At 33.5% G+C, this 248,317-nt stretch overlaps 13 protein-coding genes and 1 long non-coding RNA gene across 26 annotated transcripts in view; 6 read left to right on the top strand and 8 right to left on the bottom strand.

The window, feature by feature from the left end:
* Window positions 1-2,416, top strand: part of LOC135846771 (aminomethyltransferase, mitochondrial-like) — a 4,469-nt gene extending 2,053 nt beyond the window's left edge. The window contains exons 2-3 of the mRNA XM_065366052.1: window positions 593-821; window positions 2,202-2,416. Coding sequence (XP_065222124.1) covers window positions 593-821; window positions 2,202-2,416 — 444 coding nt within the window. The remainder of the gene's footprint in view (window positions 1-592; window positions 822-2,201) is intronic.
* LOC135849164 (uncharacterized) overlaps window positions 1-3,814 on the bottom strand; it is a 6,898-nt gene extending 3,084 nt beyond the window's left edge. The window contains exons 1-3 of the mRNA XM_065369439.1: window positions 3,581-3,814; window positions 3,269-3,508; window positions 2,995-3,126 (exon numbers count right to left, since the gene is read on the bottom strand). Coding sequence (XP_065225511.1) covers window positions 2,995-3,126; window positions 3,269-3,508; window positions 3,581-3,684 — 476 coding nt within the window. The 5' untranslated portion in view covers window positions 3,685-3,814. The remainder of the gene's footprint in view (window positions 1-2,994; window positions 3,127-3,268; window positions 3,509-3,580) is intronic.
* A 5,464-nt stretch (window positions 3,815-9,278) lies between these two features.
* On the bottom strand, window positions 9,279-14,062 carry LOC135849163 (uncharacterized). Of its 3 annotated transcripts, none has more exons than XR_010559499.1 (9): window positions 13,823-14,062; window positions 13,500-13,730; window positions 13,187-13,363; window positions 12,892-13,125; window positions 12,571-12,731; window positions 10,795-10,975; window positions 10,126-10,235; window positions 9,857-10,062; window positions 9,279-9,712 (listed from the first exon to the last, which is right to left on the bottom strand). XR_010559499.1 is itself a non-coding variant. In XM_065369438.1 (6 exons), exons 1-6 carry the CDS (start codon window positions 13,927-13,929, stop codon window positions 10,953-10,955), a joined length of 933 nt encoding a protein of 310 aa, XP_065225510.1. In that variant the 5' UTR covers window positions 13,930-14,062; the 3' UTR covers window positions 10,249-10,952. The 3 variants fall into 3 exon arrangements, 1 of the variants encoding a protein (XP_065225510.1); XR_010559500.1 differs by having other exon boundaries at window positions 10,813-10,975; XM_065369438.1 differs by lacking the exons at window positions 9,279-9,712; window positions 9,857-10,062; window positions 10,126-10,235 and having other exon boundaries at window positions 10,249-10,975.
* Window positions 14,063-20,527: 6,465 nt separating this feature from the next.
* LOC135849166 (uncharacterized) lies at window positions 20,528-25,768 on the bottom strand. Its single transcript, XM_065369440.1, has 3 exons — window positions 25,617-25,768; window positions 24,954-25,375; window positions 20,528-20,783 (listed from the first exon to the last, which is right to left on the bottom strand). The coding sequence occupies exons 1-2, from the start codon at window positions 25,709-25,711 to the stop codon at window positions 24,967-24,969; spliced, it is 504 nt and encodes a 167-aa protein (XP_065225512.1). The 5' UTR covers window positions 25,712-25,768; the 3' UTR covers window positions 20,528-20,783; window positions 24,954-24,966.
* Window positions 25,769-30,411: 4,643 nt separating this feature from the next.
* On the bottom strand, window positions 30,412-42,030 carry LOC135849161 (trypsin-2-like). Its single transcript, XM_065369435.1, has 7 exons — window positions 41,830-42,030; window positions 37,376-37,577; window positions 36,788-36,950; window positions 34,596-34,807; window positions 34,239-34,447; window positions 31,261-31,321; window positions 30,412-31,047 (listed from the first exon to the last, which is right to left on the bottom strand). Exons 1-7 carry the CDS (start codon window positions 41,884-41,886, stop codon window positions 30,926-30,928), a joined length of 1,026 nt encoding a protein of 341 aa, XP_065225507.1. The 5' UTR covers window positions 41,887-42,030; the 3' UTR covers window positions 30,412-30,925.
* Window positions 42,031-54,769: 12,739 nt separating this feature from the next.
* Window positions 54,770-58,760, top strand: LOC135849243 (trypsin-1-like). Of its 2 annotated transcripts, none has more exons than XM_065369572.1 (7): window positions 54,770-54,958; window positions 55,321-55,462; window positions 57,471-57,633; window positions 57,736-57,953; window positions 58,044-58,249; window positions 58,338-58,392; window positions 58,473-58,760. In XM_065369572.1, exons 1-7 carry the CDS (start codon window positions 54,899-54,901, stop codon window positions 58,610-58,612), a joined length of 984 nt encoding a protein of 327 aa, XP_065225644.1. In that variant the 5' UTR covers window positions 54,770-54,898; the 3' UTR covers window positions 58,613-58,760. The 2 variants fall into 2 exon arrangements, with proteins under 2 accessions (XP_065225644.1, XP_065225645.1); XM_065369573.1 differs by having other exon boundaries at window positions 54,771-54,958; window positions 58,047-58,249.
* LOC135849240 (soluble guanylate cyclase 89Da-like) lies at window positions 58,632-70,369 on the bottom strand. Of its 3 annotated transcripts, none has more exons than XM_065369570.1 (12): window positions 70,223-70,369; window positions 66,385-66,590; window positions 65,874-66,073; window positions 63,300-63,664; window positions 62,942-63,183; window positions 62,726-62,833; window positions 62,203-62,371; window positions 61,966-62,112; window positions 61,728-61,881; window positions 59,153-59,262; window positions 58,982-59,071; window positions 58,632-58,901 (listed from the first exon to the last, which is right to left on the bottom strand). In XM_065369570.1, the coding sequence occupies exons 1-12, from the start codon at window positions 70,238-70,240 to the stop codon at window positions 58,836-58,838; spliced, it is 1,875 nt and encodes a 624-aa protein (XP_065225642.1). In that variant the 5' UTR covers window positions 70,241-70,369; the 3' UTR covers window positions 58,632-58,835. The 3 variants fall into 3 exon arrangements, with proteins under 3 accessions (XP_065225642.1, XP_065225640.1, XP_065225641.1); XM_065369568.1 differs by lacking the exon at window positions 70,223-70,369 and adding an exon at window positions 66,933-67,878; XM_065369569.1 differs by lacking the exon at window positions 70,223-70,369 and adding an exon at window positions 66,933-67,878 and having other exon boundaries at window positions 65,874-66,067.
* A 446-nt stretch (window positions 70,370-70,815) lies between these two features.
* Window positions 70,816-73,357, top strand: LOC135849242 (uncharacterized). The gene is made up of 3 exons (XM_065369571.1): window positions 70,816-71,720; window positions 71,805-71,957; window positions 72,052-73,357. The coding sequence occupies exons 1-3, from the start codon at window positions 71,196-71,198 to the stop codon at window positions 72,586-72,588; spliced, it is 1,215 nt and encodes a 404-aa protein (XP_065225643.1). The 5' UTR covers window positions 70,816-71,195; the 3' UTR covers window positions 72,589-73,357.
* A 523-nt stretch (window positions 73,358-73,880) lies between these two features.
* Window positions 73,881-76,504, top strand: LOC135849244 (oocyte zinc finger protein XlCOF7.2-like). The gene is made up of 2 exons (XM_065369575.1): window positions 73,881-74,173; window positions 74,430-76,504. Exons 1-2 carry the CDS (start codon window positions 74,161-74,163, stop codon window positions 75,077-75,079), a joined length of 663 nt encoding a protein of 220 aa, XP_065225647.1. The 5' UTR covers window positions 73,881-74,160; the 3' UTR covers window positions 75,080-76,504.
* A 26,955-nt stretch (window positions 76,505-103,459) lies between these two features.
* LOC135848937 (uncharacterized) lies at window positions 103,460-104,464 on the bottom strand. Its single transcript, XR_010559462.1, has 3 exons — window positions 104,211-104,464; window positions 103,885-103,975; window positions 103,460-103,751 (listed from the first exon to the last, which is right to left on the bottom strand). It is a non-coding gene; the product is annotated as an uncharacterized LOC135848937 (long non-coding RNA).
* Window positions 104,465-104,541: 77 nt separating this feature from the next.
* On the top strand, window positions 104,542-194,329 carry how (protein held out wings). Of its 8 annotated transcripts, none has more exons than XR_010559461.1 (9): window positions 104,546-104,947; window positions 144,680-144,813; window positions 165,541-165,657; window positions 170,507-170,647; window positions 175,454-175,556; window positions 176,901-177,035; window positions 179,444-179,773; window positions 183,525-183,667; window positions 186,009-189,484. XR_010559461.1 is itself a non-coding variant. In XM_065369033.1 (9 exons), the coding sequence occupies exons 1-8, from the start codon at window positions 104,815-104,817 to the stop codon at window positions 189,562-189,564; spliced, it is 1,314 nt and encodes a 437-aa protein (XP_065225105.1). In that variant the 5' UTR covers window positions 104,548-104,814; the 3' UTR covers window positions 189,565-189,567; window positions 192,795-194,329. The 8 variants fall into 8 exon arrangements, 6 of the variants coding, with proteins under 6 accessions (XP_065225106.1, XP_065225108.1, XP_065225105.1 ...); XR_010559460.1 differs by having other exon boundaries at window positions 186,004-189,484; XM_065369033.1 differs by lacking the exon at window positions 183,525-183,667 and adding an exon at window positions 192,795-194,329 and having other exon boundaries at window positions 104,548-104,947; window positions 189,344-189,567.
* A 12,372-nt stretch (window positions 194,330-206,701) lies between these two features.
* On the bottom strand, window positions 206,702-215,142 carry LOC135846317 (kinesin-like protein KIF3B). Its single transcript, XM_065365344.1, has 2 exons — window positions 212,518-215,142; window positions 206,702-207,829 (listed from the first exon to the last, which is right to left on the bottom strand). Exon 1 carries the CDS (start codon window positions 214,841-214,843, stop codon window positions 212,558-212,560), a length of 2,286 nt encoding a protein of 761 aa, XP_065221416.1. The 5' UTR covers window positions 214,844-215,142; the 3' UTR covers window positions 206,702-207,829; window positions 212,518-212,557.
* A 551-nt stretch (window positions 215,143-215,693) lies between these two features.
* Window positions 215,694-217,322, top strand: LOC135847233 (RING finger protein 37). Its single transcript, XM_065366682.1, has one exon. The coding sequence runs from the start codon at window positions 215,817-215,819 to the stop codon at window positions 217,206-217,208; it is 1,392 nt and encodes a 463-aa protein (XP_065222754.1). The 5' UTR covers window positions 215,694-215,816; the 3' UTR covers window positions 217,209-217,322.
* A 1,838-nt stretch (window positions 217,323-219,160) lies between these two features.
* Window positions 219,161-242,861, bottom strand: LOC135847232 (protein toll-like). Its single transcript, XM_065366681.1, has 6 exons — window positions 242,398-242,861; window positions 226,344-227,525; window positions 225,208-225,439; window positions 222,593-223,186; window positions 222,325-222,486; window positions 219,161-222,132 (listed from the first exon to the last, which is right to left on the bottom strand). The coding sequence occupies exons 2-6, from the start codon at window positions 227,516-227,518 to the stop codon at window positions 221,377-221,379; spliced, it is 2,919 nt and encodes a 972-aa protein (XP_065222753.1). The 5' UTR covers window positions 227,519-227,525; window positions 242,398-242,861; the 3' UTR covers window positions 219,161-221,376.
* Window positions 242,862-248,317: the final 5,456 nt, after the last annotated feature.

The following is a 248,317-nucleotide window of genomic DNA, read 5'->3' as shown; positions in this document are numbered from 1 at the left end:
AAAAAATTAGGATTTTTTAGTGTCTTTTGGCACTCTTCAAAAAAGAAAATCTGTACCTATTCGTTCCTGTTTTGGACTATAATTTTTGAAGACCACTTTTGGGGCCCTACTGATTGGCTGCAGAAAATTTACAAATCTCGTATTTTTTGATAAATTCATATTTAAAAAAAATTTTTCTTCTCAAATATTTGGAATTTTTTTTTTGCAAAAACATCAAAGAGTATCATTTCTGAAACTGGGGAATTGTTGTGAAACACAGCGGTGCCAATTCTTTTGTACACTATACAATTTAAAAAAAAAATGAAAAAAAATTGACACCACAGCGTTCCAAAATGTTTCCTCAATTTCAGAAAATTATTTGGGAAAAGAAATTTCAAAATACAAAATTGAAAAATACGCGATTTGTAAATTTTTAACCGCGCTAAGTAGAATTCTCAAAATGTTCTTAAATTTCTCTGGCAATGGCCTAGGTCGACGCAGAATCTCAAATTAGTACTACGTATTTTTTGGAACTAGACCATTTTCCCAAAAACAGGTTGGGTATGTGTTTTGCAGGACGCCCTTTATCAACGTCACCTCAAGCCAAGCCTAGTGTAGAAAATCAGTTAATGATTTGCACGTGAATCGAAATGGAAAAATGGTCATTTTCGCTGGATTCTATTTACCCATTCAGTATGAAGATGCCAGTATAAGTGCTTCTCATTTGCATATTGCATGTACGAGGTCCAATTGCTCCATTTTCGACGTCTCTCACACGCTACAGAGCTACGTTCGAGGCAAACATGCTGTGGAGTTTATCGAATCTTTATGCGTGATCCGATGTTGCTGGTGAGTTTGTTTTGTATTGATTTTTGAAATTTTTAGTGATCAAATTATTTCCTAAAAGGATTTCAATTTATAAATTTATTTTTCATCGAAATTTTGAGTGAAAAAATTTTGATTTAATTTACTTCGGTACTTTTTAAATTAACGACGGAATTACCTCAATTTGGCCATTTAACGTTGCTCGATTTCGATCATAATCTTGAATTGATAAATTAAAAGTTTATGAGCAAATTTTTAGCACCTCAAAAAAAGTACATTTAGCCATTCAACTCGAATTTTTCATCTTTTTAAATCAAATCTTAAAATCAAACAACAATTTATGCTCAAATTTGTTCATAAATGAGCTAGTAAGTCGATATAACCCTCTGTATCAAATCTGAGCAGTTCAAAAATCACTCTAAAATTCTCCGAACATTTCCACTAAGCTCAAAAACGATCGTTCGAATGAACAAAAAAATGCTCGACTTTGCTATTAAATATGAATAAGCACGATTCACACAACTGAGCAAATCTGAGCATAAGAGTTTTGAAACTAATACGGCCACTCATTGTTTGTTTTAAAAAACTTTATTAACGGGTATTAGGCCGGATTACAAAAATAAATTTTGCTAATATTTCGCAAGAATTACATCTAGCTTCTTCAGAGCAGTGTTCACCACTGAGGGTTCCTTCTTGATTGAGATCTAGTTATAGGTCCAAGTTGGGTGTGGTCTCTCTCCTGATTGGTCCCAGCACTAAGGGTGTGGCCTGTCACAAGGGTGTGGCTTCTTCCCTCATTGTGTTGGGTGTGGTCCTCAGAGTGAGAGCCTAGGGTGTGGTCCTGTCTTAGTCCCATTTCTTGGGTGTGTCCTTGATTGAGGTTTTCTTCCCAATTTTCAGCCTGGTGGCTTTTTGAGATTTGTCTTTTTTGGAGTATAGGCTTCCATGCTCTTGAAAGAGCATGGAAGCCTATACTCCAAAAAAGACAAATCTCAAAAAGCCACCAGGCTGAAAATTGGGAAGAAAACCTCAATCAAGGACACACCCAAGAAATGGGACTAAGACAGGACCACACCCTAGGCTCTCACTCTGAGGACCACACCCAACACAATGAGGGAAGAAGCCACACCCTTGTGACAGGCCACACCCTTAGTGCTGGGACCAATCAGGAGAGAGACCACACCCAACTTGGACCTATAACTAGATCTCAATCAAGAAGGAACCCTCAGTGGTGAACACTGCTCTGAAGAAGCTAGATGTAATTCTTGCGAAATATTAGCAAAATTTATTTTTGTAATCCGGCCTAATACCCGTTAATAAAGTTTTTTAAAACAAATCTGAGCATCATCAAAAATCCCGCAATTAGCCGAAATTGACCATTTATGATTTATTATCAGACATGAAACCAGGCCGAAGTGCTCTCAGTTTATACATTAACGATGCCAACGGTGGTATTATTGACGATCTTATTGTGACAAAAATCTCAGACGACACTTTATACATCGTATATCGAATGCTTCCAGACAATCCGTCGGCAAAGAACACGATTTCTTCGAAAATGTTCATTTTTTTGAGTACTCGAATCTCCCTTCCAAGAGCACCTCGGAGCTAGAAATTTTTTAAAGTGATTCTCAACTCAAAATGAAGATTTTCACTAAATTTGGTTGTATAATCTTCCAACATTTTTTTCGCCATACATATTTATTGGAATCATACTTGACCAGGCACATTGTAGCCTACCTCACTTTCAAAAAACGAATGGGTAAATAAATATTCATTTTCATAAAAATATCAAGGTAATTACCTGCTATACATCAAGTTCCTGTACGTACACATTAAATGCAAGAATAAAAAACCCAACTACGAGGCAGGATGTACCTACTCATTAACTATATACCTTCCTAAATAACACAATAAATTCAAGAAAATTAGAAATTATAGTCAACCATTGCTCAAAAAATCATTAGAGTCGACAGCTTTTTTCAAATTTCAATTTTTTCAATTTCAATAGATTTGCATAATGTAGGTAGGTACTTGAAAATGAATAAAAAATAACAACACTATGCCCACTTGATATAAGCATACGTATATTTAATTTAAACGGAAAATTAAAAGTAATTTTGTGCAATGATATCTACATAAATATACAAAATAACTCCCTAATGAACATTCTTATCTAGATGTACTTACTCGTTGGGTATCGCCCCCTTCAACAAATTTCTGTATAAGCCGGTGGCTTCGTAATTTCCATTCCTCTTTTCATATCTAAATGCATCAAATCTGTTATGTCCTCTTCCAAAAGTCCTGTTTACTTCGTAAGGCCTATCGTATAGGTACATTGAATAGCAATATGAAATTATCATCGATAAACGTGTATTTTGATTAAGCGCAAGGTAACGATTGGCGACGAACAATAAGCAGCTTATGTGAATAAATGTAATTAATGCAGACCGCATTTACTTACCCTGGTATGATGTTATCTCCGGGCAATTTAAATATGCATTCGAGTAACGCATCCTGCACGAATTGCGGACCTTCTTCATCATCATCGTCGTCAGGATACAACAGCACTTTTCCTTCATCTCCTGTTTTGCAGGTTAGATTATCCAATGATTTCGAATTATAGCCTTTTATCTTTTCATTTTTCGCCGCGTTCACGCATATTTTTTTCAGAGTTTTGCTGTCTCGATCGCAAAACAGATCGCTGGAAATCAAATCAATATTATAACAAAATTTAAAAACTGCATGGAATATTTTTTACGCTGATCGCATTTACCCATGAAGTTCTTCTGCATGCTGTTGTGGTGTTAAAATTGAACTTGCTTGGCATAATATTACAACCAAATTTAAAAAGACTAAAAACGATAAGTAATGTGACATTTTTCTTTTGCACTGTATGTATCGTATGTAGATAGGTAGGTATGTATCAGTCAGGTGCAATCCGATGTAACTGATTTCCCTTTACTTTGCATCGAGTTTTTAACTACATACCCATACACAGCTAGATAGGTGACTTCTGACGAAATCCTCCCACTGGTGAGTAAATAAACCATTGAATTACAGTCATTTTTTCTTCACCTCTTTCCCTGCGTGGAAGAAAACGACTGTGTTGTTCGGTTATAATTTTTTAGTCATGATACCCAACTTTGAAAAACACTCTATCAATCATAAAATTGACATTTTGCGCCATTTTGAAGAGGATTGCAACAAAACTCTGAATCAATTTCAGAAAAATGTGATTTGTACAAAATAAAATATAAAACGAAAAGTAAAGCGACATGGTCGCCTTCTGCACTGCAATTACAAATAATTATGTAGATTGGTATTAATCAGGAGATGCAATACAATGTAACTGATTTCCTTTTACTTATTGCCAAGTTTATATAAATCGTAATACCTATTTCAATGAAAACCGTTTTTGAATAGATTTTTAGAGTTTTAATCTCTAATTAATTGGGTCGTGGTTTTCTGGATGTTTGAAAAAGTAGGTATCATGGCAGTCTATTAGCACAAGTTGAAATTTTGCGAAAAATTCGGCAGCGAAAATGATTTTTTAAGCGATTTAATTAAGAATTTTCATCACAAAATTGGATTATGATTTTCTGTACACATTTTGGAAATATGCCATACAACCTATCAAAGTAGGTTAAAATCTTGCTAAAAATTCAAATATTTCAACGAGATATTTTTTTAGTCTTTTTTTTGAATTTTGTGCCGAAAATTGAGTCATGATTTCTGCGGGTTCAAAAAAATGCGATGCGATTTATCGAATTAAATTACCATTTTGTGAGAAATTCGAATATTTCAAATGAATAATTTTTGAACAATTTTGAGGTGCTATTTTTGAGATTTTTGAAAAAGTTGGCTTACAGTCCATCAAATTGGGATAAAACGTTGTTGAAAATCTTCTAGGTACATTTTTTTGAGAACAATTGAAGAATTTTGGATTTGAAATTTATCCAGTTTTTCAATTAGTTGTGATACCTAATTCATAAAGATCAACCAAAATATGTTTACCTGAAATTTTTCAAAAATGCACAAAAAAAGCGTTGATAGAAACCTTCGATTTTCTTGCAACATTTTAATCTACTTATTTGATATGGGTTGCCTGACAACGTTTTCCAAAAATTCTGAAATTACAAACAATTTTGGGCTCAAAATAATTCAAAAATTTCCAACATCACTTTTGTCAAAATATTTGAATTTCTCATACAATTTCAACTCGTTTTACGTAATTGGTTACAGGAACTTTTTTGAACATTTAAAAAATCATGATGGCCAAATTTTTTTGGGCTCAAAATTCTCCAGATTTGTTCAAGAATTTGGTTTGCAAAATTTTAACTCGTTTTAGGTAATTGATCGCCAAGAACTTTTTTGAACAACTAGAAAATCATGACGTAATTTAGACTTCAAATTTCTTCTGATTCGCTCAAAAATTATTTTCGTCGAAATATTTGAATATTTCGCGAAATTTCAACTTATGTTGATGAGCAGCACGATACTTTTTCAAAAATTCAGAAAATCGCGATGACCCATAGGAGTCAAAATTCTTCGAAACTCGTAAATTATTTTCATCGAAATATTCGAATTTCTCGCAAAATTTTAACCCATTTTATTGATTGGTCTCGTGACGCTTTTTTTTCAAAAATCCAGTAAATCGTGTATTAAAAAAAGATGCCAAAAATGTTCTAACTAGGATCAAGTCACAAGATTTTTTCAATTTTTTCAATTTTTAACAATTACCGAATAGGCTAGTGTGATTCGTAGCCCGTTGAAAATCGAATCGAAAAGTTCATTCAAAACTTGATTTCAACTTGAAAAAAACAACAAATGTGCAGCGTCAATTGCGTCATACGACAGCGTGATTATTATCGCTGAAAAATGAAATATACGTAATATTATGATTTGCCTTGCAGGGAACTTGCAATGTGAGAAATACAGCTTGAAAATTCAAAAAAAAAACAGCTGTGTAAAGACTACGTGTTATTGTGCTGCGGTTCGCAAATCAGTCAACGACGTGAGCGTTGCAATCGATGAATCACAAAAAGACATCGGTAAGTACGATAGATTCAAACAAGTAAGAATAGTAGGAATAAAGAGGTAAGTATGTATATGTACTTGATTGGGTGACCGATGAATCTCAAGACTAGTCTGTAATTTATTGGTCACCCAGTCACCTAATGCAACTGATTAATGGCCAAAAATTATATCAAGTAGGTACCTATATGTATTATAGGCTAATGTTTCATTGAAATGTTTAAAATCTGACCCAAAGTATTGATTAAATTTTCCTTCAACCAAATACATGAATATCATGTTACGAAATTCTTCATGTTCGTAACTATTTCAATATCCATTTTGTCGGTAAATAAAAATTAATGATTTCATGGAAGTTTGATAAAGACAGCTGATATTTTTCATTCCATTAATTTGAAAAAATTTCCACAAAAACTTGGTAATACGACACAGGTAGGTAGATATATTTCTCAAGAATCAACACATTAATTTTTAAAAATCTAGTAAACATTCTGCTAGGGCATGTTACTATTTCCTAAAACCACAACAGAAAAATTTAATTTACATAAATATGTACAGTATTAAGGTGAATCGCGAAAAAAAGATGTTGTGGGTTTTGACAAAATTCAGTGGAGACCTTCATTATGAGTTGAAAGTCACTCAGAAAAAAATTTAGCTTCGGATATGCTCTTCGAGAGGAGATATTGGTCATCAAAAAGGGAGAATTTTGGAGAAAAAAATTGTGGTTTGCAAATTTGGAGAAAAATCACCCAGTTCCAGAGGATAGTGGGTATTTGAGATACCGGGCTATTGCCATAAAAATCCAAGACGGCTTTAAGGGTTCTATTGAATGGTTGAAAATCTGCAATTCATTTGTTTTCTGTTCAATATTCGCGTTTTAAATGTTTTTTCTTCGGAAATATTTCGTATTCATTAAGCCAAAACATTGAAAGATTCTGAAACTGGGGAACTATTTTGGGGTGCAGTCGTACCAATTTTTTGGTCGAAATTGACTTTTTGGCCGATTATACTTCCAGAAAAAGTGAAAAACAATTAAATATAAAGGTTGATAGTGATCAGGGCATATTTCCTCAATTCACCCTAGCGGTTAATAAAATAATCCCCCTTATAGACTGGAAGTATGGTAACGCGGGGAACTATTTATAGATCCATGTATCTCAGCTCGAGGGCGCGTGCATCAGATCTCTAACCATCAACTTGACTTAACGACCACAACAATTTTTGAACCGGATGAAGGGGAATCAAAAGTGGATCCCAAAATATACCACTAGTCAAATGCTGAAATTCATTTTCCGATTTTTGACGAATTTTTGAAAATTCAAATTTGGGCCAAATTAGAAAAAATTCAAATCTCAGCAAATTGATCTAGAAAGCTGAAATTTGATTTATACCCTATTTTTGACTTCCCGAATCGATTCAAACCGTTCTGGAGCCTCCAGCGAAATTTTGGTTTTTTCAGTTTTCGAAAAAATGCTGTGAATAGGGTGAAATACAATTCAGCACCTATAAACTCTGATTTTATTTTTGCGACTTTGATTTTTTCTAATTTTTGCCCCAACTTGAATTTTCAAAAATTCGTCAAAAATCGGAAAATGAATTTCAGCATCTGAAATATTGGCTGGGGGTATATTTTGGGATGCTCTTTGGATTCCTTTTTGTCCACTGCAGGCATGAATTTTAGCGCTGTGGGTCACCCGGAAGGGGTGTTAGGGGTTCCCAAAATGACGTGATTCAATTTACTTCATAAAAATTATAAAACGCTTGAGAAAAATTGTCGGATTTGGTTCAAATTCAAGTTCGTGGTGTAGTTTGTTGTCTTTCGTGATATCTTGCGAGAAAAAAATCGACCAAAATTGACGACTTTAGGTGTGGAATTCGCCCCACGTAGCCTGCTATGCACTTTTTGTAAATTTTTTCAAACGTATCTTCTGCTATACCTAGTCATTACCTACTGCAAGAAAACAATCGTCGCGTCATCCCATACTTTGAAGAGGTGAGGAGAAAATGACAACGATTTGACTCAGTACCATACGTGGTTTATTGATTCAGCTTATCAGTACAGGTAGTCCAGTCATTATAAAGACCAATTATGTCCCATCTACGGGAATAAATTATTATCAAACAGATCTTTCGCAGATATTATTCACAGAGGTCCCCTCAACAACATACTGAAAGTCCTGGCCCCTACGGGGTCCGGAACCCCCTCAAAGGGGGATGGGAACCTCCCCAGAAATCAGTTTTTCGCCATTTTCTCCACCGCATTGCATTTCAGCGAAAAATGTGTAGTTAGATAAAAGAATATACGTCAAATGTCCGATCTAATGATGTATCAACTTTCCTTGTGTGTTCAAGGGGGCGGAACAACAGCCATTTAAATGAGGGGGATTTTCTGAAAAATACATAAAGGCTATAGGCGTCTAAGAGGGGTGAAATGGTCCCCGAAAACGTTCGAGTCGATATTAGCATGGAAGGTAGGTAGAGGTACCATTGAGAAACTTCCGCGTAGAAAGTTTCAGATCCACACCCCCTGCCCTTTTTGGGGAACCCCCTTTTTCTGAAATTTCAATAACACTTTTCTCAGTCCCATTTCAACCGATTTCGAAAATTTTTCAGTATGTTATGTATATTGTAATTGTATATCCTTATTAGATATCCCCACAAAAATATTCAACCCCCTCCCTCATATTTACCCCTCAAGATGGCGTTTTTTCATTTTTTTACGCCTATTAAGAATCAAGATTGCGAGGTACAATTTTAGAAACGCGCTTTTTGGATGTAATTTTGACCCCCAAACGTCATGTACTTTTTTCGAGATTTTTATGAGGGGAGGGGGGATTGAAATGGGATTTTTGGAAAACATAAATATCAATGAGTAGGGTGTCGTTTTCTTATGATTCGATACCGCTGAGCACCAATATGACGTCAGATTTTCTGCTACACCTACATAGCCCCTCCGAAGCACACAGTCTCTCCTGAATTTCCACTATTTTCACCCTATTCACAGCATTTTTTCGAAAACTGAAAAAACCAAAATTTCGCTGGAGGCTTCAGAACGGTTTGAATTGATTCGGGAAGTCAAAAATAGGGTATAAATCAAATTTCAGCTTTCTATAGATCAATTTGCTGAGATTTGGATTTTTTCTAATTTTGGCCCAAATTTGAATTTTCAAAAATTCGCCAAAAATCGAAAAATGAATTTCAGCATTTTAAATTTTAACTAGTGGTATATTTTGGGATCCACTTTTGATTCCCCTTCATCCGGTTCAAAAATTGTTGTGCTCGTTAGAATATGTAGGTACTTCCCTTGTTAGAGGTAACTAACACAAAAAATTTTTAAATGCAACACTCTGATTTTCGATGAATAAGTACATTTTTAATTATAAGTTCTTGATTTTCAAAAAAATAAACTACGAGTGAAACTTACGTCTTAGGTAGATACTTATTTTGAAAAAAAATTGTTTCAAAAAATATTTGTCAAATTGTTGTATTGCTGATGAAATGGAATCTGTACAACGTGATAGAATAAAAATTGTAAGTACATAGTAGTTATGATGCAACTGAGAAGAGAACCTGGACTTCTTACATTGATACATTTAGAAATGAAATTACTATTGTAATGAATAAAAAAATGACAAAGTAGGTAGGTACTTATACTTAATGTATTTTAATTGAAAGAAAAAAAAAACAAAAAAACAAAAAAAAACTGAAAGTAATTTCTATGAAGATATAGTTATAATAACGAAGTAACCGATATCCTTGTAACAAATTTCTGTACAAGCCGGTGGCTACATAATTTCCTTGCCTGAATTCATATCGAAATGCGTCATACTTATTTCGTCCTCTTTCAAAAATCCTGGTAACTGAGTAAGGTCTGCGTACCATGAATAGAAAAATAAGTTGCCTCGATAAACATGTAGTAGGTGACTTAGGTATTTTGATCAAGTGTAATAATTTAATAGGCACCTATGGTTAGAGATACAACCATAGGCAGCTTATGTGAACCAAATTTACATACCGTGACATGAACTGGTCTGCTGGCAATTCGAATATCATTGCCATGCTCCTCCATTGCCAGGATCTAACAGCACTTTTCCATCGTCGCCTTCTTTGCAAGAAAGGTTTCCTAATGCGCTTTTCTGATACTCTGTAATATTTTCATGTTCCGCCGCTTGAACGCATATTTTTTTCAGAGTCTTTTTGCTTCGATTGCAAAACTCATAACTGAAAATCAAATTCAATTACTAAGAAATTCAAAGCTTGAGATATTGTTTACATTCGTCGTACCCTTGAAGTTGTGCATGCGCATCTGGTGTTAGAATTGGAGTTGCTTGGCATAGTATTATCACCAAAGCCAAGAAAATTGAAAACGACAAGTAAAACGACATGGTCCTGCACTGGAATTACATATAAGTTATAGATTGGTGTTAATCAAGAGATGCAATACAATGTAAGTGATCTCCCATTATTTTTTCCAAAGTTTATAAAATTGGTAAGATGGCCTTGCGGCCTGATTTTTGAGCTATTTATTGGTATTTTTGAAAATGTGCCGTGCAACGCATCAAAATGGATTACAATTCCGCGAAAAATTCAAATATTTCGATGAAAATCATTTTTGAGTAAATTTGAAGAATATTATGCCCAAAATTATTGGATTACAATTTTATGAATTTTTGAAAAAGTGCCATGCATGTTTTAGAAAATTTTAAAGAATTTTGATTACAAAACAGATCATTGAAATAGTTTTATGACCATGGAGTAGCGGTCATCACTCGAAAAATTCTGAATAAAATTGCCAGTGGTAGAAAATAATATAATGAAAAATGTAAAAATATTTCTTTAGTTTTTTTTCCAAAGTGTACTCCTCTCATGCACATTAATTTGAAGTTTTCAAACTGTATTTCAGGGCCGTTGTTTACATAAGTCAAAAAAAATTGGAAAAATTCAGGGCCATACCAACAAGTACATAGGTACCTCCACCTTGACTTCAAGTTTCAAATCAATCGGTTAAAAACTGCTGGAGATAGCGTAAGATCCCTGGAAACCACGTTATAGAGGGTACCAATGGGTACCATCCCTTCCTGGATGCGGATGGAACACCGCTTAATATGCTCTCAAAAATCATCATTCGGTAGCACTAAACGAGAAATAGCATATATAAAGCAAAATCTGAGAAAAAGGCAGTTGGGTCATTCCACGTCAATTCAACCAAGAAGTGGTAATGAAGGTCAGTGATTTTTTTGAAATTTTTCCTGTGGAAAAGACTTTCCATTCCAAAGGGATGACCAATGCCAATGGCGCAAGTTGCGGCCCTTTACGCCTTTATTTAAAAGCTGCTAGGGGGTGTCAAAGTTTTCAGTGAGCTTGAAATATTATCCATTTCAGCAGTGGATTACTCGATAACCGCGATACCTACCTAAATGGAACTTTTTCCAATATAGTTAGAGGTTTTGAAAGGACTTTTGGTGATATCATAAAAATCAGTGTTTACACTTTTTTTCGCACGAAAAATTAGCTCGAAAAGTTTCAAAACGTACAGTATTCATATCGTTCCGACTCTCAATAATTCTGAAAAAAAATATAGTATGGACAACTTCATGCTGATTGGGATGGCATTATTTCGTAAAGTCGATTTAAAAAAATTGAAAATTTTCGACAAAATGCAACTTTTTTATTCAAAACATGAAAAAAAGTTTTGATTGGTGAAGTTGACCCATCGGACCCCTGTTTTTACGTATCCATCGAAAAAGTTGAAAAAACCCTTTCACTCGATGAAATAAACTCATCATCATCACAAAAAATCAAAATTCAAAAAAATTCAAAAAATAAACTAATTTTAATTTTTTTGGTATGAGTGTAATTTTTATCAAATTTTTTATGAAATACACCTTAAAGAGGTCAAAATAAGACAACTGAATAAATTTACACTTTTTTTGATGTGTAGAATTGAAAATTGAATTTTTTCTAACATTGATTTTTTTGTGACGAGTTCATTTTATTGAGTGAAATGGAGTTTTTCAACTTTTTCAACGGATAGGTAAAAATAAGGGTCAAATAGGTCAACTTCACGAATCAATACGTTTTTCATGTTTTAAATCAAAATTTTTTTTTGCAATTTTCAATTTTTTTAAATCGACTTTACGAAATAATGCCATTCCAATTTATTAATATGTTGTTCAGCATGAAAAATTGTCCATAATAATATATTTTTTTCAGAATTTTTGAGGGTTGGAACAATATGAAAACATTGAAAACTACGTTTTGAAACTTTTCGAAATAATTTTTCGCTCTAAAAAAAATGGAGTAGTAGTAGTAGTAATATTTATTCGATCTGTTACTTGAGTAACATTCAGAAAACACAGGTAAAGAGGGGTTTAAACATCTAAAAATTAAATAAATTATATAAATCTAAATTTTAGATCACTTATATGATATCTACTAAGTCTATATGTATCTACAGAGTTCGCCGTTTCTAACATTAGAGAGTACCAAAAGCTCTTTCGAAACCCCTAACTATTGAAAAAGTTCCATTTTGGTAGGTATCGCGGTTATCGAGTATTTCACTGCTTTAAACATTTATCTTTAAAGATCGATAGGTAGGTAAAATGAAAAGGAAAAATATTCGAACTTTTATCGTGCTTTAAAAAAAAATCAAAATTACACGGTACCTTAGTTAATTATGTTTTAAAAGAATAATGAATTTGGGATCCTTATATGTCTTTACCTACTCACCAGGGTTTTCAGATTTTTCATCAATCAACTTCTTTAACCTATCATACTTATCATGGTATAATCCGTCAACTAGATAACGTTTCCTAGTTACATCCCAACGATATCGATACAGATCATATTTTTTCAATCCTCTGCCAAAAGTTATGGTAGTTGTATGAGGTCTATAATTGAAGATGAAAATGACTCGTATTAATAAACAGACATTTAGTCGAGTTCAATAGCACAAGAACAATCAGCCTAAGTATAGCAATATGTGACGATAAGCAATTTACATAAATGTAGGTAACTAGGTATAGGTACAGTACACTCCACATTACATACACTTTGAAGTGGTCATCTGCTGGCATATTGAATACGCATTCCAGTAACGCATCTTGCACTAATTGCCATTCGGACCCATCGCCCGGGTTTAACAGAACTTTTCCTTGATCTCCTATCTTGCAAGCGAGATTTTCCAAGGTGCTTGGGTCATATTTTTCAATTTCAAACCGTTTTGCTGTGTCGAGGCAAATATTTTTCAGAAGCTGAGGGTCGTTTTGCTTGCAAAACTCATAACTGAAAATCGATACAACCATTACGTTTAGTTAAAAATTAAATTATAAGTAAGTTATCTTACCCCTCGAGTTTGGCATGTTGAATTGGTGTTAGAACTGAAGCAGATGGAATCAAGGTCTTTAACATATCATTGTATAATCCGTCGACTAGATAACGCCCCTTAGTTTTATTCCAACGATATCTATATACATCACTTGTTTCTAATCCTCTGCCAAAAGTTACAGTATCTGTATGTGGTCTACAATTGAGGATGAAAATTACTCGTATCAATGAACAGAAATTTAGTCGAGTTCAATAGCACGAGAACAATCAGCCTATAGCAATATGTGATGATAAGCATTTATGTAAATGTAGGTACATCGCACATTACATACTTGTTGAATTTATTTGCTGGCAAATTGAATACGCATTCCAGTAACGCATCTTGCACTAATTGCCATTCGGACCCATCGCCAGGGTCTAACAGAACTTTTCCTTTATCGCCAATCTTGCATTCAAGATTTTCCAAGGTGCTTGGATCATAGTCTACAATTTCTAACCGATTTGCTGCAACAAGGCAAATACTTTTCAGAAGCTGCGGGTTGTTTGGCTTGCAAAACTCGAAACTGAAAATCAATACAGCCATTAGGTATTATTTGGTTGAAAATTTAAAAAAAAATTAAAAATTAAATCAAGTAGTATAAGTAAGTTATCATACCCTTCGAGAGTAGCATGTTTAATTGGTGTTAGAGTTGAAGCAGAAGTACCTAAACACAGTGTTGCAAAGACCCCCAGTAGAACTGAAAACTCAAAATATGTCAACATGTTTTGCTCTACTGCAGGCCTACTTAATCACAAGTCGATAGATTGATACCGATGCGTAGTATGGAACAATACAATTTGACTGACTTCACGTTTGTTTCTATCTAGTTTTTATATGTACTACTTACCTACTCTATACCAGTGTAGTGCGCACAATGGCTTGTAATGTAACGTAATGTTCAAAATTTGTTTTACGAAATTCTTCAGCTGAACAGGTAAGGGAGTAAGTAATTACCTACCACGCTAAAAAACACACAATGTTTTCTCCTCGCGTCCCTTCAAGTACATGGGAGGGGAACGACTTCTGTTTTTTTGCGACCCGCGTTCGAGAAAAGGTACCTTAAAATTGACGTTGATAAATTTTTCAAAAAAATGAAAGAAATTCTGGTTTCAGCGTTAAGCCCAGTAACAAAATTATAGTTCATATGGAGTTGAATTAAATTTTTTTCTCAACTCGTCCATTTTAATCCTTGGCCATGAAATTCCAAGTGTGTCTGTTTAAAAATGAATTTTCGATCAAAACAAGCAATAAGTTCAAAAAAAAGTAGGCACAGAAAATCGAAAAATAAAATTCACTTTTGAAATGATACATGGCTCAATTTGTTCTCGCCTTAACTATATTTTATCGATCTAAAGCTCATTTTCTGACCTGTGAAGAGCCATTTAAAATTCTTAGAGGAGACTGAAAACTCGCAGAATATTCACGATGGCCTAAAAAATGATTTTTTCGAGTTGAGTGGTGACATTGACTCAACAGACGGTATCTATATGAACCTGACTCATGCACTTCATGAACTGATATAAGGGTAAAGTGTCCTATTGTCGACCACCTAGTTTATTTTTGTAACTGTAAGAGCTGTAATTGACGTAGCGGTGCGTACAATGGGTTAAATGATGGCCTCTACCTTCTAAAATAATGTCCTAGAACCACTAGCCTCAAAATCCCCCACCAATTATTTTCTAGGAGCTTTTTCCAAAAAGAGTCAAAATGAAAAATCGCAACGTATTCGAACATAATCAAGGTGAAGATGACTTCAGGTGGAAATTAGTACCTATTTATTGGGTTTTCAATTTCCTCAATTCAGAATGATTTCAACAGAGAGGAAGATACCATAAAAATACCTACAGGGTGCCCAGAAATATCGAGCACCCCAAAGAAAGTTTTTCATTAAAAAGGTTGGCAACGTGAAATACATATGTAGATGCATATGATTGGTGGAATGTTATCTCTCCAGTCCTACAACCAATCATGTGCTATCATATTATCATTCACTGTGACCAACCAAAGTATTTTAGTAGAAAACTTTTTTAGAGGTGCTCGATATTTCTGGGCACCCTGTATGTGAATGGCCATTAGTTCAGCATTTTAAAAAATCCTAATAACTAAATTGCATGGGCGATTTTTTCAATTTTTTCGAAATTCAAGGAACGATGACGTGAATCATTTCGATTTCAAAATCATGTTAAATCCAATCAACCATGAATCATACGTCAGAGTGTAGATGTGCTTTAGTTTACACAGCAGTTCACCTTCAAGTTTCAATGTGAAAAATTCCCACCTTTGAAGTTCAGCGAGATAGGAAAACAGCTGAGTAAATAAAATACAGAAATTCGACGTTCTTTGATTCACGTTTTAAACTGACGGTAAAGTCTATGACTAAATTTTAAAAATTCGAACAAAGTACGGAGTGTGGCAAAATTTGAAACGTATTGAATTTTATGTGGTGATTTCCAATCATCATACACAATTAATTATGCTTTACAAAAATTTCAAAAATTGGGCCATTTACTGGGTAGTGGGTACTTACTACTTACCTGTATGTAGGTATGTAAATATGTATCTTGCAAAAAAGATAGCAAAACTGGCTGAAAATTTTCGCACGTTACAAAGATTTCAGGTGGCGGATTTCATTTTTTGATCTTCGACGAATTTCTAAAAATTATCTGAACACATTTCCATGAAAAAATTGAAATCTGAACAAATCGCGTTCTTAGAGTAGCAATGAGATTCAGTACCTTCAACTCGAATAATACCTCGATTGTGATCTTAACACGATCAATTCTCACTCAAATATTCAAAATCTGTTCATGACAGATCAACCAAAAATTTCTCCAAGGAGAAGGTATGTATTTTTTGAAAATGAGGGAAAATACATACCTCGTTCTTAGAATCATTGCAGTAAAAAAGCTGAAATTTGATTTGTACCTACTAGCTACTTTTTGATCACCAGAATCATTGGGAGGTCCTTTTGGAGCCTCCAGAGAATTCTTGAAATTCGTGATTCTCGGAAAAGAAAAAAGGATTAAATTAATAGGTACGTTTATGATCCAGGACCGCCGGCTGGAATTCCATGATTCCTGCTTAAATCGATCAAGAAACCGAAGGGTCATTGTAAGATACTAGAAAGTTCAAACGACCACCAATATATTTTACAGGTGAAAAATAAAGTATTTAGGAAATTAAATTTTAGCTTCTTACTTTGACTGGGTTACTGATGAGGAATTTTTCTCTTTTTTTTCAGAAATAATCGCATCATAGAATAATTTTAATGAACTGGCAGAAACGGATTTTAAAGAATCACAAAGGCATATCCAAGTTTTTAAAGGCTGAATTTTTCATTTTGGCTCTTTTTACGGTGGGTTTTCCAAAACTGGAAAACCCAAAAATTCGCTAAGTGACTAACAATAGAAACCTCGTGAACATGTAGTGACCAATTTAATCCGATTTTTTTTCAACAGTAAAACTTACAGAGGTGCAAAGGTCTCAAAATATCGATTTTCGGCCAATGATGGCGATAAAAAAATGAAAAAAATGTGCTTAAATCGGTATCAGAAAATCATAGGGCATTTTTTGGTCTCCAAATTTTCGAAAAATTGCCCAAAAATGATCGTAAGGAATGTGATTGAGCAAATAAAACTTTGAGAATCATAGTTTCTAGTCACAAGTCGAGTTCCCTTGAGTTTTGACGTGATTTTGAGTCTGCGCAACTGAAAAGGCATTTTTTGATTCCAAAAATTTTCAAGAAATTGCCCAAATATGGTCGAAAAATGCGACTGGGCAGTTACAACTCTGGGAATCGTATTTTCCAGTCACAAAGTGTTTTGTACACGATTTCGAGTCTGCACATCCGAAAGGATATTTTTTTGGGCCCAAAATTTTCAAAAAATTGCCCAAAAATGGTCGAAAAATGCGATTGGGCAGTTACAACTCTGGGAATCGTATTTTATAGTCTCAAGTCGAGATTCTTAGGGTTTAGCGGCAATTTTGAATCTGTGCATCCGAAATGGTATTTTTCGGCGCCCAAAATTTTCAAAAAATTGCCCAAAAAGGTCGAAAAATGCGATCGGGTGTTTACAACTCTGGGGATCGTCTTTTCCACTCACAATTGTCTAGTTTCCCAAGGTTTGTACACGATTTCGAGTCTGCACATCCAAAAAGGAATTTTTTGGGCCCAAAATTTTCAAAAAATTGTCCAATAAATGGTTGAAAAATGCGATTGAGTAGCTGCAACTCTGGGAATCGAATTTTCTAATGTTAAGTCGAGATTCTTGAGGTTCAGCAGCAATTTTGAATCTGTGCATCCGAAATGGTATTTTTTTGGGGCCAAAAATTTTCAAAGAATTGCCCAAAAAGGTCGGAAAATGTTATTGGGGAGCTACAACTCTGGGAATCGTCTTTTCCAGTCACAAGTATAGTTTCCTAAGGCAAAAGCGTATTTTTGGGCCCCAAATTTTCAAAAAATTGCCCAAAAATGGTCGAAAAATGCGATTGGGCAGCTACATACAACTCTGGGAATCGTATTTTCTAGTCTCAAGTCGAGTTTCTCGGGGTTCAGCGGCGATGTTGAATCATGTGCATCCAAAGTGGTAGAGGAGAAGGTACAAATATGGACCCCCTCTAGCTTTTTGGCTTTAAAGGGTAGAAAAAATTATCAAAATTTTTTTTCGAGTATACCATTCGAAAGGCCAAAGACTCTAGTATATTGTGTAAAAAAATTTATTTTTTTTGTTGAAAACTCACGGAGAAATTTGAAATTTAGAAAAGTGACATAAAATGGTACAAATATGGACTTGGGTACAAATATGGACCCCCCTCAAAAAATGAATAAAAATTTCAGAAAATTGAACAAAAATTTATTTAAAGATGTTTTTTGATGCTTTGGACTTGTCTTCTTTATTAATAACACTTTTCTCGGTATTCTAAAAACCATTGAATCAAAATTAGATGAAAAAAAATTTAGGGGTCCATATTTATATCCATGCAAAAAATTGGCCAATTTTATGAAAAATGAAAAAATCATGGTTCCATTTTCGACACTTTGGACTTGTCTTCTTTGTTAATAACACTTTTCTCGACATTCTAAAAAATATTGAATCAGAATTAGGTAAAAAAATTTAGGGGTCCATATTTATACCCATGCAAAAAATCGGCTCAGTTTATGAAAAATGAAAAAAATTATGAAAATGAGTTGAAGTACATACAAATATGAAAGTATATTTTGAAAGTACACATTACAAGCTACTTACTTCGCTAATAATTTTTTTTCCAAACTTCATTTGAAGTTGATGAATTCCTGAATGAAAAACTTGTAAAATTTTCCATTGGCAAGAAAATAATGCGCAAAAAAAACAATTGCTGATGAGAGACACCCAAGTTTGCATGGATCCGAAATAAGTACATGGATCATCGATACTATACTACTAGTATAATTTTTAGTACCCAGCATGACCGTAGCGCTAGTGGTTGTACACTAAACCATGGGGGGTCCATATTTGTACCTGGGTCCATAATTGTACCTTCTCCTCTACTTTTCGGGCCCATAATTTATAAAACAAAGGGCCAAAAATGGTCGAAAAACGCGATTAGCTAGCTACAGCTCTGAAAATCATTTTTTATTGTCACAAGTCGAGTTCCTAAGGGTTTTATGCACGATTTCGAGTCTGCGCATCCAAAAGCGTATTTTTGGGCCCCAAATTTTCAAAAAATTGCTCAAAAAACGTTGAAAAATGCGATTGGGCCGCTGCAACTTTTGGAACTACCTGAAACTCTACTTGTAACTAGAAAAGACAATTTTCAAAGTTTTAGGCCATTTTCGGACAGATCATTTTCCCACCAGCAACTATCATATCTATCGTCTATCGTGATTTTAGGACCCATTTTCTACGTAAGTCAACTAACAAAAAGATTCCACTACTCTCTTCTCCAAATGCTGTATACCTCTGTCATTTGTACAATGTTTGAAAATTAATCGGTTAAAAGCTCCCTATGAGATCCCATAAAGTCTCTGAAATCCACATTTTGGAAGATAGCATCCCTCAGGAGCCCAAGATGATTACAGAAAACCATCTGCAGGCCTAAAAATCAATAATTATTAAATAAAAAATAACGTATAAATCAAATTTTCAGAGTGGGTTGACTATTTTATCGTCTATGTTACTGGGCTAAGGACAAGGTCTTTTAAAATGTCACAAAATAGTGTTCGAAAATTCGCCAAAAAATCGAATGATCAATTTTCAGCTGTTTTAAATTTGATTTTGAGATACAGGTGATGATACTCTCTTGATAAACCAAATTTCAACAGGTACGAAGTTGATAGAACGATGAAATTCTTTTTTGAGATGCATGCTCGAAGCAAAAAATGACGAATTGGAGAAAAAAATTGAAATATAAAAACTACATAGGTGTATGATGATGACATTTTGAGGGGCAACCAGACGAATAATTTCTTTTATGCGCAAATTCCTCGCTCCTCGGTTATTTTCAAGAAAATTACATTAATTTTTGGAATGCAACTTTACTAAATATATTTCTTAACAACTAACATAATTTTTAAACGTTAATAGGTAGGTAATATTTTAAGCTCAATAATGATGGGTCAGAAAATTTCGGTATAAGCCTACAGGCATGCACTTGGCAAAATAATACAATTTAAATTTATAACTGTATGATGAACGAAAATTTTATAATCAATAAGCACCGATTGTTAATTTACAATCGAAAAACTATTTCAACTTTGTTAAAGGCTTAGGCTATTGAAAATTTGCGTAAGTCTATCACTTTTAAGACAAATGGAGCATAAAATGTGTTAGATATGTGGTTAATTTCGTTCTACGGTCTGAAGCATAATAAAAAAAAAACATTCTCAGAGCTACAAAAAATCTTAGTGTACAGTTTTTAAAATCAACTACCAATCACAGAAAAATTTGCTTCAAAATTTTTTATCCCAAAAATTGGTACTTATATGTTGAGTGAATTATTAGATAGGTACCCACAGCAGATAATACTTATCTACAAGTATTGTACAATGCCTTAATAATATGTATAATTAATAAAAGATAGGTATCTCAATCTAAGACTTAAACGTAATTTAAAAATAGGAAAAAAAAAAGTTTTTCAATAAAATTATTATATCGCGCGATAAAGTAACTCGTTCAGATCATCCTACTCACCCAATCAGTGTCATTATCGTCGTTGTCGTCGTTCTCGTGGAGGAGGTTGTGGAATTATAGTTTCCAGCATACCGTCACGTAGTGATTCGACGATATAAGCATTATTTCTGTCGGAATCTCGCTTATATTGAAACACATCATTTCTTCGTAGTCCTCTACCAAATGTTCTGGTGGCAATATCGGCTCGTGCCCATTGGTATTTGCATTCGAGTAACGAATCTTCCACATATTGCCATTCGCCTCCGTTGCCAGGATCTAGCAGCACGTTTCCTTCTTGGCCGGTTTTGCAAGACAGATTTTCCATATGGCTCTCATAGTAGCCACTGAATCCTTCCCTCCGCGCTGCTTCGCGACAAATTCTTGGCAGAATAGTGGGATCTGTGAGGCTATGTGCACAAAACATGAAACTGAAAACGAAATCATTAATTATTATAGGCAACAAAAATTAAATATCCAATAAGTTATAATTATAGGTACTTATGAGGGTGGGCCGTCTTTGACTTTTTTCCGAAATTTGATGAGAGGGGTGATAAAAAGTTGTGGGGACCTCAAAAGACTGTAGGAAAAATTTGAGGTCTCAGACTTCACCCTGAAAATTTCAAAAAAATCAAAAAAAGGTTTTTGATTTTGTTTTATGGTTATTGGTTGCATTGCGCCTATTTAGGGGTAAAAAGACATTTTCAATGGGTTTTTTCACTTTATTAGAGATTTTCGCGATTGATTTTTTTTTTTAAATTTCAACATTTTGAACCTCGGTCGCAAAGTGCTGGGTGAAGTCTGAGACCCCAAATTTTTCCTACAGTCTTTTGAAGTCCCCCCACAACTTTTTATCATGCCTTCTCATCAAATTTCGAAAAAAAAAGGTCAAAGACGGCCCACCCTATACTTGTATATACTTATACTTCACAATGAGGTCAGAAAAGTATTTTTTACATGTCATGAGAAATACGAGTACGTATGAAGCTTACCCTTTGAGATCAGGGATGTGCCTTTACCGTAAAGTATTATTTTTTACATAGTTTACTTTACACGTAAAGTAAAATGTAATGTAAATTGAATATGTAAAGTAAACTATTCTTTGTTTTTTTTCGTTGGAAAATCAAAATTTGGATCAATTTCTCTTTGTTTTCGCGTTCTCAGCTTTTTTCTTTGCTTTGTTTCGGTTCTAATGATGGCATAATTACCTATTTTGTGTGATTACTATTATTTTAACTCTAAATCGAGTGTCAGTGGGTCAAAAGCGAAATCTGGCATTCAAAACCCTAGGGTTTTGTACTTTGTTTACATTATTTTTTACCAAATTTTCATTTGTTTCGTCTTTTGTGCAAATTCATTTCATTTTTCATTGAATATGAACACAGAGATATTCAAAATGTGTTTTTAGTAACTCAAAACGTCAAAACAGTGCAAAAACTGACCAAAAACACGAAAATTTACAAAGTTTACCTTTTAATTTACTTTACAGTAAAATAAAAATATTTTACTTTACAATTTTACATTACATTTTACAGTAAACTATGTAAAATATTTAGTTTACGGCCAACCCTGTTTGAGATCTACATGTTGGTCTGGTGTTAGAAGTGAATGCCCCATTACCACGACAAAAACCGATAAAACTAAAAACGCCGAATATTTCCACATGATTGCTATACTGCGCTTGAACAGGAAATCGACAGGCTAGGTAGAGAATTGTATAATAACTTCGGTTTCTGATTTAGTCAAGTTTATATATACGTAACTGAATGTACGCCCCGGTGGTTTACCATGAATCGAAAACCAATGCCCAACTTTTTTCTCAATTAGATCCTCCCACTGAACGGGAAAATAAATAAACTGCAAAACCATATTAGTTTTCTATTCGCCTCCCTCTATTTTCTTAAGGTAACGATTTCTTAATTGCAAGTTTAAAGCGAAATCGAATAAAAAAATTCTTAGAAGTGAACAAGTTTGATTTACCTGAAAATTTACGAGGCTGTTGTATAAAAATTGGGATAAAAGAATCTTTTTTGGCTTTCGTGGCTTTTGAGTTTGAATTTTAAATCAGGAATATTATATTGGAACATGCTTTTCGATATTAGTCCAGCATAAGATGTACATAGAAGGGTATAGCTCATCTTCCACACCAGCCGAACCTTTAGGATATTCCCTCAAATGGTATATCCAAAGGAATTGAAGTAGGTAACCTCGTCAAAAAAAATGGCGGCCAATTTAAGCTCACACTCTGCAATTTAAACAAAATTAAGCTAGATCGAAATTTTTTTTTTTTTTGGTGCATTATAATTACAAGATTATTACACCCGAAACTCTCATAACCAAAATTTCAAGTGTTCAAGTTCATTTTTGGATTTTTAGAAAATTCTTGAAAATTTTATAAAGGCAATTTTTAAATTTTAACATGAAACGTTGAATTTTTTTGAAAAACTAAAACCAACGTGAATGATTCCTTTAATTCAACTACGACACATCAACAAGTACTGGTTTTGGTTCATTTTGGAGCCTCCGGCGAGTTTCTGATTTTCTTCAGAAATTTTAAATCGCTCTGGAAGAGTCAAAAAAGAGCCTGAGAACCTATAACTTTAGCCGGCGCTTATTATGGACTCTCTCTCTCGACCGTTTCAGGGGATTTCTGCGATACTCCAGCCCCGTAAGTTCAAAAGTAAATTTTTGACCATTTTGTAAAGGGTACCCCCGGATAAGATAGGCAAAATGCCCTTAACCTCGGATTTCGATGAAACTCACAGGGTATGTTTAGTACCCCCCAAAAATAATTTTAGGCCCATAACCCGCTCCCCACCCCACCCCCCTCAGGCAAGGGGGCCAAAAAACGCGTTTTTCAGGGGAAAAATTCTGCATCAGCGAGTAATTGAGATAAATTTATTCTGTAAACGAATATAGTTAGAGGATACATGGGGGTACCTTCCTGAATTTTTTCAGCATTTTTCATCACATGGGGGGGGAGAAGGAGGAACAAAAGAAAACTGTAAATCGACATTACTCTTGAGCTTTTGAGCTTGACCCACCACTCCAAATGGCTGGGTGATGATTTCTATAGAAAGTAGACCTAAAAATACATATTTGACGAAAAAATCGTTTTGGTATGTTTTTTCGTTCCGGTCTGCGAGTTCAGTGTGGTCATTTCGTTCACGCTATGGATTTTATGTTTTTCTTCTTTTTCACTATTTCTCTCCATGTTCATCTTCATATTCCAACATTCGATTAAGTAATAAAATACTTGATATTTTTTCACAAAATGAAAGAAAATTCTATGCTACATCTCGTGAATCAAAGCAAACATGTTTTTATTACCAGTTACCCCCACTACAAAGCTTGTAATTTTGCCAAATTTTGTGTCATATTTCGGCCAGATTTCCGACAATATTTTAAGACTTGATGAAAAATCCTTTCTTCATTCTTTAAGCAAAGGCATTTTTGCCAACAAGGTTTGATTCTCCCTGAATTTGCAAACTGCCTGCAGATTTCCTTTTTTAAATCTAGTTTTATTATATTTTTTCCAATTCATTTTTTTTTTTTTAAAGAGTGTGCTTTTGTTCAATGTTCTTGACACATGTTTTTAGTTCATTTTTTTTTTTTTAAATTCGGCATATATTCAATGTTTTTGTTGGAAATGTCACATTTGTGCTTTTTGGAAACTTTCATTTTTTAACAAAACTTTTCATCGAAAGCTAGAATTTTTTGTGATTACTGATTTGGCCAATTGGGCAAGGCGCCGCGCCCTATCACACTCATCAAAGCAATTCAATTTGCTAACCCTACAACCTAGAGAACCTTCAAAGGGAGATTGAATAAAAAATAACATAAAAATCAAAAATTTGATTGATTTTGAAGTTCAGGTGATATGCTTCCTTGATAAGGCAAATTTCAACTGATACGGAGTTGAGTTGATAAAATTCCCTTTCAAGATATGCTCAAAACAAAAAATTACCTACAAATTACAAAAAAAAATTGAAATATGTACCTGCAGGTTTATGATGATGACATTTTGAGTGGCAACGAGACGAATAATTATTTCTTTTATGCAAATATATACGTATTTCTCACTCCTCGGTTGTTTTCAAGAAAAAGACATTAATTTTTCAAATGCAACTTTACTAAATATAGGTATTTCTTAAAAACTAAGTATGTAACATAAAATTTTCAACACCTTAATATAGGCATGCAATATTTTAAGCTCATTAATATTGGGTCAAAAAATTTCGGTATAAGCCTACAAATTAGTACTTTGTAATAATCAAGAAGCACCGGTTGTTAATTTACAATCGAAACGAAAACAAAAAGATTTCGTTTTCGCGACGTTGGCTCGAATACTATCTACATATAGCTGAATTTTGGCAGGACACGTCCTGTATGTTGAGTGAATTATTAGATATCTACAGATAATACTCATCTATTGTAGGTATGTACGCCTAAATATGTATAAATGATAGGCACCTATCTTAACCTAATAATAATTACTTATGTACTTAAACTTAATTTAAAAATAGGGGGGGAAAAACTCAACTTTTTACAATGAAATCATATCGCGCGATAAAGTAACCAATTCAAATCATCCTACTTACCCAATCAATGTCATTATCGTCGTCCTCGTCGTTCTCGTCGTTCTCGTTGTCGTGGAGGAGCAGGTGGAATTAAATTTGTCAGCATACCGTCACGTAGTGATTCGACGATATAAGCATTATTTCTGTCGGGATCCTGCTTATATTGAAACACATCATCTCTTTCTTTTCCTCTACCAAATGTTCTGGTGGCAATATTGGCTCGCGCCCATTGGTATGTGCATTCGAGTAAAGAATCTTCCACATATTCCCATTCGCCTCCGTTGCCAGGATCTAGCAGCACGTATCCATCTGCACCTGTTTTGCAAGACAGATTTTGCATATGGCTCTCATAGTAGCCACTGAATCCTTCCCTTCTCGCTGCTTCGCGACAAATACCTGGCAGAATATTGGGATCTGTGAGGCTATGAGCACAAAACATGAAACTGGAAACGAAATCATTTATTAGGCACCAAAAATTAAGTATCCAGTAAGTTATGCTTAGGTATAGGTATTATATTTCACAATGAAGGCAGAAAAAGTGTTTCTTAACAAGTGTGCGGTTCGTGATTTCAGTGAAGCGAGGGTATAAAACGAGTTCAGAATTACCTTTTCTCTGATGGCGAGTATCTATACAAATTATTTTTTACATGAGAAATTGAGAAATACGTATAGTATGAAGCTTACCCATTGAGTTCTACGTGTTGTTGTGGTGTTAGAAGCGAATGCCCCATTACCACGACAAAAACCGATAGAACTAAAAACACCGAATATTTCAACATGATTCCTATACGTACTGAACTTGAATACAAGATAAAATACTCGTAGGTTAGGTAGAGAGATATACAATTGCATCAGATTCTGCTTCTGTCGAGTTTATATATACGCAGGTGAATCTACGCCCCCCCGGTGGTTTGGCATCTTTCAAAAACCAATGCTCAAGATTTTTCTCGATGAGATCCTCCCATATGAACGAAAAAGTAAATAAACTGCAAAACCACATCTTATTGTTTTCTTAAGGTATAGGTAACGATTTCTATCTGCACGTTTGAAGCGAAAATCGAGTAAAAATTCAGAATCATTTCAAAAAATTACGAATTGAAGCTCAAAAGTGGAATTTTTTGCACAAAAGTTCGATTTACAAGACTACTCGTCAAAATTTACAAGGCTGTTGTTTGAAAATTAGGATAATAGAATCTTTTTTCGTACTCGTGGCTTTTGAGATTTAAATCTAGGACAGCATATTAGACTATGATTTTTGATCTCAGTCCAGCATAAGATGTAATAGGGTATGGCATACGTTCTCCCAGTCAAACTTTTCGAATATGTTCTGGTAGGTATATTGAAAGGAATTGAAGTAACCTCATCAAAAAAAAGTTGGCCTGAATAACGAAATGGCAGCCATACTGAAATCATATGCACCCTCTGCAATTTGAACGAAATTAAGCTAGATCGAAAAAAAATATGTCCATGAAATTCTTGTAAGTAACCAAAATTACTTAAGCTAAAGTTCATTTTTGGATTTTTAAGAAATTCTTGAAAATTTTATTACGAGTATAAAAGTGATTTTTAAATTCTTCCTTAAAAAGTTGATTTTTTAGAACAAACAGAACCAATGTACGAATTGTGGGCCATTCTGGAGCTTCCAGCGACTATTAGATTTTCTCCAGGGCTGTAAGAGCGAATAAAGAACTTGACTACCTATAAATTTGGTTGGCGCTTATGTCCTGGACGCACTCTCAAACGTTCCAGGCGGTTTCTGCAACATTCCAGCCCTGTACCTAACTTCAGAAGTACTCGTAAATTTTTGACCATTGTACTCGTATAGCCTAAATTTCAGAAAAAGTGAAGCAATCACATTTTCAAGTAACGAAAAAAGTTAAGAGAGTGCTCAACAAGCAACGATTAGAATAGTAGCCCAAGTTCATTTTTGTCTCTTCCAGAACGATTTGAAATTGCTGGAGAAAAAAAACTCACTGGAGGTTCCAAAAATAGAGCGGAAAAATAACGTAAACAAGCTGGGGCGAAAAGGAAAAAATTGGCACGTGATTTTTTTTCTTCGGTAATGTGTTTAGATGGACCTTCTGAACTACCAGAAAAAAAACCAACTCTCCTACCGCTGGAGTTGATTTTTTAGGGGGCTAAAACCGGTTCCGGTTCACGTTTTCGTTTTTTTGCAATTTACTTCGCAAATATTACTCGTATGTTTACGAGAAAAACTTATAGGTACGACTAAAAATGTTCCCCTTCAAATTCTTGATAATTTTACTCTAGGCTCCATACCCATAGGTGTTTCAAAAAAGGTCAGTCCAATAAATTAATCAAAGTTACCACTTAATAACATTCGTTTTCGCTCAATTTTTTTTTACAAAGTCTACTCACTCAACTCATCTACTAATCAAACCACCATTGATTGGTCTTAAACCCTCTCCGGGGGTTGGGGGGAGGGGGTGCTTGATTTTTTCAAGTAACACACAACTGAATGAAAAACGAATCTGGACGTGCGATATATCAAATAGTATAGGAATGTTATCGAGGTCGCTGAATAAGAATATGAACTCATTTTCTGGGTCCAACCCCTCAAAGCCTTTCCTGTGCCCCCCCCCCGAACAAGCATGGTCAAAATGTTGAAAAATCGTGAAAAGCCGAGTGATATATGGAATGGAATGTTTTCGATGTCGATGAGTACGAATATGAACTTATTTTTTGGCTCCAATCTCTCAATGTCAGCCCCAAAAAGGGGCCAGAAATTTGAAAAATCGTGAAAATTCAAGCGATATATCGAATAGTAGGTATGTTTTTGAGGTCGTTGAGTACGAATATGAACTTATTTCATAGGCCTACTATTTGTGGAGTAGATCGCAAAAAACGCGAATCGGAACCGGTTTTGGCCTCCTAAAAAATTAGCTCCAAGGGTAGAAGAGTTGGGTTTTTTATGGTAGTTCAGAGAGTCCATCTTAACACATTCCCGAAGAAAAAGATTCATGGACGATATCTTGCCAAAAAAAAACACGCTCGTTATGACCCTTCTTTAAAAATTTGATTTTTTTCATTTTTTCTGGAATTTCAAAAATTGGTAAAAAATTCACTTTTGAAGTGGGATTCGTGGAATTTCGCAATAACCACCTAAAACAGTCGAGAGGGTGTTTAATAAGCACCGACCAAAATGATAGATCGTAAAGTTCATTTTTGGCAATTCCAGAGTGATTCGAAGTATCTGGAGAAAATTGAAAATCGCAGGAGGCTCTAGAATGGTCCAAAATTAGTAATTTATTGTAGATGTGTGGGAGTTGAATTAAAGGAATTATTCGCATTGGCTCACTCGACTCGAAATAAAAATGGATCCTGTTTCAGAAAAAAACGTTAAAAATCAAAAATTCAAAAAATTCAAAAATGAACTAGGACCTGAAATTTTGATTACAGAGATTTTAAAACATGATCTATGGATCCAGCTTACAACTTGAATTCTTGTAGAAAATACATACAAGTCTACGAATTAGATATTCCACCATTTTCGAAAATTCACCAAAAATCGATGATCAATCTCAGCATATAAAAATACGGTTCTGGGGTTTGGAAGGCTTGCTCTTCCGGTGAGCCAAATTTCAGCTCGGTCTAATTCGATTAATAGTATATCCCAAAGAAAATGCTAGAAAAATGACACTTAGAACCCAGTATTTCGTATATTTTTTGAGAATTTAAAAATCACAAGCTCAGATGAGCGAGTCGTAATGGAAATCGCATCAAAAAGATTATTCGATAATTGAAATTTGCGCCATTGCAGTAAACCTAACAAACCATGTGTCACATGATAGAATGTTTACTTATTATCGATTTATCGTATAAACCACTTGCAATGTGAAAAATTCACCTTGAAGTTCAGCGAAACAGTTACCTATGTAAATGAATGAAGTTTCAGTTTTCTTTGATTTAGAGGTTAGCAGATGTTCTATGTAACTTTTATACGAAGCACATGTACGAAGTACCTGTATCGCTTCGAAAAAATGGGGAGTAGGTACCAGGTACATTCGAACAAGATACAACTGAATTTAATTCGTAAAAAATATGCAAAAACCTGTACAAAAATTTTAAAAAATGAGCTATTCTGATATTTTTCTGTAGGGGGTTAAATTTGTGAAACTTCCTCTTGGGAATCGCGAATTTAAAGTCATGATACGAGGGTCATCTCAAATTCCAGAAAAAGTAAAAAAAAAACAGATTTTCAAAGAAGGTACCTGAATAAAACGAGCGTTTTTTCCTAGTATGATAATTATCGTCTGGACGTCAGCTCAGTCAGCTGAGTCTAAATGATCACTCGACTCTAAAACAATCGAAATTAGACTTCAGCGATTTTTCAATTTTCTTCAGTTTCAAATTGATTTGGGGTGACCAAAATCTTTTAAGAGAGGGTGTTTTCGAGTCGGGCCTTTCTGTTGAAATATATCAGACGATATCTCAAAAAAAAAATACTCATTGAACACCATTTTTAAAACTTTGATTTCTTTTCAATTTTTTTGAAAATTTTCAAATTGGTCCGAAATTCACTTGGGCTCCGACCAAAGTTATAGGTCTTGAAGTTCATTTTTGGCCTTTCCAGAGTAATTTGAATTTTCTGTAGAAAATTGAAAAATCATTGGAGGCTCCAGAATGGCCTAAAACTGGTAGTTTGTTTCACCTAAATTTGCAAGAAAAGTGCCAAAAGTTTAAAAATAGACTTCAGCATTTTAGAATTCTGGTCATAATTTAGAATTTTTTTTGAACGCATCCAGAAAATTTTTTTCTGTGTTGGTATCGTTCAAATCGTTGAGGGTCAGTTCAAGTGGTTTTCTTGTACCTACATAATATGCATGTATTTAGAAAAGATTAATCTTAAGCATTTTTCATCGCCCTAATTCTTTTAAAAATGTATTCGTTAAAAAAAATTGAACGAAATTCGGAAAATAATAATTGCTATAAAAATTCAAAAAACCATGCTTCATGTGACAGCGTAGTTATTTTTGCTTTAAAGTGCTTTCGATTTATTTTTCAGTTGGCCTTGTAGCATGAAAAATTATTTAGTTCTGAAGTTCAGCGAAACAGCTGTGTAAATAATTATATCAAGTTTTATGTTAGATATTTGGTTCAAAAATTAGCAGATATTATAGTACAGTCTATACCTTGAAACAACTGCTGCAGGTGTTAGGTACAATACCTATAGGTACATTTGGGCCAGTGGGCCACGTATTTGTACCTACCCATGAATTCGATTTATAAGAATGTCGTAAATTATATTTTTTGATATTTTTGAGCAGAAGATATCATTTTTTTTAAAATTTGGGTATTAATTGCTGGATTTTTTTTGAGAATGCGAGTTAATTTCTACTATTTAATACAAATACCTTATACCTATCTGAAATAAAATTCAAAATTGCAAAAAAAAACTCAGATGATGAGAAGGGAATTTACAGTCGACCCTATAAATAGAAATTAAAACACGGCAAAATATTATTAAAATCATGTATTTTTCAAAATACTACTCAATACTCGTAGGAGGTCCCTTCTCTTTTTTCTCACTAAAATCGAAGGTAACAAAACGCATACTCTGGCTACATAAACAATAAATTAAAACAAAACAACAACAAAATTCCCTAACAACATTTGAAGTATTTAAACTAGAAATAAATAATAAATTAAAATTTTGCAACTACATATCATACAACGAAACAAAAACAAAAATACACAATGGGTACTTGGTAAAACCTAAAAACAAAAAGTACGCATTATGGGCTTTTCAATTAACTAAATTGAACACATTTTCATTTACCTATCTACGTAAACATAACACAAAAATTTCATTCTTATTGGTAACATGAAATAACTTAAACTTATCCCATGAAAGTATATCCGATCATTATTCAAACGTAAATTCTCTTCCGACATTTTTTAAATACATAATCTAATGAGGATCATTGCGTGTTAACAAAGTATCTACCTATAATCACTTTTCGAGTGTGATTTTAACCTTTGCACGAACATTCTTCGCCTATATTGTCATCTACCCAATCCATGTATCTTTCAATTCGAGTATACACACCGGGGAAATTTGGACGAGCACAGCCACGACCCCAGGAGACAATACCTGAAAGAAAAAGCAAAGAGTTTAAAAATCAGTCAATGCAATTGAAATAATGCAATAAATACAAAATTGAAAAAAAACTGAAATCAATTTTAGAAATATAAACTATTTTTAGTGAAATAAGACTTGGTAAAAATGATTTTTCCAAATCAATAAGTAGATACTTTATTTTTATATTAGAAAAAATAAATAAAATGAGAAATCATTTCATCTTACCAACAACTTCCATTGTACCGGGTCTAGCACCTTCAATTTGTAATGGTCCGCCACTGTCACCCTGTAACAAATTATAGATATTTAAATGAATTTGTATTCCTAATATACCTATCTTAATTAATTTAAACTCTTAATATAGAATATCTCCAAGTATGTATTCCAAAATCAAGAAATTGATTTTGCACACTCTTATACAACACTCCGATCAGTAATTTCTCAAAAATAAAGTAGGTACCTATTGAACTCCTTCAAGATTTTTTTCACTGAGGGTTGACTAATAAATGTCTCGAATTTCTCTAAAAAATCTGGGTTTAAAAATTAAATTATAGCCAACCTACCCCAACACCCCCCCCCCTTCAAATTTCAAATCATTATTCAATAATTTTTTTCAACATTTTATGATGCTATCTACATGTTTTTTAAAAATAATTTAGAATTAAATGGAAATTCAACATGACAAGCACCAAACTTGAATATCAAAATAGGGAAACAATTCATTTACTATTTTTTTTACCTAACAAAGAAATTTTCAAAATGGAATCTCGACATTCCTGGCACAAAAAGATCTTAATTTTGATCAAAATTCAAAAAAAGAAAAACTCAAAGTATCACACTGATTGTTGCTAACTTAAACGAACTGAAATTGAATGTTGACAATTATTGACATAATATTTTTTCGATTCGATTTCTTTGAACAATCCTCTTCCTCCTGAACTAATGATCTCAAATATGACCAAAATCCAAATCGTTCGTCAGGTTTTTGTAGAAACTGAGCGAGAATCGAAAGAGCAGGACCCCAAAATATACCATCAGCCAAAAGTTCAGGTGCTGAAATTCATTTTTTTGATTTTTGGCAAATTTTTAAAAATTCAAAGGATCAAAATGTTTAAAAGAATCAAAATTTCAGCAAATCAACCTAGAAAGCTTGAATTCGATTTATTCCCTATTTTCGACCTTCCGAGTCGATTGGCGCCAGTTTTAAACCGTTCTGGAGCCTTCAACGGATTTTGATTTTTTTATTTCTTCAAAAATAATCACTGGAGAAAATTTTGGATTTTAACGTGCCCAAAAACATTTTGAAAATATAAACTTAGGTTCATTGGTTACAAAGATAGTATAACCACGAGTTAATAGGCGCCGAATTTCATTTTCATCCTATTTACAGTGTTTTTTTTCGAAAACTGGAGAACTCAAAAATTCGCCGGAGGCTCCAGGACGGTTCAAAACTGTCGCCAATCAACTCTGGAGGTCGAAAATAGAGTACATAGGATCGAAAAGGTCGCAATGATGGTGAATTTGAGTTTATAGGTGCTGAATTTCATTTTCTTCCCAAATTACAGCATTTTTTCGAAAACTGGAGAAATCGAAAATCCGCTGGAGGCTCCAGAACGGTTTAAAGTTAAGGCCAATCGATTCGGGGGGGGGGGTCGAAAATAAGGTATAAACCAAATTTCAACTTTTCGGGTTGATTTGCTGAAATTTTGATTTGTTTTTAAAATGTTGGTCCTTTGAATTTTTAAAAATTCGCCAAGAATTGAAAAATGAATTTCAACAGCTGAAATTTTGGTTTATGGTATATTTTGGGATCTTTCAATTCACCTGTGTCTGGTTCAAAAAATTTTCAAGCCGTTCAGGATACTTCCCTTATGAGGGATCGAATCCAAAAAAACAAAAAAAAACTGTTTGGAAAATTAGTGATTAGATTGCTTCCAAATTTTCAATATTTTTATGCATTTTTTTTAGATTTATTTTTTGTAATTTTTCAATTTCTAAACTTTTTTTGGTGTTTTTCGTTTTTTTTTTAAGTTATTTGTTTTACTTTCTTATTTATTTCTAAAAATTTGTTATTTTTTATGTGTATTTCATTTATTTGCCAGATAATTGAGAAATGTTTCGGTTCTTAATTAATGTGTTAATATTCAATTTATTACGATTTTCAGATCATTGCTGTTTTTTTCTGGTTTTTATGTCATGTTTTTAAATTTTATGTAACAATTTTTCAATTTTTTAACAACTTATGCAAGGATTTATCGCATTGATACAACATGAAAATAAATTACCAAAATTACATTATTTAGTCAGTTTTGCAATTTTCCAATGTATTGTAATTTCATTTAGGATTTTTTTTCATTTTTTAACAAATATTTTTTTCAACATTTTTGAGTTCTTTCTCATTTTTTTTTTCGCTCAATGCTTATAATTTTTGACTCGTGTACAGAATATGTATCAGAATTCCATTAGCTTATCAAATAATATCATGCTTTCATTTTTATGATTATGAAAATATTTTTTTCCAGTCTTTTTTGAAATATTTTTGGATTCTTTATATCCAGGTTTCAAGCAAATCTTCAAATTTTTTGAGATTTTTCTTTCACGTCTTTTAAAGTCATTTTCTCCAATCAGACGGTTTGAATTATTTTGAAGGGGTTTGCGTTTTTTCACCTCGATATAACATCATTTTATACTTGATATCTTATTGTCACTTCACCCTCCTCTTTCCTTACCCAAAAACATGTAGGTCTATTTAATCTTTTCATTCTCCTAATCTACGTTAGATTGATCTTTTATTGAACAAAAAAATCAATCAAATAGATGAAACCTTGAAAAAATTCTCCAATGTACTTATTTAGGACCTTACATACCGTTATCCCTTTTCTGACCTACGTGTGCGAGTATTTAATCTTTTTTTGTTTTTTTATTATTATTCTTTTCTTTTTGTTTAGAATTGATAGATTTCGATCATTATAACGACGAACATAATTATGTTGAAAGATCGAATAAACGATTGACTAGTGACTGCGAATACTCGACTAGCCCATAGAACAAGGAAACGTTGACATCGGTATATGTACCTCGCACATTTACATCATACCATTTAAGGAGCACTTATAAAATATTATAATTTCACTCGCAACATGTGACAATACTATACATATCGGTTAGATAATTTCACGAAGACATTATGCATAGTGTTATACCTGACAGGAATCTTTTTGTCCGGTATTATATCCAGCGCACATCATGTTATCAGTTATTCTAGATGGCATGTAACCAGAATTCTTCCTACAATCTTCAACCGACATGATAGGAACGTCTACTTTACGCATCTCGTTCGAAGGGGGCTTCGATTCGCCAGTTTTACCCCATCCGGAAACGGTGGCAATGAGACCGGTGTAATTTCGATTCTCTATATTGGACATAATAATACGTAAATTACAAATTATTCGCATACGTCGTCGTCGTGTTGTGTTACCTAAACCTTGACGCTAGATAAGTAAGTTATTTTTTGAGGCAAAACATTAACGTATTAGCGAATTATGCATGGTTGTGCGTACCAGAACTTGGTAGGCATGCTGGTTGAATTTGAGGGGTATTGAACGATATCGGACTGTCTAATTTTAAAATTGCGATGTCGTTCTTGAAATTGGAAATTTGGAATTCTGGGTGTCGAATTATCTCCTTGATTCGGATCAGTACTTTGTTCGTTTCGTTTTTCAGGGCGCGATTGTATTCGCCCAAAGATGCTTTGATTTCTTTGGCAGTGAACCTGTAAACGTATAGAAAAATTTAGTTCACAGTACCTATGATCGAACAGCTGAATAAATATAGTAAGTTTCAATGATCTCGGATTCACAAGTGTTACAGGTATTCTACCTTCATACCTATTACATAAATCAAAAAAACGTGGTTTTAATGGTTTATGCTTGAATAATGTGTAGCTTTGTACGAATTGTAAAATTATTCGATTTCCAAGGTTTTCTAAGTGATTTAGTCGGAAGAATGAAAATGAAAATTTCAATCGACGAAACATTCAAATTTTACAGAAAAATGATCAGCTCAAGTTGGGGTTTTTTGATTTTGAATTTTGAACTTGAAGGCTGAAGACATTTTCATTTCATTTCCGAGAGCTTTATGCATAAAAATTGGTCTATAAGTCCCCAGGCCCAAACCCCAAAATTTGCCTATAGAATTACGATCATTGCGTAAATTGAAATTATGTATTTTTTCACGAGTAAAATTGACTTGCAATTTTATTTTACACCAAAGCGCGATGAAAAACTAAATAGGGGAGGGGTAAGAAATGAATTGCCCCTCGATGTTTCTTCCAGGATGGGAACGGTTTCAAGAAATTGATCATAAAATTATAAAAATATGATTCAAAAAAATTGAAATGTTTTAAAATTGTATTCTCATTTCTGAGTATCCATATCAAATTATTTTTCGTTCAATTTTTGAAGTCCTTGTCCTTCAATTTTCGCAAATAAGAAAAAATTTGGATTAATAATTGGAAAAATTGTAATTTGGAGTACAAGCAGGGGAATATTTTGTACAATGAATATTGAGATATTAGTTCGAAAATTTCGACTATCAGAATCAGAATTTTGAAAATTTCTCAACTCAGAATTTTAATTTGAGAAGTTTGAATTGGAACTTGAAGAGAACTTTGTGGAAATTATGAACCAACTCAATTACTTGCTCGAATTTTTTACTACTGAAAATATTTTATGAGCCAGCTGAAAATCTTTCAATTTTTGCCTCTGTTACTCCCCCTCCACCCTTCCAGAAATGGTTCTTCACTGAAGAACTTAGTTTTTGAACATTTCAAAATGATATAATATTTAATATCTAATCACTTTTTTGGATTTTAATATATTTTTTTCAAATACAGGGTGTCCATAAAAATTAGCCTCCATATTGAAAAAGTGAATACAACTTGAAATCAGTTTTGAAAATGTTGATGTAAATGATGCATGTTTTAGAAATTGGAGGAGCAAATATATTTTTTTAAAAAAGTAATAATTAGGTATAGGAAATGTCATGATTGTTCCTCTTTTCTCCTCTCCTCTCCTCTCTACCACCCCTTCCAGAAATAGTATTTCCATGTCCTGATTTTTGGACCAGGGGTACTTACTGGTTTCGATTCTTTTTTCATGAAAATACAGGGTGTCCAGAAAGTAAGTTACTGAACTAAAAATTTGAATATAATCGAGTTCCAACAAATTTTTTTAATTTATTGGACACAAATTTCAATATTGTTAAGTACTTGAAGAAAAATTTTTACAAATTTTTGATGTCCAGATTAGAGATTGATAATCAATAACCTACCTATGTCTTCAAATAACAAAATTTGTCCACTTCTCGATACACTCTCAATTTTTTGAGGATTTCTCAAAATACAAGTAAGTATATTCTAAGCCCCTTCAACTTACAAATTAGGCAACATAACTATCCATATTTTTCAATGGATCTCAATTATACATATCCTTTCTTAAATTTATAGTTTGGCCACACACTTTTTGAACACCCTATACACAAAAGTCCAAAAAAATACGTTGAAAAAATATTTTGACAAAACCTTTTTTTTTTTTAATACTATTATCGTGATTTTAAAAAAGAAATTTGTCAAAATGTGGAGTTAATTCGATTCAAAATTTTAAGAATCTCGAAAATAACCCGAATACTTCTTTCTGTCGGTGTTCAGCAGGAAAAAAATGTACCATAAAAACATGAAAATCTCATTTCTTACCCATCCACACAATGTGCAGCGGTTAATAGATGTTGTTTGGTGATGACTGTAGCTCCGCAGTAAAATTTGCCTTTTCTGCTCAAAGCCACCATCCATGGAAATTCATTTTGTTCGGCGGCTACTCCTCCAACAATTCTGGATTTTCGATTAACAATTCCACAAACTGAAAGTATCAGATGGTTCATTAATTTAGTACAGTGGTTAAGAGGGGGGTAGGGGAAGATAAATAATAAGCCAGAAGAGTTGTAAAATTTATAGATTTTTTGCACTAAATCTATACCTAACACCTATCTGGAGCTTTTCAGGCTACTAATTAAAAGTTGAGAAAAAATTTCAACAGGTGATGCTCAGAGAAAAATGATCAGGTCTGGATCTGATCAGATTTTATCTGGTCTGATCAAGTTCAGATCTATTCAAGTCTGATCAGATCCCATCATTTTCCCCAGAACATCTCCAAAGAAAGATATCCATGGCTCATTTTTTCTCCATGTGGCTACAAGTCAACCATGGCATTATCTTTTTTTGTATAAGACCTATTGACCTAAATTAGGTACTTTCATATTTTGAAAATTATCTAAAAAATCTCACCACAACTGGGACACTTCGAATTACTCGTCCCTGTCACCGGTTTATTATTCGTCTGGTCAGCATTGTTGTTCGATATGGGTTCGCGAGAATTGGTGAATTCTTGGACCGTAAGATTGGTAGCTCCATTATTGTGCGGTATATCTAAAGTAATTAACGTCCCAGGAAAACGTCTATTGAGGAAGAAGCTTTCAGCTGTAGGAATCTAGAACATATTTAATTAGTGTGAAAATTAGACGTAGTAGTAGACAATATTTTTTTTTACGCTGCGTAGATGGGTTTTTTGTGCCAGTTTTTTATCACGTGGAGTACCTACGAAGTTTTTCAAGTGCAACATACGTACTTAAGTGGATAAGGTGTTATGTAATTTGTCATCGTGTTTATTGAAGAAAGATAGGATAAAAATTGATCATTTTGTAGTTACTGACTTTTTTTTAATTTTAGGCTGTAGGAGAATCGAAATCAAATTCATACTATACGTATTGAAAAATACGAATATTTAAAATAAAAGCAAAAAAGTGCCACATACTTTGTAATTAGTCGAATGGTTATTTTATCTGACAGTTTGGCTCAAAGTAATGAGATTGAAAGAATCGACCATAAAACTTAAATTATACCACTGGAGAGGAAGATGAAGAGGGTGTTCGGTGTTCGAATTTCGAAACTATTTTGCTAACGAATCACGCAGAGAAAGACGTTTCTATGAATAGCAAAAATTACGTAAACTCTTTCATCAATGACATATTGACCATGATTTGTTGGCAGGAAGAAGGGAAGAGAGACCAACGTAATAGAAAAAAACTGCACCAGAAGCTGAGATAGATATATAGCCTGAATTATACTTTCAGTTAGCCCTAGTTTTCCAATAATTGCGAATTAAATGGCTCCCTGGAGTTCCCTAAATTTGTTTTTTTTTTCGTAACATTTCCCGATAAAGATGTAACGATTTTTGGCAAAACATGTCTAGTTTGTAGAGTTTTACTCGAATTTTTCATTTTCCATGGAACCAGCTATCAGCACGTGGACCATACGACCTTGACTTACTTGTAATTTTAAGGGAAATTAAAGAGGGATAGAACTACGTATCATTATTTTTTTACGAGATCTGTTATCTTTGATGAAAAAACTATCATCAAGTAGCACTTAAATATGTACATAGGTATGGCTTAAATGTGATAAAAAATCCAAATAATTACAAATTCACTTCCTATATAATTTTAAACTTAAATCCGCGCTTGGTCCATGACAAAAAGACCTATCTATCTACCTACATACCTACCAAGTGTTTTTATATACTTATAATAGGTTTTTAAAAATTATTTTGAGTAGGTACATGCAACCAAGTTCAAGAATTACATAAAATAAAAATGAGTGAATGGCTTATTAGCATGAAAATTGTTACCTATTTTTTTGGTTTCATTTTTTGAATTACAATCCACCAATTTTCCACAAATGGGGAAAGTAATAGGTACGAGTACACATTTTTGAGGCCCAAATTTTTCAAAAATCATTTTTTAAAATTAAAAAAATCATAGAATCTTCATTTTTTTTTTGCTTGGGCAGCTGAATTCTTTAGAGAGCTATGATAAATGTCAATGACTTCGAGACCAAAAGTTCTCCTATTCAGATCGAATACCTACCAACTTAATTCATTCAACTCGGCTCAAACATTTTCACTTCAATCATTCTAAATAGGTACTTAGTACTTACACACTCGTACGTACTTATATGTACATACAAGTAGGTAAAATATTAATTAAACCTCTAAAATGAAGGAAAAGAAAGGGGGAAAAATAAATAAGTACATCGTGAATCTCCTTCTCCATCGTTAAAATATAAATAATCATCATCGTGTTACATAAATTAGCGGAAATCGACTACCTGCAAAGGGAAATGGGTTAATAAACATTCACATTCGTGAATACGAGTAAAAACTTCGCTATCGGAACGTTTCGTTTGATTCTATCAATTTAATCGAAGAATATTGTTACATTTCGCAGTGATTTATAGCCGCGTTTCACAAAATAATGTATAATTTTTAAACGTAATATCGATCGAGTTGCGGTATTCGTATTCGACTTTCGATTGAAAGAATACCTGCTGATTACAATTTTGATGTAAAACAGACTGTTTCAGAATTATAAATGGATCAGATTTTCATTCGAAGTGAAAAAATACTCCTGCAAAAGGGCAACAGGTGGATTAAAAAACTAGCTTCTCGCGTTGAAAATTACCCCTCCCCCACCTACCTACCTACCTATCTACCTACCTATCACCCTTCCCTCACTTTCCTCCTCCCCGTTACACTTGAAGATTGGACTGTTTTATCTGTTTCCAATTTATAAAAATCCTAAGGTCATTGACCCCTGACTTGAATATTTTTAAAACAAATTGACTGAAAAAAAGGAAATTAAAACCAGATTATTTGGAGCTAAAATTAGAAAAAAAAAAACAGAAAAACTAAAGCAGAAGTTTAAGTTTTGGGAAATCATCTCAAGCCTTTTTTTAAAAATTAAATACCTACACATGATGAATTAATGCAGGCGAGTCTCAGAAAAGTGAAAAAGTCTTCATTATTTTGATAAAAGATGAATTCAGATTTTTCTCCAAATTTACTCGTAATTAGCTGGTTTTTTTTTTTTGTTGGAGTATGAAAATAATTAAAATTCTGATTTTCTCCTCCCCCCTCCCACTTATTACCACTACCAACGATTTCATTTTGTACCTGATATTTTTTAATACATTCGAGGTACCTATTTTATTTTTTTATTCAATTGTGATTGCTGTTTTTCAAATTCGCCATTGTTTCTCAACTTTATACGAATCTTCAGAAGGCCAGTATTTTGATTTTTAATTTATTCTTCATTTTAAATTATTTAGGATTTTTTTTCATTTTTTCAGAATTATGATTATTTAATTTTATATACTTCAATTTTTATGATTTAGTTTTCTGATTAAGTATTTCAAATCGAATGCTACAATTCTTTTTTTCAAAATTCCGCAAAATTAAGAAATCACAAATGTCCTGGCTTTTCAGATGTCAACAAAAAGTCAAAAAGTTATGGTTTCTCTTCAGGGTGGTAGTTGACCAAATTTTGTGAATTTCCAAACAATACTTACCTATTCATATTTTTAAAAAATTGAAAAATAAATTTTTAAAAAACTTTTGTTTTTTTGATCCTCAACACAGAAGTTTTTTTCAATCTCTCCTCTTCCTTCCCCTACCTTCCAAAATTTCCAATTTTTTTCTTCTTTTACTTATTTTATTCTACTCGTATTTTGATTATTTTTCCAACACCCAATTTCTCCTCCAAGTCCTTACTCTTTCCCTTGCTTCTTTTTCGAATTTCAACACTTCGCCAATTTTTTTGCATTTTTATAATGTTTTTCCTTTTTAATTTAATTGTTTTTTTTGTTTTTCTTTTTTTAGTTTTTTTTCATTTTAGATCAAAAAAGCATTCGTTTTTCTCTGACACAAAACTTGTTATAGTAGTTTTTTTTTTCAGTGTACCTGTCGATGTTTTCTGCGATAATGAATTCAAAAATCACGAACGAAGAGATGACTAATTTTCATCAATTATACTAATTTCAAATTATAAGTTTCTTTGAGGTGAAAATAAATTGATTATTTCCTAATAAAATGTCAATTTTTTCAATCTGAACTTGGTTTTTCCCTTCCCCTCCTCCTCTTCTCTGCTTCGCCACTTTAAAATTACAACTTTTACTCTCTATTTGTTTTATATTTTACTGATACGTTTTCCTAATTATTGATCTTTTCCCTTCCCTTTCCCATCTTCCCATCCCCTGCTCTTCCACTCATAAATTCTAACTTTTACTATCCTTTTTCTGATTATACGAGTATTTTTTTTAACTATTTTCGTATTGAATTTCAATTTTTTCAATTACGTATTTTAATCATTTTTCAGATGTGAGTGAAAAGTTGATCATAAATTTGCAATTTTCGAATACTTCAGGTGCTATCTTTTCTTCATTTTAATTTCAGCCCTTGAACTTTTCCTCTCAAGTAATTTGTAATTTCTACCCTTCACCTTGGTCATTTCACATTTCACGGTCTACGCTTAAGGCTTATGGTTTATTACCCTAAAACTTAATATGCAAATGTATCCTACACGTTCTCGTACTCCCATTAGAAAACAATTAAATTTCATAAATGCCCGTCAGGATTAATTAATATTAAGCACTTTCACTCGCCGCGGTTCGTAAAATATTCGAGAGTCGAATAATTTTAAACCAGTTCGCAAATTTTTTTCTCAAATTTAATGTACCTATACCTACCAAAACATAAGATTCAGAACTTTGGCACAAAATTGCACATCGGTAGATGTAAAAAAATATCAATTTAGAAAAGTAAAAAAAAAATAGAACAAACTCAATTTAGATTTAGGTATAAGTTTAAAAATAGAACAAGAATTTAAAAAAAAATTAACTCTACTCACCTGTAGCAGTTGAATAACGGCAACATTAACAAACACTATCACAGACACAACAAACATGATAAACACTGATGTAATACCACAGAACTACCACTATGAAGAAAAACAAAAGCGCAAATGAAGAGTATCGGACGAAAACCCGCACGTATACAATATCCGGTGACAGAAGTGTGTATAAATGTCTGAGTGCATCCTAGTTCCATATATTTTTATATAAATCGTGTAAACCTTTCGGATAATGGCATAACCTTGAGGGCAATCCTACTTGTTAGGTTACCTTGCATAATTCTTATTATCGTTTTAAATAGCGTATTTAGTACATTCTCCCACCCCTCGCCTGCCTCTGCCTACTTTTACTTTCATCTACCCGTTTACAATTCTAGTGTTGTCGGGTGTCATCTGTTATTGTTGTCGAATTCCGTACCTTAATTTCGTCTCTCGTCGTCTATACCTTACCTATAGGTACATGCATAAAGGTACATAATACGATTCACACGTTTTAAAATCACGATTTTAGGTGTACAGCATCTCCAGCTACAGGTACATTGTGTGTACCGGTATCGGCATAGCCCACAGCAACAAAATATACGACAATTTTTTACTACACGGAGTCGTGGAAATGAGATTTTTTGGAGGAAATCGTGCTTTGGAATTAATGCACCTTTTCTTATATTTTGGTTTTGTTGGCAGTTTCACGTGTGAAGATGAAGATTTATTATCTACGTATGGTAGACGTCTTTGGTTAAGTAAAAGATATTAATAATTTTTTGGAATTAATTTAAAGTAGGTACTTAATTAATGAAGACGAGGAGGACGATGATGATGCAGATGATTTATGTAACTTACTCGTATATTGGTACTGCCTCAATTATCGATACTCGTGTTTAAAAATAAATACTCGTATAGGTAGAGGTACAGAACTATACAGATACAGATCCGGCATCAATCATGTGGTAACTCACATGTTCCAGTTATATAATAGATGTTATGTGGATATCAACTTATTCCAGTTCGCTGGCTAGCCGCTGGAGTTGGAGATGAACTTATTTTAGGGCAGTAATTTCGAAGATTCGCTGGTACAAGAGTATTTTACCGGATTTGAATGCGAAATCTGGAAAAGGGTTACTTCATACGCGGATTTTGTTCCTCTCCTCCCCCCTTACCTATGACTTACTTCGCAACTCGTGTGAGTTTATTTACAGGAAAGTCCCACGAGAAGATTGTCGAATCAATTTCAACATGGACTGCGAACTTTAGAGGAAGAGAGCGATGGTTCTCAAACCTCAATTTCGTGAAATATTCGAGAAATGGGCCTGAAATGTTGGACTTCCAAAAATATCACCGAACAATTACCTAATCAAAAAAATAGTAATAAATTTTAAAGGGGAGGGGAAGGGACGTGACATTTGACCTGAACCAATTTGATTTTGACTTCTGAAAGTTCTGAAAAAGTAAGTATAGATTTTTGGACTTAGTTAATGAAAAATCATAATTTTTTCAAATTTTTTGAGAAACTGTCCATTGATTTTTCCCCCATTTCAACTCGAATCAAAATTGAAGTCGAGTGCTTAATTTCACTTATTTTTTGGACATGTTTTATTCGAGTGGAATCTCCATTAATATTTTCATCCTAATCCTGAAAATGGATAGGTGGTGGGTAAAGGGGGGGGGGGGTCCTTATAATTTGCATGCATTTACGATTTCTTCCGAAACTACCTACCTATACCAAACTTTGAAGGCTCATATCTCGACATAGGTAGAACTTCGTGCGGATTTCTTTGCAGGATTTTCAAAAGAATAAAAAAATAAGAAAATTAGTAAATAAAATCTGAAACGGTCAAAATTTAACTTTCACTACAAAAGTTCATATGTATTTCATGATAAGGGTAAAATTTGAACGTTCGAATTACACTTTATGATTTTTTTACTCTTTTTTCAAGAAACTAATTTTCAAAATGTCCCAAAAAAGCAAGCAATTTAAAAACATTGATTCAAATATTGGCCAATGTTTTTAAATTGAACCCTTCTCACCCCCCCCCCCCAATAATTTTCTGCTCAAGTTTCACTTTTATAAAACACAAAAACACCGTATCTTTATTCATCTACTCGTACTTCAGAATCAGTCGCCAAAAAATGTTTTAATTTTACGATATTTTATAAAAAAATATTTTTCACTTTTTCAATTTTTTTTCAAAATATTTAAAAATTTTTCCATTTTTTGAAATTTGAAATATTTTTAATTTTCAAGTATTTTGCAAATGTTTCTCGTTCTTTTTTTGAAATTTTTGTCATTTACCAACATATTTTTTCAATTTTTTTAAAATTTCGAAAATATTTTCAACGTTTTATGCTGTTTAAATGGTTTTACATCAATTTTTACATTGTACCAGAGGATTGTCAATGACATTTTGAGCAGTTTTTATGGCACTTTATCAATGATTATTTTGAATATTCAACGTTTTTCATTGTTTCACAAAAGTTTCTACCACATTTTGCACGATAGATATTGTCCATTTTCGAGGCAAACATTACTAAGTTTTGAAAGAGTTTGAAAATAGTATGTAGAAGTGCCAAAAATAGTAATCAACTTTCTGATTGCGAGAAAGTCAGGATGAAATTGGAAATCAAGAAATTCGAAGGGATGTTTCGTATTTTGAAGTATCGACTATTAAAATCCGCAAAGATGCAAAATAAAACTAGAAAAAAGCATAAAAAAATTGGAATAAATTATCAATATTTTGCAGAAATTTAAAAATTGGAGTGCTTTTTGATTGATAATTGTAAGTACATTATATGTATTTATTAAAAAAAAAAAAGAAATGATAACAAAATCAAAAATATTAAAAACCGGCATCAAAAAATTTTAAGAATAAAAAAAGTCAACGAAAATGGAATTATTTTTCCAGAACTAACAAGGGAAGTATCCCAACCAAGTGAAGAATTTTTCAACCGGACAAAACTAAATCCAAAAAGCATGTAAAAATACATTATTAGCCGAAATTTCAGGTAGGTAGGTACCTATTAAAGTGCCTTTTTCGATTTGTGGTGAAATTTCAAAAATCAAAGGGCGAAAAAATAGCAAAAAATGTAAATTCCACTAAATTAATGTAGAAAGCTGAAATTTGATATTTGCCCTACTTTCAAAGCTCCGAATCGATAGGAAAAGGTTTCGAACCGTTATGAGCAGTTCTGGAGCCTCCAGCAGCTTTTTTTGGATGCTAAAATTCTCACAAAACTTTATCTGATGAAAATGGAAAGTCAAGTTCGTATTTTTAATTTCAAAACACTGATGGATTGAACGTAATTTGAAGCCATTCCGGAGCCTTCACTCATATTTTGGAAATTTCAGATTTTCAAAAAGTTCTAAAAAAACTGTCCAAATTAACTAGGTAGATACGAATATCGATTTTAGAAAATTTGGATGTAATCGGTCAAATGGGTGACTAACTTGCACTGAACGCGTTTATAAGAGCTAAAGTTCATTTTGATTGATTTTGTAAAATTTTTTGGGAACCTGGAACTTTGCTGGCCTTCGAAAAGGCTCTAAAACCATCTCCAGTCGACGCACTGAAGTAAAATTGAACAGATTTTATGGCTTTTTTTCGTAAACTGGAATTTTTGAAAAATCCCTGCAGGATCCAGAATGGCTTGAAACAACTTGCAATCGACTCAGCGAATTGAAATTAGAAAATAATAAAGTAAATGTCAGCTTTCAATTACCATTGGGTAACAATTTTGTAGAAATTTAATTTTTCAAAAATCTGCTGGAAGCTCCAGAAGAACTGCTCTGTAAACAATTTAAAACTGTTTCCATTTTCCGATAGATTCGAGGCCTCGAAAATGGGGCAAGTACACATCAAGTTTCAGCTTTCTAGATCAATTCAGCGAAATGTTTTTTTTTCATTTTTGGCTCTTTGATTTTTGAAAGTTCCCCAAAAATCAAAAAATGCGCTTTAGCACCTGAAATTTTGTCAAGAGATTATTTTTTATAGGCTGCGCTTTGATTTAGCCTTTTCTAGTATAAAACTTTTTTGTTGGTTGGGATACATACCTTGTAAGCATTTAATTTTCATTTCAACGTGAGTTTAAAAAATGCAATAAGCTATAAAATTTGATTCAACGATTTTCTACATAGCACAATTAAGAAATTATTTTGAAATAGGATTTATACTATTTCTAAAAAAATTCCCAGCATTCAGCAACTTTTTTGATAAAAAGTGAACTTGATTTATGCAGCCCCTTCTCCCCTTTACTATGCAAAATTTTTGTGAAAAATCGAAGTATTTCTACCGCGTGTTATCAATTTGACTGAAAAAAAAGAAATTTGACATTTGGAAATCGAACTCAATTTCGAAGTATGACTTCAAATTCTAAAAAAATTTCAAGCAGCGGTAATTTTTTTACATCGCCTAATTCGGAATAGTAAATTTTTGAAAATCAAATTTACCTATGCCAAAAATGAAAAAAAATGAAATTTTTCCAAATTGACCTAGAAATCTGAAATTTGAGATATACTCTATTTTCGACCTGCTAAATCGATTGGAAACGTTTTCAAACCGTTTTAAGCAGTTTTAAAGCAATGATGCGATAAATCAAAAATCAAATGATGTGTTTTCGAAGGCACTGAACACAAATATGACCTTATTTTTTTGCCTGGCTCCCTTTCGGGCCCTACAAGACCCCTATCAAGATTAAAATTTGAAAGATATTGACAAATTCAAGCAATATGTATGTATCGATTTTTTTCAAGGTGCTGAACACAAATATGGCTTTATTTATTTGACCCTTTCCAGTTTCCATGGCCCCAGAATCCCCTTTTATCAAGATCAGAATCTGAAATATTTCATTTAAAATCAGGAGTAGGTACCCTACACAAAACACTTCATCTTTCAATCACTCGAATGATGAAATGAAAAAAGATTTCATGCAGGTTCAAAACCACAATCACAAAATTTTCCATACTTTCAATGGTAAATAAATTTCTAAGCGGGATCAAGTGAATTGTCACAGCACTCAATCACACCTGCCACCTCTTCTCCCTCCTATGTATATCTCGGTGAAAAAACCTCGACCTTACTCTCATATATTTACCCAGACTCGAAAAAAGATTACCAGGAACCAGCCTCCAATGTACATGTTTATGTACCAAAAAATTATCAGCTAAAACCCACACACACGTGTGCAATAATTACAGTTCGAATCACGAGGCTCGTATTCATTACCATAGTTTAAACTTGACCTTGCTAGCTTTTGAAGACCGTTTCGGGCGCACGATACAGTTCAGACGCGCGACAACCTTTACACACTTTTTCCCTACTATAACGATCAGCAAAGAGGGGAGGGGGCGCGGACGGTAGCTGTGTCAACCTATAGTAAATAGTACTAGTATTGCACAAGCTGTATGCAATTAAACATTCGGATGGAAAAATTCGATTTGTAAACTGATAACGATAATTGCATTCGGTTGACATTTAAGTATAGTAAAAAAATATCTGGTAATTTTTACAACGTGTACATTTCATTATTATAAATACTGATAATGAACCAGGTTATTTTCTCTGTGTGTACTATGTTAGGCTCGATGATATCTCGACATTGACCCATATATCGATAGGATTGATACAATAGTCGTACTAAATAACAGTACCCTAATTTCTTGTGAATTCTGGACACCCCACAAGTTCATCATGTCGGTGATTGAAGGCCTATAACCGTATATATTGCGTTCATTAAACCATCGCGATGTATTCTTCGACAGATATAATTACCTCTACGATGAGATGAATCTGATGTAAATTTCAATCTCTTGTGTGAGAGTGTGAGTGCACATTGTCATAGTACTATTAGATGCTCTCTCATCCTATATTGTTTGAATCTCTCCTACTGTAACCAGACGATGTATTAGATTTGTACGAATAATCAACTTTTAATGAATCTGTTAGCTGTGAAGATACTTCGCAGTGGTAGGTAGGTAGGTAGGTAGGTAACTAGGTATACGCATAAGTTGTCACTTGGAAGAATTTACTCTCATATCATGTACCTAAGTAGGTAGTACTGGGTAGGTATAGGTTACTAGGTACACGACGTAGTAGGCTTATAGTCATTTTCTAGTCCATCATTTTTTATTGAGCACAATGTGCGGGTGAATTTGACGATAAATAAGTCTGGTTTTCAAGTTACAAAACACGACGCGAGCCAAACATGAGACTCGCAGTACAAAAAATGAAATACCTACGACCTCTGTTCTATTCTTGAAAAATTTTACACCTTTTCCTAGTATGTTGGAAATTTTTTTTTTGTAATTTTCAGGGCATTAGGAAATTTGTGGGTATTATTGAAAAAGGAACTCATCAACCTAAATGTAAACAATACCAAGAAGTGGAAATAGTTTTCTGGAAACTAGACTACTACGACGCGACAGAAAATTTACCCGAGTTGACAACGCGAATATGAGAGAACCGCACGCTTCGGAAATACATTCTGTTGAGTTTGCATCACTGAATATAATTAATGGTTCATGTTGTATTCACGTGCTCGGTTAAGAAATATCTACAACGTTTGCCTATAAGGGAGTTATCGTATATTTGTATCGGTATAATATGGAGCGCAAATGGCGTTTTGTGTTTTTAACGCAGCTTGGTACACTAATTTCAAGTGTGTATGTTGGAAAATAATGTTATGGGTAGAGGTAATATAAGTTTGAGAAATTACACGTTCGTAGAAATCAAACTGTTTAAGATTTTGTTTATACCGTTTGTTTACTTACCTAGGTATAGTCATCGATCAACTTGGGAAATTTAGGTAAATATTGTCCGAGATGGTGGTAGGATATTGAGCTGCAAACACCAAGAATGGAAGGTGATTACTACATTGACTAAGAACAGGGAAGTGATCGTTTTAGTTGGACATTCGTTTTGAAATTTAATTGGGGTAGGGGAGGAGAGAAAAGGGGAGGACACAAAAAGTTGTGTTTAGAATCCAAAAGAATGTGGAATAAGTTGGACCTCTGGCTCAACGCTTACTATTTTTGAAATTGGTCTCACGAATCAAAATGTGATTTTTAAAGTCTTTCTTCCAATTTACTCGGAAAATAAAGAAACGTATTATTTTCAACTGGAATTTCATAAAAATATGGTTTTCGAATACTGGTTTTCATTTAAATCTAGGTACTTTAATTTTTGTTTTGTTTCAACCCCCCCCCCTCCTCCCTCTAAAGTCATTAGTTTTTAAAGAAATTCTACGTTCAGAACAAAACTTTATGTAAATATCCCATGCACTCAAATGCTTTTTTGAAGGGCTCTGAACCAATTAGCACAGTGTTTTACCTTTGATTCAATTTTTAATTTTCATTTTATTTTATTCTTTTTTTAGTAGAGCGAAGACAGTAACTCTCGAAATATAATTCATAAGGTGGTTTTTCAAATATACCAACAATACGTTCATTTGTGACATTTAAAAAAAAAAACATTGTCAGCTAAATGGGGAATCAAAGCTCATAAGTGGTTTTCGATATATATCAACAATATGTTCATTCAAGAAATTTTTGGAAAACATCGTTAGCTAAATACGTAGAGAATCAAAGCTCATAAGGTGATTTTTCAAATATACCTACCAACATATTTATATGCTAATTTGTGGTATTTTTGAAAAAAATTATCAGCTATAGATAAGGAATCATAGCTCATAAGGAGGTTTTTTAAATTTGGGATATTTTTTGAAAAACAACGTTGACTAGACCTCTAACCATAGCTTTTAAAGTGGTTTTGTTATTCTTAACAATGATCTACTGGATATTTTTAATATGATTTTTGAACGATTCCATTGAAATTCGTGTGTTTTTAAGAAGTTATAACGAGGGGTTTTCTTTGCAATTTTCACACAATTTTACTGAAATTTTATAAATTTCTGGTGAATTTCAATAATTTTTAGTTAGCCATCATTTTTTGTGCAATTTTTGGAAAATTTAATTCTATTTTGGTAATGCGCATTTTTAAAAATTGATTTTTAGTAATTTTCAACAAATTACAATATTACTATTCCAATTCAGCAACTTTACTTCTAGTGATTTTTATGGTGATTTTACAGTTTCTATAACACATTTTCTAGGTGGGAGTACCACAAGGTAGTGTACTCGGTCCCCTCCTATACCTGCTATATACATATATACCTACTCAAGATCTCCCTAATGATGATACTACTACCACAGCAACGTTTGCAGATGATACCACAGTCTTGGCTGTGAGTAGAGACCAGAACAGTGCCAACAATGTGCTGTAAAAGTCACTAGAAAAAATTTACAATTGGACAAGAAAGTGGAGGATTGCCCTGAATCATCAAAAGTTGAGGCATGCGCTCTTCACTCTTTGTCATGCCAATGGCTCTATGAGGGTTTATCTTGCACGCTAGCCAACATTGCAGGCTGACTCAGCTAAATACCTGGGAATACACTTGGACTCCAGATTATCATGGAAGGTTCATGTGAGAATGAAGTCCAACCAGGTGAAGAAAAAGGTGCGGCAACTATATTGGCTAATTGGAAGGCACTCGGAACTGGACCTGAGCTGCACAATCCTGGTCTACAAGCAGATTATCCGACCTATCTGGACATATGGCCTGGTGCTATGGGACTGTGTAAAAAGGTCTAATCACCAGGTGATACAGAGAAGGCTAAATGTCATACTGAGAATGATTGTGAATGCATGCAGATTCTCATGTAATGACGATATCCATGCAGATTTGAGTATTCCATATGTGGATGAAGTACGCAAATGTTATGTGGATGTGGATGCCATGCCCAGGGCTTGCAAACCGAAACCAAAACCGAAACCGAAACCCCCAAAAACCGATTAAAATTGCTCAAAACCGAAACCAAAACCAAAACCAGGAGCGTTATTTTCCCACAACTAAAACCAAGGAGCATTATTTTCTCAAATTCAAAACCGAAACCGAGAGCGTAACCAATTGAAAACTGAATTGGTTTTGGTTTTGGAATTTTCCAGGTAATTAGCCCAATTAATACTGCATTTTTGGTAAAAATGAAGTGAAAACTGATGCTAAAGGTAAAAAGGCCTGAAAACTAAAAAAATTGACAAATTTGGCACTGCCAAAGTGCAGCTTTCTAGTCACATACACAAAGTACTTGAAAAAATGGTCACTTTCTTGGCCTTCTTCCTTCTAAAAAAAGGAGAAAATAGGAAAAAACCGAAACCAAAACCAAAACCGAAACCGATTCCTTTGAAATCAAACCCTTTAGGCAAAACCGGAACGAGAGAGATATTATTTTTGAAAACCTAAACCAAAACCAAAACCGAAACCTTTACTTTTTCAAAAAACATAAAACCAAAACCAAAACCGAGAGTGATATCTATCCGGTTTTCAAGCCCTGGCCATGCCAGTGAGAAGCGCCTACACAGCCATATCAACACAGAAGCAATCCAGCTACTGCACCCTCATGGCCCTCGGACCCTATTGACAAAATTATGCATAAAGACAGGTGTGTTGATGCGTAATGCGTGAATTTGGACTTTTTTCTAAAATAAACATGCGATTCATCCTGCTAATAGCATGTGTAAAAGTAATGTTAAAGCGTGTAAAATAAAAGAAAGATTGAAAAAATCTTCTGCCCTGGGCGGGAGTCGAACCTGGGACCCGCGGATTCTATGTTTCCGCGTCATCTAATCCACTCGGCCACTTCGCCGCTTGCAAAAAGTGGAGTTATTTCCGCATAAATGTTTGTGCGTTGTGAACTTATTAAATTTTTAAATTTTTCTCGCAAGTCCAAAAAGTGCAAACATTTATGGGGAAATAACTCCACTCTTTGCAAGCAGCGAAGTGGCCAAGTTGGTTAGGTAACGTGGAAAAATAGAAACTTCGAGTCCCGGGCTCGATCCTCACCCAGGGCAAACATTTTTTCAATTTTTATTTCATTTTACATACTTTAACATTACTTTTACGCATGATATTCACAGGCTGAATCGCATGCTTTTTTTGAAAAAAGTCCAAATTCACGCATACTTGTGCTATGCATAAAAGCATGCGTTTTAGCATGCTATCACATAATTTTTGTCAATAGGGGAGACTTTGGAGAAGCAAGCCTTTGGATTATACATAGTTAGAACCACTTGTATTAGGGATCCGGTCAATGAGCTGTGACCCCCTCCCTCGTAAAATTTTCTCCTAAAAACTAGTACCAATAAAATTTATGATTAAACAATTAAACATGTAAGATTGTACCTACTCTCTTGTAAGAAAAAAAAACACTCGTACAATTTTTTGCTCAAGTTGAATAAAAAAGTGAAAAATTCATAAATTTTCTTTCAATTTTTGTAATATTTTGATTAATTTTTCATAATTTTAAACAAATTTTTAACACGTTTTACGAACAATTTTTAGAGAAATTTTACGAAATTTTTCCAATTTCTCAATTAATTTTTGCATGTAATAATTTCAACCATTTTCACGATACCTTGAGTAATTTTGGTAAAATTTTATTCAATCTTGATAATATATTGTATTTGATTAATTTTTGATAATTTTCAATTAGCTAGGCGTTTTTTTAAATCACGTTATTCATATTTTGAGACATTTTGTCAACCTTTAGTCGTTTTGAATAAAATGTCATCTATTTTTTAGTAACTTTCAGTGATTAGGTACTGATTTTCATGGTTTCACAATTTTTATTACATTTTATGCAATTTTTTGAAAATTTTATGTGATGTTGATAATATTTGACACAATTATTCCTCATTTCCTATATCTTTCAGGATATTTTCGGAAGTTTTTCTCAATTTTTGCAATGTTTATCAACTGTTTTATACTTACATGTTTCGTCAACAGTTGTCATGACATTTTTAAAAATTTTTGAGCGATTTTTTTCAAAATCTTGCGCAGTTTGTCTAATTTTTGGGTTATTTTAAAAAATTTAAACTTTGATAGGTCTGTATAGAACCCTCAATTTTTTGAATGGGCATTGAATAAATACTTTTATCCTTCAAATATTCATTAGCTTACCTATTAACTGAAAAACTTTCAACTTTTGAAAAATTCATTCTTTTACGTACAATGTTACCTGATCTCTCGAATTTTTGATTTATTCAAACAATTCTACATCATTGAGGTTTGTTCAGTTTTCAATGTTCTATACCTTATCCATATCCATGGTCAATTTTTCAGTCAAGAAAATGTTTCCTCAATTTTCTTGCAATCTTATGATAAAATGAAAACTCGTCCTGCTCCCATAAAAAATTTTTATTCACCTAAATTCAAGTGGCAGTCTGGTAGGTAAGGATCCATGGATCCTTGACTCGTATAACTATAAAGCAACGTCTATTATTTTGGCTTATAATATAAGAAATACAACAAGTTGGGCAAATGCTACGCCTCATGACTTCTATTTTATTCTTTGGATATTAACCTTGAACTTCTCAAGTTCAGAATTAATACGAGTATTTCGGCGAGTCTTTGCTTTTAAAAGCTGCCACTCTCTACGTACCTATACCTATATGTAGAATGCACCTCAAACACCTCTCGACATATTTTTTCTCAATAAAACCCCACAACAAGTACTTAGGTAAGATTGCACATGTGAACCTCAATTGAATTGGAAAGCTTTCAAATCGATTATCTTAATTGCAGAACTTTTGAGCACACTTGACCGATTTAAGTAAATTGTAAGCTTATGTTTATTTTAAAGAGCAAATAATATTAGTGACTAGTGAGTCACTCCTGCGTAATAATTAATTTAGTTACAATGTGATAGTGAAATTGGGTTAAGTCAATTCATAGTAGGTACAGCAAATCTTTGAAAATATTTCAACTTTCGTAATTCATCGAGGTTGCTGAAAAATTAAAAAGTTGGCAAGATGTTTGCTTAAATTAAATGTAGGCCTAATAATTAGAGCAATCTGCGTTCTTTATTTTTTCATAGATACTTGAGTTGAGTTCGCAGTAAGTGTAGGTTTAGGTATAAGTGATTTATATGTATTAGAGAAAGATTTGACAGTGACCTAGAGTCCAATCCTATCGCTTTATGAAAACAAATGCTCGGGTAAGCAATAGAGATACACATAATATGATCTACAAGGTAACTTTCTTCACTTTCAATGTTTCTTTCGGCGGCAATAAAAAAGAATTCACGAGTAAATTCATAAAATATGAAAATACCCGAGTGATTACCGCCGTACCATAATCTAACAATTTACAAATACCTAATCAAAAATTATTTCACGCCGGTAGATAAGAAATAACGCGACAATAATTCTATGTAATTTAAAAATGCACTGTCAAGGTCACTCATCCAGTTACGTAAGATTTTTCATTACAAGTACAACAAATCGATTTAGGCTAAAATCTCGAAATTAAAATCACCAAAAAAACCACCATAAAAATCAACCAAAAACATCGAAAAATTGTTTGCTCTTCTAAATTCACAACGAGCTATCGAGTTACATCACATTGAAAACCCACCTATGATGACCATACTGTCACAATAAACCTATGACGAGACATAAAGCACAAACTGAGGGAAAAATCAGGAAATGAAACGATCGCTTTAACGTTATCTTTTAAAAAAGTCAACTCTGTCCGTATCAATCAATCGCCGTCGCTATAATCAATAATTATTTAATTACCATACGTCTGTGACCTAGAAAAGACAATATTTTTCAATGAAATGTAGGTCTGCTTATCAATTTTACTTTTTTTTTTTTTTCGTAAAAACACTACGACAAAAACGTTCCAAGTTTGCAATTTATTTTCATATTTGAATACCCACATAACATTGAATAGCGAACATCGAATTTAACTCGGTGCATTTGCATCTTGCCAGTGTAGCCACTTCCTCAGCCTCAGCCTTGCCCCTATTGTGCAGTGCTCAGCTTCTTCGGTTATCTTTTAAAGGTTTTGACCATCGACCATAACCTTTATGTCTTGGACATGCTGCTGATAAGATAGTAAATTCGGAAGTAGTCGAATCGCAATTCATATATATATAATGAATTTCTTGGATGGTTATATGTCAAATATTTCGCAGTAGTCGAATTACATACAATTCGGGTCTATAGTACCAACGACAATGGTTAAATTAAGTTTCGCTTTGGTTTTGGTGTATGTTTCAGTGTCGAGTCAACAGGCGGTAAGAAAAGTCTAGTATCATGACGTGATTTTTTTCTGCTAGTTCATAGTATAAGTTAGAAATACGTTACCTATGGTATTAGGTTTGCAAAAATTATTGCAGATGTGATGTTCAAAGTCCATAAAACCAGTTAAAATGTTGTTAATATTTTGAATTCAGATAATTGTAAATCTAAGTCAATAAGGACTTAAATCTGACTCTGAAATATTTTCGTAATTTTTTCATATTCTCGAAAATTTGGCCTACTCTTCTATTGATACCTATACTAGCAGTTATTTTTTGTACCATTTATTCATTCGTTCATCTATTTTAAACAGTAATGGGTTTGTAATAATAATTGAAGCCATCTTGTTTTCTTATAGTTCAACCCTGTAATCGAAGTCCCAGTCGACAAAGGATTAACAGAGTACATATCATGGTGGGAAAGTATTTTTGGAGTTTCAAACACCGAAGAACCAGAACCAGCTCCAACACCAATTGATCCAAAAACGTGTCCAGCTTGTGGTAAGTACATAGAATAAAGAAGAAAAAATAATGTTTATCAATTGAAAAAAAAAAAAAAATTGAAATACCCACGAACTCTATATTTTTGGGATTTTAATTTGTATAAAAATAGAAGACATTTTAATTTTCAAAAATCATTATGATTTTGAACTGGCGGATTTTTTTCAAAAAGTTGTAAAAATGTAAATTTGAAAGTTTATTTTAGATGGCTGAATTTTTCAATTCTCAAAAATCTTGAATGCCAACTTTTAGAATCATCGTAAAATAATTTTTAAGAAAACCAAAATGCTCAAAAAATTAACAATGTATAATTTGGCAAAACCAAATTCATATAAAATTTTCAAAATAAGCTAGCTCAAATTGATATACCTAGTGGATTTGTTTACACATTCGAATATTTTTCAATTAATTTCGTAATCACAAAATTTAAAGCTTCTGCTGAAGATTTTTCAAAAATGGTGTTCTGCTGATGAAATATATTTTTAAAAATGTAAAATGTAAATTCTATTCTACAGCCGAAAAAAAAACAGATAAACAGAACAACTGTATTTTGTCTCTTTTAACAAAAACAAATCAAAAAGTAGACAAATTAATTTAAAATTTACTTAAGTAACAAAAAAAATATAATTTCAAAATTTTTTCGGTATTCAGTAGAAATAGAGATGTGCACTTTTCAGAAAAGTAATTTTAGTGAAATGAAAAGTGAAAAGTTCATTGAAAAGTGTGAAAAGTAAATCGTGTGAGTCTCATTTTAAAGCTCTCTGAAAAAGCTTCAAATTGATGCATTTTTTGCCTATCTAAAACACACAAAAAACAAAACTATATTTTTTCACCTACTTGATCGAAAAGTGGTACTTTTGAGCCTTTCTAGAGCCTCTAAAATTTTGGGGTTTTTCTGTTTTGAAAAAAATGTTGTGAAAAATATCAAAATGCAATTGCGAAGGTGGAGGAGTGCAGAGAGTGAAACTTGATATTTGACTTCATTAATGGGGTCAGTGTTCTCTGATGAGTAAACTGATTGGTCACTCGCTTTTTTTTCAGTGAAAACTGAAAAGTGAAATGAAAAGTAGGAACCTTCCTTTTCAACTTTTCATTGGAAGAAAAGTACTTTTCACTTTTCACTTTTCAGACTGCACATCTCCAAGTATAGAAATGTCAAAAAATTAATATTTTTCTAAAAATTGAAATAAATTTACAAAATAGAAAATTTCTCTTGAGCTTTAGATTTAAGATTCCTAGAAATTTCAAAGAAATTGAATTTGTAGTTTGGAAAGTGTAAAAGTTTTAAATTTCAAAATTATTATTTTTTTCAATTGTATTGGAGGTGTTTTGATGTTTTATTGCTAAAAAAAAAGCACTCAGCAACTAAAAAAAAAATTGAAAAATTAATCAGAAAACTTTTCTGTTTGGACAGATTATTTTTCTATCACTTTGACAGAAATTCATCATAAAATAAAAACGATAATTGGGAGCAATTGATTTTTTTTTCAATTCTAGTTTCAACTGTTTGCTGGAGCAATGATTTTTTTCTCCAACTTCATACCATAATTTTATGATTTGAACGATTTATAGGAAACTGTCTCAAATTTAAGCCTCAATACAACCCCCTCGTCCCCCTCCTCCAAAAAAATACCCACTTAAAATTTGGCAATGAAACGGGTCTCTCCTTTCTCCTCCCCCTCCCCTCCTTCACGAAGACATGTTCTTTAGTTTTTTCAGGCTCGAATAAACATTTGATCAAATTCAATATTCGGATCAAAAACATCGATTGTATAAAAATATACCCATCTTGGGTCACAATCTACGTTTTTGTAAAATATATGTATAATCAATCCATTCGAACAAAAAACTAATTAGCACTTATTTTATTCTTCACTTTGACAACATTGATCATTTAGTACTCGTACATACGTCGAACAGCGTGATATTTTTCGCGCCATAACAACCAAGGTTAATTTACATGCTGGAACGTGTACAATATAGTAAACCGATTGATTATGTTTATTAGAATGCGGCGGAGTGAGACAAACGAGAATCGTAGGAGGTAGCACGGTCAAATATGTCAATCAATACCCGTGGATAGCTCAACTCCACTACAAAGGAAAGTTCTATTGCGGCGGTAGCCTGATAAATTCGAAATATATCCTAACAGCGGCTCATTGTGTTCATCAGTAAGATAGAGAACGACTAATTTTCTATACATAATGTATCCGCAGATACATCGAATACAATACGATAACTCTTACAAAATCCTACAATCTATTTATGCGCAGCTTTGACAAGAAACACATCACTGTTCGGTTATTGGAACATGACAGAAGTGTCGATACCGAAAGCAAACACATTACGAGAAAAGTCGAACGAATCGTCAAACATAAAAATTACAATTCTGGAACTTTCAATAACGACATCGCCCTTATTAAAATGGATCAAGATGTGAAATTGGGCAAAAGCGCCGATTACCCTAGTCCTGTTTGTTTACCAACTGAAGGTATGTGAAATTGTGAATGTACATTTTCAAAGCACGATTGATTTCATTTTGTATTAGGATGGGAAATTAATGTAAATGTTTTTGTTCAAGTAGGAAAATCATTCTCTGGTATGGATGGAATTGTGGTTGGTTGGGGTGCTACTAAAGCTGGTGGTTCGTCTTCGCAAGTTTTACAAGAAGTTTCTGTACCGATTATTACTAACGATGAGTGCAAAAAGACTGGTTATGGTGAGAAACGAATTACACCAAATATGATGTGTGCTGGACACGCTGAAGGAGGAAAAGATTCTTGCCAAGTGAGTTTAAGATTTTTTTTTTTAAGGAAAAATCATTTCTGGTACCTATTTTATTATGCTCATAATTCACCTTTCTTTTAAAAAACAGGGAGACAGTGGTGGACCTCTGAAAATAGCCAACAGCTCGTCTTACTATGTTGTCGGTTCGTATATTTGAAATCTAGATTAGAAAAAATTAATTTCAATTTTATTAAACACATAATAATATTGAATTTTATTACAGGAGTTGTATCATGGGGAGAAGGATGTGCTGAAAAGAATTACCCCGGAGTATACACCAGAGTCAATCGTTACCTCAACTGGCTCAACAACAATACAGCTGATGCTTGCCCATGCCCTTATAAACCCAGCAGCTACGAATAAATAATTATTTGCAATGCACTAGAGACTACAAATTAATTTATTTACTTATTTATTCGTTCTCTGATCTCATTATGTTATTAAGTATTTATTGTACAAATCACTACTTTGAAAAATGCACTAAGTAATTAAATATTACATTATAAATGGACTTGTTCTTTTAATACTGATCCTTTGGTATAAGACGAGGTAGCAAAATCGTTAAATAATGAATCAATTTTCGTAACTATTCTGCTTTGGCATCTTTATCCTCTTTACAAGTGATCCAAAATGTTTCCATTTCACCTTTCCCCTAATTAAAAAATATGCAAATGATAAATTCAGTGCTGAACATTTCGATTCAACTTTTCTAAAAAATGAACGAAAATTCACCTTGACTGGGATCAATCCACGAGATTCGGTGATATATTTATCATCAGGAAGTAAATTTCTGGTAGCTTCAGATACGTGAATTTTTCCAGGCTAAAATGCATCGTATCGGGTCAAAACAATCGATTATTTCTTTAATGCATAAAAAAACATTAAAAATGGCGATATATTTACCATGCTAGTAGTTTGCATTCGAGCAGCTGTATTGACTGTATCACCAAATAAACAATATCTAGGTACTTTGAGACCCACAACACCAGCAGCGACTGGCCCAGAATGAATTCCTGAAGGAAAATTAGAAAGTGGTTTAAAACTAACGCAATATTTCTCTAAAAGAAAAAATATTAAAATTCGAGTAGTTAATGAATGTTTTGAGTTCAAATTCAACAAAAACTTACAATTTTTTTCAAGATCACATTTCATAGCATTTCAATAAATAGATATCAAAACATCAACTTTTTAAACGTTTTTGTCAACTTTCAGCAATTTATTTTCAATTTATTCACCTATGGAATTTTTGGTGTATTTTAAGAACTTTGGTTTCAATTTTTGTGAATTAGAAGCGAAGTACACTTTTATTCCACTACTACACTAATACTTAATTAAATTGTGATTTTTCTCAATTTTTTGTGGGGGGGAGGGGGAGAGATTGATTACGACAAAAATTTTGGATGAGGTTCTGTACAAAATCACCTGTTTTAACCCAAGATTTCTATTGAAAACTAAACCTTTTTCTATTTTTAATAAACATTTCTTTCTCAAATAAACAATTTATTTCTGAAATCAATTTCTGAGTGAAATCAGGTAGGTAATTTTCATTGTATTTTGTGAGAAAAATGCTGAGGTTCCAGGTCTCAGTGAGTGTTTTCAAGGTTTTTTTCCCACCTTTTTTCACTTTTTTGGATGCTGGAGATGTACCTACTTCATTCATTTTCAATTCAAATATGATTGGTAAAATTTAAAAGACTATTGAAAAAGTATCAAAAATATATTTTTTTTAATTTTGAAGTCATGAACCTTGATTTTTGATAAGAATAGGGGGTCTAAAATTTTCGATACGTTAATTCAAGTCCAATTAAACACCACTGAGACTTCTACTTGAGATAACATGCAAAAACGATCCACTCCATTCTAGTACAAGTTACCAAAAAAGATAATTTTTTCCATTGTTTTTCGGAGATTTGTCACTAAAATTGGAGGGACGAAGGACTGAGCCCTTCCCCCTACTCACACCCCCAAAAAACTAGATCAACTTTTAGCCAATAAAGTACCTACTTACTTACAGTTAGTGTTTTTTTAGCACCTAGCATTAAAAAAGAACCTTTGGCGGAAAAAAAATATTATTCGAGGACAACTCAATATTTTAGAGCGAATTGAGATTCGATAGATGGTCTTGTAAACATTGAAAATAATAGGTTCATTACGGAGAATTATTGATTTTTAGGAATTATTTGCAGTAGGAACTTTCCCCGTTAATTTCATCTCAATCAGTAAAATTGTGATGGGAATAAAACTTTTAGCAAGTAGATAGCGAGCCTGGCTAAAAATGATTACCGAATGACATCAACAATACGTAAGGAAATTTCAAATTTCTTTGTCATTTTTTAACCTCCCCAATGTGAGTTCAAGCAATTTGGGTGGAGGGGGGGAGGGTTTCAAGTGGTCTTCTGAAGTTTTATGATCATTAGAAAAACTCAAAATTGCCTGGTTTAGGGGTTCTCAATTTTTCAGAATGAAAAATGCTTCTTTAAAAAATTTATGATGATTTTGTGATAATAAACTACTGTTATTTACCTAAAATTACCCCTTATTTACCAAAATTATCTGTAATTTACCAAAAAAATTACCAGTAATTCTAATTCACCCAAAAATAACCAGTATTTTACCAAAAATTACCAGTAATTCACCAAAAAATTACCAGTAATCTAACAAAAAAATTACCAGTAATTTACCAAATATAACCAGTAACTAACAAAGAAATACCTTTAAGTAATTTACGAAAAAAAATCACAAATTCCAAGTAAATTAGAAAATTGAAAAAGTTGTTGAAAAATTGTCAAAATTTACACACTTTGTCGAGATCTCGTCTGTGAGAAGGAGAGGGTTGGGGGAGATGGGTTGGACATTTACCTAACAATTTCAAATCATTCCCACGGTTTTTTGAGGTCATTTGGTCACGATTTTTTGCTAAAGCTCCATCAAATTTTTAAAAAGTTGAAAAACCACCCACCCCCCTCCCCCTGGTGGTAAACTTAGTTGTAATAAAATTCAATTCAAATTGAATTTTTTTTTAAAATTTATTTTGAGAATCCAATATTGTTTTATAGCGAGAAAATATGGCAAAGAGCCAGAGTTCAAAATTGAGCCATGAATCTAAAAATCACGTTGAAAAATTTAAATTCCTTTAAGAGAAATAATGCTGAAAAAATTCTCTCAATCCAAATTCGACTATGATCAAAATTCGATTAATCAAACCTCAAAAAATCGATTTACTTGAGACCAAAATATTGAAAAAAAAACATGAAATGAAATGAATAATTTCATCGACTACCTATCTCACTCAGCCCGTCTTAGATACATCACCCCCTCCCTCCCACCAGATTTTATCATCATCTTCACACATTTTCCCATTTTGCCCGAAAAATTTTAATAAATATTCGATTAAACGTTTTTTTAAAAGGGGAAGGATCGAAGTGCTAAAATTGAACATTCCCCTCCCCTCTTTCCAATAAAATCAGAAAAAACTCACCTATTCTAATTTCTATGGTAACTGCCGATGGTACTTTCAAATTATGAACCTCTTGTATAAAACAAATACTCAAATCGACAACATTTTGAGCATGATGTTCGGTGTATTCGGGTGCTCCGCTGACAGCCATATACACGTCACCGACAGTTTCGACCTTTGTAACGTCAACAATGTGTAATGAAGCTTGTAAATTCAATTTATATTCTGGTGTTTTATCTTTTTATTGGATCGCACTTACTTTGTACACATCAAAGCGGTCGGTAAGAGTATCGAAACAGGTGAACACAGCGTTCATACAATTTATTACGTCCATTACGCCCTGCATTGTGCTAGTTGATCCTAATTCAACCACTTCGCAAAACATTACCGAAACCATCTCACAATTCTAAAATAAGATGGTACAGTGAAGATTACCTAGTGTTAATTTAATGAGACAATAGAATAGGTATAGTGATGTACATAGGTGGGAACTTACAGTACACGTATTCAAATAGGATTTTTCGTTCTGTAGTAAATGCGCTATTGATTTAGGTATCATCGAGTATAGCAAGTCATCACCTTGTTTTTTCCACCAATCGAGTAGTTCGTGATTTTTTTCCAGTTCTTGAGATCTTTGTTCTGCTCGCTCGCACATCAGTTCTAATCTGAAGAATAAATAGTACGTATTGATGAATATGAAATATAAATTTTTAAATCATCACATTTTCGTAGAAAAAACAACAATTTTTGAAATTTTTCAAGTTAGTAATTGAGAAATTAATTTAAATTAGAAATTTTTGACAAGGATTTTTTGATGTGTTCTTTCAAAAATTTCTAGTCATTAGAACAAAAAATCAATGATAAATACCAAATTACCAGCAATGCTTTATTGTTTCTATACCATTTGCATTTTAATTAATTTTAAAGTATTAAAATTCCATTCAAGATTTCAATAAACGACCCCTTCCACCATATTCATAGGCATCTATAATGACTTTAGTTAGAATTTCGACACTCACTTGGAACAGTGTTGCCATCCAGCTAAAACTAATTCCCTACTTAGACCATGTAAATTGAAATCATTCAGATACAGACCAGCGTATTGTAATTCGTCAACATTGTTTACTCTGCAAAATAATCGCTATCGTTATTTGGAATGATTATAACGTGACATGTTTCAATAATGTTGCTAAATTAATTCTACAGGTGAAAATTATGGATGGAAAATTACTCACACAGGACTACATAGAAATACAATTATCTCGGTATCCGGTACGTACAGAAGTTGACCCTTGAGGAGAATACTTTTCGTACCGTGGCTTACTCTACGATCTAAAGAAGCTGTAATTTCAGATGGTTTGATGACCACTCCACGACCAATTTTTTCGACATTTTTTTTAGGCGGTGGAGCAGTTATACGACCCATCATGTTACGTAGGACTTCTATTTCAAATGTAATACAAGTTAGGAACTTGATCTGTAAAATTCATCAGCAGGTAAGTACATATTAAAAAAACAAAACTTGTAGGATTCAAGATGGAAGAAATTATAATTTCAATTATAATTAATGATGCATAAATTTTGAAAACTCACGTTATTCCATGTAAAAGGAATACCTTTGGGTCTTCTCAATCTAAAACATTCGGAAAATGGTTTGCCTATCAGTGTTTTGGATCCATAGACTTGGTATAATTTTTCTCCTATTCCTGTTATGATGAGATCTTTATTGGCCATAAAACCGAATGGAAATAATTTCAGAAGAACGCTGCATGGGACTGGATCTAGTTTTCGGTTTATTGTTTGCGAATTGATTCGTGTAGCTAGGTACTGCCGGTTATCGAAATCTAAACGAAATCTAACTATGATTTTTTGAGGCGATGATTCGACGTGACCTTCTTCGAGCACGGTGATTTTAATCAAGGTGTTGTACAGTTCTTCTGCTATCTGGGTAACTTGGCCTGGAATTGGAAATATCTTGGGATAAATTTTATCCATCTCAGGAAACTATTTTTTCTCGTTCTGAGCACGTTTGACACCATTTTTAGCAGCTATAAAGTTCCAAAACTTCTACATTTTATAGTCAATTTTTTTCACGGAGATTTTTGCACATTTTCAACTCCAAATCTGAGATTAAAAATCTTTTTTTGAAGTAAAAAGCCTCACTAAAATGGGATTGAATCTCTCGATCACTCAGGCATTGATTTCATTCATCTCACAAGGGAACCTCTTGATTTTCAGCAGCTCAAGTTCATTTTTCGATTTTTGGCGAATATTTGAAAATTCAAAATTGACTGTTTTTGGCGATTAGTACGTACTTGATCAATAAAAATGGTCAAAATAAGTCCCAAAACTAATATTAATCACCCAAATCAAAATTTCACCATTTCCAGCCATTCTAGAGCCTCCAGCGCGATTTTTCAATTTCCCCAGAATTTTAAATTTGCTCCAGAAGGCGTGAATATGAAGTTAGGCAGCTAAGAATCGAGTTGTATATTACACTCGACCTGTTTAACGAGTTTATCCACATTTGAGCCGATTTTGGGAGTGACACCTAAAAAGTGGCTTTTTGACCAGCTTTTTTCAAAATTAAAAAATCCAAAAAATCAACAGTTTCTCGTTTGTGTGGAAATTTTTGAAATTCACGCGAATTGCTGTTTGTCCAAAACCAACCCCCCCCCCAATCAAAATTTCACTATTTCCAGCCATTCTGGAGCCTCCAGCGCGATTTTTCATTTTCTCCAGAATTTCGAATTTGCTCCAGAAAGCGTGAATATGCAGTTGGGCAGCTAAAAATCGAGTTGTGTATTATACTCGACCTGTTTAACGAGTTTATCTACATTTGAGCCGATTTTGGGTGTGACACCTCAAAAGTGGTTTTTTGACCAGATTTTTTCAAAATTAAAAAATCCAAAAAATCAAAAGATAACCGTTTGTGAGGAAATTTTTGAAATTTGCGCGAATCGCTGTATTTCTTCAAGAACTAACCCTCGGAGTGCAAATTCTACCATTTCCAGCCGTTTAGGAGCGAGAGTGACACCTCAACAAACCACTCTTCAGGTGTCACTCTCAAAATTGGCTCAAATGTGGATAAACTCGTTAAACAGGTCGAGTGTAATATACAACTCGATTTTTAGCTGCCCAACTTCATATTCACGCCTTCTGGAGCAAATTCAAAATTCTGGAGAAATTGAAAAATCGCGCTGGAGGCTCCAGAATGGCTGGAAATGATGAAATTTGGATTTGGGTGATTAATATTAGTTTTGGGACTTATTTTGACCATGTTTATTGATCAAGTACGTACTTTTTTTAAAAAAGCATAAATCGTCAAAAACAATCGAAAAATGAACTTGGGCAGCTGAAAATTTGGTTTTGGGAGTTTTAGACTATGCTCTTTCGAAAAATCGCGATCCCGTTCAAATCGGAGTGTGACACCTCAAGAGGTTCCCTTGTCAGATGACGTTCCCCTCGATGAGGAGAAATTTTTTTGGGACACTCTGCATGAAAATCAAAAACATTACCTATAGGTATTTCTAAAAAATATATTTCGTGATTTTTAGGACACCGTGTACATTGATGTAAATTTTTCGACTCCCATGTGGAAATCACAATTATAAAATAGTGAAATTCCAAACTGAACCAAGTTCCACGACGAAATTACAAAACTTTGAAATTAATGAAAGTACATAAGGAAAACTAATTTGATATGAAAAGTACCTATGCTAAACTTTCTCACAAAATTACTTTTAAAGAAGAATTATTTAAACGGCCAAAAATGTAGTCTTTTAATGACAAGAGACAAATAAACAGAAAATTATGGGTATTTTTCGAGTGTATGTGTCTCATGTTTTATTTTCAAAATGACCTTCGGTAGAGCCTCAACTTTTAAAGATGAGAGATTTTGTTTCAAAACTTTTTTTCATTTCTAATATGAATTTCATTTCTGCACAAATTTAAATTAGTTGGTAGGTGTATTAATGTACGTAGTTAGATTTGTTGAGTGAAGATCAAGATTTAATAGGTACCTACCAGATATTAAAAAAATTGATTTATAATCCCAAATTCCCCACACTTACAAAAAAAAGAGCCAATCGAAAACCTAGTAGTCCATATTTTTACAAAATACTGTTCTCAAAGATGTCAAACGTGCAAACACATTTCCCAACAAACCTGTAAAATAATGAGTGAATCCTTTTCTTGTACTCCTATACACCAATTCGGCTCCATTTTCGTCAAAATTCGTAATATACATAGAAGGACTCTTCATTTTGGGATACGAGAATCTCATTTGCAGATGTAAATTATCGACATTTTTTAAAAAATCCAAAAAATGCCTACCGGTAGCACGGATAGGTTCATCGTAACTGTAACTCAAATCATACAGACAAATAGCCCACTAAAAAAATTTTTATTCATTCGAACCACAATCATTGACTGTAAAAACAATGTCGATGTGTGTATTATGTGATTCGTTGAATGTATTTCATACTTATTGAATTATTAATTTCTTAGGTCAATATTAATTTCTATTCTACGCGATAAGCATCATAAACGCATTCGAGTTACTCGTACTACGCATGCAAAGTCTTTATAATCAACATTAGGTAGGCCTAGTAATTGCAGATAGGTATAAGACTACGTTGGGTTAGAAAGGGGTTTCGCATTAATTATAAATAATTACCCAAAATTAGACAGGTATCGAACGAAACATTGCCCGAAGTAGAACATAAAATCATCTGCTGTCGAATTATTATTTATTATTTTGGCGCAATTGGCAGCTAAGCTAGGCATCAGTTCGTCGGGATACATTTGATGAGTATTGAATACCACATATTTACATCCAGTTTCTTTTAATACACTGTTCCATATTTTCTCTCCATATTTCATCTGTATGAAGATATCAAATGAATTAAAAATTATTTTGGAAATATAGGTAGGTAGGTATTTTAAATTAAAATATATCAACAGAGAACTTGAAAGAAAAATCGTTCAAAATTTTGAAATGGGCCTGACTAGAAATTTTACGTGATTTTACGTTTAAAAATAATTAAAATCTGCCGAAATATTATTTTTGGCTCTGCTTCAATTCAGACTACATTATTTAAATACAAAACTGCCTATATAATTACGACCAATATTAAGCAACGAGTAATTATCTCACTAATTATATTCAATATTAGAAATTAAAGTGCATTAGCAATATTACAACAATGTATAAATTTTTCTAACCTGAATGAAATATTGAACACTTTCCAATAACATGCCATACATTATGATTCAGGTACTCAGACTCACTCTCAACACATCACAAATTTCAATTACTCAAAAAAAAAAAAAAGTAAAAGTATTATAACCGTACTAGGATTTCAGAATTTAATAGATAAAAAGCGAAACAAGACACGACGACATAGTAGCAGTTTGCAAAATATTACTAAGAGGATGACAGGGACTGGAAGAAATCACTGCTAGTTGCTTGCAACCTTCGTTCGTATTTTTATGTGTTTATTAAATCCTCAACCTAGTTATAAACGTTTGTCACCTATATCTGTTTAAAATTCTAAAAATGTACTATTTTATTAGGCAAGCGAGAGAAATTAATTCTTTTCATACGTAAAATTTAGCTATAATGTATTTTATTTCCATCTTTGTGAAAATTCGTCTGCTAGTGCGAATGGTTTCCGGTGGTTAAAGGGGTGTTTTTTATGACGAACATGCGCTAAAATCGATTTCACTTTTATATCGTTTATATTACGAGTATATTGTTGTTTTTTTTTGGACAAATTTAATTTTACGATGGTGTGGTTTTTTCAATTGCCTAATTAGTTTATCGTTGACTAGGTAGTAGGTAGTATAAAGAAGGGTGTTGCGCGTGGAATAGTATGAGGATGAGAGGGAGGGAGGAAGTTCAAAATATTTTTCATTGTAATATAAATTGATGGGTAAATATCCGCGATGTAAGTAATAGGTATCATATTGCCTTACCTACTTACTCGATTAATTTTTCAAAACTTGAGAGCATTCAATCGTTGTTTAGGTATTTTGACCATGTTGAACATTCATTCCATGTTCAGAATTTAATGAACTTATGACGAAATCTATGCATTTATTATTGAATTACCCATCAAATCAATGTGTATGGCATTAATAAAAATCTAAATGAATTCTGTAATTTGAAGGAAGATTGATTGTCACTAATACATACACACATTTATTTTGAATTGATAACTATTCTTAAAATAATTGTTTGACAGAAAATTTTATACCTAGAAGTAGGTGGTAACGTCGATTTTTTTCAGAAAAAAATTGAATAAAAAATTGAGAGGTTTTCCCTCGCAATTGGTAAATTGATAAAAAGTATAACTTCGAATCAAGGTTTGTTTTATGGTTACCTAGGTACATTCTAATATAATTAAAAAAACAAGACAGATTCGACTTAATCATAACAACAACAAAAAAAAAAAAAAAAAAAAAAAACGAACACCAGAAAATAAGTACCAAAAAAATAAAAAAATAGAACTCTTTTTCAATAACGTAATTTCAGAAAAATAATTCATCACTGAGCATTTACTTCAACACCAAACACTTCTCCGATAGCCACCACATCATTCGTACCCGAAATCGTGATTTTTTGGGGCAAATAAGGTAAATCAGTCCACTCATCCGAACACAAATCACATATTTCATTTGAAGCCATAGCTCCACCGTTTTCCACCACATACAAAGAGTCCTTGTAATGAAAAATGCAAACTTCCGGACGACGATCCTTCATTTTCTTCAAATCAAAAAAGAACTCTTCATTGAGGTCTAAAATCTGAAACGTGTTTTCAATACCTGCGTCACGAGAACAATCAAATACCGCAACTTTAGAACCGAATACGTAAAGAGATGAATTTTTGCGTGAACTCGGTGATAGTTTCATTAACTGTTCAATTTTCAATGTTTCGCTATTAATTGAGAATATATAGTCCCTGGATATTGTATCAGTACTTTTCGTCGCAATTATGTAAAAAGCACCGTCTGAGAAAGTACATGCCGAAACTTGACAATACATACTCCTATTATCACTTTTCTTCACGATATTTTTCCAAGTATTAAACTCGCAGTTGTAAAGCCAAGCCGAGAAGTACGTACTTTTCTCCATAAGATATATCGATGTTCCATTAGCTGCCATTTCAAAATCAGCAATGAAAAGTTCCGGCGTAGGAAGTGAAAATCTGGCATTATTTTCGTCGTAATATGAAAAAACATTTCTGTCTCCCATATGATTGAAATATTCAAAGCAATACAGTTTCGTTCCAACTTTACAAACTTTTCTTCGATACGAATTTGTCGGATAGAACGAGGATAAAACGTATTTATTCAAACCAACGTTCGTTTTCAGAACACTCCATCCACGTTCTCCAGTTTTTACATCAATAGCATTTAGATAAAAGTTCAAGAGTAAATCCGAATTATTACGATGTAATTTTACATTATCTTCAACATCATTGTCATTTATAGGATTCTCGTCGCAGGTAACCAAAAGCTGAGACATCACCGATGAGTTCAATGAGAAGGTGGTTTTCAAATTTGTAGCATCTAGAAGCATTTGAATGTCTTTACGCTTGGGATTATTCTTTTTACTCCATTTCATTATTAGTAAAGTTATCGATTCTTCTTCGTGTTTAGAGAAATCAACTTTTCTTAAAATGTTTTCAAAAACATTGACTGAAATTTTTTCAAAAGAATCAGTTTTACTATATTCGACAATGTTGTCGGCTACAGACGAGATACACGTCGAGTATAATTCATCTTTATGAATTTTTTGGGCAAATACGCAGGTGTCAACCAAGTAGTGGATTTTAGGATTATCCATAATGTAAGACACACATGCGTTTTCTATAATTTTCAGTTGCAATAAGCGACTAGCTTTCAAGATGAAATAAGCATTGCTCGGCTGAAAGTGGATACTAGCTGTATACATGGCGTTCAGGATCTCTTGGAATGTTTCTGTTTCAATACCTTTCAATTAGAGCCCTGCGCCGACGACGAAATGATCAGCGGCGGCTATGGTGAGCGCAGCGTTGTGGCTGGCGGCGTAGCCGATTCCAGCCGACGTTTTCGGCGGCGGCATAAATTTTACTCGGCTGTGGCTCAGCCGGCTACAAAGGTTGAAATTTTGAGGTAATTTTCCGTAAATCATAAAATTACCTCAAAATACAAATTTTTTGCGAAAATTATTCAGCTTCTCAAATAAGCATTTAGCATTCTTTTCAAAGCTGAGAAGAGAAATCAATCTAGGTAGTGTGTGGCAAAATTGAAAAATTTAGCCACTTGAAAAAATCCAAAATATGGGGAAAATTTCCCTGAAATTTGCCATTTGAGTGATTTAAATCGGCTCAGCCGAGCAAGGCGGCTTCAAAAATTTTTAAAGCGGCGGCGGCGGCTCAAAAAATGTGTGAAAAATTGGTGGCGGCGGCGGCGCGGCGCGGCGGCGCAGGGCTCTACTTTCAATAGAATAGTTTTGGAATTAGAATTACTTTCTTTAAAATTTCCATTGACCATAGCTCTGAAGTAGGGAGATGCGGCAGCCAAAACTAACCGGTGACATGGCATGATAGTACCATTGACGCTGAGACGTACATCACACAACGAATTTTCTAATCTTAGTTCGTTCATTTGTTGAAAGGATTTCTTCTCAAATTGGTCCAAATTCACAGTTTTGACGGCGTCTGGAATTGTGCACAATATAAAGTATATTAACACAAACAGCAATTTTATTCATTTATTCTTATCGATTGAGGATAGGAGCCTTACCAAGCATTTTATTTTTTTTGTATAATTCAGTATCACTATTCAGTATTCAGTATTCACTATTAAAACCAAAATTAAAATTAAATTTGAAATAAAATCGTCTCTTCTCCAATTCTTTGCTTATCAGTTCATTTCATTTTCGTGCAAAAATAGTGCAAACAATAACAATGGCAAAACTAGACAAAACAAAAAAAAATTTTGCAAAAAAAATTCGCGAACCAGTTGCGATAACGATCCAACACGTTACTGCGCGTGCGCTGCGGAGCAAATTCATTTTTTAACGATGGCGGAGTCGGAGCCGAACGCGACAGTTTCATGCTGTAGACGACTCCATGTTCTAGATTTCGTAAACAAACGTAAAACAAAGATAAAATTATCATTATTTTTGTTTCGGTGGTTTTTTAAAAAAGTGTAAAACCCGGAAAATTTTCGCACCCTAAATGAATATAATTCTGCATTTAGTACACTTTAAGTAATGTTATATTAATCAGTAATTAGTGTATAACACGTAGGTTGAAATCGTTCTCATTCCTTGGCTGTAATCTAATCAAGTAATCGTGTCATCGTTCACTGAATCTGTATCCACCGAATTTATGTAAAAGTTCGTACAACTGATCAAATCTAGTAAAATTGAATAAGACTACGGCAGCGGAACATAACTCGACTTAATTTGCTGTAATCCATTGCGGTCATTTAACCATGGATGAGCAGTACTGCTTAAAGTGGGGCAGTCACACCGAAGCTATCACAGACATCGCTTACAAATTCCTAGAACACGAGTCTCTGGTCGATGTTACTCTTGTATGCCAAGAATTCAATCAGACGCATTTTTTCAAAGCTCATCAAATAATTCTGTCAGCATGTAGTCCGTATTTCGAATCATTATTTTTAAATAACACTCATCCTCATCCAATTGTATTCTTGACCGATATAAAAAAGAAAGAATTGGAAACAATATTGATGTTCATGTATCGAGGCGAAGTGAACGTGGAACATGATAGAATTAAGAGTATCCTGAATACTGCCAAGTCCCTTATGGTTCGAGGTCTGTGCGATAACGTTTGTGAAACCGATCGCGATCCTTCGAGTCAATCTCAAGAAATGAAACGAAGCCAGAATACCGAACATTTTTCACCTAAGAGAAGGAAGTACGAAGAAAATGGTAGAATGAGTGAGAACTTCGATGAAGAATACGAAGACGATTACGAAGCGAAATATCCTAGGGTGCCTTTTTCTTTATTATCTGTATTATTCTCACGATTTTTTCATTCAGCTTCGTATTGATTCATTATGCATTAAATGTTACAGTGTGGTTCGCCATCGGCTTGTTACGATTCACCTGTGATTAGAAAAATAGAAGCAATAGATTGCACAGATCGTATAAATAGCAGTAAAGATGATCCGATGGATTACTCTATGGAGACTTTTTGCAGAAATGAATCGGTCAATCGGTATCATAATGTAAGCGTATTAACCTTCAGTATCCAATTACGTGCGTACAAATTGTTCATAAAAGAGCACGAAACTGATCACAATGAGTGTGTTTTCATTTCAGAACTCACGAGTCTACGAAGATGATAAATCCAACCCTCATCGTTCATACAGCGCATCCCCTGATACTGAATACTCGGCACAGAAATCTAATAATTACTCGTCTAACGAACACATTAACGCTGAAAACGAAAAAGTCATCATTCGAAGAGTAAATTCTTCCTTGTCGGTAAACTGTCGAAATTCATCCAGCCAAGAAATCTCGGTTATTCAAGCCAACTCTAGTAATTCTGAGAACACCGTACAAATTCCTTATACAAATGTGATACCACCCCAATTCATAGGACCTAAGAGAGTAGGCCATTTTCAATCCAAATGGATGGAATTGTTCAGCTGGTTGCAATACGATAAAGAATCGAAGAAAATGTACTGTAAATTTTGTCGCAAATGGGGTGACATTATACCTAATATTCGTCGAACGTCTTTCGTAGATGGCAGTTGTAATTTCAGATTCGAAATAGTTAAACATCACGATTGCAGTAAATCGCATCAAATATGCGTTCATAAAGATGAAACTAACGAAACAGAGTACAAATTTTAATTCCGAAAGTTGCACTTTTTTCTTTACTTTTGTTAACGAGTGTTGTTTTTCGTTCGCATATCACTTTTGTAGAATTCAATTCGCATTTAGAATGTGTGCCATTATTATTATGATCGAGTCTTCGAGATAGAATGATAGAAGTACGATATTATACTTATTGGTTTAAGTACTTTAAATTTACCCAAAATTGTTACCTAGTTCCCCGAATCACTTCGGTGAATATTGTTTTCTGCGCATTTTTGCAAAATGCATGATTTTTTCTGAGAAGTAAAATTTAGTTGTGAAACCTACCGTTTAAATTTAGGTACTTTGTTTTTAAATTTTTACATTGAGTTCCTTTAATTTATACATCACGTTAGATTACAATTACAACACCTTTATTTTCACGAAATTTGTTAATTAATCCCCAGATAGTAAAAGTGCTGTTAGTTCATTTAACGAAGTCGTAGTTGAATTTTATATTTATGAACTATATGTATGGGAGGAGGGAGGGGGTTGGACTTTTGCATAATTCTGAAAAATACTTTAATGTTTATATTCTTTCTCAATTTTCATTTATGGTTTTTCTTTTTATTTGTACTTATAGTTTAATGTGTGGTTATGAACGTTGAAGGCGGTGGCGTTTGAAAAGGTTTCCTGTCTGTGATAATTTTAACAGATTGTGATAAAGCAGTAATTTAATTTTCATTACGTTTTGTATTATAATTTTATTGTAATTTCTTTTTTTTCCAATTCGTAAAATCAAAAATAAATAATGCTTTCTGGATGATTCGTGTCGATTGATGTTTTCGTTAATTTTTTGCGTTCTTCTGAGTTCTGTTCGGATTTCTGAAAGCTAAAATTTCAACTCGCGGTTTATTTTATTTTGGAAGCCGTTCATTTGTCATTTTTTCATGTTTCATTTCATTTAGCGAATACACAAGGGGCACTTCGAAGTTCGCACATCGAATGATCCTTGATTTTTATATCATTATTAATTTCACTCATCTGCAGCAATTAATATCTGAGTCTGAGGGAAAGGGCACTGGAATCTGCCATCTGGACTGGATGCGCAATGAATTATGAATTAATTCAATTAATTGCAATGAAGTAGACAGGAAAGCAACTGAGGAACGATACTAGTTAAAGTTGAACAAACAATCATTCATGGGCCATGAAAATTTGAAAATGAATCATCGGCGAGAAAAAAAATCAAAATATGTAACCAACTGCAATACACTCTTCAGGAGGAAAATCACACCATTCTAGCTGTTATCAAATTTAACCCACACACCTGGTACAATTATTATTTTAATTATCACATTGGTACTTCAATTTTATCTAATTTATGTTTTGTAAAAATGAAATTCACGAATCTATGCAAAGAAATTTGAAAATTTTTCAATCACCAACGTTTTAAATTGATAATTGTTCAGTGCAATGTGTAACCGTACGTGATCATCTTACCAAACTGTTTTCTTTGGTAAAAATTTCGTTATCACAATTGTTCAGTGCATACTTTGGATCTACTCTACTTCTGTACTTCTGCTACTTCCACTACCAACACTAAAATGAAAATAGCTTTGAACAATTATGAATTTTAAAGGCAAGTATACTCCTCATACATACGTGTTTCTATGTTGTATTCATTTAGTTCGAGCACCTTGAATTTCATTCCTACGATCACCAGTGTCAAAAGTAGATAGCTAATGAAATCGACAACCAATCTGTCTGTGTATCTTTATCTGCACAAACCACGGACAGGTTTTTGAACACTTGCTTCAAAATCATTAAACTTTTACGATTCTTTTTTCATTTCATGCTTTCAACTTGATGTAATAACTTTTATCATTTTGTTACAGATATAGGATCAAGTATTCTGTATTCAAGTATGGATCAATGCTATCCTGATCTAGACGTAGATCAAAGCGATCTGGACGGTTCAGGTTCATCGTCAAGCTTCCCATTCGAATTCATAGAATGCAACAAATCACAAATGTCTCCCTCTCACGTAGCCATGTTCTATCCTCAGCTAGGATACGACTTGCACCCGTTACTCATGAACCAACGCAAACGCAACGATTCGGAAAAACTAGACTCTTCACCTCTGCTAACCAACGACGATTTCCAAGTGCCACCTCATCATCTCGTCATCACGCCAACCAAGATAACCAAAACCAAAAAAAGCAAACTTTCGCGTAAAAAAGAAGTCCAAGTCGAAGCCAGTAGCACTTCCCAAACTATAGCCGAGTCACCGGATACGGCCGAAAAGAACCGTAAAATATTCTTCTGTCGCGATTGTGGCAAATCGTTCAAATTTCAGACTTCTTTATTAAGACATAACAATAAAGTACATAATTGTAAATACCAATGCCCCACATGTCATCGAGTGTTTTCTCGTCAAGCCTATCTGGACGTTCATACCTCCAAACCGGGCAGTTCGTGTTTTCTAAATTGTTATCCTAATGTACGAACCTCCACCATGCAAAAACAGTCGAAAAATTTAAATTAAATTTATTCATTTGAAGCGGTTTTTGTGGATTTTTAAGCGAAGTTTACTATTTTCTTTTTAGTTCGTGTTCAGGGTTCCTGCTGTTTAAATTACGTAGCTAATACCTCTTTATTTTATTAGAACAATTATTATGTTCTAGGTCTTAAGTATATGAACGTTTTTTTTCCCTCTACGAGTTGATCTTCTTAATATCTGTATGACTATTATATAGTTATTAAGATACTTTCGACGGTTTTATTTTTCTCATTTTGAAATACTACGAGTATATAAATGGACACACCAAACTTTATACTTTTCAATAGCTTAATAATTAGGTTTGTTCTTTTCACGTTCACTTTTCTCACTAGTGAACGTCGTGAACGTTTTGCCGTTCTTTTCAACTACTTTACACACTGGTGTAACATTGCACGCGTTCTTTTCATGATGGTGTATCATCGTGGTGTGAGTGGTGTACACCAAAAGTGTTCACAATCCTACCCTGCTCGCGAGGAAGAGTGCCGAAAGTGGTGTACGTTATCAATTCTCTCCTGATGAATTTTTTATTTGATGGTTCGTTTCAATTTCAATTAAAATTTTTATTTCATTAATTAGCTATTTTAATCGTCTTCCATAAAGTGGCTGGAAATTTTCCATGGAAAGTTGCTGAAAATTCATCTGGAAAATGTTGATAGGAAATTTAAAATTTTCAAAGGGAAGTGTTTGCCTTCTGGAAATCTAAGGAGAAAATTTTCTGAAAACTTTCCATTGAAGAAACATTGCGGCGAAAGAATTAACAAGAGATTAATGCTTTTTTTGGTTCAAATCAAAAGTTTTAAATCTGAAAACAGTGAAAATTCAAGCCTCAAGGAAACTCGGAACTCGGAACTCGATCATTTTTTTTGTTCTGTTTTATTGGTTTGAAACCACTTTTTTGTTTCAAATACAGCGATGCTTAATAAAACATGTTAATGAACTTCACAATTTCCTCTTAATTCAAATTTTATTCATTTCTCAAAATATCCAAACTTCGGAAGTGATGTTGATTGATAAGTGATAACGAAATGAAAAATTGAAAAGAACATCACGAAATAATTTTACACCACCACTGTACACTGGTGCAAGTGGTGTGGTGAGTCGAGTACACCACGCACACCAGTGCAGTACACCAAGGCACACTAGTGAGAAAAGTAAACGTGAAAAGAACAAACCTATTATGTACCTGGTGCAAAAACTTTCATACTTTTTTCTTTTTTTTCTTTTTAGTTTAACGTCACATTGTTCGATATTATGTGATTTACTTTTTCCGCAGGTGTTCGTGTTTAATTAAAGATAACTTTTATCGAATTTACTTTCATTAACTGGACCAAATTAAGTTCGTTCTTGATGAACTGATATTTCAATAACTCGACTCGGAAAATATTTACAATACAAAGGAGTTGTGTTTAATTAATCTCTTTATTTTTTTTTAATTCTATAAAAATTTATATAATTATATTGTTTTTTTTTTTTAGCTTTACGTTGGTTTATTATTGTGTATACAATATACGAGAAAAAAAAAGGTTATATTAATTTCTAAAATGAATAGAAAAAACGTGTTCACATTTAAATTTAAAAATTGATTATCTAAGTACGAATTATTATGATGATTTTAATTGTTGTACTTTTCTGTTAAGGTTATTGATATTTGATTTTTGAAAAAAAAATACATTTATTATTTATTTGTTCAAATTTGTTTGTTTTTTCCAACTTGATAGATACGTTCCGGAGATAAGAAATCTGCGGTGAGAATTACCTACGATCTAAAAATAAAATACTGCTTATAATCTTCTTACGTTATATTATTTTACTCGGATTGTATTGTGATGTCGACTCCTTCACCAATTAAAATGGCTGCGGTAGGTTTGCGACATCGAGAAAGCTTCACGGGTAGTTATTTTGAAGTTATACGATGAAGGGAAATAAAAGCAGGAAACCAACGTTGAAGAATCTCTAATTTCAGTACGAATACTCAAATATAGAATACGCAGTACCTGCGCATTTACCAACCATACAGTATTCTTTAATGACTCAAAATACTCCTCGTACTACGCTCTACGTTGATAAATATACACGTACATGTTTATTATTGGACCAAGATGGGCTTGCGGGTTGAAACACCGTAGACTAAAAAAAATTAAAAACATCTTCCTTTGTAGAAGTATATTTTTGAAACGAAATAAACACGTGCGTCCGTGAACCAGGAAGTGACTAACGTAGAATGGATTATGGATAACCAGCCCTTTTTGGTGAAATTCTGATATACGAAAAAATCGTGTAAATTTAAATCAGATAGGATACATAATGTTGAGGGAAATTTATTCAAAGAAATATGATACCATACGCGATCTTAATTTAAAAAAAAAAAAAAAAATGCAGAATATATTATTGATGGAACTTTTAATTCGTTGTGTGAATACTGAGATAAAACAAGATGATAACTTTTTCTACAATATTAATGGATTTGGAATCGAATAAAGCTGTCAGTTGATGTTACCGAGTATTGAAATAGTTCATAAATTGTATACTTTATGATTAAACTTATACGAACAGATATAGATAAATGAATATAAGAGAAACGAAATCACACTATTGAAGGTTACTATACTTTATCGTACCATATGTTATGTTGAATTCGTAAAAGCGACCTGTTTTCCTCTACCTCACTATACCTACCTAATTGAAAAATAATATGTCTTTCGAAGTACCTGCCTTACATTTCACAGTTTGATGAATCGATGAGTATTGAAAATTTGATAAATATACTCAATTAGTCAGATTTTTTTCGTCGTTACAGCCAAATGCTACAGTAATTATTCTTCGAAATACTCGGTAGGCACTGTAGGTATAGGTTGTAGAATATATTGAACGAAAGTGGAAATCGTAACGATGACGGAATGAAGCAAATTTAAATTAATTTGACACAATGTGTTAAGTATCTTCAGGGTTTTTCTGCATGCACTCACTCTCAATTTAAATTCAAAGGCACACATTACATTTCTTGGAAGCTCCTTTTTTTAATTTGCGAGATGGATGAAATTTTTGCACTTCGTCTGATTTATCGATAGGTTTTTACACTTAGGTACGTAATTGCCAAAGAGGTGATTTCAAAATATTAGCATAGATGCCTTTCTCGTTGATTTATACAGAAATATAACCAATACCTATTTTTGAATGCTTCAATGCTTGCTGGACAAGCATTTTGGAAAATATTATTTTTTATTTTTTTGAAAAGGAGAAAATCAACAAAAATTGCACGTAAAACCTCCAACAGAAAAACTCTCAATTCTTACTATAGGTAATTCATTTTTAAAGCAGTAATATTGCCCTTATTTCTTAAGCTATAATACGCACTTAGCCTTTGAACCGAAATACATATCATCCACACGGGCGTAGAGGGAGTTCAGCAAATTTAAAACTTTAAAGATCATTTTGACTGTCATGAAAATCTTCATCTCCCTATCTTAAAGACGTTAATTTGAATTTTTGTAATCATTCGTGATGCTTTGGATCAGAAAGGAAAATGAGCAAAATCAGGTTTTGAAAAAATAAAAGATTTCAGGGAAACATACCTATTTTGAAAATGAATAAGTTTATACAAATAACATCGCGGTAAAAATGTTAGGAACACAGAAAAAAAAACATTGTTGAAAATTAGATACGAAAAATCAATCATACGTCCATGATTAAAATTGAATTAGGTAAATTTTGAAAAAATTACACAAATAAAAATCAATGAAAATTGCCAAAAAAAAATGGGGGCGGGGGAGTAAAAAGTTTTCTTCAAGAAAATTTTCAATACTATAACCTAACAAGGGAGGTGCCCCAGGTGACATTCACCGATTTCAACGATTCTTGCACCATTGGATAGAGGACATCGAACTTATCACGTGTATTGAAATGCCAGAATAATATAGAAGGTTTCGGTATGCGGCCTCCGCCGACTATTTTTGGCCAATTTTTCAAAATTGCCATGAGAAAATAGAAAAATCGCCCTGGAAGGCTCAAATATCAACTTCAGCAGCTGAACATTTCGTGGTAGACTATGTTCGATGTCCTCTATCCAATGGTGCAAGAATCATTGAAATTGGTGCATGTCACCTGGGGCACCTCCCTCGTCAGAATTTCACCCAAAATAGCTCAATTTTGAAAGTGACTGGAAAAATCATTCGAAAAATTATCGAGCACTTGCTAGTGTGTTTCAAATGAAAATTCTTCAATTTATTTGAAAAACTATGAATAAACGCCTCTTTTAGGGGTGCCTAAAATGGGGGGCTCTAAAAAAGGGTTCAAAATTACGAATATGGGAGCTTATAATTTTACTTTTTCATCTAAATAATCGAATATATACCTCAAAACGTTACGTTTGGCGCAAATCGCAGGTTTCTAGTTTTCCAGGGGTTCCCAAAATATCGAAATTACGAAAAAGTGGAAAATTGGATTTTTGAGTACCAGCGAAAATTTTTATTGAGCTCAAAATTTGGAAGGATGGAGGACAGGAGGTCTTTCAGATACTAATAAACTGTAAAAAGCTTTTTAGCGAGGTTCAAAGGGGTAGGATCAAAATGGTGGTTCCAAAAATTTCAAAAAAATTGAATTTCCTCCAATTTCTGCCCCCGAGGGTAGAAAGTAAGAAAATCATCTCACATAACGTTTATCTGAATCAAAAAGACGCTAAAAAAGTTTTTGAAAATAATACTCAGTGGTTCCTAAAATTATTTTCTTATTCGCAGCTTTGGGAACCCCTGGAGCCCAAAAAATGGTCATTTTGGGTCAACTAACCACGGATTCGTATTTCGGACATTTATTACAACATTTTTAGAGTGGTCGAGTTGAAAACTAGGTGGGGCCAAAAAATGGCCTTATCGCAACTCCTCCTTTAGGAAATCCCCCGACCAGACAGGCAGACAGACGACCATGATTGGCTAGACAGGTAGGTCAGTGACCTTAAGAAGCTACACAGACGGAACGATGACCTTGAGAGGCCAGGCAAGCATGCAGACGACATTGGGAAGCCGTACTGAGGGGTGAATGACCTCAAGAGGCCAGTCAGGGACAGACGACCATGAGAAGCCATATGGACGGGTCAATGTGTTTATAATAGGCCAGACAGGCAAACCTTAGGAAACCAGACTGGCAGACACACAATCTTGATAAGCTGGACAGACGGGTCAACGACCTTAAGATGTTGAGTAACCAGGTCAATGACCTCAAGAGTTCAGACAGGAGAAAAAAACAACATTAAAAGGTCAGACAGATGAGCCAATGACCTTGAGAGGCTAGGCACGCAGACTGACGATATTGAGAACCGGGTCAATAACATTAAAAGGTCGTACAGGCAGGCAGACAGACAGACAGACAGACAGACAAACAGGCAACTTAGGGAAGCCAGACAGACAAGTCAATAGGCTAAAAATCTGGTCCGGATGATCAGACCAGACCAGACCGGATCAGATCAAATTTTGGGTAGAAAATAATTTCCTAAAATCAATACTTTGGCTCAAAATTAAATTTTGAGAATCTGCAGCGGATTTTCTATTTTCTGCGATTTTTTTAAAATAGCAGAAATGCAAATACCCTGCCCTTTGGTGTTTAAATATTTTACCAAAAAAGTAAATCTTACGAAGGGAATCCAAACATTGACTCCTAGGCTGAAATCAGCTCCCTAAATCGATAGAGATCACTTTTCAGCTGATGCAGACCTTCCAGCAAAAGTTGACTTTTTTTTTAGCATGATGGAATCACTCTTCAAATGGCAATCAACTTAATTTTCGCTAGAAGTACCTACCAGATCAATTAGAAAATGATGGCAAGTAATTTTGCAGAACTGCTTCAGAGAGGTAAGAGAAATTTTGAGTAGGTAGGTGATTGGCTTCAGGAATAGATCTATTCAAGAGGAGCGCAGGAGAGATAACTTCATCAGATACTTTTCATCTTAATTTTTATTCTGGTTTTCAAAAAATACCTACTTGAGTAAATAAATATCAATGGAATATTTCTTACATGTTTAAAAATATCGTCAAAAAATCCAAAAATCAAATCGTAATCAAAGGTGCAACAAGTTGCGAAGAAGTATAGGTAAAATACTCGTAAAATTATTTACAGATTATTGAAGTTTACCAATGTTCATAAACAATCAAATGCCCAATAAACAGATGGTTTCTGCAGATCATTTTCACCCTGAAACTTTTACTTTAGATAGGTAGGTACCTCTACCTACCAGCTATCTTCACTCATTAACTTGAGGTAAAATGAATAAATATCCAGTAAACATAGGTAGCCAGGTAGGTATAAAACGTAAATTCGCCAATTACAACCAGAGTGACCAAACCAGCGGTATCATTATACCTATACGTAGTACGCACCTATTTAACATTTTACATCCTAATGAAACCTTATGCATTCATCTGCAGATAGTTAAATCTGGGTGAAAAGTGGAAAATAAAGTCTCGCTTTTTAAAATTGAAACGTGCAATATGACTTGGCTTTTTATTTAGCACTTACGAAATATTACTCGATTTTTATAGACCATAAAAATAATTTACATCCTATACTAGGAGCTAATGGAGTTACCTGCTGTATTGCTTTTGGTACCAATTACCTGATTGTTGTGGAATACATATAGGTAAAGGTATACTCGTATGTACACAATTTTCTAAGAATTTTATTCCTTCAGTAAATACCTACTACTTATAAGCTATATGTAATATGCACTAAAATTAAGAAATAAATCAGATCCTCTACATACGTTTTGAAAATTTCTACAAGTGCAACAAAGACGACGACACGTCAAGTAAGTAATGTACCTATCTTGGCACAGAGAGCTATGGAACTTGGTAAAAGTGCAAAATTCTCAATTGAGCTGCAGATACCAATACACACGGCTGACCATTTAAGGAACGATTTTTTATTAGAAATGTCTCGTAAATTGTACAAATGTAATCGAATAGTATCCATAACTGAGTCGAAAAAATCAATTAAGGCCTCTATCTCAGTATACCCGCGAGAGCTTATGGGTAAAAAACTTACTTTCGAAACACCTTGTGTAATTCGCTTGTTTTAAACTTTATAATCCAGAAGATATTATTAGGGAGTGTCTAAACCATTCTCTGCCTACATTACTACCTACACCTTATGTACACATTCATCCTCATTGTGTCTATCTGTTTTCATTTCCACTATAACCTGTTATACCAAATATGGCAGAACAGATTACCGCAGTTGTTTAGAACTTCTGCACTGTTTTCATGGAGGTGGTCGAAAATATACGAGTGGGTTTTATTTGTGGGCTTTTTTGCTTTTTCAGCTTCGTGTAAGTTATATGGAAAACATGTTTGACAAAACGGTACATTCCGTAATTGTGGGTTGTTTTTTTTTCAAAAAAGGAATCAAAGTGAGGCAGACGTGCAAAATAATTAATGATTTCGTGGCTTTTAAGCATTAATATACTGTCACGAATCCGGCGTCATTGGTGACATTTAACACATGTTCGTGCAATAAACCTTATTATTTCTTTCACATAACAACGATGTATGCACTTTTTTAGACATTTATTTTTTACCTTTACCTTTACCTTTTTTTTTCCTTCAGCGCTGATGTAATGCGCGAATGTCGTTTGTATAGCCTATATCGTTTACTCAACATCTATACTATAAAAGTACCTATCAAAGTCATGAAAGTTCAATTACCTATAGACACTTATATACAGGCAGAAAAAAGAAAACTCAAAATTCGAATATTATTCATTTTACTCGACTCAACGCGTGATGATGATGAAATTTCTCCTACGTGAAATTCGTATAAATTCGAAGGTACCATCAAAACACCTTAGGTCCTACAGACGTTAGGATTTCTCTCATTTATCACATGTACCGAGAGATACAATAAAAGCAAGTATATGGAAATCACGAAACATCATTAATTAATCATCGCGACTTCTTTTCTGATCATCCTATCGGTAATTTAAATTGTATCCATATTGTTCTCTCACGTCGTCGTCGTCGTCGTCAGTGTCGCAGTCGTTCTTTTTCTTCAACCTCCTCGACACCCAAAGTCTTTGCGAGATTGTTTTACTATAAAAAGATTTGAATAAATCAAACTCAAATTATGCTTGGTAATTGTGGTTCGGAAAAATGAAATGAAAAAACTTGGTAAATAGTCACGCCCTTGACCCGGTAACGCTAATTTTCATTATTTATGAATAATAGAATCGTATACGATTTGTTAATCTATATAAAATACTATGTCAGATCTGTTCGCTAAACTGGAAGAATATTGACATGTTGATGTAAATATTATGTAATTTCGTCTAACTTGCGTATAATATTTTTGATATTATCTCGGTTGGACGAAAAAAATTAATTTTTGATTGAATACGAGTATTTTGCAATCAAACGTCAACTTGTATCTGTTTTTGGAAAATATGGCAAATTCTGCTGATTCTTAGGATTTCATTTGAGCTGAATTTATGTAAATCGAGTGATTTACAATTGATTTATAGCACGTAGGTATGCACAGAATAGGATTTCATGGCATCATTCTCAATCTAGTGGCGTTAACTCCTTATTACTGTAACCTGCCGAGCATGTTGAGAACTATAACACGCAAATAAAATAAAAAAACTAGATTATTAGCAAAAATCTGGTTTTTTTCATAATACCCATAACACGAGATTTTATAAAATTATCTGATAACGAGATAACACAGCACACTTGTCAAATTGTATCATTCACTTAACATCTACAGCAAGGTATTTGTATTTGGCTGTTTACTTGTACTTATTTATTTATTGATTATTGTACGCAAGAGTAATTTCAACATTGTATAGCGAACCTTTGACTCTTCAGAATCAGCACCGTTTGTCGTCTGTTCTCGTTAAGATTTCATTTGAGAGATAACACCTTGATAAAGCTGCAGTGAAAATGCACACCTATCTTATCAGTTATCAGCAGATGGGGTTACGAGGTGTTACATTTTTCAGAGGTATTTCTTCAATGTAGGCTGCCTAGCTGCTATTAAATGCGGATATTCACATTATCAATTTATCAGAATTCTAAGGTGTTGGAATGCATGGAACTATATAGTTCCATGTTGGAATGAAATGATACTGACGCAGGTATAGTTTGAATTTAGTTTTTTTGGAGCTAAAAATACCTGATGGGGAGACGGTTCAAATTGAATGAAATGAGCACCCCTAAAGATTCAACGAAAAAACTGACAATGAGTAAAACCATAGATAAGAGTTGTAGATGTAGAAAAAAGTATTTTCTACGTATGAACCGTGATTGCATTTTTTCGAAGGAGGGGGGAGGTGGAGGAGTTAATTGTTGAGATAGCTCAACTTGATTGTTTTTTTTTTACATGAAAGGCAACTCTAAACCAAGCTACCTATTTTTCACACAGAGAAAAATTTGTTGCAAAAGTACGATGAAAAACAAACTCCGAAGTCCGCACAGTAATTTATGTTTAGAAAATAATCAAATATTACAAAGGCCAAAACATTTTATTGAAAACTCAAAAAAACGAAAATTCCAAGAAATTGCAGTTTAACAAACTTACATCGTTTGCCAAAATTTCAGCTCAATTTTTTTCTTAATTCACTTTCAGAAAGTTCAAAAAAACCAACACTAGGGTATTATATTTTACAAAATAATTGAAGTCGATAAAAAATCAAGAATTTTTCCATTTTGAAAACTAGACAAAAAAAAGTATTATTCAGTTGTTTTGTGGATTATAAAAATGAAAAATTGAGGATTTCTTCTAACATTAAAATAAGAACAAAAAATAGAGAAAAACTTCGCAAACAATCGAGTATTAAGATCATGAAAAAGAAAAAAAAGAAAAAAAATTTGAAAAAAAATGAGAAATTCGATTTGATTCAATAAACTTCCTCTTTAATCATTGAAAGAAACCATTTCAATTTGTTCAAAAAAATCATAATTTAAAAAAAATATCAAAAAAGATGAATTACAAAAATTTTGAATGGAAACGTTTTCAATTTTCTTCATATTTTTCAATTAATATTTTATTTACTTGATAATTTTTAATTCAATTTTAATGAAAAACAATTACACGTAATCCATTTTTAAAAAAGAAAAATAAATTAAATAAGCTTTTGCACTCAAAATTTGAATTCATATATTTGAACAAGCTTTTAATATCTAACATGACCAAACAAATCGAAAAAACCCCTATGAAAAAATCTTCAAAAATTGAAAGGCTGTGGTAAAAACGAGTCAGTTGTATTTTTCATTTTTTGTGGGAAATCGAGAATTAACGTTTCAAGTTATTGATACGTGAAACTTTTTCCTGGATTTCTCACAAAAAAATGAAAAATACCTACAGCTGACTCATTTTTACCTCAAGCCCTTCAAATTGATTGATCTTTAAAAAACTTGAAAAATTATCTGTCAAAATACTATACGTAGTTACGTACCTATCAAATTAATAATTTTAGAAAATTGAAAAATTGATATAATAATTTGTTAAAAAGTACCTAAATTTACAAAAATGCAATCGCAAAAAAATTGAGAAAAATTCTACAATATGAAAAAATGAAAAAAAAATTCAAACAGACATTTCTAAAAAAGTTGAAAAATCACTATCATTAGACAAAATAAGTAATCATGCATAGAAAATTAAGCGTTTCCCAACGTTGAAAACAAGACGTTAGAAAACTGAAAAAAATCACAACAAAACTTCAAGACAAGGAAACAAATAATTTCAGCTGTATTAGTTTTATAGAAATCATTTTTCAAAAAAAGCGTTTACCTGATTTTAAAAAACAAATAACCAGGTAATAAAAACAGAAAGGAAAATTATTGCTGCATAAAAAGTCAAAAAATATAAATTTAAAAAAAATCAAGAATTTGAAAAACAAAGAAAAATAAACATCTGAAAATTTGTAGTAAAAGAATCGAAAAAATAAGTTTCCCACGACGATATAAGTAATACTTGGCAAAAATATTCCCTAGGAGGGGGGAAGGAGGGGCGGAGAGATTTCAAAAAATCAACACCAACAAATTTGGAAAAACCATAGGCAGGTATGTATTATCTATAATTATCAAAATTACTTGCATGGTAGAATAAAATCGTGTGAAAACATGCAGGAAATACGTACTTTCTTGAGCTTAAAAATTACGTTTAAAAAAACACCGAATTTCGCACTTTCACAATGACGTTTTCCGACCCATTCGGAATTAGATTGAAAAATGAACGTCATTTTCGGGTTCAGCGACCTACGAGTAAAATTAGTCAGAAAACGTCATTAAAAATGCAAAACTTAATAACTTTTTTCTAGCTCATTTTGAGTCCAAAAAGTGGCAAATTCTCAGTAGAAGGAAGCGTCGTCGTGACAATCTGACACCAGAAATGAATTCGCTGTCCCAAAAAACCCCCCTAACCAAATTTTCAGCTCAATTGGCGGCCAAAAGTTTTTTTGCACAAAAAAATGCATGAACAAACCCCTTTGCATCTTTTGGATTTTTTTGATTTCCAAAAAAATCGAGTAAAATGTCGTTTTCGACTAATTCGAGGTCGCCGAGTCCGAATCTGGTGTCCATTTGTGTCGTGGGATGCTGATTCAGTGAGAAATTGCGACTATTTTGCAGAATACGAGTCCGATCGCAAAACGAACGTTATTTTTGGATTCAGCGACCTGAAATTAGTCAGAAAACGTCATTAAAAGAGAAAATGTTGACAACTTTTTTCTAGCTCGTTTTGAGTCCAAAAAATGGCAAATTCTCAGTAGAAGGAAGCGTCGTCGGGACAAACTGACACCGGAAATGAATTCGCTGTCCCAAAAAACCTCCCTAACCAAGCTTAACATTCATGATCAAAAACTTGAACATTTCCCTGAAACTTAATCATGATTTTTAAAAACTCATTCAAATACAGACTTGAAAATGCTGAAGAGACATTTTCTTACGCAAAGCGAATTTTTCCACTCTTAATTCAGTGCACAAATTTTTGCCTGGAATTTCACTGAGGTTCAATGGAATTTTTAAAAAAATATTTGTACATTACATATACCTACTTCCACTTCGGGAGGGAGGGAGGGAGGGCGGGAGGGCGGGAGGGCGGGTGATTAATTTACAACAACGTTTAAGAAATGCATTTTCAGCGTTCTCAGGAAAATTAAATCTATCCAATTTTTTTCGCATAATTAACGAGGTTAGGTTGGGTGAAAGATGAAAAAAGGGCAGAATGAAATTCCCTTAAAAATGCGAAATCAATATGGGCATCCAAAAAAATCAGAGTTCCACAACAAATTATGAGAAGATTTTTTTTGACAATGATAACCTTACATATCACGAATTCTCACCCCCCCCCCCGCTTATCCTTTCTACACGCTTATTCAATCAATGTAAGATACTCAAATTTGTCATGTACATAGATTTAGTGACTATAGTGTAATATGAGTCTCTTAACTAAGTCTGAATTTTTCTAAAAATTTTGATGGTTTTCAATTTTGTGCCATCACTAAAATCTGTATTACCAATTGACCTAGGAGTCTAAAATTACTCATATTGATTAGTGAGTTGATTTCCCAGACTTTTTTCATTTCACAACCGCTCAAAAAAGCTTCATTTGAGGCATTTGTGGAGGAATTTCAACACCTTCGAGACCCGACAAACTAAGCACTCGTGTTTAAAGTCCAATATAATAGCAATGAATGAAAGAAGGATCCGGATAGACCAACTGCGCGCGAGACGATGATTAATGTGAAATCGACGTAAAAATTCAATTTGTTGACTTAAGTCATTAGTTGACAGTTAAATAATGGTCTAATCGATTCGTCGATTTCAAGTTGATTAATCTCGATTAGTTATACTGTTAAGAGTAACTCGAAGGTTGAACTAGGAGTTCACGAGATGGAGCTGGCTAGTAGGTAAAGGAAAGTGATTGTTTTTCAAACAGATGATGATGGACGTAAAAAAATAAGTCATTTTTTTCCACCAGTCTGAGTACCCGGTACCTTACCTATAAATACTCGTATTTTAAGTGTTTCGCGTAGGTTTGCTTTTTTCTGGAAAAGAATTGACGTGCGAGCAACCTTGGTATATATTTTAAAGGCACATTGCGCACCATTCTGAAACTTTTCATTTCAAATCCACGATTACTAATTAACCCCTCCAAAGTGTTTCAAGGTTCGCTCTTTTTTTTTGTACGAATTACCTCACGTCCATCTCGCGGTTTATTTTTTAAAACGTAATCGCCAGATGTACCGAAAGGAAGTCATCGACGATGATAATCCTGTCCTGACCATAAAGTCCGCCGACGCGAAAAATTTTCAATAAAATTTCACACTCCTACTACCATCTTGTTTTGCTGTATACTGCTATCATTTCATAACCAACACCTTATTGACACGTAAAACATTCGTACCTATTCGCATAGCTCGGTACAAATTTTAGTGTATTGTGATTGTAATATGCATATAATACATAGCCAGCTAGACCAAATGGTGGTGCGATGTATAATAATACGATATTGGTAATTTTCAAACGCCAACATAAACCCACACCATACCACGCAATATGTGCAAATTATTGCTGATCGATCAAGCAGACGAGTTTTTTCTCTTACATAGGCTGCGTATATGTTGTTGGTACGATTTTATATTATTTTTTTAATTCGTCTTCGAGTATGTTTAATTTAATTTCTACTAATTACAAACGTACGCGAGCATATGCGAGATTACCCAGAAGTGAATTAAAAGAAGTAGCTAATCGATTAGTGTGATGCTGGTTTTGCGGGTGTGTCAATAGGCTACACGGTGCGGTGCGAGTTAATTTTGAAAGTTATAATTACCACGTTGGGTAACACAAAATGGTGGAAGTTGGACTGACTAATGGAAAAAGCTTAGAAAAAACCAGAACTTGACCATACATGAGCAAATCATTAACTTTTATTGAGCTATTTGAGGGTACACGCGATAATTGGGAGTAGATGAGAGTCGAGGTAATTTGCGTAGGTGAGGTTTCCGCCATCCGAGTCGGCCGCATGGAGGATATATCACACTTTAGAAAACCTTAAGCGTTGTGAACCGGTTTTTAGAAAAATGGAAAACGACGTCATTTTTAGTCGGATTGCCTTTTTTACAAAATAAAATACGTCTGGAATAAGGTACAGAATGGCTATCGATTTGAGATAGAAATGAGTTAAGAAGAGGAAAGAGAAAGAAGAGTTTGAATTGAGAAAAGGGTTTCATGAATTCTGAAATCATTTTGTTCACGCATCCGGTCCAAACATTACGCCATCCAAAATAAAATATGGCAATATTTCAGAAGTTTGGTCAATCAAGAGCTAAATTTGACGAAAAAATAAATTGAAACATGATTTGAACAAGAATCAAATTTTAAATCTCGCCCCAGATAAAGTTTACTTAAAATTATTCACTTTGTTAAGGGATTGAGTAAACATTTTGATGATTTTACAATAAATCCTTGCATATACTTTTAATTAAGTTATGAAGAATTAGCTCACCTTACAAAAAGAAAAGAAAACTATCGATCAGTGAATTTAATAATCTTGTGATATAATCTCATAACCTAGCAATGAATAATTTTAAAATGTCTTCAAGTAATTTACAATCTACACTTTTATTCAGATTATTTCGAGTGAACCTTTGAAATACAAATTTCAAAAATTTCAAGGACCACAGTTCTTTCAATTTCATGATTATTTGTGGGCTTCAGAATCAGAAAACCTCGTGTTAAAGAAATATAGGTAAATTGGAATGGAATTAACATTTAAAAAACGCTGACTCGCGTAAAGCTGACTTTTGAAAAACTTGGAAGAAAATCAATCAATCAATGCAAGATTGACTGTTAAAAACTTGAAAAAAAATTGTTGATTTTCTAACATTGTTAGAATTCTATAAACTTGGGGAAAAAAACTCTTGTTAATATTCTGAATCTGACATACGTCAGACCTTTAGAAACTTGGCAATTTTTTTTTTACATACAGATTGAAGAGAAAAATATGAGACTATCATTACAAATTGACCCAAACTCAATGACCATTCCCAGACAATCCTTCTAAAATTCAAAACCTCATCATGACCCTCCTAAAAAAACATCAACTTGATAAACCAAATCTAAGACCCTCTCTTCACGTTTGTAACAATCCTACAATTATACCCCCCCCCCCGCCCACCAATCCAAAGTGCCTTTCTGATGTTTTACCAATTTTTTAAAAAAATCTGGGACAAGTTGACTCGAGCAAAAAACATAATTATCCATGATTTAAAACTTTCCTTGGAGAGGAGACTTGACAAGTTGCAACTAGACAGAAAAGTTTTGATGGGGGGGGGGGGAAGGGTTAATTCATTTTGGGAAAGTTTTCCATTGTTTTCAACGGTTTTTATACTCACCAATTCATGCTTGGAAATTTATAAAGAAAGATGATCCATATTTTTTGAAATAGCAAAATTATATACAAAATTTCAAAAATTGAGCAAATTCTAAGTTTTTAAAATAATTTTTATGCAGATTTGGTGAATTTTATGTAAATTTGTTTCAATTGGTCAGCTATTTTATAAGCAAGATGATGCATATTATTTTTTGAATTGGCAAAATTTTACAAATTGGGCAAATTTCAAGTTATTTTTATAATTTTTATGCAGATTGGGCGAACTTTATGGTAACAGTTAACGCAGCAAAACACGTCCGACTAGGTACACGTCTGATTTAAAAACCATTTGTCTTAATTGTTCAGTTGTTTTTCAATCATTTATACATTTTTTCATTTCTAATACTTACCTACGTACTTTCGCAGGACTTTTTTTTGTATTTCCTTCCTTGGGGGGGGGGGACTAAATTGAAGTTACAAGTCTCTAATTTTCATACTCCCTCCCCACTGTGTTTTAAGAAGAAAATCAATGCACTTACTTAAATTATTTTTTTATTGTTTGAAAAAAATTTGAACTTTTTTGAAATAAAAAATCTTGATCACTTTTTTTTGCTCTCAAGTAATAATGTTCCATAATTCAAAATTTTCAATGTGACAACCTTGGCAGATTGTGTATTTGAGCAATTTTGAACTAAAAAAATTCAAAATTTTTTGAGAAAGTTACCAAAATTCATTCATTTTTTATTTTTTTCAAATTCTTTCTTTTTTTTGGTTTTTTGGCAATTTTTTGATATTTTTGAACTTTTCTTTTGAGAGACGCAATCCCCCTGCGCTCTCCTACAAAAAAGCCCTGTGTACTTGTAATTCTAATACCATTTTTTCAAATTTTTTATTTAATTTTGGACAATTTTCTACATATTTGTGCAATACGTAAATCATAAAACGTCAGCATTGCCTCCTTTCATCAATTTTTCGACATTTTCAAAGATTTTTACGTTATTTTCGTCATTTTCCTTTCAATTTATACGCAATTTTTTAGAAAATTTTTACTTAATTGAATACCATTTTCATTGTATTTTATCAATTTTTTGTTATTTTGAATTGATTTATTTCAATTTTATTCGCTCTTCAATTTTTTTGATTTTTTCAAGACAATTTTGTAGGCACAATATTCCGTAAAATTCTAATAATTCACGACATTTTTAGAATATTTCAATTTTCAGCAACTCTCTTCATCATTTCTAGCAAGTTTTAGGGACGTTTAGTAACTTTGGTGAAGTTTCAATTCAGATATTGGACAGTTTCAATTTTCATACAATTTTTATGATTACACTGCACCATTTTTTAAATTCAAAGTTTTTATTTTCACTTTGCTAATTTTAGTTAAATTTTCTGAGCGTTTCTATAACAATTTCAACACAATTTTTACATTATTTCACAAAATTTTATTCAGATACCTAAACAACAGTTTCTATCTCCACTGTTAACTACTTTCTTTTGCATTTGACTAATTTTTGTACCAAGGTTGGGTAATTTTATTTACAATTTTACTCAACTTTGATCAAATTCTATCAATTTTTAAATCATTTCCAGAAGTTTTCTATGAAATAGAGGGTTTTAAAGACTTGTATTTGAATATAAATCTATTTAGGTACCGATTGATAACCAAAGGATGACGTGACGTGATGTACCTACTTATACATACGTATACCTACCTACTTCATCTCCTTTTTTCAGTTTTTTCAGTAATTTCAACAATTTTTATACCAATTTTTTTTTAATATGGGTTTCTTGAACCATGAAACTGAGTTTTCTACCTTCCTCCCCTCCCCATATTACTTCGTAAATTGATAGTAAATAATAACTGGAATTTGTCATAACAATCAAATTATGAAATCTTTCATGCAATATTTCTATATGGGTAAAAAAATTAATTTGATTTCGGGATAGTAAGTTTTATGAAAATATTCACTGAAAATTTACATTTGAAATTACCTACTCTATCTTCAAGCGTTTTTGACATTTTTTCATCTGTCAATTTCCACTGAAATTTCATCATTTTTCAATAATTTTCAGGGTGCTAAACGATCACTTAGCTTATCTGGACGTTTTTACCAAACACAACTTTAACGTTTTTTCATACATTATTGGGACATTTTACTGGATTTTCAACACTTTTTGTCAATATTCGGGGGCTTTAATGTTGTTTTTTTTGGGGGGAGGGGGGGGGGGTATTTTTATATTATTTACGTAATTTTTGAGCGTTTTTGACATGGTTTCATTCATTTTTTGAAACTTTTTAATTTTTAGTTTTTAATACTTCCTTGAGTGTTTTTCTACCTACGTCCCTTAAAAACGTTTTTGACACTTTTTTATGCATTTTTGGCAACTTTTACTAAAATTTCTACCTATTAATACACAAAACTTGGAGCCATTTGGTACCTTTTGCGCCGATTGTACGGCCGTTTTTGGTTTTTGCGAATTAATTTTGACGTTTAGAAACCTCCTTACCTGAGCGAATGCCTTCGAATCTTTTTGAAAATTTACATTTTTCCAAAAAAAATTGTAATTGAAGGGTTCCTTTCCAAGTCGGCCTAAGTCCATTTTTATCATTTTTGAGTTAGCAGCGCCATCTGCTGGTACAGGTCGGTTAACACCTTTATCACCTTGTCCCAACACCTGGCGTTACTTTTTTCGCTCAGGAGCGCTGTTTTGCCGGCTCGAAAAAACAGCTGATTATTCCAAAGTGGCCTAAATCCATTTTTTACGAGTATTTGTATACAAGTGCGGTTGTGCCGGTTTTTTTTTCAAGTTTTTCAACGATTTTCGAGAGACGAAATTTGAAGGTGCTTCGAATGAAATTGTTTCAGAAATGTATTAAATTAATGATTCGTGAATTTTTTTTTTTGAAAAAACGCGTTTTTCAGCTCTTTTTCGAAATTTTTAACATCAGATAATTCCAAATGGGCCTAAGTCCACTTTTTCTGACTGTTTGACGCGCTCTGGAGCTGAAAATACGCAAAATTAAAAAAATACCAATACGGTACTTTAAAGCAGAAAGATCAAGCTTCACAACCATATAATCACATCATTTATTATTGAAGCGGAAGGGCGAGAAAAACACTTATTTGTGTTTTTCTCGAAACGAAAAAAATGGACTTAGGCCGACTTGGAAAGGAACCCTTCAATTAAAAAATGGTTGGATTGGATTTTGGAATCAGGAGAATGTTTTGGTTTTCGATTACGAAAATAGATTCGCAGTACCTCCATCATTTTGAAACCTTGGAAACAATAAACATCAATGAAACCTTCAAACCTTGGGCTAGGTTGTGTGACGTCATACGAAGACATTTTTTTCGTTTTTGAAAAGATGATGAAAAATGAAAATTGAAAACTGAAAAGGTTGAAGAGACTTTGTTGAATGAGAGTAATGAGACTTCTATTAATATTAAATCTAATTAAATTTTTCAAATCATCGTCAATTTGTCATACTTACATCAATTCAATACATCATTTCTCGAAAATAATGCAGAAAAGATGTTGAACAAAAAATGAAAATGAATACATTCCGAAAATCGGCGTAGATGTTAATATATTGATATTTAACAAATCATGAAAATATGCACTTTTTCAACAAAAAACAACTAAAATACATATAATTATGTGTAAAGAGGCAGTGCTTTGTCCAGAAGCATCATTTTGCAGATTTCAATAAAACTATAAGTATGATTTTTTACATGACCTTTGACTTGAGCAGTTGAGCTCACTGTCTGTAGGACTTTTTTGAACTTCTTAGTTCTTTTCGAGAATAAATATGTGAGTATACATATATAGTGAGGAAATAAATTGACCTATTTTTTTTTATTCGCAGTTCACATCCCTGGATTAGCTTACAAAAAATAAAAAATTCGTAATTTTTTTTCGTGCATTTTTTTCATTTAGGCTATTGATTTAAAAAATTTTTAAAATAAAACACCAACGAATTCATAAGAGAAACCCCTGATAAAAAAAAATATTAGTGGTTTCAAAATACCCCATGATATTTTCATTTGAAACCATTGGTTTTTTTTACTAGGGAATGCTAATGATCATAATTATATTCATCAATTTATCTCAAATACTCTTTGATAGAAATGATGGTGATTTACAAAAACAGTGAAAAACATCAACTTCTCTATAACTGGACAGCTGGAAAGAATTGTCAAATGACAATGACAACTCACCCATTTAGGCTTAGGTTAAGGGTTCTGCTTAGTGCTTCAGATTTTTTTTTGATAAAATTTTGAAGATAAAATTTTCTTATTACTTATGGAATGGTATAAAAAAATTATGGGGTCCAGGTACTCTATAGAAGGATTTTGAGTAAAAAGAATCAAACTTCTTCAATTCTCCACTTGGAAATTTTTTTCCCATTCTCCTGCAGTCCTGCATAAGCTATAGCCAAGTTCAAGAGTATTTTGTTTGAATTATTGAAATTATGAAATTAACTTCTAACAAATAATGGAGAATTGATTGACACGAAATTCATTATTTTCACAATGACGTCATGTATCTACATTTTATGTAGAATTTGTTGCGGAATTGTCCGCAACTGGTCGACTTGTCATCAATATTTTAGCACTTGCTACCAATTTTCAGTGTTTTTTTTTATTTTAGAGCATTTTAAACAGTCATCTTTTTCATGCATTTTTGGTAAGTTTTACCATTTGGAACTACCTGCTGGGGATGTCCAACAATCTACATTTTCTGAATATAGAATTTCTAAAAAAAAAGGAAGTTTCGAAATCCCAGCCATCAAAACTGCAACTATATACTGAGCTGTGATCTTTCGAATTTTTGATAATTTATAGATCTAATGACACTTCAAGTGAGAGCTAAAGTATGCCTTTGAAATAGATAACTCTTTAACTACATAAAATACATGTAGAAGAAAATTTACTCATCAACTATTAACCAGCCTAGAGAGTTTCCAGCAAAATCTACAATTTCTAAAATTTCTTTCAAAAGCTTGAAAATTAATTGAGGCATTTGAAAAAGTTCCAATCAACATTCGAGGCATTCAACTATAGAATATCCATCATTTCAACAAATACTAGCCAAACACCTAGACGTCGATTTCAATATCTTGACCAATGACCACTTCGAAATTTCGAAATCAAAATACACAGGTATTTAAAAAGATATTTCGTGTTGTCACTTCCTACGCCCCTGCGTGGTTGCTTTAATCGTTTGATGTTTGATGGAAATGTGAAGTCGCCAGTCTCGGTCGCATGAGTGCACAACGTCGAACCAATAAATTTTCAAAGCTACCGGAAACATAGGGATAGTTTCGTTCTCGTTATGACGCCATTATCATAATACCCGGTGACGTTTTTAGAATAAAAAATAAAATATATTATAAAAAGAATCCGTTAACACGTCTTTCACTAAACGAATACAAATATTCCAAAATGAAAAAGGCGTCTGATATATGGTCCTCTCAGGAGAGGTTTTCCTGTTGCAATCATCTAATCTCGTTTCTTCTTATAGTTAGTTCTTTTTTTTGCAGTAGGCGAACATGAAACCGATATCACCTTTTTGGAAGGAATATTTTAATGCAAAGCATCAAAGAAATTATTCCGCCACCACTTTTTTTTCTCTTCTATTTGGTCAGGTAATTTAAGGTCGTTCTACCGTTGTAGGTGTATAAGGTCTGGCTTGTGACTTTTGTGTAGGTTTCTCAGCTCGCATAAAAGCAATATGTGAACGCGTATGGTACCATCGTACGATATACGTATAGGTACCTTTGTTACTGCAATCAAAATTGATGTAGGACCAAAAATGCCCCCAGGTCTGAAGAAAATTACTATAAATCGTAAATCGTAGGAAATATTCATAACTTTCATATATCAAAATATATTGATCGCGGTCGAAAAAACATGGTTTCGTTTACCTCTTATCGCGGTGCTCTTGCGCCGGCGTACCTATCGAGTCATAGAACTGGTTTAAAGATAATTTATATGGTTTACGGGCTACTGTCGGGCATGGTTGCAGCGTTAATTGTTGTCCTGGCTACTGGACGTGGGCATATGATACATACTTTGTAAATATGTATCATACAGGTGTAAATGAAAATTGGCGAATATCCGTTAAAGAGAAATACACTTGTTTGTATCGATTCAGGCTAAGTAGTAATTTCAATGTTTTCATTGCGAAGGTACTACATATTTACGTCCATACAAGTATTATTTACACTCCACTATATTTTTTTATTCTTGGACTCCTCCTCCTCCAACCTCCTCTCCTAGGTGTATTTTCTCGACATTGTTTTTCTCTTCGATAAACTAATACGCACAACTGTATGTACTCGTAAGTACACATAGAGAGCTTATTCAATATGCAGTTCTTTTAGTTCAAACAAGGTTAACCTTTTATATATTAAAAATTAATGATTCGATATGATTAAAGAATAATTTAGTAACGCTATGTTTATGTATCGAGTAACCAACAAATATCGAAGGACGAGCCATTACAAAAAGGACACGCTTGACTTAAAAGAATATAATTTTCAGTTTCCGAGATGAACAATTTCTGAGGTGTGGAGCTAAATTAAATATTCGGAGCATCCTGTATACTCTTCGAAAAACAATGGAAGTATTTACGAAAGAGAATAGTTAAGTATTACATAATCGTCAAAAGTGACTAGAAAATCTATACGATAAATTGGACGTGTATGTGTACAGTATATTTATAGGTACTTATCAGTAAAATAAGAATTACAAAATTTTCAATTATTTACACGACTTGATGTGTTTTTGTTTGCGATACTACCATTCTTGTTTAAATTGAGCAATTAGTCGCTCAGCAGCGCGAAAAAATAGTTAGGATAAGGTGAGTTTGAAAAAAACATAACTACCTACCTACAGATAGAACATTTTTTTTCATTTCCCGCAAAATTGTCATTTCTTAATAAAAAATCGAATTAGAGAGATCTGTCATGTCAAGAATAATATAACATTTCAAAAGGAAATTAGACATTATGTTTGCGACCAGTGCTACCCCTTGCCCTCCTCTCTCCTAAAAAATAATACCCATAGCAATGCTCAATTCAGCAAAAATTTAGCCAAAATACTCCAATTTTGTAAAAGAGAAAATTGAGAAGTCGAATCCAAAAATAAAACATCTATAACTCAGCGAACCCAAATTACAAAAATCGACGTGTTCCACATTATTATATCCACAATTTTTCAATTTTTTTGAAAATGGGTTGGCGAGGGGGGAATTGAGAGACTGAATTTAAAAGAATGAGTAAATATTCAAACTCATCACCCGTAAAAAAAAAAAAAAAAAACAATATCACGTCACATTTTTTGTATTTGGGCTATGTTTTAGAACACAATAAAGTATGGGAGGTGGTTAGAAGATTCGAATTGGAAAAATTAGCCAATATTCAAACTCAGTGTCTTCAAATTATCTCCTGAGAAATGTTTAGATATTATTTTAAAAATTGGTCTGCAGCAAAGAGTGCAAAAATGAATGTAAATAACTGATAATTTTCATTTTTTTTTAAGTTTTCGAATTTCCTACTTTAACTTTTACGTTCATCATGAAAAGTTGAGCTTCCATTTTGAAAGTTCGAATTCGAGATTTTCAAACTTTAATTAGTGGTTTTGACTTTTGTATCTATTTTCTTCGAAAATCCACAAATAGACACCAAGTCCGAATGTAGTCTATGTTTTATTTTCATGTTCATGAAATGAGAAATTGTCCTCAACTTTTTCACACTTGAAATCTTATTTCACCCTCTTGGAAATCCAAAAGATTGGTTAGAGAATAAATAGAAAAATTACCCAATGGAATAAAAAAAAAAAAAAACTTCGTGATTTATGTTTTTCATAAAATCGGACAACATGAAGTAACTAGAAACAGGGAAAAGGGCACAGCTCGTACTCCATTTTTTGCAACCAAAAAAAACAAAAAAAAGTAATTTTGGTAACCAAAAATCTCGAAGAAGTAACCAAAAAAGAGACAAAATGTGACCAAAACTCATTCTAATTGTAAGGTTATAAAAATACAAAACACACACAAAAAAAAAGCATTACAAATTAAACGTTTTGCTACTGTTTGATGAGAAAGCGAGACTTTTGTGCAATTTTCAGCAACAAAATGAGAATTTTTGGCCAAAAGCAAGATTTCGATAATTTTAGCAAGAGAAAGGTCTCTTAGGAAATTCATGACAAAAAGTAAGACTTCTGAAAAATGTTTGGAAAAAAGTAATACTTACTTCTTGAAATTTTTTGCAAAAAATCGAAGTTTTGTCAATTTTTGGAAAAGAAAAAATTGTTAAAAATTCTTGGCAAATGAATTCTGGACAATTATTGGCAAAAAAGTGATACTTTTTGGATTTCTGGTAAAAAAAAAAGCGACACTTTGAAGCAATTTTAGGAAAAAAGGTGAGACTATAATTTACCAAATTTTGCTAAAATGCTGTAACTTTTTATCAAAAAGCAAGAAATTGACAATTTTAGCAAAAAGGTGCAATTTTAGGGAATAATTGGACAAAAAATTTCTTTTTTTTGGCTGGGTTCGTAGAAAAAACGAGATTTTTTGTACAACTTTTTGAGGAAAAAAACGAGACTTTTTGGTAGTTTTTGGCAATTTTTGATAAAAAGAGCAAGATTTTTCAATTTTGCTGAAAAGCGAGAATTTTTGTTAATTTTTGGCAAAAGGCAAGATTTGGACAATTTTAGTACAATGTAGAAAGCAGAATTTTACTTTTTTTACATTTTTCGCAATTTTTGTCGAATCAGTCGAATGAACGTGACTTTTTGGAATTTGATTTGATCAAAAGCCGGATTTTGACGATTTTAACAATAGACAGGGTTCTGTAAAGGCAATGCTGAAAATTCAGTTAGTATAGCAAGGTGGAAAAGAACAAAAAACTGTGTTCTTTCGTAAATTATCCACTTATTTCTTTTCTTTTCTTCAAAATGTAAGTAGATATAGAAAAATTGAACTTTTAAAAATTTGTTAATACAAAAAAGAAAAATAAGAAGTAAAGGTAACCATTTGAACAAAAAACTTTCAATTTCTTCAATTCCAACGATTTTGTCCAAATGATGGGGGGGGGGGCGAGGTCATACTCAATTAATGAAACTTTCATACTAAAAAAGAAAAAACAATATTTAAGCTGTCACATTTCACAACTTTTCAGACTACATATTTGAAAATAAATTCGAATTCAAAATGTTTTATAATTTAAACCACCAGAGTAGGTTAGGTACCTACCCACATTTTACAGTAGAAATCATGATAACTGTATTATTTTACACGCTTACGTAAAATACGAATAAAAAATATTTTTAGGATCGTAAAGTAGGATTTAAGACGATGTGTAATTTTTATGAAAACTAAACCTAATGACACCTACAACTGCCAGAAAAAGATTTACTGTTGGTTTTTAGGTGACATATTGCTCTTCATGTTGAAAAATTAAAGTAATATAAGAAATGACAACAGTGTTAGTGTTCGAAAAACATTCAAAAAAACTCCCGTTAAAATTCACAGGCCTATACATCCATAATTTAATCCACGTTATCACAAATGATGATAGTTCTCTTAAAACACCTAATTATACGCTTTTATAGCATGTTTTTAATACAGGAATAAGCATAAAGCTTTTACGCATTTGAAGTTGGATCACGACCAAAAACTTTTTTCAGTGGACTTTAGGAATTGAAAAACAGAGAGTAAGTATCGTTTACTTTAAATATTTGAATCATATATTTTTTTTATTTCTTCAAATAAGAACCTAAGAACCTTATAGTTATTCTTATCAAGATGGCATTTAATCCCACTTGAACGAACTTTAAACCTCATTAGGATATTTCCGGAATCGAATTCTGTCAACTGTAATGACATATGAAATAAACATAAACATATTGTCAATCAAAACAATAGTCATAAACGAAACAAAAGGTACGAACCATCAAATCGAAGGTTTCCTTTACATTTGAAGAAATACTATATACCTACCTACGTTATCTCCATGTACACAAATTGAATCAGAATCGTAAATAATGAGTGTTTTTCAGATTACTTTCGGGTTACCTATGCTTATCGTACAATTACGTATCATTTTTCACATCTCCTATGTATATACCTACATCATCGTACAAAGATTTTGTATAGTTTTGATTAATGATAAAATGCATAAGCGAATTTCACCGGGTTGTCAATAAATGCATAAATTAGCAAAGGTTCAACTTCAACTTCCAGCTGAGTATACGAGGAATTTCTAATCTGCAACAGGTGTATATTGCTTAATACATTATGACGAGTATTCATCATACGAGTATTTATGTTTCCGAAAGTTGTGAAAAATATCGCACATGCATGCTCTTACAGCATAGAGTATAATCATCGTCAGGTTAATTTGAAGACCTTTAAAATGTTTACCGATCGTGCTCATTGAACAGTCGCGTATTATTTACTCGGCTACGTTTTATAAGACAAATAAAGAGTATTCATAATCAACGGTAGCATTTGCATAAAATTATTCGGCTAAGCAGAACTTATATATACAGAATAGATAGCGTTAAATCGTCTACGTCCTTATGGTAAAACAATAGCGTACATAGAGAAGTTGAGCAATGATTCGGTACACACCTAGAATTATTCTATCTAATTCTTCATCTCTATGGTAAACATTGACGTACCTTCTTATTGTCCAGCAGTTTACTCTTTTTTTTTCCTTCATCCATATTGCATTATCTAGGCGAATATATCTAAGTACCTTATACATAAAATAGAATAGGTAAACTGCATTGCATTACTTATTGCACCTTATAGTTATACCTATCCACTTTATGTATAGTGTTGATTTCAGTTTCCATTTTAATCGAAATTGGCAAGTTTTTTTATTTACATAGGTTAAGAATATTAAATATGTTCCTTTCCTTCTTCTTCGAATTTGTAATATGTATTAATTCTTGTTCAGGAACAAATTACTCGTACTTGGAAGGAAATTTTAACTCGGATGGAAAAATGCCAAAAAAAAATCAATTAATGGAGTACCTAAGTCATTCGTGTTGATGGGTGCTAAAAGTTTTTTAATAATTTATAAAAGTTCCACGCTTCGTACAATAATTTTAATTGACTAATGCGAAGTTTCAATTTCATATTTAAAAGTATGGCACGATGGATGGAAAAATTGTTCACTTAGGTATGTATAATTTTATCACGAGTGTCTTCTTTCATAAACATATCATTTAACGCAGGTTCCACTTGTTCAATGAGATAGATGAAATATTGACAAGGCTATTAGAGATCGAGTTGGGAATTACCGGTGTGAAATTATGAATTCAAATCGGACGCGGTAGATTGGTGTACATAAATAAATAGTTTTTATGTAATCTCGATATATATAAATACCCTATCTAGTCATTAGGATAAGTGTAGCAAAGTGATCTCATGGACTAGTAAGGTATCTGTGTGACTTGTTTGGAAATTTTGCATGTTAGCCTACCTTATGCCTGTTAAGTTACGGTTTTTGGAAAACTTGAAGGAGAGAGTGAAAGTACGGTACCTCTACAGGACAGAATAGCATAGCGAGAGCACAGTTCAATGAGGGCTGTATTGTTCAACTCGACCTAATTTTTCCGATCCTTTTACTTTCACAGGAATTTTATTCTAATTTCTTTCACAAAGAACCAAAAAGACTAGTTGCTTATACATATGGAACAATAGGAAAGGGTTCAAAGGATGGGCACTCTTTTGAGAACCTTTAGAAATCACCTCTAACACCGTAACACCTCCACAACAACTTGACGTAAAAGAGTGAAATCATCGATAAAACCACAATAGAACCCCAATCTCAATCCAAAGAATAGGAGACATTGTGTTGTGTAAATCCAACGCCTAACTTGTCGAAAAAAATCAACAAGGAAATAAATCACGAAACGGAACAGAAGGGAAAACCATACTGTCGTACGATACGCCGATGCTGTACCTACACTGTTTAGGCGCCAGATCATTTTCAAAGCAATGTAACTTTTTTTTTCCTTCACTGGATGCCGGGAGATGAAAGACGTTTTGTTGTAGAATAGAATTAGAATATAGAGTTGGAAACTTGTAGTTTTAAGAGGAAGAACGAGGAATTGTTCAAGGCCCTATATGGTAGGAGCTTATTTCATATCCCCACCGTCGCCATCGTCGTGTTGTGTAGATCGCACTCGAACATACATACGCGGGTACATGCCAAAGTAATGAACGTATTGCCTGTTGCGCATTCAACCTCTGCGTCGCACTGTCCTGTGAAGTCAATCGCGTCATTGTTTATCATAGTAACAGTGTTATCGAAATTAACTTTTTGAAATTCTTTTATAACTTCTAAACACCGGCATTCCCACGCCTCGAACGAGTCAGTTTTTGTAGGAGGATGACAGGCTGTGGCTGGTATAACGAAAAATTTTCCCATTATCAATAGTCGCAGCATCTTTTCCATAAACGGTAACGTTGGCGAACGAGCTGAAATTTTGCGAAAAATATGTATACATAAATATGTATTAAATCAATTATAATCCTACGAAAGTTACGAATCGGTAATAAATCCCAGGTGTCGTGACCAACAGGTTGAAAAACCTCTGTCAGCTTTGGTGTAATTAAAATAAACTTGAACCTTGCACCATACTGACCAGTGGGTGACCAATGTCCATCCATCGTACCGTACCTAAACTTTGCCTGTCTAAAACTTTCATCATTTTGAGCACATCCATTAGATGATTATAGTGAAGTGTATTATGCAATTCTTATTACATACCAATTTCATCTCCTCGATATATGCACTCGATTAGGAAGTTTAGTTTCAACTTTCAAGTATCAATGATGAGTTCCTACGGTACCCCTTTCTGTAGGGGTACGAACTACGAAGATGAATCAGCATTCAGCAATATTCAAATATGACAACTGAAATTATCGTGGAAAATTATATCAATGACAGAATTCATTTTTTAAAAACGTATTTACCTCTAGATTTTTTATTCAGCAGTGCTCAAGCTTCCAGCTGAGTTTGTCGTTAGTGACGAACCGAAAATATGAATTCGTTTTCCACAAGAGAGTAGGTATTTGTAACGACCAAGCAGTCTGGTGTAGTTTTCATTCATCAATCATTCACTCCGGTGAACCGATTGTGACTACTTGAACTTACATTGTGTTTACAGACGAACACAAAGTTGCAGCGATAGAAGTTGTAAAGATGAACCGAACCGATCGGTTTGCATTGTATTGACTACAGAGAGAGGTTCATAGATTACAGTTCAATTACCTGTATAATTGAAAATAACAACTAATTAATTGAGGTAATCAACGAATGATGAATTGATAGTGCATACCTAAGTACAAGAATATGATATTGGTATTTTTCATCAGTCTATTCTGATGTTGATGTAAACATGTACCTGGTAAAAATACGATGAAATTTCCTAGCTGAGCAGTTTTTCCTTCGAAGAACTTGAAATTTGAAAGTTATTGAATAAACTGAAGTATGAACTGAAACATAAAAGCGAACTTTATTACCATACTTTTTACAGTTGATGTTTACCTACAATGTGATATATGAATATGAATATTTTTTCTACAAATGGGAATTGAATCTTCACTTCACTATTTGCCACTGTCAGTCGAAAAGGTTAAACCAGATAGATTCGAATTAAGAAATGATTCAGCTATATTTTTTACGCAAGTATTAACCACCATTATAATAATTTTTTTCAACATGACTCACTATGATTCAGCAGCTACTTTACTGGAAATCTTCTTTGATCACATCTGTTGATCTGTACTGATTCGAGTCCATTTATCTCCCGAAACGTCGATCAATTTCTATAAAATTTACATTACCGCGATAGAATAATAACCTAATTTGCGAACAATTATCTTAATTACAGCGTTATTTATCTAATTATCCGAAAAAACACACCGGAATCGCGAAACTACGTAACACACGTTTCTCGACTACAGATCCGAAGGAGGGAAGTTGAAACGGTTGGTAACACTTATCGGTTATGTGCGTTCTCGCCTGAAAACGCTTCACCCACGAGGTTTCTTTTACAAGTGAAGAAGACGTTTGTGACTTTAGATCTTCGTACGTGTTCGTGGCGTCAGTATTTTATCATTTTGTTTGTAATGAGTTTGACGGGTCGATTTCTAACCGAGCCAATTTGACGTATTATTTTTGTTTTAAAATTTAGTTTCATTATTCGGCCATAATTTTTTGTTCAGCATTCATGCGTTCTATCTCGCGTTTTGTCGATTATTCTACTTAATTTTTTGTTGTATTCGTTTCATTTTTTATTTGATCGTATATTTTTGTTTTCTAAGTCATCAGAATGAGTGATACAAATTCGAACAATTCACAAACTCAAAGTATAGCTGATTATTTAGCACAGTTACTCAAAGATAGGAATAAAGTGAACGCGTTTCCAAATGTCTTCATTCACGTGGAAAGATTAATCGACGAAGGTATGTTGTGTTGTTTTTCTTACATATGTAATACCTATACTAATATAAGTGAACTTCTACTTACGTAAAAATGTTAAATACGCCAGTCTAACTCGTTATAATAATGTTTAACATTGATGAACTTTTCCTTGAAAATTTAACCCGAGATAATTTTCCATCCGATGTTTGAAAAAAAACACTATCATGTGTGCCAAAAACACCTAAGTTAAAGCTTATTAAAAACAATAAATTTCCCTCCAACTTTTAGTTATCACTGTCTGTCTTGTTCATTACGATAAATTCCTTCGTTCGGTAGTTAGTTTTTTCAACAAGTTTGCTTTTATAACACACACCACTGACGACGATACTTTGTTTCAAATACTCATTCATTATTCTACTTGTAGGGCAGATAAGAATTTTAACTATTTGAAAAATTGATAAGCTTTGATTCGTGATAACGTGAAAATAAATACAGCACATATCAAGTGCAATACGTCGGCTGAACTGTCTAACAGAAGCACACGAATGAGTGATTAATTTGCCGGAAAACCTATCTTAGGTGTGGTTTTTTCCCTCATTATCATCGTTAAAAATTTAATTAGAGGTGTCCCAAGTTCGATGAATTGATAGTTTTTATAACGGTGCTTTGAAACGAAAACCAGCGAGGATTGAATTTACTTTTTTTATCAACCTGTTTGAATGTGTACTGAATTCACAACTCGTACTGACCTTATTGTTTACTTTTGTAAGTTGGTCGATGGCACCTGTTGATTTTTTATGCGTTTTTGTCGATACACGTTCGTTGTTATTTCGAAACTGAAAACGAAACCGAATTCGGAATTATGGAATTTTCATGTAATCCGGTTTCGTAAAAATCGACGAATTTCAAAGTGTAAATTTGGCAACGTCGCGGGTCGGAAAAAATTTGACGAAATGTGTTATTAATTATAGTCACGTGATTGATGACTCATAATGGCTTTTGTTTTGAGCGTAATGTCGCATTTTCATATACAGAGCTGAAATTTGGCAACGTTGTGTGCCCGATGTGGATGACCCTATGATTTTATTTTTGTTGTTTTTGAACACGGTGGAATGTTTGTGTGTATCTTTAATGAGAATTTGAAGCCTAAGCTCTCCGGTTTCGTGTCTATGAACTTTTGGGTTGGCAACATTGGCTCTTCATATTTGATATCACGTTAAACTTTGTTTTCAAATTTTCAAAAAAAAATGAGCGAACGAATGGCCTTGTGAAATTGTGATATGAAATGTGTTTTTCGGAGAATTTATCTGCCATGATTTTGATAACGTTATCTTTAGAATTTTATGTCAATTTTCATTTGTATTTGAAATTTTTTCGCCTAGAAATTCGAGCTTGATTCAGACCAAAAGTAGAGTGGAGTTTCGAGTACCCCGAATTCGCAATTTTTGTAGTGTCTTCTTCATCTACCTATAATGTTCAGTTGATTAAATAAATTATGAACTAATGAAGTAGAATTTCTGCAATTTTCGTGGAAAATTATATCTCTGATTTATAATTATGAGGAAAAAAACGTATTAATTCACTCATATGGTTCTCATAATTTTATAAAATGAAAGAAACAGCACCCTATAATCATAGTACCAACCACTGAAAAGATGAATTGGAAAAATTTTTCAAAAAATTTGAGATCCGAAATGGCCATTGAAATTAGAGCATGTGAGAAAGTGAACTAAACCAATATAAAATTTTAAATTTTCATCAATAAAAGGATAATAGAGGTTCATCCCTGATGGATTTTTCTTTCAAGGAGAAAAAACATTCCATACACTTCCCCTCCTGCATGATTTTATTTTCTTGGACATTTTTAGAATGTTTACTCGATGGAATTTGTCCCAAAAATGTACAAAAACTCTCGTAATATGTTACGTGTTTATTTTGAATACGCAGCATCCATCTTTCATCTTATTTTCCAGCGTTTAAAAATAGCATCTTTTACCAGAAACATTATATAAAACATTAATAACGAACGAAAGGCGGACTTGACGCGTCATTTTAGACGTCGACTAGAAAGAGAGAAAAAAATAAGCAAATGAAGTAAACTCGAGGATATTTTTTACATTCGTTTCGCTTTTGTATTACGACTCACATTATGTATTTTAATGATACCGAACTGTTTTGAGACATGGAACTTGTCAACATCTCTTTTGGTAGCTTTTACGCATGTCGCAAATCTCTTGGAAGGGATTTAATTCGGTTTATTTTTAGGTGACGATATATAACGTTGAAAATTTTCTAATTTCGTAATAGACGATGCTCGATTCTTTTGTACTTGAGTTACCTACTCTGTGTGTGAGCTGTGAGAGAACAAAGAGCACGAGAAAATTCCTCGAATATGTTTACGTAGGTACCTATTTGGAAATTTGATATGTACGAGGTATTTTCTGGTGCGTCAGATGTACGAATAAGTAAAATAAAAACAAATGAGAAGTTGCAGAAAAAATATGACTGTTTGAGTACGATAATTTGAACATATTTGTAGTTTTCCGGCCACGCTGCTGTTGACATGACAATGTATGTACATCGGTTGCATTTTTCACGTATTTTAACCATCATCGCACAGCTCTCGATTACGTCGACGACGATGCAATAAAGTAAACTAAAATATTTCATCCGTATCATTCGACAAAACCATCGTAATTGATGATAATGTTAGGTTATCATCGTTGCTCGATTCTACACTCCTCTTGCCCCTGACTAGCTCTTAATTCCGCACGTTTTGTGATTAATTCGTCGACGTTTTTGATTTCATGTGCAATGTCCTTACAGCAAAGATAAGAATTGAATTTTTTGTCAATTTTGAGTCGAGTGTTACAAAAAAAAAAGTTGAAAATTTCCACAGTGGTGATTTTTTGAAATTTTTTCGTCATTACTATTCAAAAAGTCTGAAGTCAGCATTTTTTTTTCAGTTCTTTAATCGGTCGAAAAATGAATTAGATGACTTTGGAATTGGATTTGAAAAAAGTGAAGAAAATAGAGTTCTGTTGGAATTTGGTAGAACTATGGGCTTTCAACGAGTCAAATAAAGTGAGAACAGAGAAGTCAAAGAATTTCGCAGTCATGCGCTATAAAAGATCAATTGTCTGAAAAAAGCTCAAAATTTGAGAAAATATTTCTTCATGTTAAGGATTGAGGGACTTATTTTCAAAAAACTTGAAAAAAATCGAGAAGTTGGACTGAAAAATTGTTTAGGTAAGTAATGATATTTGAAATGGAGTTTAATTTTGGTCATCACTCACTTCCAAAATTCAGGAATCCTTCTTCAGTTTCCTTTAAAAAAATCATCTATGTTGATTGTTGATTTCCAAAGCTTTTAAGAATGTAGACAGAAACAAAAGTTCAGATTGATGGGAATTTGCCATAAAATTTTATCACCTAAAAATTTTTCAATTTCCTTCTCCTGAATTTTTTTTAGTATTCATCGAAGGAAAAATTAAAATGAAACATTTCATTCCTTTTTTTGGACAACTTCGACAGCTCAGAGGGAAAATTTTCACATCACAATAATATTGGGATGAAATAGGGTCAGTTATGGTGTGTTTTTCGATTTCAGAAAATTTCATTTTTGAAATTTCAGATTCAGGAAAAATTTGGTAAATAAATTGAAACCTTTAAAAATTGTTGATGAAAAACAAAATTTTTTTGTTTCCAAATTAAGAAAAGTGTCCATTTTGTGGATGAAAAAAATCAGCATAACGCAAAAATTTTGAAAATTTGTTGAATATTTCATTTTAGATTGGGCAAAAGAGTCATGAAAAAAATAGAACTTCTCAATAAAGAGAGTCATTGGTCCAGAGCTCAAATTCTTTTTTAAAGAGCTTTGAATGAGTTGAGCTGACCCATTCTTATTTTACAGGAGGAATTATCAGGTCTGAACAGATCTAATTCGATCTCGGTAGATTTTATTGGACCCGAGAAATGTCCGGATCTCTTTCTGATCTGGTCAAATGCAATCAGTCCCCCCCTCCCATTGGATCTAATGGGGTTTGAACAGATCTTTTCCGATCTGATCAGATCTAATTGGATCTGAGCTGATCAGATTCGATCATTTTTCCGTAGACCTCTTCAAAATGAGTAGAATCGAATGAAGAGTTGATTTAGTTTCAAAAAGAATTTCCCCAACACTAGGTCGAATTGATGAACAGAAAATGTTACTGAAATTAGTGGTCAATTGGAATTTTCAATTGGAGAAATCATGTCAAAAGGATGGAGGAAACAAGATCACCAAAACAGGTCCTCCAATATACACCAACGGGGAAGAGAAGCAGAGGGAGACCAAGGAGGAAACTCACGGATACCTCAGGCTCATCCTCAACAGGTTCCACACCGCAGCAGACAGGCCAATAGGCCTACCGCTTATAAGGAAACGACGACGAATTGGAATTTTCATCATTAATTGAATAAAAATAGAATCTGAAACCATTTGAGGGGAGAAGGGAGTGGCAGAGGAGTTCGTCCATCTCTATTCATGCAGATGCAGATGATAAACTTTGACGCGAAGATGTTTTGATTTTTTTCGTATCTCATTCGCGTCGAATAAACGGCCATAATTAACGTTTACCTACGAAGAGCTTTCTCTTTTGTCACCGTTGCTGGCGGTTCGGCGAGCTGTTTGGATTTAAGTAATTTGTAATGACCGATATGACGAATATGGTAGCACTGAAAGGCGAATTACGATGTCCATTCAAATAGCCCTTATTCCGGTCATTCGTTGTCGTCGTACTTTTACGGTTAATTAATTAGATAATCATTAGCGCGAAGAAGTATATTATACCTACTCGTCTACACTACATAGGTACAAATGTGTAGAAATTTTATTAACCATATGGATCGAATGAGCGAATTAGCAAGAGTGAAGGGCGAGTAGGGGTACTCAAAAAAATCCCTCGTAGCGTATTCCCTATTCCTATGCTATGTGTATTGCGCCAGATACGAGATATTGTGATGCTGAGGGGCTCTCTCGATATAGCCATCGGTGCCATATTCGCTGGTAATTATTCGATTTAAGCTGCCTACTGTCCTTTAAAGGATTGTTTCCCATCTCAATATAATCGCGAGTTTAATTTATAAATTACCTTACGATATTATGGGATACATACATTAGGTTTGTTGTTGTTTTTAATTTTTTCTTTCTTTCTTTTTTTTTCATTTATTCGCCTCGTTTGTATAGTTTATTGTGTAATGTGTAACCGCGCGATGACTGCAGTTTATTACGTTCGGACGAGTGGAACACGATGAAATTAACGAAACGTGTAAAATGCGTAGTTGTTTTGTACGTTCGTATGTATTTTTTTTTTTTCGCCTAGTTATTTTCTTCTCGGTTTCAGATTATCATCGCGTATTGGTGCTGGCGGTATGTACGTACCCAGCAATATAGCTCTAAGTTGGTCGTTGATAGCGAAATTTTTTCCAATCTGGAGACGTCGTCGTCGTCAAATCGCCCATATGGTTCGATGAAATGGAATTTTCGCCCAAATTTGACCATTTTTCGGTCGATTTTTTTGCTCATCCGGTAGCCTTCGAGGTTAACTAATCGAATCCGGCGAGATGAAGCGAAACGATCGGGCAGGTGCGCGAATATTTCCAAATATCGCGATTAAAATAAACATAAGGCGCTAGTTTAAGATGCCCTGAACACGTTCGTGTGGTTATAAGAGAACAAGTATCGTTGCTGGAGATCGAATAATTTGACTAATGAAAGGAGTTCTTGAAACAGGTTATTTGCTGTCGGGGTTTATCTAGATACGGTGTGCTAGTACTTTGCCCCATTACAGATCATTCTTTCGTTGTGTGTTGTATGCTGCACTATTCTGCGCCGCCGTTATGTAGCTGCTTTCGGACTTGTACACATCTCTTTATATGTGTGAGTGTGTTTGTTGGAGCAACGTCGAGGACGCTTTACCATATGCGGAATGTTGTACTTTCGAAACGGTTTGTCCAAATTTTTCAAAACTTTCTCCTCATGATGCTCGAATAAGGTGAATTTCGGCGCTAATCGCAATACCACTCAAGTCGGAAGCACACCCGATCTGTACACCAGGTCGAAGGGCCAAGAGGTGTTAATTGGAAGAACTCGAAAAATCACGTTATAAGAATCTATTTTTTCACATCTTCGAGTACCTACCTAATTATTTCGGATGCTCCATTGGATGCAGGATGATGATGAGGTGGAAAATGCGAGCAGCGAAAATTATTCGAGGGTCGACGAGAGAGTCGATGGTACCTTATATCGAACACTTGAACGCCCGAGGTGCCCTACCAGTAGATTTATTGCCCCGAGAAAGAGATTCGTTGGTTTAATTGAACAGCACGTGGCGGTGTTTTGTTCGATTAACTCGAAACGATCGGATTTCGGTCACATTCATGTGCGGGAGTCGTTGCGTTTGTATAAAAGATGAAGCACCTACGCGTATGTTTAATGAATTTAATTGACTGATTCGGGCGATGAAATGAGAAGTGGTTTTTTTCCTCCTCTACAGTGAAAGTGTCAATTGAGCATTAGAGTTGAATCGAGCCAAATTTTGTCGTACATTGATTTATGATGCAATTTTTCAAATCTAGTATTTAATTTTGGAGTAGAATTTGGTGAAATTTAATTTAGATTATGAAAATCTGCCTTATTTCGTGAGTTCAGAGAAGTCAAGATGGTGAACATTTTTGAACTTTGAAGTTACAATTTTAAAAAAAGCTAATTTAAAAAATCAATAGAAATCCCTAAAAAGTGATCAAAATTTTGATTCTTTGAAATTTGATTGTTTATCGAGGTGGGGAGGGAGGTGAATTTGCATCACCGAATCTATTTCTTTAGATTTTGCGGGTTTTCGTGAGTGGAATTATAAAAAATGCAAAAATGAAAACTCATCATCATTAAGTATGATGTACATTTTAAAAGTTGCAGAAATATTTTTATTGAAAAAAAAAATGTCTTCAGTGATCCTCAAAAATGATGTAAACAATAAACATAGTTCAAATTAACCCATGAAATTGTCTCTGAAATCCTAAAACAGCATAAAATTCAATCATCTTTGATTTTGCGATCGAAAATTTTCATTTCAATTTGAGTACCTATTTTTTTCTGAGGATTGAAAGATTTTTCTCAATATTTTGGTGTATTTTTAAAAAGTTTTTTTTACATTGTGAATACTCTTTTTTAATTTTCATATTGCAGTAAGCCCTATGATTTTCAGATCAATTTATTTTTGTCGCAAATTTTTCGTATTTTTTTGGAATTTTTGGTTAGTTTTTGTATTAATTTGCTTGGTCCTTCTCGCATTTTAAATGATTTTTTTCTTGATTTGTTGACGATTTTTCATGATTTTCATTGTCCCATTTTTCTTGGCGTTTTGATCAATTTTGAATTTTTTTTTACATTTCACATTTTTTTGTGAATTTTTCGTATTTTTTCAGATTTTTTGATCAGTTCTCGTAAGAATTTACCTATTTGATTTTTCTCACATTTCGATGATGATGAATTAATGATGTTTCTTTGAAGTATGTAGAACGAGTTTCGCGTCATTATTTAGATTTTCTTCCGCAATTTGCGGAGGAGGTAACTTGGAAGTGATTTTTGTATTAGATTTGAAATTTTGTTGATTTTCAAGCAGTTTATAACAAATTTTGCATCAATTTTTCGATTTTTTTCTCCTTTCAACTAATTTTGTAGCAATTTTTGTGACAATTTTAAATTGTTCTCTTCTTTTTGAAAAGTTTTTAACAATTTTCGCATCGATTTTTCAATTTTTCTCTTGAGATTATCAATGCTATGCGTACGAATGTTCAATTTTTTGATTTTTTGATTTTCCTCGGATTTTGCCTATTTTTGAAATACTTTTCGACCCAGTTTTGAATTTTTAAACATTTAAAATAGTTTTGAATGATTTTTGTGTATATTTTGAATTTTGAATTTTGAATTTTGATTCCATTTTATTAAATTTTTCATAAAATGTCGTTTCTTCGCTATTTTTTCTAAAAATGATCAATTTACCCCAATTTTTGTTAGTTTGTCAAATTTTGTTTCTTATTTATCCATTTTTGAAATTATTTGTTAATTTTACTTGCATTTCTATTCTGCTACTTACCGTTATTCCAAAAGTTTTCCAATTTTTTAAATATTCTGAGTAGTTTTAAATGATTTTTTGTGCCAATTTTAAATTAAGTAGGTACAGTTTTTCACTCTTGCTATGGTGTGACAATTTTTAAAAGCTATTTCATCCTATTCTTCATTACAATTTGAAGAAATGGAGATTGATGAGCTTTAAAATCCAACTCAAAAATATTGATACCACTGATTCGATAAAGTTTGTAATTTTTGACTTATCCCAGTCCGTGGCTACAGAACTTGAGCTGAAAAGCCCACTATTCGTTCCAGTCACAGTTTTCGATCCGTTCCAGATGCACACAATCGATTGCACGACAAATGGAAATTCTACGGAACGATATTTTGTCTGTAACAAAAAAGTAAAATAACCTCCTCTTCCTTTCAACGACACAGCATAGGTACCTATTGCCTATTTATGGAACACACACGCACGTATAGGTAGTAGGAACCATTGATTTTAGAAAATCAATGGTAGGAACCTCTCTCCGACTTTACTCGTCTTTTCCCCCTCATCTACACCTTTCCTCATCGGTGTATAAACCTTGATAGCTAACACATTTTACTGATTCTCGTATACTTGAACGGCCTTTTGGTTTATGTTTTTTATATTTTGACTACACGACAATGCACGAGATATATTTTTCTTGTACATATGGTTCTGAGTCGACGATCATCTCCTTCAGAGTGAAATACGTAGTTATATGTAGGTACAGACATTCAAGCACAGGGATATATGAGTATTTCGGTGAAAATGTTACCTACTAAGTGTGTCTGTGGGGTAGACGAGGAGGTATACGTATAATATACATATGTTTATGTAGTCAGCAGTCGCGAGACATGGAGCGAAAAAGACAGGCACGAGATGGAAGGGAAAAAAACTCGACTAAAATTCGAATAAGTATATAAAAAATTGACGAGTTGCCAAAACAACATGTTGATAAGTTATCGATGACAGTTTTAGAAAAAGAAAAGATATAGAAAGATCTACCGAAAACGTGCGTAGAGAAAAGTCTACTCGAGTTAGAGTGAGATGAAACGAGGCTGGGGCCTATACAGTGGCATATTTTAAAAATAGTAAATTTGTTCACGACGACGACGACGACGACTGCGAAGACGTTAACGTTCGCGTGCCCTATGAAATTGTCTGTATCCTGTGCTGTGAGCTGTGCGAGACCATACAGCGTCGTCTACGAGTATGTCAACGTGTGTATTTAAAAATCATCGTCTTCCTGTTGAAAAGATCCACAGAAAGATAATTACGAAGCGGATTATCGCATTAAACCAAAAATATACACCGACATGGTGCTCGGATTACGCTGAGGTGGATTTTTTTTCACTTTGATAGGTGGTTGTGAGATGTCTAGGAGGACAGTTGATGTGTTATCGATGTTGAAAAGTCGATGAAATATGGAATTTGATGAATTGCCGGAATTGCTAAGCGATATTTTAGCGAGCAGTTTTAATCTGGATGGTGTTCTTTGCCGATAAATATTTCAATTTTTGATTTTTTTTTTTCGTTTCGATCTTTCAATTCAGGAACGACCACTTTTGAACCGAATGTTGATCTCCGGAGGAGATGAAGAATCAATTTTCTTCAGAGGTGTCAAATTGCTGTGGATGGGTCAAATGCGAACTTTTCGTACTTATTAGGCACCGTTGAGCCATTATTGAGAAATTCCCGGGGTAGTGGTTCAAAAAAAAAAAAAAAAAAAAATACAAAAAATAGTATTTTTGGAAGATGGCAAACTACGACTAGTTCACTGGTTTAGATATTGTCTGTTGTATCTACATAACTTCCACACTCGAAGACAAACATTTTTCAACCATTCCAAAAACTAGCTGGAAGCTCCAGGCGCTCCAGAAAGATTAAAAACGTCTGTTTTTGAATTGAAGGAGAAGGATTGAAGTGGAGTAATATTCCCACTAGATGATTTCCTCTGAAAAGAAATTATGAATACCTAGATCGTCAACAGTCTTTTGGAAATTCGCTAAAGATCTAAAAAATGATTTTCATTGTCTAAAATGTTGTCTGCAGGAGTTTTAGGGGCATGGTCCTTGGCCCATCGATCTATCTTGGTGTTGTTAAAATCTGAGGCAGTCAATCGAAAATTTATCTTCGCAGATTTTCAACTATTATCTCTCAAAAAAATGATCGAAATTCAGTAGAGGTGATTTCGAGATCATCTATTTTCCAAAATTTTGAATCATCTGTTTTCTCCCACAATTTCCTGTCAATATTACCTGCAGATTATGTCACTTGGGACAGATATATTATGTAGGGCGGAATATGACTCGACTACGCTGCGTATATTTACTCATCGTATGGTACACTGGATGTTGCGAGTTGAATTTCCGTTTCATTTCATCGCATACACGATGATGTCGTGTAGAGCATCATATGTTTTTACAGGAAGGTAGAAAATGATGAAGAGAGACAAAGAGAGAGGTACGCGTGTATAATTGGTCATCGTGTGTGCTGCTGTGCTGTGCCTGTGCGGTGGATCTGGTGCATTAGACAGACAAGTGCGACGGACATTTATTTATTTTTTTCACGTTTGCTTTATCATTACTATTATTTGGTCTTGGTCTGACTCTGATGTGGTGACCGTAAAGTGAATTTTTATGCTGCATATGCAGATGATGACGTCGTCACCAAAACGATGCACGTCTGAGTTTTACAACGTACATCGGCAACGTTGCTTTTCTTCTCTATACTACTTAACGCCTGCAATTAGACAGAAATAGAATAAGCTGCGAGTGTATGGTGTAAATTTGTACAGCACATACTACACGGTAGTATAAGTCGGTAACTGTACAGTTTTAAAGAGTCGAATCGGTCGTCGTCATCTTCGGTACTCGGTAGACTATACACACATCGCATACTTATAAGTTGCTAGGTTTCTGAAAACAGATACCGCGAAGCTGGCTTGCCAGCTACGCATATGGTTAGGTACCAAAATCAGACCATCTATTCGTCTTGTTCGCATCTTCATCTTCTTGAATGGTGAAGTGCGTTTAATGGGTTACGATGAGCAGGGCAAGTAGTGAAGGTACAATGCTCGCATCTCCCTTCGGCTTCGACTTCGACTTCTCGACGCTGAGATATACCTTACGATGCTGGAATGTCCTGCCATGACGTCTGAAAGGCAACCCATGACACCTCTACCCTTTTTCCTATGTCCGGTTATGACTCGTACGAACCTAACGTGCTTTCCTAGATTCGGATGTATAATTATGAGTCGGTATGTGTGTTGTGTATAGTTTTTTCCTCCGTCTCGTCTCCTCTCTGCAGTTCTGGAATACCAACGGGTACCTGTACCTTGGGTTTTTGTTAAAGAAGAACCGCGCTATATTGATTTATGAAGATGGAATACTCTAATCGGGTATTTTCTTGTGTGAAAACTTCCATCGGTCGAGTATTCTATAAAGCCAATCTTTTGGAAAAATTGATGTGAAAATATTTGATAATTGTAGTCGATGATTTACCTGTCTTGGATATAGAAATAATACCTGCCACGTGAAAGTAATCTTATCTTAGATCCGAATTGCAGTTAAAGAATTTAGTCATTTTCGGGTCATTTTTTCATCATTGGGTGTTTCTTTTTTCCTCAAGATCAAATCTCCATCGAGTTCAAGTCTTGAGATTATTTTCAATTATGAGAGAAAAATAGGACATGAACACTGAAAAGATAGAGCGGGAAAATAACGTAAAAAAGCAGCGGCAAAAAGGAAAAAATTGGCACATCAATTTTTTCTTCAGGAATGTGTTCGGATGGACCCTCTGAACCACCAAAAAAAAGCCGACTCTCCTACCCCTGGAGGAAAATTTTTTAGGGGGCTGAAACCGGTTCCGATTCACGTTTTTTGCGTTTTACTCCGTAAATATTGGGTTTTTGAGAAAAACTACCATGACAAAAAATGTTCCCCTTTAAATTCTTGACAATTTGATGCTACGCTCGATACCCATTGCTCAAGGGGGGTGTCCAAAAAAAGGGGTGGAAAGAGTAGTTGTTTCAAAAAAGGTCAGTCCAATAAATTAATCAAAATTACCACTTAAAATCATTCGTTTTGGCTCAAATTTTTTTTACAAAGTCTACTCACCCAACTACTAATCAAACTATCATTGGTTTGTCTTCAACCCTCCTCGGGGGTTCGTGAGGGTTGCTTGATTTTTCAAGTAACACACTACTGAATCATATATTTGAAAAACAAATCTGGACGTGCGATATATCGAATAGTATGTTTTCGAGGTCGCTGAATACGAATATGAACTCATTTTTTTCATACAACCCCTCAAAGCCCCTCTGTACCCCAAAATGGGGGTCAAAATTTTGAAAAATCGTGAAAAGTCGAGTGATATATCGAATGGTACGTTTTCGAGGTCGCCGAGTGCAAATATGAACTTATTTTTTGGATCCCACCCCCCAATGTCTCTCTGTGCCCCAAAATGAGGGTGAAAATTTTGAAAAATCGTGAAAAGTCGAGTGATATAAATTGAATTGCATGTTTTAAAAGTCGCTGAGCACGAATATGGCCTTATTTTTTGGGCCCAACCCCGCACAGCTCCCAACTGCCCCAAAAAAAGGGCAAAATTTTGAAAAAATGTGAAAAGTCGAGTGACATATTAAATGGTATGTTTTCAAAAACGCTGAGTACGAATATGAACTTATTTTTTGCCTACAGCCCCTCAAAGCCCCTCTGTGCCTCAAAATGAGGGTCAAAATTTTGAAAAATCGTGAAAAGTCAACTGATATATCGAATGGTATGTCTTTTTTTTAAAAACAGGAACTATGAACTACTAAATTTCGATGTTTTCTTCCATAAAAAAAAAAAATGATTTCATTTTGTTTTCGATTGGTAGCCAATACAGTAGACTCCCGATTATCCGACCTAATCGGGGGTGTAAGGTGGGTCGGATATCAAAAAAGTCGGATAATCCAAAATTGATGTTTTAAGCGTAAAAATGAAGTGCATAAGCTTGAGATGACAAGCTTTCATTCAGAAAATCAAGTTTTGGCTCAAAACAGGAACAAAGAATCGAAAAAATAACTAATAAACAAAAATAACGTACTTTTGTACATAAAAGACAATGAAATACTGACTCAAATTATAATTTTTTGAGATAAGTTGGATCGATTTCAAGGAAAATAACACCGTTAGAATACAAAATGCTGAATCCTGGATTATTATTTACACTCCAAAATCAAAAATTAGATGTTTTTTGGATTATCTGACCTTGGTGGGTCGGGTAATGCGAAAAGTAAGTCGGATAAATTAGTACCGGATAACCTGAAAGTCGGATAATTGGGAGTCTACTGTAAAAAATGAAATCGAAAACTTTACAGGAAAACAATCGAAATTAAAACACTGAGATAGACAAGAAGATGGACATCTTACCTACTAAAGACATTGAGGATAATTTTGTGGCGTTAGTAGGACGTTTGAATAGTAAAATGAGTGAAATAATAAAAATGAGTCTGTAGTCCTATTCAGCGATCTTGAAAACATACTATTCGACGTATTACACGTTTTTTGGTGACTTTTCAAAATTTTATCCTATTTAGGGGGCGTAAGGGGATTTTGAGGGATCGTAAGTAGAGCAGGAAAAAAGTGCATATTCCAGTTCAGTGTCTCGAAAACATACAAATCGATATATCACTCGACTATTCACGATTTTTCAAAATTTTGACCTTAATTTTGAGGCACACAGGGGCTTTGAGGGGCTGTAGGCAAAAAATAAGTTCATATTCGTACTCAGCGATTTCGAAAACATACCATTCAATATGTCACTCGACTTTTCACATTTTTTCAAAATTTTCACCCTCATTTTGGGGCACAGAGGGACATTGGGGGGGTGGGATTCAAAAAATAAGTTCATATTCGCACTCGGCGACCTCGAAAACGTACCATTCGATATATCACTCGACTTTTCACGATTTTTCAAAATTTTGACCCCCATTTTGGGGTACAGAGGGGCTTTGAGGGGTTGTATGAAAAAAATGAGTTCATATTCGTATTCAGCGACCTCGAAAACATACTATTCGATATATCGCACGTCCGGATTTGTTTTTCAAATATATGATTCAGTAGTGTGTTACTTGAAAAATCAAGCAACCCTCACGAACCCCCGAGGAGGGTTGAAGACAAACCAATGATAGTTTGATTAGTAGTTGGGTGAGTAGACTTTGTAAAAAAAATTTGAGCCAAAACGAATGATTTTAAGTGGTAATTTTGATTAATTTATTGGACTGACCTTTTTTGAAACAACTACTCTTTCCACCCCTTTTTTTGGACACCCCCCTTGAGCAATGGGTATCGAGCGTAGCATCAAATTGTCGAGAATTTAAAGGGGAACATTTTTTGTCATGGTAGTTTTTCTCAAAAACCCAATATTTACGGAGTAAAACGCAAAAAACGTGAATCGGAACCGGTTTCAGCCCCCTAAAAAATTTTCCTCCAGGGGTAGGAGAGTCGGCTTTTTTTTGGTGGTTCAGAGGGTCCATCCGAACACATTCCCGAAGAAAAAATTGATGTGCCAATTTTTTCCTTTTTAAAACCGCTATTTGCCCGCTCTAAGACTGAAGAGGGTATTCAGAAATTCGCAAGACATCAGGAAACCATTCCTCAGTCACTAATTTTTTTAAGGGAAAAAATCTTCAACTATAATCAATTTTTTCAACATCTGAATTGCTTATCAGTATACGTCAGGTACCGTTTGTATGCAATTTGGAAAATTTTATCTCATCTGGCACGTTCTAAGGTACACACAGCCTTTATGTTCATTTCTTCGCCTTTGAACGACCACCATCCATGATATACGTAATCAACTCGTGCGAGATAACATTATCAAGGGAAAATGAGCTTTTTCTGTTGCGTGAAATTTTCTTACTCATAATTTTAATGAGATGTTTACAATAATTAACCATGGCAAGTCAGTATGTACTTTTTTAATAATCAATGCGTGTTTTGTAACATTGCCAATGGTACGGTTTACGGTTGAAAATGTTGGATTTTTGAATTTATTATTTTTTCCCTTCGTTTCGACCAGTTTAAATGAGACTTTTTTTGATTTATTTGTGTACCAAGTATATACCAACGGCGCTTACGTAGAAGTATTTTCGTGTGTTCTAGATCGACGAAAATTTTTTTAAGGGTAAAAATAGAAGCCGACGAATTTATAGGGCGAGCGAGTTCCCTGTGTTCCTTTTGGTCGGAGTGAGAGATTTCTTTTCGGCTACGTAATGAAATTATGATGATGATTCAGACGCGGGAAATGGTTCAAAGAGAGAGGGAAGTTGGCTGTCTGCTTGGAATAGTCGTAATATGAGTAATAGGTGTCGTATGCGTAGTCTTTTGCTGTGTAATTGGAACCGTTTGTGCGAGTTCAAAGGATTGTTAAATTATAATGAAAACAGATGAGCGAAGAGTAAGTGGTTTTTTTCTGTCTGAATCTGCGTCTAAATGGGTAAAAATCAACACATTTTCGATTTTTTTGGGATCTGGATTTCAATCGTCCAGTGCAGGTTTTTTTGGTTCTGCGAAATGGCACCAATTTTGATTTATTTTTGGTTGTTTATTGATAGTACATTTTTTTCATCTTTGAAATTGACGAAAAGGCCCGAAAAGCTGTAGGAATTATCCAAAACCTTTCAAATTATGCAAAGTTGAAGGAAAAATATTTTTAATTACTGTACAATCACCTTAAAAAATATTTCATCGTTAATTTTCTTTTTCGTATCTGATATTAAAATTTTGATCAAAAGGTGAAGTGAGAAAATTTCCACAAATACTCGGAAAATACCGAACCGGAGTTCATCCTTCTTGTCCCCCCCCCTCCTTGTAACAATTTATGGTTGAATTTGTGAAGATCAAAATGCAAATTTTTTCATTTTGTAATTTTTTATAAAGGAATTTGAAAATAATTTGGTTAATTCGGAAATAGGTATACGAATTTTTCCAAAAATGGCCAAATCAAAAGAAAACGTGCAGAAAAACCAGAAGACACTTCATTGTTCATTTATTTGTGTAATTTTTCACTGTTACCTAGAGTTTTATCACTTATCAGTTTTTATTCTCGAATCTCAAGATAATTTATTCTATTTCAACCTCGATTTGGACGAGACAACAATGTTCATGTGAACATGTGTGAGAAATGCGAATCTTCAAAACTTCTTCCTCAATGATAATGAAATTTACTTGACAAAAAAAAACCAAGATACAAGTATCTGAAGGATATTATGTATATGGTCGAAGTTATCTCACTACAAACGATATCAGTTTTCCAATACTGTGGTCTCGAAAAATCGTTGCCCTTATCAAGCATGCTTGGCGAATGGTAATGTTATCGTGAGTGAAAAATTGATACGATAAGTAAATTCGTATTTCAATGTTCATTGAATTATTACTTATTTTCTTTTTTCACAACATCTCGAAACACCGACAAAGTTGAATTATTAATTTTTAAACACGTAGGGCAAGATATGACTTCTCGTACCTAAATATAGATAATTTTAGCTGTGAATTCAACACGAAAGTTGAAAATATGTGTGCCCGACGTTCGTGTACCTAGTCTGACAACGAGTTATCTCCGTGCAGAATGCAGACAAAGTATTTAATGAGAACGTAATTATTTTCATTGATGATAATTGATTCTTCGTTCAACGTCGTTTAATTACAGGAAGACATGCAGATAATTTCTTAATTTTAGTCGAGTTAGATTATTTCTATCTGTCGGTGCGATTTCTTCACCTCCTTCCTATCCTCACTTCATCCTTTGTCGTCAATTTTTCCCCCCTCTGGTGCAAAATATCTTTGCTCTAGTCAGGTATCTGTAGGGTACAGTACAGGTATTTTGATGTAACGACACATACGATGATCGGTTTTTCAACGAAGCACAATTGTGTTGAAAGTTCACGATTAGATAAAACTAGTTATTGCTTAGAAACGTTAATTACGACGCGGTAACGATGTTATTCGTAATAAACGCGAATGTATAAGGTACTAATTGATACGATTGAAAATAATTATATTTCACGTGTAGTAATGCGATATTGTATCGAGATAAAGGCCAGTCGTTATTTTTAAAATAAACGTTTGCTTTGAAATGCGCACGAAGAGGCAGGAGGAGGTTCAGAATATGAGACGAACGTATGCAGTTTGGTTTGGGAAAAATCTCTGTTAATATACCTGTGCCTATATTATGTTCTACGACGTACGAAGATCGTTAACAGGTCGCGGAATTATTACCTCGGTCGCCGTTAATTGAGGTTGGTGCGAATTTTCGAGCCTATAATGGTTCCTAATGATGACAAAATTGGCACCGTGTTTTCGTATTTTTTCCTCAGATAGGTACTTAGATGTTAACGAGGCGATGGATTGAAGTTTATGAACGTTTCGTTGATCGAGACGATATTTTGCTACATGATCTGCTTTCGAGAGGAACGTACAGATCTTTTCAAAAAAATATTATTTTGAGGTTGGGAATACTTTTAGCATTTTAATTGCTTTTATCGTAGATCCTTCGATTTTGAAAGTAGGTCGTCAGGTTAGGAACCTTTTTTATTCGTCTCAAAAAGTTGTACATATGAAAAACTGTGTTCAAAATTTTTCATCTTTGTAAATTTTAACTCATGGCTCCAAAATTTGCTTGAAATTTAACTTCTTAGAGCTCTTCCAGTTTTGAAAATCGATTCTTAGGCAATTGATCCTCTTTTGTTTGCCTTGAAAAGCTGCTCCAAACTTCACTTTCGAACATTTCTTTTCATTTTCATCAATTTCACCCATTGCCCCTTTTTCTATTTCCGAATGAGGCCAATTTGAGAAAGCTTTCGAGTACATGTTGAAGGCAAATGTCATCCAGACCAACAATTTGTAACCTCTGACTATTTTTCCGCAAAAAAATGTGAATGTTTCTATTTAGTAAGTAGGTAGATATCTGGTACTTGATCGCAATGGTTCATTTTTCTCCCTATGTATCGGTTTAACGGATCTAGCATCCCATGGTACAAGTGTGGGACCGCGAAACAGGTTTACAGCCGATGATGCGCGATTCCCGTCGTCTTTTGACGCGTATACTGGGAGCTGATCGTGGGTTTACAACTTTACGTTCATGTGTGATTTTCTAGATCGAACTTCGAGCTATGGTGTATTCGTAAGTAAGTACACCAAGTCGTAGTTGTATGCACAAGTACATACCGATACAGACGGGCCGACCGACCGACGTATACAAGTACACATGTACTAGAGTATGTAAGTACACGTTCGGGTGTATCTGTGTGGTGTACACATTGTAGACCGGTACAATGGTCATGCTCGACGTTGACCTCTATTTCTATGTTTGGTTATCAAATGAAAGTTTAATGGGATGTCAGCATTAGAAGCAAGTTAACGTTAGTAAACGTTTCGACTCGTATAGCTGGCGTTCTGTATGTCGCACTTAAAATATTCGTAGATCCCTTAGACGTACTCCAAATATTGTTCTGTTATATTTAGGCAGTGCTACTCGTCAATTTTTTATGAAATTTTCGCCTCTCTTTGTCTCACCGGGACAGTTTACTCAAAGTGACCGAATCTACGTATGGTTGGTCACGGATTAAATGTCTTATGGTGTAGGCAGTAGGTACCTATCCAAAGCTACATATCATATATAGGGACATATGAAGACATTCAGCCAGAAACTCCTTATAGGTGTAAGGTGTACGGTTTCTCATCGTCGTAATATTACGAATTAATAAAACTACATATTGAAGTACATGTGTAGCTATATGTACACGTCTCATGTACCTCTACCTACCAACTACTGGTTTCCGTGAAAATTCCTAAATATTCCGAGTATTCTTACGTAATTGCGTTATTTTTATGCGATGTTTTACATGTATTTTGTATTTTTTATGTACATAAAAATGATGTCAGAAGAGTGATAATTTTTTTTGGAAGCGTGAAGTGCATGGAAATAGCTTTGAACAAGTCATATGCGAGTGGGAAGTGGTAGAGATTTATGTGCTATTGGAAGTATCGATGGGAAGGCCTTGGGGTGATCAACCAGTGATTCATGAAATGTCAAAAAAAGTTTGAAAAGTGGTCAAATATTTCAGAAAAATTGCGATTGATGACGATTCATGTACGGTATAATAATAATTGATAGCTAGATGCAAAAATTAACTGAAAGCTCAGATTAGGTAATCACATTTTTTATTTGAAATTTCTTCCAACTTCTTTCAAGAATTGAATGATCTAATTATTTTGTTGAAAATCTGTGTGTAATTTCTTTTTCTTTTTTGAAATTCAAAGAACAAAAAATTCAATTTTTTGTAGAGGGGGAGTCAAATATGTTTTATCTTGGTGTTTTGTCGGGAGAAAAGACCATGCAAAGTCATACCAAAAGTCATGCATTTTGGGTTTTGATAATTTGTTAGACATTCTTGGCGGGGGGAGGGGATCTCGCATGATACATATAGCTGTGATTCAGCCTCCATTCAAAATCGATTGTACTCAGTTTAAAACCCTCAACTGTTTACTTGATTTAACATTGAGCTATATGAGAAATGTCAACTTGAGTAATATTGTCCAGAAAACTGGAGACGATTTTATCCAAAACAAGAATTATCCTGATATAACACATCATCAATTTTTAATTGTATAATTCCTAAAAATCAATTAAGAACTGTGTTGTACAAAGTTACTTCTGTACACCTAATGATCTGATGAATTCTAAATTTGATTTTGTTCCAGATATTTATAAAAATCTAATAATACTATTGATAAATTTTGGAATGTTTGGAAATTTCAGTATTTAACTTGTCCTTGTAATAAAAAATGTTCAGATTTCAATTTTTTGTTGGAAAATAAGGGAGAACTTAATAATCTCATTGAAATAAAATTTTTCTTATTGAAAAAATCTTGAGAGATGAGAGAAACATTCTTCATTTATTGAAAATGTTTTGTAAGTTATTGGGCCAGATGGTCCGAGTGTTGCAAAATATCCAGAATAGCTGAGTCTTAGTTCTTATTTTTTTAAATTTTCGGTCTTTTTTATTATGTAACTACTAACTACCAAATTATGTAGTTTTCAGGTTCAGTTTTTGGAAAATGACGAATTTAATGGAGAAATGCTTTTTTATTTTCTATAAAATGAGTTGATTTTGCCAATAAATTCTGAAATCAGAAATTCAAAAGAAATTTTTGTTTTTGCTCTGACGCTCAAGTTTTGAACAGATCATAAATTATGTACAATTCTATTCTTTAAAATCTGATTGGAAAACAAACTACAAAAAAAAAGATCTCCACGACGAGACTGAATCATTATTACCCACAGGTGAAAATTTCGCATTTTTAAAAGGTTTTGTAAATTTTTTTCACAGAAATATCACGCGATCGAATTTCATACCTATGTCATCGTTTCTCGAACTCTCTTCGTCGAATCATGAATTTTTAATAAAATGTTTGTAAAAATGTCAACAAAAGAAGTTAAAATCGATTTTCGTGGAAACTGCATTGCTCATTCGATTATGTCGATGTTGCACGTATTCGTTTCGATTGGAATTGAATGAATTTTTTCTTCGGCAATTATTCTTTCGATTACAATGATGAGTCATTTTTCTAGCATTATTTATTTTACATTACGAGTGTGAATTCAAGTATATGTATTATAGTTCAACGCCTACGATCAGTAGAGAGCAGGAAATGATATATTTTTAATTTTTTGTGAGCATTGAATTTGGAAAATTTTGAATTACAAAATGATGAGAGGTCGATATTGTAGAAGAATTCTTGGTCAATAATGTTTTGTGCTGCCATCGACTTTGAAATACCTAGTTGAGCATAACTGAAATCATTACGACTATTTTATAATTTAGTCATTATCGTACCTAACCAGTAACCATAATAGAAGGTTATCACATTGAATCAGCATTGCTTCGTGTCTTTTTTTTCCACGTTTCGAGTGGAATGAAAGGAAAGCAATAGAAACAAAATTAAGAAAGAAGAAAAACCAACTGTATACGGAATTATGGAAGATAATTACACCGGTCAAATTTACGGTATGGTGCGAAAAAAATAAAAACTCGTTCTCGATCATTTACTCGCTATGCGATTTCATCTATCTTCTTGTTGCAATTCTTAAAAATGTAGTATTTTTATCGATTTTATCTATTCTTAGCCTTCAAATTGAGCACATGGTAGCAGAGCCTGGTTTATTCAACTTTGAAACAAGTCGATGCAAATTTTACAAAATTCGAGAATTCTACAATCTTGAAGCATGATTTTTTTTAGGTGCTTGAGAACTGAAATTTGGAATACTGCATCGCAATTTTGCTCACGATTTATGAATGATCAAAGAGGTCACGTGTTATTTCAGCCATTTCTTTCTTATGAGCAAAATATTGTGAAAAAAATAACCGAATACCATACATTCGAGAGGTTTGGCAACAACTCGCGGTCGTTATCGTCGCTGTTTCTGGTCCCGTGCAGACACGTCGAGTACTCGAAAAAAAAATTTCGCATTTCTGAATCTAAATGGTCGATTAATCAGTCAAGTGCGAGCATAACGATAATGTGCGAGATTATCAGCAGCGATTTCGGCGAGACGAGGAAATTCGTTTAATTTCACTTTTGTCGACAATCTGACTTGCGACGACCGACGACGTCTTGAGCCTCGAACCTCGAACATGTTCAGTGTTCAAAACAACGACGACGACGGCGACGATTCTTCGCGATAAATTCGAACGAATATGAATACATAAAGAAATTCTGTAACGACGTTATAATGATATTTGGCATAATGCCTGACGCCTGACGCGGCTACCATTTTTACTCGGGGTTTTAAAACGACGAAAAGTGCACAATTTTGATGATTCGCAGCGCCTTTTACACTCGTGTAATTGCGTCGGTTACGCGATGCATAAGAGTCGAAAGCGTTATTTACGACAATAAACGGTCGCAACTCGATCCATCGCAAATTGGTATGATTTACGACTTACGAGCGTCGTAAAAATCGCCCAATCCCTAAATCGGGAACTTTCGAACGACGAAATAAGGAAACGAGATAGCTTCGAGTTCGCGAAAACGACGCGATTATCGACTTTCTATGCGCGAGAGTCGATTATCGGATAGTGAAGCCATGGAAGTGATCGGATATATGCATTTTTTTGCAGTACGATGGCGATTTTTTTTTTTTTGCCAAAAAATTGATACTTTTGGTGTCTAATTTCGAACAAAAGATATCTATAACTTTTCTGATGATACTTAATGATATTTGTAGCATCGTTAAATCTAAATGTAGCCAATTCAACAGGTTTAGATAAATAGATGATAAATCACCTGTGAGATTATAGCAATTAACTAATCGACAATTTATTATGTTTCTTTGTTCCAGGTGAGTAACAAATTTCCGTCATGAATATTAAGGAAATGTGCGTAGACCTACGAACGTATAAATGAGTAAGTTATTGCCCAAGATTTATTGAAATTGGGAAAATTAAACTAAACAAAGTTCACTTCCTGTAATTTTTTTTAAATTTATTTTTCAAAGTGTCCTTTTCCTTCCATTTTCATATCTGTTCAGCTGTCAAAAAAATGTCAATCCTAACACGAGTTTGATTGAGCCCAGTTAAACCCTTTCTTGATTTTTTTTTTAGGGAGAGAGAAATTTCTTGGGAAAAACTCCAATTTTAAAAATAGTTTTGGTAAATTTGTGAGCTGCATCTTTGAAATTATCTATACAGATGAAAAGTGTAATTATTTAAAGTAATGTTCATTATTTTGTAAATTATTTTCTATATATTATTCTTATTTTAACATTTTTTGAAACATGTTTTTTTCAAATTATTTTTTTGGATATTTTTTTAGTCAATTTTTAAAATATTACACTTGACCTTAGTTTTCGACATCCGATTCGACCCCTTGACTTCAGAATCTTCATTTGGAACGAAACTTGGGTGGTTCGAAAAAAGACCTCAAAAACGTACTCCTCGATTTTTGGCAAATTTTTTGAAGTTTTTGCTTTAGAGTCAGATAATGCTATTTTGTATCTACATTTTACAGGGTGTCTAATGGTCATGAAAGTCGTGAATTTTGGTAGGTGGCCATAAAAGTCATGAAAAAGTCATGAATTTTGCTCGAAACACACTTGAAATTTTTTTTAAAAGCCCATAAAAACAAAAAAATTTTCAAAAAATTATAAAAATGAAGAAACTGTAATGGGCTACCTAATTTTTGATCCTGTAAAAAAAACCATGTTCAATTTCCTCGCAGTTTCAAGTCTTTTTTTTTGGGGGGGGGGGGTATATTCATGAGGTAAAAATGTGAAAAATAGGTCATGAAAAAGTCATGATTTTTTGTTTGGGAGTTCTGTTAGACACCCTGATTTAGAAAAAATTGCTATATCTTTGCACCATATGAACTCCAGCAGCAGAAATTTTGACCTGAGTTGGTGTGTCTGATACAAAGTTTTCCATGCATTTAAAAAAACTTCAACACCTCTGATTGACCCCCCCCTTCCAGTTTTCTGAAATAAAATTTTTCTAGATTTAAAATAACATTTTGAAAATTTTTCAGCTTTGTTATTTTCAAATTTTAATTGAATTTTTTGGCATTTTATCAAAATAATTTCCCAATTTTCATTCATGTCCGAAATTTTTCAATTTTCTCCCCCCCCCTCCCCTTAAAATATTAATGATTAAGATTTCAACTTCCAAGTATCAAACACTGCCTAAATCCCACCTCGAATTGTTTTTTCTTTGCAGTGACCTTAGTCCAAACACGTATCCATGTTGATATTTGACCTCACTGTAGTCATTCGTGACGTAATCGTTTTAAAAATTGAAGAAATTGAATTTCTGATTAAAATTTATCGATTTTATTTGCACCATGCTTATAAATAACCTGAAAAATCGAAAATTATGGAAATTTCCTTGGTTGAAATGTAAAAAGTGTGCATATTAGCTCATCAACCACTGAAAATAGTATATGCCTGCTGCCCACTACGACACCCATTATGCCAGTACGATTATTTATATTTCATATTATGCTAATCCTGTATACACGTCGTCATTAGGAGGACAACCAAACTGAACCCAACCCAAATGGTACTTCGCATCGTTATCTAGCTACAAGTACGCGATTTCCTGTCTATAAAATAATAGGTACCTTTTGTGAAAAAAAAACACCACGGGTTGCAGTGGACTATCGGTCTATACAGGTATAAAATAAAAAAACTGGGTCATCTCTAGAACTAGATGGAAAAAGGTTGGGATGGAGGGCGCGAGCTAGAACAGAAAAAACCCATAATTCTTTCATTAAAACAAAAACAAACCGTAGAGTAAAAAAAAAGAACTCCCTGAAGTGTAAGTAGATATTTATGGTGCATTGGATTGCTGGGCCTGGGCGATTATCTGAATACATTGTATGGGTAAGATACCCGCGTATTTACTGGTAAAAGTACCGGCATATCGGTTTAATGTAGATAAGAACAAGCGCGAAGAAAACCATCACTCTCTGTGAACCTATTGACCGACATCATCGTACCTATTACCTACGTATCTCGTAGGTACCTTGATGGCTGTTGGAGTGTGTTGGTACATGGAGACTCGACAAGAAATGTGGAATGTATTATAGCGTACGAGTCGCGGCTACATCAACAGGTATTCTGTGCTGAGCAGACGGCGACCCGGAAACCATACGTAAGCATTTTGGACGCCACAAGGCGCAAAAATCACTGATTAATCTGATCGTCGAATCGGCTAGAGCTGTGGAAATCGATCGATAGTACTCGTACACCTCGAAGTACCCGATTGGCCCCTACAAATGGCTAAATTTTCGCTCGGTTGGGTGTCCAAGAGTAATTTTACGTACCACAGGTGGCTTTTCTTCGTCTTAGTCATCTCTCTCTCTCTCTCTCGCTTTGGCTATCTCTGTCCTTGTATACTTTTACACCAACGCAATTGCGGCTGGCATCGTGATTTCACTCGTTTTCTGATGTCTCCTCTATTGTAAGAGCACCTTAGCCATTGGCTGTAGATGGCCACCTTATATACATATCTCTTGGTGTTCGCGTTTGTACAACTGGTATATGTATACGAACGCCTACTTAAAAGCATTTCGCCGTTTAGAAACATGTACCATTGAGCGCAATTTATGTCATCTTGGCGCCTTCTTCCTTCAACAGCGATCAGCCGAGCTGTTGTCTCTCTAAATGTTGACTCACACCAGCTTCATCATGCAGCCAGAGCCAGAGCCAGCTCCATCAATTGTACGAATAGAAAATCCAAATAAGGAAAAATTGCATCCAGACGAATTTTTCAATTATATTGTAGGCGTTTAAATACAAATGGTTATGTCTTTTCACTTTCTTTACGACGGTTAACTCTTCCCTTATACTGCTTCATCTAGCTCAATCCATCGTGCCAGTCGAATTACATTCCTAGAAACGAAGAAAAATAAGAACCAATTTTTATTGTTCGCTTTTTTCCTCAGCATCACGTTGATGTGAATTTTTGTTTTCAATCGTAATACTTACAACCAAGTTCACGATTTAACTATATATGCGATAATTGATTACCCTATTGGAAGGTTTTGGCGGCCTGTACCGACGAATAATTCTGTATTTTAATAGGTCAGTATTTATTTTTCAAACGTGGGTTACAAGTTTGGGCATACGATTTCGTCATCGTTCATTATATAGGTTTTCGTGAGGGTGTACTCGGGCATGTTTTTTTTCCTCTCTATAGTTTCCTTGCCATTGAATCACGTGCTTTGAAGATATGATATGTGTGTTGGTTGGGTTGTTAAAAATATCCTCCGTAATGTATGGTTTGGTTTATAGTACCTATACAAATGTGTATACTTTTACTTTTTTCCTATACCGGAATACCTTGTGTGTGTGGATGGTTGTTACGTAAAACAAATTGATAAATCTGACGTTTTTTTTTTCTTTCTTTTCCTTTTTTAAATTGATACGTTCTGAAAAAACCCCCCAATGTATTGTTTGGCCTATAGACCGCCTCCTCGCCGTTTAGGTGCAGCATGTAATTCTGTCTAAGTATAGGAATACGTTGGTGTAATTGGTCGTTTTGATCGTTTAGCTGTTGACTTATATTATGTTTTCGTGCCCAGATGCATAACATGTTGAAAAAATCGCCTGTACGACCTCGCTGTGTGGAAAAAAAATATCGAAAATTACGCAGTTGGTAGCGAACGTGTGTGCGTTGGTCTCCCCAAAGGACCGGAAGTGCACGAGTTGATCATGTGGTACCTACTCGTTTAGCATAGTTAATCGTTTACATGTATAGTTATTTACTTAGGTATTGTCTTATTGCGTGAAAAGTTTCAAAGAGCTAGATAGGTAGAAGGAAGGGTAGGGTAGGATATTGTATTGAAATTTTATAATTTTTCAATACCAGTGATTGAGATGTGGTCATGGTGAAATTTGGCTTGGATCAATTTAATTTGAAACTGAAGTGAAATATCACTCCCTGTGGAACTGATAGGCAAAGCATTTTGGAAAAAATTGATCAACTTAGTCAATTAAAATTTAAAAGCAAAAGAAATTCACTAGAATATTTTGTAAGACTTTCGTTCTTTCTTCGTTTAGACCAAATCAGATCGGAATTCTAAATAAGTTACGATCTTGAATTTACTTCTTCAAAAGTCCCTTCCCCCCCCCCATCCAAGAAATTTTTCATAATCACATATGTATTTGATCTAATCATCTTTGAAAATGAATAGTTTCATTTTTTTTGCAACCTGCTCCTGCCTGCACCCTCTCATAGTTTTGTTTCTATGTATCTACATCCATTTCAATTATGACAAGGTGTCTGCCAAGTCATCAAAGTCATCAAAAAGTCATTCCTTTGGCCAGAAATTGAACGCAATTATCAAAAACTAATCAAATATTCTCAAAATTCAATGCTAATTTGTCGAAAATGCGAACATTTTATAACGAAAATTATTGTTGAATTGACCCCTTCCCCCCCTTCAAGTTGCTGAAAATTTCCATAAATCGCTAAAAAAAAAAAAAAAAAAAAAAAAAAATAGCATAAATTATACCCAACATTTTGCAAAAACTGCTTGCAAATTTGCTGAAATGTCATAAAATTGTTTAAATTGGTTAAAAATTGATAAAACATTGTAAGAAATTAGCAAAAGTCAGAAAAATGCTCAATTATGGAAAAAAATGTGCAAAATTACGAAAAATAGTTCAAGAACTAAAATGAAATAAAATCATGAAAAAATCACCTAAAAAATGACAAAAAATCGAAAACCGCAAAATTATTATGAAAAGAACTTGAAAGTTACCAAAAATTGATAGAATTTCAGTGATAACGGTGTCCTCAACTCAGAAAATGTGAAAAATCTTGACGTGATGGAATTTTTTCATTATTTTTTGAGTGATTAGTATGAAAAATTCTATAAGAAACATCCATAAAAGTTGAATTTGAAACCTCAGAAGAAATGTTTCCTCAGCACCTTTGATTTTGAGAATTTTATCAATACTTACTTGACAATGAATATAAAATAGAGCAAGTTTTCTCTGAAACAATCAGCTTTTACTTGATTTTTGATTCATAAAATAACATGTTTTTAAAATAATGAGTCAGTCTTTTTGACATTCAAACAAACGAAGTATCAAAATAATAATTATTATTTTTAATTTTTTTAAAGTTCGTTGATTGCTTAAAAATATTTTTCAAATTTTTTGAGCATTTTTTGATTATTTATTTTTTTTTTTTGCATTTTTACATCAAATAAATAATGCTGCGCCTTTACGAGTAGGTACATGCCTATTTTTTTTTTGAACTAAGAATATGGTTTTAATTTTTTGACATTTCAAAATGATTTTATCATGAGGCAACACAGGGTTCCTTTTTCGTTTCCCTTTCAAAATTTTTTGCAGAAGAACTGGCAACGTTGAGTAATTCATCCGAATGAACGACACTCTCTTCTCACTATTAAAAAACTAAAAAACTAAAACCATCAATTTCTTAGTGCACTTGAAATAATATTGCAATATTTTTCAACTTCAAAGTTGTTAAGCATAAAAAAACACTTCAGGGTCTCAGTTCTTTTGAAAACAGTTGACAATTTTTTCGTGTCCTCCTCTCTACACCCATCATTTGTATTTCTACCGCGTTTTAAAAAATATCTAATTTATTGAAAAATTCTTTATTGTTCGTAAGACATGTTTTTCATCATTATTTGTAATCAGAATCACTCTTTCGCTCTTTCAGTTGGTCAAGATCGCTTAAATTCTTGCAGATACACTCGTCTAAATGCATGCAATCACGTAGGAAAAATTTTAGAAGGTTATACAGACCAAGAAATTGTACGAAAATATTCGTGTGAAGTACAAGTATGTTGAAATTTATGAGAAAATCATTCAGCGAATTCTTAAAAATGTTCACAAAGAATCAACACCCGGAATTTTTCAAATTTTTGCGCCACACGTGTATCTAGTTGAGTTCTTGGTAGAATTTAATAAAAATGAACATGACCAATTAAATTAATATTGCGCTATCAAATTTCTAAAGAAATAAATCAACAGAACATTAATTATATTTCAACGACTATTTTCAAAAGAAAAAAAAAAAGATGCCTACATTTTTTGGGTGACCCTCGCTTGACAACTTTGAGAAAATCAACTTCGATGATAATATTGATCCTTTTTTTTAACGCCAAATTTTTTTATAGATCTGAGAGTGAGAAAAAATTACATACTATTTCAACCCTCAAAAAAATTTGAAGGAAAGCTCATCGGCATTCAAAACCACTCTTTAACCCAATCATAAATCATTTCTTCAGTCAACTATCTGTTCATCTGTAGGAAAAAAATCAAAACCTCCCGACATCTCCATTGATGTGTTAAAGCCAAAAAACTAGTCGCTTCCGTCTTTCGCGCTATTCCAATGTGGTCCTGTAATCATTAAGAGGAAAAAAATGAAAACCGAAAGAAATCTGTGTACACCGCCTTAAACCAGTCGAATCCTTAAGCCGATTTAAAAGCGCGGTATTCCGCCAGTTCTCTACGCAGCCAAACCGGAATGCAGGTAAAATAACTCGTATTAGGGATGGTCGCGTCCAGACATCCAGAAGAAGGGTAACAAGTGTAATCAGACCACCTGTTGATGGAAACAGCCAAAACAGGTCGCTGGCCGAGGGTTGTATATACACGTCTCCGATTTTATAGACTTGATTCCAGTGATTGTCAAAATTTATCTGAAGGGTTGCTGTTGCCTGCTCATTTCAGTTCGCTATGGCGAATTTTTTCCACTTTGAAAAATAAATTCGAGCTTTCAAGCGCGAATTTATATCCCATCCGAGGTCGTGTCCATGAAAATTTTTATAACGGTGTATTGGAAATCGGAACTGGTTTTATTGGTGTAGGGCAGTTGGGCACCATTGCTGTAGATATTTTGCCCCGTGTATGCGTATTATACATGTACGTACGACGCGGCAGCGTGGGAATTGATGATACGCTGCGCGGCTAAACGATTTCATAATACGCTTGACGGTATTTTTATTCAACCGAGCGCGAAGTGTGGCATCCAGAGCTTATTTTTTCGCTTCATCGTTATCCGAAAATTGTATAGGTATTGTGTGCAATGGGTATTGTTCCGTGTATCCCGAAAGTCTTCGGATGAGGCGCCGGCTATGATGTGTTTTTTGATTGAAAAAAAAAAACGGTGAGGTGATTTTAATTGTGAGGTGTTGGATTTGGACCTATTCCTCATCAACTGCGATCAAAATTGAATGAGGTCCTACGATTTTGCTCAATTTTTTTGGTACGAATTCCTCTGATGATGATCAGTTCCCTATTTTGATAAAAAAAAATGAGGGTAGAGGTCGTCGAAAAACGGAATCTAGAAAAAGAATTCAAACTTTTTTCAAAACGAAAGTGGCTGGGAGCACTGAAAAGTCATATCCAAAAAGTACGTAGATATTCGAACTCAGCTTCCTCAAAAACCTTACAACCGACCAGTCACATGTAATTTTCAATTTTCTGGCACCTTTATCATGTTTTTAGGGGCACTGTGAGAATTTCAGAGGAATTTGATCGAAAAAATGAGCTGAAATTCGAGCTCAGGGTCTGGCACGTGCTGTTCAACGACTATATAATTATCTTGGCACTTCTGAAGAAGACGAAAATACAAAACACGATAATTTTACCGATCCTCGAAGCTTTTTTCTTCTAAATCAAGCCGGACAATGCTTCCATAAAGGGCACACGTACTAGATTAAGAGGTTGATGATGCCGACTGTAGCATGGCAGCGGTGTTTTGTCAAATGATCTTCCATGCGTTAGATTTTTCATCTCGCACCATCAATTCAAGTAGGTCGTGTTACCAATTCAGCAACCGGACCGGTACCCGTGTTATCGTGACGTTATACCTTTGTACTCGGGGGCCACGATTTTTCTCGTAGTTGCGAAATCGCACCATTGGATTGGCCTTTTCCTCTTTCTCGTATCGTTGAACCGAACTACTCGTACAACTCTGAATGAGCATACCTATCCATATCTGTAGATTCTGTACTTTGTATATGAGTCATTAATAGATAAGAAAAGATGCGTAGAGTGTCGATGAGATAACCATAATTTTCGATGCTGGTGTCAATAAATTTTCTCGTATATTTTTCCTCATGATTTCCACTTTCGTGTTGTATAGTAGATATAGGAGTTTTGAAGCGAAAAAATTCACTCCAGGGGAATCGTCGATCAATGATCAATTGATCATGTATTTCGTACATAAGGCTTCGATTGTGAAAATGAAATCCAGCATCCAGCTGTCGCAGCAGGCCAAAATACTACGTGATGATCGGTCACGAATGATATTGCCAAATTTTCACCGATATCCTCGCGGTCTGCGAGAGTCCTACCGCTGTTAATTTCCATCAAAAAAATTACTACCGTGTCGAGATAACGGCGACGCCACCGACGACTTTATACGTAGGTACGTTTGTTACAGACGTCGACGTCGTCATCGTCATTTATCGGCCGATTAACATTTGAAATGAGGGGCGAAAAAAGAAACAAGGTGGAGGTCGTATTATGTCAGGCTGTGAGATTATGTATCGGATTCGATTGGAATACTTTGCGGTATGATTGGCCACCTACAGCGACTGATGTTTTGGCGTTTAAATTATCTCGTTGCGGGTTTTACGCGTATTTTTTTCTCTTTTTTTGTTGCACATCATGGACATCGCCGCCTCAGATTTCGTTCTGTGCACCGAATGGTGATGTCGATGGCGGAATTGGACAGACTCTGTATTTGCTCAAGGTATTATCGGTCGATAATTTGCGGCCGCTGTGCCGATTTAACGGTAATAAATTTTTTTCGTGGGTAATCAAGGTCGCCGTCGATAATGTCGTATTTTCTTTCGGACGCTCTCGGCCTCGCACGAAAATCGACAGCTGAGGATTCGCCAACTGGCTACTTTTACGTAATGCAGATGAAAGGTTGATGATTTGTTGTCGATTTGCTCTGTTCATGGAGTTGAATGTACGTATAGTATAACTGGATGTCCAACTTTCGGGGAATGAGAGGGGGTCTTGCTAGTTCTGCAAAAGCATGAGAAATGGTGACATACCGCACCATATTAGTTCTTATTTTTTTCATTATTTTCGTTGAATCCTTACTTGGTTTTCCCTCAATTTCATAAATTTTTTTTTTCACATTTTATCTTGAAGTCAAAAAGTTATTAATTTTAGTAAACGAATAAAAAGTCTCGTTTCTTGTTTAAAATTGTTGAAATTTGACACCTTTTCGCAAAAAAATTCCAAAAAGTTTCATTTTTTCCAGAAATTACTCAAAAGTTTTTTTTTTGTCAGAAATTGCCAAAAAGTCTCGCCTTTCCATCAAAAAGTTTAAAAAAGCTTTGCTTTTTCGACAAAAATTGCGAAAAAGTAATTAGTTTTTTTTACAGTGTTACCAAAATGTCTTGCCTTTTACTAAAATGACCTGTCTTGCTTTTCGCCATAAGCTGAAAAAAAATCACGCTTTTTACTAAAATTGCGGGAAAATTTCTTTTTTTTTTCAAAAATTACTCGAAAGTTTCGTTTTTTTAAAACCAAAATAAAAGTTGTAAAAAGTCTCGCTTTTTTGATGAAAATTGCGAAAAAATATCAATTTTTTCAAATAATTGACGAATAAAAAATCATGTTTTTTGCTAAAATTTTGAAAACTTCGCTTTTTGATAAACATTCATCCCTAATTTTTAGCGAAATTACGTACTAAAAAGCTTCGTACTCCTTTTTTTTCAATTATCACTCTAAATCTTGCGTTTTTGCCACAAATTGCTAAACAGTATCATTTTTTCGCCAATAGTCCAAAAAAGTTTTGGTTTTTGCAAAAATTGACAAAAGTTGTTGCTTTTTAGCAAAATGGATATAATTGACATTGTTTTGTAAAAAATTTCAAAAAGTCATATTTTTTACAAAATTGGTAAAAATTTCGCTTTTTTGCCAGAATTTGCAAAAAAGCCTGTTCAAATTTTCAAACTCTCTATTTTTACAAAAAAATAGGTTTTTTGCCGGAAATTGCAAAATTCTCACTTTGTTGCCAGAAATTGTCAAAAATTTCGTTTTTTTACCAAAAAGTTGCAAAATTGTCTAAATTTTGAAAATTAAAACCACTTTTTTTGGCCATTTTTTTATTTATTTAAATACATGTTTTGCTCTCGTTTTTTTTGGTTACTTTTTCGACCATTTTTGATTACTAAAGTTATACTTTTTGTAGTAAAAATTGACTACGAGCTTTGCAGTACCCAAAAATTGCAAAAATCCAAGTTTTATTTAAAAAACGACCCCATTTTGGGACCCCTGTCACAGCTTCTCGTACGGGCATTGAGGAAGGGTGGGGTCAAAATTTTTCTGGGTAACATTCCATTCAAAGTATACTTCCTCACCAATTTTTATCAAAATCTAGGACATGTTTTTCACCCCCCCCCCCTCCGTCCAGTGAACATTTATTTGGTATAATTTTTCAATTTTTCAGCACAAGCAATTGATTCAAGTAATTTTTTATCAATTTGATTCAGAATATCCATAAAATAAAGCTTTGTGGGATCTTTACTGGGGAGTTATGAAGAAGAAAGAATAAAGATTGAAAAATTATCCAAAAAATACCATTAATTCAAATTTTATTTGATTTTTCGGTTTTTGGAAAAATTTTGAAAATAAATGTACATACAGCAGAAGTTTAGTGAGAACTCTACTATCGACTTCCCAAGTCGATTCGTGATGGTTCAAGCCATTCTAGAGCCTCCAGCGAATTTTTGGATTTTTGCGTTTTGGAAAAATTTGTCATAAAAAGTGTAAAAATGAAATTCAGAGTTCAATGAACTTGGTTCAACTAATTGTAAAATCTTTTTGATCGATTTCAGTTAACATTTTTGCGTTAATAAAAATTACTCATTACGAAATTGATCAGTTTTCGAAGACATACAATGTGCATTTTTCGAAGAAGTCAATGGGGAGGAGAGGTGTAAATTTTCTCAAAAACTGCCTGCTAAATCCATTTTATTTTCGTTAAACATCGATTAATTCAAACGACCGATACACAGAATCCACATACGTAGCGAAACACGTCTACTCTAAACTTACCTTGAAACCATTTCTCACCATCGTGGATGGTTATTCATTTATAGAAATCTGTTATTTTCTCAGCTGTCACGTCTCGTCTATAGTTCGTTCGCGTCGTCGCGCGCCTGCTCACACTCGCACACATCAACAGCAAAAAGAAGAAAAAAACTGGGTATCTGATCACTATCCACATCTTTCTCTCTCTCTTTTTCTGTGTATATGTCTATCCATATCCATACAAACGTCGCTCGGCGTCTTGGTCGATTTTTCCAACACCTCGTTTTGCCATTTCAAGGTATAAAACGAACACGTGAGAAATATGCCATTGTCATAGAATCGCTCAGCGACGACATTCGCGTGTACTTCCTTATGAATGGTGGTCACCTCGTAAAATCTCCTCCTATAGTAGCTCAATAGCGAACAAAAGATTAGCTACCCTCTTAAAGCTACTCGTGCGTAATGATCCAATGAGCTGTGGTTTCAAATGGCACGCGCATTCGCTATTATTTTTCCATTGGTGGCTTTTGAAAAAGGGTACCACGTGCAGCGTGCACCCCTGCGTTGTATTATATTCGGTCGCCATGGTTACTGAATGATGCGGTCTCTGGAGGCTTGATTTATTGTAGACGTTGAGTGGAATTTTTTTCAGGAGCTTGTGCTTATGACTTGGCAGTTGGCACACGACGCTCAAGATGTTGCTTTGTAATTACTGCAGCATCTTTTAGCCAGTCCTGTGTGGCATCTTATGCGCGCTTCGGCTCAATTACGTAATATTTACCATTGCAATGGTATTATTTTGATAAAAAATACTGGTATTTATGAGACCAAGCGTCGTAATGAGTCGTTTTATTATTACTGTTTGAGCTGTGCAACAAAATGACAACAACGTCGTAGTTGTCCTCGATGCTATGTACATTAAATCATCAGTTTCACTCTCACATACTGCTTGAAATTAGCGGAAAAACATAAATTATTATTGATTGACGATCGTCCTATCGTAAAACTTCGTCTGCTACCCACGCACCCAAAAAATACCCGAAATAAATCGCCAAAATCGTGGAAATTTTCGAATAAGTATGTGAAACTGCAGGTGACGATGCAAGCAACCTTCTACTGAATCTGTAGGCTCGTTACGTACTATTTTATTTTTTGTTGCGTTCTCGATATATAAGAATTGTTAGGGAAAAAAACACTCTTTAGTTAATCTAATACTTATTATCGTCGATGACCTCAAGAATACGCGTATGGTGTGGACCTGCGACGCGATGATGGCGGTGCACCGCTCATCGTCTTAGATATAGTATTTCTCCATTATGAATGTATGTACGACGTACGTGTACCTAGGCATAGTATTCTATACCTTTACCTATACCAGAGACGATCGCATAGCGCGTTCTTCCATAAAAACCGGTCTGCCCCCTCGGGCTACGTATATCGCTAATTTAATTTACTTTTTAGATTTCGCAGAGCGATAAAAAGCGCCGCGCCGCCGCATTATGATTAATTAATTAACGATCGTAATCGTCTCTCTTCTCGCCGAGTATGGAAAGATAACGATGAAATTTCCCGTTTAATGAGAGAAAAACAACAGACAGATGGTCATTTAAGAGGATATGCTGCACAATGTTGCTGAGGCGATTATCGTAATACCTGCGTAGGCTTTTTTTTTATGGACCTACGGTACAGTCGTAGATGATCCGTGAATTTTGAATGTACAGTACCTATCATCCGTATTGGCGAAAATTTCACTTCCTCGAAACGTATTAGCGCGATTGGGTGACATACGAGACGTCTAATGGGTTCGAGGAAGTAGTAAAGTACTTGCTCTACAGGTGATTTTTTTTCTTTTTTTAACAACGATGGACCATTTGGTCGTAATTATCAACGTCGAATGTCGTTTTTTATGATTTCTTATTCGTCGTCTTCTGTATTACGTAGGATTGTAGAAATGAGAAGACGAAGAAGGCAGTTTGCTCTGTGATTTGACTTCCTGAAGGGTTTTAAAAATGGAGAGCCTAAATTAAATTATCAAAATCGACCAAGTAATTTTTTTTTTCAATTCAATTTTTTATGAGAGGAACGATTGAGCAAACGAAGGAACGAATATATTTGTATGTTTACAATGTTTCAGTCTCAAATTTTGTCAAATTTGCCAAAAAGTCGTGTTTTTGCCAAAAATTGCTGAAAATTTGTCGTCTTTGGTCGAGAAACTTCAAAAAAATTCTTACTTTTTTTGCCAAAAACAGGCTAAAAATTTCATTTGTCAACAAAAAGTTTAATTTTTTTGACCACATCAATTTTTAGTCAATAATTGCCAAAAAGTCGTGGTTTTTGCCAAAAATTTGAAAAATCTCGTTTTTCACCAAAATTGCTTAAAAGTTTCGCTTTTTTACCTGAAATTGCGAAAAATTTTCATCTTCTTCTATGAATTGTCAATGTCTCATATTTTCGCTAAAAATAATTGCCAAAGTTCGCTATTTTGCTAAATAACCTCGACTTTTGCTAAAATTACTTATCATAGTTTCATTTCCCTCCAAAAATAGCAACAAATCTCGCCGTTCATCAAAATTGCCAAAAGTTTCATTTTTTGCTTAAAGTTTGCCAAAAATTCTCAGTTTTCTTCAAAAAATTCCAAAAAGTTCAATTTTTTCCTCAAGAATTGCCAAAAACTTGCGACATTGCCTCACTTTTTCGTCAAAGATTGTAAAAGTATGTCATTTTTTGCCAATAACTGCTAAAAAGTTCAGCTTTGTGCTGAAATAAGCAATTGAGTTCCCTTATCAAATTTAAATTGGAATGTTTTGTGTCGTAAGTAATCTTTTTTTTTAATTCAATTTAATTGAAAAGTTTTTCATCTTTTTGTAATTTTTTCTGCATTAAAATGTTTGGCACACGATTGATTTTTGTTAGGTACTTATAAAGTTTTTTATTTTTTGTTTTTGAAAAAAATTGAGTACGAGCCCTGAAAGAACCAAAGGGGGTCGATAAAAATGACTCATGTCGATTTATATCGCTCCTGCTCCTGCTCCTGCTCCTGCTCCTGCTCCTAAAATAAAGAGACATTTTCATTATTTTGTTTCAAACTTGTATCTACATAAATCCTACATTTTTTAATCAGATTTTTCGTTTTAAACGGGAAAATACTTTTTAAAAAAAATGTTTGAGATTCAATTTTTTAACATTTTTAAAACATTTTGTTTTTTTTTTTTTTGAAAAAGTTTTGAGCCAAGTTTCCAGCAGTTGAAATTGAACTAATCATTGAAATTCTCAAGAAGGTTTCACTTTTTAATTTTTAAAAAAATTTTTGAATCTGTTGGATGACCTGCTTACAAACCCATTTCAATTTTTTAATTTTTGTGATTGTTTTGGAAATTTAGGCGATTTTGAATTTTCTGAAAATTCAAATGAATACAAGATTCTCTGCTCAAAATTTTTTCAGTTTTTTAGAATGTGGGGAGGGGCATTTTGCAAAAAATTTTATCACGAAAAACAATCTAGAAATAACTAATTCGAGTTTTTAAAGGATGCACACTGCACAGTCAGATACCTTGATGAGTCAGATTCTTAAAAATAATTTAACCTGATTTTTTATTGAATTTTGCGAATAAATTTTTGAGAATCAGTTTAATGAGAAAAATGACGAAAAGTTCAAAGTACATTTTCGTAATATGTACCTTGAAATATTTTTTTCTCGAAATTTAATTGAATCAATCAAACTTGTGATAAAATTAATAAACACTTTTCTAAAAATATCTCGTCGAACTTTAAATTATACGAAAGTAGAAATGAATCTTTTTTTTTGGTTTATTTTTCATGGGTAAACTAAAATGAGGTGAGCACCATTCGTCGTGGCAAAAATTTTAAATTGCAATTTTTTGAGAAAGTGGTACCGAAAGTGAAAAGAAAGAAGAGGTTTAAGAGTTGAAATATTTCAACTGAAAAAACAAACACTCTCCGCTACATTTACATAGTATTTTCAGGAGATTTGCCAAAAAATTCTGAAAACAATTGATGAAATTAGCGTTGTCACGATTTTCAACATGTTTTTTCTCAACTTGTAGTCGGTCGGAGGGGGTTGGAGAGAAAATGACTGAATGTATGCCATTCTTCGAATTCTAAATTTTCCATGAATTTTTTCTGAGTTGGTGGAATAATTGCGATAAGTATGAGGAATGAGTTCATCGAATTCACATCCACATCTATATTGAATTTGAGAAACAAAAGAAAGAGGTTATGTCTAATTGGTGAATATTTTTGGAAAAAATTAAGCTTTTCTGGTAACATTGCTTCAGTTACCCTTCGAGTATTTTTTTCAAGAGAATTTATCAATTTAAAAAAATTGTGGCTCCCTCTTCCCTCACTCCTGAGTCAAGTGGTAACCTTATATTTATAACAAACCAGAATACAAAAAAAAATTCATGGTTCGAATGAGAAGTACCTACTTGTGCTACCGTATGGTTTCATCGCTTTGACATACTCGTACCATACCTACCTACGTATAAAAGTACACGTATGTATTTGTCAATATACGTCATTAGCTATGACGACTACCTGAACGATGCTGTGGGCAGATGGAAAAAGTCTCGACGTACACAAGTAGGTATTATGTCAGATGATGATACGAGTACTTGCTACATACATCAAATTGCTGGATGCAAGAATGCTTTGAAACATTTCAAAAGTGATCATTGATCGTATACCCATTTGTCGCAAATATCAGCAGCACTTTCTACAATCTACATACTTACATGCTGAAGGTATAGGATAGGTATCTCTATAGACACATAATTCCGATATCTGGAAAACTGTAATCGATTGCGGAAAACCTGCTGTAGAAATTGGCAAGTACACGTTTACGTATAGACATTACTCGAGGTATTAAAATCTTCATATGGCGTGTAATGTGTACATTTCCTGATCATATGGCCACTGTTCCGGCTCGAAGAAGGTCTAAATTCGTGAACTAATGCGAGACTCAAGAAGGTGTATCGGTTCTCTGTCTACGCCAAAACTCAAATAGCGAAAAATGAGCGCTGCTTCAAATAGCTTACGAATACGTATTAATTAAATACATTACTTTTATTACATCACAAAAATTATCACTTATTATGTCAGGCTATCGTCTCTCTCGGTCGGCTAATTTTTTCAACATTACCTGTATACCTCTACAGTAGCGGTACAGAATGTGTTTTTTTTTCGACAGCGAAGTGAAGTGAGGAGGCGAGGTGCTGGTATCATCATCCATCAACCAGACACGATGTTACGCTAAACGACTGAATCAGTTACCGTGAAAAGAGATCAGTTTTACTTTCGGTGTATTTTGTAGTAATTATTACAGATTGTTAAGGAATTATTTTTAATTGAATTTTAACGGTCGATCGTGTCGCGATGAAGAGAGCAAAATGTGTAATTTCGTTCAATTTTATTTACCTCTGCCCTGCGACGATACAGTGCATTATTTAGGTATAGACCAAAGTCCAAGGTGAAACATCGAATACGAGTACGTACCGAATATAAGTTAATTATTCGTATACAACAGATACGAGCTGCGTGTTATGTAGATAAATATATCCTGCATACGCATTGTCCACCTCTCGCTCTCGCATTTCATTAACCTTTTTGTGGCGATTTAACGATATTTTTCCCATTATGTAATCGTATCGCAGCCTGCACGATGATGATTATAAGTCTGGTAAAATGAACCTTATCGTAATGCAACATACTCGTACACAGGGTTCCCTTATTCGTAACCTCCTAAAAATATCCCTGATGTAAAAGCCACTCGATAAATCGAGCATGCTTTCAAGATTTTTATATTTAGGTGCAAGTCGAATAATGGTTTACTTTTTAATGCGTTCGAATTTGTTTATACTGGTAGTTGTACCGCATAAAAGAATGGTTGGCAGCTAAGGCGTTGTAAAAAGGTTATCGATGCTTTGAAGGGAATTAAAAAAAGGCTCGTGTAGTAATCAACCGCGATATTACCAAACACCAGAGATAAATAATCAATCTAACGAGTGATTTTTTTTCTATCTATCTGTGTTACAGAAATCACCAGGGTACGGAGTAGTTTATTTCAAGTCAATGGTGTTAAAAAAGAACCTTTGGTATTACCAGATCCAGCCGGAGAACCAATCACACTGACCGAAAAGGTTTTCGTACCAGTAAAAGACCATCCAGAAGTAAGTTTTTATCAATTTTCATCCTTATTGGGGAGCAAGCGAAGGGAGGGAATGGGGAAAAAGAGATTATTCAATTTTATCAATAATATGTATTTTTCGATCAGAATTGATCAAATGTAATCAAGTCTACAGGATTCGAGAGATTTTGATCGAGGATGTGATCAAATTGAAAAACTGCAGGATGAGAAAAATGTTTATGAGAATTTTTTCTTCATTAAAACAACAGAAAAAAATTCCCCCCCCCCTCCTCACTCTTCAACATCCTGCTACTTTTATCTTGATCATATTTATGAAGATTCACAATTTACATACCTACTTAAATTCTAAAAAACCACCGCACAAAAAAAATGAAAAATTTGTTTCCCCTTTAAAATGGCCCTTACATTTTTACTCACTCCAACCATTAATCAATTTGTATTAATATCGCACGAGAATTTCTTACGCGGTCATTGGTCAATGGAACTGGTTTGCGATTAATTTCTGCAAAATTGGGTGCACGAAAGTGTAAATTATTATATGGCTATAAGTTTTTCGTGCAACGAAAATCTTCTCGAATGGTATTAGCAATACAAACCTACTTCTTTTTTTGCCATACAAAAACGAGATCGTTGCGATCTTTCATAATTCCAATTTACTCCCGGCTATTATAGTCTCGATTTTCGCAATTTGTATATCTATCTACTACGCCTTGTACATACACTACTAGCCATTGGCCTGTCCTGTTTACACTGTTGTTGTTTGATGTTGATGGAGTTGCGTTGTATCGGAATTTCTGGCTTGGATGAACTCGGTTAGTTGATGATGAAGCTCGTGTATCCGGTAGTAGCTGTACGTTGTAGGAAGCTGCTCAAGTCATTTGATCGTAAAATTGGGCGTATAGCTTCCTTGATTTTTTTGTCTTGAGCTTCTGGGTGAAGTATTCGCACGTGTAGCAGGGTCAAGCTGAAAATGAGGCGAATAAAGAGGAGGTTGAACTCTAGATTCAAGTTCTTTGGCGGAGTAAAATTATTCATTTTGTCTTTTTTTGAAGGATCGAAGATCCAAAAAATATATCAATATTCACTCTCAGCGATCCCAAATTAGTGGAAATTACATTTTTTCTATAATTTTCAATTTTTTTCAAAACGGGGGAAGGAGGATTGAAAAACCATTGTAAGGTTATGCCCAAAAAATGAGTGGATCGATATTCGAACTCAGCGCTCTCGATAACCTAAGAAATGATGGGTCCCTCACAATATTGTAAGTTTGTTGTATTTTAATTCCATTTAAGTGCACTATGTGAGGGGGCGGAGTCAGAGAAGTCTAATCAAAATAATGAGCCAATATTTTGAACTCAGTGTCTTCAAATTGATAACTAGGTATTCGATATGCAACTTCATTTTAAAAATTTTTGTATGTACTTTATCTAAATTTGAGATCTCCCTCTCCATAGACTTTGAGACCCCGCCCCATTGTGAAAAATTGAAAATTAGTTGTTTGACAAAAAACGGAAAAATAAAAAAAATTCTGTAATTTTTTCAAATTTTTTAAATAGAAGCTTCCCTAAAAGTTGAATTTTGAGCTCATCAAATTTTAATTATTGATTTAGAATTTTGAACAGATTTGCTCCAAATTCAACCTACGTTGCAGCGTTGAGGTTGAGGTATAAGCTTTCGAAAATTTTGGCAATTTTAGGAATCATTATCGTTAAATTCGTGAGTATTCTGAGGGCCATTTCTCAACGCTCCGGAAGCTTGAAAAATAATCTACTCATTTGGATTAGCAGCATTTTCAAACAAATTTCGGTTATTTTGAGTAGATTATGATGGTAATTTGAGGTAATTCTGGCGGATCAACCGTGATTTTTGAGTATTTGTAGATATTTCTGAGTAATTACGGTAATTTTCCAGTAATTCTGGTAATTACGGTTCTTTTTCCGGTAATTCTGGTAATTACGGTAATCTTTTAGTAATTCTGGTAATTAGAGTAATTTCTAATTTTTTTGTGATTCCAGTAATTCTGGTAATTACGGTAATTTTTCAGTAATTCTGGTAATTACGGTACTTTTTCCCGGTAATTCTGGTAATTACGGTAATCTTTCGGTAGTTTTAGTAATTACGGTAATTTTTCAATAATTCTGATAATTACGGAAATTTTTCAGTAATTTTGACGATTTTGGGAATTTTTCAGTAATTTTGGTAATTACGGTAATTTTCTAGCAATTCTGGTAAAGATGGTAATTTTTTAATAATTCTGGTAATTTCTCAGTAATTCCGGTAATTCTTCAGTAATCATCGTATCTAATCACTTTCAAGTCCAGTGTTATCAAGGCAATTCAACAAAAATATTGGTTATTGATGTAATTATAGCGTAACTAACCTATTGATGAATCTGGTAAACCCGATCATTTATAGTACGAATAACTTTTGTAATTTATCGATAATCGGGGTAAATTAAGAGGGAATCCGACCATTTACGATCAATTTTTATGATCCAATGTAGTAATACAGAGTAATCCTACATATGTGTAAATTTGATCTTTTTTTTCGATTAATTATATTAGGTGTAGGTATTATTAAAATTTTTGTTGAATCAGATGATCGATACATGTTTGGAAATTTGTAAAAGGAAAAAAAACAACTACCCTTGCAAATCAAATATCAATCTTCGTAGTTTCAATTTCATTAACAGGAAGAAAAAAATTCAGTTCATCCGTTACTTTTTTTTCAAATTCTGCTGTGTTACGTTGTCGGCATATACACGCGTTATTATTAATTAATGGTGAATTATGGCAATTTATCTAACACATTGTGTTTTTTTTTCTCCTAATGAATTATTATCTCACATTTTTATTTGATATTGAAGTAATTATCTCGGTGATAAATTATCCCAGTACATGCTCAAAGATCATGGTTATTCCAAAAATTGAAAGGCTCATTTGAATAATTGAGCCATTTATTATTATAGATATCTCTAAATTCGTCGGCCATTTGTCACATTTACCTATCTTTTAAACGCGATCGATCATTAGAAATACTCGCGTTAATTGTTTTTCCGATAATTTTTTTTCCAACTTGTGAACAAGCCAAGAAGTGATGATTACGTGATAAATACGAACTGTATTGAAATAAATGGGCGATGGTAAATTTAAACTATTGGGTGTGTTTCCATTTTAGGATAGACGAATAACCTAATCCCCCTTGACAAGTGTAGATCCATCTAGCTACATATAAGTGGTAGTTCACTTACACATACAATATATACCTATTTACGTTGAAAATATTGACAATGATGAGGTTTTTTTTTTTAATTTTCTTGCTCGATTCGTTTTAACGAAGAATAATGCCGACAAATGAAAAATTTTTCAATTTCGTGTTAGTTGAGTTATGGAGGCTATAGAGAATTTCGACATGTAGACGTCCGGTTCGTGATATATCGTCGCGTACGTATAAATTACGGAGAGGAGGGCTGGCGAAGAGTTAGATCTAGAGTGTTTTTCGTATATCGAATACGAGTATTTGACTCATTGAACAATTTGGTCATCGACGAGGGGAACGCCTCTGCTAACCGAAAAACATCGGAATAAGGAAGAAGGAAAGGAAAAAATGACCAAAAAATTTAATTAATATCATCGTCTCGATTAAGAACGTAATTATCAATTTTTATCATCTTAATTGATAAGGATGCGCGGAGGCGGTGACGCTGGGGATGGCGATGGTGTTTTTACTATTAAAATTTAATTGTTCGTGTTCGATTGATACGGTCGATGAATTTTACGATGGTTGTTTCAATTTGGGTTATTGTTTTGTAATTTAAGTAGAAAAAATGTAGCAATTCGGTTTGAGAAATTCGTGTTTGCTGCTTCGGAGTCGGACGTACGCGGACGTTTATTTATATCGCGCGCGCGGATATTTACCTAAGCAACGATGTACGGCGATTGTTTTGACTATATATGCGTACGTAGATGGTCCGCCCTCATAGCCTGCGTTGCCACATTGTACACAAAAGTACGATTTTCCTCTTCTCTGTTTTCCTCTTCTGTACTTACAGTTGAATTTTTGAGTTTAATTTTTCAATTATTATTGTTCTCTCTAGTTAGTCGTTGACTCCTATGCATATGTACTCTTGTACAGGATAAAACAACGGTACGTCATCTCCTAGTATGTAAGCATTGCGGTAATTATACTATCGTGGGAAAATTAAGTGTAGTCTAGGAGGCTCGATTCTATAAAGTCAGGTTTTTTTTACCACGAAAGAGCACGCGACGATTTGGCTAAGCTTAGGTATACTGTAAATCTTGCCCGAAGATGTTATATCGTGCGGATCAAGAAGCATGAGCTATGAGGGCTGACGACGTGAGTTTTCCCGTATACTTTTTTTTATCTTGGTCTTTTGTAATCTTTGGCAACGCGGTGTTATTAATTTTAAACTGCAAGAAACAGATGGTAATGCATACCATTGCCAGGTTCTGGTTTGAATCGTTGCCAAACAAATCTCGTAGTAGTTCTACTTTCAGCGCTTTTTTTCTCCTCTTTTTTTTTACTCTCTTCACGACTCTCGGCTTCTGTATGTATACTACGTAGTAGGTATATTATATCGTATACGAGATTTGTGTAATTACTCGAAAATCCTACTTTTTAAAACTAAGTCGAGGTGTATAAGCGAATATTTTATGGTCTGTTGATACACGGTGACGAATTCGTTGGGAATTTTTTTACATATAGGTAAATGATGGCGAGAAATTTTGAGTTTCTGAAACTGTATTCGGGTCGCGGATGATCCCCGTTTTATTTTTGAAACCGCACGTTATCGTTGAGGTCTGTGGTTTGACGATTTTTAATGAAATATTTGCGTTTCTGCTGCGGCCAGAAAAGAAGACAAATCACATCATCGTGAATTTACGCTAATTTACATTTATTCTGAGATTTCAAACTCTCGGTGAGTTGAAACGAGTGTGTTCTGTATGATACCGCTATAAAGAGCCTCCTCGAATTGATCTGTTGAGAATGTGACATGCACCCCCCCCCCTCTTCCAGTAGAAAAAATTGTTACTTTTTGAAAGGATCTCAATTTTGTGAAGTTAGACAGCTTTTTGTGAGGTTCAAAAAACTGGTGTCAAAAAAGTAAGCAACAATTCAAAATCAGCAACTTTTAAAATTCAATAAATCACTGCAGGCGAATTTTCGTTTTGAACAAAATAGAAGCATTTGATAGACTCGAGGGGCTTGTATCAAATAAATACATACGTTCAATGTGGAAATCAACACCTCTAAAAACATAACAAAAACCGCAAAGGTCCCACAAATTTTTTGATTTTTGAAAAAATTAAGAGGCTTACTGTTGAGTTGGAAGGGCTCGTATCAAAAAAGTAAGTTGAATTTCGAAATCAGCGCTATCGAAAGCATGTCAAACGATATGCAACATGATTTTTGAAATTTTTTTTTGAAATTTGCTCCAAAGTTGGGAGGGGGAGGATTAGTTACACAATTTGGGTTACTGAAAATTGGTGTTGTTGGTTTGACCAGAAAAGTTGAATTGAAAATATAAAAAATACTAGAAGCCAAATTATTGGATTGTTGAAATAAACATTTTTTAAAATTTTAGCCTCACTTCGCTGGGGAATTTAACAACCTTTTTTCCACCAAGTACGTATAATATGTTGCTAAAAAATTGAAAGAAAATATTTTAATTTAGGGCTCGTACTCGATTACTTTATTTAAAATTTTCCAAATCTTGGTTTTACTTGAAAAAAAAAGTTGATAATATCAAGTGAATAATAATTATTACGAAAAAAGGTGGGTATTCACTTCTTTATTCTTTTCCAGCTAGTTAGGTACTTACATTTCTTTTTAGCGTTACGGTTACAATGTCCTGCCTTTGGTTAAACCTGTCCAAGTCTCGCTTATTTCTTGCCAAAAATAGCGAAAAGTGTTGGCCTTTTTCGCAAAAAGTTTTATTTCTTGCCAAAAATTGCTAAAAATGTGAATGGTTTACAAAAAATTTCAAATGGGTTACTTTTTCACCAAAAACTTTTCCGAAGTCTCCCTTTTTGTAAATATATTCCATAAAAAAGTCACTTTTTTACTAAAACTTTGCGAAAATTATTTTCACTTTTTCGCTAGTAATTTGCAAAAAAAATTGCTTTTTGCTAAGAATTGACATAATTTCTTGCTTGTTATCAAATTGCCAAAAGTTGCCAAAAATCCTGGTTTTTTTTCCAAAAATTATTAAAAATTGTCACTTTTCATCAAATTGCTAAAAAAAATTGTCTTCACCTGAAAATAACATAAATTTCCGAAAGGCTACAACTAAATTGGTTGTATTTGTACGATAAATCGATCAAAATCGATAAATCTGACTCAAAGAATATTGACTTTTAATCAAACAATTCGACATACTAAAACATAACGACTCAAAATAAATAGAAATATTTATTTACTCGGTCAATGACCTAAGTCAATGAACCAAAACAAAAACAAAATTGAGCAGAAGCTCGACAACTTTATAACTCGACGATTGAATCAATATTAACACGACGAACTTATATACATAACGAAAACAACAAAAAATAAACGATAATTTAACAGCCAACAGTTTACGCGATTTTACGAAAAGAACAAAATTTCATTAAAAACATAACCAGCGATATTTAGAATTCGCGAAACGAATTTTATTTTTTATTTAAAAATAAAAACTAAAATTACCGAGCATAAACGTTACGGTTACGGTATCAATTTTGCCAACACCCCACCATAAAAATATTTTACCTAACACGCGTACCACTTAAATAAACGTAAAACTTGTTGCTTCTTATCATTACCGGTGTTTGTAAACACTACGATAAAAAAAAAAATATTTTTACAGCAAAATTTCAGTTAAAACTATACTTATATTATACAAAAATCTACTTGAAAACATAATTTAAGTGTTAAACAATGACTCACAGAGTCTGTCGAATACGGTACGTGTCGTGGCTTTGGTCAAAATATCGGCAAGTTGATCTGCCGAGGATATCTTTTGCAAGTAGATTATCTGTTTCGTGACTAAATCGCGTATATGATGGTAACAGACATCTATATGTCTGGTACGTTTAGATTCGACCGTGTTCGCTACGGCAATCGCTGCGTTAGAATCGCAGTACACCGGTACGGTATCAATACGAACTTCCAATTCAACAAACAAATTTCGCCAAGACAAGACTTCCTTTCCAGATGTACTTAACGCAACGTATTCAGCTTCACACGACGAAAGACTTACACAATTTTGTTTCTTAACTACCCAGTCAATTACGTTGCCATAATGTAACACGAAAATTCCAGACGTTGACTTCCTGTCTAAACAATCACCAGCGAAGTCCGAATCTACGTACACTCTTACAGAGTGTTTATCAACGACTTCAGGTATTACGTAGGTAAGTTTCACGTTCAACGTACTACGTAAATACCTGAGAATACGCTTACTATATTCGAATAGCTCCTTGTTTGCCAAGTGCTGGTATCTGCTTAGAAAGTTTACAGCAAAAGCGATATCGGGACGTGTTCCCCTTGCTATGTAACTTAAACTTCCTAAGAGACCACGCACTTTGGTTTCATAACTTTTATCGAGCTTGAGATTGGTAATTTTCAAGCCCGGTTCGATTGGAGTTGAGATACTATTCGAATTAGATAAACCGTAATCATTAACTAACTGCTCGATATATGAATTTTGATGTATTTCTAACTTTTCTTTACTACGATTAATTTCCATTCCTATGAACTTCTTGCATTGTTCCAGGTCTCTGATTCCAAAACGCTCATTCAATTGCTTGACCAACCACTCAATTAGACGATCATCGCAACCTGTAATTAAAAAATCGTCTACGTAAATGACAAACACGCAACGTAGAGGATTTTCGGCATCGAAGTAGACACACGGATCAACTTTGCTCCTTACGAAACCGAGCGAAAGTAAATACTCATTCAATTTTGCGTTCCACGACTTGGGACTCGTTTTTAACCCATATAACGAACGTTTGAGAATATATACGACACCTTTTTCTTCGTTAGTCCCTTTCGGTGGGTTGAACATAATACCTCGGTTTATATCTCCATTGAGAAATGCAGTACTTACATCTAGCTGTCTCAACTGCCACTTGTTGACCATAGCTAGATTAAGCATCGAGCGTATTATCGGTTGATTAGGTGTTGGAGCGGTAATTTCATCCAATTCATAGAAATGATTGTCTTTGAAACCACGCAACACCAATCTCGCCTTAAATTTCACCCCACCATTCGAGTTGATTTTTTTCTTTAGAACCCACTTACTGTCTACTTTCGAATAATTCTCTTTATTTACGCTTTTTTCAGATGCTGAATACCAAACGTCCTTGATCTCCATCGCCTTTAACTCTTCATCTATCGCTACACGCCAAAATTTCGACTCAGGACCGTTTAACGCTTCTTCATACGTAAGGTCATCGACCCCAGCGAGTGCAAAACAAGCAAAATCATCGGATCGATCGTCGGTAACCGAAGTATCAATCATACTACGATCAACGTTAATTTCACCGCTACGTTCGGCTTCGCTTAACTCATCTGGATTTACCCAAGATGAGCACCCAGGAGCTGGTTCTACCGAACTACGTACATCTTGTTGATTTGTAGGTATGATATCTACGTCTTTTATACTTACAGTTACAGACGTTTTGATCAAATGATCGTTGATGATATCGTGTATCTTACGCGTTTCATCTACTTCTACGCAACTCGAATTCGTAAATTTATTTCGTAGAACATCGTACAATACATAACCTGTCTCGGTAAAACCGAGCAAAACCATATCGATCGACTTCTCATCGGTTTTCTTTCTCTTTTCAGGCGGTACTAAAACTCGTGCAACGCTTCCAAACAACCTTACTCTCGATAAATCTGGCTTTCGGCGATTCCACAGCTCGTACAGTGACAAATCGTTCAAGGCAGAATGCGGTAAACGATTATACACGTAGTTCGCCGTGTATGCAGCGTGAAGCCAAAATTTATTCGTTAACCCGCCTTCGTATAACAGAGCTCTCATTTTTTCCTGTATGGTTCGGAAAAAACGCTCGACGGTGCCATTATGCTGCTTCTCATACGGCTCACTGTTCTGCATCGATATGCCTTTCTCATCGACAAACTCTTTGAAGGTACCTATGATAAACTCGCTAGAGTTGTCGCACCTTATACGCTTAACCTTCGTATTCCATAACGTTTCACTAATATTGACATATTTTTTTAGGTAGGTACCTACTTCGGCTTTACTTCTCATTCCGAACGTTACTCCCCATCTCGTACAGTCATCTACGAAGCCAATCAAATATCGCTCGCCTTCTAGTCCTTCTGTAATAGGACCCATTACGTCAATATGAACAAGATCGAGCGGATTTGGATACCTATACCTACTCGAATCATAGGTATGTTTTTTCTGTTTAGCTTTGCAACAAATTTGACATTGATTAAAAGGTGGACAATCACATCCACGTAACTCAGGAATCTTATCCAACACCGTCTTGCTCGTATGAGCCAACCTACGATGCCAGATGTCGCCTTCACCTTTTAATTTATTTATCTGTTTTTTGTTTTTCAGATTTACATCACTGTCACTGCACGTACCGGTATTTCCTATACCTACATTTGAAACATTCGAATTTCCAATACCAGAATCGTTACCTATCGTCGTCGAGTCATTACCTACATTTGTAGAGTCGCTATCTTCACTAGAGACCAACGCAGATGAATAATTTGAACAAGAATACAAAAGAGGAGGTATATTGATCATAAATTGAATCGTATACAATCCATTATCGTTAAGTACTAATCTAGAAACTATATTTCCCGCAGGATCGACCAAACGAGGATCTTCATCGAAGAAGAAACGATAACCATTCGCTACGATTTTCGACACGGACAGAAGACTAAAAGAAAGACTAGGTACGTAGTATACCTCGTTCAACCAGTAGACGTTTCCGTCATCGGCTAGAACTCTCAATCGACCTACTCCTTCTTTGATCAAAGAGACTTCACAATGAGCGGATTGTAAACTTTCGTTTATTTTCCTCTCATCATGCAAGACTCCACGATGTTTCAGAAAATGCGACGTCGCGCCACTGTCGACGACAAACGTGATAAAATCAACGCCGTCGTCGTCGTTTGTCTCGACGTATGCATTTTCTTCACCGAGATTCAAAGCGGTCGAGTCACCTAAAAAATAGTTCGACCCGATATTTACGTTACGCGAATTTCCGAAATTAGAAATCGCAACACTGTCACCAAAACTACTACGACCGACACTATTTTTAACGAATTCATCTACGATATTACGACTACGACCTTCATCTAACGAGAAATTTTCTTTTTTTTCAGATGTCGATGGAAAAAGACCTAACGCGATAGACGGACGAGGACCTGACGAACCGGACGAACCTGCAGTACCGGACGTACCCGACGTACCACTCGACGAACCGTTACCACCGTTATTACGCGACGAATCACCGTTCTGCGGACAATTACGACCTATATGCCCGGTTAGATTGCATCGATAGCAAACGATACTTCCCCGAGGGTTGGTATCGTTTCTATAATTCCCTCCGGCGGATCGACAAGACTTGGCCATGTGGCCCCGTTTATGACACTTATAGCAGGTACGATCTTTGGCTTGTACGAAGCCATTATTACCATTACGATCACCGTTACCGTTCGACGAATTACCGGACGAGTTCGAACTACGATTACGCGACTTATTACGATTACGATTACGATTATTATTATTACCGGATTGATCGGATGCGGCCATCACTGAACCGGTACTTGTCAAACTCTTCGAGGTCGAGGAGTTCTTCGAGGTATCTTCCAAACTCAAAAGCAACGATGAAATTAACTTTGGATTTGGGTCTCCAGCTGTGACGTGAACCAGTCCTCGAGCAGTCATACGCACTGATTCATACTTCGGCGAATTGCCTAACGCATTGATCAGATACGTATACGTTTCCGATGGAGTCAACTTCACGTCCAAACTCTCCATATCGTTGACAAGCGTATAAAATGCCTCCAAGAACTCCTTCGGACCTTTGTACATATCGATGACAATCTTCGAAATACGAGTTCGACAGTCGATAATTGCTGCTTGGTTTTCCGCCTGGTACAAGGAGTTGAGCTCCGTCCAGAATACGTACGGATCCTCTGTCTCCTTGACCAGTCGGAAAACGTTCTCAGCTACGTGCCTAATTAAAATTTCGAGAGCTTTCGCTTTTTTACGCGCCGATAACATATTTACTTCGAGAATCGCGGTTTGAAGTCCTTTGGCCGCCAAAATAACCTTTATTTTTCTTTTCCAGGACACGAAGCCCGTACCGCGAAAGACCATCGACTCCATTACGCGACTATCACCGGCACCGAACATACTTTCACTCGACGAACTGCTCGAATCGGATTCTACAGCTGCTACGTCGTTGGACTCGTCGTCGCTACTTTCACTACCTTCGGAGTCGTCGTCGGATGGACCAGGAGGTGGAGGAGGTGGAGGACCAGATGGTGGATTAGACGGAGGAGGAACGGAATCAACAGGGATCGACGGATCGTTGGAAATATCACCGGAACCCGACGAACTTGGACCAGCTTCGGTATCACCTGCTGACTCAGATACGTGCTGTAACGTTACTTTACTTTTACTTTTCGACTTCGGTATACTTTGTTCTGGTTTTTCCTTTTCAGAAAAACCACGAAACTCGGCGCTCGATTTACGCTTGTCTACACTACTGTCGTCGTCGTCTACGTTGACCGATTTTCCTGACCGCAAATAGGACAGGACTGTCGACATTTACTTTGTCGAACACTACACGAACCAATACGCTGAAGCTACACAAGCCAGAAAATTCCACACAGGACGTCGAATTGCGAAACAGAGCTTTCACGAACTACGCTCTACGCTACCATGTACGATAAATCGATCAAAATCGATAAATCTGACTCAAAGAATATTGACTTTTAATCAAACAATTCGACATACTAAAACATAACGACTCAAAATAAATAGAAATATTTATTTACTCGGTCAATGACCTAAGTCAATGAACCAAAACAAAAACAAAATTGAGCAGAAGCTCGACAACTTTATAACTCGACGATTGAATCAATATTAACACGACGAACTTATATACATAACGAAAACAACAAAAAATAAACGATAATTTAACAGCCAACAGTTTACGCGATTTTACGAAAAGAACAAAATTTCATTAAAAACATAACCAGCGATATTTAGAATTCGCGAAACGAATTTTATTTTTTATTTAAAAATAAAAACTAAAATTACCGAGCATAAACGTTACGGTTACGGTATCAATTTTGCCAACAGTATTATATCACATTTCCTCTTAAAATTGATAAAAATCACAAAATTTTAGAAATTTTTTTGAAACTTAAAATTTTATTTTGTGAAAGTTTTTCCTGGTTTCTCAAACTTACTCTCCGAAAAACCCTCAAAAGATTTCTGGAAATGAAAATTTTGTCTTTTTACTAAGTAAGGATTTTCAAAAAAAAAAAAAAAAAAAAAGTTGATGTAAAATCATCATCATCAAATGAGGTGTTGTCTTAAATAGGTCATTTTTAAAGTTTGTGGGGGGGGGGGCTAAAATAAAGTAAGTAATCATTTCACATAAATTCATTTTATTTTTTAAAAAATTGAAAAAAAATTTTTAATTACCATCAAAATTTCTTTCAATTTTTCAAATTTTCAAGCCAAGATTGCCAAGATTTGAAATTGAACCTCAGCACTCTAAAATTTTAGTTGAAGGAATTATCTTAAGACATGCTCTTTCAAACAATAGGTAAGATTGGTTTCTTTCAAATCGGAAAGTTTTAGCTCAAGAGATTTCTTGCAGCACAAAGAACGTTTTGTGTGCTAAAAAGTGTCACTTTCTAACCAAAAATTTCTAAAAATTGTCACTTTTTATTTTTGAAAAAAATACCAAAAAGTTTCATTTCCCCCCCCCCCCCCCCAAAAATTGCTTAGATTAGAAGTCTCCCTTTTTTGCTAAAAATGTCTGAATCTCGTGTTTTCGCCAAAAACTGCCAAAAATTCCTACTTTCATATCAAAAATTGCTAAAAGGTCTTGCGTCTTGCTTTATTCCAAAAAATTTCGAAATACGAGTAGTCCAATTTTTCTGATATGAATTTAGAAAAAGTATCATTTTTTGTCTGTAATTCCCAAAAATGTGTTTTTTTTTTACATTTTTCTTAATGAAATTTTCTGACATTTTCGTGATTTTTCCCACATTAAAATAGTTTTCTAGCCAGTTGTTACTTTTTTGGTTACCTTTTGATAACTTTGAGTTACTTTTTTTTTTGAAAAAGAAGAAATTGAGTACAAGGCCTGGAAAATTTATATTTTAAAATTTTCAGAACCCAATTTTTTCTTTCATTTATTTTGAAAAATATCACATTTCTTACTCATACACTTTCGCTTTTCAGAATTTATATTGAAAATCGACACGCCTTTCCAATATTTGAGGGGGGGGGGGGTGTTGAAATAAAATTTTTGATGGTCAAGTAAGTCCTTATGTCTCTGAGCGAAATACAATTTTCCTTTCTCGTTTCTCTCAACTCCAAAACTCTGCTTAATTTGATTTTTTTGCCCGTCAAAACACGTTACCAAATTGATCCAAGCATACGATGCTGGTGACTAAGTCAATTCCTCAATGGCCCTACAGTGTGAAATTGTTGCAAAAAAAAAAATGGCGCATATTCGGCGATATTCTCGGGGGACATGCGCGGGTAGGTGGTACAGACACAGAGGTTTAACCGTAACTGAAATTCTCCTCTATACCATCCATCCAAATGGAATCGTGTTGCATATTTCTCCATACTTACACATAGGTCGACTGATAAGTCGCTTTATAACCAAAGATCCGTGATGAGGTTTTAAATACTCATCGCACCGTACTTCTGCATACGTGTGTATAGGTAACGAGTATCCGGCTGTAATTAATTTCGCGTTAATGTACAGCTTAGTATTGAGGATGAGGTGCGGGCAATGATGATGAGACATGAGGCTAAAAAGGTTTTTATATAAGTAACTTTCTGCGGTAAAGTACGACACGATGTCTAATCGACAGCGGTGTGCGGCGGCGGTGTACTCTCTCTGTCAATGCCCAAGGAAGGGTAAAGTGGCAGGAAATGGTTGGTTATTGAAGAAACGCGTGCTATATTGCCACGGTCTTGGTCTTGCTCTTGGTCTTGTAACTGATAAGACGATGCGATTCTGCCACCGCGGCTGACTCGATGGCATGGCAGCACATAGTCATCAAAGCGGAAAACCCGTGGATTGTATGGTTTAAAGAATGGATAAATTCGATCGAACGTGTAACTAGATACTTCCTCGCGCCTTCTGCGGCTGACTGCGGATTCGTTTGTTGTCGACTACATTCTACGAAGTCGCGATGAACGTTTGGGTTTCGCGAAAATAGTGCATCAGTCGACGTGTGGACTGTGGATGTCGTGCCTTTTTCATTTCGTTTCCCAAAAGTCGTCGTCAATTGTTTAATTCGACTTAATTAATAAGAATATGGGCGAAACGTACTTACCTACTTGGAACCCTCGTTAGGTTGATTAAAATATGCGGGTAGGTCTAATCTACGTATTACGATTATCATACTATAATATGCACCCTGTGGAACGACAATGAACGTGTGCCAGAGTTAGATGCTATATGTTAATCGACGTACGTGTAATAAATTTGTATACTTTTACCCCCTGGGCCAACCCTTAAATGGACTTCTCACATCTCGCAAAATATCGAAGTATGTTATTACCCGCAGCAGCCTTAATGTATACGTGCGATTGTGCATATTGTAGTTTTTAGTCGGCGATGGCGCTGCGACGGAGGTTTGTTGGTGTTCTTTCTTTGTCATTTTGATATTCACGTCTGATCCATTACTAATCGTCTGAATAAATCTCTTTGATGTTACTCCTTTTCAACCTTGAAACGAACGCCAACGATGTAATTATTAAATTGATGAAGTTGGCAAGTGTAAACTCACCTTAGTCCACCTACATCCAACGATCTCGAACGACCGGTATGAAACTAGATAGAAAATGAAAAATTCGTATCGAAATTTTTCAACGCCCATACTTCTCCCCAGAGTACATATTGCTTACACGCTGCATAGAGATAGACCACTCGTATAGATCGTGTACTGTACGTATCTCGTATATGTACCACCTTTGCATGCTGTTTATCAAGTAGATGATAAATTTTCCCCGACGAGTTTGACGAACTCAGAAGCTGTAAGAGGTGGTACGAGTATGATGAATTGTCGATCGAAACCGAGAATATGTAACGTGGGATGAATGGATGAAGGTTTTTTTTGCCTCGTTTTGATTTTCTGCGAGAGGGGAAAATCCTTGCTTATATATATGAATGAATTGCATGAATTGGTCGTTTTGCCAGAATGAAGGTTGAGATTTGATGGTTTGAAATTTTTTTTTTCTGGTAAGGAATTACGATGTTGAAGTTGAGAAGATGATGGAATTGAAATTGCTGCAGTGAGTGTGAGATGAGAGTTTCCAGATGATGGCAAGTGGAATGGGGGAAATTAGGGATAATGTTTTGACAAACTCTTTATAAAAATGAATTAACCCTCAGTCGATTCAACTAGAGAGTTTCAACTCAACTATTTTAAAACTCCTTTTTAATACTAACTCTTTTCAATTTTTAAAAATTATTCACCGATGCTTTTTTTCACCTCACACTTTCGAAGCACCATCAAAAAGGGTGATCGAATTCAAAAATAAATTTAAAGTATGGGTCTATCCGGTGGTGTAGGAACTACTTACATTAGCTCATTTATGTTCTAAAAAAATTGAAAGGTCCCTTAAACGACAATTTAGTGTTCCAAAACACACATTTTTTAATTCCTTTTTTTTTTGAAAAGGAAACAGGTTCAAATGTCGCGATGTCGTGAGGTTTTTTCGGTCAGTTTTTTTATAATTTATTTTTGAGTTTGATTTTGAAAATTTGATGCTTCCTTCAAATCTCAAAATGAGATTTCAATTTTAAAATTTTTGCATTTTTGCCCTCCAAGCTACACAAAGTTTCATTTTAGCCAAAATGTAACGTTTTTCTTATTCAGAAGATTTAAAATTTTGTTTTTTTTACCAAAAATTCCAGTTTTTTACAAATTTTTTCTAAATTTCAATTTTTTTCAAAATTGAAAACTCTGTTTAATTTTTTTCCATCTAATTCCAATTTTGTTGGAATCATCAAATGCAGAAATAAGAACATTGAAAAAAAGTCGAAAAGAGATGATCGAAGGGAGTTTGACCCAATTCCTTGAAAAATCCCACCAATTCAACGGTTTTCTGTTCATTTTTAAAAATAATCAAATGAAGGGTCAATTCAGAGTTGACTATGAGCTGGAGTTGAAAAAAAAACTCTTTGCCAACCCTGCTTGTAATGTTGTGAAAGTTGTTGAAACATCTAAAAAGTTTTCAAAAAAGTTTTGAAAAGTTCTGAAAATATCGCGAAATTGATTTCAAAACTTCATAAACAGTTTTATTTTTTTATCTTCCAATTTTTCAAGTATTGAATCAAATATCAACATTTAAAAAATAGTTAGGTCTATACAATTGTTGAAACAGACCTTTTCATAGATTTTTTTGAATTGATTCAATATTTAAAAATAATTTTCAAACTGTATCCAACTTTTTCTTCATTGTTAATAACTTGAAATTAATCCAATATTTGTTTACTGGTATGCATGCAGAACTTTGTGATTTTTTTTTTCATTTTCTGTCCAGCAGTTTTTACATCAGGGAGCTCAAAATTCAATTTTCGCTCCCATAATAATTCTTTTACCCTAAAAAATGAACTTTCAAAGTAGAGAACAAAAAAAGTGAGCCCCGAAATTTTAGAATTTTGTTGTAAAATATTTTTTTGGAAACTCTTGATTTCGATGATTTGAGGATCATGCCCGTAGAGGAAGATGCAACGGAGATGATTTGCCCCGAGTCTGGATTTCCAGCTAAAAGACCTCATGTGGTGCAAGATAATATTAATGATAATGAATAAATAGAAGAAAAATAACTTGTACACAAAACACTGTATTACACATGTGTACAAGTTATTTTTCTTCTATTTATAATGTCAAACGCTGAAAGTAACAACTTCGTTTATTCAATGATAATGAATCATTAGAGCTGGGATTTTTATGCAGAAATATGATAAAAATATGCAATATTTTATGCAATTTTTTCACCCAAAATATTGAAAAAGATTTTTCAAACTAAAAAACAAAATGAACCTAAAAAGATCAAAAAATACATTTTTCTTTTTAAAAAATAGGCAGAATAAATCATTTACAAATTTCATAAATTATTCGAGGAAAAAATTGTCATGATGACATTTTAGCAGTGTTACGATTTTTTGAACAAAAAATTCTTATAAATATTAATTTTTGCAAAATTACTGTAAATATGCAAGAAAAAAAATACGAAGGAATGCTCAAATAATACAAAAATATGCAAGTTTTCCCTCTAAAATAATATGCTAAAATATGCAATTTGGTTTGAAATAATTATGCAAAATGATATTGGGCTCATTCGTCAGGAAATTTCATGATTCGTGGAGATTCGATCAAATGTGCATTATTTCTAGTCCATAGAAAAATATACAAAGCATGAAAATCTCAGCTCTATGAATCATCAACCATACTGTTCGACTTGAAAAAATTCATTGAAGAATTTCAATTTTTTGATGTGAAATGCTAAAATACGTATCATCTAAAATAATCGACCATTCAACAGTTTTTCTGCGAGCTGATTTTCAATCGAAGGGTGAGGAGGGGAAGGGTGGAGGGGGCGGGTCTCAAATGATTTCTTGATGTACGAGTAGTATAAAAGAAGCTAAATTATGCAGATTGCAGAAGATTTGAGCCCTTGTCAGCATTTTAAATTAGCTCAGAAAATCATAATCCGGTTGCATTTTGATTTAAATTCGTGGTCCGGTTTTGGTATGTACGAATGATATACTATCCACATTCGAGCACAAATACGAAATACTTTTGTACCTGAACATACCTATACCTACCTTACCTATTAATACCCAGTGTAAAAATGCACGCACGCGTGTAACTTTTTTTTCAAATGTAAACTCAACCGGTATAAAGTTCACCTCGCATTTTATCACGCCTCTTGCTATCGCGCAATGTATTTGTCGTCTAAAATTTCACGCTCATTTCTGCGCTGCTGTGTTGAGATTTGAAATGTTGAACCTGACCGGTATCATTTTACATATGTAGACATGTACTACTTGTAGTATTCCTTTTTATCCCTCCTCTTCTTCACGGAGATGAAATAATAATTAATACTGATTAAATGGTCTGTCGCGTTAAACATCGAGGCTGCTCTGTTGTGGTACATGCTTTGGGGATCTAGAGTTGGATAGTAGAATCGTCAAAAGTTGATTAAACGATGGAATTGTCTCATTCTTGATATGGTTATCTTGAATTTGATCGAAATTTCGAATAATGAAAAATACATGTTGAAAGCCCCCCCCCTCTCATCAAATTTTCAATATTTTTTTGGAATACTACAAATTTTCCAATTTCAGTAATTTTCAAGTGAAAAAAATATACCTAAATTTGCAGGTTTTGACAGAATCATTTTCATTCATCGTATCCATATTTCACCTTTTCAACCATTATAGAAGCTTTTTCCGGAAATTTGAATTTTTAAAGTGATTTTCGAATCTGATTGGAAAACTTCCCAATTGGCTTCGGTTGCTGGAAATTTGATGTTCGGAGTTTTTGATGTGCTCTTTCTGCATGTATTGAAATTCTCTACAAATTAGAGATTATGAAGTCAGGAGATTCCTTTGCAGGAATTGCCAACTTGTGTCTTTGTGTTCATGAAGATACGACATCAAAAATGTTTGATTTTTTGTGGACAGTTCACTTGTTGATTGCAGCTCAATGCCAATGAAGGTGATCATCTTGAATAGAATTCAAAGTGGTGTATCTTGTTGCGAGTATATTTGCACCTAAGGTATGCGCATCTAGATGAAAAACGACTGCAAAAATGCTACCATCTGGTGGCCGATGTGATGTTGTTGTTGATGCTGCACATGCGCCTGTGGTAGTAGCGCGAAAGAAATGCGAAACCGATTATATTCGCGAACCAGATTGCGTAAGAATGATGATTAAAGAAGGAAAATACAAATACCCGGTTCGACGCGAGTAAATATGTACGCAGAAAAACAGAGTGAGAAAGAGGAAGGCAAAAAAAAAATTACCTAAGATATGTTTGCTCGGCAATGGTTCTTAGGCTGCGGTACATACGCGATGGAAGAAGGGCCGAAGAGCAGGCAGGGTGGTTGTCGTTGTCGTCTGTGGGTTCGCTCTCTGAATCTGGGCTGTACACGGAGAGACATCTGTGACCTTGCCTGGTATACCTTATTTAGACTCGCCTCCGGTACCAATAATGGCAATACATAAGAGAGAAATCATTTAGTTACGGTTGTTGCGCGTCGTTGTCGCGTCGATTATAGCGACGCAGGCTTACGACGACGTTGTTGAGTCGACGTTTGAGCGAATGAGCCAGAAAGAGAGAGAGAGATTCGACGACGACGACGACGATGTGGCGAATCAAAGACAGGTTACTTTATAAGGTCTAGTCCGGTGAAAATTTCGCAACTCGCGTCACCGTTTTAGTGTTCTGGTTTCGTACGTTTGTTATTTTTCTATTTCTTTTGCCATCGTAGTTGTTTTCTTTTTTTACTTCTTCTATAGTCTTACGTTAATCGTGCGCTGCAAATACTTCGATGATTTCACGTTGTTGTGCAGGGCCGAAAATGGATATAGGGTTCGATTTTCGTGCCTTAGCTCGCAATTGCAATCCGCTAGCACGATAATACGTAGTATAAGGTATGACAATGACGATAGTTTTCCATCCTCTAGTCGTCGTCGTTGAGAATTCGCACGCAGAGCTGATTTTCTAATCGCGATAAAACAACGACTCGATGAGACCAGGGTAAAGCGACGTTCGATGGTTGCGAATCGTCTCTGAGAGTCACAGATGTATTGTTTTGGTAAATGTGTCGGCCTTGCGATATGTACTCGTATTCGCAGCCAGCAACAAAACGTGCTCGTAAACGTAGAAGTATATTGTGTATTCCATATTCCGGCTGCGTTGATTATTAATTAACGTCTTCGCCAATACTCATCGTACGTAGAAGCTCGAAGAAGAGCGAAGGCGTTGTTGTCCGCGCTAATGCGTATGACAGCAGCTTCTGACGTGAGAGACTCGCGCAAAACCAGTACGCCATCTTCGGTCGATGTGCCAAAGACGTGTATTGATGATCAATCCATCGACTATGCGAAAATCACGTTCACGATGAGAGGAGTTATCGAAGAAAAATTGTGGTAAATTGAATGATCTCAAACTCCTTTCTCACCCCTCGACCCTCTGACATCTCCTGAACTCAACAACTTGTTTGTACATATCATGAGTTATTGTTGAGGAAATTCGCCCCGAAGCTGAAATGGTAGCTGGCATTTTCATTATCATTACAATGTGTACTGTGTACTTTGTAGCGCTAAATCAATGTATAAGTTACGACAGAATATCAGGCTAAGGGCTATAAAGGGTTTTGTCTTCATTTACCAGTACTTGTATGTGTGTACTTTGAAGACCATTGTCACATACACTGATTACAAACGTTTTTCTTTTGTTTTGTTTCAGTTTAATTTCGTCGGAAGAATACTCGGACCTCGAGGAATGACTGCTAAACAGTTGGAATTAGAAACCGGTTGCAAAATAATGGTTAGAGGAAAAGGCTCAATGAGAGATAAAAAGAAAGTAAGTGGTAGTTGTTGTATTAGTACATCATGTAGATGGTATTTTTTCTCTTTTTCTTCTACGTGTACGAGTAGGCTGTATTTTGGTTTCTACACTCTTGTAATGAGTCAATGAGCTTATATGACGGAATCTCGCCCGAACCGAACAGCTGTGTAATGACGTGAAATGATGTATAAACGATATTTTTATGTGCCTGCTACCTGATACTTCCCTAACTTCCCTACGTCCCTATCTGCCCATATGTTACCTGTTGCGCCAAAGTTTGACTAATTTCACACTTGCAGGTGGTGCCAATAACGTGAGTTGTGTGCAACAAAAAATTTTATCTCTGTACGAGTCTCGTTTTAAAACGTGCTACATTTCATTTTTATTATTTTTTTTCTCACGATAACAGCTACCGAGGAAACGTGATTTTTCACGTTTTTTTTTTTTAATTTTTAGATTTTACAAGGCTCTCTACGCTTCCTTTAAGTTACAGTTAGCATTCCGTATATTTTCCAACTTTGGTTTTCATCATTTTTGTGGCAAAACCTTTTGCTCAACTTTCAGTGCACCTCAAATTTCCTGCCCCTCTCCTCCTCCCTCCCCTTCAGGAATCAATTTTGAAGAGATTTGCTAAAAGCTGAATATTCTGAATTTTTCCATTTCAACTTCCATAATCTCTTACTCAGCCCTCCTCAAAAATTTTTCGGATCCAAACGCACCAATACTATGTACTTGTATTTGGGAAACTGCATTTCAGATGATTTTTGGAGGTACGATTATCAACTGCATTTGAATTGAATCAAGCAAAAAATGAAATGTTCTTCGATAATTTTTGAAAAGTTGCAATAATTAGTGCTGAAAAATCAGGTTTCGCTTGCTGATTTCTGAAAAAAAGAATCAAAATGAAAAATAAACGGGTTTCTGACAAAAAACCTCTCGAGGTGTCAGTCTTTGATTTGAATTTTGGACGAGACCGTGAATTTCGGAAAAAGCAAAGGTCTGAAAGCTCCATAACCAAAATTTCAGCTGCCTAAGTTGATTTTTTGATTGTTTAAGTATACCAGAATGCGATAATCATGAAACTTGGCCATGGCCAAAGACCTCGGAGTCAGAAATCCTTGATACGAAATTCTGTAGCAATTGAAATTTCCCATTACCTCTCAAAGTTGCATACTCGACAATCGAACAAGTTGTAAGACTAGTTGCCTGTATAGACTGTACTGCTGCTGTGTGAAACCAATTGTCATTTTTTCTGCAGAATTTTCGAATTTCTTCAGAAATTACAAAAATTGATTTAGGTGCTAAAAATCAAGTTGATGGATTATTCTCGCATATTTTACGAGTTGATCCACTTTTGTGCCGATTTCCAGGCGAGTATGTTCGAGGTCGAGACCACATTTCTGTCCAGCATATCAAAAATAGAATGTAAACTGCAAAAATATGGTTTCGAATTGGAACTCGCCGATTCTGGAAAAATGATGAGTAATCGTGAAATGGGTCACCAACAAGTACCAATCTCTAACATGCGTACTAAAGTTGATTTGGAAAGATTTTGAGAAGTTTTTTGGAAAACAAGAATTTTTCAAAAAGTCGCTGTAGGCTCCAAAACGACTTGAAACCACCCACAGTCCGACTCCAGCATAATAAAATCAAGGAGCAAAGAAAATTTCTGCTTCCATTTTCATTCGTAAAATTTTGTGAACATTTCAAGTTTTAAAAGTTTGCTGGAGGTTTCAAAATTGCTCAAAACGGTTCGAAATCGTTTTATGGAAAAAGAGTTGAAAGGAGTTGAAAGAGTTCGACCAAACTGGTTGAAAAAGGATCGTGATTCAACGGTATTTTCTACTCATTTTTGAAAATAATCAAGTAAAGACTGAGTTAGAATTGAAAAAAAAATTCTTTGCAGTTTGCCCAACCCTGTAGGTGATAAATGTTCAAAAAAATTCAAACAATTTCTGTTCAAGAGAAATTTTTGAAATTTACACAAATTGCTATAATCTTGTTTCAAACCAACTCCCAAATTCAAATTTCATAATTGCAAGCCATTCTGGGACCTCCAGCGCGCGATTTTCGATTTCTCCAAAATTTCATCTCTTTTATAAATGAAACACTCACCAAAAAAAAAAAAACAAAAAAAACAGCATAAATCGCCGAAAATGGTCAACTCTGGATTTTCAAAAATTCTCCCCAAAAATCAATTTGAGAAGCTGGAATTTTAGTTATAGAAATTTCAGACCATGATGTTCTCTGGACCCATCGAAGTTGCTTTCTGAGCCAAAATACGCCTTATCACATTCATTTCTATCCAAATTGTCTCAAAAACGATTTTTTTTCCAATTTTTTAAAGATTTTGACAATGTTGATGCGTTGATGTGAAATGAAGTAGCAAACGAGGGATGGGGAGCAGGAATATTGGACGAAATTTGAGTTCCAATTTATTTTCGACTTCTTTTTCATTTTCACATTATTCCATAATCTAATCACAAAGAATAAAAAAAATTCGAGCTGAATTTTAATTTTTTTTTAGCTGCCAGAGATGATAACAAAAAATGAGCTATTTTCTGGTTTTTTTTCTTCAAGTTTACCTAAGTAACGAACCGATTCTCTCTTTCTTTACGATTCCTGAAATCGTGAATATCTTATTGATCAACATTCTGAACGATCGAGTCCAAAGCTATTTCGCTCCAGGTCCAATTTCTTTCTCAGCAGTCTTCCAAATACCACACGAGTCATATCCCATAGTTCGACTACACGAATAGTCGTACCTAAGTTATGAGAATTATGTCCAATATGTTTACAAGTTCCTGCTCTTTTCATATTTGAAACACTTTTTTTTTCCAACGTTTTGTTTCCGTCTTGTACTCGTATAAATACAGTACAAACTGAAACTACAAAGTTTACGGAGTCTGATAATAACGAGTTATGTTATTTATTCAAACGATTCAACCGGGCTACTCTTTACCTCTCTACCTCATGTACCTACCGTACCTCGACTCGTTTCCTATATCACACACGTGTTTAATCCTAGAACAGTTTTCGGTATTTTGTTTGATTTATTCGACGTATTTATTCATATGGTAATGCGTAGGTGTCTGCGTGTATTGTAGGGGTTTGGTCGTAGTGGTCATTATCTCGTCTCGAGTCCGAGAGATGTGACTTTAGGTGCGTAGAATATTTTGGTAAGTATTTTTTGGACTGATAAAATACGAAGATTGGTTGTATGGGATGGCTGAGATGGTAGAATTTCTACATTATTATCAATAATACCTATGATAATGTAGTAGGTGTATAAAAATGTCGTATCTTGAAGAGGGGAAATATGTGTAATGATTCAAGATAGGGATGCTGAGACTTGAGGGATGAAGGAGATTGTCTATAAGGATTAGCATCGTAGATCAAAAGCATTCGTTTTAAAAGGGGTGACATTTAAGATGAAGAAAAGGAAGGCGAGAAAATGTCCCATAGAGGATGGAGGCAAAAACATAGCTGAAGATGCGTAGCAGTTGATCTAACTTCTATCCAGAGTAGAAGGAAATGGAATTATTTTTTAAATCCGTTTTTTATATTTTCTGGTATGCTTATGCAGCTTTTTGAAATGGAAGGGAGTGAAAACATGTTGAAATGCATTTTAAAAACTCACAAAAATAAAAAAAATGTTTAGTAAATTTATTTCAAAATTTTACAAAAAAAAAAAATTGGCACCAAAAAAATGATACCTAACGATGAAGTCTGAGATCAGATTTGAATCACAAACAAATCGTTCTCTCATCAGATGATCAATCCCAAGTCTGTACAAAAACCTTCCTCCCTCTCCATTGTTTTCGCTACTGTCATCAGATGGAAGATCAAAGTGACAAGTGAATCATACCTATCTATCAACCATACTTACTCACGTACCTATCAACTCAAAATTGACCGGAAATCTTTCAAAATAGGCAATTTCCATTGTGTAAACCGACAATTCCGCTGGTTTTACAACGTATAAAAAAACACAACAATCGCGTTTATTTTCACAATGATAAAGACAAACCTTGAAAAAGAAATTAGTTTCGTTTCCTCTTCATCATCCACGTTCGATTTATACACACAGATAACCATACCAGACATTATCACAGCCAGTAAGTACGATGTACATTACGACACATCTACCATATTCTATGTAGGAAATCCGTAACATCATCTCTAGTTCAATCGTCCTTTTTTTTCTGAAATCTACGTAATAGGAATTACGCGAATACAGAATGAAAAAAAAAACCTGCTGTTTAGGAAATCGTCAACTTGCCAGCAAGCAAAGCTAGCGCAGCGTCAAAGTTGACGATTCGATAAAACGCGTAATTACCCCTGCGTTCTCGTTTACGAGCGGTTAGCTCAACGAAAGAGAAAAAATTATCATATTTTTGCATCGAGTTGCAAAAAAAAAAAATATAAAATATATCGTTTTATGCGACGACAACGATGGTTTTGCGAAACGTATTTGTATTGCCACTGTAGAATATACGTAAGAAAATGCATACACGTAGATGTCAATTAAGGCGTAAATTTTTCAGTTTTATTATCGAGTATAAGTTACATTAGCGTATTAATTACGTGATTAAGCCCCCTCCCTGCTCCCTTTTGCGCCTTTTTTTTCTGTGCACGTATTGGAAAAATTATCTAATTCATTTCGCATATTATATTAGGTAAATTAATCACGTTTATTGTTAATTTTTACCGCTTCGTATATGAAATGGATGATGAGAACAAGTGAGTATTATGAAACGATATGTTTTTGCAAAGATGTGTAGAAAAAAATTATATTATTTAGGATTAGGTTTTCGAGATGAATATTTATTGTTAATTTTTGTTATTTTTGAATTTTTCGCAGGAAGAACAAAATCGCGGTAAACCAAATTGGGAACATTTGAACGAAGAACTACATGTATTAATTTCGGTAGAAGATACAGAAAATAGAGCTAAGATTAAAATGCAACGTGCCATCGAAGAAGTCAAGAAGTTAATTATACCAGTAAGTAGACAATCGTTGGTAATTTTTGTTTTTATGATGAATTTGTTGATTTTCATGGTGTTTCGATTGGTTTGACATGAAGCAGGTCTTCAATTTGTGAGGAAAAATTGTTAAGTCTTAGGTTTGGAGGTAGATGAACCTGATTATGGGTATTTTTTTCTTGAATAGCATTTTTTGTTGAAATATTGAGCAATGTGTCAGTTTTTCGACGTTTCCACATATGTCCTGTTTCTTTGCATTTTTAATAGCATTTCGAAGTTTTTCATTCATTTTTTTCTGTGTCCTAGAATTTCAAAAAAAAATTTTTGCATGATAAATTTTAAAAAAAATCCAACAAAATTTTTATTTTTGAAGAAAATTGGCATTATTTTTTCGCAGTAGATACTTCGTTACTTTTCATCTTCTTCAAAAATTAAAAAATGATTTTGACGATTTTCGACCTAAAAAAAATAATTATTTCTTGAAAATTTCTCCTTCCCCAATATTCTTTTTTTGAATATCAAAATCTCATCAAAAGCTTCAATTTTAACTCAAATTATCAAAAAAAAATCACTCTTAATTTCTTCTTTTGATTTTGTAGTTACCTGAGCAGAGCTCATCTCTCTCTCCCATCTCATTAAATTATCAAGTCTCAAGATTATTCTGTTCTCATGAATTTTTTTTGTTTAAAATCATTTTCTCAAGATTTTCTAAAAATGGTCATAAAGTGATAAACTAATTACAATCTGCCTTCCCAGTTTCCCATCCAAAAAATTGATTGGATAAATCAAAATTCGAGGCAAATTTTTTTTACTCTTAGCTCCCTCTTTCCCCTTCCCTCCTCTTCATCCGAAATTATATTTAAACTACCATATCCCAGAAACATATCAATGTTGATAATAAATGATTATTCTCTGCTTGAAAATTCCATAGTACGAGAGGTTGGTCTTGGCACAATGCAATGCAATTTGTCAAGTTTGGAAATTAATCGTCCATAGGTTGTGTTGTCTATTGAGATACATTGCTGCATGTCGACATTATCGAGATGCTAATAATTATGCAAATTGCACAGACTCGAGATGACCACCTCGTCGATTGTCAGCATAGCTTTGATGATCTTACGAAATGTGCGAGCACAAAGAGACATAGTAGATACTGGGTAAAGGTAGAAGTAGAGGTACGATACACTGGTTCTGAGTTTTTTTTATGGGTGATGGTTGATGGTATCTCTGCGATATGAGATCATCGTGATGTCGATGGCAATGGGCGTTTTGGTGCGATTTTCCGTTAGCACGATGAATATCGTTTAAATGGAAATTACTACCGGATTTCCCTTATTATTTAGGATTTATTATACCTGCGAGAGTTTAGATGGACTTTTTTTATTTATATCGGGAACTGCCATGCCCGTGCCCAACGAACCGCCGACGACGACCATCTACGGGTACGAGTATAATATCTTGTGATATAATGATCGAAAATTGGTCTTAAAAATATGATTGTTTTTTATTATTCTTCTCCCTCTGCCTTTCTGCCTCCTCTTTCTCTAATCGGTATGTGGTTATTACACGAGGCTATGTACCTCTTTGTCTTAACTTTGTCCATATCCATAATCTGTCGTGTCTCGTTGATTTTTATGCACGGTTGTTTGATCGCTTAAAAACCTGGAAAATGACACGTAGTGTTTGGTTTTATTTTACTGGTTACGCAGTACCTATAGTTGATATGGTTATTTACATTCTTGGTCGATGAATTTTTTTTACTGGCGTTAAATGCCGCTTGTTTGCGTTACTTTTAATCGGTTTGTAATGTGTATCTACATTCTACAGTCTAAATTTTGCAGCTGCCGCTAGAATTCGAATTGTTTGCGAAACTGCAGCTCTGTAAAGGGTTCTGGAGGCTGAGAGGTGGGGGAAGGGGGGGCGGTGTAATAACGAAAGATCGATTTTATGAACAATTTGGATACCAGGGATACAACTTTATGGAGTAAAAAATTCTTACCTGGAGAGTGATTAGTTTGTGGATAAAATTTCTGGATATTTTGATCAAAAATTCGAAAGCTCAACTTTATTGGACGATTTTTTTGTGACTTTTTGAACGGTCACTCTACTATAAAAACTAAAAAAAAACTTCAAGATTCGGAAATATTTTTATGGGTGATTGAGGAAAAGTTGCGGGAAATTAAATAATTTTTTCAGAAAGAACTCTAAGAATCTCTTCTTTTCTTCCTCCCTTTATTCAATCATTTCAAGAATAGAACGTGAAAAATTATTATTTTTTTTTAGAATCTCGTTTGGCAAAATATTTAATGGTTTCTTTTTTTTTCTTTTTTTTTTTTTTATATTTTTTGACCACTGAATGATTGATTCCTTTTCAACCATGGAATCCAGCCATTTTCCTAGGAGAAGATTATTTATTACTTACCTATTTACATGAACAGGGTTTTCCAAAAATTCTCGTTTTCCTTTTCCATGAAGGAGGGAAGATTTTCTAATTTAACTTCTCATCAGCTGTAAAAGTATTTTGACAAAGAATCATTTATATTTTTTCATGTAATAAAAATGCTTCGATTTTTTTGAAATAATTTTCAAAACTTTTTGAATTTTACATCAGTATTTCAGTTTTTCCCATTTTTATGGGATTACAGTACATCGTACATATTTTGATACATATTTTTGACCACTGAGCAGTGAGCAATTAAATAGCTTATTCAGTTAGAACCTAATCTATAGATTTTTCCAGGAAGAAATAATTATTTATTTATCAGCATAGTTCTTGCGTAAAATGTTTTTTTCCCAAGAATTTTTTATTTCTCAAAAGTTGGAGGGGGAGGGGGGTTTTAACTGTTGAAGTATTTTCACCAAAAATCATTTCGCTATTTTAATAGGGTTTTTTTTTACGTCCCCCCCCCCCCAATTTTTATCATTTTTGTCATATAAAAATGCTTCAGTTGATTTTTTGAAAATAAATACCTACTTGAAAACTTTTTAAATTTTTTATCAATTGTGCCGGAGTTTTCTTATTTTTATGACATTTTATTGAAATTTTTTCTTTTTTGAATTTGAGAGAACAGTTTCAATTTTTTCAATATTAATTTATTATTATTTACTCGACGATGTTTCTTTTCATTTTCAAAAAAATTTTTTCGAAGGTTTCAAGATTTTTGGGGTATTTTTTCAATTTTTTTGTTGCATTTTTTTCATGTCATGAAAATAATAATTTTTTGAAGTCAGATTCTAATAATTACAACTTTTTGAGTTGTTTTCAATTTTATGGCGTGTTTTGAAATGTTTTTTGTAATTTTTTCGTAATTTAAAGATATCCTTGTAACTTTTATACTTACTTTTTCATTTCACTTTTTTTCTGTGTTTTTCTCAATTTTGATTTTTTGGAGTCAGTTTCTGATGATTTCAGCTTTTTTAGTTTTTTCCAATTTTATGGTGTTTTGAAATTTTTTGACTTCTATGATTTTTTAGTCTATAAAAACGAAGGTTCCTGGAATGGGAAAAAATAATAAAACAGACTGCGAGAATTTGATTCAGAAAAGAAAAAAAAGATAAAACAAAATCCCAATTTTCATCGCTGCATAATTTTTTTTTCACGTTTTGATCCATCTGGTTATAGTACTTCGAATCTCAATTATTTTACAATTTTCTAAGAAATTCAAAACTTGAATTTATTCAGTTGAAAAAGTTTTTTGCAAAAGTGCCCGAAATCTGGTCAAACAAGCTGACATAACGTACAGTATGCCACACATCGCGGGTGTCTTCCGGTTGAACGAACGCAGAAATTGGGTTATTTGGCTAATTTGGTATTCATCGCAGTATCGGTCCCAATTAGTGGTATCATATGAATGATTGTCCGATGATGATCATTTTTTTTTGCCATTTGAATCCAGGTCATGAGTTACAGTTGAATATGTACGCCTATTTTGATGCCATATCATCTCTAAATTTTAATATGTACTACTAAAAATTTTGAAAATTCTCTGAATTCCGAATAAAATATTTTTTTTTAGGGTTGATTTAAATTATGGTTTTGGACAATGAATTTCACGATTTGCTCAAATACTCTATGACTATGGGGTTACATTTTTGTTGAATTGAAGCCATGACGATAGATCAATAGATGTTTTACGTTTAGAAACATGGTCCAGTACATATGTACAAAGATCGTAAATGTATTTTCGTGATTGTTTTACTATTTTGACCTGATTTCGATTTGTATAAATGACTATAACGTATACGGCGGCATCCTCGAAAAGAAGCAGAAAATGAGAGAATTTTGTAAACGTATCGTACGTAGACGTACGTCGTACGATCATAATAACGAATCTCACACTTGTGCAGAAAGAGAAGTAGGTAGAGGTAATAGCGTTACAAAATGGCATCCTTAGAGCAGAAATTTTAGCAATGTAATCGTAAAATTGCTATTTTCAGAATATTTACTCTTTTCATTATTTTTTAGAAGCGACTCGACGCGACGACTCTATGCGACGCTAAAAAATCATATTGCGAGTATATTATCGAATCCGAATAATAACGTACACATACCTATAAGCAATAATGTACTTTATGGTGTACAAGGTTGTTTACCTATGTATCTGGCATGGTGGTTGTATTTTCGTAAATGTGTGCGCATGTTTATTGGCGTATAGGTGAATTTTGATTAGTCATCAGTTTAGGAATGTGTATCGTATGGTTGGCCAATGTACGAATGTATTCGAGTACTTGCGATATTTACGTATAGGTTTAATATCTACGACTACGACAATGAACGTGTTAAATGATGAAATTTTTAATTGTTTTTATTCGTTTTGTTTAACAGGCGGACGGCGAAGACGAATTGAAAAAGAGACAGTTAATGGAATTAGCTATAATTAACGGTACTTACCGCGATTCGGAATCGATGCGAGCTTTAGCCGCTGCTGGTGAGTATTACGAATATTTTTTCCCCATTAAAAGTTGATTGAACATGAATGGTCATCGTTGAAATACGAGTAGTTTAGGAAGAAAGATCTGACTCAGATTATGGCTAATTGTTTCTTAGTTGACAGGTTGAGTTGTTTCAAAATTATGAGTTTTCGTATCTGTTTTTCTTGGTTTGACGAAAATATCCTATTTTCTTCCTAAAATTTTTTTGGCTTGAGAATATGAATGGACTAACCCATTTTGTTCGCTTTTTAGCTTGATTCAGGTGCTTATAGTGGCCCAATAACCGAAACTTTCCATTCTATCCAACTCTGACGACTTGTATTTTACAATTTTTTGAAATAAAGCATGAAATTGATACCTTATACCTATACAAATAATATTCCTAATTAAAATCTGAACTTGATAAATAGGTAATGAATTTGTTATCGATGAAGTGAGGCAAAAACAGCGGTCGGTTTGGGACGAAAAAGTGTACTTTTCGAAAAACCTTTCTAATCTCAAACCTACTGCGCCGGATTTCATTCCAAGTAAATCATCAATGTCAAATTCATCGACTCAACGATCCCCATCAGAAACTGATCATTTGAGAGTGCTTCGTGAATCAGATAGTAAGAATCCAATATCTTCATCGTTGAGATTATTTCTACCTAAATGAGTGTTTTGCTTAATTCGTGTGATTCATATTTGTTCTCCAGTTCTTGAGAAAGACTCATTGTATGGCAACGTTGATGGTGGAAGTGATTTGGAGTTTGAAGTCGTCAGTTATGAGCATTCCTCTTGGACCAAATCGAAATCTGTTTCAAACTTTAGCCATAAGATGTCTCAAACTTGGCAATCGGAGCAAAGTGATATGGATACGTTGAATTATTTTGACCCCGATGAGGATTCTATATCAATATCTGCTCTTGAGAAGAGAAGGGAGATTGACGATGCATGTAGTCAGTTTTTTACGAGCTTAGTGCCGTATTTCAAATCGTTGAGTTCGACCAGTAAAATGCGCTGTGGAATTGAAATCCAAGTCGTCTTTTTGAAATATTTGTATAAGGATAATGTGGCCTGCATCATTAAATAGTGCTTTTTTTATAATTACTCGAGCTCATTTTTTTTCTCCTTTCATTAGTGTGGCTAGTTTTATTTTTGTACTTTTGTAAAACTTTCAACTTTCATTTTTGTTTTCTACCTTTTACTTAATTCATTTGGTTGAATCATCGCGTTTGTTGAATTCTGTATTTTTGTGGTAAAAACAATTTTTCTAAATGTTTTTTGTTGTTTTTATTGTTTTGTTCTCCTTATATATATGGTCTTCGTCTACGATGATATAAAATTGAAACCCGTTGAAGAATGCTTCAAAATCCATTTTTCCGAGCACAAAGGAGGTGGCGATGGAATGGATTTGCAGCAAAAGAGTCAAAATCTACAGTGGGGATATTTGAGCTGTCCTCAATATGTGAACGCGCCAAATATTAACTACCTAGGTTAGTTTTGGTAGGTAGGCTTCACTCCAGTGATGATACAATATTGAAAATTTTGAAAAAAAAATGCGGAAATAAATTGTTTTGGAGTACGTGTGGTGGGATGAGGTTGAGAAATAAGAATCCCTGAAAGCTGTGAGAACAAAAACTGCAGTCGAATTTCACTTATCTGAAGCCTCTGAATTTTTAGACCACACAGAGAAAAATTGAAAGAGCTTTCGAAAGTACATTATCAAACCAAGTTTTAGGCTGCAATGAATTTTTTTTTTTTATTTTTGACCAATTTTTTTTTTGAAAATTCAAAAGTGACCTGTTTTTCATGACAAAAATCAAAATTTGAAGAGATTGAGGTGGAAAATGAAAATTTGGTTTGTATCTTATTTTCAAATTCCCAAATCGATTGGCAGTCGTTTTAAACTGATTTGTAGCCTCGAGATTTTTTTTGGACGGGGGATTTTCCAGTTTTGGAAAAATTGCTATAAAAAACCAACGTGATTTTTCATTGTTTAGTTGAATTGGAATCATTTTTTTTTTTTTTTTATATAGAAAATTTCAAAATCTACTACAGAACGACTCATAAACCACTATTCGATTAGACAGTTTGAAACTTGAGTATAAATAAATAACGGAAAAGAGCCAATGTTGAGTTTTCAAAAATGCACCAAAAAGCGAAAAATGAAATTCAATGTCTGAAATTTGGCGATTTGCAATATTATGATCGATCACGTTCGAAATTAAAAAATCAATTTAATCTAAAAAACGAACGAATTTTCAAAAATCAATTGATCGGACCCCAAAAATCGATTCAAAAATAGACCTCTTTTTGCAAAATAGTTCATCATTACCGAAAATCGATTCATCGAACTCCAGAAATCGATTCATTTCCAATTATTTGTTTTGTCTTATTTCGTTTCATCATTATTTTTGTTGGATAAAAATTGACCAAACTTACGTTTTTCTTCTCAAAAATCGATACGTATTTTTAATCAATCGATTTTTGAATTCTGATTTCGATTATTGGGGGAGATCGATCTTTTCTAAGACGATTAGTAAGTTCAGTTCGTTTGGATTCCTTTTGAGAGTATCCCCTGAAATAGTTCATTTAGGAAAAAGTGAGCAACTTTGGTGGGGGGAGGGGGCTACTGAGGCAACGAATCCACAGGGTGTCTAACGGCCATAGAAGTCATGAAATTTTAATTTATGGGGGGGGGGTATTTTCATGCGGTAAAAATGTGAAAAATGGGTCATAAAGAAGTCATGAAAAAGTCATGAAATTTGCTCGAAACACACTTGAAAACTTTTTAAAAAGCCCAAAAAATGAAAAAATAAAAAATGTGTTCAAAAAATTGGAAAAATGAAAAAAACTGAAATACTTACCTACTTGCTTACAAATTTTAAAAAAATTTCCTGGCAGTTTCGAGTTGGATATTTAATTTTTTTGGTAAGGGGAGGGGCATTTTCATGCGGTAAAAATGTGAAAAATAAGTCATGAAGAAGTCATGATTTTTTGTCTGGGGGTTTTGTTAGACACCCTGATCCAAAAAATTAATTGATTTCAAACTTGACGACCTCGAATTGATCAAAATCAACAGGTCACGCCACATTTTCATGACTTTTCGATTTTTTCCAAAAATCGGAGGGTGTAGCAGAGGTGAAGCTGGGGTATCTCATTGGAAAAAAAATTGCTAGTAATGTCTGGATAAATTTGGTGACTCTGTGACTCGAAAATACCTTTACCTACAATTTTTCATAAAAAAGAGGGAGAACCGTCCGACTTTTTTGAAAGTTCAATAAACTGAATTTCTCACTCTGGATCCGGGTTTTTTCAATTTTTTTATTTTTGTAATCTTCTGCTTCAAATTTCATTCAATAACTTTCTCAGTATCACCACCAAGCACAGGCTCTTTTGAACAAGTGGTTTTTGCATCTTGATTTGATTGGAAAAGAAAAGAAAATAGTCGATGATTTGAAGACAAATTACAGTAGGTGGGCAAAGTATCTCCTTGGAAAGTAGGTTTTACAACATAGATTAGATCAACCTGATATGTAGATATGCTGATAATGTTCTCTAGGAAGTGAGCAATCTTTTGAGGAGTAAAACAGAAACTATTCGTTTTCAATGTTCCATAGATAATTCAGCCAAATTTTCTGTAGGTCTTCATTTTTGGATTAGTTGAGGAGGTGATGCTAAAAATACATATTTTGGTCCTTCTTTCGCACTAATCAACACCAGGTGGTATGATTGTTTTTCCAAAGGTGTAAGCACTTGCTTATCTACGATTTGAGTGAGATCCTCCTTCCATAAACTATTCATGTGATCTATTGATCGGTATTCATTATTCAATCATCTACTGGATGACTTGGCGAAAAATTTGACACCAGAACTGATCTTTATGTATTTTATTTTACAGCATGCGACGAAGAATGGCGAAGAATGGCCATCGCAGCAGCCGCTGAAACGCAAAGACTTCTATCTCCGGCTATGCCGGGTCTAGCTACACCGCTGCGAACACAAACAGCGACGCCTTTAGGAGCGCCGCTCATTCTATCACCGCGTATACCAACCGCCATACCGACCACGGCAGCGTCCATTTTGAATGGATCGGCTGGCCAACAGTTGTTACCACCGCCTGAACCTCACGGTTTGATTTACACTCCGTTCACCGCAGATTACGCCAATTTCGCAGCTTTAACCGGATCGCCGTTGCTGACCGCCGAGTACCCGGCACCGGATCATTCGGGTGGGTTATTTGTTCGTTAAATATTACTCTATATATTATACAAAGTACATGTACGGAAGTCTTAAGTACGCCGTACGTATATAATCGCTTCGCTTACCTTTACATAGGTACTCGTATGCTCTCCTACTTTGAGTAATCTATGGGAGAGTGGTATGTCGAAGTGAAAGCAACCCTATGAGTACCTTGGACTTGGTCGAAATTTTCGACCCAGCGAGAAACGTACTTAGATATTTTACAGGTGCATTAAAAAATTGTGCTGTAACAAATTTACACAATCTCATGGTTGAGTTTGTGTCTCTCTCTTTCTTCTATACTATTTCGATATTTTGATTGATAAGAAAAATCCAACAGTTTTTAATTAGTCGAATATTGTTCTAGATTAATTTTTAGAGTATTTATGTAGTTTTATTAAACCCGCACACGCGATCACTATTTACCTATACTTACCTCAGTACCTACTATACTCATCCAGTTGAAAGATTTGATCAGCTTATAACATCGTCTGCGCTGTTTATTTACTTACCCAATAGTATTAGATTATATTGCGATTAATACCTTTCAATTGTCACCTAAAAGTGTCGATTAATAATCTTACACAAACGCAGCTTAAAAGCTTAGCTTTTTACCTCGCCCAAGACACGGATTAGGTCCACTTTATTATTAAGGTTTTTTTTCTCGTAGTACTATAGCTATACTTTCATCGCACTAATTTTCGTGCATTGAGATCAACGTAGAAAAGCTACAGCAGTATTAACATCCCCTATAATAATTAACCAAGATTCTAGGCAGCTTTCTAAGAGAGAAATATATCTTCAAGTTTTGCCGAATTCTTTATATTTTGTAAATACTAAATAATTCGTATTTTCTAAGCTCGCTTTTGTATATTATTTTATACTTATACGAGTACCTACCTAATATTTTTTACGAAGCTTTCTAATAATTTTTTTAAAAAAAACTTTTCTCTAGAACAAAAGTTTATTCTATGAACTCATCCTTTAATCATCTCGCTCTGAAATTTTCCTCCTATCCTAATGAGTATTATTGTAACAAGTTCTATTAACTTAATTACAAATATTGTTTTTTTTCTCTTTCACTGTAAGCTTTAATAAGTTTAATTCTAGTCACAAATGCGAATTTATTGCTTTTTTTTAAGTCTCGATTTCGACGAAATGTTGAAAATTTTTATGGTAGAAATGCTCAAAACTTCGGCAGTTCTCTGGTCAATTCAAAGGATTATTTATACGAGTTTATCTGATCAAAAAAATGTTTGATTTGAAAGATGGAAAGGTTCAGGATGCTGATCTCTTGTGATCAGTTCAAAAATGGTAACTTCATACTTTTAAAATAATGGTTGAGTTGCTGAATTTATAAGTTTAGGTTCCTATGTTTGATTTTATATAAAAAAAAAATCTTCTGCATTTTTCATCATTCATCACTTCACTGGCTTTGTGCTTATTCATATCAACTTTTTTTTTAAATTACAATTTCCAGGAATGGGTTTGGAATGTGCAAAACTACCTTCTTGAAACGTGGAGATTAACAAAACCTTTTTTTTTCCAAATTATTCCCATTCAAAATGATCCATGAAAAAGAGAACAAAAATCAAAATGTAATTTTTAAATCATTTGTAAATTTTGAATAGCTGTCGTGTAAACATCTAAAATGAAAAATGATATGTTGATTTCTTGCATTTTTTTGTTCCCTTTCCGCCTACTTTTATGAAAATTGAAAATTGAAATATCAGTTCCATTTCTTATTTCTGTAAAATTCTGATAATAAATTCCAGCTTTTGGTACCATTTTTTTTTTTTTTTTTTTTTTTTTTTATGAACAAAATATTATGTTGCTTTGAATTTTTTAAATCCTCACTTGACTCATGACTGTTCCAAATAAATAATTTAAATGACTTTTTTAAAAAAAAAATAATGTTTATGGTTTATATACCTAATAAGATTTACATATGTATGTTGTCCGATTTTCTTTATGGAAGAGGAAAAGAAAGAGGGCGAATTCGTATCAAGGTAGTCTGAAAAAGTATAAAATTAATGTACTTTTTTGTAGTAAATGAGGTAATAAATTCCAAATTTGAGATTTTTTCATTTAAAAAAAAAGTATCTTTGACCCTTTTAAATTGTAATTGAGAAACTAAATATTTGAAAAAACAATAACGTTAATGCCATGATTTTTTTGCTCTCCATCCTACATTTCAAAATGAAAACTGATGCTTAATTCTGAAAATTGTAATAATTTATTCTGTCAAGTGTTAGAGTCAAATTGTCAAATTCCATATTTCTTCCTATTTTTTTTTTTTTTTTTTTTTTTAAATGTAATTTGCCTTGTGTAGTCATTCTCCTTACTATTAAGCCTTTTAATCATTGCTTTGAATCGCTTATTATTTTCATAAAAAAGTCTCCTTGACTTTGCTAAATTATAATTTATAAATTGAAATACAATTTTCTTCATTTATTCAAACTTTTATCGCATTGAATGAGCCTTACAATTGCACATCCTTGCAAAATAATGCAAAACTGCACAGTTTAGTATTGCATATTCATCAACGAATAAGTACTCGTACTCGTATTATGAAACTCAAGATCAAATCAAGTCATTGAATTTTAACTAAAATTGTAAAAAATTGTTCATGAGATCGTCTCAATGAGGCATAGTTTGTTTTATTTATTGTTACGGCAATAGTATTTTTTTAATTGTTAATTGTTTAGTGTACAGTTTTGAGCATTTTTACCTTGATTTTTTTTTTTTTTTAGGAAAATTTACATCGTGTAAGGTTGTTGATTTTTTTATTTTGCGAAATAGTGCACCGTACGCAATATTACGTGCTGCGGCTTAGCCTTTTTTTTATCGATATAAAAAAGGTGCATGAGTTAGATTAATTTTTAACTCGATTTATCTGAAGCAGGTGGTTATGGAAAAATAACATTAACAATGTAAATTATAAGATTACCTATGTATTAGATAATATATCATTGTAAAATTCTAAATCATGTAATGGCTTTTTGCTAAACCCTTACATAATTTATATTATTACATAGAAATATTAAATACCACTTTGCCAACAGCTCTGACCAAAAATTAAAATTTTTTTATTTTATCACATCGACTAGTATAATTTGGTAAATGGATCATTTACGCTTGTGCAGCTTAAATGATATTGCTCGAGAAAATTTTCTTTGGAAAAAAGAACACAAAAAATTGATAATTAATATCACACGCTTAATTAAATTTCGGCGTATATTAACCAGCGAACACATTGGACTAATCATTGAGAAGGAAAAAGTACCTAACCAAAGAAGATGCGTTTTTCCCCCTCCCATTTTGTTAATTACCTACGTATATACTTTTTTGTATATTTAATAATAATTTTTTTTAACACGGTTATTTTTTTCTTTTTTATTATAACATGGTGTATTTTTTGTATGTCAGCGTGGTCCAACCAGGAAACCCGCGATTTGTAAACGCGTTTAATCCACAACTAACTTTTCACCATTGCATATACCTCTGCTTGAAGCACTTGCGCAAACAAAATTAAAAAAAGATAAAATTTTGACCTTTTAAAAAAAATCTCAACAACAAAACAACAATATTTAGACATTCGTAACCAGCTCTTTTTTCTCTCGCCTCTGTTCTTTTATACCTTTCTTCTAGTTTTATTAACGGTTTTAACAAAGTTTTTTTGCGCTATGAAAAGCAATTTTTTACAACATGTGGAATAAAAAGCGAAAATTATTTTTCAGTCGTTATGAATGGCCCACAGCTGGAATACAAAATTCTTTCCGGCCCGCCAGCAGGAAGAAGTTGGACCACACTGTTATACGTATAAATGCGAAATTTAACCACCTTCTTCATGTAGTCTGTTATAATTTTACGTAACTAACAGGTGAATTTAAATGTCTTCTTTTTTATAGTTGTACGCTTTTGTTTCGTTTTTTCTTTTTTTTTTTTTTTCAATTTTTATTTTTGTTATGTAAGTAATAGCGACGGATTCTTTGGTGGGGTGAATTTGGCCTGGGTGAGGATTGGAAATTTTTCTTGAAGAATCCGAAGCTACTATTTATTTTATCGTTAGTTTTTATTGTATTTGTAACAGTCGTGTACGATGATGATGGAAAATTTACGTAGATGGATCGAAGAAGAACCCAGGAATTGGTGTTGATATTTCGTAATAATTTTGTTAAAGTGTATGATTTTTTTGTGCATTTATCGTTGTCAACATTTTGCATTTTTAGGTACTTTTTTTTATAAACATTTTAAGGAAGGTAGTCAAATTTTGAGTCGCACAATTTGTTCGCAATCTTGTATGAAAATGTGTTTTAAAAAAATGAGAATGACTCTTGAAAAAATGAAATGATTTTTTTTTAATTCAAAATTTTAAACAAAGAAATACTCTGGGTGCTCACAGTTGATTTTTTTTCTCCTGCAAATCTTTCTTCATCCTCAAACCAAAAAGTGATTGTTGTAGCTTTTTTGAGTTTTTGTCAAGTTTTTTTTTTTTCAATTGCTCATTTATTGATTCTGGAGTTATAAAAAAAAAAAAAAAAAAAAAAAAAATGCTCATTTAAAAATGTCAACAGTTTTTGTTCCCCCTCTCCTCAAAAAAATTATGTTTTTTTGCAATGCAATTTTTTTAATTCAATATAATTCTAATGCTACCAATTTTTTCCAATTCGTTTTGCAATTTTTTGCGATTTTTGTCGCAATGTTTGAAAATATTCCCAGTTTTTAGAACTTGCGAATCAATTTGGCCAATTTTCTGGGAATTGAAAAGCTAAAAAAATGTCAGAAAAGCAGTAAACATTGATTTCACTCGAAATTGTGCAATCGAGATTAACTGAATATTTCAATTATCGATTTGTCGATCACTCATCAATTCTTGCAAGTTTTTTCCTGTTTAGAAATTTTTGGCAGTGATTATAGTTTTGAAAAATATTAACCGATTAATCAATTTATCAAATATTTTTTTCAAATTTTTTCAATCATAATGGTTAAAAGTTTGCCAAAATCCACACTTAGATTTTTATTTCAAAAAATTGAATGAATTATGAAAAATTTTGATAATCGATTTCTATGATATCAATATTTCGATTTTTAATGAAGTCTTCCCTGTTGCTTTCAACCAGTTCGGGAAAAATCGAAATGAATGGTCTGTCCCCTCCCTGTTGATCGATTTTGAAAAAAATCGAGTAATATCGATTTTGGATAAAACCAAATGATATCGATTTTATCCAAAATCGAATAATATAGATTTTGGATAAAATCGAACAATAGAGATTTTGGATAAAATCGAAATAATATCGATTTTGGATAAAAATTGAAATAATATCGATTTTGGATGAAATCGATGATTGATTTATGGTTCACTCCAAATTTTTTCGACATAGTTAGTTCATGTTCAGAAATTTTGACAACATCGAAACAAAAGGTTGATCGATTTTCTCACATTTTATCGATATATCGATCATTTTCGATTATTCAATTCGTAATTCGTAAGTTTTTTATTTCAAAAAATTGTATAAATTTATCAAAAAAAATTGATACTTAATCAAGTGATATCGATATTTCGATTTTTTCGAATTTCTTCGTCCTTCTGATGATTTTTAATTAGTTCAAGAAAAATCAAAATAAACGGTCTCATCCTCGCTTATCGATCGATTTTTAATGAAATGGAATAGTATCGATACATTGATCTCTCATAAATTCTTGCATGATTTCTCATGTTCGGAAATTTTGAAAAATAATTCGAAGGAATAATGTTGATCAATCTTCTCGAATTTTCTCGATTTATCAGTCATTTTGGAATTCTTTCACAATTCCTTGAAGCTTGTAATAAATAATTCATTCATTGGTTTTCTATTTCAAAAATTTGAAGAAATTTTGAAAAAAAATTGAATGATGTCGATGATTTAATTTTTATTAAATTCCTCACAATTATTTTCAATCAGTTTGATTTTTCTGACATCTCTAAAATTTCAAGAAAATGAAAATTAGAAATAGTGCCATTCATTTTGGTCAAATCCGATTGATATTTTTCGATTTTTCCTGTCATGCTACAAATTTTTCGATCCAAATGAAGAAAGAAATTTTAGAACCAAAAATACTCCATCTACATACTGAACCATGTACGTTTCCCTGCATCAAATACACGACTGGTACCTACCTACTTTATTAGGCTAAACATTAATTATGGTCGACGATTGAATATTATGGTAATTGCAGAGCAGCGGTGGCTCGCTGTTGGAGTGTAAGTCAATGGTTACAGAATAATTACAGACATCATTGGCAGCCAGAACAACGATGACAAATTTCTAGCATTACCATGAGAACACGCCCGTTGAATTTGTTATATTGTTAATTGTTTATCGTTTACCTATTTTTTTCTTTTTGCAATATAAAAGACTCTCGAAAGAGATTTTTTAAAAAAAATTACCTTAGACGAATAATATCGCACAAATTATTCAAGCACAAGTTCCTTTTTAAAAAAAATTTACCTAAAAGGAAAAAAATTCTGTTCAAAATAGTATTACGTATACCTACTCAGTATAAATATGCCAACGAAAAGTATTAAATCAATATTTTTTTTCTAGTTTTTATTAAATGTTAAATTTTTTTATATTTATTTTTCTCTTTGTATTTTTTTTTCTCTTTGCTGAATCGCTATTCGAGTTTTTTTGTTTTTGTTTTGTCTTTTTTTTATTTCTTTTTTAATTTTAACGACGACGGATAATGAAATTATAAAATCAAAGTTTCTTTTTTCTATAGTTGATTTTTTTTTTTTTTTTGAAATCGTGGCAATCAAAATAGTATTTTTAAGCGTGTATCGAATTCTTAGCTCTCTGTTTCACCGAGGCTTTTATTTTCGGTTCTTTGGCCAGCATTACGGATAAGATTTTGAAAGTACTCGTTTATATGTTTAGTTTATTATTTGCATTTTTGGTGCTATATGTTTATTTATTAAGATTTTTTTCTTCTTTTTCTGTTTGTTTTTTCTTTTTTTTCTTTTTCTCTTCTTCCTAGAAATTCGATATTTTATTAAAGAGAATTTCTACTTAATAGAATTCTTCTTCCTTTCGAAGTTATTGTATTTTGAAATTATTGTGTCTGTGTATTTTCCATAATATTTTTATCCTCCGTTTATACTACATACTTATTGATACCTATGTTGTCCGATGTCATAACACAAACACAAGTTTAGCCTTTTTAATTAATTTTAATGTATTACATTAATTCGTGTGCGCTGAGTGCTTAATAACTACAACAAATAATTTACTATTTAGCGAATAATCTTTATAAAATTATCTCTCTTTTCTTTTTTTTTCATTCATCAGCGACCATATCCACGTGGTGAGCTAATATAAAAGGTAACAATTACATCGAAATTTACCCATTTTTGTGTGTAGTCTTATGAGTCTTGAGATTGGTTTTTTTTTTCTTAAAAAAAAAAAATCAATCTCGACTTCGTTTAGTTTTTTCTTTTTTTTTAATCGTTATGTTTATTTCACCCTTTATTATTTTTTTTCTCATAGAGTGAATAGGAAATTATTAATAATGTTTGGAATTTATAGTAATAGAGGTAAATCTACCTGTACTAATTGAAATTAATGTTCTACATGAAAATTATACCCCCCTGTAATCCTCTTTTTTATGTTTTTCTATCACTGAAATATTCAACAATTAACGAATCATTTACCCTACTTTTTTCGAATTAATTCGTGTCTCCGTTGTGGTACCTAGTTATGCTCGAATTTTAATTATGGCTCCGCCCCCTTCCACTTGCAGTCAAAACCCAGGGGAAAAAATCAGAATGTTTGAATATTTGAAATTAAAAAAAAAAAGGTTGAATTCGAGTGATTTTATCGAAAGATTCTGTTTTCATTTTTGTCAAAAATTTTTGGCAACATTTATTTTAAAAAAATTGTAAAATATTTTATAAAATGTTCCAAGCTTTTTCCAAGCTTTGGCTTTTGGTAAAATTCTAGATACCTCCCTATTCCCAGATTCCAGTCAACTTTCAAAAGTAATCCCGCAGTTGAGAAATTTTTGCGATTTTTTTCATCTCAAAAAAAGTTCATAACACACGATATGTTTAGAAAATTATGTTAAAAATTGGGGGATAAATTCAAAAATTAATGAGTTTTTGAAAAAACAGGCTACTGAAGTGTAAGCTTGAATTTCTGATAGTTTTTTTTTGTTTTTAAAAAATATTTTCAAATGAAATTGGAATTTCAAACTTTTGAGTCTCCATTCCAAAAATGTATAAAATCAGAGGTGTTGAGTGGGAGGAGGAGAGGGAGGGTTGAAGAGAGAGGAAGATCAAAACAATTCTTGAGGAATGATTTCATGAGTAGTTTCTTTAATTTTTCTACTTGTAAATAAAAAATTCGCAATGTGTTCCAATCTTAATTTTTTTTTTTTTTTTTTTTTTTAGATCTGAATAAAAAATATTTAAAGCTTTATTTTTTGCTGAAATTGAAAAAAAAATCCTCACTGAACAACATTTGAAAAAATTTATAGAAAAACTACCTGTTTATTCCACATTTACTTTCATTTTTTTTTTTTTTTTTTTTTTTTTTTTAATGATTCAATGTTACCAAAACCCAATTTGAATAAAAAAAACAACAGAGCTTTCTAGGATACCACAAAATCAGATCTACGTATAATAACAGCGTATATACGATCTATTTTTTTTATGTACCTTTAAACCCTCGCTTTAAATAGATTTGTGTGTGCACTAACTTGTGCTAACTTACTAAATCTACTCGAGGGACCGTTTTAAAATTGATTGTTTTAACGTCTCAACGAGAACAACATTTCCAAGTTCCTGAATTTGTTGCATTGAACACAAATTTTTATATTTCAGTCATTTTTTTTATTTATTTGTAATTTGATACCTTTTTTTCTATTCATTTTATTCTCATTTTATACGTATGGTTAATTTATTATGTTTCTTTTTCTTTTTCTTCTTCTCTTTTTTTCTTTTATAAGTGTTAAATGTATACGTAAATGTTACATGAAAAAAAAAAAATGTATTTTTATAAAAATATTTTCATTGTTTTTTTCTCCTTAAAAAGAGAGTTATTTAAAAAAACAAACAGTATTTTGAATTTTGAACGCAGATCATATTATGACGAAAACCAGTATTAATAGGAAAAAATCTTTAAAATGATGATTTTTATTTATCGTTTTTAATTTTTTTTTTTTTTTTTTAAATCATGTTACCTACATTTAGAGCGATGTAATTTGTTACTCTATAAACGTGAAACGAAAATTAGGCAATACGTTAGAGGTACAAACTGTTATTTTACCTTGGCAATATTTTATTCGTTTGCATTTATATATGATTATTTGTATTTTGTTTTTCTTTTTACTTTTTTTTTTGCTGTTGGTGATTTATTGTGTAGTAGGGCTTTTGTTACGTGTAAAGAGGCGACGATGTACAATTTTATTTAGCAAAAATTCCGACAACCGTTACATACCTATTCTTGCTGTTACGTAGAAAGTACCTAATTAATGTATTTTGGAATTAATTGAGAAATTTTGCGATTTCTGATGAAAGCAGGTACCCCGGTACAAATGCAGGCGCAAGTGCAAGCGCAAGCTCAAGCACAGGCGCAAGCGCAGGCCCAAGCACAGGCCCAAGTCCACCAGGCACAAGCCCAAGCGCAAGCGCAGGCGCAAGCAGCCGTTGCTGCTGCCGTAGCTAAGCAAAGAAAACATTTGAATCAAGTCCGAGACCAGGTTCATCCATACCAAAGAGTTGGTACCCCTATTGTAAATTGACAGGTAGGTCCCCCCAATTTAAATTTCTTTTATATAATTGATCTGTGATAGTATTACAAAAAAAAAATGATCTATGAAAGTTCCCATGTTTTTTTTTGGGAGGGTTTTTTGTTGAAAAATTAAAAACCTGGTTTTGACCGTTTCGATTTTTACGATGAAAAATTTTGAAACTGGTTGGTTTTGTGCCATATTCTCCCCGTTGTTGCTGTGTCCTGACTCCTGAGTTTAGTCGAATGGCGTGAAAAATTTCACCGAGTCGAAAACCGATAGTACAGACAGGTTGTTATTTTATTCGTAAAAGCCATTTTGTCTCCGAATTAGGCAGGTAGGTAGGTGATTTTTACCTATTTGTTGGTGTCGAAGCCGGTCAAGCGATACTCTCATATACTTGTAGGTAGGAGATGTCTTTTTTTAGGATGACGGTTTCTTTCGTCTTTTTTATTTTTGTTTGAAAAAAAAAATTCGGTTGTGATGTGCAGGATTTCATTTTTGAAATGAAGGTGTGACGTTTATTACCTCGTAATTTAAATGCTATTGTACATCACGAAAAACCTTTTCTATTACCAAATTTAATTGCCTTTTTTTTTTCTTCTAAGTTATCGATATTTTTTAGGAAATAATTTCAACGTATTTATTATTTGTTATTACGTACGTTTGTTAAGTGTCATATAAAATAAAATTATTCATCAAAAGAGCGTGTTAATTCATTCAAGTGAAGAACTCGGGTGAGTGAGTGGTCCTTCGGGTCGGGTGTCCTTCTCAGTCTTTGATTCAGGCAATGTTAAGAGATCGAGAAATTTATGTGTATTTAGGTTTGCTTCATTTTATAAGAATTTCCGAGTGTTTGAGTTGAATTTTTAATCGGGTGATTGGTCCCTGGGGTCGGGTGTAATTTTCGGTTCTCGATTTGAACACTGTTATTGAGTAAAAGTTGACTTGATCCGTGTTTGTGTGAGTTATGAGTGTTCGAGTCGAGTATTCAATCGAGTGATTGGTCCTCCGGGCCGGGCGTCACTTCCAGTCCTTCATTCAGGTGCTGTTAAATGATCAAAACCAATTTTTACGGATATTTGTATGTTCCTAATTCATTTTTTGGAAATTTTTCCTGATTGAGAAAGTGGTCCTTATTTGGGTCGGGTGTCCTTCCTTGTCTTCAATTTATGCAGTGCTGAGGGATCGAGAAATTAATTTATATTTAGGTTTGCGTCATTTTGTGGGAATTTCCGAGTGTGTGAGCTGAATTTTAAATCGAATGATTGGTCCCTGGGGTCGGGTGTACTTTTCGGTTTTCAAATTGAGCGTTGCTATATAGTAAAAATTTACTTTGAACCGTGTTTGTGTGAGTTATGGGTGTTTAGGTCAAGTCTTCAATCGAGTGATTGGTCCTCCGGGCCGGGCGTCACTTCCAGTCTTCCATTCAGGTGCTGCTAAAGGATCAAAACCAATTTTGACGGATATTTGTATGTAACTAATTCATTTTTTGGAAATTTTTCCCGATTGAGTGGGTGGTCCTCCGAGTCGGATGTTACTCTCGATTTCAGTTCTTCATTTTTAAACTTGTGAACATTTTTTTCTGCCAGATTTTTTCACCTCAGTATTTTTCGAACCCTCCCCCTCCCCTCCCCATTCTTTCATTTACCAAAATTTGAAAACAATTCAATTTTTTTGTATTTTGAGAATGAGTTGAAAAAAAATGAACATTTTTAGGATGAGAATCATGCGATTTTTTTGCGACCGTGGCCTGTATTTATTTCATTTTCAGTCCCCTTTCTCCTCCCCCTTCCACCCAAGAGAGTTGTATGGCGAGAAAAATGATGAATTTTGAGAACCGAATTTCTTTTTATAGCTGTCAAGTGAGGAGAAAGGGTGAGGATGAAACAAAAAGGCCAACGTGAGACCCATTGTATTTCTTTTTTGAGTTAGTTTCACTCTACAAGGTGGATACTTTTCCCAATGATTAAGGATAGAAAATTCTCAACAATGCGACGAGTGCTGTTTCTATTTCCCAGCTTGAGATCAGCATCCCAGATGGAATGAAGAATACCAAAGATTAGCTGAAAAGCATTATTGAGTGTCCTGATCGGTCTCATGAGCCATTTCAATGGCTCATCTGAGGCTCGAGTATTTAAAACGTGTATTTTATTACAGTTGTTTGAGGTCACGAAGAAGCTGAGACTGTACATCGCAAACACCTCGAGAGATTGCGAATCAATTAAAATATGATTTCTCTGTTCTGAATCTCTCCTTTCCACGTGTTTCATTATCGATCTCACAAATATCCTAATTTAACGGATTTTTCCATCGTTTAATCGTGTTCCATTAATACGTGCAAGCGATTCTTCTTCTTACATAGCGGACCCTTTCACATTATTAAACCAAAAAAAAAAAAAAAACTATACCTATATCGCTATCTGTAATTAAATTTTTTTTTTCTTTAAAAAAATGGCTTTCAACGAATTCAATCACAAATAACACCTAACTGTTGTAGTTATTCGGGGACATGGTACATTCTAATTTATCTGTCTTATGTGTACTAATAATATTCTCGGCTTAACAAGAGTAATTAACCATTATGTACCTGTTATGCTTCTCATATTGTTCTATGTTCCGCTATACACCTGAGTTATCTATGTGTATTTTCACGTGTATATAAAAATTGAGTTTTTTTTTTATCCAATTGCATGTATTTATGATGTCATTGAGGTAATGTGAGCTTCGTGTGGAGTGAGAGGTGTTGTGGAAGATGGTGATAGCGATATTGAGTGGTTTGGAGTTGAGTTAGGAGGAAGATGTGAGTGTGAGATTTCCTTTGATATTTTGGGTTGTGAGATTTTTGGAACAGATAGTACCTGTGATGATTATATTCAATATTTTGTCCAAAATTTAGGTTAATGGAACTTTCTCCCTGGTCCTTGGGCTTCCAAAGTCCAAAAAATCAGGAAAAAAATCAATAAAAAATTTTAAAAAAAAATTAAATAATTGGAAAAAATTGAAAATTTTATAAATCATTCCCAAAAATATGCTCCCTTTTCCCCTTCTCCTCTGAAATACTCGTGACATCATAAATATAAGCTAAGCACACTTGTTAAGCCACCCCCTCAGTTTATTGGTTCACATTACCGACGAATAAACTTAAGTAATTTATTTTTTAGAATTTTTTTGAATTAATTGCATAATACTAACATTGGTTTTTCATTCTTTTTTTTTCTTGCTTAACAAATTTTCTGAAGTTGGTTGCGTTTGATGTGAGGAATACGGATTGGTTTGGTAACACAGGTTTCTAACAATGCTGCCTGCGTGTATCATGAATATCGCCTCTCTATTTCATTACCTTAACTGCAGAGTGCAAGTTCTACCGCAACTGTACGCAAAGTAATTTCGTAATTTGTAATCGGTATTAATCTGTTGTTATTTTTGTTTATAACACATTTTTACTAATAATAGATCGTCAAAAAAAAATAAAAAATTAACGTTGTTTTAAACTTGAAAAAAAAATCTTATGAGTCGTTATATTTTGATATTGTATATCTTGCGTTTAAAACAACGTTAATAATTAGTTGAAAAATTATTCGTTGCGATTTTTTTTTTATTTTTATGTTTCATCTATCGTCTTTTTTACAATTAATTAACAGACTTGTTGAAAAAAAAAACTTCTTACTGTACTGTCAATAATAATTGTTATGTAATGTAAAAAAAATTCAATTCAACAACGAACTTTTTTTCATATTAGAATTATTTTTTATTGTTTAAATGTGTTTATTAGTTTTTTTTTCTATTTAATGATACCGCAATTTACGTCCAGGACTGTCAAAAATTGAACAATTTTTTTTCTTTTTTTTAATATAAGAAATCGTGTACGTAATTTATTTTCTTTTTTTCTTCTGTTAGAATGTTCGTGTATTTTTAAATTACTTCTGTTTTTTTTTTTAATTTTTTTTATACGAATCTAGTATTTACCATTTTACATAACGAAGTAATTAAGTGCAATTAGTTTTTCATTTTATTTAATCAAATTATGTAAGTTGAAAATGCTTTGTCCCAATTTAATTATTTTAGTATTTAAAAAAATTATTTATTAATTGTTTGCTCTTTTTTTCTTTCTCTTTTTCTTTTTCTTTTTTTTTTTGTTCTTTATTTTGACGTTTTGAATATTTTTATTTCGAAAAAAACGAATTTTTTCGCTTATCACAATTTGAACAAAATTTTTTAATTGGCAGTATTTAAATGGATTTATTTAAGTATTAGTTTTTAATTGGTTGTAAATGTTTTTTTCGATTTTTTTTCTTTTGTACTATACGAGATCAAGTTATTTATCGTACTTATAGTTTTACAACATGAAGAGAATCTCATTAGACGAAGCAATAGAACAGTGCAATAATTTTAATGTCTTAGTTATTCTTCATAATATCGCGAGTTTTTTTTTCTATATGTATTCTTAACGAATAAATTATTGAAGCCAAAGGCAATATTAAAATAAATGGAATTTTTTTACCCAATACTCGAGAACAGGTTTTTCCACCCATAGAGGTGCTATTTTAATTGTTATTCGTTAGTTTTTAAAAAGTACTTAATATTATTTTTCTTTTTTGTTTCCGTATACGTTTGGAAAATGTGTTTTATTTTTTTGTATTTTTAATTTTTCTCTTTTTTTGAGGTGCCATATAACAGTTAATTTTTACAGATTTTATATAGAAGCATTGTACTGTTTGTTTTTTATCGATTTTTTTTTTCTTTAAAAAAATAAAGATATGTTTAAATCGTTTTATTTTCATTTTCAACTTTTTTTTGTGGTGTGGTAATGTACTCGATGATATCGGATCAATTAATTTAGGTAATGGAAAGACTATACAATGAAATGCTCCAGAGATGACATTCCATATGCAATACGAAAAATTAATGTTGAAATTAATTAAAAATATATATTATGCGTTTTGACTTTTGAAATGAAAAAATGCAAAAAACGAGCATTATCAGCTTAAAAATCAAGGCAGCTGCAAAGATACTCGATTTGCAATTTAAATAATCAATCGAGATCTAAACTCGACGATTTTTCATTAGTGATAAATGACCCTGTGAAAATATTCTACAGGCAACCTACAAAACGAAATGAAAAATTATGCAACACTCAGTAGCCAATTAATACACTCTTTTTTCAAAACAAAAACACAAAGGTTTGATTTTATGCAGTGAAAATGAATTAGAACTACCATCGACCTCTAATTAGGTTACAACTTTAATCAAATACGATAACACTTTCAGAATTGTGATCAGCAACCTGAAATTGATGTAAAAACTGATTGGAATGCAGTGATTTCCTGAAATTCGCAGTTAACGGCTTCAGATTAGCCTTAAACCTCACTAATCATCATTGATAGGAAATATGTATTAAATCATCATTAATCTAATATCAAAATTGTCATCAATGACCTCACATTAGTATAAGGTCTCCTCATAATATGATAATGACCTCAGAATCATGATCAGCAAAGTCAAATTCAGAGGAAGGACTCCTGAAAATTGAAGTTCTAACTGAACATGTGATAATATTTTTAGAATCGTGATCAGCGACCTCATTGACCTCAAATTAACAAAAGGTTTCCTTAAAATGTAATCACCCTTAAAATAGTGATCAGCGACCTTATTAATGATAATTTCCTTATAAATTTATGAATATGTCGTCTATTTCACTCCATATTGCATTTTAAACATTGAAACTCCAAACTTCATCTCAAAAAGATCGATAGTACGACTATTTCAAAAAAGTTGGTAGGTACTTTTAGAGCCAAACCAATAAGTACCGGAACTGAGTTCTCCATTTTCAAAAGCCCCGTCAACAAGTCAATAACCCCTCGTAAACCTCCAAGGGCGCTTTCAAAAAAGCTAGGAAAACATTTCGAAAGTTCTATCTTATATTTTGCCTAAAGAAACTGGAATATACTATTTTCGCAATTCAAATCAGTAGAAATTGTCTATTCGCGAATCGTTCAGGTTGTATATCTTTACCACAGAAAGGAGCTCATTTATGATTTTGGAAAAATTAGTGTTTTTGTCTTGATTTCAATTCTGTTGTCTATTTTTAAATAGGAATGGGAGGAGAGGAGGCTTGGGGAAGAGAGGATTTGCAATTCTACATTCTCCTATTGACACTATTGTTTTCTTTTTGTAAGTTTTTTAATCTCCATGCCCATAGGTACAAAAAACAAAAAAAAACATCAAAATAACTAATTAAGGGATTTTCGAGATTCGTTTCAGATAAATGACTCGAAATTTCCGCAGAGGAAAAAAAAAGAGAAAATTCTGCTTATCTACTTACTTATCCATTCTAGACTTTTGGAATGAAAACGAGGAAAAATAGAATCGAATACAAGAGTAGATTCTTTCAATATTTGGCCAAGGGAGGAAGGGAAGAGATGACAGTACCTTCAATAAGAATTCATCTAATCAGATTAGGAATTTCTTACAATCGAGTAACCTAGTACCTATTAATTATTAATCAAGTATTGCGTTAAATGTAGTAAAAATTTCACTAAGTGTGACCTGTAATCATATAATTTCATGTGTGACTTCATAAAGTTTTAATAATGGTATTACCTACCAGAATTGGCGGCGAGTTATGAAAATATCTGTCCATGTACTGCGACCAATTAAGTCGTTACTTCACGGAGAATCGCCCGCACGCGGATTAATTAGGTATACCTATTAATATTTTGTACATACTCGTATCTGTATATTGTGTACTTGTGTGCTTCCTTTGCTGGGTGTTTATACTTATCAATTGCAGTTTAGAACTCCGTAAAGAATAGCTCGAGCATCGTATGTACGAGTACATATAGATCTAGATTGTTGGTATGCGTGGATGCTTACATACAAGTGTTTCCATATGATGCTTTGGCTGCTTGTGTTACGGTTTATGGCATTAGGTATTGTAAAAATATCTTCACAGATTATTAATTTCAGGTAGGCAGGAATAGGTATAGTACATATTCGAGTTTTTGATATTACCTCCGAAGACTTTATACTCATTCATAGGAATGGTAGAGTTTGGTACCCCTGTTGATCCTTCCAAATCCGAATCTACCCATATACAGGACTGCAACTGCAAGAGTAGAGTAAGAGTAGGGAGGAAAGAGTATGATTTTTGGAGGTTTTCAAGAGAGCAGAGTAAGAGTAAGGGCAGCCTTTTTGTGGATTTGAAGAGCTGTGAGTAAAAAAACTTGAGGAGTGAGAGCAAGAGTATGCGTAAAACTGGAGAGGCAAGAGTTGGAGTAAATAGAATACTCAAAAGAGTATGGAGCACTCTGAGACAGAGCATGAAACCTGAACGAAAACCGAAAATGAACCCCCCCCCCCCAAAAAAAAACCGATAGAAATTGCTCAAAACCCAAATCAAACCAGGAGCATCATTTTCCCATAACTCCACAACCAAAACCTAAACCAAAATCGAAGTGCTATACTTTCTATTCATTTACAAAGTATTTGAAAAAAATTACCCCCCCCTCTTCGATCTAACTTCATTTCAAAAATTTTCTGTCAAAATGTTTAAAGTTTTTAGGGAGTAAGTACTACTTCGAAAGCCCCACCAGAAAAACATTTTTCGTCAATTTTCAGAGCACAGTTCGCTAATAAAAAAAAATGCCCCGACTATCCACCCTTTCCCCTACTTTTTCTACGTTTTGATTACTAAAGTTATGTAACTTACCTAATTTTTTTTTTTTTTTTTACAAATCTTTAATTTTATTATTTTCTAACTGGTCACACTGCATTTTCAACATAAAGCCAAATATCAATATTTTTTAAAATTGCTCAAGAATAATTTTTTTTAAAAATATATATTTTATAATACCTAATATAAAATTAAATAATTATGTAAATAAAAAAAAAAAAATTCAATTAATTTATTTTTTTAAATTAAAATGCTATTTAATCATTTTAATTTTTCTTTATCAAAAACCAAATAGGTACATTATGTATTATTAAAACATAAATCTCAATTTTGAATTTTCTATACCTTTCGCTAAAATTGTGAAAGTCTCCCTTTCTGCCAAAAATAGCAAATAAATCTCACAATAGCCAAATAGGTATGTACTTAGTTTGGTTTCTTTTTTAAAATGTTGTCGCTTTTTCGCAAAATTCCAAAACGTCTGAAATTTTTTTCTAAAAATTAGATAGGTAGGTACTCAAAAGTCTCGCTTTTTTGTCAATAACTCCAAAAAATCCTGCATTTTTGCTAATGTTGTCAAGAGTTTTTTTTTTTGCAAAAAGTTGTTGTTTTTTGCAATAAATTTCAAAATGTTACACGTTTTTTTTTTCAAAAATTGCTCCTCTTGCTTTGTGCCAGAAATTGCCAAATCAAAAAGCCCCTCCATTTGTTTAAATTTTCAGTCTTGCTTTATTAGCTTCTTCTCCAGAAATTGCAAAAAATCTCACTTTGTAGCCCAAAAACTGCTGACTAAAATACTTCACTTTTTCATCGAAAGGTTTCATTTGAGTTTCAATAATAGGTAGTTCATTTTCAAGAAACTAAAAAGCAGAACAAAAAAATTCAATTTGTAAATTTGTAATATTCTGTTTTTTGTGTGTGATTTTTTCTGCATTTAAATGTGTTGCTCGAGTTTAGCGTTTTTTTGTTAATTTTTCAATTTTTTTTTAAAAAATTGATCACAATTCGGAGATTTTAATGACATCAAACATGAGGCGATAAAAGAAATCAGTCGATAAGCTTTCAAAACTTTGATCAAAATATTTGGAAAACGAAGCCTTTAGAGAAGAAAATTGTCCTGCCTGCTCAGGCACTGTAAGGATTAAGTGAAAATTATTATGCTAGTTTCAAATTCAAATCAGTTTCTTTGAGAGACTCGCGAAAAAAATTGAAGTAAAAAAAATTGTAAAGCACAGAATTTCCTTTCCATAAGTTTTATGCCCTTGTCACTTTGAGTGGAGATGTTACAAAATATGCTAAATTTTGAAAAGAGGGGAGGAGGTCCAAAAATTCCAATAATTTGGTTTTTGAGACACATCTTGTCTCCTCCCCCCCCCTTGTAGGACTATAAAATTGGTTCAAATTTTGGATTCGAGGTTAAAATACTATTTACATAGAAAAAAATATATATTTCCAAAAAATTGTTTGTTGATTTTAGCGTTCCTTTCCCAAATTAGGAGACCCTTAAAATCAAAATAGGACCTTCACTACCTTCAGAGAAAGGCTAGAGTTCAAACTGCCTTTTAAAAATGTAATTCGACACCCAGGTATCACTTTTTTTCGATGATTTGAATTTTTTTATTTTTCTTTCTCTTTTTTGGAGCTCAATTTACTTACTAAAAAAATGCAAAATGCGATGAAAATAGTGATATAAATTATATTACTTATGTACTTGAAGATGCGAGCATTTGTTTTTCTCAAGAAATTTTAATTTTTTTGAATAAAGAGACCATTCCTTCTCTAATTGAGGGGCTTCATGGAAAAAGGGCCTTAGTCAATTTTTTTACTGATTTTTACAAGTTCAAAAATGGACTTGGAAAAAATTTTCTACAAGCGAATATTTTCCAATTTTTTTTTTTTTTTTTTTTTTGCATGGAAGAACACTTCAATATCACTGAATATGGTGAAATTAATGAAAACAAATTTTTAATGCATTCAAAATATTGTAAAATAAAAAAAAAAAAAAAAAAAAAATGACCAAAGCCCCTTCTCCATGGAACCCCTCAATTTCAATCGGGCACGCTCTGTCTCCCTTCTCTCTTCTTCCTTCACATCGTAATTTTCATTCTAAGAAATTTTTTATTAAAATTGAGGTATTTTCACGTTTCAAGTGATAAAATTCGAAGAGATGATGAGATTCTCAAGGTAACATTGCCGATCAGATCGAATATGCTCACAATTTATACGTCCTACGTTCCGTTCTCTGTAAATGTATAGGAGTAGGACACGTGAATTTACGACGTGTTACGTACGTGTTTCTAGTTTTCCACGAACAAAATGCGTCAATTGTTTACCCCGAATGATCTTCTTGGTTAGTTTCGTATTTCATTCAATATTCTTATCAAACGATGAATAATGTTTTACAACACGATAAGCATCGGTTATTAGCTATAGCTGTATAATAACACTATAAAAATAAAGATATTGAATCGCCGAATTGAGGGGCACAGAGCACCGAGTGTATTAGCCATAGACAAATTGAACGTTTAAAAATTCATGTGCTGGGGATTAAATTAAAGACAGTGGTACCTAATTGTAAGTATAGGTATGTAGGTACCTAACTACCTATATAAATTACTCGAGTATACATATGTAAAGAGTCGTAAATATACAGAAATAGAACATCGATCAATCGTCGTTCGAAATGTACTCTACGTGTGTATAATTCAACTGCGGTGATAGGCTAAAGAAGAGGTACATACGTTGTAATAAAATCTAGTAAAAATACATAAATTTTATTGAATTTCCGTTGTACGAGTACTTAAACCCTTCTACTCGTAGCTATGGTGTTAGTTTATGCAGTGATGAGACATTGTGTTTATATGCACGTTTCTCATACCACTCGTAGAATCTTTTAAATAACCGTAACGAAAGATAAATCGTAGGTAGGTAGGTAGGGTATACAGGGTGGCCAGAAATATCGGGTACCCCTAAGAAAGTTTTTCATTAAAAATATAGGTTGGCAACGTGAAATAGATGCATATGATTGGTGGAATGTTATCTCTCCAGTCAAACAACCAATCATGTGCTATCATTATTATCATTCACTGTGACCAACCAAAGTATTTTAGCAGAAAACTTTTGTAGGGGTACCCGATATTTCTGGCCACCCTGTATGCATTCTATGCAGCTTTACCTACCTATTAAATATTGCTTAAAAATACCAAATGAATTCATTGCATTGGTAAACTATACAAGATACAGATAGGTATCTGCTAATACGAGTCCTATATATACCGTACCTATATCGAAGATATCGAATAAATTACCGAGTGAGAGATACTTTTACACGGCGTATTGCTGAAAAGCTAACACGTTTAAACATATGGTACACTATTTATTATTCGTTCTGTTTTAAATGCACAAAATAAACACTTGTTACGATTTATTTGTACGCGACAAAGAATCTGATCAAGACTACTAATATGGTAAGTAAATCTATTTGGTAGATTTATTATAGGTATATATACGAACGTGATTACCTACGTTATTAAGAACTAGAATCCTATAAATGGCCATATGCCAAATACAAGGACACTTCAGCCCGTAGTAAAACTTTTAATCTGCAGCGGTCAAATGCTCTTCACATAAGCCTACCTATTGTGAAATTCAATATAGCATCATTTTAAAACCATACCTATCTGTACCTTATTGTATGTACGATGTTCCAGATCTTGTACTTTGGAGCTTAGTAGTACATGGTACTTGAACATAGTGACATTGTACACTTCACGTTCACACATCAAAGAAACCGTCAGTAAAGATCAACATTCTAAGTTCTAGATATTGGTGTATCTGACAAGTCACATATAGTTTGAGTCGAGCCGAGGTTTTTTCCCTGAAACTATAGGACGACCTCTAAATATGGATAAATTTGTGATCGATTAGTGAAGTTCTTTTATGGTCTATGGTGTTTGCAACTTTGTTGTTAAAATATATGTCTTACTCATTAGCACTTGGAGTTGGATGAGTGGGTTTAGGATATCGTATAATTGGTAGGTAGTAATACATTTTAAAAGAAGATTTTTCTGTCATTACGTAAGCTTTACGAAAGATGTAGCTTTTATCAAATCATCGCTGGAAATGATTCGATGATTTCTGATTTTTTTTTCAAGTTGTTTGGTTCGTGGTTCTCAGGTTCTCTAAATCGATGTAGGCTTAAAAGTATTGATTATACGATTACACCTACTCGTATAGAATGTTTATTCGTTTGGAATCTTTTATTGGTAATTTGAGAATTTGACGTTGACGATAATGCTACGAGACACAATTTTCTAAGCAAATGATTCCACGAAAGGGAGCTGGGGATGGAAAAATTTCAAATTGGAGTTTATACTCGATGAAAGATATAAAAGCTTGTATATAGTTTTACGATCTTTATTGATTTTTTTTTCAAACGAAGGCGATATTCCCTTGACCTTATTTTTCAGATGAATGCTTAATTGGACTTAATACGTTAATACCGATTAGTTACCGACGGACAAGTTTTCCATTATCAACATTCAACACCATAAAGGGGTACTCCCTCTTATTTCTGCAGTGGTAATCTCATCTTCATTCGTATTGTTTTGTTTTTAAAAGTAGATACTCGTAAATGTACACGAAAATAATGTTTTGAATGTGAAGACTATTGAAATTTACTTCCTACTTACTTAAAATGTCTCTTCTTTTGAAATTTTTTTGAAATGAAATTTGATTTTTTAAATAAAAATAAGTACTTACCTGCCTAAATCGTTTCTAAAAATTTGTGATTTTAAAAGAAAATTGATTGATCTCGGGGTGTTTGGTGTGAATCAAAATTCTCTTACAAGTAAACCACTTTATTTTTACACTTCAAATTTAAAACATGAAACATTTTTTTTTTTTTTTTTTTTTGTAAAATGTTTTATGTTTTAAATTTGAAGTGTAAAAATAAAGTGGTTTACTTGTAAGAAGATGGAATTTCGCATATCAACCAATTAAAAGGAATCTCTGTAGAAATAATTTTTTATGAATTCCAGACGTTATGGAGGCTTCAATAGGAAATCAATTTTTTTCATGAATTTTAAAAATCTTCAAAGCTGTTGGCCATTGACTTGAGCAGCTGCAGTTTTGGTTCGCACCACATTCAACTCTTTACCCAGCAAATTCCAGGTAGAGGACTCGATTTTTTTCAGCTTTAAAATTCTGAGGGATTTCTTGCTTGTTAAATTTTTTTGGTGGCATTTTTTTCTCGTGATTTTTTTTATACTTCAACGATTTTCAACAGTTTTTAGTGAAATTCTCTCAATTTTAAAATTTTTACTTGACGAAAATTTTCGAAATTTTTCAAACGTATTGGAATTGAATTAGGTTTGATAAAAATCAAAAATTTAGACAGGTTTGAAAATTTTCAAAAATTTGGATTCGTTTGGTTACTTAGTCAGTTTCAGATTAGGGACACTGAACTCTGAAGTTAAAAAATTTGAATAGATTTTATCAAAGCATCAAATTTGTTGAAGGATTATCTTAATATGTTCGGAAAATTATCAAATTTTAATTAGTTTTGATGAAACTCGCTGAAAATTTGGGCAAGTTTGCTAACAGTAAATTAAAATTTATAATAGGTTGATGAAACTCAAAAATTTTGATAGATTTAATGCTTCAAATTTGTGTTGTCAAAAAAAAAAAAAAAAAAAACAGAAAAAAAACAAAATACAAAATTGCAAAATCTTAAGTTCAGAACAAGGAAGTTTATACATTTTTTCAACTTTATGTCGTCTTTCAGTTCATTTATTTTAAACACCTGATTCGTTTGAGAATGTTTATTCAAAAGTGATTCATGGAGAAAGTTTTTTTTTAGTGATAAGAATCTGTTTTGAAATGATTTTTTTTTCAGTGAGTCGTTCACGAATGAACTATTTGAATCACGAGTGAACGTGAAATTTTCATTTTTTAATATTTTTCATCTCCAACTCAGGCTAGCGATTTTTTTTTCAAAAAATCGTTCATGAACGATGATGGTAAATTACGAACTAATCGTTCGCGAACGAATGAATTGAATTTGAAGACAGCTGTGAAGCATTTTTTTTTCAATTTTCAAATAGGTATGTAATACCTACGAGCCAGGAGCCAATATTGTTTTGATTTTTTTTTTCTAATGAATCGTTTTGCGAATGAACAAAATGATTCACAAGTTGATCGTTCACGAACGAAATGCTCTCCATTGATCCGATCAAAATTGAACGTGAAATTTTGCATTTTCACCTTATTCAAATTACTTTTTTCGAGCTAATCATTCACATTCACGAATGAATATGGTACCCACCGAAATTCATGAAGAAATCGTTCGCGACCGAGTGAGTCAAATTTGCAGGGATCTTTGAAACAATTTTTTTTCCAAGTTATATCAGTTATACGTCGAGTCGTGCCAATAATATTGCTCCGGAGACATTTTTCCAATGAGTCGTTCGCGACCGAACGAAATGAATCAAGTTGATCGTTCGTGAACGAAATGCTTCCTACTGATACTGAATCGATCAGAATCTAACGTGAAATTTTGCATTTTGATATTCTTTATTCCGATCTCGTTTTAGCTACTTTTTAGTATTTTCCCGGCAAGTCGCGTTCTCGATCTTGAACGATTTTAGTAAATCATGAACGAATCGTTCGCGAACGAAATAGGCAGAATTTGAATGGAGCTGTGATAGGTGATACAGTTTTATTTTGAAATTTGAAAACAAATAATATGTGACATTGTTTTGAAGCTATTTTTTTGGTAAGCCGTTCACGAACGAACGAAATGAATCAACCTGGTCGTTCGCAAACAAAATGCTTTCTAATCACGAGTGTTAAGTTTTAATTTTTAGGGCCATATTCATAGACGTTACTTAGGGATCACTTGGCTAAGTGGTGAATTTTGAAGCAATTTTTCCAGGCGTGATTGAATTTTTGAAATTTTGTTTTTGAATAAATTGAGAGATTAGACTCCAAAGTGTTGATTTATCATTTTAAAAATATAAAATTTTTATTCGTTCGTGAGAAAAATTGAATCAAAATTCACTACTTAGCCAAGTGTCTCTTAAGTAACGTCTATGAATTCGGCCCTTAATTGTCAATCGTCAATTCGTCATCTCGTTTTAGCTATTTTTTCGTTCAAGTCGTTCTCGAACAATTTTAGTAAATTGCGAACAAATCGTTCGCGAACGAAATAGGCCAAATTTAAAGAGAACTGTTAGGTCATAGGTGAAACTGTTTTTTTTTTTTTTCAAATAATAATGTCGGTGACATTGTTTTGAACTTTTTTGAAGGTATTTTTTTAGTGAGTCGTTCACAAACGAACGAAATGAGTCACACGTTATAGTCTTGGCGAACGAAATGCTCCCTACTGGATCGTCCTGAATTGAATGTAAAATAAAAATTTAATTTTTCATTCTGATATTTTTCATCGTCACCTCGTTCTTGTTGTCCTTGTCCTAGTCCAGTGAATCGTTCACGAACGATTACGGTAAATCATGAGCAAATCGTTCACGACCGAATAAGTTGAATTTGACGGGAGCTTTAAAGCAAATTTTTTCAAGTGATATATTTCGTGGGTCGCGCGGTCATCGTGCAAAATCTCAAAAATAAAATTGCCTCAGAGCTATTTTTTCAGCTAGTACCGTTCACAATCATTCGCGAACGAAACATTTCCAACGGAATTTCACATCTTTTCATCATCTCGTATAATCTAATCCGGCCTTTCTTAGCAAATCGTTCGCGAATAATACTTAATCCTTGGTCATTAACGAATCCTAGAAATATGAAGTACCTACATAAATTTTTTAAATAAGTACATTTAGTTCATACCAAAATTACAAAATTTCAAAAAAGCTGAATTTTTTAAAGTTGTAATAATTATTAATGTTATACAATTATCCACAAAGATCTAAAAGTCATTTAAAATCAATTCTTTTTCTCTTTTAATTAAAAAAAAAAAAAATTTCAAGATTAATAAACTTCATTTCATTTAGTTCTGTTGTTTGAGAGAGAAAAGTGCGAGGGGGCGAGTTGAAATTACGAATAGCTCAAAATGAGGATAAATACATGTATACCTACTTGAACACGAGTAAGTATAATTACCTATACCTACATTTTTTTGATTTTTTTTTTCAAGTTTCATAAATTTAATTGTCAGAACTAGACAACAAGAATTTGATAACCTTAACTTACAAAAATGAAATCACTTTTGAAGGATTTTTTAAAATACCTAATATAAGTACCAAATTAGATCATCACTTCATTTTTTACTTCAACGTAGCATAATTATTTACTCGCATTTAGCTAATAAATTAGTCAACAATTCAACACACCTCTTCCTCTGACCATCCTCGATTCTTCCTTTTAAATCCACCATTAAACATCTAGAGCACATCTGTTTACCTAGATGTCTTCGCCTTGCATAAATTAAATCATCAAATCAGATTCAGAGCAGCGAATTTCGTCGCGAATGCAAAATCAAACACCTTCATGACTCTTTATTATATTATTCAAATTCAAACAACCGAACGATTAAAGAAAGAAAACCTTATCAACTCGAGTACCACTCGACACACGACTGCGTTCAAGTAATCGTTGTCGCAATAATAAACGTATTAATTATTCGAAGAAACATTCGTAGGCGGAAGAGTAGACATGATGATGAATCACCAGTCTCGACGGTGCTTCTACAATTCACTAGGTTCACCTGTAATGCATTTCGAGAGGTCAGTCCCCAACTTAATATGTAATATGAATGTTGAATGTAATTATATAGGTATGAACGTACTTATAGTTATGAATGGTTATTGCAACTTTATATGAATTAATACAGTTCTTTTTCTCGTAGTATATGCAGCATTGTTGTTTAACAAGAGCATACTGTGGTATACCTATTTACAAATAAAAAGTAAATGAACGAGGTGGAAGGACGGAAACTCCATTCAAAGCTTTCCTATTGATAGAGAACTTCCTTTTTGCAATAATAATAAGCAACATGGGGGTTCATTCAACATTATATGAACTTGTAAATAGGGCTTATCTTAATTTATTTCTTGGGATTCTGTTAAAAAAGATGTTGAGGTGACCTAGGATCACAGATTATGGTATCAAAATTTTAGCTACTGGTTTTAAGTCCAAGGATTACTGAAAATTTTTAAAAAATTGAAAATTTATAAAGATCTTTCACACCAAACAAATGTTTTAAAACCAATAAAATTCTAAACTGAAGATCTGAAGCTAAAAATAAATTACACAGACTGCCTTATGCTATGAAATTTTCTCAACTCACCCAACTGAACTAAAAACTAGACCAGTCGAGACATTACAGACGCACTATATAGGCAAAGGTATCGCAATAAGAAAAAAAATCAATACAACGGCAGTAAACATTACCACATTTCCACCTTGAAGACCATTAAATAGACCGATTTTCATAATATAAAATCAATTTAAAAAATAAAAGAAAGAAAAACATAATAATTTATTCATCGTAAAAATACAGCAGTCGTATGACTAGTACACAATTAAGAGATCTAAAAATACCAAGGGGGAAAACATTGGAAAGTAATGTCGAGCGATAAATGAAACTAAACACTGAAAAAAAAGCTACCATTATACAAACAACATGCTACCGCCGACATTGTAAAAATTACATACACAGTTCGCTTACAATACAACACATACATAAATATCCGAATACAAAATATTATACGTAATTGGCGAGCAATAAAAAAACATAGCACGAATTCAAAAATTAACAAAAAGGAAACCCCTTTCGATGGTAACCATATTAAAAAATAATAAGCCACGAGCCACTCGTTAAACAAAAAACAAAAGCACCGGTTCTTCTTTATTATTTTGTGCTACTACGTATAATTATCGAGTAGGTAATAAAAAAAAGTCTACGTAAAAATAGCTAGGTATTTTCTAATAACAAAAATAATAAAAACACTTCGAATGAAAATTACTCGTAATATATTGACTATATAAAAATGATGAAGCAGAAATATTTCAACTTTTATCTTTCATAATCGTAAAAACGAAAATTACACTCGCTTAAACCGAATTAAAAAAAGAAAAAAACGCAACAAAAATATTTACAAAAATAGTCTATTTTTTGCACTCTAGTCAATGTAATTTGGGCTAAGATTTTTTAGGTAACCATCCCCTTCCCCTATCAAGAGAGTGAGGATTTTTTTCAACAAAATCATTTCGTTTGAAAGGTACCTAACTTACAGTCTGAGAAGAATAAGAGGGTGAGAGGGCAAAGTAGATGTTATGTAAGGTCAAAATTGATTAGATAAAGGTACCTAGACTCACGAGTATTATCTATTCTGCGATAAATTTCTTCAAAATGAAAATTCATCGTAATGTGGCGAATTAGAAAAGGTACTCGAACGAGTTGGAATGTTATTTTTATCACGTACGATATCTGTTTAATTATTTAATAAATCGAATCATACGTCACGGGAAAGCGGTACTCGACACGAAAGTAGGTAAATTTTCTACGATGGCGACGCGACCTTTGAATTGTTTGTATTTCAAATTTTTGTGCGTCCTTGATATGTATATTTTATTCGCTTTTCTAACCTGAAAAAGTGAAAACAAAGAAACGTAGATTTGAAGTAGTTGGTAAAATTTCGTGCTCTTTTCACCCTTGTTTGCTTTTACCAAAAGGGAAGAGAGGATTCAAATTGAATGGAAATTTTTAAAACCGACTGACCAAACCAAGAATTAAGGTGTTGAATTTTTAGGAGAAAAAAAATTAAAATCGAATACCTATTTCCATTTTTTTAGTTATCCAAAAAAATTTCAGTTAGGCTTATTCATTTTTTAATTGTACCTATTAGGAATTTATTTCTATTATTTTTTTCATTTTTATTTTCATGGTGAAATAAGAAGAGAAGGAAGAGAAAGAAGTAGAAAATTCAAGTTTTGGAAAAAAATATCGACGAACAAACATATCTACCACACTCGACTGAGTTTCGTTCACAATCATAAAAATTCGCATAAAATCAGTCAAATTGTAAAAAAAAGTCTCATTGGCATAAAGATTATAAGATTTTAATTACAGAAAGTATTGCAAAAAATGAGTTGAAATTTCATAAAATTTTCGAAAAAATGCTTAAAATATCTTGAAATTAAAAAAAAGAAAAAAATTGAAATAGGTATTAATCACTAATCAAAAGGACAATAATTTTTTAAAATGTATTGAAATGATCAAAAACGTCTAGAAATTGTTCGAAAATGTAATTTAAAAAAATATCTATTTTCAAGTAGGTATTCATTTTGAATTTTTATATAATTTTTTGGACAGTTTAAATATCAGTTCGATCATTTGAATGAATTTCAATATTTTCACTTGGGACATTTCAAATTTTCTTCAATCATTTTGCAGCATTTTTTCAATTTTTTTTTAAATTGCAGTTATTTAATTATCAGACCAATTTTCCAAACACATGGAAATCTTTTCATCATTTTTTGAAATGATCTTCGATTTTCTGGAGAGGAGAAGTTGACCGATTACTCGACGAAAAATAATCAATAGTGACCAATTTTTTGATATTTTAAATTCATCGAAAATAATCGATCATTTGAAAAAAAATTGCAAAAATAAAAACTCATGTTTTCAAACTCTTCAAAATGATCAAATAATCGAGTAATCGACCAACAAAAAAAAAAGTCAAAAATCGTCAATTATTGTGATGCCTGTAAATGATCGAAAGCTATCCCAACTCTGGGATTCACAGAAAAATTGTGCAACGGAGTTGAACATGAGTTGAACATAATTTTTTTTTAAATGAAAAATATAATTTTTTCAGAAAAAACTACGAGTAGATACAACATAAAAAAAAACAAAGAGAAATAAATTATTATTTTCCACCAAAAGAGTGCTATTTTTTTCAGGAGGCTTTCGTTTTTGAGATGCTTTGAACCAAGTTGAAAGTTTAATTTGAGTCGATTGTTTATTTACATTTAAGTTTTTAGCCAATTTGCTTTTCTGATGATTTCAAACACCTCATGATTTTATTTAAACAAGTAAACCCCAAAAATATGTTTCACTCCAATTTTTTTTTTATTCTCTCCTTATAAATTTTTTGAAAAGGCAAAAGCTCTCAAAAATGTGTAATTCAAAATCTAAAAAGGTCGACAAATGAGCCTTCCGAAAAAAGGGGAAAGATTGAAAATTTGAAAAAATTTTATTAAAAAAAAAGTAGGACTTTTGGATAAAATTGTTGAAAAGTAGGAGTTTAGTAGGACTAATAGGACCTGTAGGACCTGTTAGACACCTTGAAAAAGACCCTGTTTTTATGCTAATTCTACAGGACTATAAAGGTCCTACAGGGTGCCCAGAAATATCGAGCACCCCTAAAAAAGTTTTCTACTAAAATACTTTGGTTGGTCACAGTGAATGATAATAATGATAGCACATGATTGGTTGTTGGACTGGAGAGATAACATTCCATCAATCATATGCATCTATTTCACGTTGCCGCAACCTATATTTTTAATGAAAAACTTTCTTAGGGGTGCTCGATATTTCTGGGCACCCTGTACAAGAAAAATGGACAGATTGTGAATCGCAAAACTTCCCACCAAAAACCAAAAAAGTATCTTATGAAAAAAATTTTTTTTTAAATATTTTGAGCTAATTTGAAAATTCAATTTTTTTCAATGTAAAACGTTAACGTTTTTTTTTTTCAAAAAAAAAAATTGATTAGGTATTCAGAAAAGTCAGAAGTCTACAAAAAAAAAATGAAGAACAAAGTTGCAGGGCATGAAATTTCTCACTTATTGAGTAAGAGAATGCGATTGATTTTCACTTAGGAGGCTTAGTTTTTGAGAAATTTTGAGGGAAAATAAAAACGCCCTTTTAAAATTAAATTGACAATTTATTTCAAACAAATTTTTGGCGAGAAAATCAATTTTCCAACATCGGGTTCGATGCTTGGTACCAAAAAAAAAAAAAAAAATTATCAGGCGTGAAATAATGAAAAAAAAATCCAAAAAAGTATCTCAATGGTTCCAGTTCTATCCTGCTTTTTATAGATTCTCGCTCAAAGTTTAAGTATCGTAAAAGGAATAAGATTTGATCGAAGGGAGAAGGGAAATTATCATTCAGAAGATTCAATTTCAATTCTCAACCAATAAAAAGTACACCAAATTTTGCACCTATTGAAAAAATTTGGCATGTAGATGAGAAGGGAGAGGAAGTTCAAAAATTTACAAATGACTTTCAGAAAGATAAAATTAATTTCTTTCTTGAAGTGGAAAACAATCTAATCACAGAAATGCTTTCAAGTTTTGAGTATGAAAAAAAATTTGATACGAGTACTACAAAGAAATAAAAGCTCTACACCAATGGCTAATGGTTCCATTAGAATATCTGAAAATAAGTACCCCAATTTGTTGATTTTTTCAGTTTTTAGATTTTATTTTTTTTTTTTGCATTTTGAAATTTTTATTTTAATGTGACTCTTACTCCAGTCGAAGCTTTATCGCAATAATTTTGATCTTCTCAAAAGAAATATTTGAGAAAAGTATTTCAATAATTCAGAAATTTGGTTATCAGACTCAGTAGTTCTAGGAACCTTTTTTTCGAGATAAATGTTGTAATTTTTTCCATTTTCTACCTTTTGTTTTTTTCCCATGGCTTTTTTTTTTTTTTTTTTTGATTTTTCACGTTCAAAAATTACCAAAAATTTCCATTGTTAATCAGAAAATAACGCATAAAACTTCGAAGCTTCTAATTGACAATTCAGCTCTTCCCCTCCCTAAACTCAAGTACCCAAAAAATCCCTTCACCCCTTTCCAAATATACCTCTTTTTCAAGTGTTTTTACGTTGAAAAAAAATCAGAAAACCAAAAAAAAAACTCTTTTAAATGAACAATAATAAATCCCTCATCTAAAAGAAACCTCCTTTCCCTCGTCGAAAGACGCAACAAAAAACAGATAATTTATTCAATATTCGCATTTCGCACTCCGGTTCTAAAAATAACACCATTATTTCTGCTCTCTTCCCTAGTGAAAATCAATTTTAATAACCCACTCTCGAAAATGGCTAAATTCGCGTTGCAACGAATCAAGCACGAAAATAATGTAATTACGTTGCTGAAGAAAAACTGCACGCTTCCCACGTGACATAATTCCGCTGACACAATTTCGCCAAAAAAAAAAAAAATTCCAACTCATTACGACGATGAATATATAGCTCAGCTGATAGCACGAAGGCACGAAATTGTACAGGGGTGGCTAAAAAATTTCGTTAGGATGGAATGTTGGGTGATTTCCATGTACACATAATACGTTGGCTAAAATAAATTCGTTCAACATACAAAGTATATCAACGTATTCGCGTCATCGTCTACTTCATTAACACAACCATGTCTATTGATTAGGCACCGATTACGATTACCTATTTTTGATATGTACGAGTCGGCCTATTACGTAAATTAAAACGCATAAATGATTATGTTTAGCGTGGGATAGGAACATAGAACATAGATGAATAAACACACACACACACACAAATATTTATACGAGAGTAAATTGACGAAATAAAAATATTTTTAAAAAAAAAAGTCAATAATAAAACGAAAAAAATCTCATATAAGGAATATTATTGCTATGTAGTCGTTTCAAAATATATGTTCGTAAGTTATAAATGGGTTTTTATGGGACAAAAAAAAATAACAATACGAGTATAGGAAACAAAAGATGAAAAGAGATGCCATAACTAGTCTTGAAATAAGCTAGCAAGATGGAATTAGGCGTTTTTCTAATAATAATAATACTATATTAGTAATTTACAATACCAAGTTATTTAAAAGGTAAACAACAACAACAACGATGACAAAAAAAAAAAGAAAAAGAAAAAGAGTAAGAATTTAGCATATCGAATGGATAAATTACGCGTTGTTACGGGGTATATTCTAGGATCGGGTTCAACGTACCCACGTGATGCGATGGTCCTATTAGGACGAGATGATCGATCGTGTATGACGACCAAATAACAATCGACCTATTGACGAAGAATTTCACGGTAAAAAATGAGAAAAAAAGAAGAGAAAATGCAACTATGCGACGTAATTTCTCAATCAAGCTACTTAGAATAATCGAACGAAGTAACACGACGAATATGCCTACGTTAAATTTATAAAGCTATACCTGGTTTAACTTATTGTACTCGAACGTATAGAACACGAGACAGAAAACATAGAAACGAAAAAAAATAATAGAATAAAAATGAAAAACAAAAAAATGGTAAACTATATACCTTAACAGCCTTTCATTAGGGCTACCTTCTGACTAGCCTTTTATTTGGGAACGAGTCCTCTGGGTTGAGGGTAAAATTTGCCATTACGAACGACACCGGAAGCCCCGCGAACCGCACTCGTGCCACGTGATCGATCACGAACTCGACTACTGCTGCGACTCGGAGGAGCGTAGATTTCGATATCTTCTTCCTCTTTGAGGGCCGATTGCAGCATGAGTTTCAACGATGATGGTATCGCAGTCGTTTCGTAATCTTTGGTGGTTCTTTCGAGTGGCTCGAGTTCGAGCAAAATGACGTTTTCGCCACCGACTTGGAAATTACGAGAGGTTAGTTGGTCTTTGGTGTATTCGCAGGTCGGTCTGCGGAACGAAGGGTTGGCGACGAGACGACCCACAGCGTAGGAGATATTGTCGTCGGGTAGGAGACGCCATGTTTTTTCGTCTTCGTCGAACAGCAGCCTGTCCTCGACGTTTTTACGCTCCTCCGGCGGAACGAAGTTATCGATGATCATTCGATTTAGTTTGATCTCTTTGAGCATGTTGTTCTGCGATACCTCCAAGTCTTGGCGATTCTGACTATGTTCTTCGACCGTGTCCGAGATCTCTTGTTTGATACGTTGACATTTGGCCAAGATCTTGGAGAGTTGTTTTTTCTTGAAGTCGACTTCTTCGAGTAGGTTGGAGTACGATTGACGCATCATTTCGGCTGACTCTTCGACCTGTTCGAGACGTTTTTGCATTTGGATACTTTGCTGCTTACGTTCGCTGATTTCAGCCATACGTTTTTCCAAGGCTTTTTGTTGCTCGTTGGTGTGATCTATGATATTCTTGCCACCTTGCAGGAGTTTACTTTCCATCGATTTTATCTTCTCGTTTAGCTCTTGAGAGTATTTACGTTCTTCTTCGATTTGTTTACGTTTTTCTTCGATGACCTTGAGTTGTTTGAGTTTCTCTTCCTCGGATTCGTTTTCTTTCATCAGTATGCTAGCCTTTTTCTCGTTCAGTTCGTCTTCTTCGCGTTGGAAATCTCGATTTTTAGTCTTCTGAGAACGACCAGTCAGTAAAGTCTTCAAACGTTCGATTTCTTCTTGGTATTGACGTATCAGGGCGTCTTTGGGGTCTTCGTTGATTCTAGGCTGATTCTGTATATTCTTAGCGCGATTAGCGTATCGTAACGTGGTTAAAGATTCATCGTAATTATAACTAGCCGGACCTATATTAGCCACCATAAGCGTTTTCGAATTACCACCTAGCGAATCTTGTAGTAATCTAGTCAATTTGGAATCTCTGTACGGAATATAGGGGGATTTTTCGTCAACCAGTGCGCAAATCACGTTACCAAGAGCAGACAACGAGAGGTTGATTTTGCTCGCTTCCCTGAGTCGATCACCGGTGGCTCCTGTTTTCGCTTGACGTTCACTTCCGGCCAAATCTACTAGGTTCAATTTACCAACTCTGACTTGCGATTTGGTACCGTTTAAATCGCTCATTTCCACGGTTATCATGAAAATAGCGTGAGATCTGGAACTGTGCTCGTTCATGTCGGTAGCGCCGATCGTACGATTGCGATTTCCGACGTTCATAACGTGCTCGATTTCTTTGACGCTTTTACAAACGAAAGACTGAAGACCTTTTACGTAAACGCCTATTTCTTTGCTTTCACGCAGCTCGTAGCGTTTTTTCGGATCTTTATCGAGTAGATCGCGGATCTCTTCTTGGTATATTTCCAAATACGAAGTACGCACTAAATGCTGTTTGTCGGTGGTACGTGAAATATGCGTGAAAATTTGCTCGAATGATTTAGGTATAATTCCACGTTCGTCTAGACCATCGTTGTTGGCGGTTTTGCACCCTTCCATCGTGTACGTTTTACCAGTACCGGTTTGACCGTAGGCGAAAATAGTGGCGTTGAAGCCGTTCAGGACAGATTCGACCAGAGGTCTGACCATTTCGTCGTAAAGTTCGTGCTGTTTGGAGTTCCAGTCGTAGACGGCGTCGAAAGTGAATGTTTTCACAGGATCTTTATGGTCCGGTTTAGGGTTACGAATTATCACGGTGCCTTGATCCGGCCACATTTCCACCACCTGAGTGTGGCCAGCTAGTTTTTCCTTTTGGCTTATCGGACGACAACGAACTGCGACAGAAACACATTCTTCTTTTCGGCTTGTATCACGTTTAGGTTTTATATTACGTTCGTTCCTGGTGGTGAGCGTATCTTTGATGCTAATGTCGGAAAATCCGTTCATCGAATCGAAGTCGATGTCTTTGGGCAATTTCATCTTGGTGATGTCTGTGTCGTCGAAGTTGACGATATCGAGCGAATTCATCGCGTCGCTGCAGGTTTTTCCGAACGAGATCGATACGCACTTACCGATTTTCACACCGAAAACATCGCGAAAATATTTACGAGAAATACGAATGCGACAGCATTTGCGAAAAAAAATCAAGCACCAGTATGAATTATACGCGAATATCGCGTGGTAACATTACACTCGTGTATTTTACTTTACTTACGCGATCGTGTACGAAACGCAGCGTGAACAAACTGTAAATAAATGCGAGAGGGAATCGACGTTATTTTAGTTACGGACTGATGGTGGTAGTAACCAAGCACCGACTACCGAGCTGCGTACTGCAGTCGTACGATCGATAATTACATATGAACTTGAAGGGAATGCGATTTCAGTGCAAAATGCATTTTTGTATTGGAATTTTAACACCGTTTGATCCTTCTGTTCACCTTTCGAAGAATTATTCGATCATTTGGATGCGTAAAATGATCTTTTTCCACCTTTTATTTTCATAAAATTCAAATAATTGCGGCAATTTGAGATTGTTTCGAAGAACGGTAACATTGCGTAGATTCATGGCCAGAAAAAGCCATGTTTTGTTATTCGAAAAAACAACACTGCGTTTACATTGCTTCGAATTATTGGGCAAGAAAATCATACACAATTTTTCCAAGAAATATAACGTGTTGTGGAAGTTTAAACATTTTTACTAAAATTTTGTGTAAATAATATTCGATTATCATCTGCAAAACTCTTCAACAATAAATAAATTTACTAAAAAAACTCATTTCAAAATTTGTCCAAAGAAAAAAACGACTTGACGAATCCTAGCGGATTAAATACGAACTAATTTTATATCAATGAAAAAAAATGTAAACAAACACGAACAGATGATTTTTCTTTTTATTGATTTTTCTTCAAAAGTGAAATTTTCCGCGATGAATTTCTCCTAAAAAAAGAAGTAATTTCAAAAAAGAAATGCGTTAAATTGTCGCGAGAGCTTAGAACTATGGTAATAAATTTCTTCCATCCGCGTTTGCAGCCAGTTATCGAATGCAGTACGTTAACATCGGAAGGTTTCGAAATAGGTAATTTGATATCAGAAGACTTTGAATCATTTGAAAAAGGCTTCTTAGCAGAACGTTTCGTCTCCGGTCCAGTAATATTAACCATTAAATTCATCTGCCCCGTAACACTGAAGAAAATCGTGATATGGCCCAAAGTAGGCAGCCAACGATCCATCGGTTTCGAACTCACTTCTCTCAAACACTCCACCTGCAGCAACAATATCGTCACCGAAAACGAAGACAATTATCAGAAATTTGCCACAGGTGTTTCTAAAGTAGATGTAGACACTGTGATATTCCACAAAGAAGGATATACCTTCAACACTCGGAAATTCGGTTCGTCATTTTGTCGTACGTTTTTCCGTGGTAAAAATCACGAAAACATTACATCGATTCGGATCAAAATATTCAAATCGCATTTCGTCGCTGCTCTGAAAAAACTAGAGATTTGGGGCGAACCTAGCCATTCGTGTGATTGGAAAACGAAGAAACGCATCAGAGGATTATGGTCGCAGATATGCAAACCTCGTGTTTTCGATACTGACGCGTCGTCGTATACGACAGAAGAATCATTAAAAGTTAACGAACGATTACCGAATTTAGACGGTATTCCAATTCCCGAAGAATTCTACGATCAGATTACCCACGAAATAATTACTTTACCTATTTTATTACCTTCTGGTAAACATATCGATCAACGTACGCTCGAAAGATGTCAGAAGGAAGAAGAACGATGGGGTCGTTTACCCAGCGATCCATTTACCGGATTAGTATTCACTGAAAATAGTAAACCTGTAGTAGACGTGTATTTGAAATCTAAAATAGATGAATTTCTGCTGAAAAATTCGAATCTAGATCAAGTTAAATTTATGCCTAGAAGATTGGGTTCGGATCGTGAACTGAGTTCTCGACCTGGATCTACTTCCGGTCAGTATTGTGTTAGTAAAATAATTAATAACGGATTAGAAAATAAAAGGGAACTGGAATCCGAAGCTAGTTCGTCGAAGAAAATTAAACTAGATAATGAAATCAGCGAATCTAGAAAAGAATCCCAAAATAATGAACCTTACGATCTGAATAAAATGTTGGCAGATACGTTATCGAATTTACCTTCGTATTTAAGCGCTCCGAAATCTAAACAAGAGACTATTTTGAATTGTATTCAATGTTCTATATCCCAACAACTGTACAGATTCCCTTGCGCACATATTTTATGCAGAACTTGTACCATTCAAAAACAAAACTACTGTTCTAGCTGTAAAAAAAGCTATAATTTTTCCCAAATTCAAAAAATTCATCCTAATAAGAATTTGCGCCAAGTGCCCGTTGTTTGATTCTTAATGTGATGTACGATAATATTGTGATATGTGTAATTATTATTTTTAAATTGAACGTTTTTTTACGTCGTGTGTGTATTTATTTTTAATAAAATATCTTCGTCAGTTTCAGTCTTTGAATCGCTTAAATAAATATAAATAATTTATTTCTCATTCTACAGTTATTTGGGTGATCTTATTCATGCATCAAGATATAACCATTACGAATTACGATCATGTTCGATTAATGGAAAATCACTTCTATAAAAAGAATTGCCATTGGAATGTTCTCTGTGGCTTGCGTTTTGTGAATTTTTAAAAAATTTCTCCATGGTTCCGTGGTTCGAATCAAGTTCTGAGACATTGAGAATGTCATCGTGTATTAAATAATTGCCAGCTAGTATTTGACTTATTTAGACTATTATCGATTTAGTGGTATTTCAATGAATTTGAGGGCGCAAATTAATTATAAACTCGAGGGCACTATTTTTTTTTTTTTTTTTTTTTTTTTTCAAAGAATGTACTCGAATAAATATGCAGGGTGCTCCAGCGAAAGTTTCTAATCTGACGCAAAAAAGCATGGAAATGATTGGAATGAAACACACTGCGGTGAAATTTACTAATTTTATACAAACAAGATGTTTTCAACATTTATTTATATACAAATTATAAAAACGCGTAGGTATTTTAGTAAAAAAATAAAATAAAAAATAAGTTGAAATCTTCAGCAATGATAACCATACAAATCCAAAAATTAAGTACATATCAACTGACTTAAGGGGAAAAACTTACGTACATAAGTTGAATACCTTTACTTAATTAATAACTAAAGTAACATAAGTAGAAAGTTACTGTTTATTAAAAAATAAAAAAATGAAAAATTGACGAGTGAGAAAACAATACTTACAAGTAAGATGATATTACGACTAGAAAATTGTGTATACCCAAGTTAAAAAAAATAGTTTATTTTTACATATTATTTACAACTTAGGTACACGTAGCTCATTTTAATCTATCACAATAAGTAATCATGAACTATACAACTGCACGCTGACTCGCAAAGATTACAATTTTAGGAAAATTCGAAGCAGAGACAAACCGTCACTCATCGAAGTTGTCATTTTTTTTAAAAAAGTGGGCAAATTTCGTAAATGTTAGCAAATTTTAACGAAGTTGTCAAATTTTGAACATTTTGAGACTTTATATATGAAGAGACGTCTTATTTACCGACTATTTCGATCTTGAATTGCACATTTTTTTAGTTTTAACTTTTAAATACCTACGTGTCAAATGTAAAGGAATCGATTTCTTGTAAAAAAAAATAATTAATATGATTTACTTTTTGAATTGTAAATTTTCGAAAACTTCAGCCCTCACACACATCACTCAACAGTCAACCCTGTTGATTTTTCTTTTTTAAAATCAAACTTAGGAACTAAAATAGCTATCATCTACTTATTCAAACTAAAAAAAATACTTGAATTAAAAAATGAACTCTTCGTCGCATTGAAAATGAATGTTTTTTTACTTCTGGAAATACTAATTTTCGAGTGTTTTTGCCCTTGCTTCGTTCGGAGTTCGGACGTCTTGTTTGCTTTTCTTTCTTTTTCAACGTAGAAAGATGGACGATGGCCTAATTCATTTTGGTTAAATCACGATTTGGTGTGTGGTAAGTGGTAAAATCAAATAAGTACCTAAGTAGGTGTAGGTAGTTGTATGGATTATGGAATCTGTTTTTTTTTCTTTTTTTACTTACATTTTTTTTGTAAGCCCTAGCTAGATAAGTACTATTTTTTTTGTTTTCTAAAAACATAGGTACCTAATTGAAATAAATGCGTATAAGAAATGTAAAAAATTGATAATTTCTCATTTTTCGAAATTCAGATTTCAGATCAAGAGTCGATTAGGTAAATAACTAATCCAATGTTTGAGAAGTAAAAAATGGAAAAAGATACACAGGTAAGTTTAAAAAAAAAAATTGAAAAAAGGAATAATAAACTAATTTATAGTAACTTAATTAATTTATCATTGTTGATTGAATTTGAATGAATATTTTAGCGCAAATTCAGAATTTCTCACCTAGATAATTACTTATTACCAAAAAACAGAAAGCAAGAAGATCGAATCTGATCCCTAATTCAAATCCTTTGAGGAAATCTCATTATGTTTTCCTTTCCATATTATTATTTCATTAAACAAGTGTGTATCAAGTACCTATGCAACAAGTTCAATCATTTAATTACATTTCGAATTCGAAAAGCTGATAAAGAATCCCCCTCCAGGCCACCACCATTGCCACTGTCACCCAATCACGGAGTCACTGTCCAATACCACCTATAGTAAAAGGCCTGAGCGCTGTTTTGTGACGTCATCACTATTGGGGAGTACATACTCCGATAACACTATAGAAATGAATGCAATATTAATGCACTAGAACGAAATAAATCCCAAGAACATTTTATTTTGCGTTTTAAATCACATTCTGATATTTAATAATTAATTTAAGATCACTAAGGAATGATTTAAATGAACAAAATGAAAAAATGAGGTGATAAACAACACTGTTTTTCAACATTAAAGATGAAAGTTATGCATACACATGACAAAATTATACCTTTTGGAAGATATTACAAAACTCACTGGTGAAATATAATGAATAATTGTCGAATTTGTCCAAATCCCACTAAATTAAAATGATATCAACTCTAATTCCAATGTGTGTATTCCATTTCCATTTTCAACTACAGGTAAAAAACCACAGGACAGATAACTGTTTAGTTTCTTCAGCAGTGATATGATCGATAAAAACAATTTCTCTGATTTTGCTGACCAACTTGAGTGATAAAATTGATGATTCGAACACTTTCAGCAAATTGGTTTGAGATTTTGATGGTTTCTTGATCAGATATCCATTGTAGTTGGATGGTTGTATTCTTGTATTCACTATGCAGGTTTAAAACTCATTGTAGATTTTATGGTGCACTATTCATTTCACTGCAACGTTATTCAAGTAAAACACAGGCACTAGTACACATCAGTTTTCATTTTTATTCACTTCACAAGATATCTACATATCCAAATCACACAACAGTCACAACACAAACAGATCGCGAAAAATTCACTTTTGTACAAAAATAAATGATAATCCAACACCACCAGTAGATGAAAACAACAATATTTCATCACTGTACCACATTTTAGAACGAATTTAATTAATTAGTCATCATTTTAATAACTTTTTCAACGAAAGTTTTACTCAATTTCACGAATTCGCCATTTAATCATACGTTAAAATTCAAATGGTAAACACAATCGAGTCCCCTTAAGGTGTGACGTCAGAAGGTGATAACGATTCAGCGCTCAGGCCTTCTGTCCGAGTCACCAGTCTCTGTAGTGTGTAGTAAACAAAACAAACCAAACATCATAAAATGGCCATGCTTTGTGATAAGGAAAAGGTGGTAAGGGATTAAATTATTAGATATTTTTATTCGTTCAAAATGTTTATAGCATTATTCTTTCGTGTTGCGAATTGCCGAATTTTAGTTTAAAGTTTTCGAGTTCGTGTTGTGAAGTTTCGATTAGTTTTCCTCTACATTAATTTGCAACGACTTTGCGAAACCCATGCAGATCAACTTCAAGAAAATTTCTAGGGTAAGTGAAAGTCTGAAAGCTACAAGTCAACGTACTATATCATAAACATAAACATATAATACAAATTATAAGTACTAGTACTAAGTATCTTAAGTGATAACGGAGAACGGAGTGTCGTCAATCTCAAGATGTTATGGAAAAACCTGCGAAGGAAGTAAGGTACCTGAGGATTATCTGAATAATTATTCTACAAATAAGTATTAAATGCCATCACGGTAGATCACTAGGTAAACATGGTATTTACAATAATATCCCTGCGTAGACCAACAGTGCCAAAAACGGCACGTCAATGTATTTCTAAACGAAAAACCACCACGTGCCAAAAACGGCACGTAATGTATTCCGAAATACATTACGTGCCGTTTTTGGCACGTGGTGGTTTTTTGAATAAAAATTACATTGGCGGCTGGTTTTTGGTACGCGGTGGGTTTTTTTTGGTGGTCTACGCCTACGCCTTTGAGTATGGTCTACGCAAGGATATGTGTATGTACAATATTGATGGGTAACTGGTACCAAGAACTTATTATTAAATTTCTCAACCATCACTAGCCTGCATCGCCTCCTTCTCCCTGTCGTATAATTTCAAACACACTTCCGGTTCTGCGTGTTTGTATTTCTTCTTGAAAATCCTTTGAGGATGAGGCAAAGCGTACTTCAATTTATCCCAGAATAACGGATCGCCGCATTCCACGTACGTGTTCATTGTAATATAAGTTTTCAACTCCGGATCGAGTTTTTCCCTAGTGACATCTTCGAGCATAATGATGATTACCCTAGCACAGCCTTCTTTAATAGCCTTTAAATGCGCCGTTCTGAATTCCATTCGACCCCAAACACTTTTCAAGAAATGTGGACTCAGTATTATGATCGTTCGTCTGGAGTTTTCTACGCTTTGCACGACTTGACTAGGAATAAATTCACCAACTTTGAAGTCCCTGTAGTGAACGCATAATTTGTAATTGTACTCGCCGTTGTTCTCCAATCCAGGTACTAAAACTGTTCTAACGAAATGTTCATCTTTCTGCGAGTAGCTCACAAAAGCGTCATATGGTTTATCCTTATCTACAACCTCTTCGGAGACTAGCCAAAGGCAAATTTTATACTTGAACATCAACACGCGGATCTCCTGTTCGAATTTGTAGTATAAAACTGTAACGGTAGCAATCAGCAGTCCTAATATAGCTAAGCTGACGCAAATTAAAATGTAAGTGTTTGAGTGACTGCAAAAATCTTCTATGCTGAGTTTTGAAAAAGGACGGTCGTCGTTGCATTTTATTTTCGAGTTATCTATCTGCAATATAAAAATCATCAACAATCGTCAGTACCAGTGCCAGGATTTTTCCTTGGAGGGGGATAATTGAGTCCATCTCCATACTTGTAAGTACAAATAATTTTGTCATCGCATTATTTGGGTTGGTGGCGGGGGGGGGGGGGCAGAAATCAAATAAATACATATGTCTGAAAATATTATTTTCTTTCTTACCAGCGATTTGGTTCGATCGATAAAATTCCACAAATCCGACAAAGCACAGTTACATTCCCATGGATTTTCATGAAAAGTTAGATTCGTAAAGTCTTTCCTCTCCCCTTGTCCAAATATTGTTCCATTTAAATATTTCAGATTGTTGTTGTGAAGCTCCATAACCTGTAATATGTAAAATAGGTTTCAAAACATGGAATAAATAAGTGTAGTAATGTAAAATGAAAGGGTTGCAGACATGATGGAGTTTCTTATGAAGTTATTAACATACTTTTAATCCTTTTGGTAATTCATTCACATCGAATTGTTCCAGTCGATTGTGAGACAACGCTATCGTGGTTACGTTGTAATCATGGTCGATTAAATTCTGTAATCCTCGAGTTGATGTTAAATTATTATTTGTGTATAATAATTCAACGCCGTAGCCCTCTGGTACCTTGGGGAGGCTGTTTGGAAATTCTATTTGGTTTTTAGAAGTACAATTGACTTCAATAGTTGTATCATATGGTCTAGTATAACAATCACAGTCTTCTGGACATCCTTCTGAAATGGAGCATTTAAACTCGGTTAAAGAAGAAATATTGTTGATTGGTACTTGCTTTAACCGATAATGTGTATCACAGATCAATTCGTCAGCTTTCAATTTTATTAATATTGTTTTGTTGCTATCCAATAAGTGCAAGTACTGCGCCAAACTTAGAGCATTACAGTCGCATTTCAGCGGATTACGGCCTATGTCAAATGTTATGCTCGTTTTTCGCTTGTATTTATCTAATTCAGCTTCATTTATGTTTATGCTCGTTATTGTGTTATTTTTAAAGATCACATCAGTAGTTGTACTTTCACGAAAATGAAAATCTTCCGTCTGTAAAAAAAAAATAATTATACGAATTAAACTATCATTCAATTCACATTAGCAATGGCTATTAACTGGGTACTGACAAGGGAACTACCTGAATCGGCAGAAAAGAAAATGAACGAATCAAAGCTAGATCGAAAGGGGACTACCTCAGGACCCCAAATCCAAAATTTCAAGTGCTGAAGTTGATTTCTCGATTTTTGGTGAATTTTTGAAAATTGAAAAATCCAAAAAATCATCAATTTAACCAAAAATAGAAAATATTGATGAAAATTGAAATTTTCTCGGGAAGTAGTTCAGATGGCGTCTCTAACTCATTTACAACTATCGAAATTCGCAAAACCTCAATTCCAGTCATTCTGGAGCCTCCAGCGATTTTTTATCATTTCTCCAAAAACTTGAAATCGCTCTGGAAGGGCTAAAAATCAACTTCAGCACAAATCACTTTATTTGGGGCCTATGTGGGTTGCCTTTAACCAATTTTTGGGGTTGTCGCGAAAATCGGCGTCTGCCGGTTCAGATGTGTATTTTGCCCATTGACTTGCACATGTGCAGTACCAAGCAGGCACATATGTATGTACTTTCATTGTGAACTGGCAGATGCCGATTTTCGCGACAACCCCAAAAATTGGTTAAAGGCAATCCACATAGGCCCCTAATAAAGTGATTTGTGCTGAAGTTGATTTTTAGCCCTTCCAGAGCTATTTCCAGTTTCTGGAGAAATGATAAAAAATCGCCGGAGGTTCCAGAATGGTCGAAATGGGGGTTTTACCTATTCGGAACGTCAAAAATAGGTCGAAGCTCGATTTCGGATAGATAGCATTGCAAAAGATGGAATATTTAACATTTTCAAATTTTGGCATTTTTTTCAATGGGCAAAAATACACATCTGAACTGGCAGACGCCGATTTTCGCGACAACCCCAAAAATTGGTTAAAGGCAACCCACATAGGCCCCAAATAAAGTGATTTGTGCTGAAGTTGATTTTTAGCCCTTCCAGAGCGATTTCAAGTTTTTGGAGAAATGATAAAAAATCGCTGGAGGCTCCAGAATGACTGGAATTGAGGTTTTGCGAATTTCGATAGTTGTAAATGAGTTAGAGACGCCATCTGAACTACTTCCCGAGAAAATTTCAATTTTCATCAATATTTTCTATTTTTGGTTAAATTGATGATTTTTTGGACTTTTCAATTTTCAAAAATTCACCAAAAATCGAGAAATCAACTTCAGCACTTGAAATTTTGGATTTGGGGTCCTGAGGTAGTCCCCTTTCGATCTAGCTTTGATTCGTTCATTTTCGTTTCTGCCGGTTCAGGTAGTTCCCTTGTGAGGGAGGTATAACTTATTTGACATTGCCTAAAATTAATTCCCCTACTACATAATCAGTCATTTTAAATTGGGTTTTCAAAATAGGTACCTACTACTTACCTACTGAATAAAAATTTTTAGGTCAAGTTGTGCCTACTCGTTATGGTAATCAATAAAAGATCAAATCACAATAGAATTTTTTAAAGAATGGTTTAAACATCAACAGAAATTTCAGCTCTTCGTGTGATTTTTGGGTAGTGATTTATTGATTGTGATTATTGTGATTTTTCATCAAATAATTTTGAAATGAAATGATTCCTCAATGAAGGTTGATAAAAATCAATTCCTCTCTATCTCGAAAAAAATCGGTTGGAATCAAAGTTTTCCATATTCACAATCAACAGTTCTGGAACTTTCAATGAAATTTACGAGTAGATCGTTTCCATACTTTTTAAATATTTCCTGAAAAGCGTGGAAATTGATTCAAAGCGTGTACTGTTCTTTCCTGTGTCTCAGCATATTTATGTAGATACGTAGTTTCATCAAAATTTGACAATATGTACTTCAAAAGTAGGTTAGGTACCTATCAAATATTTTTCACTGACAACTACATACAATCACAAGACATAACTTGAATGAACTTAAATAGGCTGTGCATTAATCGTTAGGTAATTATATCTCCAGTAGAATAATATTTCATCAACAATCAACATACCCACCTTTAGACTACTAATTCTATTATTGCTGAGGTCCAGTTTTTTGAGAGCAGGCAAATAAAAAGTCCAGTCTTCGAATACTCTCGTCACCAGATTATCGCTCAAGATTAAATTTTCTAAATTCTCGCAGCATCTGTCTATGGTTGAATATAAAGACTTTGAATCGTTTTCCATTGTTAGTTTATTCATACTCAAATCCAAATGAGTCAGTCTCAGTAAGCCGTTCATATGATTCCTGCAAACATATAGAACATTGTTCAATGTGTATTTATCCATCCCGTAATCAATGAACTAAAATGAAATAGGTATTATCTAGCTAAAATTTCAATGCATAAATCATACTTAAATGATTTTAGCTCATAACCTACAGTCCTACAATTTACAAATGAATAGTGGAAATGCAAACCATGCTAAGTGCCAGAAACGGTTTTTTACAGAATAGCTTAAAAACGAGTTTGGGTAAATGGGTATTTGTACATGGAAAGCGCTATTTTTTGGTTTTTAGTGATAGTAGGTACATGGTTAAACATTTCTTCAAATGTGACACAACAATTCAGTGTTGAAAAAAAACACAAAAAACCGGTTTTTTTTTGTTTTAAAGAAATGTTAAAAACGGTTCCATAGATTCGTTGTTTAAAACAGTGTTTAAAACACGTTTTAAACCGAATTTTGAATAAAAATAAGCAAAATAAATACCTAGGTAGTCAAAACTCAAATGTCTTATTTTTGTTGTTTAAATTTTATTCATCATGTAGTGTTCATTCTGCCAACGATTGAAATTTCTGTTCATCATTTTTATATTGGTTATCAAATGATTTTTAAATGTGACTGCGATTGTGAAGTATTGAGAATTTCATGAGAAAAATAGAAAAAAACATGTTGTTTTTTTCATTTAAAAAAACAACGTTTAAAACGTTTTAAACACTTTCCTTGTTTTAAACACTTCAATTTTTTTTGGCTGTTTAAAACACTGTTTTTTTTTGCCAACCGTGCACAACAAGCGCATGTGTTACCACACATGATATAGGTACCTACAAGGTACATTGCTTTGAAGGTGAGAAAACACGCTAAAAAAATGGCACTTAGCATGGTTTGCATTTCCACCATTCAAATATGGGTAGTAATTACAAATCACTCACGTTGTGAACAAAGTTAGATTATTGCCGCGTAGATAAAGCTGCTGGAGGTTTACCAAATCATAAAATAATTTATCGTCCAATTGAGAGATTTTATTGAAATTGAGGCGCAATTGCCGAAGACTAGTAAGGTTCCGAAATAGTCCAGCGGGCAAATGAGATAAATGATTTTTATCTAGGTACAGCAGCTTAAGCATTTTCAGGTTAGCGAAGAATTCAGATGGTAATCCCGTAAAATTCTCATGAAAGGCTGCTTCCATTCTAATAGATTTCAAGTTTGAATTATTTATGAATGGTTTTTCGGGTACTTTAAGCAGTTCATTTTCGTGCAAGGATAGATCTTGCAGCTGTTTTAAATCATCGAAAGTACCATCATTCAAAGTCTGTATTTTATTCGTGTGCAGGGTGAGTTTAGTTAGCTCAGTCAAATTACTGAATGCAGAGCCCGGCAGGTCGACTAGTTTGTTATTGTGTAAATATAATTCTTTCAATTTGGGCATGGATTTGAAAATATTTCCATCTACGCTGCTTAAATTATTTTCAGAAAGATTGAGATTTGTAAGTTGTTTTAGTTGTTCGAATATTCCACTGGGCAAGGATTTCAGCGCAGGGTTGTTTATTATCTGCAATTCTACCAAGGTAGGGATTTTATTGAAGACGGTTTCGGGTAAATGGTCGAAGTTTTTTTTTAAATGCAATAACTTCAGATTACTGAGGCCCTCGAAATGAGATTCCTTAAGATCACTGGTTATTTTCGCTGAAATTAATTCCAAGTATGTGACATTTGTGGCTTTGAAAACGTTGAAAATTTCAACGAACGGTACATTTGGTATGGAACAATTGTATATTTCAAAATATTTGACCTTTTCAGTTCCGCGAACAGATAGGTTTTTAATCAATTCAATGTAATCAGGTTTGTTGTTGTTCCAACAGTTGATTGTTATTATATCTACCTCCTTCATATTGACTTTTTTTACTTCGTTATTTACATTCATTCCGACTGTAATTTTTGAATCAGGAACAAAGGGCAGTTTGCATTCGTACATGTATTTAAAGTTAACACAAGATTCCAGTGTACATTTGCAGTATTCAGCATTAGAACTTGACTTTACCGAAGTAATTAACAGAGCTGATAAAATGTACTGACACAGCAACCAAGTTCCGAAAGTTCTGTTCATTGTTCAACTAGAAAAAAAAAGAAGCAAAGGTTTTATAATTATTGATATGCTTGTTTCTAATAATATTAGGTATCTAATAATGCTAAACCTAACACAAAAGTACATTGAGAATCTAAATTACCTACTAAAATGTTTTGTTAATATTTGTAAATGGAAATCCGCAGTCAAGTTAAGGTACTTTGAAGCATTTTTCAAATTACTTTAAAATTTTTCTCCGTTACCAAAATCTTACATTAGAGGTATAGCAAAATGTTGATCACGTTGCTTAATGTTTCGTGGTTTGTGAATGGTCAACAAAGGGTGATCAGCATTATTATGACTCTTTACCTAATTCAAACAACCTATCAATTCTACAAGTTAATTTCGAATAAATTAAAAATAGTTTATTGAGAGTGATACAACTTCACAGCTCTATAATTGACTATAACATTTCAACCTTCGTAATTGTCCTTGTTGAGGATTCCATTTTTATTTTTTATCCATCATATGATACTATAAAAAAATGAAAGTGAAAAAAATACTCTAAGCAAAACACGTGCAGATGCCACTGCCACTGTTGACGATTTACCATTTCAGGGTTTTCCACCATATGCTTAAGTACATGAGCTTAAAGCATATTTATTTTCATTGTGAGAGATTGAAAATTATCTGATGAAATGATCTGTTGAATATTTCATTTGCAAATGTAAATACGTAGTACGTACTTACTTGCAAGTTATTACAAAAGAAAAAAATATCCTTGGCTTTTTTTTCTGATGAAATTTACATCTCAGTTCGGAAATCCCATTTTCGACTGTTGAACTCTTCAAAGTTGTTTTTAAAACCCCATTTCAAAAAATTCTCCAAATTATATGATTTTAATATGAAAAATATCAGCATCTTCGTTTATTGAATTCAGTTGGATCATTTCATACCAAATTGGCAGATTTTTGCACGAGGGGTCTTGGATTTTTTTTCAAAATCAGATCATGTGTAGAGATCATCAAACGATGACGAATGACGCCAACCGGACATTTTTTCTATTTTTTTTTTGGCAGAGCTGTGGGGCTTCAAAGTTCTCCAAAATGGCCGAAAATGGAAAATTTCAGTTACAAATTTCTCCCATTGTACTTGGTATAGAATTTTGAACTTTTTTTCAAATTGTAGTGTAGCCACTTTCAAAAACCTAAAAAATTTATTTTTAAAACTTATAATTTAGGTAAATATAATCACGGTGTCCGCGAGTAAAAATTCTGAAAAAATCCTTTTTTTTTCATTTTCGAAAAAAAAAATTTCAAGTTTGGCACTTATTGCAAAAATACCATCAGAAACTTAAAAAATGAAATTTTTTGCATTTTTGAGATATTTTACCATTGTGTAGACGAACATTTAAAAAAAATTCCCCTCCCATGCAATTTTTCAATGAATTGACGAGAAATACCCTTTTTTGTGCTTTAATTTTATACGCGAAGGATTCCAAAAAAAAGTTGTAGGGGTGTTAAAAGACTATAGGGAAAATTTTGGGTCTTCAACTTTGTACCATATGTATTTTTCCTACCAAATTTAAAGTTGTGAAATTTTCAAAAAAATTGCTGTTTCTTTTTTAATTTTTTCGACATGCAACACATTTAAGTAATTTTATCCCTTTTCGAGTTGTTGTTGTTGTTATTGTTTTTTAAACATGCCCAAAAATTGCCTTTTTTCAAGATACGTACCTATTCGTGCATATTTCTAGGATTAAAAATTATTTCAGATGAATTTGGGGTTGGATTTTCTCTCATAACAAACTCAAAATGACCACAGCCTATTTTCCATCTTTGTAGGGGTTCTCAAACTGCCATAAAATAAAAGTACATATCAGGTGTAAACTTGGAACTTGATTGTAGTACTTTTCTGTAAGTATGTTGACACACACTAGAAAATAATACAACATACTCGTAGTTTCAGCCAAAGTTATAATACAAGATTTTTTTAAAAATATACCTAATGTAAGTTTGTAAAAGTACTTGGTGTACTGAAACAATAAATGAATAATGATGATTTAAAAAAGGGAGGGTCCTACGAATTGTATATGTTAATATGTATAACTGTCTCATTTATTTCGATTTTGAAGTGAAAAATTTGTCGAATTGGGAAAATTTAAGCTGTATTCGAAAATGTTGGTGCGCATGAATCTTCTTAGATAAAGGAGCTCTATGAGTTCAAAATTATTCTCTGAGGTTCGTGATTTTTAACCGTCGGAATTTTTTAAATCGAAAATGCAAAAAAGAGGTTACCTCAATTTTTTTGGTGTTAATCAGCAAAAAAGGTTGTATCTACTTTAGGTAATTTTTTCAGAATTTTTGAGCTTGGATGTGACTGTGAGAGAGAAATAATATTTTTTCAACTTTTTCAGCTAATTTTTGGAGCTCAAAAGGCGGCTACACTGATTTTCAGCAATCTTCTTTGTCAGATGATTCGTCATCTCTTATCGAGGTCTAACCACATAAAAAATATTTAAAAAAATCGCCGACCCAAGTGCAAAAAGTTCGGCGATTTGACACGGAATGACCCTAAAACGAAATAAGCCACACTATTGGCTCTCTTAATGAAGGAGTGGGGGGGGGGGTCGGTAAATTACAAATTCGCCCGATTAGTCATCCTCGTGTAATATTAATTTGCCAGTTTTTCCTCCACGAGTGGCGGGATGCTACTTTACTCATTTCCGTAATTTACTTTATCAAAACATATATTATTTTTTTCAAGTATGTATGATTAATTATTGATAAAAATTTGTCACGACGAATTCATCGCACAAGTACCTATACTGACACCAGTTTTAATTTTTCTAAATTTACTAGCTCATATTTTTGACTCACATCATCTCCCTGGCTTAATGTAGTATAGCAGTAGCTCTTACCTACCCTTCCTGACCATCACTTTTTTCATTCTATGCTTCGCAATCTTTCAATTCCCTGGTAATTTGATGCGGATGCTGTAAAATTGTGTGGTGATAGCGAATTCAACCGATTAGATGTGAAATACGTAATACGAATGTACATAAATATGAAATTGTAAAGAAGATATTCTAGGTCGTAAATGACATCGCGATCCGCTGAATAATTTAATAATCCCTCAACCTGAAAAGAGAGGATGTTCAGGGGATTTTTTCTATGTATTTAAAATTTTTTGAAAATACTACACTGTTTTTACTTTATTTTATGGTGTTAGCTATTTGCCAATCTCCATATTTGATTGCGATATTTCAGAACATCACCTCTACGTAGGTAGGTGCATGATGTGAAGGTAAAAAATGACGTGTTGATGTTTTTTTTAATCAAAGATCAACGGTCGGTGTCATGACACGGAGGTGAAAAAGGATGTGCATCAGATATATTTCAGTCGAATGCAGATTGAGATGATGAAAGCTAACAACCCGTGTAGAGATTGAAAAAATAAAATTGATAACCGAGAAAGTTTATTGAATCTTATCGAATTTTTAGAAAATTGTACGGAATATCAAAACGTAATGCAATGTAGAATTGTAGATAATTAGGTCATTATAATACGAGTAATCGAACCTCTCGACAACTCATGGCGTCGATTACGTTAATTTTTTGTATTGAAATAATTATAGAGTTACAAGAAAGTATCGCATCTGGCAGAAAAATGTTTGATGCGGACGAAGGGAATCGAAGGATCCTAAAATATTCCACCAAACAAAATTTCAAGTGCTCAACTTCATTTTTCAATTTTTGGCGAATTTTAAAAAATTCAAATTTGGGCCAAAACTATAAAAATATAAAAATTTCAGCAAATTGCCCTGGAAAGCTGAAATTTGGTTCATATACTTTGTTTCATTTCATCCCACCTCCCAAATCAATTGGTGGCAGTTTGAACGGTTCTGGAGGTTCCAGCGGATTTTTGGATTCTCCAGTTTTCGAAAAAACGCCGCCGTAAGTTGATTGAAAATTAAAATAAACTCGGATTTACCATCTTTGCGACCTTTTCGATTTATTTAAGCTTATGGGTACGAAATCTTTTTGTGCTATTACAAATCACAAATTTACTCCAGTAATTTTATTATTTTTGAAAAAAAGGAAAAGTCAAAATCCGCTGTGGCTCTAGAACGGTTTGAAATTATCATCAATCGACTTTGGAGGTCGAAAATATGGTACAAACCAAATTTCAGCTTTGTTGATCATTTTTCCATTTAAAAAAAAAAAATAAATAAATAAATTTATAACTTTTTATTTTCTTTAGTAGGTGTAATCATGTCATACTGAAAGCGAATTCTAAGATGAATTCAAACGTATAAATTTCTCAAGCTCAGGTCAAGTTATTCCTAAACACCCATCCCTTACCCAAGTCTTTTTTATCATCGAGTGTGAAAACCCAAACAGCTACATTTCGCGATTGTTCACCTGTTTGATTTATACTTAGTATAATTTGGAATTATTTGAACACTGGGGCGGAATTAGCTGCTTCACAATAGAAGTACGTTGTGTAAGCCGAAAGTGTTTAATATCATCTAAGTAATGCGTGTTGAAGTTGATGACGACAAAACACACGAAAGTGCAATGTTGATTTCGAATAAAACGTCATTTTTTTCTTCTTTGTTGTAGAGCATTGGTAACTTGGTAAGTAAATATATTATCATGGCAGACTAAAATAATTACAGTCGCCTACGTTTCGCATTTTTTCTTTTCGCAAGTACACCACTCGGGCATGTTTATTTTTCCTTCAGAGGTACATCATACTTACATAGTCTACGAGTATATGCAACAGTTAGGTATTTATTGTGTTTATCTACTCGTATTAAATTCCATTTATTAATACTTGACACACGCGTCTTCTTCGTAAGTAATTTGGTAAATTGATCGTTAAAAAAAAGGTCTAGTTTCGTTTTTCATGAAAAGATGACTTTTTTCTCGTCTTTATAAAATTTTCCCTTTGAAGGTTATTTAACCTGGCTATCTATTAAAATTTCAATAAGGGCGAATGTTATTTTTAGTTTTTGAAAAATTACAGGAATTAATTAGTGGATAGACTTCTTTGTCTGCTTGTGTTTCTTTCTTTCCGCTTCTTTTTCGTGGAATACCTAATTGTTGGAAAAGTTTACGAAGTCACATATGCTCAAATTGGGCCAAAATAATGATCCATTTCTAAAATAAACTTTCCTAGGACACCCATATTCAATTAGGTATTATTTTTATAAATTCAATCTTTATGCTTATATCTTGGTCTTCCTGTCGAACTTTATCAAGGTAGGACCGGTTTAACTAAACAGCCGCGAATTAATTCATAATCAGTGTTTAAGTGTACAGGTATGTACATATATGTAGAGGTACCAGTACTACTACCAACTAACCATTTTTAAAGAGCGGTTGCACTGAACACCTTGCTTGACTTATATAAATGATTTACAAATTATTTGGAATAACTCGTATGTAAATATCGAAAAATTAAACGCGGGAGAGCGTCAAAAGTTGTAATTGAGTTGGTCTTACAAGTGCTTGATTAAAAAAAAAAAAATTAACGACACATGCTTTGAAATGTGTTTTATGTTTTTTCTTTCTATTATCGTATTATCATGCAGGCATTGCAGGCGCGACTCTTTTACACCTAGAAAACTGTCGAAGAATGAGCATTTCTGTTGGGCATGGTAGGTAGTAGGTACTGAATTTTGTTAAAAAACCAAATCTTGAGAAATTCTAAAATGTCAAAGCAACAAAAAATATTATGAATTTGTATTCTTTTCTTGATTATTTGCTTATCAAATCAGCTTTCGCCGCTTTCGGGTTTTGGTTGAGGTTGGTATCCCATTTTTCACCCGAAATTTCCGTATGGTGAAATAATCACCTGAATAATCGAGACCGAGCCTCGTAATTCTCACGCATATTCGTGATTTCTTACAAAAGACCCTATATTTGAAAGCTCATATCTCTAAACTGATTGAATTTAGAACGAATTTGCTTGTGATAAGTTTTGAAGAAAACAGATTTGAGACTGACTAGCATCAATCGAAACTTGAAAATTTCAAAAGCGAATTTTCAAGTGAACTATTTATAATTAATTTTAAGATTAAGATTAAATGAACACAAAAGTTGAAAGCTCTGTATATTTGTGAAAGCTGAACCCAACCTTTTGAAAGTTGAACTCGACTGTTTGAAGTTTGAACGTAATCAACTTTCCAATTACTGAATCAAGCCAGAAGTTTTTGATGATTCAACATTTTTGAAAGTTGGTTTTCTTGTTGAACTTTTTGGAGTTGAACTCAACTTTTTGAGAGTTTAACAACTTTTTGAAAGTTGACCTGAAAGTTAAACTCAACTTTTTGAATATTCAACTCAATTTCTTGAAAGTTCAGCTCATTTTTTTTAAAATTGACCTTAATTTTTTGAAAGTTGAACTCAATTTTTTGAACGCTGAGAACTCAATTTTTTGAAAGTTGAACTCAATTTTCTGACAGCTGGACTCAACCTTTTGACAACAAAATTAACAGTTTGAATGTTCAACTCAATTTTCTGACCGCTGAACTCATCTTTTCAATAGCTGGACTCAACTTTTTGACAGCTAAACTGAACCGTTTGAATATTCAACTCAATTTTTTGAGAGTTGAACTCAATTTTTTGAAAGTTGAACTCGATTTTTCGAAAGTTGAACTAAACTTTTTGAACGTTGAACTCAATTTTCTGACAGCTAGACTCACCTTTTTGATACCCAAATTGAACCGTTTGAATGTTCAACTCATTTTTTTGAGAGTTGGACTCAATTTTCTGACAGCTGAACTCAACTTTTTGAAAGTTGAACTCGACTTTTTGAAAGTTGAACTCAACTTTTTGAACGTTGAACTCAATTTTTCTGACAGCTGGACTTGACTTTTCAATAGCTGGATTCAACTTTTTGACAGCTAAACTGAACCGTTTGAATATTCAACTCAATTTTTTGAGAGTTGAATTCAATTTTTTGGAAGTTGAACTCAACTTTTTGAACGTGGAACCCAATTTTCTGACAGCTGAACTCAACTCTCCAAGCCCTCAAACACTCAAATACCAAAAAAATTGAAAAATAAGACAATACACATCATTTTTTAGGGTTTCTATGTAGAGTAGGTACTTAGTTTGAATGCCCATTTTTTTCTTCATATGACCTTTCAGAGCTCCTTTTATCACCAATTTTGTTGAAAATATTGAAATTTTTTTTAAAAAAATGGTGTAATACATAATTATGTCAATTTTCAACGCTTGGGTTCCTCAGTTGCTAACTGTTTCCAAAATTGAAGCGTGGGAAGGCACTTAAGGGTCGAAATTAAAACCTAACAAATAAATGGAAAAGTGAAAAAAAAATCGAAATTATTACATTACAAGATCGACAAATTAAGGCGAGAATAATTTCGAAAAATTTGAAATTTTTTTCAACTTATGAATGATTTTAAAAAATTGTATGTACCTACTTCTCTCTCGTTTTCTTAAAATAGGTTCGCGTAAATTTTTGTTTTTTGTTTTTTTTTCTTTTCTTTTCTTGGCGGCGATTTTATTAGAGTTTACGTAAGAAGTGTCTATGAAAATATCGTGACCATTTTCGAATCCAGAAGGGTTGAATTACGTACCTAGTTTTTTACTTCATTCGTCTTTAATTCCAGCGGTTGCAGTGCAGGAAGATTTTCTCTTATCTGTTCAATTACTTAAATACCTACTTACAAAGAAACCTCTCACTCTCAGTCGACGTTTTTCCCCACGTTTTTCAAAACAATTTCAACTGCTCAAATAAAAAAGTAAGGATTCCTACGAGGATTTTAATTTTCTAATAATTCTTTGAAAATTGCATGATTTGATTTTAAAAAATTGAATATTTGATTACTGTGCCGGAAAACTTCAATTCTAATGTCATTGCAATTACAATTTCAATTTCACAAGTTTTTTTTCAAATTGATATCTGTTTGGTCTTTAGGACACGATGGTAGTACAGATATGACTCGAATAGAACTCTTCCAGGGTTGTAGCTGCTCAATTGCACATGTCAAGAGCTTGTGGTATGTTTTTGAAATTTGGGCTGACAAATAAAAATACACCGATTTTCATTCGTGTCGAAAATGGACACCAAAACATGTTAATGTTGTAGAAATACACGACCCACTGACCCAGAAAGGGAATTTTTCAGAGCTGTAGCAGCTCAGTCACATCATTTTGGGATTTTTTCATTTTAAATTAACCTCTCAAAAACAACATTATCCCCACTAAAGTCAAAATTGCACATCTTGAAAATTAAAATTCCGGTAGTACCTTACTCTCAATTTTTCGTTTAGGCTGGCGAGATTTTTTAGAATTATCTTAGAGGTCTTTATTCTATGGTAGAAAAAGGAGTAAATTCGCCAATTGAGTGGGTAACTGGGTACCTTGTCGGTATGTTTGAATGTGATCATATCTATTTTGCGACGAGCTTACACACGTCACATACATGCTCATTTCCGGTTAGTTATCAGCGAAAAATGTTTACATTCAAACAAAAATGGCGGACCTTGATTACGCTCATAATTTTAGTACCCTAGTACCTATACTTTGATAGGGATGAAAATGAGTGAAAAAATTCCTATCAATTTTGTGGAAAACTACATATAATAGAAAACATAACTTTCTAATTGGCTACAGCTTCAAAATCGAGTTTATTATAAGCCAATAATTTTCTTCAGCTGCCATCAGCATTTTTTTTTTCATTTTAATTTGTTTTTCACCAGATTGACGAGCCGCCGCCATATTTTACCATAGCTGATTCTATATAAATATGAATTTTTCTTCCATCAAAAATACTGCAAGACAAAATACCTGTCCTGTGTTCAGAAATATCGAGCACTCGAAAGAAATTTGTGGAATAGATGCATGTAATTGGTGGGATATTATCACATCAATCTAGCAACCAATCAAATTTTCCGATAGTGCTGGATATTTCTGAATATACTGTAACTATACCTACTCGGATTAATCAAACGTTCGTTGGTAAAACCGTTTAAAAAGAGCTAATTCAACAATTTATATAATTATTCGAGGAATCGCGGATATGTTCATATTACCAAGTTGAGGTTGTTTACAAATTTCCTGTTTTCCCCACAGTTCAATCGTACTACCTGGAATTGCGAAAAATTGCTTACTTTTTCAATTTTTTGCAACTGTTCTTCGTTATATTATGTAGTATACTACACGTATAATACGTACAGTATGCGAATGTTTATTGAAAATAATTCATCAGCGTAGAGTCATTTCTATCAAAATACCTACACTCTTGTGCATTAGGTTGCCTAGTTCAATTTAATTAAATTTTTCACAAAAACGACAATTAAATAGCGGATATTTTGATTCGCCAGTGGAATTTCAATAGGTATAGGTAATTAATAAAAATGCAATACACGCGTTTTATCAATTTTAAGTACATATGAATATTTTCTTTCTTCACGCAAGACACGTTCCTGTTACAAAAATACATCATCGGTGGCGTCTTTGATACATACTTCGTATGTGACTTTGATTTTTGAAAAAAAAATTGACATACGAGGTATCAAAGGCACCACTGACGATATGTTCCTGAGGTTAGCACTCGAAAGTTTCCTTGCTCAATTTCGAGTATTTTATTATAAATTTGTCGACTGAAGTAGCCTAATAAATTCATCTGAGAACGCAGTCAACTGATTCGCGAATCGCGAATGTGAATTTTCCTTCGAATGCGAGTACTTCAAGTGCATGTACTTATCCATACAATGTATAAAAATGTAGGAATGGGAGCAATTACTGATAACTCATCATTATTCTTTGAAATACAAATCACGTGACAGAGTCGCATTTTACTTATAGTGCAACGTGCTATACGTTCATACTCGAAAATTAGATCATACTTTGTTAAAATGAATGCAAATGTATATTTGGATCTAAGTGAGTACTTCTACTTACTTACATGTATCGTTGTCAACTTGAGTTGCAAATTATGTTGTTGACATGTTTCTTTACTTCTATTAAACACACCGCAAGTGCGCGTCTTGTTCAATGAATATTGATAGTTTTTGGATCCATAAAATCATTATTAGGAACACTTTTTTCAAAAAAATTACGTCATATTTTAAAATGTGGCTGAATTTTTCTGAATTATGAATCTACGTATTTTCATAAATTTAATTCGAGTAGCGTTCGATATAAAATTTCAATTTTCTTATCACCCAGGTTTCATTACATAAATGATTCAATTTTTTTATAATTATTGAAATTATTAGCAATAATTTTTCATACTGTAACTTTATCAATCTGAAATTCTGAATCACTGTAGATTGCAGATAAAAGCGTACACCGCTGAGCGCGCGTTGGTTATTTGATACATGAATTTTGCTAATGTGACCTCAGTCAATAAAAATATGTAATTTGAAATTCGAAAATGGAAAATTTCTCAGAGAAAAAAAAATCACCTCAGAAAAATTTTCAGAATAAAAGTATTATACCTACTTTGAAAATTTTCCAACTCCAAGTTTATGAAGCATTTTTCCCGGGACAGGATAGGTAGGGAGAGGGACTGAAGTGAAAAAACACGATTTTTTCAAAAATATTCTCTATTTTAGGATTTATATTTCCTGGAGCAGAATTTCATTTCTGAATGACTTAGAACTCAAAATGACAGCCTCCTCTCATCCTCTGTATTTGGTTAAAATCCTCCGACACATTTTGTTTTCGTGATCCACACTAAAAATTAGTTTTTAGGAACAATCAAAAAATGGTTACGAAAAAAAAGTAAAATTTTTGATCAAAGAACTTTGTTCAAAAAATTTTATTGTTTAGGGTTGTGATACTTTATAGAATATTTGTGTAAGTAAAGATTACTGCGTTTCAATATCAAAAAACTGTTTTCCCCAATGAAGGAAAAACAGTGAAAGAAACAGGATAAGGATAACCTTATGAAAATAATGAGCTTGTTATGAATATCCAGGAATGAATTTATTATCGTTAGATATGAGTAGACATTCGACTCCTCTTTTCCACAGTTTTTTTTTTATCATATTTTGATTTATGAATAATATGATAATTGATAGTATGTACTAGAAGATGTTGATAGATATACTGGCACATCTATCTATACGTATGTATTACCCGAGAGAATAATAAAATATTTTAATAATAAACACTGCTACATATGCTATACGTACAAAGGATGCTGCTTGGTTGTAAATGAGTACCATTCGCCATTTTATTCAGTTGTACGCAGCTTGTCAACTCAACGATGTTCATTTATTATGTTTTTCAAAACGTTCTCGAAATTTCGCATATGAAAGTGATTAAAGTTGTTAAAAGTTTTTTTGATAAGATAATGTCGAATGGGTGGGGGGGTGGGGTTTCCCCGCGCACATATGTTAAGATAGTCTGATACATTCACGAAATTTGCACTTGGGAAAAAATCTGTATTTTTTATTTGAGGAGTACGGTTAGCAACAATTTTTTAATTAGGTAGGTACTTATCTGATCAATTGAAAATATTAATAATATGGAAAAGAATTCGCGTCATTCTGCGAAATGAAATGAGTCAAGTGCGTAAATATACGTACATAGGTAGCTGTTTGTTATTTAATCATTTTCCAATTACTTGCTGCATTTTGAAAAATACTTTGATGGGTTATACCACACCTGATTACTTACTAACAGGTAGGTATAGGTAAGGGTTTTCGTTACTACTCGATCGGTCAATTATTAGAATGAGAATTGCAAAAAAAAACTCGTTAAAAGATTTTTCTATTAAATTGATGTGTTGTGAACGAGATAGAGATACTGGAAGAGTATTCAAAAGAGCAATGAATATGCTTCTTTTTTTTTTATCTCATAAAGATAAAAAAACTTCCATTTCTTCGAAAAATATAGAACACCATTTTACTGTTTAATTACCTCGTGTTTTGGTAATTCTCACCGTTTCTTGAGAACGGTTCATATTCCCACTCGCAAAATTAATTTCATGGCGCTGAAAGGTCATTTTAATCGATTTCAGACATTTTTGTTTCGCTTCCGCCCTTCCTCCCTCTGAAATCACGTCTCAGTCGAAGTCATCAACAAATTAGTAGTTTGGCGGTAGATTGGAGTGACATGAGTTCATGGCTGGCGGAACTGCTGTTCAGAATTTTTTTTTTTGTAAAATCGTCATTTCCCCAATTTTTGGCAATTCCTCCACAATATTTTGAAAATTTGAAAATTGCCGACAAAATCACCGACCTATCTTCAAAATTCTTGTTTTTTTTTTCAAAAGCTGGTGTCCTCACTTCACTCGGACTAATCATAAATTGTGCTGGGAATAAAGTTTTATTCAAACTTTTAAAAATGCCAGTGGTGAAAAACTGACCATTCGCATCAAATTACTGCTGGTTAGCTTCTTAAAACTACACATTTCAGAAAACTTTTCTCTTCTTCACGTTTAAAATGTCAAGAAACCATTGAAAACAAATTTTCAAGTGGAAATCAGGCAAACGGAATTATTCAAAAATTCTTCAAAAATCGAAAAATGAAGTAAAAGCATTCGAATCTTGCAAATATAAACACCCCCCCCCCCCCAATGGCGAGTTGGTGTATTTTAGGATTCCTCAAAAATCTCTGGAATTTTGAAAAAACGATCAATTGCGAATTTTTGATATGGGCGTGTGATGAAAGAAAAACACAATTTTTTACTTCTCGATACACAAATTTTTGAAAGTTTTTGCCCTCGCTTCACCCGTTTTTTTAAAATGTATTTTTCAAAATCAAAATGGAAATTTCTATCAAAAAATCAAGTTTTAAAGACAACAAATTAACTTCTCACCAAAAAACATTATTTTTATGTGTTTTGAAATACAAATTTTCAAGAGCTTTCGCCCTCACTTGGGTTTGTTCTTTTTTCTTTTTCAAAATAAAACTCCTTCAAAAAAAATCATTCAAATTCTAAAATTTTAAAAGCCAAAAAGTAAACCTCTCATCCTCACACAAAAAAAGGATCGTTTTTATGCCTCTTGATGTACAAATTTTTATACGCTTTGCCCTCGCTTTGCTCGAGCCTCTTCTCTTTTCTTTTTCAAAATCAACTCCCTAAAAAAAATTAGATAGACCTATTCAAATTCTAAAATTTTAAAAACCAAAAAATGAACTCGTTTTTAGGCATCTCGAAATAAACATTTTCAAAAGCTCTCGGCCTTGCTTTGCTGGGGCCAATTTGTTTCTCATTTTAGAATAAACAAATTTCACATTTTGACGCCTTCAAAAAATAAAATAAATAAAATTCATAAGTCCTAAATGAATAGGTATTGTATTCAATTGGGTCTACTACATTGATCAACAAATTTTCAAACCACTCCCTCTCAAAAATCCAAAAATAGCTTTCTCCATTTCTGGTTTTACATTCGATATTTTTGTTCCCAATTGACCCCCCCCCCCTCAGAAAATTTGGAGCTCAACGCCACTGTTTGCATATTTAGAATTTTTTTAAATTAAAAAAGTTGGTAATAGAAGTTCAGCAGTTTTTTATATCCCAAAAGTATCCAGTTTGAATAGAAACTTGATACATATGAAAAAAATTACCCAACCTCCCCCCCCTCCGGCAAATTAAAGTATGAGGTAAATATAGAAAATTGGAAAAAATAATCTGGAAAATTGGTTCGGAAAACCTGGAAAAGTCAAGGAAAATAATTCACCAAAAATAATGGACACTACGTGATTTTTTGTGTGTGAGGGGAGGGGGGTCGAGTGGAAAGCTTTCTGAAAATTTGGTTGAAAAAAGATAGTGAATAAGTAGTAATTTTTTCAAAAAAAAAAAAATCGTTAGATACCATGAAAGAGAATTAAAATTTTACAGAGCAAAATTTTCTATTTGGTAGGTACCTCTTTTTCGACCTTTACTTAATTACAATAAATTAATTCCAGCTTGACAAAGAAACCTTTCAATTTAATTAAATTCGAAAGTGAATTTGCGCAGTAAATTTTTATCAGTTAGATGAGTGTGACATAATGTTTTATCAATCTGTAATTTCAATTTATAGGAACTACGTGTTTACTTTTCATTGGTATTTTGATATAGGAAGAAATTCCTTTGCAATTTTTTAAAATGATGACGCACGATCGATGCCATTATCACTATCACTAGGGATTGGGGATTTTTGAAACACAATATCAACCTAGTGAGAAATTAAAAATAAACCGACTTTTTCAGCTTATAGGTTGGTTGAAATGTGTGTTGACTGAACAAATTCAACGAGCACATGATGACAGTGCGAAGGACTAATTCATTTAGTGCTATAACAAAAGTCCATTCAATTAACGCTCACCCATGTGTATTTTGGCAGCTTGTCACGAGTAGGTACACGTGCAACGAAAACTTGCACCTATATTGTTTACATCGTAAACTTACGATTAGATAAATTATCCTACTCGCAGAATGCACTAATAATCTTTGAATTATAATCGAGGTTTTCTCGAGCACCCATTAAAAAAATGCTCTATCAACTCATAATACATTTATACGTACGTATTTATCTAACGTTTTATAAATATAGACTCGAGAATTTGGCAATTTAATGCTCGGTATGTTGCGAATTAAATTTTCGCGAATGTGTGGGCTGCGAAGATACCATTCTTTATTAATAATAAGTCGAATAGGTTGATCTATGAAATGAATTGTTGTTTTTACGAGTATCCCATGTGCAAACGCTCTGAATTGAATTACGCATCTTATAACATTGAACTTGAAGTGTTCGTAGCCAATTTTCTCGTAAACCTTACTTAGCTATCTACAAAATATAATTTGCTAAAATCGAGATAGGCTTTCCTATTTACACATATCGAATATAAGATTTGAAATATAAACTCGAATAAGTATTAGGCCTATTTAAAAAATGAAATAGTGACTGTTTTGATCTTTAAATACGAATTAAAGGCACTCACTTTTTATTCAAAATCCGATAAACAGCATATAAAATTGACAATTTTTAGTATCCGTATCTCAGGTAATTTCCCTGAATATCCGAGTAGTCCGAATGCACATGTTGCTCATCATCCGGTCTGAAGTAATGGTCTCTGAGCCGAATTCTCTCACTGTCACAGTCACAGTCACCAGTCACGTGCATTAGAAACGAATTTTTTCAACTATAAAAATTTATAAACGCATGGTATCGATAATCGATTTCAATGCGCATCGTATATATTTTATTGGTGGGTAGACTAAACAAAACGGTATCTATTTTTAAAGGACTATGCTAATAAGTGCGATTTTTAGCAACACTACATTCGCGTTCAACGAAAATAAATCGGAATATTAAATTTTTTCCGGCGAGAACTACACACTACATCGCGAGGTATGTTGTAATGTGTACGTCTTGTTCAAGTAAATTTTATTTTCAAACTGATACAGGGTGACCAGTTGACAGTTGCGTAATTCCCTCTAGTAGTGTGATAATATTATTCATCATTAGGTAGTTCAAATTACGCCTCATTTAATGTATAGTGGCAAGACAGTTATAATGGTATTTTATCCTACTAGTAAAATAAAGTGATTTTTCATGACGATTTTTGGGGTTTATCTCCCGAGCAGAGCAAGGGAAGTAATTAAAAATCGTCGAAAATCACTTTATTTCACCAGTTGAATAACATATGTATTTTATCCAAACGTGGGAATAAAACGCGCATTTGATCACTCGCACTCGAGCGACTAGCGAGAGTGAATAAAGTAGCGTTTTATTCTACTAGTAGATAGGATAAATTTATTGTCGTCTATTTTTTTTCAGTAGAATTTTGCCGTTGGACGTTATCTAATCGTTATCTATAAGGTTATTGGAATTTTTATGATGAGTTCATCTCCATGCGTACTGCCTACTGCATCAATAAACTTTATGAATTTCCCATTTTGAGGGCGTTTTCAAGCATTTAATACTTCTGACTTGGGAATTCCTCTATCTCACATGCTTAAATTTCGGCGGAACCAAAGTCGAACAAAAGTGGAATGTCCTGAAATGTTTAACAGCAGTTTTGGATTTTTGGTAAATTTTTAATTGGTAAGAAATTTGGGGGAAAAAATGCTGTTTGGCAAATTTTTCAACTTTAGAGTGAGAGACCCGTTGAGAAATAAAGAAAATTGAGGGTCACTCGTGCGGCCCATTTTTCAGAAAACAGGAAGAGTAATATATCATCCGTTTCTTTAAAACTGTACTCAGCCAGAATATTTTAAAAAAGAATTACTGTATTCTATATATCAGCTAAATTGAGCTGTGAGAAAATCATTTGAAAATCAGTTTACACGTATTTATAAACATATCCATCTGAAATAACAAAACATCGCTAAAACTTACAAAAAAACTAATCAATTATACCAGGAAAAAAAAGTAATTTTGAAAAAATTATGTAAAGTAATTAAGCATTGAAAACTATAAAATTGGCTGTAAAATTGCCGAAATTAGTCATAAATTGATGGGGGGAAAATTGTGAAATGTGACAACTAATTTTCGAAAATAGCTCAAAAATTTGTTGAAAAGTCATAAAAACATTTTTAAAATGAATAAAAAGTTGGTAAAAAATTGCAAAAATCAAGGAGAATTCCGCAAAAATGTCACCAAGTAAGGGAAAATTGTTTAAACTCATACAAACATAGATACCTACATGTATTTGTTAAGAAAAGGATCCTCCTTGATACTCCTGAGAGAGAGAAATTCAAGCTCTACTTAGGGTTTAAGCCCAGGGTACCTGTACTCGCCCGAATGCCCTTGCGAAAGATATTGTTTTGCAGCAGTATAAGCTTTACACTTCGAATAAACTCAAAGAACACGCGTTGTAACTTTTATTGATCTCTGATACAATGTAAAAGATTACTAACTAACTTATAAAAAGGCATCAGGATAAATCCTGATGGAGCTCTACAGACTAACTTACGCTAGCTATTATAATGGAGGCAAATAAGAAAAAATAAAAACATTTTTGGCCACCCAAGCTTTTATGATGAAAAATTGTCAAGGGTGGTCCCCTGAATAATCCCTGAGAATTACCACCCCACAGACCCCTTGCTAATTTTTTTATGGGGGGTTGAACCCCCCCAAAATGGTTTTTTTGCAATTTTATCCTCGGAGGTTGATTTTACGTCAAAAATAGCTTTATTTTTGAGTTCTACGTCAAATTCCCGATCTAGTGACATATCAACTGTCCTTCTACCTCCAAAGGGGGTGGGGCTAGAAGCATTCAAAAAAGGGGGGTTTCCTGAAAAATGCATAAAGGTTATAGGCGCCTACGAGGGGTGAAATGGGCCCCGAGAGTGTTCGAGTTGATACTAGCATGGAAGGTACGTACCATTGAGAAACTACCGCGTGAAAAATTTCAGATCCACACCACCTCCCCTTTTTGGGGAACCCCCCTTTTCTGAAATTTCAATAACACTTTTCTCAGCCCCATTTCGACCGATTTTGAAAATTTTTTAGGATGTTATGTATATGCTTAGTAAGTATCCCCTCAAAAATTATCAACCCCCTCCCCTCATATTTACCCCTCAAAATGCCGTTTTTCAACTTTTTTGATGCTTTTTAACAATAGTATAAATTGAGGGGGCTAAGTGCTCTGGAGAGAGCTAGGTGAGTGTAGCAAAAATTTTGACGTCATATTCGTGCTCAGCAGTATCGAATCATAAGAAAACGACACCCTACTCATTAATACTCAGTTATTTTCCTCAAAATTCCCATTTTACCCCCCACTCTCCCAAAGACACATTTTTACACCATTTTGAGGGGTAAATATGAAGGGAGGGGGTTGAAAATTTTTGTAGGGATACTTACTAAGCATATACATAACATCCTGAAAAATTTTCAAAATCGGTCGAAATGGGGCTGAGAAAAATGTTATTGAAATTTCAGAAAAGGGGGGTTCCCCAAAAAGGGGAGGTGGTGTGGATCTGAAATTTTTCACGCGGTAGTTTCTCAATGGTACGTACCTTCCATGCTAGTATCAACTCGAACACTCTCGGGGCCCATTTCACCCCTCGTAGGCGCCTATAACCTTTATGCATTTTTCAGGAAACCCCCCTTTTTTGAATGCTTCTAGCCCCACCCCCTTTGGAGGTAGAAGGACAGTTGATATGTCACTAGATCGGGAATTTGACGTAGAACTCAAAAATAAAGCTATTTTTGACGTAAAATCAACCTCCGAGGATAAAATTGCAAAAAACCCATTTTGGGGGGGTTCAACCCCCCATAAAAAAATTAGCAAGGGGTCTGTGGGGTGGTAATTCTTAGGGATTATTCAGGGGATCACCCTTGACAATTTTTCATCATAAAAGCTTGGGTGGCCAAAAATGTTTTTATTTTTGAAATATGATGCTAATTTGCCTCTATTAATAGTGAAATGTATACTGACTGATACTGATACTGAAGGTTTGATACTTCTCTGTTGTGCTCGGAGATGGCACATCGAACTAATCCGAAAGAGTGCACCACTAGCAGCAGTGCTGCCACTCCGAGGTATCACAACTTCCCTCTTGGTGAAAGCTGCGGGCGCATCCCCTGTATTACCAATAGCGTTTTCATTTATTAATTGTTTCTAGGAAATTTTGAAAGCTTTTCACGATTCCGATTTTTTTTTGTTTTTAGTGGTTATCGTTTAATTTTACTGAAATTTCATTAATTTTTTGACCATTTTCAGGGATATTTTTTGTCAGTTTTACAGTTTTTATAACACTTGTTAGATTGTGTGTGCCTAGTACTTTTGAAAATAGAAAAAAATTGCCTATATTTACTTGTACATATTGAAGTGGACTTTTAGATACCAAGCCTGACTATAACAATTTGAAATAGAATTATCAACTTGCTGAGAGGTCCGATGCCCGACAGGTAAACAGATGACCTTGAGCGGCCAGGCAGATGGGTCAATGACCCGAAGAAGCCACACAGGCAGACAGACGATATTAGGAGGCTAGATATATAAGTAGGTCAGTGACCTTGAGAGTCCAGACACGCGGGTCAATGACCTCAAGAGACCAGTCAGTCAGTCAGACAGACAGACAGACAGATAGACGACCTTGAAAAGTTGGACAGACAAGTCAATGACCTTAAGAGGCCAGACAGGCAGGCAGGCTGGCAGGCAGATGACCTTGAGAAGCCAGGCATACAAGTCAATAAGCTGAAAACTTGGTTCGATGATCATGTCTGATGGAACACTAAGTCAACTTGACCTAAAAACATATCATGATATAAGACTATCCTTGGAGAGAAGACTCTACACCCATTTCTAAAATAATTTTCATTTTTGAAGCATTTTCGTGGAATGAAATACATAGAGTAAAAGTTGATAAAACGTGGCAAAAATCAAGAGAAAATGCCTCAAATAACAGAAGATGGTTGAGAATTCTGAAAAATTTTGTCAGATTTTATCAAAGTTGGAAAAAAGTCTTGCAAAAAATACACTAAAAATATCCCATGTTGATATCTAAGGTATTTGATCAATAATTATTCATTAAGTTGAATGGGGTTCCAGTTATTCAAGACAGTTTTACAGAATTTTTCTCAATTTCTGCAATGTTTTATTAGATAAGGAACTTCTAATCATTTTAAACTGTGTTCGTGGCATTTTGAGTGAAAGTTTTCATGATTTAGTTGATTATGGCTTTGCTGAATTCGATTTCCTGGTGAGGAATTACTTGAGATCGATTTAAACTGGCACGCTCTGATTTAAAATTTCAGATATTGTAGTTCATTTTTGGATTTTTTTTAAAAAATTTAAAAAATCATATCTAAGACACATTTAAATTACAATCAAGATTTTCGTATGGAAAATGGTATTTTTTGGTAGTTCAGATTAAAAAAAAAAAAAAGTTGCAAACTGGCTGGAAATGCACCTGTTTATCCTTAAGTAAGAAATCTTTTTTTGAACACAGCAATGAGAGAAAATAAGGATCTAACATGAAGATTCCCAAAATTGCAGCCATCTGAGCCATCCAATCCCGCACTCAAAATTTTTGAGCAATCTTTTGAAAATAATTTTTGTTCAAATTTAATGCTTCCTTATTATTGTCTGCAGTTTTCGAAAATAATCAAAGGTTTTTTTTGACTGATTAGTTCAATACTTTGAAATACCATATTTTGAAGTGAAGTTCGCTATAACTTGATGATTTACCTACCACCAATATTAAACATTACTCATCCTGGTACAAAGTTGGGGTCATTTTACTCATATGAGTCACCTATTCTTACTTTCGAGAAAAAATGTCCATTTTCAAAATCATTGATATCTTTAGCAAGGTATGTCTGAGAGCAGCTTTAAAACTTACCCAGACACAGAACTTTTGCATTTAAAATTCAGGTTTGTCAAATTTTACGCTCAAAAATGAAAGTTTCAAAGTTCAAAAAAGTGCTTACTGATTATTCAAACACGAGCTCATTACTGACGTCATATCAAGATAAAAATACTGACGTATAATGGCTCTTGAAAAACATTTTTAGGCAAATTACAAGAAAATTGGAGTTGAATTATGGGAATTGGTGGCTCTAAATCTAGAATCGGATTTGAATTAATCACCATTTTTGCCAGAAAAAATAAATATTGGTTTCGTAAAATTGTAATAAATTTTTCAATAGGTATGTGCAGATGGGAAACGAGTTACCTGCTTCCTAGTATGAGTTATCGACATTGTAGCTGCTGGTACGTACAAGATAGCTTCCTATAGCCAGCCAGCTACCAATATAGTTACTCGGATATGCTGTATTAGTAACGAACGTGTTAAGGTAGAATAACTATGCTATTTTTATGACCTATTATTGGCGATAAAATTTATTTTGTGGCGAGGTATGCAAATTCAAGTTCGTTCATTTGTTTATTAATCGTTTCAAACGGAAGT

The sequence above is a fragment of the Planococcus citri genome, chromosome 5, assembly GCF_950023065.1.
Source record: "Planococcus citri chromosome 5, ihPlaCitr1.1, whole genome shotgun sequence".
Lineage (NCBI taxonomy): Eukaryota > Metazoa > Arthropoda > Insecta > Hemiptera > Pseudococcidae > Planococcus > Planococcus citri.
The sequence above is the reverse complement of the archived record's forward strand: the minus strand, read 5'-3'. Positions and strand labels throughout refer to the sequence as shown.

Excerpts from the sequence above, each read along its gene's own strand:
- LOC135849243 (XM_065369572.1), top strand. The coding sequence starts at position 54,899 with ATGGTTAAATTAAGTTTCGCTTTGGTTTTGGTGTATGTTTCAGTGTCG. Across the intron at positions 57,954-58,043 it reads TGTTTGTTTACCAACTGAAG|TAGGAAAATCATTCTCTGGT; the intron begins GTATGTGAAATT and ends TTTTTGTTCAAG. Across the intron at positions 58,250-58,337 it reads GAGGAAAAGATTCTTGCCAA|GGAGACAGTGGTGGACCTCT; the intron begins GTGAGTTTAAGA and ends TTTAAAAAACAG.
- LOC135849240 (XM_065369568.1), bottom strand. The coding sequence starts at position 66,974 with ATGTATGGCATGTTATTGGAAAGTGTTCAATATTTCATTCAG. Across the intron at positions 62,834-62,941 it reads GTATTTCTATGTAGTCCTGT|AGTAAACAATGTTGACGAAT; the intron begins GTGAGTAATTTT and ends ATTATTTTGCAG. Across the intron at positions 62,372-62,725 it reads GGATGGCAACACTGTTCCAA|ATTAGAACTGATGTGCGAGC; the intron begins GTGAGTGTCGAA and ends TTTATTCTTCAG.
- LOC135847232 (XM_065366681.1), bottom strand. The coding sequence starts at position 227,518 with ATGAACAGAACTTTCGGAACTTGGTTGCTGTGTCAGTACATTTTATCA. Across the intron at positions 225,440-226,343 it reads AATCTAACTTTGTTCACAAC|GAATCATATGAACGGCTTAC; the intron begins GTGAGTGATTTG and ends ATATGTTTGCAG. Across the intron at positions 222,487-222,592 it reads AATTACCAAAAGGATTAAAA|GTTATGGAGCTTCACAACAA; the intron begins GTATGTTAATAA and ends TACATATTACAG.
- LOC135849161 (XM_065369435.1), bottom strand. The coding sequence starts at position 41,886 with ATGTTTGTTGTGTCTGTGATAGTGTTTGTTAATGTTGCCGTTATTCAA. Across the intron at positions 34,808-36,787 it reads GCTGCACATTGTGTGGATGG|GTTCACTGCCAAAGAAATCA; the intron begins GTAAGAAATGAG and ends ATACGTTTACAG. Across the intron at positions 31,048-31,260 it reads CGGTACAATGGAAGTTGTTG|GTATTGTCTCCTGGGGTCGT; the intron begins GTAAGATGAAAT and ends TTTTTCTTTCAG.
- LOC135849242 (XM_065369571.1), top strand. The coding sequence starts at position 71,196 with ATGGATGAGCAGTACTGCTTAAAGTGGGGCAGTCACACCGAAGCTATC. Across the intron at positions 71,721-71,804 it reads ACGAAGCGAAATATCCTAGG|TGTGGTTCGCCATCGGCTTG; the intron begins GTGCCTTTTTCT and ends TAAATGTTACAG. Across the intron at positions 71,958-72,051 it reads CGGTCAATCGGTATCATAAT|AACTCACGAGTCTACGAAGA; the intron begins GTAAGCGTATTA and ends TTTTCATTTCAG.
- how (XM_065369032.1), top strand. The coding sequence starts at position 104,815 with ATGAGTGATACAAATTCGAACAATTCACAAACTCAAAGTATAGCTGAT. Across the intron at positions 104,948-144,679 it reads GGAAAGATTAATCGACGAAG|AAATCACCAGGGTACGGAGT; the intron begins GTATGTTGTGTT and ends TCTGTGTTACAG. Across the intron at positions 177,036-179,443 it reads GCCAAATATTAACTACCTAG|CATGCGACGAAGAATGGCGA; the intron begins GTTAGTTTTGGT and ends TTTATTTTACAG.
- LOC135849166 (XM_065369440.1), bottom strand. The coding sequence starts at position 25,711 with ATGTTGAAATATTCGGTGTTTTTAGTTCTATCGGTTTTTGTCGTGGTA. Across the intron at positions 25,376-25,616 it reads CAACACGTAGAACTCAATGG|TTTCATGTTTTGTGCTCATA; the intron begins GTAAGCTTCATA and ends TTTCGTTTCCAG.
- LOC135849163 (XM_065369438.1), bottom strand. The coding sequence starts at position 13,929 with ATGTTGACATATTTTGAGTTTTCAGTTCTACTGGGGGTCTTTGCAACA. Across the intron at positions 13,126-13,186 it reads CAACATGCCAAACTCGAGGG|TTATGAGTTTTGCAAGCAAA; the intron begins GTAAGATAACTT and ends ATCGATTTTCAG. Across the intron at positions 10,976-12,570 it reads TGAAAAATCTGAAAACCCTG|TGCTACCGAATGATGATTTT; the intron begins GTGAGTAGGTAA and ends TTTCTCGTTTAG.
- LOC135846317 (XM_065365344.1), bottom strand. The coding sequence starts at position 214,843 with ATGAATTCGCTCGATATCGTCAACTTCGACGACACAGACATCACCAAG.
- LOC135847233 (XM_065366682.1), top strand. The coding sequence starts at position 215,817 with ATGGTAATAAATTTCTTCCATCCGCGTTTGCAGCCAGTTATCGAATGC.